The 256,965-nt window shown below is 40.6% G+C and overlaps 11 protein-coding genes and 2 long non-coding RNA genes across 31 annotated transcripts; 6 read left to right on the forward strand and 7 right to left on the reverse strand.

Moving 5' to 3' along the window:
- The first annotated feature begins 11,760 nt into the window (after nucleotides 1-11,760).
- LOC122993975 lies at nucleotides 11,761-17,085 on the forward strand. The gene is made up of 2 exons (XR_006406476.1): nucleotides 11,761-11,958; nucleotides 13,374-17,085. It is a non-coding gene; the product is annotated as an uncharacterized LOC122993975 (long non-coding RNA).
- An 11,889-nt stretch (nucleotides 17,086-28,974) lies between these two features.
- LOC122993984 lies at nucleotides 28,975-32,690 on the forward strand. Its single transcript, XR_006406481.1, has 3 exons — nucleotides 28,975-30,282; nucleotides 30,554-30,697; nucleotides 32,329-32,690. It is a non-coding gene; the product is annotated as an uncharacterized LOC122993984 (long non-coding RNA).
- A 905-nt stretch (nucleotides 32,691-33,595) lies between these two features.
- LOC122993958 (beta-microseminoprotein-like) lies at nucleotides 33,596-34,706 on the reverse strand. The gene is made up of 4 exons (XM_044368451.1): nucleotides 34,653-34,706; nucleotides 34,301-34,382; nucleotides 34,027-34,132; nucleotides 33,596-33,924 (listed from the first exon to the last, which is right to left on the reverse strand). Exons 1-4 carry the CDS (start codon nucleotides 34,653-34,655, stop codon nucleotides 33,795-33,797), a joined length of 321 nt encoding a protein of 106 aa, XP_044224386.1. The 5' UTR covers nucleotides 34,656-34,706; the 3' UTR covers nucleotides 33,596-33,794.
- Nucleotides 34,707-35,612: 906 nt separating this feature from the next.
- LOC122993939 (beta-microseminoprotein-like) lies at nucleotides 35,613-54,884 on the reverse strand. Of its 5 annotated transcripts, none has more exons than XM_044368416.1 (4): nucleotides 54,705-54,884; nucleotides 52,457-52,538; nucleotides 52,181-52,286; nucleotides 35,613-35,823 (listed from the first exon to the last, which is right to left on the reverse strand). In XM_044368416.1, the coding sequence occupies exons 1-4, from the start codon at nucleotides 54,705-54,707 to the stop codon at nucleotides 35,694-35,696; spliced, it is 321 nt and encodes a 106-aa protein (XP_044224351.1). In that variant the 5' UTR covers nucleotides 54,708-54,884; the 3' UTR covers nucleotides 35,613-35,693. The 5 variants fall into 5 exon arrangements, with proteins under 5 accessions (XP_044224351.1, XP_044224343.1, XP_044224372.1 ...); XM_044368408.1 differs by lacking the exon at nucleotides 54,705-54,884 and adding an exon at nucleotides 52,809-53,385; XM_044368437.1 differs by lacking the exons at nucleotides 35,613-35,823; nucleotides 52,181-52,286; nucleotides 52,457-52,538 and adding exons at nucleotides 49,888-50,177; nucleotides 50,280-50,385; nucleotides 50,552-50,633.
- A 1,050-nt stretch (nucleotides 54,885-55,934) lies between these two features.
- kansl3 (KAT8 regulatory NSL complex subunit 3) lies at nucleotides 55,935-69,263 on the forward strand. Of its 7 annotated transcripts, none has more exons than XM_044368483.1 (22): nucleotides 55,935-56,125; nucleotides 57,169-57,440; nucleotides 57,625-57,795; nucleotides 57,939-58,029; nucleotides 58,416-58,601; nucleotides 58,714-58,845; nucleotides 58,966-59,082; nucleotides 59,173-59,271; nucleotides 59,767-59,838; nucleotides 59,942-60,016; nucleotides 60,170-60,327; nucleotides 60,444-60,507; nucleotides 60,626-60,814; nucleotides 61,844-62,000; nucleotides 63,148-63,225; nucleotides 63,569-63,748; nucleotides 64,216-64,303; nucleotides 64,520-64,647; nucleotides 65,035-65,141; nucleotides 66,062-66,254; nucleotides 67,236-67,316; nucleotides 68,294-69,263. In XM_044368483.1, exons 2-22 carry the CDS (start codon nucleotides 57,229-57,231, stop codon nucleotides 68,518-68,520), a joined length of 2,805 nt encoding a protein of 934 aa, XP_044224418.1. In that variant the 5' UTR covers nucleotides 55,935-56,125; nucleotides 57,169-57,228; the 3' UTR covers nucleotides 68,521-69,263. The 7 variants fall into 7 exon arrangements, with proteins under 7 accessions (XP_044224418.1, XP_044224427.1, XP_044224446.1 ...); XM_044368492.1 differs by having other exon boundaries at nucleotides 67,239-67,316; XM_044368511.1 differs by having other exon boundaries at nucleotides 67,236-67,354; nucleotides 68,294-68,370.
- A 977-nt stretch (nucleotides 69,264-70,240) lies between these two features.
- Nucleotides 70,241-101,414, forward strand: bmp1a (bone morphogenetic protein 1a). Its single transcript, XM_044368557.1, has 20 exons — nucleotides 70,241-71,586; nucleotides 79,616-79,729; nucleotides 82,732-82,857; nucleotides 83,433-83,550; nucleotides 84,995-85,173; nucleotides 85,593-85,698; nucleotides 90,566-90,690; nucleotides 92,342-92,457; nucleotides 92,631-92,733; nucleotides 93,166-93,282; nucleotides 93,689-93,834; nucleotides 93,943-94,138; nucleotides 94,393-94,518; nucleotides 95,361-95,521; nucleotides 96,774-96,954; nucleotides 97,077-97,202; nucleotides 97,361-97,488; nucleotides 98,007-98,220; nucleotides 98,571-98,821; nucleotides 100,497-101,414. Exons 1-20 carry the CDS (start codon nucleotides 71,442-71,444, stop codon nucleotides 100,629-100,631), a joined length of 2,913 nt encoding a protein of 970 aa, XP_044224492.1. The 5' UTR covers nucleotides 70,241-71,441; the 3' UTR covers nucleotides 100,632-101,414.
- On the reverse strand, nucleotides 100,979-119,260 carry disp3 (dispatched RND transporter family member 3). Its single transcript, XM_044368549.1, has 22 exons — nucleotides 119,142-119,260; nucleotides 118,809-118,910; nucleotides 111,430-112,419; nucleotides 111,123-111,342; nucleotides 110,840-110,976; nucleotides 110,570-110,704; nucleotides 109,703-109,863; nucleotides 109,387-109,526; nucleotides 109,176-109,267; nucleotides 108,886-109,050; nucleotides 108,372-108,533; nucleotides 108,140-108,286; nucleotides 107,922-108,058; nucleotides 107,634-107,803; nucleotides 107,415-107,545; nucleotides 106,972-107,144; nucleotides 106,748-106,874; nucleotides 106,082-106,227; nucleotides 105,812-105,971; nucleotides 105,562-105,675; nucleotides 105,248-105,420; nucleotides 100,979-105,108 (listed from the first exon to the last, which is right to left on the reverse strand). Exons 3-22 carry the CDS (start codon nucleotides 112,409-112,411, stop codon nucleotides 104,752-104,754), a joined length of 4,029 nt encoding a protein of 1,342 aa, XP_044224484.1. The 5' UTR covers nucleotides 112,412-112,419; nucleotides 118,809-118,910; nucleotides 119,142-119,260; the 3' UTR covers nucleotides 100,979-104,751.
- Nucleotides 119,261-120,275: 1,015 nt separating this feature from the next.
- On the reverse strand, nucleotides 120,276-127,955 carry si:dkey-32e23.4 (dynamin-1-like protein). 2 transcript variants are annotated; one of them, XM_044368601.1, is made up of 18 exons: nucleotides 127,777-127,955; nucleotides 126,890-127,016; nucleotides 126,602-126,743; nucleotides 126,291-126,329; nucleotides 126,026-126,072; nucleotides 125,858-125,929; nucleotides 125,673-125,759; nucleotides 125,342-125,504; nucleotides 124,669-124,789; nucleotides 124,150-124,488; nucleotides 123,606-123,726; nucleotides 123,291-123,446; nucleotides 123,096-123,185; nucleotides 122,890-122,988; nucleotides 122,577-122,693; nucleotides 122,379-122,488; nucleotides 122,117-122,276; nucleotides 120,276-121,985 (listed from the first exon to the last, which is right to left on the reverse strand). In XM_044368601.1, exons 2-18 carry the CDS (start codon nucleotides 126,989-126,991, stop codon nucleotides 121,929-121,931), a joined length of 2,022 nt encoding a protein of 673 aa, XP_044224536.1. In that variant the 5' UTR covers nucleotides 126,992-127,016; nucleotides 127,777-127,955; the 3' UTR covers nucleotides 120,276-121,928. The 2 variants fall into 2 exon arrangements, with proteins under 2 accessions (XP_044224536.1, XP_044224537.1); XM_044368602.1 differs by lacking the exon at nucleotides 126,291-126,329 and having other exon boundaries at nucleotides 127,777-127,954.
- Nucleotides 127,956-128,559: 604 nt separating this feature from the next.
- Nucleotides 128,560-133,935, reverse strand: ubl4a (ubiquitin like 4A). Its single transcript, XM_044368604.1, has 4 exons — nucleotides 133,759-133,935; nucleotides 131,727-131,832; nucleotides 131,091-131,299; nucleotides 128,560-129,217 (listed from the first exon to the last, which is right to left on the reverse strand). The coding sequence occupies exons 1-4, from the start codon at nucleotides 133,804-133,806 to the stop codon at nucleotides 129,110-129,112; spliced, it is 471 nt and encodes a 156-aa protein (XP_044224539.1). The 5' UTR covers nucleotides 133,807-133,935; the 3' UTR covers nucleotides 128,560-129,109.
- prkg1l (protein kinase cGMP-dependent 1, like) lies at nucleotides 133,876-143,616 on the forward strand. 8 transcript variants are annotated; one of them, XM_044368597.1, is made up of 21 exons: nucleotides 133,876-133,958; nucleotides 134,717-134,807; nucleotides 135,765-135,983; nucleotides 136,884-137,007; nucleotides 137,188-137,354; nucleotides 137,994-138,107; nucleotides 139,618-139,723; nucleotides 140,017-140,080; nucleotides 140,332-140,409; nucleotides 140,565-140,650; nucleotides 140,838-140,903; nucleotides 141,051-141,128; nucleotides 141,223-141,319; nucleotides 141,433-141,572; nucleotides 141,815-141,904; nucleotides 142,079-142,220; nucleotides 142,302-142,465; nucleotides 142,550-142,672; nucleotides 142,893-142,955; nucleotides 143,049-143,115; nucleotides 143,229-143,616. In XM_044368597.1, exons 3-21 carry the CDS (start codon nucleotides 135,794-135,796, stop codon nucleotides 143,310-143,312), a joined length of 2,043 nt encoding a protein of 680 aa, XP_044224532.1. In that variant the 5' UTR covers nucleotides 133,876-133,958; nucleotides 134,717-134,807; nucleotides 135,765-135,793; the 3' UTR covers nucleotides 143,313-143,616. The 8 variants fall into 8 exon arrangements, with proteins under 8 accessions (XP_044224532.1, XP_044224524.1, XP_044224500.1 ...); XM_044368565.1 differs by lacking the exon at nucleotides 133,876-133,958 and having other exon boundaries at nucleotides 133,972-134,906; XM_044368573.1 differs by lacking the exon at nucleotides 133,876-133,958 and having other exon boundaries at nucleotides 133,972-134,906; nucleotides 135,765-135,962.
- Nucleotides 143,617-145,456: 1,840 nt separating this feature from the next.
- Nucleotides 145,457-162,083, forward strand: acsl2 (acyl-CoA synthetase long chain family member 2). Its single transcript, XM_044368611.1, has 20 exons — nucleotides 145,457-145,564; nucleotides 152,185-152,435; nucleotides 152,545-152,659; nucleotides 153,874-153,938; nucleotides 154,031-154,132; nucleotides 155,526-155,625; nucleotides 156,842-157,020; nucleotides 157,140-157,172; nucleotides 157,379-157,430; nucleotides 157,587-157,660; nucleotides 157,989-158,066; nucleotides 158,153-158,287; nucleotides 158,408-158,542; nucleotides 159,862-160,030; nucleotides 160,136-160,224; nucleotides 160,307-160,423; nucleotides 160,524-160,667; nucleotides 160,765-160,866; nucleotides 160,955-161,026; nucleotides 161,123-162,083. Exons 2-20 carry the CDS (start codon nucleotides 152,187-152,189, stop codon nucleotides 161,261-161,263), a joined length of 2,151 nt encoding a protein of 716 aa, XP_044224546.1. The 5' UTR covers nucleotides 145,457-145,564; nucleotides 152,185-152,186; the 3' UTR covers nucleotides 161,264-162,083.
- A 272-nt stretch (nucleotides 162,084-162,355) lies between these two features.
- Nucleotides 162,356-196,092, reverse strand: bin3 (bridging integrator 3). Its single transcript, XM_044368623.1, has 9 exons — nucleotides 195,918-196,092; nucleotides 189,087-189,135; nucleotides 188,031-188,071; nucleotides 178,481-178,542; nucleotides 176,716-176,852; nucleotides 172,243-172,283; nucleotides 167,507-167,648; nucleotides 166,294-166,428; nucleotides 162,356-163,931 (listed from the first exon to the last, which is right to left on the reverse strand). Exons 1-9 carry the CDS (start codon nucleotides 195,923-195,925, stop codon nucleotides 163,785-163,787), a joined length of 762 nt encoding a protein of 253 aa, XP_044224558.1. The 5' UTR covers nucleotides 195,926-196,092; the 3' UTR covers nucleotides 162,356-163,784.
- A 3,318-nt stretch (nucleotides 196,093-199,410) lies between these two features.
- Nucleotides 199,411-205,449, reverse strand: egr3 (early growth response 3). The gene is made up of 2 exons (XM_044368634.1): nucleotides 204,961-205,449; nucleotides 199,411-202,219 (listed from the first exon to the last, which is right to left on the reverse strand). The coding sequence occupies exons 1-2, from the start codon at nucleotides 205,112-205,114 to the stop codon at nucleotides 201,141-201,143; spliced, it is 1,233 nt and encodes a 410-aa protein (XP_044224569.1). The 5' UTR covers nucleotides 205,115-205,449; the 3' UTR covers nucleotides 199,411-201,140.
- Between the last annotated feature and the right edge of the window lie 51,516 nt (nucleotides 205,450-256,965).

A 256,965-nucleotide genomic window follows, 5' to 3' on the forward strand; every position in this document is an offset into this window, starting at 1 on the left:
ATTAATTATTTAACAGAACATGATGTAGATGAGAAGACATTTGTGTGTGAAACCAGCATTATGTTGGGGATAAAACAACTGCACAGTCAAACAGCCACTTAATATTTACTTTACAATGTAAAACATGATCAAAATGAGGTTCCCCCATGAGATTATGCTGAGGTTTTACTTGTTTGAACAATGTTTTTATATTTCATCCTAAACTGCTGCCAAGTGCACTTCTCCCTCGCGGGATTGGACCTAAATGAAATAAATTAATAGGCGACCAATCAAGCAGTTTTCCTCTATAATATTATTGTGATTGCAAAGGACTACATTTAAACTTACGCATTGACCCGAGCAGCAATGTTCTCCCACGCCATCTCCCTCTCTTTTGCAGCTGCAGCGGTGTTGCACTTCTTTTTGAAAACATGTTCAAACTCGCCGTATTATCGCATTAAGATTTCTAGTTCTAGTGGGGTGAAAAACGCAGCCCTCCTCTTCCCCATTGCCATGGTGACTCGTTGAATCGGGGCTCCATTGATGCTGGCTTTTTATAGTTGTGGTGCATGCACTTAACTCCAGGTGAAACTACTCCGAGTTGAATAAACTGACTCAAATCAGCTGTTCTGGAACCAGAAACTCAGAGTTTCATATCTCAGAGTAGATCAACTCAGAGTTCAGGATTAGACTCAGAGTTTGTTGAACCTGCTTTGTGAAACGGACCCCTGGTCTGCACTGAACCAAACCTGGTCTGCACTGAACTGAGTTTGTACTGAACAAGAGTCTGCACTGAACCAAACCTGGTCTGAATGGTTGATAATTGTCATTGTCAAGTAAAAACCACCTATCTTTGAAAGTGTAAAAGTTTCATGAGCAAAGTATAACAGCCAGTTTTGTGGCAATGATATTTTTCAGATGATTCAGTGGCATTGTAAATCTTTTGTTTGGATTAACAACTTTGAGAATTTCTTAAGTCTTAAAAGAACACACCCTCTTTCAGTTTCACACTAAATTTGGAGATGTGGTATTGGTTGGTCAGTGAGCCAATGGGAGTGGGGTATTCTGTAATTGCCCCCCCTGGTATTTTGCTGCCTGGAGCAGTTGTCTAAACTTGTTGTCCTGTTCATTTTTTATTGCTTTTAAATAAAAGCACCTCAACAGGTATAGTCTCATGTGTTTCCTAAGGGGTGAGGGGTTTCACTGATTTTATTTCCAATTAGTTATACATTTTTTAAGTTGAACAAACACAAATCATTTTAACTACTTTAATGTAGTTATTTTATTTAAGCTCTGTTTGACACAAATGAGTAGAACTAACTGGATTAAAATATATTACATAGATGTTTTTAGTTTGACTTGGACCAACAGAAGAAAAGCAAGTTGGACAAACTCAAATACATTATAATGCATAAATGTACTTGGTTTGATTTGGGGCTACATATATTTATTGGATGGAAATTCTGCCCACAATTTAATTGAGTTCATCCAATGAATTATTTTTTTGAGTGCACATCCACACACATCCACACATGCCTACACTACTGATTACTGATTTCCACATTTTTTCCGTTCTCATTTATTATTTTGTAAAATAAAACACTTATCCTTAGTTGCAAACTCATCTGGTCCCCCATGTTTGTAGCAGCCTATGAGCCGGGCTGTGACATATGGGGACTCGTTTAATCTTTGTTGACCCGGGGTTGGCGTGACGTCGGAGATCAGCTGTAGCGTAGTAAACTGTGCCTTGTTTTATGAATGGGTTGCGCAATCTGTTGTTGGGAGCCATTGACGAGTGTGGTAAATTGTTTGTTTTGAAATAATGTAAACTGCGACTTCCGGCTGGATACCAACATGGCAGCGGCATAAAAAGTGAGCTCCCCGACATTGATATTAAATAAGAGAAAGGGATGATAAATTTGAAAGTGTTTTTAAAAGGGTGATGGATAAGACCAGAGGGAAAAATCGAAAGTCGACTAAAAACGCTGATTTGAACTTTGAGCAGGATAACGAGCCAGCTAAGCTAACACGCGAGCCACGCAGGTTGGCTGGAGAGCATACGGTGTTAGCTGAAGAGCTAGCAGAGTCTACAACTGAGAGAATGAATGCCAAGCTAGCAGCGCAACCGAGCCGAGAGGGAGGAGAGATACAGCCACCTGCTAAAAGTATGGCAGACCTGGAAACAATCTTACAAGAGATAAGAGAGTTTTGCCGGGAGAACTTCGAAAATCTCAAAGAAATCCAGAGATATCAGAAAGATAAACAACAGGATTGATGACGCCGAAAAGCGGATTGTGGAAACAGAGGAGCACCCTTGCAGCCTGGAGGAAGCCACGTTGGAATTGGCAGAGCTGCAGAGGGGGGTTGAGACCAGAATGACGGACTTGGAGGGCCGCGAGAGGAGGGAAAATGTCCGCATCCATGGGGTGAAGGAAGGTGCGGAGAATAATGCTCAATCAATGATCACCTTCATCGAAAACCTCCTTAGGGAGAAGCTGGATTTACCCCCATCACTTGAGTTAAAGATTGAAAGAGCCCATCGGGCTTTAGTCTCCCAATCTCCAAGATCCATCGTGATGAAGTTGCAAAGTTTCCGCAGTAAGGAAGAACTTATCAAGATTGCGTGGCAGAAAAAGGGTTTCATATATGAGGGGAGGAAGGTGTTTCTAGACTACGACTATGCACCAGAGCTCCTGAGAAAACGCAAGGAATACACGGAGGCAAAAAAAAGTACTGAGAGAAAAGAAAATACGTTTTCAGACACCTTGTTGATTTCAGGGAAGATCTAATTTGAAAAGATATCTGTGACAGGGGACAAAGAGGGTAGATACATCATGGTTAAGGGGAAACCTGAGGGGGAGGTGGTAACTTTTTTTAACATCTATGCCCCACCAGGCTCGGATTGGAAGTTTTATAGACAGATGTTTGAATTGATGACACTAGAGGCAGAGGGTATTTTGATTGCTGGAGGCGATTTGCACCAGAGACTAAACTCACAGCTGGATGCCTCAGGAGGTGGGATACAAAAAAGTGTAATCAGTAAAAAAATTAAGATGATGATGTCTGAACTGGGAATTGTAGACATTTGGAGGGATCTGAATCCCACAAGTAAGGATTACACTTACTATTCATCACCACACAACATATACACAAGGATTGATTATTTTCTGATGTATAATAAAGATAGGCATAGGGTAGAAAAATGTGATATAGGAATAAGGGATCTATCAGACCATAGCCCTCTTAACACTACGTCTGGCAAGTGAGAAAAAAATAACAATCTGGAGATTAAACTCAAACATGTTAAGAGGACACACAAAGGAAGAAATAGTGAAGGAACTTCAAACATATATAGAGGATAATTACAATGGTGAGGTGTCTCCCTCTGTACTGTGGGATGCGTGTAAGGCCGTGATGAGAGGGAAGCCAATAGCCAAATCAGCATATTTAAAAAAGATGAGACAGCTACAACTCGACACATTAAAATCAGATCTAAAAAGGCTAGAAAGAGAACATAAAGATAAATTGGAAGAGGACATATATCAGGAAATAAAAAGAAAGAGGACAGAGATAAATGAGGTTTACGCACAGGAGATCCAAAAAAAAATGTTTACAAAACAAAGATATTATGAAGTGGGGGGTAAGTCAACAAAATTTCTGGCATATAAACTGAAAAAACAGCAGGCAAAAAATAACATTTACAAAATAAGAGATCCGCATACAAGATCAACAGTGGTCAAAACAGGAAATACAAAAATGCTTTGAAACTTATAAAAACCTATATGCTCAACCAAAAGCTAGCGATAAAACCCAGATAGATCAATTTTTGGAGAACTTAAATTTACCAAATGTAACAGAAGAACAGAATGAGGCTTTAACTGCTGAAATTACAGAAGAGGAAGTTAATAAAGCAATCTCAAATCTTAAGGCCAACAAGTCCCAACAATTGGGAAAGGGGACCTACAATATTCTTGGAGCTCTTAAGTAAGAAGAAAATTAAACGTTTTCAGGAGATAAAAGACCAATATCACCTAACCAATTCGGATCAATATAGGTATTTGCAATTACAGAACTATCTAGAGCAAACAATGAGGGGGGTCATAAACAGGAGGAGGACAGAAATTATTAAGATGTTTACTGCAACATATGAATCAAAATTGGGAACGAAGCTTATTTCAAGACTATATAAGGGAGTGGAGGACTTAAAGGGAACAAACACAGTGTATATAAAAGAGAGGTGGGAGAGGGATGCAAATATTGTTATATCAGTGGATGAATGGGAAGAGATAAATGAACAGCAATGGAGAACAACCTGTTCTTTATCTTGGAGAGAACATGGGTGGAAGAATATTATAAGATTTTTTAGAACACCAGCACTGTCAAAGTATCACGATACAAAGTGCTGGAGATTGTGTGCAGCTGAGAAAGCTGACCACTTCCATGTGTTCTGGAGTTGTCCCTCCATTCGTACCTACTGGCAGGAGCTTTAGAAGTGTATGGATAAAGTATTGAAGGTAAATCTTCCACTTACATTTGAGGTGTTATACTTGGGGACACTGGGCATAGATTTAACAAGATTTGGGGACAAATATATTTACAGAACAATGCTGATTGCAAGTAAAAAAGCAATTACCAGAAAGTGGTTGAAGAATGAGGTACCTAAGGTCGAGGACTGGGTTGAGGTTATGCACAATATATATGGGATGGAAAAGTTAAGTTTCTCTGTGAGACTGGAGATGGACAGATTTGAAAGAATTTGGGAAAATTGGATAGAGTACATAAAACTAGACTTTATCTGAGATGTACATCATAGGAACAAAGACCCCTAGTTCATATATCATAGCTACAGATGTTGAAAGGTTCTGTTTTTTTTTTTTTGTTTTTTTTTTGTTTATTTTTATTTTATTCTATTTCACAATATCTGCAATATCGATCACATGGTAGAACTCTGTTAATTCAACTGGCCATGAGGTATGGGAGATTGTGAATAACTGTTGTGCTCTGGACATGTGTATATGTATCCATGTATGTATATATAGCTATAGGTATATGAATAATATATTTTATTTTATCCTACTTTTCCTCTTGATATGTATGAGTAGGCACAGTTATTCTCTATCTGGATCCAAAGTAAAAGACTAAGGAAGACTGTCATGTTTAATTGAATAATATTGTAATATTGGGAATAGAGAAAAGAATACGTCATTGTGTACCAGTTGTAAGCAGAATGTATGTGAAAATGGTAAATAAAAAGAAAATTAAAAAAGAAAAGAAATAATGTAAACTGCTGTAGTGAGTTGCTGATTTGGCTGAGGTTTTTGCTTGTGTTGCCAGGCTGATTATGCTGGTGAGTTTTTGTGTGGCTCTGAGTTCTGTCGGTTCTGTGCGCGGCTGTAGTAAATCGCCGTTGTTCTGTCCCTTTTTAGGCTTAAGAGCGGGTTCCCTTTGGAATTCGTTTGGGGGTTGTTAGTGTGGTGGGAACGTGGCTGGAGCAGTTGTCTGCTAAAGGAGCACTGAGCAATTGACAGTGACAGCTAAGAACAAAGTAGCACAGCCAGAGCCAAATATTTCTTCATAGAGAAATGAAAAGAAGATGTAGCATTTTGAACTCAAATTCAAAAGAATTTCACACAATAATTGAACAAAATGCTACAATAGTACCTCCAACAAACAAAGGTAACAACAGACAAAAAGGTTCTGCTGATTATCAATATATTGGCAATAAAATACTTTGTCCTGTTTATTTACCACCAATAGCATGATAGCATGTGGTTATTGTATTCACAATTCATCAGTAATTTGACATTTGAAACAACTGTTAAATGTGTAAGATTATTATTGTTGTTGAAAGTCTTCTCAAGTATCACCATCTGAACTCACTCTTGAGACAGAAATCTATACAGGATACTTAGAACTGCAGCTATTACACAGATAACAAGGAGCTTGTTAAAACCTTCTCCACCTTCATTTAACTATTGGAAGTTAGATATAAACAGTATTTTAGAAATGGAAAGAATAACTTATACAATCAGAACTGCAAATACTTGAAACGATGAAATAAATGGATCAAAAATGAGGCTCACAGTTGAACAATATTGAGGTATTTATTTTTTTGAAAGGAGGCAGATCTTGAGATTCAGCCTTCAAGACTTGAAGTGTTTGAAGAGTAAAAGATGTAATCAAAAAAATGTTAAACATAAAGACCAAAGGACTTTTCAACATAGATAAATGAGTTAATCAGTGAGCTTGTTTGTCTCTATTTATTTTTATTTGTTTGTTTTTTCCTGTGTATGTGTGTAGGTATGTACAGATGTGTATGAATATACCAGCCTGTCCAATTTGGAGGACTTATTAGAGCATACATCATCAGACTACCTTATTCTTACTTTTTTTCCCTCACTATGAAATATATTAATATTGTAAGAATACTAGAACGCTATCATAACGTAAAATGCACTCATGCAATAAAATATAGGCTGTTTAAGAAATAGTCTTACCTCCTCTCCAGTAAATGGCTCATATTCCTCCTGAATCTGTGAAAATATTCTGATACACACATCACTTGTGTATCTGCTAATTCCTGCTTTTAGTTGTTAAAAATCTCCTTTTCATTTTTGTAAAATAATCAGTAATATTGATGTGTTCCAGTTTACCGGCTTACAAGCTGTCCCCCCACCTATTTGCTTCCCATTGCCACAACTCAGGCTCCCTTCTGCTCCTCATTTCTTTCTGATGTTTCTTTCCAAAAAGTTCATGAGCAACAGCTTCCCACACTGGTCTTCTAAGTCCTCAAATGTTGCATTGAGGACACCTGTCATTTCCCTCTCTGAATTAATGTCCTTGATGAGGTTCTTGTTGCGCATGATAAGAGAGTCCAATTCGTCTTTTTCCACCTTCAGGAGCTGTTTAAGTTTGTTTTCCTCCTCCTCGGCATTAGACTTCGCTAACTCATTCAAGTCCTGGTGTGTAGCAACCTGTAATCGAATGTCTTCAAGTTCTTTTAGGAGCGCTTGGTACTCTGCCTCCTCCTCCTGCTCCTTGGACCGGTCAGACAAATCAGTGGAGTTCTCATGTTCTTTGACACCTCCTTTGTCCTGCTCCGAGCTCTCCACCTCTGCCGACAAGCTCACGACATTCATGGAGAGCTCCTGTCCACACATGTCCTCTTCTGGGACTCGTCTATTTATGTGCTCCAGTGGTTCTTTATCCTGGTAAGAAGTCCCCTTCTGCTTTGACTCCCAAAACGAGCGGGTCTTGAGGAAGTTCTCTCCCCTGCTCTGAAAAGCAGAGAGAGACTGCTCCTCAGACCCCGTTACTACTTCATGATAGGAAGGAGGCCTCAACAATTTCTTTCCAAAGTTTTGTTTGCCTCTTCCCATGGCCTCCTCCCCCTCCACTTTGCAGCTAACAGCCATATCACAGACATTCAAGTCCTTCTCTTTTTCATTCTTACCCTGCTGCGAGCTCCCTTTCTCCTTCACCTCCCAAAATGTGTGGGTCTTGAGAAAGTTCTCTCCCCTGCTCTGAAAAGCAGAGAGAGACTGCTCCTCAGACCCCGTTACTACTTCATGATAGGAAGGAGGCCTCAACAATTTCTTTCCAAAGTTTTGTTTGCCTCTTCCCATGGCCTCCTCCCCCTCCACTTTGCAGCTAACAGCCATATCACAGACATTCAAGTCCTTCTCTTTTTCAGTCTTACCCTTCTGCGAGCTCCCTTTCTGCTTCACCTCCCAAAACGTGCGGGTCTTGAGGAAGTTCTCTCCCCTGTTCTGAATAGCAGAGAGAGACTGCTCCTCAGACCCTGTTATTGCTTCTTGATAGGGAGGAAGCCTCAACAATTTAATTCCAAAGTTTTGTTTGCCTCTTCCCATGGCCTCCTCCTTCTCCACTTTGCATTTAACAGCCATGTCACAGACATTCAAGTCCTTGTCTTTTTCATTTTTGTCCTGCTGCAAGCTCCCCTTCTCCTTCACTTGCCAGAACTTTTTCCCCCTCAGAAAGCTCCCTTTCTGGCTCTGGTCCTCAGCATCTTCAGTCACTGGTGCACTGTGGAAATTCAGTACAACATTTTCTTCCTCCTTCTCCAGCTTCCTGTCAGGTGTAAAACTAGGGTCACTATTCTGTTTAAAGTCAGTGAACTTGGTTCGAAGTGCCTCATAGTCTCTGCGGAGTGCTGTGTTCTCTGTGCTGAGAGACGAAATAGTTTGATAGAGACTCTCAATGTGTTTCATCAGAGAATCATTATGTTGACACAGTGTCTGGATATTTCTGGAGCAGACGTCATTTTGTTGTTGCAGGCTGTGATGAGCTTGCAGGAGGCACTCGTAGGCCTCTGGTGTGATAGTCTGTTGATGAGGATCCATTTGGTCAGCTTCTTAATGTTTGGAAAAATATTATGGCTGTTTCAAATAAATCCTTGTTTTTGCTTGTAAAGTCTTAGGCAAGTCAAATTATTAGTATTACTAATAATCCTCCTGTGTCTAATAACTGTGTTGGTAGGAAATGTGATTTCAGGTTGACCCTCAGCTTGTTGCCTGCCTTTGATACGTCATAAAGGTTGCTTGCGTCAACAGAAGGACGAATGAGTCTACGTAGCAGTGGGCGGGGCTACCGACATTCATTTGACGTTGTGTTTTTTTTAATTTTGTGTTTGCGTTTGTGGAGATACTAACAGTCCGGCCACCGTAGCCTAATTACGGAATTTCCGTATGCATAGTAGTAGTAAGAAAAAAATCTAAGGACCCCCGATGATAATAGATAGCCTCACATTTTTAATCATGTGCGCACAAGATAAGAAAATATCACCTTACATGACTTCACGGACTCCGTAATAATCAAAATTAGAACAACAAAAGTTAAATAAACTGTTCTATTGTTTTTTTGTTGTTGTTGTTGTTGTTTTTACATGTATTACATTTATTTACAAAGACTCATAATTCTACTTAATAATTCTTTTTATTATCTCCGTGCGTAATAACAGCGCTTTTGCGGAGCATTTCCCAAACTGCGGACTGCGGATCTACCTCATATGTGTCCTGTTGGCTGGAGATCATCAGATGCATGAAAGCTCCGAAGACGCTGTGTTTGAGTTGGATTATAGCTGTAAAACCCCCAAATGTCCTGATAGCAGAATTAATCCCATTCTGCTGATTGTAGTTTCTTGAATTTGCCCCAGTTTGTTTCTAAACAAATTATTGATTAAAAATGAGGAAATTCGCTTAATCTTCAAAGAGTTTATGACAGTGTCTTTGTTGGAAAAACGGTAATAATGTTTTGTGCAGTTTGCATGATTTTAATGTGTTGCTAGTACATCATTTTCGTATAGAGATATTTGACAATATAATAATAAAGAATCCTCAAAAAAGACAAAAGTAGGCCTATGTATTTAAAAAATGTTAATGTCTCTGCTTGTTGCAACACTATTTGCAGCTATTTGATGCTCACACTGAGGGAAATATTCACGATTATGCTGTTTGTTAGAGATGTCTTATAAATATGTATTTTGTTAGTTTGTTGATCTCAACAGTTTTAAATAAATCATATTTTAGACCTTGGAAACTAGGCTCCTGCTATTTCATCTCTACTTGTGTCCCTGTGGGTTGAAACGGCAACACGTGAGATGAAGGCATCCCTAACTCAAAGCCACGAGTATTATTTCATCCTCACAATTCAGCTATATATTCATCTAAGATGTCAAAACAGCTGTGTGTCACTCTATAAAGGCCAGCTCCTCCCCAGACTGGAAACAGTACATATTTTTGGACACAGAGTAGCCTACATACAATGTTGAGATTTGGCACATATGTACAATAAGCAAGCAAACAAAGATAATAACAAACAAAAAGGTTCTGCTGATTATCAGTATATTGGCAATAAAATGCTTTGTCCCGTTTATTTACCACCAGCAGCATGAGGTTATTGTATTCACACTTTCTCAGACAATTCATCAGTAGTGTGAAGTTCACAACAGCTTTTAAATGTGTAAAATTATTATTATTTTAGTCAACAGTCTTCTCAAGTCACAAATGTCTAATTTATTGTAATTACTGTGCAAACAAAACTGTAGAGCTGATAACTACATTAATGAGGTTATTTTGTTTGAAATTTAGAAGTTCTCTTTTTTCAAGACAAATTAAGTTATGTAAGAAAAGTGCCAGTGAATAACGAATGAGTGCATTAATGAATGAATTAATAAATCAAATTCTGAGCCTGACCTCCTAAGAAAAACAACACTACGGGTGTCAATTGCCAAAAACGACCTATAATCATATTTGAGTGACAGACGCCATCCAGCAGCCATAGTAATTATGACCCAGAGAAGGCACAGTTTAGATGAAGTCCATATAAGGTGACAAATTTCCACTTTATATGTACTTCTTTGGGTGAAGCCCCAAGGAAGTGCACCAGGCTTGTCAGTACCTTAATTAGTGTGCAAACACAAATACAAGTCGACTTAAAGGGGTACTCCAGTAATTTAGTATTGCGCTATCATCAATAAAAATGATTAAACAGATTTAAAGTGAATGGTCAACACTGAAGTAGCAGAAGCCAAGATAGTGTGGGTAAATCTCCAAAAACACTAGAACTTGCCTCAAACCTCAAGTTTGCGTTCTGTCAAAAAATTTACATCTCAAGTCCAAGCTGAGATGATTACATCATCAGGATCGTTTTATCAAATCAAACTTTGGAAAGCTTCCTCTAGAGCCACAGAAAACATCATACGACTGTTTTCACAGTCTGAGTAGTACTTCTCTGGACAAATAAACTGAACTTTGAATAATAATAAATAATAAAGAAATGTATGATTTGTTTATCTGAAATGTAATTTGTAGAAGTATGTTATTTTCAATAATTCAGCTCTTGGTTGTGCATTTAAACAAACATTTCATTGTTGTGAGAAGCCAGTGAGGGAGCACATCTGCTTCTCTCTCTCCACAGTTCAACAACAACAATAAAAGAAAATACATTCATACTCCATCATTTCCCTACTGCAGCATAAATTGGACACTCTACGGTGGGGTCGTCCTTCTTGTGCACTATGTACACACATGCTACTGGGTCAAACACTGACACACAGCTGTCTGGGGGTGGAATACCTGCAAATATACAGTAAACACACAATCAACAATAGAATATGTAGATACAGAAATAATTTTCTTCTCATGTAAACACTTTAATGTTGTGATCTAAGAACTTATGCAGCGCAACATCCACCGCAATCACAGTCCATACATTTATTGTTTCTCCATGAAGATCCTACAGGATGCCATGTTTTATCAATGCCGTCTTGACAATGAGTCATGCCTGTGGATGTAAAGAAAAACTGTTAATATTAAAACATTTTCAGTACAATCATAATGTGGCATTTTTGTGTGAATATTTGATATTTTACAAAGGAAGAAAACTTGTGTGTGTATGTACTTTAAATAGACAGTATGTCTGTGTGTGTGTGTGTGCTTGCTTCTCTTTACCTGGTTTTATGCTCTTGTGACGACCCCTTCGCTCCACTAGGTGCTCTTGTGTTCCGTTTGCTGGTTTCCTTTTGTCTTGCAGGATCCGGGGCAGGGCGGAGGTTCGTCATCGCCATCATGAGCCACACCTGGGCCCGGTGTGGTCTCGAGTATAAAGCTTGGCCTTCCACAGAACTCTCCTCCTTCATCATCCTCATCATTTTTTTGTTTTTTGTTTGCTGCCACACACACTCAAAAAAATGATTCAAGCCCCTCTTAGAGGTGACACATTACTATATTGTTTGCCAAATGAAAATATATTAAACCCAAATATGTTTAACAAATGTAACCTAAAATCAGTTAATTGAGTCCCCTGTGCCACACTTCAACCCAAAATGAACAAGTTGAACTACGTAAGCACGCGCGGGAGTTCACTCTCCCTGACGTTGCCAAGCAGTGAGCGTCCGCCATTTCCAGCCTCTGCTTAAGACCGCAAGAGTGGCGTTTCGGGTGCAAGTTGTTTTTCTGGGTAAGTGTTCGGTCTTTTTTGTTTATTCATTGGGCCTTATAGATTCCAGTGAAATAATGTGCGTGACATAGATGGACATGTGTGCACTTGTTGTGATACAGTAGAGAAGAAATTTCACTTGGTTTATTTTTAGGTCGGAGTTGGCCAGTGGTGGCTACAGAAACCTCATTTGAGTTTTCAGCTAACATTACTAACTAATGTGGTGGGCAAGCACAGACATAACATTGTTTTCATGTGCTCCTATCGTGTACTGGATTGAATGTGTGAACGTTGTGAGCGCATGCACACAGTGTCGGGGTTCAGAAGACGAGACGGACACTGAGAGGCAAAGCACAGTAGCGATCAGCTCAGTGTCCGGTTTGCCGGTGTCGCAACACCAGTTATACAAACTCTAGTTAACAGATGCTTCTGAATTCGTCACATACAGCCGTTATCATGTTCGTTGAGCTTTGAAAAGTATATCACTTGTGTATCTGCTAATGTGATAAGTTAAAAGAATTATACACTAATGGTCTGTACAAGTTTAAAAAGACAGTACATTTAAAAATGCTATGATAAGGTTAAAAAGATCAAGGGTCATGAGAAACAATTCATAAGATGTGTTTAAAAATGGTTTTAAAAAGTAGGAATTCATTATGTTAAAATGGGTTAAAATGTTAAAAGGTCTTTAATTCATTCATTGTTTATTTCATTCTTTCTTGTCAAAAGTTCAGCCATAATAGTATTATCAGTGATCCGCAAAGTAGTCTTAATCTGCTAGCTTGAGATCGATTGCTTTTCGCTCCACCCACTTATCAAGGGGAAATCGCGGTATTTTCCTCTTTCAAGTAAACGCTCTCCCTGAGGACACGTTACCCTATCCCTCTCGTGATTATTTCCCCCCGTTTTCAGGTATGTTGTCGGTATTTGACACTATTAAGGTGGTCGTAATAATTGTCTAATATGTTTCAAGTGTCAAGTGAATGTATGTAACATTTCAAGTGAGTTAAAGTAAAGTTTGCTGAGTATGGTATAGTGTGCGTGTGAGCGAAGCCCCGCTTGTTAGCAGAGGTCAACCCGTAGCTACGCCAGGTGCTTCCGCCATTTTGTGAATCCACTTGTACACATATGTAAATGTATGTTACACAGTTTTTGTTTATTGTTTATTTAGTAACTTTTATAAGTTTTGTGAGAGTTTTCTGAGTTACAGCAGCATATTATTTACCAGTAACAGCAGAGAGAATGGGAATTATGTCTCAAAGAAATACTACATATTTTTGTAACTTAGACAAGGTATGTACACTACTGCAACCAACCTGTTATGCAGGGTATGTTTATTTGTAAATTGTGTATATGTTCAATATTCATTCGAGTAAATGCTCTAAATGAGGAAACATTACCCTATCACTCTCATAATTATTTCTCCCCATTTTCAGGGGCGTAACATTTTGGAGGCACCGCTGGGATTGCTCCTTGAATGTCTGGTGCCCACAACCTGGCAGCCGAATCCTGAGGTAGCCAAATCTCCCACAATACGACCCAGGCAGGTGGTAGCGAGGAAAGTGTTGCTGTTCGAGGAGAGCTAGAAGCTGGTGGTTGAGTACACGTCACCTGAGGCCAGTCAGAGATCATCAGGGACATTAAAGGCCATCCAGTTCAGAGTCAACTCCTGCACAGTAAAGGTTTCTCCTGCCCTGTCGACATGATGACAGCCTTGGAAGAGCTACAGGAAGAGGTTGTAGGAGAACTTCATAGCCTGACTAGAGAACATTTGCTTGGAGTTTGTGATTTTCTTAACATATCAGATGAGCGAAGAGAAAATGTTGAAGGAAAGTCCCACATATCACTGGTGATTCATGTAATGAAATACCTGGAAAGAGAAGAAGTGGCAGAGTTAGATGATGGCATGTCAGAATTGTTGCTACTGAAAGACAAAATTGCAGGTTTGGCCACAGGCAAGCATAACAGAGCAGCACAAACTGAGGAGAATGTGGAAAGGGCAGGGACACAGAGTGAAATAGAGGAACAAAGAACTGTAAAGCAACGTAAACTGAGACGTAAACGAAACTGAGCAGTCCAACGCTGTTAATGATGCTGGTTAGGAGTCTCAGTGCCAGTCCCAACCTACTGTTAGCCCATCAGTCAGCATGCAGCCCTTGGTCAGTGCTCAGCTGCTGCAGCCAAGCCCATGCTGGTGCAAAGATTTCAAAATCTCAGGTCAAATTGACGTTTTCCAGCCTTGCTCAACAGATTGAGAATGGACTGAACAGAGGTTATCCTGAAATAGAAATAGTAGATGCTGTAATTAGAGTTATATTCCCAGGCTCACAGTTATGCAACTATTTGGAAGGAAAACCCTACTCTCCCCACGCTCCGATGCATCCTGCGCTCCCACTTCCAAGAAAAGAGCGCCACAGAGCTCTACAAGCAGCTAGCTTCTGAAGCACAGAACAGCAAAGACACTCCTCAGACTTTCCTCATGCAAGTTTTAGATTTGAGGCAGAAAGTACTGTTTGCTTCCCAAGAGTCTGATTCAGTGCTTAAGTATGATCCAGCTTTAGTCCAGCACATGTGCTTACACACATTACTTAGTGGTCTCCAGAATGAAAGTATCAGGATAGACATGAAGCCTCTCCTATTAGATACTGAGACCTCAGATGAGCCTCTGCTAGAGAGGTTAAACATTGCCTGTGCTAATGAGACTGAAAGGAGAAACAAAAGGAAGTTTAGCAACCCACAGCCAGCCATGAGTGTAAATGTAGTGCAGTCAGAAGATAGGCCACTTGCCAAGTGCTCTGTGAAGGAAACCAAAACAAGGATTTCCCCAGAACTGTTAACAGAGATACAAGAGCTTAAGACAGGTGTAGCTTTTTTGAAAGGTCTCGGTGCAGAGATGGCCCAGATCAAAGAAACTTTACATCAGACTAGGTTCCAGCCACAGTCCTATGCCCCACCTGCAGTTAGGCCAGATAGGGACTCTCAGCCATCTGTTTCACCGCAGCAGTCTTACAGAGACTACAGCCAGCCTCAAACACCTGCTCCAATGCAGCCACAGTATGGACCTAATCAGTACACTAACCACTCTGTCCATGCTCCATGGAGATGTTTTGTTTGCCAGCAGACAGGAGCGAATGAACGCTGCATGCACTGCTACTGATGTGGAAGTGGAGAACATTTTCAGGCTGGATGCAAAATCAGAGGAATCAGACCGTCCAGGGAAGCTCCTTTTAAACAGGGAATGGTTACCACCAATGGATGGGTGCTAATCGTGAATAGCAAAGAGTCCCAGAAATGTGTAAATTGTGGTAGTGCAGACTCACCTGACTAACTGAAACAACGCTCATCCTGTAAAGAGACATTGATTGTTCCAAAACATACCTTACCTCGAGTTAGCCACCCCTGCAAAGTCACCTCGCTAGTTAGCAGGCAGTGTCTTTTTGAATGTTACCTAAATGGCCACCACCAGTAAGCTCTATGGGACACAGGTTCTCAGGTGTCGGTAATTGATGAAAGATGGAAAGAGGAATACTTCCCAACCACAAGGCTGAGAGATGTTTCAGAGATCCTTGACTCACATGATGACTTGACATTGACTATCGCAAATGGAACTAAAATGCCGTACTTGGGATGAATTGAAACAGTTTTCCGGCTAGCCTCTGAAACTGACTAAGCAGAAGAACTGATCATTCCAGTGCTTGTAATGAAAGGCTGGCACCTGTCTCATCCCATCATAGGCCTCAATGTTACTGAGCACATCCTGGAAAAAAAATGAAAAGACTAAACGGTATCACACAGTGAGGAAAGCTTTCCCAAGCCTCTAAAGAAACAAAGTGAGAGCTTTCATACATGCTGTTAGCACAGAGCAAGAAGATGAGTATGTATTAAAAACAAAGAAAGAGGAGATTGCAGTTTCGAAACACAGCAACATTCAAATCAACTGTCGTGTAGCTACACAGCCCTTCAAAGAGGACATGACATGCTTTTTCAGCCAGACCTGAACCCACAATGGCCAGATGGTCTTGAGTTTTATGACACACTAGTCAGAGTCAGGAAAGGTGTATTGCCAGTCATCACAATTGATGTTTCTAACCCAACTGACCATGACATTGTTTTGCCAGGGCGCACTTGAATTGGCACAGTACAAACCATTATGACAGTCCTGCCCGCCCAGATATTTGAGAAAGTTGCAACATCAGCCACAGTGAGCCACACCAGCACAAAGCCCACAAGTAGTGCTAGTTAACAGTGTGATCCACTGGTAGATCTAAGTCACCTTAGTGAGGATCAGAGACAGGTAGTGAAACAGATGCTCAGAGAAGAGTGTCATTCCCTCTCAACGTCAGACAGTGATATCAGTTGTATTGAAAAGTTGCAAATGACCATTTTCTTCAAAAACACTGAACCTGTCAAACGCACATATATATCAGTGCCTAGCCCCCTGTACCAGGAAATGAAGGGTTACCTCCACGACCTCATAGCACAGAGCTGGGTCAGGAAGTCAAACTCCTCATACTCCTCACCTGTTATGTGTGTTCGAAAAAAGATGGCGGCTGTGCATAGATTACAGTGACCTGAACAGGAAGACCCATCCTGATCGTCAGCCTGTCCTTCAGGTCCAAGACATCATGAACAGCTTAGGTGGTAAATCCTGGTTTTCTCTCCTAGATCAGGGGAAAGCTTGCCTCCAGGGATTCATGTTGGAAGAAAGCAGACCACTGACAGCTTTTCTTACCCCATGGGGGCTTTATGAGTGGATTCGCATCCCCTTCGGCCTCATGAATGCCCCTGTGGCCTTCCAATGTTTTATGGAGGAATGTTTGGAAGGGCTGCGGGATAACATCTGCATTCCTTATCTGGACGGCACACTCATTTTCAGTAAAACTTTGGACAACCATGTGAATGACATATGAAAAGTGCTGCAACGCCTCAGAGAGCACGGCATCAAACTCAAGCCAAGTAAGTGTGATCTATTCAAACCTGAGGTCCGCTATCTGGGCAGAATAGCATTTGCAGAGGGCAGTAGGGTTGATCCAGCCGACTTCAAAGTTGTTAGAGCACTAAAAGATATCAGACCTCAGACTGTGGGCCAACTCAGGAAAATGTTTGGTCTACTCACCTCGCACAGGCAGTACATCAAAGACTTTTCACGAAAAGCCAGCTGTCTATATGAGCTCCTAAAAGCAGACACAGATGAAGCTGTTGAGGTACAGAAAGAGTTCCCTGCAACTTGGTAATTCACAGCTGTATCCATGTCAGTTTCAGCTGAAAGTGAGCCAGCCACTGCATCTATCAGCCCCATACCAAAAGAACAGTTATGAGAAGTGCAAATGTCTGTCCTGTGTTAAGAGTGTGAACTGTCAGGTTCTAAGCCAACAGTAATGGAGTTGAGAGAGTTCAGTCCAAAGACAAAATGCCTGTCCAGGGAATGGGATAAATTGATAATAAATGATGATGGTATTCTGTACAGAACTACCACTGCCCGTAAGCAACTAGTCTTGCCAGAAAGATACAAAAGAAAGGTGTTGGAAGAGTTGCACAATAACATGGGTCACCAAGGCACTGATCGCACAGTATCTCTAGTAAGTGACTGCTTCTTCTGGCCATATATGTGATCAGACATAGAGCACTATGTGACTAAAGCCTGCACTTGTCTAAAACAGAAAAACCCTGCCACAACACAAGAGCTCCCTTGACAAATATTGTGACAACAGCCATTTGAATAGGTATGTGTTGATTTCCTCCATCTTGAACGATGCAAAGGCAGATATGAGTACATCCTTGTCCTTGTTGATAATTTCACACGTTTTGACAAAGTAAGAATCAAATCAAAACTACTGCAAACCTCATCTTCAGTGACTTTGCCTTGAAGTATGGCTTCCCCTCTCGCATCCACCATGACCAAGGGGGAAAATTCAAGAATCAGTTGTTCAGTCAGCTACAGAAACTTAGCGGAGTGGCTGGGTCTGGGACAACTCCCTATAACCCAATGGGGAATGGTCAAGTGGAACGTATGAACAGGACATTGTTACAAATACTTAAAACACTGACTGAGGCACAGAAATCAAGCTGGAAGGAGTCCTTGAACAAACTGGTGTATGCTTATAACTGTACATGTTGCGAAGTGACAGGCTATTCACCACACTATCTTCTGTACGGGAGATCACCCAAGCTTCCAGTCGATATGCTATTTGGACTGCACACAGAGTCCGGTTCCAGTGACCAGCAAGACTATGTGGAGAAATGGAAACAAGGTATGGAGGAAGCATACATCATTGCGAACCGAAACGCTCAAAAGGCTGCTGAAAGGCGTAAAAGGTACTATGACACGAAAGTAAGGAGTACAACCCGGTGAGCATGTCTTGATCAAAAACTTGACACCCAGAGGAGGACCAGGTAAACTCCAGAACTACTGGGAGGGCACAGTTCACACAGTAGTGAGACAAATGGGGTCTAACCTGCCAATTTATGTAGTGAGACCTGAAAGGGGTAAGGGATGCTCCAGAGTTCTGCACAGAAACTTGCTAATGCCCTGTGATCACTTAAGAGTTAACTAAAAATGGAGAAAGGACACAGAAAAAGCAACACCAGCCTGCATCTCAAACCCAGTAGTCTGATGAGGATAGTAGGGATGAGTATGCATTCCATTATGAGCCACTCTGAGTCCCCACAGTGTCAGCAGAAAGAAATGAAGCCTTGGGTGAATCAGGGGTGGCACTTGAACACAGACACCCACCAGCAGAGGACAGAGTTGAAACGCCAGCTCCTGTTGCATCACAAGCACAGCCTCCTGGGGGAGATCAGCTGGAGGAGTCTAGCACACCTGCTGAAAAGCTGCCTGGTAAGGAAATAGACTTACCTGTTGGAAATTTGCCTGATGAACACTCACCACTCTCCCTCATCAAGTGCTGCTGCTGAACCTAAGAAGCCGTACTACCAGCTGCCACAAAGAGAGAGACACCCGCCAAGACGTATGACCTACGATCAGCTTGGCATCCCTTCTTGCTACAGTATCCAGCCAGCAACTCAGATGTTACCTGTCTACCATGCACCAGGACTGGTCCCATGGCTACTGCCCCTTCAGCCATACAACTTCCAGCCCCACTTTCATGTATGGATTCTAGCATAAACATAAGCCTACAGACCTGATTAAGTTTGACTAACACCATGGACAATTCATAGACTGTTCATACAGACCGTTGCCATGGACTATTTATGGACTGTTTCTATAAACTTTTGTCATGGACAATTTGCAGACTGTGTATACAGATCATTGCCATGAAAAACTAATGGACTGTTGAAAAACTGCTTATAGACAGTTTAGTCACTGGACATGGACTGTGGCCCTGTGATTATGGACTGTTGAGACTGGACTGTGACCTTTGTTTGTGTACCAACTCACAGAAAATCTTCATTGTCAAGTTCATGAGAGATTAATAAAAAAAGAGAAAATTGTTTTTTGTGATAAGTTAAAAGAATGATACAATAATGGTCTGTACAAGTTTAAAAAGACAGTACATTAAAATGCTGTGATAAGGTTAAAAAGATCAAGGGTCATGAGAAACAATTTATAAGATGTGTTTAAAAGGTTTAAAAAGTAATAATTCATTATGTTAAAAGGGGTTAAGATATTAAAAGGTCTTTAATTCATTCATTGTTTATTTCATTCTTTATGGTCAAAAGTTCAGCCATAATAGTATTATCAGTGATCCGCAAAGTAGTCTTAATCTGCTAGCTTGAGATCGATTGCTTTTCACTCCACCCACGTATCCAGGGGAAATCGCGGTATTTTCCTCATTCGAGTAAACGCTCTCTCAACATTACCCTATCACGCTCATGATTATTTCTCTCTGTTTTCAGGGGCCTAACACTAATTCCTGCTTTTAGTTATAAAAAATGAAAAACCTTTTATTTTTTGTAAAATATTCAGTACTATTGATGTGTTCCAGTTTACCAGCTTACCAGCTGTCCCCCCACCTATTTGCTTCCCATTGCCACAACTCAGGCTCCCTTCTGCTCCTCATTTCTTTCTGATGTTTGTTTCTTTCCAAAAAGTTCATGAGCAACAGTTTTCCACACTGGTCTTCTAAGTCCTCAACTGTTGCATTGAGGACACCTGTCATTTTCCTCTCTGAATTAATGTCCTTGATGAGGTTCTCGTTGCGCATGGCGAGAGAGTCCAATTCGTCTTTTTCCACCTTCAGGAGCTGTTTAAGTTTGTCTTCCTCCTCCTCTGCATTAGACTTCACTACCTCATTCAAGTCCTGGTGTGTAGCAACCTGTAATCGAATGTCTTCAAGTTCTTTTAGTAGCCCTTGGTACTCTGCCTCCTCCTCCTGCTCCTTGGACAGGTCAGACAAATCAGTGGAGTTCTCATGTTCTTTGACACTTCCTTTGTCCTGCTCCGAGCTCTCCACCTCTGCCGTCAAGCTCACGACATTCATGGAGAGCTCCTGTCCACACATGTCCTCTTCTGGGACTCTATTTATGTGCTCCAGTGGTTCTTCCTTTTCATGTGGCTTCAACAAGTTTTCATTTGCGATGCTCATGTCCACCTTTTTCAAGTTGTCTTTGTCCTGGTAAGAAGTCTGCTTTGACTCCCAAAAGGTGCAGGTCTTGAGGAAGATCTCTCCCCTGCTCTGAAAAGTAGAGAGAGACTGCTCCTCAGACCCTTTTACTGCTTCATGGTAGGAAGGAGGCCTCAACATTTGTGTTTCAAAGTCTTGTTTACCTCTTCCCATGGCCTCCTCCTTCTCCACTTTGCACTTAACAGCCATGTCACAGACATTCAAGTCCTTGTCTTTTTCATTTTTATCCTGCTGCAAGCTCCCCTTCTCTTTCACTTGCCAGAACTTTTTCCCCCTCAGAAAGCTCCCTTTCTGGCTCTGGTCCTCAGCATCTTCAGTCACTGGTGCACTGTGGAAATTCAGCACAACATTTTTTTCCTCCTTCTCCAGCTTCCTGTCAGGTGTAAAACTAGGGTCACTATTCTGTTTAAAGTCAGTGAACTTGGTTCGAAGTGCCTCATAGTCTCTGCAGAGTGCTGTGTTCTCTGTGCTGAGAGACAAAATGGTTTGATTAAGACTCTCAATGTGTTTCATTAGAGAATCATTATGTTGACACAGGGTCTGGATGTTTCTTGAGCAGACGTCATTTTGTTGTTGCAGGCTGTGATGAGCTTGCAGGTGGCACTCGTAGGCCTCTGGTGTGATAGTCTGTTGATGAGGATGCATTTTGTCAGCTTCTTAATGTCTTTTTCTGTTGTTATGACTGTTTCAAGTAAAGTAAGTATTTCTTTACAAAGACTCATAATTCTACTTAATAATTGTCGTTATTATCTCCGTGCGTAATAACTGTGAAAATTATTGATTAAAAATGAGCGAGGAAATTCGCTTGATTTTAAAGATTTTATGACTGTCTTTGTTGGAGAAATGGTAATAATGTTTTGTGCAGTGTGCGTGATTTTAATGTGTTGCTAGTACCTCATTTTCTTCTAGAGATAATTGACAATATAATAATAAACAATCCTCAAAAAAGGCAAAATTCTGGATTTAAAAAATGATAATGTCTCTGCTTGTTGCAGCAGTATTTGCAGCTATTTGATGCTTACACTGAAATATTCACAATTATGCTGTTTGTTAGAGATGTCTTATAAATAATTGTATACACTTGTCCACACTATTAGCATGACATACAAGCTGATGTATGTGTTACTTTGTTGATCTCAACAGTTTTAAATAAATCATATTTTGCTATTCCGTCTCAACCTGTGTTCCTGAGGACATCCCTAACTCAAAGCCTCATGGATATTGTTTCATCCTCCCAATTCAGCTATATATTCATCTAAGATGTCAGAACAGCTGTATGCCACCCTATACAGCTTTATGAAAACAATAAGACCAGCTCCTCCCCAGCCTGGAAAGAGTACATATTTTTGGACACAGAGTACATACAATGTTGAGATTTGGCACATATGTATAACAAGCAAGCAAACAAAGATAATATCAAACAAAAAGGTTCTACTGATTATCAGTATATTGGCAATAAAATGCTTTGTCTCATTTATTTACCACCAGCAGCATGAGGTTATCGTATTCACACTTTCACAGACAATTCATCAGTAGTGTAATGTTCACAACAGCTTTTAAATGTGTAAAAATATTTATATACAGTCTTCTCAAGTCACAAATGTCTGACTTATTGTAATTACTGTGCAAACAAAACTGTAGAGCTGATAACTATATTAATGGTTATTTTGTTTGAAATTTAGAAGTTCTCTTTTTTCAAGACAAATTAAGTTATGTAAGAAAAGTGCCAGTGAATAACGAATGAGTGCATCAATGAATTAATTAATTAACTCAAATTCTGAGCCTGAGCTCCTAAGAAAAAAGACACTATGGGTGTCAGTTGTCAAAAACGACCTATAGGTATGTTTGAGTGACAGATGCCATCTAGCAGCCATAGTAATTATGACCCAGAGAAGGCACAGTTTAGATGAGGTTACATAAAGTGACAAACTTCCACCTTATATGTATTTCTTTGGGTGAAGCCCCAAGGAAGTGTGCCAGGCTTGTCAGTACCCTAATTAGTGTGAAAACACAAATACAAGTCAAGTTAAAGGGGTACTCCAGTAATTTAGTATTGCACTACACACAAAAAAATGGTGGTTCTTCAGCAGTTCTCCAGCAGTTCTTTGGAGTGGTTTAGGTGCAGTAAAGCACCACTGCTGTACAAAGAACCTGTTAAGCCCCTGTATTGTTCTTTAGAGGTTCTTTAGAGTATTTCCTGAGGATAACACATTAAAGCAGTGGTTGTCAACCTTTTTGCCCCCAAGGCCCCCTTATGACTAAGGAAATATACCAGGGGATTCCATCAAAGGAGACCCTCTTAATAGCCTATATATCCTACTCAACTTTACTCTGGTAAAAAAAATCTCGGTTGGAAGCGAGTTGTTCCTCTTTATCACTGCAGTGTATTAAAAATGTGTTTTTAACTAGAACTACTTTTGAGCAGATCACGTAGCAAGGTGAAGCAGGCGTATCTGCTGAAAAACCCTGTGCTCGCCTATCAGTGTGCAGGTGCGCAAACTGTCAGTGTGCGAGCAGTCCTCAAAGAAAAGTCAAGGAAACTCAGCCGTTGGATTCATCAACTGGCCCCAGAAGGAACCAGCTTCAGAGAGAGAAAAAGCAGGTATGTTTTCAAGTGAGTGTCTTAGTGTTAACTGCCACAAGATACGATATTAATGTTTCTTGCTTGTCAGGAGGAAGTTTTCATTGGTATTTTCAAACTTTACACCGTCTTTTGTAATGCTAACGTTAGAGTCACAACAGCCAGTTAACAGCCGAGCCTGACCAACCATTTTAGCTACTTTAACACTAACTTGAAGGTTGATATTTTTGCTCAATAAACAACACGGATAGCACAACATTGATGCTCAAAAAGAAAATAAAAATCAAGAAAGTGGAGCCAGTTGGAGAAGGGACATTATAGTAAGTTACGTTAAGCAAAGACACTGAAACGCCTTTGGCCTTACTGACAAAGTTTGAGACTAGGGATGTCAACGGTTAACCATTAACGGGTTAACTGCTGAGAATATTTTTGACAGTTTGGCATGTCGGTTTGCTTACCACTGTCACTAACGGCTCAACAGTTACATGTTCACAACATCACATATTCTTTTTTAATGGATAAAGTACTGGTGTAAAACCAAATTCTCCAAAGAGTGTTGCATTATGGGTTGTTTGTAGCATTAGGCTGTATTCAGACCAAATCAGGCGGTGCAGCGTTCAGCCGCGGGGTCGAGCGGAGGTGTGGTGGGGTTGTGGGAGTGTTTATTTGTCAGTGGCGGCTGGTGACTCAAAAAATTGAGGAGGACAGGAGAAAAACCAACATGGAATCTTACAACAAACTGCATCATGCTATATCATTGTCTCTACCTGATGAAATCGGAGGGGTGGGTAGCAATTTCATATGCCAATAAAACAATTTGCATTCAAAAACAAAAACCCCTGAGTGGTGAAGACATAGCATACATATTGTTTCTAAACAAAGAAATGCGCATTTTAGCTGTGGAGTGGTTCAGAATCTGTCATTTTACCAACAAAGCAAAATTTAAATTTATAGTATTGTTCTATTGTGACAACAGATTTATGTTCTCATCAGAAACAGACAACATATCACATGATTTACACATGTTTCCTATGTATTTTCTTAGTATACGTAAATATATAAAGTACCACAAAGCTTATAATCTGATACAGGTACAGATCAGTGCTGAATACTAGAAAGATTGAACACTAAAAACATTTACAGATTTAAAAGTATAGTGTAGTGACTACACCTAAACTTTAAGTCACTACCGGCTGCTAATGGTATGATTGTTCCGACGTGCACTCAATATTGCGTAGACTATTCAATTTAATTGATAAATGCTTTCTTTATTGCCTTGAGACAGTGTCAAACTTTCTTTCTATTAACTTCCTTTATATAAAATAAAATGAGAAACCAAAACAACCAAAATAGCCACTATCCTGAGCACAGTCAAAAAACTTTTTGCCTCCTGCACACTCATTCACAAATCACACAACATCAACAGCTGACTGAACAACCACTCAATTAAAAACGGGATCAATTCCAAATGATCGAGTGAGTCCAGACAGCTCACTGTAACTTCAACAAGCAAACTACCTACAGCACATTATATGAACTCTGCTGCATTCTTGTTAAGGAGGTAAATTCACACAACAGCCACAGAGAAATATTTAATCATCAGAGATGAAATTAGCGACCAAAGAGACAGAGAGAGAGAAGCTGTATCTGACGTCTTCTTCTCTCTATCATTGAGATGAAGTATTTATGTCATAGTGTCCATTTGTAGTTGTTAACAGAACTTTGTGGCTGCTGCTTAACCAGTCTGATATCATTAGCAACAATGACAAACAAGCTAAGTCTCCCGGTTGTTTCTGCGGTTGCTTGTCTCTCCAGCCTCCCCGGTGGCGTCCTGCCACTGCTGCGCTGCACAGTCCAGATCCATTCTCCTGTTAGCTTAACAACAGTCCTTAACAGTCCTTCCATGGATGTATAAAGAGTCCTCCAGGCTGCTACAACAAGCTAACTGTTGCGTTGGCTAATGCAAGGAGCTATCTACTGCTCGTTATCTATCTCTGCTACTCTGCCTTACAGTGAAGAGAATTAAAGATGAAATCTGGAAACTATCATTGGATCAACGCAATGTCAATATTACATTCTGGTTGTTGATTGGTTAGGGAGGACGTCGTCCCCTGGAGTGTCATTTTACGTGTCTTGGCCAATCATAGATTAGCATGAAAAAAATGAAGTACATTAAATTGATGTAAGAGATTCCGCCCTGCGAAGGACAACAGACAATCATCCTCCTCTGTCCACCACTCCCCCTCAGTCTCCCCCACCACCACTTCACACACACTGCCCTTTCTCCTCCTGCCCTGCAGGTGTCGCTGTTGAAGCATTTTAACCAGAATTTCAATAATGGATTTTTTCCATGGAAGAGAGAAAAAATATTTTATAAATAATACTGAGATTTGGTAATGGTTTATTTCAACCAAATATTCCTTTTTATATTTTGATCTCCTTCTTGCCTCTCAAAAAATAGAGAAGGAGCAACCTCCTCTGCCTCTATGGACCAGCCTCCACTGTTTTTTGTGCTCTAGAACGTAACCGCTGTGAAACAATCAGAAAATAACATTGCATTGCATTTCTCCAAAAGTTGACTCTGGCTCAACTTTCCGGCCGCAGTGGGGTGCAGCACCACAGCAGCCAAAACCGCTGCAGACGAAACACACTACCCCCATTCAGATGAATGGAAGGACTGGTGTTTTCGTTGCACCGCTTGATTTGGTCTGAATACGACCTTAATGTTGCTACGCTAGCGAGTGTCTTAAAGTCTGTTTATAGTGAGTGTGTTAGAGTCAGTCAGCACTAAAAGTGTTTCCTTTGTCCAGTTTAACCTGCAGGGGTTTCTGAAGGCTCGTTTAACGTGTTTTTCTGCCATGGAGGAAATAAATTCATGACAAGTGAAAATGAGTCCAGAGCATCTTCCAACGTCTCTACTGCAGAAACAAGCCGCCAAATACCACCGTGACAGATGATAATCAGCTCAAAAAGACAAACAGGCAGTCTTATAAATGCTAACAGCAGGAGAAAATAATTATTGACCACTTCCAAAAGCCTGTCAGGAGAGTGTGTGAGTATGTAACTATACTATGATGTAAGTTATATTCAAAAAGTAGCGTTATTTCTCCAAAAATAGCTGTTGGGAAAGGGGGGTAGTCTGATAATCAGAGTCGCCTTATATTCATATTATTATCTATATTCGTGCCTCGAGCCTGAGTACATTATGCCATCGAGAGCCACTGTGACTAAACACATTGAAAACACTTTTGAGAGGAAGAAGGATGAGCTGAAAGTCAAGCTAGCTCTGACCACCGATTGCTGGACAGCTTTCACAAATGAAAGCTACATCACAACTTTTCTTAAAAATTAACCGCTTAGTTATCGGTTAATGATTTTCGGTCTGTTGAAAGCAAAATTAACGAAACTGACATCATTACTTGAGACAGAGAGAGAGAGAGAGAGAGAGAGAGAGAGAGAGAGAGAGAGAGGGACATTGTTAAGAAGATATGGTTAGGGATATTTGTTGCTGCACAAATACTGAAGTTTGCTAGTATAACGTTATGTTAAAGACTTATTTGCAAGTGAGACTGTAATGGAAGCAAACACTACAATGATGTAACATTAAGTTAAAAGTTGGCTCTATTTATTTAGGCTATTTACCATTATTTATGAATGTTTATCTTATCATGAATATTTGTATGACAGTATTAATGAATCTGATTGAAGATAATTTTCCATCAACTCACCTTGAGCTAGTCTTTATTTCATACAGTTAACAATTTGACATCACTGACTACAATAACTGTTGAGCTGAAATGGTGTTAAATTGAGGTGCCAACTTGGTAGGATTTTGAATCAGAAAGAACCCTATATTCATAGCCTATTTAACTACAAATGCTCAGATAATATTAGGTTTGGTACTATAATTGATTCTGCAGAAGAATAAGTACTCTATAGTTTATTGGTTCTCATCCATTTTGATGAGTGCTCCCTAAAATCAGAGGAATGCCTTTTTGCAATTGTGTAGTTTACCAGAATAGCAATGTCTTTAGTGTAGCTACTGATCTTTTTATATGTTTTTATATTATGTGTATTATAAGTTGGCAGATACGAGTAATTCAAGTTTCCGTATGTAGGCCTAATGTTAGTCATCACTCAGCTGCAGATAGGGTTATAGGCTAGCATTCACTACAGCCCTAAAGGCCACAAGTGCATTAACATGAGATTTTGTCACTCTCCTGAATGTAGCTTAGCCAATCACAATGCTAGGTCTGAACTAATGATAGATTCATAACAATGCTTGCCATTTACCATTTATTGAATATCTCATTCTTCTTCATTAAATGCTTTCTCATTCTCAGCACATGAGATAGATGGAGCCACTCTTGCTATCATCTCAGAGGGCATGTCTGAGAGGCTCATTCCAGTCATTCGCAAGCAGAGTCTGTTTCTGGCCTAGTTGGAGAAACTTAAAAGCACACCAATGGGCAGGTAATCAGAACTGTGCTGAACTATAATTTTGACACCAAGAATCAAATGGAAAGGTCATTGACATGGTACAACCCCTCTTTATTGGTGAAAAACAGGCAAATAACACATTTTAGGCTCATAACAATATAACTTTTGCTTTTTTGTTTCGCAATAGTTTCCTGCAAAATCCTCTTATCCAATGCAAGGTCATCAAATGGATGGCAATCACTCTAACTGACACAGATTGAAATCTGATAATACAAACTAATTGAAGGCAAAAGTAATCAAAACCCTGTTTCACTAATAATCATTGTCGTCAGTCTCATCATCAATCTCCACCTCATCCTCTTTCCTCTCATCATCATCACTGATGACACCAGCAGCCATAAGGTCAATGAGAGATGGGGGCAGGATTGGTCCACAAGACCAGACAGGCTCCAAAATCCCTCCCTCTTTCTTCTCCCACCCCTGACCCTCGTCATATGGCTTAGGCCTCCTGAAGATCGGCTCAGCTGCCCGCTTGTAACAGGCCACTCTATAATTTAACCTCTGAATGTGGGGGATAAGCGAGTCTTGGCCGGGGGGCAGGCAAGCAAAATCGACTCTCGACTTGCTGCTGAGGGTCTCGTCTTCTACCACAATCTTCTTGAGCATCTTACTCCTGACCAGGTTAACTAATGTCTCACATGTTTGATTGTACATCATGCATGTGAAGCCCTCCAGCTGCTCCTGTGCTTCCAGCTTCCACCTTTCACTCATCACCCAGCTGACTGTAAAGAGACTGTTTGCCATTACTTGAGATCACCCTGGAATCGTTATTTCACCGCAATTAAAATAATGCTTAAAACCAATTGCACCTAAAGACCAAAAAGTCAAATGTATGCATAGTTATGATAAGGAACACCCATACCTGCTCAGAATCTAGACGTAGTACACTTGGAGACAGGCCTTGAACATCTGGTCATTCTCAGCAGGAAGGATGAAGGATGCATTTGCAGGGAATTTGGGGCCCACTCTGATGCCAATGTTTAGCAGAGGGAGGGTCTCGAGTGTCTCCAACTTCAGACAATGGTCCATGGTCCCATCACATCTAGGAAGTGTCCGTTCCTGACTGCTTGTGGCACCAGGCTTTGTCTCCTGGACCATGATGCCGCCAGCCATGTTGACTACGTTGGAGCCATGGACATTGTTGTGATTTTGTTGAGGTTGTCCCACTTGTTGTGGAACACCTCATTCCCATCCCCTGTGATGATGGAGGGTGTGAGCAAGGTTGACACTTCATCAATGGCCTTGGCCACCACAGTCTCCAGCTCCAACCCAAAATCATACGACTTGCAGTGACCCAGTCTCTGCAGAATGGTGGTCAGCTGCTTGCTGCGGTACAAGTGACGGACTGTGGCACATAGAAGTATGTGCACTCGGGGTGTGTAATACACAAGTTGGAGTAGGGCTTTTGAGAGGGGGTTCAGACACGTCAGAAGTCCGATCACTTTTCTTCTTTCACGTTTTCATCATGGTTTGTTGTTTTTACCATTACAAGGGAAAGAATAATATCAACATAAAATTAGCTTCATGGAACTGTTTGCTAGCTGTTTTGAAAAGTATTATACAAATAAAGTCTTACTTACTGTTAGCCTACTTACTAACTTGCTAAGTTAGCTAGCTAATATTACGTGGTGTTAGCTAGCTATTTAGCAAGTAAACTAATTTGAAAATAAAGTCTTACTTAGTGCTAATCTACTTACTAACTAGCTAAGTTGGCTAGCTAACTTTACTTAGTGTTAGCTAGCTAGCAAGTCAGCTAATTTAATGATATAAAAAACTCCTTATGTATTATTTATGTGATGGAAGTTGACCGTATAAAGGAGACCAACAAAGAGAAATTTGTCTTTGTGTATTTATTCAGCTTTTGTGCTAAAGGATCGAAACCTACAAAGTGACAGTCAGCGACTGCCAAGGAATCGATCCCGAGTGCATCGTCATCAAGCTTTTTATATGCATAAGAACAAAGAGTCAATAGTTACATTCAATGAGGGCATAGACATCAATGATTAATTCAGGCATTTCCCAAATGAAGACACGCTCTTGTCTCAGATTAACAGGACAGGGTTAATGTGCAAGCTAGGCTATATTTCAACCTTACATCATTTAACACATAAATACTCCACATAAATAAACACCTCACCAATACCAACACAGGTAAAATGACGTGTGCATGCACATGACTGACTCATGCTAAAGGGCTCGATAATGAATGTACTTTCTGTGTTAAAGCAGTTGTGAGGAACCGGATTATTGTATTGAGGTGCCAAAAACCACATGACCCCGGGGTATGGACTGATGGCCACACATGGAACAGACAGGCTTGCCAGGGTCAGGTTTTACAGAATGGCTATCTCCATTCAGGCATGGGTGAATGTAGCTTGCAGTATTCCCTCCTTTAAAAACAAACAAAAAAATAATAGTGATTGCTCGACCAGTAGGTGAAGGCAGTTTTGCTGTCAAAATGTTGTTTTCTGTAATGTCTTAATAAATGTATGCAAAGGAGCTCTGCGTGTGCGGCTACTCTTAGAATTTTCAGTGTCTAGTTACTATGGCTGGCACTTCACCAACACTAGTAAGCATTTCTCCTTCTGATTTTCATTTTAGGTACCCAACTCATCTTCAGTATATTGAACTTCTGTCAGTTGTGATAATGGACCACCCATTCCTCAGGGAAAGTATTGGGTCAGGATATATAAGTTTTCATTTGTATTTGTTTGTTTTTGTATTTTGTTGTTTTCATGCTAAATTTATGATTGATTTTATATAATGGTATGCATTGTCCCTCACTCTCAGCTTAAAACCGAAGGTGACTGTGCCTTCGCAATGGTGGTTCCAACACTATGGATCTCCCTTTACACATATGGCCTGCAGTCTCCATAGAAGCTTTTAAATTATTATTAAATGTTTCATCATTAACTACAATCTCTTTTTTTCTCCCCCTTTTGTTTCACAGGATTCCATGCTTGAGTCGCTGAGGAATAAGTTTAAGAAGGAAAGGCAGCCACTTTTGGCCAACAATGAAATCCAGTGATTGAGAGAGAGATGGGCAGGAAGGAAGCGGCCTCTTCAGACAACTGAAGCTAATCCAAGCACCATGGTAAAAAATCTCAAATTCTGCAGTAGACTTAAATTCCACAATTGTAAAATTACAATTACGGCAATAATCCATGGACATCAGAGAAAACCCTTTTAAGTAGATTTAAAGGGATAGTTTGGATTTTTTAACAAAGTCCTATAAATCTAGTGATCTATGCACAAAAATGATTATTTTTTTCAGTGAATCTCGGATACAACAAGATTGTATAAGTTAAGCAGTGTTGTGTTTAGAGCTGGACGACAATGCAAAAATATGATCACAATAATTTTTTCCCTATTAATCAATATAGACATTAATCATGATATATAATCTGCACTGCATAGATTTTCAGTGGTGACTGGTGAGACAATACTCACAGGTAATGTAGTACAGCCTTGTTAGACAGTTGATTACATGCATTAGACAGACACAATCTTTTTTTTTTTTTGAAAATGTGCATCAACAATCATCAACAATTTATTAACAGTGTTTTGCTTTGTGTGTTTGTGTGTGTAGATAACTGCATGTGAGTGAGTGTGTGTGTATTATGTTTCCTAGTGTTTCAGGTTGTCATAAAAGCTGTGGAAGTCTTTCGGTATGACCTCCTTGAGGTCTTTGAGGTGTTTGTATTTCATCTCCTTGATCTCCTGGCTCTCTGTGTCGAGTGGTGCAAGTGTGTCTGAGGTGCTGTGTCGGAGCTGGTGCTTTGGAAATGGAGTCCAGTTGTTGGATCTTGAAGTCCATCGTCCCATTGAGGTTGTACCTAATAACATACAATAGGAAAAAGTGACAGTTTGAACATCACCGTTTACACAGCATCATCAGTTTATATACAGTACAATGTAAAATATCACTTAACAGATTGAACAGCAAGTAAATGTGCAACATCTTGATTTTTGCCCTGGACTGGTGTGAAAGACGTGTGAAAGGAAGGATGTGTGATGATGTATCGTTCAAAGGAAGAGCTGGCGAAGTTCTTATTTTGAAAACGTTTATTAGACGATGGCCATCAGGTCCATTCCATGTACAAAGATGGTCTGGGCACCTTACCACTGTCGGTGCATAACTTATATAGGGTTACACATCTGTATATTATCACATGAATAACATAGGTTCTCCACGGGCACTAATTCAATTAGGAGCCATCCATCAAGTGATTGACAGCTACCTTACAACATATTATGTATCATAACATACCACATCTGGAACGGCTCCAATCTTGACCCTGGACCCATTGTTTGTATCTAAAAGGCCCCCCAGAAGGGCTATACCATATTACCTAAGGTGACATGCAGACTATGGAATGTTTATGTCACATGTCCAACACCCAAAATCAGTAAAGTACATAGGGTCAGATAAAAGTCATACTAACAACGTGGTTTTAGTTTGATAGTTACCTGATGGCTCGGACATCACGGACAGTGGGGTTACTGGGTTTGATCCCTGGGCAGATAGACTTGCAGAGCCTCAGTTTGGTGAAGTCTTGGAAGTGGTTATGGTCTACATATCTGACTTGATACAGGCTAGGCTTGGACCACGCACTCTCCATCAGGGCAACGTAGTCAGCCGGGTCATAGATTTCCTGGTTTCTCAGATGCCTCTCAATGACACTGCAGTGAGTCACACTTCATCTGTGTGTGCCCCTTCTCCAGGAACTTCTGGGTGACTACCTTCATTATCTCTGTGGAAAACCTCAAAAGAGCATCCCTGAGCACAGGATTGCGGTTTTGGTACCCATAACCATCACTCCACAAAATGTACTCCTCATGCTCCCTATGGTCAGAGAGGAAATCGGTGACACAGGATGCAAACTCACTGGCAGACAGAGCTCCCTCACCTTCATGCCAGGCATTGTGTGTAGACATGTCATAAATTGTGAAATTGTGGGCGGCAAGTTTTGTCTTGTAGTACAGAGCTGACGCTTTCAATCTTGGGCAGAGGAGAAGGGCTCTCACATCTTCTGCCGTAAAGAAGTCTGTGTGTGTCTGCTGTGAGCAGGCCACACAAGAGAGCAGAGAGATGCTCGAGCAGCTGCTGGAGGTGTGAAAAAGCAGCTGCTCCTGCAGCTGAAGGAGAAAGAGAGCAAGGAGCTGCTCCTGCTGCAGCTCGTGGAGAACCTCGTTTTAATAACCTGAATCCATGGGTGGAGCTTCACACTTTGGGTGCGAACCCCCAGGGCTCAGGTTTCTTGGAGTCTTGAAACGTGGTAAACTGTGGTCCACATGTAGTCCCAACATTATTTAGCACCATTTTTGTTGAAGCAATATAGTGCTATATGGCACCGCTAATGATTCTGTGTAGCACCATTTGGCAAAAGTGCTATATATCACCTTTAAAGATAGGAGCTCTATAGCACCAAAAATGGTTCCCCTATGATTACGAGCCAAAGAACCACTTTTAGTGCTATTCAGCACCATCTTTTTTAGTGTGTGTCATTACTCAAAATTATTAAATAGATTTAAAATGAGTGGTCAACACTGAAGTAGCAGAGGCCAAGATAGTATGGGTAAATCTCCTAACACACTAGAACCTGCCTCCTAAATGTCCAAATCTTTCAAACCACACACCTCAAGTTTGCTTTCTGTGTACATCTCAAGTCCAAGCCAAGATAACCCTGATTACATCATCAGGGTCATTTTATCAAATCAAACTTTGGAAAGCTTCCTCCAGAACCACAGAGGACATTATACAACTGTTTTCACAATCTGAGTAGAATTTCTCTGGACAAGTAAACTGAACTTTAACATGGTTTGACTTTTGTGTATGTGTGCACAGTTTGTATTATGAAGACTTGTTTGATGAGTCCACTGAACAATTGTAACTTTGAGTTATTTTTCGTATCTTTGACATGGTTTGACTTTTTCTATTTTAGAGAAATTCTCCACTTTCACATCCATACAAAGTAATGCAAAAAAATAGTAAATGATAAAGAAATGTATGATTTGTTTATTTGAAATGTAATTTGTAGAAGTGTTTTATTTTAAATAAATTCCAGCAGCTCTTGGTTGTGCATTTAAACAAACATTTTATTGTTGTGAGAAGCCAGTTAGGGAGCACATCTGCTTCTCTCTCTCCACAGTTCAACAACAACAATAAAAGAAAATACATTCATACTCCATCATTTCCCTAGTGCAGCATAAATTGGACACTCTATGGTGGGGTCGTCCTTCTTGTGCACTCTGTACACACATGCTTCCTGGTCAAACACTGACACACAGTCGTTAGGGAACGCTGTGGGGGTGGAATACCTGCAAATATACAGTAAACACACAATTAACAATAGAATATGTAGATACAGAAATAATTTTCTTCTTATGTAAACACTGTAATGTTGTGATCTGAGAACTTACGCATCGCAACATCTACTACAACTACAGTCCATACATTTACTGTTTCTCCATGAAGATCCTACAGGATGCCATGTTTTGTCAACATGATCCTGACAATGGGTCATGCCTGTGGATGTAAAGAAAAATTATTATTTTTTAAAAATTTTCATTACAGTCATAATTTGGCAATTTGTTTGAGTCTTTGATATTTTACAAATGAAGAAAACTTGTGTGTGTATATACTATAAATAGACAATATGTCTCTGTGGGTGTGTGTGTGCTTGTTTCTCTTTACCTGCTTCCATGAGCTTTACGTAGCAGGCTGCAGTTGACAGTGATGGCAGAGCACATAGCAGCAAAGCCAGAGCCAAATATTTCTTCATAGAGAAATGGAAAGAAACATAGTTTCTTATATTTTCTTCCTATTTAAACAATGCATTATATTTCTGAAACAAAGATGAGTCATTCTGTAATAATAAATAATAAAACTGTATGATTCTGCAATTATTATCACTTTTATTTGTTTGTAAACATCACATTTCATAACAACTTTTCACCATCATGATTTATAAACTTTATCCTGTCAAAAAGACAACCAACAAACAACTGTAACCAGAATTTCTTAAATCAACAGTAATGAAACTTACCATGGTTGCAGTTAGACTTGTCAGAAAGTGCTCAAGTAAGAGGTTGACAATAATGTATTTGGTCAATGAAAGACTCTGTCTTTTAAAAAGTGTGTCAACATGGACCTTTGGAATTAAATAAAGGGAGGGGGCGTCACCTATAGTTTACTGGAAGAGGTCACTGACTCTATTTGTTTCAATAGAAAAATAAAATAAAAACACTAACGGTACAACAAAGACATTTCTTAAATATTTCAAGGAGGGCATATTTTTACACTTGAGAAATCACCAGTTCTTCAGACACCAGTGTTCTAATCTTTGGGGCCATTTCCTGAGTATTGTGACAGACTAAACTTGAATTCATTTTTGAACCTAACATTAATTCTTTTCAGTGTTAACTTGCACTAAAACATCTGCTAATGTTACTAAATCTTAATCAGCTCGATTCCACTGTTATGTTTTATGTCTTTGAACAAACCATAACTAACTAACTTTTTATTTAAATGTAAATACTGAAAATTACAAAATCAGCAGTGCAGAGATGAATTAAAAATCTCTTCTTTCAAATTCTGTTGTAGGAGCCTGTAATACTTAGCTCCATGATTTCACCTATTACCAAGTAGTTAAAGGACAGGTTAGCAATTTTTCCAGCCTGTCTTAAAACAACAGTCAGGTGCCCATATGAACACTGAAAGAGGTTTTCCTCGTTTTAATCATTCCTCCTGTTCATATTGGCTATTAAAAGATCCCCTTCAAATATGCTTTCAATGCAATTGATGGGGGGCAAAATCCACAGTATGTCCACACAGTCATTGTCTGTAAAAATGCATTTTAAAGTGTATCTGAAGCTTATATCATAGTCAGACTGAAGTCTTTTCAGCATCAAATTATTTGTTTATTTGAAATGTAATTTGTAGAAGTATTTTATTTTCAATAATTCAGCTCTTGGTTGTGCATTTAAAGAAACATTTCATTGTTGTGAGAAGCCAGTGAGGGAGCACATCTGCTTCTCTCTCTCCACAGTTCAACAACAACAATAAAAGAAAATACATTCATACTCCATCATTTCCCTACTGCAGCATAAATTGGACACTCTACGGTGGGGTCGTCCTTCTTGTGCACTCTGTACACACATGCTTCCTGGTCAAACACTGCCACACAGTCGTCAGGGAACTTAGTGGGGGTGGAATACCTGCAAATATACAGTAAACACACAGTTAACAATAGAATGTGTAGATACGGAAATAATTTTCTTCCCATGTAAATGTGATAAGTTAAAAGAATGATGCACTAAAAGGGCCATACAAGCTTAAAAAGGACAGTACACTTAAAATGCTGTGATAAGGTTAAAAAGATCATAGTCATGAGAAACAATTTATAAGATGTGTTTAAAATGGGTTAAAAAAAAAAGTAGGAACTCATTATGTCAAAAGAGGTTAAAATTTTAAAAGGTCTTTAATTAATTCATTGTTCATTTCATCCTTTATTGTCTGAGGTTCAGCTATAATGGTATTATCAGTGATCCGCAAAGTAGTCTTAATCTACTAGCGTGAGATCGATTGCTTTTGTCTCCACCCACGTATCCAGGGGAACTCGCGGTGTTTTCTTCATTCGAGTAAACGCTCTCACTGAAGAAATCACTCGTATCACTCTTGTGATTATTTCTCCCCGTTTCAGGTATGTTGTCGGCATTTGACACTATTAAGGTGGTTGTAATAAATTTTCTAATATGTTTGAGTGTCAAGTGAATGTATGTGTAACATTTCAAGTGAGTTAAAGTAAAGTTTGCCGAGTATGGTAAAGTGTCTGGCGAGCTAGCTCCCGCTTGTTAGCAGAGTTCAACCCGTAACTACGCCAATTGCTTCCGCCATTTTGTGAATCCAATTGTCTACATATGCAGATGTATTTTACACAGTTTTTCTATATTGTCTATTTAGTAGCTTTTACAAGGTTATGAGAGGTTACTGAGTTACAGCAGTATATTATTTACCAGTAACAGTAGAGAGAATGGGAATTATGTCTCAAAGAAATACTGAATATTTGTGTAACTTGAATAGGGTATGTATGCTACTGTAACCAGCCTGTTAAGCAGGGTAGCCTATGTTTATTTGTAGATTGTGTATATGTTCAATTATTCATTCGAGTAAACGCTCTCACTGAAGAAATCACTCGTATCACTCTTGTGATTATTTCTCCCCGTTTCAGGGGCGTAACATTTTGGAGGCACCGCTGGGATTGCTCCTTGGATGTCCAGTGTCCACAACCTGGTGGCTGAATCCTGTGGTAGCTAAATCCCCCACAATACAACCCAGGCAGGTGGTAGTGAGGAACGTGTTGCTGTTCGAGGAGAGCTGGAAGCTGGTGGTTAAGTACATGTCACCTGAGGCCAGTCAGAGATCATCAGGGACATTAAAGGCCATCCAGTTCAGAGTCAACTCCTGCACAGTAAAAGTTGCTCCTGCCCTGTCGACATGATGACAGCCTTGGAAGAGCTACAGGAAGAGGTTGTAGGAGAACTACATACCCTGACTAGAGAAAATTTGCTCGGAGTCTGTGATTTTCTTAACATCTCAGGAGAGCGGAGAGAAAATGTTGAAGGAAAGTCCCGCATATCACTAGTGATTCATGTAATGAAGTATCTTGAAAGAGAAGAAGTGGCAGAGTTAGAAGATGACGGCATGTCAGAATTGTTGCTGCTGAAAGACAAAATTGCAGGTTTGGCCATGGGCACGGATAACGGAGCAGTACAAACTGAGGAGAATGTGGAAAGGGCAGGGACTCAGAGAGAAATAGAGGAGCAGAGAACTGTAAAGCAATGTAAAGAAGTGGAAACTGAGCAGTCCATCCCTGTTAATGCTGCTGGGTATGAGTCTCAGTGCCAGGCCCAACCTACTGTCAGCCCACCAGTCAGTATGCAGCCCCCGGTCAGTGCTCAGCTGCAGCAGCCGAGCCCATGCTGGCGCAAAGATTTCAAAATCTCAGGTCAAATAGGCGAAGCAGGCCAGAAAGATAAATTGACATTTTCTAGCCTCGCTCATCAGATTGAGAATGGACTGAACAGAGGTTATCCTGAAATAGAAATAGTAGATGCTGTAATTAGAGCTATATCTCCCGGCTCACAGTTACGCAGCTATTTGGAAGGAAAGCCCCACCTGACTCTCCCCACACTCCGACGCATCCTGCGCTCCCACTTCCAAGACGAAGAGCGCCACAGAGCTCTACAAGCAGCTAGCTTCTGAAGCACAGAACAGCAAAGACACTCCTCAGACTTTCCTCATGCGAGTTTTAGATTTGAGGCAGAAAGTACTGTTTGCTTCCCAAGAGTCAGAATCAGGGCTTAAGTATGATCCAGCGTTAGTCCAGCACATGTGTTTACACACACTACTTACTGGTCTCCAGAATGAAAGTATCAGGATAGACATGCAGCCTCTCCTATTAGATACTGAGACCTCAGATGAGCTTCTGCTAGAGAGGTTAAATGTTGCCTGTGCTAATGAGGCTGAAAGGAGAAACAAAAGGAAGTTTAGCAACCAACAGTCAGCCACAAGTGTAAGTGTAGTGCAGTCAGAAGATAGGTCACCTGCTAAGTGCTCTGTGAAGGAAACCAAAACAAGGATTTCCCCAGAACTGTTAACAGAGATACAAGAGCTTAAGACAGGTGTAGCTTCTCTGAAAGGTCTCAATGCAGAGATAGCCCAGATCAAAGAAACTTTACATCAGACTAGGTTCCAGCCACAGTCCTATGCCCCACCTGCAGTTAGGCCAGATAGGGACCTTCAGCCATCTGTTTCACTGCAGCAGTATTACAGCAGCTACAACCAGCCTCAAACACCTGCTCCAATGCGGCCACAGTATGGACCGAATCAGTACACCAATCACTCTGTCCGTGCTCCACAGAGATGTTTTGTCTGCCAGCAGACAGGAGCGAATGAACGCTGCATGCACTGCTACCGATGTGGAAGTGGAGAACATTTTCAGGCTGGATGCAAAATCAGAGGAATCAGACCATCCAGGGAGGCTCCTTTAAACAGGGAATGGTTACCACCACGGGACGGGTGCTAACCGTGACTAGCAAAGAGTCCCAGAAATGTGCAAATTGTGGCAGTGCAGACTCACCTGACAAATTGAAACGATGTTCATCCTGAAAAGAGACACTGTACTGTTCCAAAACATGTCAAAACCAAAACTGGGCTGAGCATAAAGGAAAATGCACTCACCTGCCAAGCGCCGGTGGAAAGGCTTCCTTCAAAGGGAAAATTGCTGATACTCCGCCCCTCCTACCTCGAGTTGGCCACCCCCGCAAAGTCACCTCGCTAGTTGGCAGGCAGTGTCTTGTTGAATGTTACCTAAATGGCCACCACCTGCAAGCTCTATGGGACACAGGTTCTCAGGTGTCGGTAATTGATGAAAGATGGAAAGAGGAATACTTCCCAACCACAAGGCTGAGAGATGTTTCAGAGATCCTTGACTCACATGATGACTTGACATTGACTGCCGCAAACGGAACTGAAATGCCGTACTTGGGATGGATTGAAACAGTTTTCCGGCTAGCCTCTGAAACTGACCAAGCAGAAGAACTGATCATTCCAGTGCTTATAATGAAAGGCTGGCACCTGTCTCATCCCATCATAGGTTTCAATGTTATTGAGCACATCCTGACAAAGACTGAAAAGACTAAACGGTATCACACAGTGAGGAAAGCTTTCCCAAGCCTCAAAAGAAACAAAGTGAGAGCTTTCATACATGCTGTTAGCACAGAGCAAGAAGATGAGTATGCAGTAAAAACGAAGAAAGAGGAGGTTGCAGTTTCAAAACACAGCAACATTCAAATCAACTGTCGTGTAGCTACACAGCCCTTCAAAGAGAACATGACCATGCTGTTTCAGCCAGACCTGAACCCACAATGGCCAGATGGTCTTGAGTTTTATGACACACTAGTCAGAGTCAGGAAAGGTGTATTCCCAGTCATCACAATTGATGTTTCTAACCCAACTGACCATGACATTGTTTTACCAGGGCGCACATTAATTGGCACAGTACAAACCATTATGACAGTCCTGCCCGCCCAGGTATTTGAGAAAGTTGCAACACCAGCCACAGTGAGTCACACCAGCATGAAGCCCACAAGTAGTGCCAGTGAACAGTGGGATCCACCAGTGGATCTTAGTCACCTTAGTGAGGATCAGAGACAGGTAGTGAAACAGATGCTCAGAGAAGAGTGTCATTCCTTCTCAAAGTCAGACAGTGATATCGGCTGTATTGAAAAGTTGCATATGACCATTTCCCTCAAAGACACTGAACCTGTCAAACGCACATATATATCAGTGCCTAGCCCCCTGTACCAGGAAATGAAGGGTTACCTCCACGACCTAATAGCACAAGGCTGGGTCAGGAAGTCAAACTCCTCATACTCCTCACCCGTTGTGTGTGTGCGAAAAAAAGATGGCACCCTTCGGCTGTGCATAGATTACAGAGACCTGAACAGGAAGACCCATCCTGATCGTCAGCCTATCCCTCGGGTCCAAGACATCATGAACAGTTTAGGTGGTAAATCCTGGTTTTCTCTCTTAGACCAGGGGAAAGCTAACCACCAGGGGTTTATGTCGGAAGAAAGCAGACCACTGACAGCTTTTGTTACCCCATGGGGACTTTATGAGTGGATTCGCATCCCCTTCGGCCTCATGAATGCCCCAGCGGCCTTCCAACGTTGTATGGAGGAGTGTTTGGAAGGGCTTCGGGATAACATCTGCATTCCTTATCTGGATGATACACTGGTTTTCAGTAAAACCTTTGACAACCATTTGAATGATGTACAAAAAGTGCTGCAACGCCTCAGAGAGCACGGCATCAAACTCAAGCCAAGTAAGTGTGATCTATTCAAGCCTGAGGTCCGCTATCTGGGCAGAATAGTATCTGCAGAGGGCAGTAAAGTTGATCCAGCCGACTTCGAAGCTGTTAGAGCACTAAAAGATATCAGACCTCAGACTGTGGGCCAACTCAGGAAAATGCTTGGTTTACTCACCTACTACAGGCAGTACATCAAAGACTTTTCACGAAAAGCCAGCTGTCTATATGAGCTCCTAAAAGCAGACACAGATGAAGTCTCTGTCAACAGCAGAGAAATAAAAACAAGACTAAAGAAAGTGAGTCATGTTGTGCCCTCAAATAAACTGATCAAGTGGACAGATCAGCACCAACAGGTACTTGAACATTTGATTGACTGCCTGCTCCATCCACCAGTGTTGGGTTTCCCTGATTTCACTCAGCCATTCATTGTACACACTGATGCATCACACCAAGGTTTGGGAGCAGTACTGTATCAACACCAAGATGGCAAGCTTAGAGTCATTGCTTATGGCTCTCGTTCGTTAACGGCAGCTGAAAAGAACTATCACCTCCATGCAGGCAAGCTAGAATTCCTGGCTTTAAAATGGGCAATCACTGACAAGTTCCGCGATTATCTGTACTATGCTCCAACTTTCACTGTGTATAGTGATAACAACCCGCTCACCTACATCCTGTCGACTGCAAAGCTGAACGCAACCACTTCCAGGTGGGTTGTAGATTTGGCTGATTTCCACTTTACAATCAAGTACAGACCAGGGAAGGAGAACAGTGATGCTGATGCTTTGTCGAGAATGCCGCTGGATGTAGAGTCACTAATGAGAGAATATTGTGAGGAACTGCTACCTAACACCATCACTGCTGCCATCCAAGCTGTTGAGGTACAGAAAGAGTCCCCTGCAACTTGGTCACTCACAGCTGTATCCATGTCAGTTTCAGCTGGAAGTGAGCCAGCCACTGCATCTATCAGCCCCATACCAAAAGAACAGCTACGAGAAGCACAAGAGTCTGATCCAGTTATCTGTCCTGTGCTAGAGTGCAAACTGTCAGGTTCCAAGCCACCAGTTAAGGAGCTGAGAGAGCTCAGTCCAAAGACGAAATGCTTGTTCAGGGAATGGGACAAATTGACAATAGATGATGATGGCGTTCTGTACAGAACTACCACTGCCCGTGAGCAACTGGTCATGCCAGAAAGATACAAAAGAAAGGTGTTGGAAGAGTTGCACAATAACATGGGTCACCAAGGCGCTGATCGCACAGTATCCCTAGTACGTGACCGTTTCTTCTGGCCATACATGCAATCAGACATCGAGCACTATGTGACTAAAGCCTGCTCTTGTCTAAAACAGAAAAAACCCTGCCATGACACAAGAGCTCCCTTGACAAATATTGTGACAACACAGCCATTTGAGTTGATATGCGTTGACTTCCTCCATCTTGACCGATGCAAAGGCGGATATGAGTACATCCTTGTCCTTGTTGATCATTTCACGCGTTTTGCTCAAGCATACGCCACCACATCAAAGTCAGGGAAAACTGCTGCCAACCTAATCTTCAATGACTTCGCCCTGAAGTTTGGCTTCCCCTCTCGCATCCACCATGACCAAGGGGGAGAATTCGAGAATCAGTTGTTCAGTCAGTTACAGAAACTCAGCGGAGTGGCTGGGTCCAGGACAACGCCCTATCACCCGATGGGGAACGGTCAAGTGGAACGCATGAACAGGACATTGTTACAGATGCTCAAGACATTGACTGATGCACAGAAATCAAACTGGAAAGAGTCCTTGAACAAACTGGTGAATGCTTATAACTGTACACGTTGTGAAGTGACAGGCTACTCGCCATACTATCTTCTGTACGGGAGATCACCCAGGCTTCCAGTTGATATGCTCTTTGGACTGCACACAGAATCAGGCTCTAGTGACCAGCGAGACTATGTGGAGAAATGGAAACAAGGTATGGAGGAAGCCTATGCCATTGCTAACAGAAATGCTCAAAAGGCTGCTGAAAGGAGTAAAAGGTACTATGACACAAAAGTAAGGAGTTCAGCACTACAACCCGGTGAGCGCGTCCTCATCAAAAACTTGACACCCAGGGGAGGACCAGGCAAACTCCGGCACTATTGGGAGGACACAGTTCACACAGTAGTGAGACGAATGGGGTCTAACCTGCCAATTTATGAAGTGAGACCAGAAAGGGGTATGGGATGCTCCAGAGTTCTGCACAGAAACTTGCTAATGCCCTGTGATCACTTACCTTTCGAGACATCACCAGAGTTTACAAAAAATGGAAAAGGGACACAGAAAAAGAAATACCAGCCTGCATCTCAAACTCAGGAATCTGATGAGGACAGTGGGGATGAGTATGAACTCCATCATGAGCCACTCCGAGCCCCCACAGTGCCTGCAGAAAGAAAGGAAACCTTGGGTGAATCGAGGATGGCGCTTGAACATAGGCGCCCACCAGTGGAAGAGAGAATTGAAATGCCAGCTCCTGTTGCACCACAAGCACAGTCTCCTGGGGAAGATCAGCTGGAGGAGTCTAGCACACCTGCTGAAAACCTGCCTGGTGAGGAAATAGACTTACCTGTTGGAAATTTGCCTGATGAACACTCACCACATGCCTCTCCCTCGTCAAGTGCTGCTGAACCTGAGGAGCCATCCTACCAGCTGCCACAAAGAGAGAGACACCCACCGAGACGTATGACCTACGATCAGCTTGGCATCCCCTCTTGCTACAGTATCCAGCCAGCAACTCAGATGTTACCTGTCTACCATGCATCAGGACTGGTCCCATGGCTACCACCCCTTCAGCCATACTACTTCCAGCCCCCCTTCATGTATGGACTCCAGCAAACCATGAGCCTACAGACTTGACTAAGTTTGACGAACACCATGGACAATACATAGACTGTTCACACAGACCGTTGCCATGGACTATTCATGGACTGTTTCAAAACTATTGTCATGGATAATTTGCAGACTGTGTATCATTGCCATGCAAAACTAATGGACTGTTGAAAAACTGCTGATAGACAGTTTATGCATTGGCCAGTCACCGAATATGGACTGTAGCCCTGTGATTATGGACTGTTGAGTCATCAGACTGTGACCTTTGTTTGTGTACCAACTCACAGGAGCCCTTCATTGTCAAGCTCATGAGAGATTGAAAAGAAAAGGAGAGAAAATTGTTTAATTAATTGGTTTAATGTCGGGACGACATTTATTTTGTAGGGGAGTATGTGATAAGTTAAAAGAATGATGCACTAAAAGGGCCATACAAGCTTAAAAAGGACAGTACACTTAAAATGCTGTGATAAGGTTAAAAAGATCATAGTCATGAGAAACAATTTATAAGATGTGTTTAAAATGGGTTAAAAAAAAAAGTAGGAATTCATTATGTCAAAAGAGGTTAAAATTTTAAAAGGTCTTTAATTCATTCATTGTTCATTTCATCCTTTATTGTCAGAGGTTCAGCTATAATGGTATTATCAGTGATCCGCATAGTCTTAATCTACTAGCGTGAGATCGATTGCTTTTGTCTCCACCCACGTATCCAGGGGAACTCGCGGTGTTTTCTTCATTCGAGTAAACGCTCTCACTGAAGAAATCACTCGTATCACTCTTGTGATTATTTCTCCCCGTTTCAGGTATGTTGTCGGCATTTGACACTATTAAGGTGGTTGTAATAAATTTTCTAATATGTTTGAGTGTCAAGTGAATGTATGTGTAACATTTCAAGTGAGTTAAAGTAAAGTTTGCTGAGTATGGTAAAGTGTCTGGCGAGCTAGCTCCCGCTTGTTAGCAGAGTTCAACCCGTAACTACGCCAATTGCTTCCGCCATTTTGTGAATCCAATTGTCTACATATGCAGATGTATTTTACACAGTTTTTCTATATTGTCTATTTAGTAACTTTTACAAGGTTATGAGAGGTTACTGAGTTACAGCAGTATATTATTTACCAGTAACAGTAGAGAGAATGGGAATTATGTCTCAAAGAAATACTGAATATTTGTGTAACTTGAATAGGGTATGTATGCTACTGTAACCAGCCTGTTAAGCAGGGTAGCCTATGTTTATTTGTAGATTGTGTATATGTTCAATTATTCATTCGAGTAAACGCTCTCACTGAAGAAATCACTCGTATCACTCTTGTGATTATTTCTCCCCGTTTCAGGGGCGTAACATAAACACTATAATGTTGTGATCTGAGAACTTACGCAAGGCAACATTTAATCAACTCAACCTCTCAAGTACAGGAATTACAATCACTGTTTCTCCATGAAGATCCTACAGGATGTCATGTTTTATCAACACTGTCCTGACAATGGGTCATGCCTGTGAGTGTGAAGAAAAATGGTTATTATTAAAACATTTTCATTACAATCATAACGTGGCATTTTTGTGTGAATCTTTGATATTGTTCAAATAAAGAAAACTTGAGTGTATATACCATAAATGGAAAGTTTGTGTGTGTGTGCTTGTTTCCTTTTACCTGTTTTATGGGGCATAATGCCACAGGATGCAGTTGACAGTGATGGCAGAGCACATAGCAGCAAAGCCAGAGCCAGATATTTCTTCATAGAGAAATGGAAAGAAACATAGTTTCTTATATTTTCTTCCTAATTAAACAATGCATTATATTTCTGAAACAAAGATGAGTCATTCTGTCATAATAAATAATAAAACTGTATGATTCTGCAATCATTATCACTTTTATTTGTTAGTAAACATCACATTTTATAACAACTTTTCACCATCATGATTTATAAACTTTATCCTGTCAAAAAGACAACCAACAAACAACTGTGACCAGAATTTCTTGAATCAACGGTAATAAAACTTACCATGGTTGCAGTTAGACTTGTCAGAGTAGAGAGTGCTCAGGTAAGAGGTTGAAAATAATGTATTTTGTCAATGAAGGACTCAGTCTTTTAAACAGTGTGTCAGCATGGACCTTTGTAATTAAATAAAGTGAGGGGGCGTCACCTATAGTTTACTGGAAGAGGTCAACAACTCTGTATTTGTTTCAATTTAAAAAAACAAAAACATAGCACTAACACGGTACAACAAAGACGTTTCTTAAATATTTCAGGGAGGGCATTTTATTTCATTTACATGAAATAGTTTTTTTTTGTTGTTTTCAAAATGTTCTAATGTTTGGGGCCATTTCCTGAGTATTCCTGAGAGACAGACTAAATTTGAATAATTTTTTGAACTTAATATTAATTCTGTTCAGTGTTAGTTTGCATTAAAACATCTGTTAATGTTACTAAATCTTAATCAACTCAATTCCACTGTTATACTGTAGGTCTTTGAACATACCATAACTAGAACTAAATGTCTAAACCTTGACTAAGAAACATTTTTATTTAAATGTAAACACTGGTGATTACAGTGTTTACATTCTCTTCTTTCAAATTCTGTGGTAGATATTAAAAGATCTGCTTCAAATGTGCTTTCAATGTAAATGATGGGGGCCAAAATCCACAGTGTGTCCACACAGTGGTTTTCTGTAAAAATGCATTTTAAAGTTTATCTGAAGCTTATACGATGCTTCAGCAGTCTGAGTTAGTCATTTCAAGTGAATATCTGCCACATTTACAGCCTTTTTAGCATCAAACACCCTCTTTGTGTTTCCTCGGACAGTGTTTCCCTGTTGTTGTGGAAGTATAGTAACAAAAGGAGGGACTTTGGCACTAAAAAGGCTGTTACATTGAAAGATATCTACTTTATTTGACTCATTTGGACAGCTGAAGCTTCTTGTTAGCTTCAGATAAACTTTTAAATACATTTTTGCACATAAGGAGGACTATGGATTTTGTCTCCCATCACTTACGCTGTAAGTGCATTATGAACAGATCTTCTAATGATCAGTATGAACAGGAGGAATGCTTATGACAAGAAAAACTTATTTTAATGTTCATTTGGGCTCCTGACTGTTGTTTGAAGACAGACTTGAAATATTTTGAACGCGTCCTTTACCTACCCCAGTAAAAGTACAAAAATATCTATAAATTATGAATTAAAACAAGCAATGCACTCACAACCAAGACCATTCCCAGAATGCATGATACATGGGCCCAGTATGATTCGTTTTCAAAGTTCAGTTCATTTACTCAGTCATAACTGACTGAGTATTTTTATGGAGTGAGTAAGTAACACAATCTCTTTTTTACTTCATCATTTTATTTATAGAAAACGTCACTTTCATTTATGGATGTGAAATTTTAATAGTTACTACATTGTAGTATACTAGAGTCAGAATTCAGCTCGGTCTGGTGCTGATGCAGATAGGAAGTTTTGTGCCTCAACATGTTCCCAGCGAATGTGATAAGAGGTTTTCGCCAGGTGACTTTTCTATCACAACGAAGAGCGGGGTTATCTTGCAGACAGACTGAATATGAGCAGCCTTCCTTGTTCTCATCATCCAAAGTGAAACCCACCAATCAGAAAATTCCGCAGATCAGAGGTTCTGCGCTTTGGCCATCGATAGTCATTTTTTCAGGAAAATTAAACGCCCTTTTCATTTTGGCTATTTTTTGAGTAACACCCCCCCTTACTCATTTTACCTATTTTTCGCCTTATACCCAATCTTACTAATTTTACCCATTTCTCTAGAAACACCCACCTCATATTCGTTTGGGGAAAATCAGACGTACTTTTCATTTTACCCATTTTTCGACTAACACTCCCCCTCACTCATTTTACCCATTTTTCGACTAACTCCTAATCTTACTAATTTTACCCATTTCTTGATTAACACCCACCCCATGTTCATTTCATGAGGAAAATTGGACGCTCTTTGCATTTTACCTGTTTTTTGAGTAATCAGTAAGTTTATCAGGTATTTGGGAAGATCCGACGCTCTCTTAATTTTCGCCATTTATCAAATAACCCCCGGCCCTTACTCGTTTTACCCATTTTTTGGTCGACAACCAATCTTAATAATTTTACCCATTTGTCCATGAACACCTAGCCTGTATTCATTTATCAGGTTTTTGGGAAGATCCGATGCTCTTTTCATTTTCGCCATTTTTCGTCCATTTTTCGTGTAACCCCTGGCATTACTCGTTTTACCCATTTTTCGGCCAACACCCAATCTTACTAATTTTACCCATGTCTCGATTAACACCAACACCTTATGGTACCTCTAATGGTTCTTTGTAGCACCATTTGACAAAAGTGCTATACAGCACCAAAAAAGGTTCCTGTATGATTACGAGACATAGAACTATTTTTGGGTACTATTGTTGGGCCATGGCTATGAGTTTGGCTATCAGCAATAATTAACGATTATCAAAGATAATTGTTAATCATTAAAATCAATAAAATTATTAATAAGAATTAATAATAACGGGGCACCACCCTGGACTCAGGGAAAAAGATAGCCAATTCAGTCTCAAAGTGTACTAATCTATGAATTTGGGACTTTGATAAATAATTAATTTAATAACTATAAACAAAATCACCATATCAGTAATTAGTTATGGTTAAGGATTTGGAGTTCTTTACAGAGCAGGGGTTAGCAAAATTCATTCTTGTGCAACATTAAAACAGACAACAAGTATATCCAAAAGCATTTATTTAACAAAAGGGTAAAAGCAGCACACAATACTAATCTAGCTAAGTGTACCTATATACAAGTGTGAGTATGTATGTGTGTGTGTGTAGGGAAGACAATAGCAAAATGGCTGCAGTCACCTGGTGACTGAGCACATGGCATGCCGACAATTTGGCTGATAAAGGGAAATACAGAGATAAGAGGCCAGACCATGTGGTGTCTTGAACCACATGTGCTGCCTGAACCAAAGTTTGCCAAACTAGGTTTTAACCTCTTAACTGTGTGGTTCTCTATTCAAGGCCAATTGGTGTATGCTAAAGGTGCCAGGTTAAAATGAGGTTAGTTGCATGCAAGGCCTAGTTACTGGATGTAACATGTGTTAAGCATGCTAACATTAACCTAGCGGTGTGGCTATGCAGTAACCTGACTATAAGCAACAAGGACATCACAACAACAGTTCAATGTATAACCTTAACCAAATCAATACACGTACAGTGCATTGTTTGAGTTAAACATTCTTGCTTAGCCGTACTATGCTTCACTGTGTTGCTAGGCTATGCCCAGCTCATGAAGGAAGAGATGCTTTGTGGCGTTCTGCTTTGTAGCCGTTGAATCCGTGGGTGAGTCTGGCTGAGAGGACTTTGGCTCTGAAGCTGAAAGATGCAGGCATTGCTGGGGAGACAGCACTCCAGTCATGCAGAGGGCCCAGGTCACTCCTTTGTGTAGAGTTAGCAGCAAGCTAACGCCATTTCGCGGCTCCTGTATTTGTTAAACTGGCCAGCAGACTTGTGTGTTAGCTGCTGGCACAAGGAAACTTAGTTTCTGAGTCTTAGGCAGGCTCTCGCGTCTTCTGCCGTAAAGAAGTCTGTGTGTGTCTGCTGTGAGCAGGCCACACAAGAGAGCAGAGAGATGCTCGAGCAGCTGCTGGAGGTGTGAAAAAGCAGCTGCTCCTGCAGCTGAAGGAGAAAGAGAGCAAGGAGCTGCTCCTGCTGCAGCTCGTGGAGAACCTCGTTTTGATAACCTGAATCCATGGGTGGAGCTTCACACTTTGGGTGCGAACCCCCAGGGCTCAGGTTTCTTGGAGTCTTGAAACGTGGTAAACTGTGGTCCACATGTAGTCCCAACATTATTTAGCACCATTTTTGTTGAAGCAATATAGTGCTATATGGCACCGCTAATGATTCTGTGTAGCACCATTTGGCAAAAGTGCTATATATCACCTTTAAAGATAGGAGCTCTATAGCACCAAAAATGGTTCCCCTATGATTACGAGCCAAAGAACCACTTTTAGTGCTATTCAGCACCATCTTTTTTAGTGTGTGTCATTACTCAAAATTATTAAATAGATTTAAAATGAGTGGTCAACACTGAAGTAGCAGAGGCCAAGATAGTGTGGGTAAATCTCCTAACACACTAGAACCTGCCTCCTAAATGTCCAAATCTTTCAAACCACACACCTCAAGTTTGCTTTCTGTGTACATCTCAAGTCCAAGCCAAGATAACCCTGATTACATCATCAGGGTCATTTTATCAAATCAAACTTTGGAAAGCTTCCTCCAGAACCACAGAGGACATTATACAACTGTTTTCACAATCTGAGTAGAACTTCTCTGGACAAGTAAACTGAACTTTGACATGGTTTGACTTTTGTGTATGTGTGCACAGTTTGTATTATGAAGACTTGTTTGATGAGTCCACTGAACAATTGTAACTTTGAGTTTTTTTTCATATCTTTGACATGGTTTGACTTTTTCTATTTTAGAGAAATTCTCTACTTTCACATCCATACAAAGTAATGCAAAAAAAAAGTAAATGATAAAGAAATGTATGATTTGTTTATTTGAAATGTAATTTGTAGAAGTATTTTATTTTAAATAAATTCCAGCAGCTCTTGGTTATGCATTTAAACAAACATTTCATTGTTGTGAGAAGCCAGTTAGGGAGCACATCTGCTTCTCTCTCTCCACAGTTCAACAACAACAATAAAAGAAAATACTTTCTGACTCCATCATTTCCCTACTGCAGCATAAATTGGACACTCTACAGTGGGGTCGTCCTTCTTGTGCACTCTGTGCACACATGCTTCCTGGTCAAACACTGACACACAGTCGTCAGGGAACTTTTTGGGGGTGGAATACCTGCAAATATACAGTAAACACACAATTAACAATAGAATATATAGATACGGAAATAATTTTCTTCTCATGTAAACACTATAATGTTGTGATCTGAGAACTTACGCAGCACAACATCCATCGCAACTACAGTCCATACAATCACTGTTTCTCCATGAAGATCCTACCGGATGCCATGTTTTATCAACATCATCCTGACAATGGGTCATGCCTGTGGATGTAAAGAAAAATTATTATTTTTAAAACATTTTTATTACAATCATAATTTTGCATTTTGTGTGAGTCTTTGATATTTTACAAATGAAGAAAACTTGTGTGTGTATATACTATAAATAGACAATATGTCTCTGTGGGTGTGTGTGCTTGTTTCTCTTTACCTGCTTTCATGGGCTTTACGAAGCAGAAAGCAGTTGACAGTGATGGCAGAGCACATAGCAGCAAAGCCAGAGCCAAATATTTCTTCATAGAGAAATGGAAAGAAACATAGTTTCTTATATTTTCTTCCTATTTAAACAATGCATTATATTTCTGAAACAAAGATGAGTCATTCTATAATAATAAATAATAAAACTGTATGATTCTGCAATTATTATCACTTTTATTTGTTTGTAAACATCACATTTCATAACAACTTTTCACCATCATGATTTATAAACTTTATCCTGTCAAAAAGACAACCAACAAACAACTGTAACCAGAATTTCTTAAATCAACAGTAATGAAACTTACCATGGTTGCAGTTAGACTTGTCAGAAAGTGCTCAGGTAAGAGGTTGACAATAATGTATTTGGTCAATGAAAGACTCTGTCTTTTAAAAAGTGTGTCAGCATGGACCTTTGGAATTAAATAAAGGGAGGGGGCGTCACCTATAGTTTACTGGAAGAGGTCACTGAATCTATTTGTTTCAATAGAAAAATAAAATAAAAACACTAACAGGGTACAACAAAGACATTTATTAAATATTTCAAGGAGGGCATATTTTTACACTTGAGAAATCACCAGTTCTTCAGACACCAGTGTTCTAATCTTTGGGGCCATTTCCTGAGTATTGTGACAGACTAAACTTGAATTCATTTTTGAACCTAACATTAATTCTTTTCAGTGTTAACTTGCACTAAAACATCTGCTAATGTTACTAAATCTTAATCAGCTCGATTCCACTGTTATGTTTTACGTCTTTGAACAAACCATAACTAACTAACTTTTTATTTAAATGTAAATACTGAAAATTACAAAATCAGCAGTGCAGAGATGAATTAAAAATCTCTTCTTTCAAATTCTGTTGTAGGAGCCTGTAATACTTAGCTCCATGATATCACCTATTACCAAGTAGTTAAAGGACAGGTTAGCAATTTTTCCAGCCTGTCTTAAAACAACAGTCAGGTGCCCATATGAACACTGAAAGAGGTTTCCCTCGTTTTAATCATTCCTCCTGTTCATATTGGCTATTAAAAGATCCCCTTCAAATATGCTTTCAATGCAATTGATGGGGGGCAAAATCCACAGTATGTCCACACAGTCATTGTCTGTAAAAATGCATTTTAAAGTGTATCTGAAGCTTATATCATAGTCAGACTGAAGTCTTTTCAGCATCAAATTATTTGTTTATTTGAAATGTAATTTGTAGAAGTATTTTATTTTCAATAATTCAGCTCTTGGTTGTGCATTTAAAGAAACATTTCATTGTTGTGAGAAGCCAGTGAGGGAGCACATCTGCTTCTCTCTCTCTCCACAGTTCAACAACAACAATAAAAGAAAATACTTTCTGACTCCATCATTTCCCTACTCGAGCATAAACTGGACACTCTACGGTGGGGTCGTCCTTCTTGTGCACTCTGTACACACATGCTTCCTGGTCAAACACTGACACACAGTCGTCAGGGAACTTTTTGGGGGTGGAATACCTGCAAATATACAGTAAACACACAATTAACAATAGAATATGTAGATACAGAAATAATTTTCTTCTCATGTAAACACTGCAATGTTGTGATCTGAGAACTTACGCAGCACAACATCCACTGCAACTACAGTCCATACATTCACTGTTTCTCCATGAAGATCCTACAGGATGCCATGTCTTATCAACATCATCCTGACAATGGGTCATGCCTGTGGATGTAAAGAAAAATTATTATTTTTAAAACATTTTCATTACAGTCATAATTTGGCATTTTGTTTGAGTCTTTGATATTTTACAAATGAAGAAAACTTGTGTGTGTATATACTATAAATAGACAATTTGTCTCTGTGGGTGTGTGTGTGTGCTTGTTTCTCTTTACCTGCTTTCATGGGCTTTACGAAGCAGCCTGCAGTTGACAGTGATGGCAGAGCACATAGCAGCAACGCCAGAGCCAAATATTTCTTCATAGAGAAATGGAAAGAAACATAGTTTCTTATATTTTCTTCCTAATTAAACAATGCATTATATTTCTGAAACAAAGATGAGTCATTCTGTAATAATAAATAATAAAACTGTATGATTCTGCAATCATTATCCCTTTTATTTGTTTGTAAACATCACATTTCATAACAACTTTTCACCATCATGATTTATAAACTTTATCCTGTCAAAAAGACAACCAAAAAACAACTGTAACCAGAATTTCTTAAATCAACAGTAATGAAACTTACCATGGTTGCAGTTAGACTTGTCAGAAAGTGCTCAAGTAAGAGGTTGACAATAATGTATTTGGTCAATGAAAGACTCTGTCTTTTAAACAGTGTGTCAGCATGGACCTTTGGAATTAAATAAAGGGAGGGGGCGTCACCTATAGTTTACTGGAAGAGGTCACTGACTCTATTTGTTTCAATAGAAAAATAAAATAAAAACACTAACAGGGTACAACAAAGACATTTATTAAATATTTCAAGGAGGGCATATTTTTACACTTGAGAAATCACCAGTTCTTCAGACACCAGTGTTCTAATCTTTGGGGCCATTTCCTGAGTATTGTGACAGACTAAACTTGAATTCATTTTTGAACCTAACATTAATTCTTTTCAGTGTTAACTTGCACTAAAACATCTGCTAATGTTACTAAATCTTAATCAGCTCGATTCCACTGTTATGTTTTATGTCTTTGAACAAACCATAACTAACTAACTTTTTATTTAAATGTAAATACTGAAAATTACAAAATCAGCAGTGCAGAGATGAATTAAAAATCTCTTCTTTCAAATTCTGTTGTAGGAGCCTGTAATACTTAGCTCCATGATATCACCTATTACCAAGTAGTTAATTAAATTTTTCCAGCCTGTCTTAAAACAACAGTCAGGTGCCCATATGAACACTGAAAGAGGTTTTCCTCGTTTTAATCATTCCTCCTGTTCGTATTGGCTATTAAAAGATCCCCTTCAAATATGCTTTCAATGCAATTGATGGGGGGCAAAATCCACAGTATGTCCACACAGTCATTGTCTGTAAAAATGCATTTTAAAGTGTATCTGAAGCTTATATCATAGTCAGACTGAAGTTAGTAATTTCAAGTGGATATCTGCCACATTTACAGTCTTTTTAGCATCAAATTATTTGTTTATTTGAAATGTAATTTGTAGAAGTATTTTATTTTCAATAATTCAGCTCTTGGTTGTGCATTTAAAGAAACATTTTATTGTTGTGAGAAGCCAGTGAGGGAGCACATCTGCTTCTCTCTCTCCACAGTTCAACAACAACAATAAAAGAAAATACATTCATACTCCATCATTTCCCTACTGCAGCATAAATTGGACACTCTATGGTGGGGTCGTCCTTCTTGTGCACTCTGTACACACATGCTTCCTGGTCAAACACTGACACACAGTCGTCAGGGAACTGTTTGGGGGTGGAATACCTGCAAATATACAGTAAACACACAGTTAACAATAGAATGTGTAGATACGGAAATAATTTTCTTCCCATGTAAACACTATAATGTTGTGATCTGAGAACTTACGCAGTGCAACATTTAGAGAACTCAACGTTGCAAGTACAGGAAATACATTCACTGTTTCTCCATGAAGATCCTACAGGATGTCATGTTTTATCAACACTGTCCTGACAATGGGTCATGCCTGTGAGTGTGAAGAATCATAACGTGGCATTTTTGTGTGAATCTTTGATATTGTTCAAATAAAGAAAACTTGTGTGTATATACCATAAATGGAAAGTTTGTGTGTGTGTGCCTGTTTCCTTTTACCTGCTTTATGGGGCATAATGCCACAGGATGCAGTTGACAGTGATGGCAGAGCACATAGCAGCAAAGCCAGAGCCAGATATTTCTTCATAGAGAAATGGAAAGACACATAGTTTCTTATATTTTCTTCCTAATTAAACAATGCATTATATTTCTGAAACAAAGATGAGTCATTCTGTCATAATAAATAATAAAACTGTATGATTCTGCAATCATTATCACTTTTATTTGTTAGTAAACATCACATTTTATAACAACTTTTCACCATCATGATTTATAAACTTTATCCTGTCAAAAAGACAACCAACAAACAACTGTGACCAGAATTTCTTGAATCAACGGTAATAAAACTTACCATGGTTGCAGTTAGACTTGTCAGAGTAGAGAGTGCTCAGGTAAGAGGTTGAAAATAATGTATTTTGTCAATGAAGGACTCAGTCTTTTAAACAGTGTGTCAGCATGGACCTTTGTAATTAAATAAAGTGAGGGGGCGTCACCTATAGTTTACTGGAAGAGGTCAACAACTCTGTATTTGTTTCAATTTAAAAAAACAAAAACATAGCACTAACACGGTTACACGGTAACACAACAAAGACGTTTCTTAAATATTTCAGGGAGGGCATTTTATTTCATTTACATGAAATAGTTTTTTTTGTTTTCAAAATGTTCATATCTTTGGGGCCATTTCCTGAGTATTCCTGAGAGACAGACTAAATTTGAATAATTTTTTGAACTTAATATTAATTCTGTTCAGTGTTAGTTTGCATTAAAACATCTGTTAATGTTACTAAATCTTAATCAACTCAATTCCACTGTTATACTGTAGGTCTTTGAACATACCATAACTAGAACTAAATGTCTAAACCTTGACTAAGAAACATTTTTATTTAAATGTAAACACTGATGATTACAAAATTAGCAGTGCAGAGATGAATTAAAGATCTCTTCTTTCAAATTCTGTGGTAGGTATTAAAAGATCTGCTTCAAATGTGCTTTCAATGTAAATGATGGGGGCCAAAATCCACAGTGTGTCCACACAGTGGTTTTCTGTAAAAATGCATTTTAAAGTTTATCTGAAGCTTATACGATGCTTCAGCAGTCTGAGTTAGTCATTTCAAGTGAATATCTGCCACATTTACAGCCTTTTTAGCATCAAACACCCTCTTTGTGTTTCCTCGGACAGTGTTTCCCTGTTGTTGTGGAAGTATAGTAACAAAAGGAGGGACTTTGGCACTAAAAAGGCTGTTACATTGAAAGATATCTCTTTCTGATACTCATAACTGACTGAGTATTTTTATGGAGTAAGTAACACAATCTCTTTTTCCTTCATCATTTTATTTATAGAAAGCGTCATTTTCATTTATGGATGTGAAATTTTCCCAGTAAAATTAATAAATTGACAGTCCGCTGAACTTTTTGGGTTTTTTTTCATGGCATAATATTACATCCTTGGCTTCCAGTTTCAGTAAATAATCCAGTCTCTGTTGTAAATCCAGTGCATGTTTTGCGGTTGGTCTCTGACGCGCCACAAACTGGGTTGCCAGTTTCGTTGAAATGCAGCCCTGGTTATCCAGCTTGTATCTAGTGCGCATCAAAAGGCGGATGTGAGACTTAAACATGGCAACAAATCACATAACTAAAGGAAGTGGAGCTCATACGCACTAAATGTTTGTGTTTTATGTAACTCGTAGGACTTAAGAAGAAATACATTTTTGTTTGTTGTTATTTGGCTCAGAAGAAGAGGTTAACCCGTCACGGTGAATATGGAGCTGTAAGGTGAGCAGCAGGACACAGCGGAGCCGTTATTAGCTGAGCTTTCACGTTGCTATGCTAACGTTAGCATGCTAGGCCAGGTTTACACAGCGTTAACAATAATGATCAATATTGAGCTCTTCGCCACATAAATTAGTCATCCAATTCAACAGCCATATTAATGCTTGGTTTAGTAAAGTTAGTTGTACTCAACTCAAAACAGGTCAGTTATATTTTACAATGTCGCAATATTCAGTTCACGGCAGTAATGGGTGTCGCTCACTGTGGACAAAGCACCTGCATGTTTGAACGTCACATTGTGCCACAGTTGAGCTGCAACTAGCGATTATTTTCCTTATCAGTTTGTCTAATGCTCATGGTGGTTTAGTCGATAAAAAAAAAATTCTGAAAATAGAGAATGATGCCCCTCCAGTTTCTAAAAACCCATGCATGATGCAGAGGTGCAGTTTGGAGTTAAGAAAACCAGCATATATTCACATTTAAAAAGCTGGAACCAGTGCATTTTTTCGTATGTTTACTTTAAGAAAATGTAATTTTAATCTTAACACTATTTAAATGATTAATCGATAATCATCATAATTTCCTGTTGACTACTTTCTTTGTAGGCGTGTCGCACATTTTAAAGGCGCATCGTTACTCCAGTGATAGTATTACACACATAACTTTGGGGACGTATAAGAGATAGATTAATAATAAGAAAGTAAAAATCAATGTAGTGGAGGCTGAGATAATCTGACTTTCAGTCTAATGTGGGTCAAACCCCAATATCCTACAATTTCCAGAATGTACTTTGATGGTATCTTTCATAAGACTTTCCCTGCCCAGTAAACACGTCTTCCAAACTCCATGTCTTCAGTTTGTTCCTCCAGAGCCACAGAAGATGTCATATAACTGTTAACTCCTCATGATGACGGATGACAGATCCTCCTATGTTAAGGCAATGGAGTGCCCCTTTTAAGATGTGCATTTCATTGGTGGAAGGCAAAGAAAGGAATTAAATGGTTGTACTGTCCTCAATAATAATTTTATCCTATTTCATCCGCCAGTTTGGTCTGAATCCTCAGAAGTCGAGCCCTTCCAAGGGCCCTTTGGGGCCCAGGAAGAGGATGCATCGTGGTGGGGATAAGGACTTCCAGATATCAGCAAGAAAGATGGGCACGTCCTTGCTCTTCCAGCTGTCGGCTCATGAACGAGAGCTGGATTTGGTTTTTCTGGACCACAGCTATGCCAAGCCATGGAATGCTCACCCTGATGCCAGTAGCGCCCGGCCCACGAGGACACTGTTTGTCACCCCTCGTCGCCAGCCTGAACCCTTGTCGTGAGTTGGAAAGCTCCTCATCATAATCTTTAAATTGACAAGATGTCAGACTACCGTTTGGGATTGTCCTCAGCATCCCACCATGTTTTGTACCTCTAGTAATCAAGAACCCCCCAGTGATCAGTTTGATCTTTAAACTATTGTTCTGTCTTGCATTAACTTGATATTTTCTTCTTTTTTACAGAGATTCTGATCCTTTAATAGACGTGGAGACAGTCACACCTATACCTGTTCCTCTATATGATAATCACAAAGCTCTTAGTGTGATGAAGGAGTGTGAACGGCATGTCCTGTTTGCTCGCACTGTTGCTGATAGTCCCCCACCCCCCGATGACTGGGAGGAACATATAAACAAGTAATCAATCATGTGGAGCGATCCACTGTTCATTTGTCATCCACTGTTATACGTGACATTTACACTCATCTTGAATATCAGTTATGACTGAAAGTATCTCGGTTACAGTGCATCGTTTTGACATTGTCATTATTCTTTTTCAGAACTGGATGGTCAGTGGCTCAGAACAAATTGTTCAATAAAGTCCTTAAAGCTCTGCAAGCTGAAAGACTAGCCCGCCTGGCCAATGAACATGTAAGTTGTGTTCATTTCATTTGTGTTTGCATCCCAGAGAGTAGATGAATAATGAGATTATAAAATGATGATTACATACTGTTCTTATATTGGTCAAAATCAGGATTTGTTAATGCATACGGTTGTTTTTAACCATTCATTTTTTAATGAGTGTGTTGTCTCAGGTCAAATGCTAAACACAAGTGAAATCAAAACCACCTGTACAGTAAAAATAAGATCTAGCCCCTTCCTAAAGATAAGGCAAAGTGTTATCATATAAAATGGTATGTGTGACTAAAGCCATCTCACATTAGGGTTTTGTAGATTAAATCATGGCTGTGAAGAATTCAGAATAATTCAATTCAGAATCATTGAAATATTACTCTTGTGTCTCTTGTTTTCCTTAGGCTTCCAATGAGCCAATTTTGCGGAGGATAGCTGTGGACAAGTGTGCCAGAAAGGTGCGGCATGCACTAGCAAGTGTGAACTGGGACACCAAACTGACGCAGTGGTTACACACCACCATGATTGAATCCTTGAGTCTCGCCATGCTCGCTGCTTACCTGGATGTGCTGCAGACTCTCAAAAGCAAGGTATGTAGTCTGTCATTGAATGATCATATTTCAGGTCACATGTGTGCACCAGTATCTGTGCAAGGCCTGGGATTCTTGATTCATTACTATCCTCCTCTCTGTGTCTACGAAGTTGCCCTCACTGATTGACAGAATGTTGCTAACAACATCCGCAAAGACTGGTGCTCCAAGTGCAGAGGCCCTGTCACTGTTACTGAAACGTCCCTGGGACCCAGCTGTTGGAGTTCTGTCTCAAAACAAACCGGTAAAAACCAACAACTTTCAGTTTTAAAATAAAACATTTGTATACCTTTTTTTTTTAGTTGGTATTTGTGGTCTGTAGCAGTTACAGACTACTGCATGTCTGTTTTCTTCAATGTTTCAGAGCAAGCTTCCTGGATCCCCACTCATCCTAATTGCACCATCAAGTCCAACTAATCCTGCCCTATCCACCTCGCGGCGAATGAGATTCTGGCAGTCGCAGCTCTCCTGTTTGGGAAAGGTCACTCTTACATAAATCTGCACATGTTACCAAGAATTCAGGTTGTGTTTTGTCTCAGAAAAGTGCTTATGACAGCTGTTTCTGTATCAGGTCATCCCAGTCCACACTCATGTGAACAGTGGAGCCAATATTGGCATAACTCAGTGTCTGGAACACATGTTGGGCACCGTCAGAGCCAAGGTCATGGAGGTAGGATGCTTTTTTCTTAGTGTTGTTTGTGAAATTTGTCAAGCCAAATGTAGTTGTTTGTTTTTAATGGGCACATTGGAAATGGCTTTTATTGAATGGAGGAATTTATGACTCACCTCTGTGTCCTTTTTATTTTAACAAGTAGTGCTAATTATAAAATCTTTATTGTAAAATCATTTAAGTATTCATCCTGTTCTGTGTTTCCAAGCGTTTGCAGTGTACTTTTATTTGGAGTAGATCATTAACAGCCAATGCTCAGTGCTTGCACATTAAACCACAACATGATCTATTAAAATATCTATTCTGCTAAAACGTCTATTGTTGAAATTAATTACACAGAACATTATCGTGTCTCGTTTCTTTTAGCACTTTTATGTCTGCGATGCTAAAATGGAATACAGTAGGACCATGTAGATTTTTTTCTTTTTAGTTTTATTTTTTGTACATGATGTTTCTGATGCTGCATTGATTGTGTCATATAATTATAACCTCCAGGTTCACAGTCACTTCCCTCACAAACCTATCATCTTGGTTGGCTGGAACGCTGGTGCTCTCATCGCTTGTCATGTAAGACTTTTTATAACTTTCTGTGATCTAATGTGAGTCTTAACTGTTTTCTCCCATGAAAAAGTGAAGCATCATTAGTTAATTTAACACTGACTAATTACAGGTATCCCTCATGGAGTATCTGACAGCTGTGGTGTGTCTCGGCTTCCCCCTGCTAACAGTCAACGGGCCAAGAGGGGTAAGACCCAAGGCATTATCGTCCAATGATGTGCAAATTCCCTTTTTAATATGTTAATATTTCTATTATGTCATAGTTTTTATGTCTAAGAAAAGTGAACCTTGACCTCTGGTCAGTAGTTTTTATGGATTTTTATGTGTTACTGGCTTACAGGATGTGGATGACCCACTGCTGGACATGAAGACTCCAGTGTTGTTTGTGGTTGGCCAGAATGCTCTGCAGTGCAGCATCGAAGGCATGGAAGAGTTCAGAGAGAAACTGAGGGCAGACAACAGCATGGTGGTGGTGGGAGGAGCTGACGACAACCTCAGGTCAGTCACGTCTGATTGAAATCATATATTATCTTTTTTTCCCTAATTGAATGTAAAGATTTTTGTATTGAGTAGTAGTGGTTAAAATTTTAACAATAAATGGTCTCCTTTCACAGAATCAACTCAGCAAAGATGAAATCAGAGGGACTGACACAGACCATTGTGGATCGCTGCATTCAGGTTAGTCCTTGTAACTGGAAATTGATCTTGTTGTGGTGCTCTACAGAACCTTTTGAAAACAAAACCTATATAATGCTAATGTCAAAAGCTTTATTCTTCTTCTATCTCTGGTCTGCAGGATGAGATTGCTGACTTCTTGTCAGGAGTCCTTACACGGGCAGAGGGCCATGGCCATGGCTCAGGGGAGATGAGGGACCTGGACACAGAGAAGAAGAAGAGGCCTCGGCGGGAGTTTCCCTTTGACATGGAGAGAGGACGACCTTCCTCCCCTGCGCTTAGAGTCCCCATCTCACCATCGGGCTCAGAGGTCAGTTAACAACAGCTTCAATTGTCAACATTTTTTAAAGATTTATCTTTAGAAGTCTTGAACCAACAAGGATGCTGCTGATTACTACATCACTGTAAGAATACACAAGTATGTTATGTGTTTCAAATACTATATGGAATATTAATAGAATACTGCATCACATTTAGTGTTTGCTTTTTTTTGTATCCTAGAAATTGGAGAAAATTCTAGACTTGGTTTTGAGGCATGAGAAAACTGGTATTGTCTTAAAAGTCATTGTGATCTTTTTGCTGAGTGAAAAAAGTGCCAGATAATGTAAAAATATAATCTGTCAGTTAGCAGCGTTGGTGGTGGCGGCAAGATTTTATAGAAGGTTTTCACTTCCTCCACTTATCAAAGAATTATAAATACCCTACAAACATGTTATAAGACATATTAATAATGAATAATAATTAGTGTCTGATCTGGCTTTTCCACAAAAAAGTTCAATTACATGGATAAAAATTTCTCAGTGAGATCTGAATCTACTACTTCTCCTTTATTGAAAATCCAAAATCTATGAATATGCAGATTTAGTTCATTTCAAAAATTTAACTGCTGGACACAAGATATCCATTCTCAGTGTTTGTGCTCTGGAGGTTTCAAGTTTGTACATCACACTTGTTTAAGTTGAATACACACAAATCCTGCTTGTAGGTATGTGCCTTTAAATGCAAATATTTGGTTGAGAAACTTGCTTGTCTTGGCTCTGATCCCTGTTTGTCATAACATGTTTCTGATGTTCTCATTTTATTTGTTTATTTTTGGTTTTTTCACTGTTTTGTGTTTTCACCTAACTTCACAGTGATACAAACTTGTTATATATTCTTTGGTTCTCATTGATAATAATCAGTTTATACATCACATGTGGGACCTCCGCTGGGTGTGCTGCAGTCATTTTCGAATCAAAGCAAGACCTCTTATGAATATTAAAAGTAATAAGGTCACACTGTCTACACAGTCAATGACTGACACTGATGAATTGTTTTCTCCTCTCCCCTGTGTCTGCAGGATCTGTCTAGTGTCTGCAGCAGTCCCACTTCAAGTCCCAAACCCAAGACGTCTGGCCTGTCTCCAGCTCAGAAGTCCAGTCTGATCACAGCAACACAACTCCTCAAGACACACATGCAGCGCTCCGGCACGGTGCTCACACACAAGCAGGCCCAAGGTTAGATGACCACCACACTTAAACTTTGGATGCACTGAAAACACACTGTAGACTCACATTCGCCTACATGTGCGCAGTGATCCTGTGCATACACAGCTCTCACATTCGCCCTACTTGTTTGTGTAAACTTGTTACAATGAGTCATTCACCTCAACTTCTGTTGAATTTTGCAAAAGCTGTGTGAACAAGCTGAGCAAACAGGGAGGTATCATACCTGCCAACATTTACATTTCAAAATACAGGAAGTTTTTTTTTTTTTTTTTTCAGCAGGTGGGTGGATGAAGTGAAAGGGAACGTTTTACGTGAGCTGATGACAACTGCCCTCGTTACTGTTAGTGCAACAAAACTGTTGCAAGTGAAAAGTCAATAAGTATTTTATCAAAACACCTGTTCAACAAACATAAACATGTAGAAAATCAATATTTTCAGCTGCTTTGCCCGCAGTGTCCCATCCACCACCAGTATGTTCTACACAACCACAGCACGCTGGTTAAGCTTATAACATGAAAGCTGTCTGTATGTAGCCTAAATGTTTATCTAAGTTTGCCATGTATCTTAAAATCTGGCAAATTCTTTTAAATTTGGCTGCTGGCTGAGACAAATCAACCTCCTTCTCTCTACCTGCAGTACCTGCAGGCAATCAATCACATCAGCAGCAGAGGGAAGAGGACAGAGAGAGCAGCTGTGCACACGCCTCTTGAATCCGGTTGTGGTGACAGATGGGTTGAAATTGTATGTTGTGTGTGGATTGTATGTGTAAATTGTGTTTCATAGATGATCTGGCAACTTGGGTTACGTCAGACAAACATACAAAACTTACTGATCCCTGTGTATGACGATTATTCATAATAAAGGTTGAGGGCCATGCAAATTACAGGAGTCTCCCGGGAGACACAACAAAACACAGGAGTACAGCGGGAGAGGGGGTGAAAATACGGGAGAAGAACAGGAAAAAGAGAAAGGAGTGTTGGCAGGTATGGGTGGTATGTGAGAGCAGGGTCAAATGATTGTAAATAAAACTTTAGAGATTATCACGTCACGACATCTGATGGGGCAAGATGGAACGTGACTGAAATACTCTCCTCTCATCCTCTGTCTCTTCTCTTCCTACAACTTTCCTTTCTGGCTTTTTTCCAATTCATTCCAGCTCAGTTTGCTGCTTTTATGAAACAAAACATGCTTGTGAGGAAAAATCTTCCTCCTGGCACCCCTCCTTGTATTTTTGGTAAGTGTCTATCCCTCCTTCTTTCTCTTTCCTCTGTCTCTTTTCACTCCTTTCCTTGTTTCCATTGCCCTAATTTTATAAGAATGTCACTCTAAAATGCTGGTTCCTCATTAAACACCTATTGTCATGCTTTGAATTTTACATTTGTTGAACTAAAAATGGTACATTTCATATTGGGAAGCACTCTTTAAACAGGTTTACCTTACCAACAAGATGAAGATGAATGAAAAATTTAAGATTTCTAACTAAAGATAGGTTGGCAAAAAGATAAAACAGCACAGGGTCAAGTCATCTCAGCAGTCTTGTGAATGTGGTGCGTTTTGTGTTTGTTTGTGTGGTGCAGTGCCAGTGCCCAGTGATCAGATGGAGGGCCTGGACAGAGATGAACTGCGGTCCCATGGAAAGAGGAGGCAGACACCCAGTCCCACGCCAAGCAAAGCCTCCAAGAGAGCCAAGATCAAGGTCACCATTGTTTCCCAAAGCGAATCAGCAGGGGGCGCCATCAGCCCCGCTACACAGGAAGGTACAAAATCCAGTATCTCCCTTCATTACTTACATATTAGACTCTGTAAGTAGAGAATTGTTACATAGTTTGGAGAGTGAATTCTGTTTTCTTGGATCATTGGAACAACTTGCCTGTGCTTTTTTGTTGGGATGATGAGAGTAAACAAACACTGTTCTGTGTTGTTGTGGAGTGATTAAATCAGTTGTGGGCAGACGGGATGGGATAACTATTTAGTTTTATGCAGCGAGACACATTCATACAGATCTCTTGATGGAACGATAAGAGTGGCATGATTTTGTGTGGTATGCAATGTTGACAAAGTGAAAGTAGGTCTTTTCATAACCACTTCTTTCTGTAAAAGTAAGATATCTGTAATGTACATCTACCCACTTCTGCTTTGTAACTCTTTCATCTTTTACCAAAGAAAGCCTTTTTTCCCCAAGCTAAATAACAGGCCATCATGATATGCTCCTCTTTCCATGCAGTGGGTGTCTCTGGGAAGCCCCTAACAGTGACCGTGGGACAGACTGTGCCTGGAGCCAAGGAGCTCTCTGGACTTCTAACAGGCCAGCGGTAAGCCAGCCTACCGAGCTACACAGGCACAATCAGTATAGAGTGCAAAACCCCTAAACCTACACCCATGCCCACTCCCACCTTATCGGACAAAAGTGTGTCTGGTGCAGAGGGATTGATGAGTGGTGCACTCAGAGTTTGGGAGCTGAGTGATGGCCAAACAGCACTTGCTGGGGTAGCTCTTGAGTAGATTGGTGGTTATGTGTGTCACTGCAGGTCTGGTAGTCTCTCAGAGGTGTCTGGTGCCCTGTCCCCAGGCTCAAGCTCATTCAACAGCGTGCAGCCTTGCATGGTGTCAGGGTCCTCCACACCAGTCCAGGCGCAAGCTCCGGCTACTGCCCAAGGTACCTCTGTCCTGTCCTGCACGCCCGTTTGTACTCTCAACTGTGCAGCTAAACTCAGCGCAGTGCAGTTCTAGCCATTTTGTAAAGTGAGATTAAAGTTTTGAACACTGGATGAGAACAGTGTGTGAGGACAACATATTTAAGCAAACATCATCATTGATCACCTCTTGCGCCATCGCTGTCTGTCACTGTCCTGAACCTTACCCTTTGGACATGACTTTCATAAGGTGTGTTTGTGTGTGTCCATCTAGGCTGAGGTTGTCGGGGGTGATTGGTGGGGTGGGGATGGGGGCAGTTTGTAACAATGGCAGTTGTTAATAATTCTTTGGCATTGATTTCACCCAAATTTCAGATCTATTGATTCACTGCCTTTGTGTTTGTGCGCAGCGCCTTCCGCCAGCAGTCTGCTACAAGGCCTAAGTTTCAGTCTTCAGGAGATCGTCACCAAAGCTCCTAGTTTGCCCTCCACAGCAGCCAACACAGGCAGCACACAGGTACCTCTTTATTACACAGTCACATAACAAACGTTTGAAGGACCATACTGGAGGTTTTGCTTATTTCAAATCAATTCAGAATTAATTACGTATGCTATACTAACTAGAGCTGACTGGTAAATCGGTTGGCTGATATTATCAGCCGATATTGGACTGTCCCAGATATTGATATCTGGGTATATGTTGTCTGATATGCACCTTTTTTTTGTTGTGGTTTTTGTTGTTTTGTTTTTTTAGTTATATAGGCAGCGTTTTATCCAGGGATATATATTAAAAAAAAATATATATAAAAATCCAGTATCAGTCGGACTCTAATACTGACAACCATTTTCCAAAGTACAAGTTGGCTAGAACATGGAAAATCACCAGTTTGAGCCTGTAAACAGTGTGTATGGGTGAATTAACATAATGCAACAGCAGAGAATAGATACAGTGGATCAATACATCTCTAAAGACAGATACAGGTCAAATCAGATGAATTAATTTCTTGCTTTTTTATATTAGGTGTTTTTATACAAGAAATATATCCAGATCTGCTAATAGGATTTGTTTGCCACTAACATTACCAAATTTACTGATGGATATAGTACACTCAGTGTCTATTTTATTAGGCATTTAGCTAAAACTAATGCAGTCTAACAGTTCTGTAACAAATCTTTTTGAAAATTATACTATGATATTGATTCAACTTTATGGTCATTAGTGGTGTTTATGTTGTTATACCGATAAGGGTTTTCAAATATTTTGTCCACCACATTTATACCAATGAAGATTGACTAAATGTCAGAAACACGTCACAGCTTTATAGTGTACTGAATGTCAATTGTACAGCTGTACGCTGGCAGTTACAAACTAACGTTTACTGTTGGGAGTCAAAGATGGAATTGAATTCATTGCTATTTGTTTGTCTTCTCCCTCAGGCGGTTTGTGGCCAGGGTCAAGTCCTGACCTCCGTCGGTACCAGCAGCAGCACTTTGCTCCGGGCGGTGCCTGTGGTCACCACTGGAGGAGTGGCTAAAACCACCGCCATCCACCAACTGCTCACCAATGGCGGGCTGGCCAAACTTGCCAGCAGCTTGCCCGGCTTGGCGCACATCACCAACCAGACCGCTGGTATGTCTCGAACTGCCAAAACACGACGGCCACGTTGAATGCCCAGGGTTCATTCATCCTTTGTTTTGGAAACACTAGTTCAGGACGTCTGTAGGCCAGGGAGGATTGCTGCACTAGAGGACCGTAGAGGACAGCTCTGTCGACATGTGTAGATTGTTTGCCTGGAGGAATCTGACTGTTGTGAGATTTGCAGTCAGATGTGCAGCTATACAGCATCTGAGGACAGATTAGCAGTGTACAACATGTTTTGTACAATTGTTCATGTTCAGAAAGAGCCATATGGAAACAAAAGATCAAAATTTTAGTTCCCAGCTTATGTTTGACACATAATGTTTATGTAGAAATGGATGCAAAATATAAATATATGAAACCATATGATACAAATTAATTGTGAGTTAAGTTAGGCAATAATGACTAAAATAATGTGGCCAAATTTAATGAGACCCAGATGTTCAATGTCCCAATACAGACTGCTTTTGTATGTCAGATTTGTCTGTTAAAGCGTTCATTTTATGTTTGTTTTTTATTTGCCTTGTCATGTAGTAATGTTTTGTAAACCCTTTCATTAAATCATCTGCAAATAATATCCATACACACAAATGCTGAGATGTGTTCAAAAGCAATAACAGTAGCACATGACATTATCCAAGCCCTGTTCCTGTTGTTACAATAAAAACTGGAATCAAACTCATGTTTTCATTGCTCCTGTTTTCTTTTTTTTTTCAGTTGTTCACCCCTCTCACCCAGCTAGACCTACACATTTGCTTTTACTTCTCATTATGTTCAGTGTCCAGCACCCTGCTATCAATTTGACTTGCTAACCTAACCATGAAACAAAAAGGTCATTCTCCTGATGGCTTCCATCACAACATATTTGACACCTTTTGTGGCACCGTCAAACGTTGAACATTGTTTTAATGTATTTAAGGGATTAGCGTGGCTATCTGATGGTGCTGAGCCCTTTCATTTGTGTGTTGTCAGTAGGGCAGAAAGCCCCCACTTCTATAACAGTGACCCTTCGAGGAGCCCAGCCGAGCAGAGTGGGTTCATTCAGCCAAGCTGGTGAGGCTGTGACGCCGGCTCGGACCCATGAGCCTAAGGTGTTTTTCATTTGATTATGTAATGGCTCACTGACACGGACACATTTTAATAAGAACTTCTTATTTGATAATTTATTATCTCTAATGTGATGGCATGTGTTTGGTTCTACATGTTTATTTGTGCGATATCTGCCTTCTTTATTTTCACACTGCCCACATTGTTATCCATACAACCAAAGATAATTTGTCTATTTGGGTAGTTTATGAATATCCTCACTGCCATGGCAACCACAGTAGATTAAAATGTCTCTTCTGGTTACAATTAAATTTGCAGACCTACTACAAAAGGTTAAGATGGAATAATTATTCTATACTCTAGGGTAATCTCCCAATGTGTCATGGTATCTTATAACTTAGTGTTCATTTTACACACAAATGAGCTGCTGATTAATATAGTGTGATGTTTGTAAGTCTATAAACATACTCAATGGTTCCTTATTATCTAAAATGACACTGGCTATAAGGTTCAAGAGTGGACTGCAGTTTGTAATTTAGGGGAAATTATAGAAAACCATGTTCAGTACAACATCTTTTTGAACTGGAGCTCCCATGTCTCACAGTGATGATTATTTGGGTATATAAGTGATATTTTAGTCATCATTTTTCACTCATATAATGCTGATGTACAATTTTAATGTGTAATGACATAAAAACCTGCCATAACTACAGAAGAGAAACTACTTCCTCAGCTAAATATTATCTTCATCTATCTAAATTAGAGGCTGCATCCAAAAAGTACCTGCACATCTGAAAATGTTCATATGAAAAAGCTAAAAATATCCTCACATCATTGCAGAAGATACTGCGTGCACTCTAATATTATTTTACCTAGAGCCAAATGTCAAACATTTCATAGTTCTTAAGGCTTTAATATAAATAGCGTCATTATTACATTTTCTGGACTCTGTGTTAATCAATTTCAATGTGCCCCTTTTACAGCAGTGAAAATCTCAGACCAAGATTTTCATTTGGCGACACACCTGATCCAACTAGCTGCTGTGCCAGGGGCAGCTGGGAACCACAGCCTGCTGATGAGACTGATCCCTCCCTGCAATGATGAACACACCACCACACAACACGCAGAGCACCTGCCTCGCATCCTCCAGAGGGCTCCCCTGTCATGCTGGTTGCACAAGGCCTCTGCAGTCGCTGTCGGCTGTGGCTGAGGCACCGTGATGCTTTAACGTTTCTGCCCTCTTCTTACACCTTTGAATTCAGTGAGCAAAGTCTGACAGCAAGCTGTCCAACACAATCACACATCATCCTCTGGGGAGAACAACACTGTGTTATGTGAGGATAAACTGCAACCTGTGACAATACAACTGTGCTGCCCTACAAGAGGACAGCTGTGCCTACATCTCTACTAAAATAAGATAGAAACCTTTAGCTTCTTCTGTGTGCACATTAAGGTTAAATCCTTTTCATTTAGCATAGGCCTAGATAAGTATGATTAGCAGCTTGTGTGTAGAGCATTTTTGTGCAATAACTACATTTAAATGGCTTTAATATTCTTTATCACAGTAATTATATCCATATCATGACAGTAATTAATGATAATTGCTTTTTCTTTCTTATTTTTCTATCTATAACAGGCCTCAAATATGTTAGAGTAAGAACTAAATTACAGAGGTGATTGCAGAAGCAGTATATTGTTAAAACTGCCTGGCGTTGATTGTGCACCAGTGCAGTGCTCTCGTTGAATAATATGCACTATGCTCTCCAAAAGCTGCAGTACATGAACAGGGCATGTCTGTCAGTATATGATCAACACTGCTTGTGTCCTGTATAACCACATGTTCCATGATCTAAACTGAAGGCAATATTTTTAATCTGCACTGTGTCATCCCTTCAACACTGTATATGGACTTTTTGTTTGAAACCGCCACAGTAAACAAAAAGCCTGAAGACACTCAACTGTGTTGCGTGTTTGCTAATCTAAATATTTGGTCCTATGTGTTCCAACACTTGTAGCATTGAGCAAGCTTAGAGTTTCCTAAAAAAGCTGAAAATAAAATGAAGGAGCTTACCCTCATGCCTGATAGTTATAGTGCTGTGTTTACAGCAACAGCATAAATACAGCCCACTCATCTCAGCAGACATCCTGTCTTAAATTCCACACATAGGCAGCAGTCAGATAAGATAAAGAGAGGAGTGTGTCTCTTCCCGCTTATATAAACCAGGCTTTGTATGTAATAGGCAGGGACAGGCTAACTGATGCCAGTCAGACAGAGAACAACAGAGCTGCTGGCATAGCCTCCCATCATCAGTAGCAGTGGATATCCAAGCAATCCATCTGAAGTCTCTCCATCCAATACACACTGACTACTGGAGCATCACAATTCGGTTTTTGTTATTTGTCCTCTCAGAATGAGTTTGATGTGTGTGGAATCAAGTGAGATTGGGAAGGGTATTTCAGTTTAATGAAGCGATGTACACTGAGATATTGTGTCAGTTTAATAAATCCTCAAGAGTCCCTGCATCTGATATCACTTCTAAGATTTTCATACTTGATTATAAAGAGTGAATTGAGTGAGTGTTTGGAGAAAGTGGAGCAATTATTGGCAAGAAATTGGCTAGTATGTCATGTGCTTAATTTAAAAGAAATCAAGGGAATACTGGTCTTAATTTGTCTCCTTTTTGAATACAATTTTGGTTTTATTTACAGTTAAAATGACATAGATACAGCACACACACGCACACAAACACAAAACAATATAAACATATAATATAAAACAACAAAAAATAAATAAAAGCCAAGAATAAAGCCAAAAAGTTGGACCATAAGCCTTAATTGTAATATGTACTAAATGTACACTGTGATAGTGCCAGTCATGTGGTGTATATTAGTAGTGTAAGTACTGTGTGCTTTACAGTAAGGTGAAGCATTGCCCATTTATATTAAACTAGTGTTACCAGCACGATATATTTTACTCACATGTAGAGGTAGATAATATTGCAAAAATATAGCAAACAATAGTTCGTATGCTTTTCACGTATGTACACCGGTGTGTACACAGATAGTAATCTTAAGGTCCTGAAACGTGCGAGAGAAAAGCAGACGGTTTTGGAAAGATGAACAACAAACTAATCAGTCTGCTCGTGTAATGTTCAGTCGTTCAGTTTACTGCCAACAGGTGGCGCTGTAATCACTTTAATCTGCTCGTGAGTCCTTGAATGTGACTATTTAAGAAAAAAGGCCGAGCCGAGTCTGTTTGTTTGTTTGTTTGTGTGTGCGTACGCGCGTGCGTGTCATAGCGCGATTTAGGCGGCTGTGTTTGAGTGCGCACGTGCGAATAATAAAATTAATAGTCAATAAATTTAAAAAGCGCGTTTCTGCTTGCCCGTGTGCGGTCGTGAGTGAAAAAAGGAAGGAGTGCGTTTAATTTAAATGTGTTTACACTTTTTACTTCAGATGCAGAAAAATTAACACTCAAAAATGTCATTTACGCACAGTTTAATATGAGCTTTTTAACAATTTGTGCACTTTTCATAAACAAATGGAAGTTAAAATCAACGCCACGGGCCCCCTTTTTTAACAAGCTGTTGCCCCACAGAGTTATAAATATTTACTCTGGTCGATTTAACATTGAATTAAGGCCTAACTTAAAACACAGCACAGGACTGCGTGGAGCCATCAGAGTAAAAGTATATCATTAATAATATCCAGTAAACCAAAATCACAGCCTGCGCTCTTCAAGGACCCCTGATGGATCCACAAGGGAGCAATAAAAATACACACGGGCATCACCGAGTAAAAGGGCATTTTCACCGCCCCTGTGGAGCTGCCATATCATCAAAGTTTCTGTGGCAGGCAGCACTCTGCACACTGGCCCGGAGCTCCGGCTGGAGGAGAGAAATCACTCCCCCCAGAGCCGAGAAGACACCGGAGAGAGGTTGGATTTAAACCCGCCCTCCGGAGGGATCTCGTTTCCCCAAAAACCTCCCATTTTCTCCCTCTCTCTTTCTCTCTCTCCCTCTCTCTCTCTTCTCTCTCTCTGTCTGTCTCTCTCTCTCTCTTTCCCTCTCTCGTCCCTCTCTCTTCCTTTACCTTTATCCCTCGCCTTTCGCCGTTTCCCCCACCACAATCATGGATCTCACGGCGAGATGTTTGTTTCTTCTATCCTCTCTCGGCGTGATATTGGCGATCGATTTGGAAGCGATTGATCCAGGCTACTATGTGGAGTCCGCTGCCACATCAGAGGCGATCGACTACAAGGATCCCTGTAAAGCTGGTGAGATTTTTTCCCCTGTTTTTTGTAGTAAGCTACGCTGTAATTTATTTACCTTTTCCTGTGTGGAGGTTGAAACATGCCACGAATGTGTTTGGGGGATCTTGCACAGATCGACCAGGGAAACGCTTTTAGAGAGATGACAGTAGTGGATGTAGTTTTTAAAAGGATTGAGAGAACATTATGTGCATTTGTTTTGTGCTGTGTGACATAGTTTCTGCAGTTTGAAACATTTGAAGCGCCCAGTGAGTCGACCTAGGATAGCCCAGCCCGGAGACTGGCTGCAAGGGTTGTAAGAATGGAAATTAAAAGGATGACTTCCTTGAATACATTTCTCGAGACATGAAAAGTTTTGGCTTAAGTGCTTCGTTGAAAAGTTGCAGCCTGCTGTTTGAGGCACTCTTTCTCCTTCTAAATGCGATCATGTACAGGCTGTCTGCTGTGTATTATTAAAAAGTCTCAGCTGCTGGGAAAACAAAGGATTTCTGTACTTTGATTTTAAGACTTCTGCTCCCTTTCTGTTTTTTTTTTTTTTTGTCAGTGCACAAATAGTCTTTTTTTCCACCGGCTGTTCACACGGCCACTAAAGTGGAGGAGGGGAGAGAAGAGTGTACAGTGTAGCTGAGAAATTATGCACACATAAATTTGTTGGCTGTTGTCTTATGGCTCAAGGTATAAATATGTCTGTTTCTTTTCTGCTGCGGCTAGGCCAGCATATTTTCCAATTATTTGGCTAAAGCATATCTGAGTTGTCATTGTAATCTTTTTTTTTTTTTTTTTTTTTTTTTTTTTTTTTTTTTTGTACTGTGAACTCACTGTCTTGCCAAATCCCTTTGGGGGAGTTTGAACAGATTGTGTTTTCCATCTGGTGAAAGTATTCAGGTTACAGATAGAGAGAGTTGGCTTCAGTCAGAATGACCTCTAAAGTCCTGAAAGTGCATTTGACAATTTTCTGATGTGGCAGCCGAAAACACATTTTCAGCCCTCCCAACTTTATCTGATTTCTTCATCTCTCCCCGGAGAAAATGAGTGCGGAGGGACAAATAAAGACTGTGCTGTATGAGTGTTGTAGCTTTACATAAACATGACGAAGGTCAGGCTGGGGGATGAACCGTGTCCCTTGTACAGGTCAGTGAAAATGTTTCTTCCTGTTTTTGCTGCACTGTTTGCATCGTTGTGAGGAGTAACCATGCAAAAGCGGACATGCAATTAGTCATTCAAGTGGTCACACCAGATTGTTTTGCCTTACGAGTAAGAATTTACTGGACATGATGTGGTGTTCATGACCCTGATGAAGGGTCAGTGATGCTGCGTTTATATTTCAAGTTTTATTACGCTGTTGCCAAGAAACTGTTGATATTTAGCGGAAATGTCTCAGCGGGGACATTCCCACTTGATGAACCGCAGTCATCACAATTGGTGTTTGTTTTGTTTATGTGGACGTTATGAATATTAGTAATCCAGTTAACGTGTCATTTGATGGAGTGCAGTGTTGTTTATGGTTTCCGCTGTAGACAGGTGGCTGGGAGACGGTCACAAGTAAAAACTCCCTCTCTAGTAACCCTCCCAGTCTTCAGCTCTGCCAACACCCACCTGCTTTTCTCCTTCCTACTAAACAAAACGTCCAAGATCTCTCAGTTCATCCTTTTGTTAAAACACCAGAGACATTTTTTTTCCTCCAATATAGGGGCACCGGTACAGAGTTGATGATTCCCAGATTATTGATTTTCTCTCTTTTTTCCCCCATTTTTTAAGCACATCGCTACACCGAGTCTATTTGATCGCTTTCCGTGGCCTCAGGGTCAGCATTTTTATGTCATGCTGTTTCCGCTGAGGAAAAATGCTTACAGCCGCATGAAGTTTCTAATGCAGTAAGGCTCTGTGAGAAGTGCATTTCATGTCCTCTCTAAGACCGTCCTTGCTGAACACTGTGCTTGGCTGTCAGGAGTTTTACTAATTGAGTGTGGGATATGTGTGTCAAATAGTTTTCCTGATGACTAACTGCATACAGTATCCGCAGATTGTGTAAAACGCCTTTTAACACATCCTTCATTTCCTGCCACAACTCATGTGTGCCACTCCTCTGTGGTTAAGCCAAAAAAATCCCTCAAAAATGTTCACATTTACAAAGGATTAAATAACTCATCATTATACCAGACATGATAGAAATGTGCATTGATTGAAGAGGGCAGCGCAATAACACTGAAGCAATGCCATCTATTTAGGAAGTTAACCAGTGGAAAATTCCTTAGTTTGCAGAACTCCAACTTGGCAGCATCCCAGGAAGTCATTTAAGACTCTAACAAGCCACTGAGATTAGATCCACTCATTTTCAAAATGAAAAATGGATGAGAACCAGTCACGCTCATTGTCTTCTCTGCTTAAATGATAATCATGAGGGCAGTGGCTGGTTTGACGTGTATGTATGCATTCATTTATGAAGCAGACATCTTAATCTATTGAAGACCCCTGTGACAGTATTGCCCGTCTGTGCAGTCCGTTCAGACTTTTGGGTTTGAGCTCCTGTGCTGCTGTGGACTCAGCTGCAGACGGGGAAACCTGAACACCCCTTCTTCTCCTGTCCTCTCTTATGCAAGCGGTTTTCTCGTCTCTCTGAACCCCCCCCAGCTCTCTACTCTGACTGGCACTTCAGACAGACTGTAGGTCATTCACCTTGTGCCAAGGGAAAGCACGGTTTCAAGGTGGAGTGCAGGCCAGTCGCACTCTGCTACACCAGCCGAGGTGAGGTGAGTGCAGGCCATTCACAAGAGGTGCTCGGTAGGTTATCCACAGTGTGCTCACTGCCTCTGAAGAGTTAGTTGCTGACTTATGTCATTCCTCTCGCTGTCAGCCTTCCACCACGGCTTGGTCATTTAAAATACAGCAGCCTGATTTTTTTTTCTTTTTTTTTTTAATGAAAGTGTTTCAGAGCTTTTATCTTTTCATAAGAGCCACCCACTGTTCTTGTTAAGGCACCTCTGCAAAACCACCATGTCCTACTACATTATAATTACCCATCAGGCAGTCATGCACGTAATTATTAAAGATTTTAGTTCATTGTTACGTCTCATATAAAGATGTAAAACAGCATATTCTAGTGACACATTATGTATATTTGTTGTCAGACTTTTTTCTTGGTTTCCAAACCTCAGTTTTATTTTTATCTTTGGATTTTGTATGAATAAAAAGAAAAAAGGCAGCTCCAAACAGATGACTCTCGTTACTCAGCTCCGTCCCTCAGTCCTGCTTTGGAAACTGATGGGGCTGTTTGCTGAACTTCATGATTGGGCCTTTAAGCACCACTTAAGCAGATGCTTTTCTTTTATCATGGAATGCAGGCTCTGTATAGCTGAGCCCACACTGGGTGTTTTTTTTACATTACAGGACCCCTGCCACTTCTCTCTCCGCAGGGTTCAGGTGATTAGGGAGCCGATCTATTGGCACGATCTCAGTGCATTAGTTGGAACAATATGTTTGTCGTCAGAGCTAAGTAATAACTAATCTTGCATTACATTAATACCTAGCCTGGGTACGGAGCCTAAGTAACAACAGCTTTGGCAGAGCTCATTGCTTTGGCTCAAAGGATGCCCAATTAGCCTACGATAATGAGCAGCTTAACAGTCACTTCTTCATAATTCACTGTTTGTTTTTGTTCTAAATAATTCACCGGTGCTATGCTGCTTTTCATCTGGAAGAATTGTTTTTCCTCTTCCCTCCACCTGTACTGGAGGGAACAGAAAATACTTAGTATTTTCCTCAGCTGCAGATACAGTGGCTATTATTTATGGAAAAAATTGAAGATACCTTCCAGATTTAATGCATCCACAAACCCATTTAAACTTTCCTCAGGACATCTGTTCTCAGAAAACTGTCTTTTTCCTCACTCCAGACTGTACGTGTTACAGTCTGCTGTCTAAACCACAAATATGAAGTCTAGATTTCCAAGTAAGTTTTGTCAAAGGTGAAAATCCCCGCAGTGTGGTGATGCCTTATTCATCTATGTAGAGAACTCAAATACTGTGTATCGTTGACATTAAAAAAGACAAATGGATGGCCAGCTGATGAGTCACTAGAGGGGGTTCGACTGGCAGTAGGGTATATCAGTAATCAGTGGCAGAGATGAGCTGGGAAATCCAATCTGCTAATGGGCTTGATGGAGTGTGAAATGTTAAAGGGGAGGCAGTCTCTTGCTGTGTGGCCTTTGCAGCTGAGGCCGCTCTCATTTTATCAATAAGATCGAAGCTGTGGTGTGCTGACAGTAACTCGGTCTTGATCTCAGCTGTGGCTGATGAGACTTCAGGCTCTTATTGGAAAATAATTACTTGAATCTCAGGCTGAAGCTTGATTCTTTGCTGGAACCTCTCTTTTAATTATACCTTTAACTACCTTTTTGAAATGAGCAGATAAGCAGGTTTTTTTTTCTCCCGCCTTGGCCTCAAATTGCAGTGTTAGGAAATGTCAAGGTAAGCATTCGCTGAAGAAATAATGGTTGTTGTTTTTACAAAGGAGAGAGGTACCATGTTTACACGCCAACCGGCCTGCATAATTCATCATTCTTCATTGTATAATTAAGAGTATTTTTTTTTCTTTCTTAGAAATAGTTTGTTTCAATATTCATGTTGCTTGACTACTTTTTTTCTTTGCAGTTTTAAACGTAACGTGTGTGAGGGGGACAATGGCTACGCTGGCCAGCATTTGTCAGAAAGGGCTGGTACAGAATGAAACCTAAAAAGTGATACTAACACTGTCATCAGATGGTAATCACCTTAACGCAATACACTATCAGCTTCTATTGGAATTCAAATGCGGTGTTTGTTACCAAACACAGGCTGTGAAAGGCGGTGCCAGGGTATTGTGATGCATTCCAGGCTTACATATTGGCTGGGCTTTCTCATCCTTCATCACTGGGGTCTTGTATGGGGAAAATGTCTCTATAAGCACAGCAAGGAGTTTAAACATCAGAGTGGGGCTGGTCTTCTAAATATAGGCCTGGTGTTAGTGTCTGTATAGGCGTATTGATGTTTGTGCAGGTTTCAGTGGCAGATGTCGTGGTCTGGTATTCACGGAAGGAGATTTATGGGAATAGTCCTGCAGTATGACACCGCAGAGGTCGAGGCTAGGGCATTACACGAATCAATGGGATTAATTTGATCGAGATCTCATGCTCATGTGTAATCTGACTGGATACGCTGATTGATGGGGGCAGTCTGAGATGAGAAGGATTATGATGGTTTAGATTAACTAAAAAAATTCAATGACAGGGGGAGGTGGGACTTTATCACACATCAGATTCGTTCAATCCAACATTTCATCAATATACTCAGTTCGGTGACATTATTTCACGTAAAATACACACATAGATTAACATTTAAACTTGAATGCCTACTTCTTTTTGTTGTTTTCGCTAACTAGAAAGGGACATGTGAACGAGAGCAGAAGCAAAATACCCTCAAATACATTACCTAACTCTGGGTAAATATTAATATTACAACTGCAGCTGTTGTCATTTAGGTAATGAATAATGTTTGGAAAGAGATGCAGCACTGTACTCTATGGTGATCACTTGCCATCTGCCACATTCACTGGGCTTTAATCTACAGTATAACACACGAGTCCTTCTGTGTTTGTACCTCATATCATTACAGAGCTCTGTATCTAGATTAGTTTATCACCTTTCTCCATAGCTTGTCCTCAATCCTGGTCCAGAGTTGTGTACAAAAGATTCCTTAAACCGTGTGTCTGTGGATAATTAAAGCCAGGAGACAAGGGGATTAATTCACAATCCCTGCGAGTCTTTCCATAAACCTGCAACAGCGTCTCCAGGACGACTGCTGTGCCCGGGGGAAATGAGTCCTAATGCCGCCTGGCCGTGCATTTGCTCACTTCAATCTGCACTGTTGTCTGGGAACAATGACACTGCGGATTAAGCGGCCTGTCTCCAGCACAGTGGTGGATGATTGGGACTCAGCCATGGGCAGAGAGCGCAGCCCTCGGTGAACCTCATGGGGGTGGGAGCCAGCCCGTACCTTGTTATTTGGTCACGGCTTGCACACACTGCTAATATGGTGCAAATTGACACTTCATGCGATAAGAAATGTCCTCCAGTTGCTGTTTAATTTTCCTCAGTCAATATAGCGTGAAAAGAAGTTTCATAGATTTGCTTTGAATACTTTTCTGTCTGCGCTTATATGACAGCGACTTGGAATTAAGTACTGTCTGTTCTTTTCAGTGCTCAGCCGGTTCTGGGAATCCAATAAAAAATGTGGCGATAAAAGAGAAAAATGTCCTTTTGTAGTCAGTCTATCCATTCTATACTGTGAGACATCTGGTAGCTCGCCTTATCAGTGGTGTTTTTGGCAATGAGTGCTGATTGTTAGTACTCTGTTTTGTGTCTCAGGGATTTGGTGGGAGTGAATTAGTGTTTTTTTTTTTTTTTTTTGCGAGCACAAATTAGAGGATCTCTCTGACCTCTGGAATTTAAACCTGTCCTCTGTGCGTGCCCTGTCTTGCTGACAGTGATCTACACCTTTTCTTATTGCTGTCATTAGCCTCTAATCCCAAACACTGTCATTCTGCTGTGCATCCTCTGCGACCTGCAGGGTGGAAGACTGGCCTGCATCTACCAAAGCCAGCTCCAGATTGTTTCAATAATACTCCCCTGGTGAAAAGGGACGCGAGCCAAGTGTTTTTTTGTCTTTTGTTTCTATTGTGCACTTCATCCCTTTTCTCTCTTGTCTCAGACCTCTGTCAAACTTTCATGCGAGTGCAGGAGATAAAAAGACCTTTCCGTTTTTAGTGTGTGCAAAAAGAAAAAAAGGCTGAGCTGCCTCAAAACTAAAATAAAACTCAGTTTATTTACACAGGGTGAATTTTCTCCTAACTTTCACTGTAAGCATAGCTTGTATCAGTGGTGACACATTGAAGAGGTACAGATTTAAATTTCTGACAAACACAGCTGCTGTAAATCACTTCTATTAACTCTACAGTGTAGCGGTCCTCCCGGCTTCTTCGCCCTTAGGGTTGGTCTCCCCTCCACCACACTAACCTCCAAACACACATCCAGAAGGCTGTCATTTTCTTTCTGTCCCACATCTGCCACCCCTATTCAGAGCTGCGGTGTGGGCAGAGGGGATATGCCTTTTTCCTCTCTTCCCTTCCCTTCCTCTCTCATTGTCATCTCCGGTTCAGGCATGGATTACAGTCCCACCCCCCCCCCCTCGCTTCAACTCTAAACCCCCATCACCTTCAACCGCCCCCCGCTACCCCCAACTCCTGCATACAAGCCGGGCCATAAATTCTGGAAACGTGCTGGTGTTAAAAGCTTGTTAAACGGAGCGCCCGTCTCTGTGGAGAGGACTCCTAGCTTATCCTGCACAGAAATGGGGCATTTAGTAAGGAATCCCATAAAGCACATTCCTCATAAAGTGGGACTGTTTGGTTTTTTTTCCCCTCTCCTTGGCCTCATTAAAGAGCTATTACTTGTTCAAGGTGCCCCATATTACTCCATCGAGGCAGTGTCAGTGTCTCACTGTATCATGTCTGATGGCTCTCATTAACTATCAAAGACGCCAAAGCACACAGTGTGAGTTTTGTTGTTTGGTAACAGCTGGACTGAGCTTGGCTCAATTAATCATGTGGACGTTAAGGTTTCTGAGTTCATGCTCTCTTTTCATGTCATGGAGCTGCAATATGTTGCTTACATTTCTATCCTATAATTTGGAGTCGAGACAAGGCAGCTTTCCTGTTACCCAAACAGTCACACTGCTGTTTCGCAACTCTATTTCTATTTCACTGCAAGGAAAGGGTAAACAGAACAGAGTCAAGAAAGGTATGAAGTTTATATTTTTACATGTGTGTGTGTGTTACACGCTTTAGGCTGTCCACAAGTGCTTTGACTAGGCCTTCATGCAGCCTATTCAGTCTGAGCAGCAGGAAAAGCTTGAGGCTACTGGGCGGTGCAAACTGATGCTCCATATTGTGAAGATGCCTTACAATCGTCTGACATGTGCCGCCTCTGTTTTGTCTATTTCAGCTGCCTTTCTGGGAGACATTGCTCTGGATGAGGAGGACCTGCGGTTGTTTAAAGTGGACAGAATAATAGATTTGGCTCAGAGAACCGTCCAGATGGTTAATCACACGGATACAGGTAACATCAATGGAAAGCACAGCTTCAAAGATTGCATCTTGAACTGAAAGGTTTTCATTAAATCGCTTTTCATTGACACACTAGATAAAATTGCAATTGTAACGCCTGAAATTAATATGCTTCCCGCATTTTTTCTCATGTTATTATACTCTAACATAACAACTGTCTTATCACTCTCCTCTCAGTCTACAGCAGCACCTGTTGGATGCCAGCTTTGTGTTTTCTTGAGCTCTCTTTACATGTTTATGCCTACAACTATCATGCTATTGCTACATATTTGTACACCTGTGTAACCATTTATGACAGTAATTGCTGGGCTTTGTCAGGTTAAATGTCAGTCTTAAAATGAAAAGCAGTATTTAGGCAACAGCTGTGAGTCAGCAGGGATTCATATGCTCCACAGTCCTAAAAAACTATAGGCGAGCATGAACCAACAAGTGTGTGCATGTTGCAGTCTGCGCTCGGATGACGAGATTTTGTTTTTTTTTTTTTTACTGGACATAATATGCCTGTTGAGGTAAAGAAACATTTTGCAGTATTAGGAATACATCTGAACTCTTTTACTCCAACAGGTGAAGCAGAATTTAGATGACACAGTCACCTCTGAAGAATTAAGTTAAGGTTAAGAGAAGACAGATTATGAATCAAGACTGCAACAGAGACAAACTAGACTGTGCACACTCTCTGAGTATCCATTTGTCCACTTGAGCCAGTTAGTCACATCTAAATGCTGCACAGTGAAAAGGCTACGCTAGTTTTCAAAATGACAAAACTATATAGACTGTTCTTTGAAAACACATCAAGCACGCCTGTGAGGTTTATTTAGTGTAACGTTTTGCTCTCAGACTTTTCTCATGCTGTACAACACGTTATTGTTTCTTCATTATGAGGTCTTGAATTGAAATACAAATCAATTAAAGCTCAGATGGTAGAAAAATTCAGTCAAAATGAATATAAACAGACAAAATGTTTGAAATATTTTATAGAACAGTGAAGTCTTAATAACAAACCAAACAAAAAACTGTGATTCATGGAGTCGAAAAAATTGATGATTGTATTGTCACCCAGTTCACAACTAGCTCCCAGTAGATCTACAATGCAAAATCCATAATGCAAAAATCTCACAGAATTTTGTGGATCCAAGACATTTCTTTTCTTTTAAGTTTATTTTTTCAAGCTTTGCTTTTATTTGACATTGTTAAGACAGGAAATATTGAGAGTGGGGTATGACATGAAACACAGGTCCAGGAGTCAAACAGTGGATGTTGCGGTTATGTGGTATGCGCTTTAACCATCAGGCCACCAGGAAGTCTCACATCTAAGAAATTTCTCAGCACACTTCAGTCTGTCACCTCCTCTCACTGGACTACGATCTTGCTCTGTTATCATAAACATGAACAAATCAGCTGTGTGGTGAGCTTCTTTGCTACAGGTGTGGTCTTATCTCCTCATCTGATTTGCACTCTAATCCTCATTTTTCTGCCCTTGATGTCTGTCCTACATAAATCAAAGAACAGAGACGTGTGGCTGAATAAATGTCCAGAATAACAAATAATAAAACCTTTGACTTAAAAACCCTCCCTGTCTAACCATGAATGAAAGTGGTAGATTTAATCACATTATTGTAATTAACACATCTTCCACAAGTTTTGTCTCCCCGCTCTTTCTTATCAGTGAACCACACAGGCTGTTATCAGACTTTTCCTCAACACATGCACAAGTGTACGTGCTAATTGATCTTGCCGGGCTGCTAAGATTTTAGTGCTGTAGACTGAAATTCAACAGAACACATTGTTCCAGCCAATTATAAAAAACTGTGGCTTGCATCTTAATCAAATTTAGTTTGAAAATACGAAGGCACACAATCATAGGGTTTCTGTATTGTTAACGAATCTTTGTGCAGGATGTACTGATACCAGATGTACTTGTTACTTCTTCTACGGCAATCTCATAAAACTATATATTGAGACTAACATGTTAAATAATTGTTTTAATGCATTTTTTATCTGTGGCAATCAATGTATTGTTGAGAATCTGTAGGTTGTATAACAGTAACACCACAATAACAGGAAGCTATTGAGAAGTTCACCTTTACCTAGAAAGTGAGTGAAATCAGCTGTTAGGAGTCGTCTGGAAGGAAAAACCTGCACTGACTACTTATGTTTGCTCATCCCTATGCTAAACATTTTAGTCAAATTTTTTTTTAAAAAAAGAGGAGTGTAACAGGACCAATACAAAGATACTTTTCATACAAGTGTTAGTTAAATTCCTTGGAATGATGGCCTCTTTCAGGTTCTTGGTCATCAGACTGCTAAGGTTTTCTGTTCCTGATTGAAATGGAGACACTTTTGTTTTCATCAGTTAAGTTCATGATAATATAAAGCAGAAGAATCCTTTAAAACTATAATTCTTTCGCTTGATAAAATGCTTCCATTCATATTCAACAAAGCTGCATCGTTCAGTAAATCAATTGAAAACCAATAAAAACAACTGTGGTTTCATGTAGAAATATTTTAAAGACTTTCTCCTGTGAAAAATGTTTCCCTTGCTCTGTAGAATAATGAAATACAGTATAGACGTATATGTGGTTCACTTATTGATGTTTCTTATTATAATCACCAGGTTTAGGTGGTAGCTTAGTCTCCATGGTTACTCTGCATTTATGTGTGTCTGAGTGACATTAAAACAGTGAAATTAATTTGAGAGAAGACAGAATTCAGCTTCAATAAAATCCATTCAGTGCAAACAGAGAAGAACTGTTATTGGAACAAATGCCTCTTTGAGGATGTAAATGTAATTTTCTAAATGAGAAATAATAATTATAGTTTCTGAATGGTTGAAAGTGTTGAGGAGAGGATAAAATGCCTCATTGGTCATCCTAGCAACTATCTGAGGGTACAGCATTATAACTGTTTTAGTGAAATACTTGCTCAGTCAGACCCAGACATGTGTTTAATGATTTCTATTGTTTTATTTTTGTTGTCTTGATTTGACATTTTCAGGATCAACCAATCAGAGTAGTCACAATAGGCAAGGTTCACGCCGCAGGAAAAGGGCTGCCACCTCCAGACCCGAGCGTGTTTGGCCTGAAGGCGTTATTCCATATGTCATCAGTGGTAATTTTAGTGGTAAGTAACATCAACTTACTAATCGTCCTTATTAGGAAAAGAATCATTTCTGCTTTTTTTCTGACTTTTCTAAATATATTCATGTACGATAATTTAGTCACTAATTCTCAAAAACACAAATTAGTCCTGTAAATTCCAAGAAAACAACATGTTGATGGTGTTTGCTTCTAAAATTTAACATATTTCCAGTTAAGAGGGGATGTAACGGCAGGAAATAATGTGTTGATGCATCATATTTAACTGACACTAATTCCTAATTCATCGAAATGAATAAATTCCAGACAGAAATACACTGCTGTAACATGTCATCTAGTCATGTCGCCATAAAAGGTTTTATAATGATGGGAGTGATGGGGATTGCTCAGAAACATATAAGATAAAAAACCTTTTGCATTTATTATTCAATTAGTTAGTTTATATAGTGTATAAGGTGAAAAAGTAATTTTTCATTTCTATGTGACTCTCTATACAACTCCAAAATTTGAAAGCAGTTGCCAGCTGTCACAGTATGTGTGTGTGTGTGTTGGTGTGTCTGTCAGCTCCACTGATCTCACCCTCTCTGTCATCCTATTCAGGCAGCCAGCGGGCTATATTCCGCCAAGCCATGCGGCACTGGGAGAAGCACACCTGTGTGACCTTTATTGAGAGGACGCAGGAGGAGAGCTATATTGTCTTCACCTACCGACCATGTGGGTGAGTCAGTGGGGTTTTTAGCTCCCACATGAAGGAACAGAACAATGGTCAGCCTATGTTGAGTCTTCTTTATCTACAGCTAATTATTTAGCGCTCAAGTACTTTCCCTCTGCCTCCTGCTCAGCAGCCTTTCACCATTGTTCATCCTTGCAGTCTCTGTGTGAGTTGTTATTTCAGACCCCTACCAGTCCTGAGAGAGACAGCCATTCAATGGCCAGGAATGTTTCCTGTGCCTCATCATCACACTGCAGCAGTCACTCAGCACTTGTGTTATACATGGTGTACAGAATTGCAGCCAAAGGAGAGACTTCCTCAGCTTCTCTATAACCGTGTTCACCCCACTCCACTAAAGTTAGGCTCAGTGTCCACTCAGCATTTCTCCCTAAACAGATACTCAGCAGAAGTGCTGGTTGTGGTTCTTGTTGTTGCTAAGCGACTATTCGCAACCTGTTTGGACTTGCTCTTTTATTTAATGATGAAATGTTTTTTAAGTACAACAATTGCTGTCGGGAATGCAAACCAGCGCAACCTATTAATTTAAGATATTAAGAAAAAGAGGTCAAAGCTGTTAGAGAAGTATTGGAGAGTTTCCCAAGGGACACACAAACCTAAATGTTCTCCATTCCCATGTTTTAACCTCACACAAATTTAGAGCACAAGTTGGATCCATTATGTCATTACCCACAATGTAGCTCTCCCACTGATATGTATCATTCATTACAAATAGTTTAACAGAAAGCGGATGCAGCTCATGAAACTGAACTTTTTCCAGCCAACTGTTGATAGCCATTTTTAGCTTGGTAACTGGCCTCTGGAGCAACAGGGATGACATTATCCACGCAGGCGGCAGCGGTTAGCAATGGGAACGCTTGACTCTACTGCATATTCAGCAGGCCCCCATCTGTCCTGTGCAAAGTTCAAGGCGTGTCTCAGGAGAGCCTGGCCGGGCTCGCAGTAATTAGAGAGCGGCTGTCTGGCCCACAGGGCCATGATGTGTGCCCGTCCTGCACACTCCCACACTGAACCTTTCATGTCACGCTGAGATAGAGCGCTGCAGCCAGCCAGCTTCCACCGTCACTCGCAGCATTTGCATTGGCAGACGGATGAATGAATGTCACTGCTGTATGTGTGGATGACGGGTCCCTGGTATGACTCCCCTAAAAAACAGACCAGAGGTTGTTTAGATAATGTCCTCGTTACAAGCTGCGTTATATACACACACAGGTCATGTGAAATATAGAAAGATTATAGAGCCAGAGACGCATTCCTTTTTTTTTTCCCTTGGGCAACATCAAGTTTTTTGGCCTCCCTCTGTACTTTCCACTCGCGTGTTAGTGACCTTGTTTTTTTAACTTTACTAAAACATAAAGTCTAGTCACTATATTTTGGCTTTGTTAACACTGCCTCTCTGTTTGTACGTGTTTGTCTGGCTGCTGATTCACAGGTGCTGCTCCTATGTGGGTCGTCGTGGAGGGGGCCCCCAGGCCATATCCATTGGGAAAAACTGTGACAAGTTTGGCATTGTTGTGCACGAGTTGGGTCATGTGATTGGCTTCTGGCACGAACACACGAGACCTGATCGAGATGACCACGTCAGCATTATCAGGGACAACATTCAACCAGGTAGGAGCACGGGTCTCATAGCAATCCCTCAGCAATTATTTTTGGAGAGACACGGTATGAGATGAAATAATAAAAGTGACACACAAAGAGTCTGGGCTGAGCTGGAAAAAGCAGGAAAGATTAAACAACTGTGGGAAGAAAAATTAAACAACTGTGGGGTATACACTCATCCTCAGTCAGATTTCTATTAAACCAAGTGTTTTTAGGTCTGTTGAACCACATAGAAATGTTAAATATTTTAGTTAATTTTGACAGTCCATTATTTTTAAAAACACATTAGCTGGTTAACTTATCCAGGTGGCTCATTTGCATCCGTAGCCAGAGTAAAACTCTGTTCACCTTTGACATACACACATAAGGGTGCACAGTATGACTCAGCTTCATATTTCAGCTGTGCTTTTCCCTTTTTCCTTTCACAGGACAAGAGTATAATTTTTTGAAGATGGAGCCAGGGGAGGTGGACTCTTTGGGAGAAGTCTATGACTTTGACAGTATCATGCACTATGCCAGGAATACATTCTCCAGGTAGGAGCTAAGCCAAGTTCCACTCCACTCACCCCAGACATAAAATTAGTCTTAGATCAAGTCAGGCTGAGCTTTTTCCCACTCTACTGCAACCTTTTAACCCATCTTCATGTTTTCCATTGCTGCTCATTGTGTTTTATGACTATATACATCTGTTATGCACCACATCTGTGTGTATAGGATGCTTACTGAGTGATGTGGCTTGATTCCCAAAGCATGGGAAGAAGAAAGAAACGCTTATTTCTCCCCTACTAATAAATCACTAGAAAACTAACATGTAGCCTGAGGACATCGAGTTTTGAAAAGCCTCACTGTTGTTTGAATGTCTGTCTTGAGTCTAGATTGTCTTTTCACTGTTTGAGTTCAGATGCAAAGAGATAGAAGCTTGTTTCTTGGGAGAAGGTGGATTTTACAAAGTAGCTGCTGCAAACGCTTCTCTTTGGAAATCAGGACTCGCTTCATCTTGTCTGTTTCCTTTGGCTGGACCTTTTTTTTTAACAATCAATTCTCACATTGCATGGGGCTTTAGGGACACTGCAGGCGCACTAATGTGATTTATGTAATATTTGGACAGGATTAAATTGCTTATTGGTATATTGGGACAGTCAAAAAATAATACACTTGATGCCTGAGGTAAGTTGTAACAAGAAATCTGATGTGTCTGGTTCCATTTAGCATCTTCCTTTAGGGCCCAGACGAGATCAGAGTAAGTTTTGTCAATTTCATATCTAGCTGAGTTCTTGCTCCATAGTTTTTTGCCTTTTCTGGCATCCAAACCAATATCATTCACATTATTTGGACTCCTTTACATTATTTGCAATAGGAACAGAATTAAAATGATTGAAATCCTCAATCTCTGAAAAGGTTAAATTGATTCATCTAATATTTTTTTCTTAAAGTGAAAGCCAAGTCTTTGTAGCCAGAGTGAAAGTGTCTCGGATGTGCCAGTTTCTTCCCACAGCCTGTTCAAATTAAGCCTGGTCTTTAGGCTCCTCTCTTCGGCACCTGCTGCTTTAGCAGCAGCAACAGCAACCCCAATAACGCAGCATCCGCCCAGTAGCCCTGCTTCATCACAACATAAATTTCTGCACACCACTTTCAGGGCTATGTGAAACTTCTTGTAAAAGTTGTGCTTTCATACCATCAACCACCTCATTATGCTCCTAAAGGCTCTTTGAAGAGGCTTTAATGAGTAGTAGCATGATGGTCACCGCAGGCTAATACAGGGGTTCATTGTTCATTTGTTTGCTGCAAAGCTTTTTACCTCCTTCATAGCACTCAGGTGTTGTAATAGATGCCTTGCTACTAAATGTCTTCTGCACTCCAAGCACAATGTAGGTCAATCCCTAATAATCACCTACATATGGTTAGGAATGGGGAAGTGGAAATTTTATTGTTTCAATGAATGTTTCCCTCACATATGACCAAAAAGTTCTGCCAAACTTCTAATGCTGCCCAGTCTCAGTAAATAGATCCACATGACTGCTCAGTTGTGCCTCTCAGACTTTGGACAGTGGGTAAATAACTGATGAATCAACGTAAATGTATAAACTGTGGAGGACTAGCTGAAACCAAATTTGGTATTGAATTTGTTGGATACTGGAACCATGTTTTGAAGAAAAACTCGTATTTGGAAAAGCAGAACTGTGAATGTGTCATACTTAATGACCTGCTAACCTCGTTCTTAACTTACTGTCGGATGTTACAGGAAGCCCTTCCAGATGTTGTGTTGTCACAGTACTTCACAAGGGTGTTGCAGCACCACAGGAAAGATCTTACTAGAAAATGTCCCATGGCAAACACTGGTCAGTCTGGGCTCTTACTCTAGTCATCTCAGGCGGTGGATAATTTGAAGTGTTATTTACCAGCTGGGTGACTGCAAAGCCAAAATAGACCTCTTGGGAGATGTTGAGTCAGATTCAGCTTCTGAGTCATCATTGAAATTGCAAAGGCATCATTACACTCACTGCAAAGTGGCTTAAATATTTTGTTAGCTTTGACACCCAAAGGCGTATAAATATTACGGTTACATCCTGATGCGGTGTACAGGATATGACTTCAGTTTTGCGTATGAAAACTGCATTTTGACCTTGCCTGTAAAATGAGGGAACCTTTCAGACAGCTGCAAGAACAGCCACTCCAACCATGCAATGCGCTACCTATAGCAGGAATAGTTTTGACAGCCCTCAGTAAGCCAGAATGGGTGTAATGTGATCTCTGGGCACACTTAAGTCAAAGCAAAACGCGAGTGAGCCCAGACTATGATCATTACTACCTCAGTCTGATATGAGAACCAGCTGTTGGCTGTCCTTTTGTTCTTACTGTCAGCTGTATATATATTTTTCTACTTTTTCCTCTAAATCCAACTCACAACGCCCTCCCATGCCCCGTGTTACTCTCTCAGTGTATGGGCCTCTCCGCAAATCAACTGCCATGCTCTTGTGGCAAACAGATTCTGGGAAGCAGAGAGGGAATCTTTGTCTAAACGGAGGCTGTGGCTGGGTGTAGGCCAATGTACAGAAATGCCTGTCTGGCCCTGTGTGTCCAAACTTTAGGCCGAGAATGCACTTCACGCGGAATGGAGGGGAAATACTGAGTGCGTACTTTGCACAATTTCATTCTCTTTGCTTTTTCTGTTTATTATTGTACAGGAAGACAGGAAAGTGAAAAAACAGAGAAGCAGAGACGTCTTTTATGAGAACAAACATATAAAATGTGAAACATACTCCAAAACTTCTCTCTAGTGGACGTTTAGGTCCACAGGATCTTTTGGTGACCTGAACGAAGTCCTCTGCTGCTGATAAATTGTTTGTTTTTTTTCAAAGGTGGAGAGGATGGTTTTATCTCGTATTGAATTTCAGTCAGCTCAGCACTCTAGCTGTCACTCCAGGTCAAGGCTTGGACTTAACCCCATGATCTTGTAAATTTGTGGTATGCTCTACAGCCTGCTGCACAATGAAGCAGCCCAGTCCTAAAGTATGTTTATGTTAGGTAATCCCCCCAGTCCTGTTTCCACTCCAACTCTGTTGCTGTCTCAATTCGTGAAACTGTGTTGATCAATAAGACTGTTTGGAAATGAGAGAGGAATGGCTACCACTGCTCGGGAATGTTTCACAGAGCTGTATTAGCAGACAAGGGGCTCCTGTTAGCTTTTCACAAGTCATTCCAAGCACTTTTTCTAGAGCGCTGATTGGCTGATTTACCTGTGCCAGTGTCTTTCTTTGTCACTCCATTATTAGCCTGCGTGTTTGCTCGGTGTTTTACAGTAAATCACCGTGGGAAGCCAGGGCTTTTGCTGCGGTTGTTGTTCGAAAGATTTCATGGCTTGTCTTGATGTTTTGCTATCTCTTGGGGACAAGCAGGACTGATCCCCGTGCTTTTTGTCTAGGGTGTGTAACCCGACCCACAACTCTGCCTGCCCCCTCCATTGCTCCAGAGATATTTTTCAGGACTAGTGCATGGAGCAGTGCCAACTCAAATAGAGACCTGCCAGTGTGCCCATTGTCTGCTCTGACACCGGCTGGAGTGGCGTTTTTCACCGACAGCCAGCATACGGGCTCCTGGAAGCCCACAGACAGGCAGGCAGAGTCTAAACTGTTAGCTCAGGCTGCACTGTTTGCACATGCCTGGCGTTGATAGGCATGTCACCATGGTAACGGCCAGAGATCTATGCCGTTGCTCGCCAATACTTAGAGAAAAATAGAGATGATAAACTAGCAAAGTGTCAAGTGAGGCATCAGTGTGAAAAGAGTCTTTCTGGACCAACTGTTCCGTCCTGCCATATTTAAAGCAACATATATGTTTTACTTGACCTTTTGGTAGTGACAGTTGTCATTTTGCAGATCTAAGAAATATGTGGCTGTTGTTCACGTGCCTACCTTCACAGCCTCGGCTCTTATTTGAGGTCCATCTGTAGGGCAGACATGTGTGTGAAGAATGATGTCAGTGTTAACCTCAGAAACAGACTGTGTGACCCTGACCTCAAAGGAAGACTGTGATAAGTGACTGCAACTGTCCATCTGTTGCATTTTAGCCAGGGTGGAGTAAATCCGATTTTCCAAAATAAAAGATTAAAATGAATGACTTAAGATCTTCAGCCTACACACACACACACTTTAACATTCAAATATGCTGGTTGCAGATGGAGGAGCTTGTGGTAATGAAGTTAAGAAAACATGTAATCAAGAGTTTGAAACATCTATTTTATCTTTTTTAATAACATCAGTGGAAAAGTGTGTCTATCATATCCTGAGTGGTTACAGTTATTCAGAAATAAGTGGTCTAATGTTGGTCACTGTACAAATAGTTGGGTTGGAACATTAATGATAATATTCTTGTTTTCACATGGGTGTGGTCGTGCATGCTCATGCCAAAATCAGCAGTAGGCATAAGGATGCTTGCTGTCCATTTTAACTGATGCTAGATCATTACAAGTTATCTATTACCATTATATTTTTTAATTGGAAGAAATATTGACTTTCCGCCATAAATCTCACATGTATTAGGATATCTTATAGCAACAAATGCATATTAGTGTTCTGAATTGCCAGGCTTGCATTTCTCCTTAAAAAGAATAAGATCTCTGTGCACTTCTTGTCGGACTGCTAGGTTTCTACAAGACAACCAAATTTTGTTTGGCTTGGTCAGTACTCAATTTCATCACGGTATTTAAAAGTCTAAATCCTCTAAAAACTGTTCAAAACAATGTTTACAGTGATTGAGTTGCACTGATCGACAGTAAATCATTTAATCCTTGAGCAAACATGTTTTGGTAGCGTGCCTGCATGTTGGAATATTTAGCAGGTTTGTATGCATGCCGTCTGGGTTTCATGCAACATTAACATCGGTCTCTGTTTCTGAATTACAGAGGCATCTTCCTGGACACTATCCTGCCACGCTACGATGTGAATGGAGTGCGACCACCCATTGGCCAGAGAACCAGACTGAGCAAAGGGGATATCGCACAGGCACGCAAACTCTACAAGTGCTCGAGTAAGACCAAAACGACAAATCCTGTCTGCTATGGGTTTTTCCTGTCTATTTTTGCATGTGTGCACTACACAGCCCTGAGAGAGAGGTCTGTAGCTCCTCCTGCCTTCCCTAGATGCAGCTTACACTGTGTGGAAATAGCCAAGCAGCTACTATTGATGTGGTGTGGCTCCTTGGCTACAGCGTCCGAGACTCCCAAGCTGGGAGGAGTGTAAACACTGCTCAGGGACAGGAAGTTTGTCATCACTCTTTCTGAGATAGACGCAAAAGAACAGCTGTTCTTGAAGACAATGACTAAAATGATTTTTGGGAATCAACGCACATCACAGCACTTTATAAACTGCGCCGCTATACACTAAGGAGAGTTACGTAAGCCTGGTACTTTCCAAAGCACACTGTTTGTGCTTCCAGAGAGGACAGAGAGGATTTAATGCTGTTGAAGTAAACAGAATTTATAGCATTAACAGATGTACATTGAGAACAGCCTTCTGCCTAATGGATTTGATGTCAGACAGTTAATTGTAGGTCAGGCCAGGATAGTTGAGCTGTCGGCCTCAAATCAAAGCTCATTGAATAAACATAGTGATGGTCACCAGAGCTGAACCAGCCGGTGTGGTTTTAGTGTAGAGCTGGAAGTTTTAACCGTAAATCTATATGTGTCTGTGCAAGCTTTCTCTCTCGTGAGGAAGAAACAGACTGGATGATGTGGCGCACAGTGTGGGGGATGAGGTAGTGATTCTCTCCACGTGTTCCTGGAAAAAAAAAAAAAAAAAAAAAAAAAAACCTTAAAGAGCCACGGATCTCCCATTCATGTAGCATTCCTGGGAGCGTTTGTCATCCCCCGTGTGTGCCCGAGTGTTTGTTAACGGTTTAGTATTGGCAGACCTCTGCCAAGCATTATTACACACAACTCGTAGCTCAGGGCTCCTTGTTTTATTGCTTACGCACAATACTTGTGGGAAGCAGTGAACGTAAACAGTCATGGAGGTGTTTTCTTACTCTTACTAAATGCAACCCAAGGTAAAGATAACACAGAGGTAATAATGAATACAAACAGAGCTCTCATGATGGACAACCCATGATACAAATCTACTGTATATCATTTCCTCTCTGTCTTAATTAAACACATCTTTCCCCCACTTGGCATGAACCTCCCTCAGTCGCTCCATGAAGCTATATTGTGTTTGGAATAAGTCTTTGCGCACTTGCACACTTAGTTTTGCCAGTCAAGCTAAAGGCTGGTTTTTCACTGGCAACACGTACATAATGCATTACATCCTCCAGAGAGCTGGGTTATTTATAGAGGGCCAGGTTTATTTTCAGAGGACGCTCAGAGAAAGTGTCTCACAATCTCTATTCCTTTGTGTGATCATCATCTGGAGTAGGTGGGGGAGGAGAGAGGTGAGGCGCAGGGTCGTGAGTGAATATTATCAGCAGATGTGCCTTTGAAAATAAAAGAGCTACCCTTTACTTTATATTCAGTGTAATAATTCCAGCATCAAACATCTGTTTCTACAACAGGGTTTCAGAGAATATACTTCGGAGCTGTTTGTCTGTATAGCTTTGTTTTCAGGCAGGGTCTAATTGGCAGTGCCTCATGCTCACGGCTCAGACCCTTACGTGTAGTTCTGTGTGTGTTTGTTTTTGCGGACAGGATGTGGGGACAGTCTGCAGGACAGCAGCGGGAACTTCTCCTCTCCTGGCTTCCCCAATGGATACTCAGCCTACATGCACTGCATCTGGAGAATATCAGTCACACCAGGGGAAAAGGTATGAGCATACGGAAGAAGCCAGATCAACTTTGATATGCCTTAGAACAAGCACTGCAGTCCGTTTATACTGATGCAGCTGTGGTGTTTTTGTTGCTTCTTATTTATCTGAGCGGTAGCAGTGTGTAACCTTTGTTCTGTTCAGTGTCAATAATCATGCTCTTTGTTTTTAAGATCATTCTGAACTTCACCTCAATGGATCTGTACAGGAGCCACTTGTGTTGGTACGACCATGTAGAGATCAGAGATGGATATTGGAGGAAGGCGCCTCTCAAAGGTCAGTTTTGCTGAAGATTTCTGTACATTAAGCTTTTTTCTTTGATTTCTTAGCTGACAATAGTGACAGCTAACACCGCTAACAGATTTTTTTCCAAACCATAAAATATAGTATTCACAGAAACAGACTTTCTCAGTTGTGGTTCGCAAAAAAGGTCCAAATGTCACTTCTATTACTCCTCCTCTAATCATACCCTTAGGGAACTTTTATGATTTTTAAACACTTATATAAAATGCTAATCGTAAGTTCATGTCTTGTCTGTTTTTGTTCAGGTTTTTGAATATTGCCCCTCGTTTCCTCTCACAGTGTATGTACTTAAGGAGCCTCTATGGAGAAAAGAGCTATGCAGCGGACTTGCAGAGCTATTGCAGATGTTGTGATAATCAAATCTTGGTTTATGTGTGTGTGTGTGTGTTTTCACCTGTGACCCAGGTCGTTTCTGTGGCGATAAACTGCCTGAACCAATCATCTCCACTGACAGCCGGCTGTGGATTGAGTTCCGCAGCAGCAGTAACTGGGTGGGAAAAGGTTTCTCGGCCGTTTATGAGGGTAAGCACTCATTCCCCAACCTCATTGCACCCCATTCCAGCATGCTGCTCAGCTGACTGAACGCATGGCCAGTCACACATCCAACAATGTGCCTAGAAACTGCAGTAATATCCACAGTTTCTGGCTCCCCGACTGCTGATGTGTCAGGCACTTTACGCTGCATTAATCAGATTTTGGCTGGCCATCAGATTCAGCTCCATTGTTTCCAGACTGCGCAAACGAATGATGTGTGTTTGTGTGTGTGGAAGCTGGTGATGGAGGCATTTGGACTAATCCACATTGCGTAAACCAGAACAGTGAGCACACGATGTTGTTTTTTTTTTCTTCTGGGGCATGTGCTGATGATACAGTATTACTATCGAGGGAGCTTCAGGGTTGTTTTTATTTTTTTTCCTGTCACATGCAGCCATCTGTGGTGGAGAGGTAAAGAAGGACAATGGCCAGATCCAGTCCCCCAACTACCCTGATGACTACAGGCCCAACAAAGTGTGTGTGTGGAAGATTTCTGTCGCTCAGGGCTACCACGTAGGTCTTACCTTCCAGTCCTTTGAGGTAAGACACCAGTGCTTTCCCCCAAACTCTCTTTGAGGGCATTTAATGACTAATTTAGAGATGTCTCAAATGTCCAACACTAACCTCAGACCCTCTACCCTTCCTCAGATTGAGAGACATGACAGTTGTGCTTACGACTACCTGGAGGTTCGTGATGGGAACTCTGAGAGCAGCCCTCTACTGGGCCGCTTCTGTGGCTATGACAAGCCGGATGACATCAAAACCAGCTCTAACCAGCTGTGGATGAAATTTGTTTCAGATGGCTCTGTCAACAAGGCCGGCTTTGCTGCCAACTTCTTCAAAGGTCAGAGTTTAAGGGCTGTGAACTCTCTGAAAAGAATGTCAACATCTGTATACCTGACATGTTCCAGCAGTCATTCTGTCATTATCATTCAAAGTATAAGTTTTTTATAAGATATTTTTTTTATTCCACATACGCCATTGGGTTCTATGCGACCCTCTTTGCCCAGCTCTGCTGTTGTTTTGGAGGGTTTCTCTTGTAAGCCATGGAACCAGGGGGCCAGCTAAAAGGGTCCTAACATATCTTTGTGTTTTCAGAGATGGATGAGTGCTCCAAGCCTGACAATGGTCGCTGTGAGCAACGCTGTGTCAACACACTAGGCAGTTACAAGTGTGCCTGTGACCCAGGCTATGAGCTGGCTGCTGACAAGCGCAGCTGTGAGGGTAAGTACAGGGAGAAAAGTCACCAGCCCTGCTCACCGTGTAATTTAAATGCTAAAGCATTTTAAACAGTTAGCCACCCAAATACAATAAGTATAGTCATTCCAAAAAGTCCAGAGAAGATGCCAATAGTGCCTGGGAACTATCTTTTAAAGCTTTGAGTCACAACAATGCAAGTATTATTTTTTATCTCAAATTATATGTTGTTGTTTAAGACTTAACGACTAATATACAAGTTGTACAATATGATCATTTAACCACTGTCCGCCTCTAGAGGACAACAGCTGTCACTACAGTTTGCCATATGTACCACTATACACTGTGTGCTGCAGATTTTTATGCAACACGATTGCAGTGTCAAGAAAGTAAAATATATATAATATAATATAATATATATTGTATGTAAAAATAGCTAAAAAATGTGACTTTTACTCATTCCAACATTTCTCTAATGTCTATGTTTACTATCTTTATAATTTGTGTATCATCATAGCATCTATTGCAGTTGCTACAGATCTACATTGCACATTAATTTTAGCTAAGAATAGCCAGGTGAGGGGGGGTAACAGCTGTTGTTCTAACATGTTGCACATTGCATAACTGATTCAACGCTTTCCTGAGACCTCACAGGCAGGTCAGGCAGTAATCGGGTTTACGCAGGACACACAAAAGATATTTCAGTGGACTCTCATTTCTGTCTCACACCATTAGTGTTGCTGTATAACATAACATTTGGATATTTTCAATCCACACATCTGTATTTATATAAAGTTATATCTATATCTATATACATATAAATATATATATATCTATATGTCTCTTCCCATGTTATGTTTTTTGTCCAGCTGCCTGTGGAGGCTTCATCACCAAGCTGAATGGGTCAATCACCAGTCCGGGTTGGCCCAGAGAATACCCCCCAAACAAGAACTGCATCTGGCAGCTGGTTGCCCCCACGCAGTACCGTATCACTCTGCTCTTTGACGTCTTCGAGACTGAGGGCAATGACGTGAGCACTGGGGTTATTATGAATCGGCACGGGGTGGGTTTGTTCTATGCTTTCTTTCTGTCATTTCACTGTTTTTCCACTCTCATAGCAAGTAAAACCCTCTCCTCCTCGTGTTTCGTAATTAAAAGTAACTAGTGCAGTGCCTGTTCAAAACGTGCCACTTGGCCTCCGGCTGCTACCTCAACACACAGAAAAATTAATACAGTTGATGTGAAGTGTGAATGAGTATATACACCAACAACATGAAAGAAACTAACATTCTATTATACACAGCTGTTATAAATAACAAGTACGCTATTAGTAAATGCATGTTCTTTTCTCATTTCAGGTAAAGTAAGGGCTGCATTTAAAAATAAAATAATGTGCATCCTAAAATAAAGTGGATCAATCATATTGGGCTCTTAGATCGTTCCTATTTTCTGTGCCTTCAGTTCAGATTTGAGTGGGTATGTTTGCTCCAAAGATTTGTGCTTTGTCTGTAGTGGCACTTCACAATAGCCATGGTCTCGGAGCATATGAGACAAACTGGTTTTTAACTGCCCGTGGAAGTATTTCCTTTGTTTTACACACATAACGACATTCATTGTGTATTGGGGCTCTGAGCGCTTCCAAAACGCGGGTGACCTACACTCAACATGTACCTGAACGCCTCCTGTGTAGACTCAACAGTTCACTCACTGCTGCTGCTGTTGATCTGCTAAATGTGCTGCTCTATGTTTGCCCAAAAGATTTGTGCTTCGTCTGTAGTGATGCTTCACAATCGCCACGGTCTCGTAACATATGAGACAAACTGGTTTTGAACAACCCGTGGAAGTATTTGCTCCGTTTTACACACAAAACTACAGTCATTGTCTATCTTCCAAATCGTGGGTGACTTACGCTCACCAATGTACCTGAACGCCTTTTCTCTGACTAGTGTCACGACTCATCTCTGGTCTCTCCCTGACATGCTGTAGTCAGTCAGCAGAGCCCTGAAGCTCTGCCCTGCCCCCTGCACAGAGTGGAGTGGCTCGCTGATTGATGGTTTATTCTAAGTTTATTAATATTAAACGTATCGCGTGTCCAAATTGCACCAAATTCGACACTGCACTCCCTTGGGTCCCCAGCCATACACTTGCCAAGTGTGGAGTCACTTAGATGAAGGGTTCTTGAGATATGTAAAGGACATACAGACATACAGAGATTCCTTCCTTTAGTAGAGAGATAAAAGAAAATGCTGCAGCATCCTCACATGCTCTGTTTCTCTGCTCAGGTTTGTAAGTATGACTACGTGGAGGTGCGAAGTGGACTTTCAGCAGATTCAAGGCTACACGGGAAGTTCTGTGGGGCAGAGAAACCAGAAGCTATTACCTCTCAGTACAACAACATGCGCATTGAGTTCAAGTCAGACAACACAGTGTCCAAAAAGGGTTTTAAAGCACAGTTCTTCTCAGGTGAGTCCTCCAGCAGTGTTGTGCACACCATCACAAGTCTTTTCACCCTGTCACTTGGAGCTGCTATCTGTCACTCTTCAAAGGGAACAGTCACCAAGGTTGTGTCCTCTGTGCTTCCTCAGACAAAGACGAGTGCTCTAAGGAGAACGGTGGCTGTCAACATGAGTGTGTCAACACCTTTGGAAGCTACAGCTGTCAGTGCAGGAGTGGCTTTGTGCTGCATGAGAACAAACATGACTGCAAAGAAGGTATTTCAACTGTCTCTTTTATGTTTGCACATTTACAGATTAAACATTTGCAATCAGAGCAGCCATTAGGATTGATCAGCACACAGTTTCCCTGTGTCAAAAACAGTTTGAGTGCAGTCTTAGCAGGTCTGTTGTGATTCAGTGATGTCTTTTTGCAGCTGGCTGCGATCACACTGTGAATGGCGTGAGCGGCATCATCACCAGCCCCAACTGGCCAGATAAATACCCCAGCAAGAAGGCGTGCACCTGGGCACTCACCACCACTCCTGGCCACCGCATCAAAATCGTATGTGCCACCTCCTCCTGCTCTCTATGTCATTTACTAGTAAATTATGTATTTGTGTGCAGCTCTAGTGTGTAGTTGAATTGCTAATCCCTCGGGGACATCTGTGTTTACTGTGCTGTTGTCAGAAACTGTTATGCAGTTCCTAATGACGATGTGTGGCTCCCCCTTCTGTTATTATCCACATTTTTGTCTACTATGTCACATTATTTTAAAATTAAGTGTTTGCTGAAAGAAAATTTGTATCTATGTCAGTATACAACTTATAACATCAAACCATATTATGCAAGCAAGAATGCAAAAAATAAGGAAGACCTCATTTCAGCAAACATTTCCTTTTAAACTCAAGTGTGCCTGTGTGCAGACAAGAGACATAACACTATCAAGATAAAGCTTAAACTTAAAGCTTGATCTCACTTGAAAGTTTGATCTCATACATTTCCAGTCATCTCTTTCAAGAAAAATTGGATTTGAAACTCATTTCTTTAAATATACTCACTCACCATCTTGTTTGGTTCCAGGCCTTTAATGAGATCGACATGGAGGCTCACCTGGAGTGTGCTTATGACCACATTGAAATTTACGACGGACGAGATGGGAAAGCGCCAAGTCTGGGTCGCTTCTGTGGCACCAAGAAGCCCCCACCCATCATGTCTAGCGGCAACAAGCTGTTCATTCGCTTTTTCTCTGATAACTCTGTGCAGAAGAAAGGCTTTGAGGCTTCTCATACCGCAGGTAAGATTAGATGCCATTGAAACAGTACTCAGTGTCTTTTCCTGCTCAAAAAATAGCACAGCATTGATGTTTCTGAGGCATCAAGTTGAATTCAGGTCAGTTACCCAGATGTCAAACTTCATGTATGTTTTTGAAATGAAGAATTTAGTTTTTGTTGCTATTCACCACCCTGTCTGAAAATGATTATGACTCATATTTAACTACAGAACATGTTTTGGAGTCCTTTGTATCTATGCAACTGTAAAACGAGAAATTAGCAAGAGACCAGCAAATACCTCGGCTGTACTTGTAGCTTATCAACTTTGGCCTCTGTCTGCAAAGTGTCCAACTCAACTAAACTTTATGTGCAGAGTGTGGTGGTCGCCTAAAGGCTGAAGTCAAGACCAAGGACCTGTTCTCCCATGCCCAGTTCGGGGACAATAACTACCCTGGAGCCTCGGACTGTCAGTGGGTCATCTCAGCGGAGAAAGGCTACGGGGTGGAGCTCATCTTCCAGACCTTTGAGATTGAGGAGGAGGCGGACTGTGGCTATGACTACATGGAGCTCTTCGATGGAGCTGATACCAAGTCTCCACGGCTGGGACGTTACTGTGGCTCAGGGGTAAGAACATCTTCCTAAGAGCCACTGCTCTCTGAATGGTTTTTCTTTGTCAAACACAACTGGATTGTTACGGCACATTTTTCTCTGCTGCTGTATGACAGCAGAAGTATTCTGACAATTGTTGTGGAATTAGCGCTGCTGTTGAATAACTTTTGCCAGCAGTTTTTAATACGGTGACTTTGTGAACTACCCTGGGGCTAGCCTACTCTGATTCCAGTCCATATTCTGGCTTTAATTATTTTGTTAAAGTTATTGTGCTCCTCTGGGTTTGGGAGTGTTGCTGTGGGGGCGGTGGTAGGTCGACACAAGTCGACACTCCCTGGGTGTTGATACCCTATCAGAATCTCTGGCATTGGGTTGTAACTGAGAATTAGTCAGCCAGTGTTGCAGCCGGAGTCTGGAACAATGAGGCCAGCAGGTCAGAGAACAGCTTGATTTCATTTACGCACTACAGTAATAAGCTTTGGCCTTTTACTCATGCCCGTTCCTGTGAATCATTTGCTGGAGGGGACATAACACCCGCAGTACCTGGGGGAGCGGTTCCTCAATCAAGTTTCCTTTTATAAAACGGGTCGAAATAAACTAACTGACACACTTGAGTCCAAAGTAGGGTGAAAACTCATTATAGTGCAAGGAGGCTTATTTTTAGCCCAAGGGCTTTTCTCAAATAGTAGACCACATATTGCTTGGTGTACAATAAAAAATTGTCGGCTGCTTTCTTCTTGTGTTTTAAATCTCTTTCCCAATAAACCAAGACTTGTGGTCTATTGTTAGTTTACTGTAATGCAGCCTTTAAAATCAGGAAAAGGCAACACTTATGCCATATCACGATATTACGATATCCAAAATCTAAGACGATATCTAGTCTCATATCACGATATCGATATAATATTGATGTATTGCCCAGCCCTACCTATTGTAAATATATTATTTATCTTTCAATGGCTGTTTTAATCAACAATCTGGTGCTTCACAGTAGGTTGCACTAGCTTTGGCTGCTCTAACGTTACATGCTTGTCTTTGTCAGAGCCACAGGGTAGCTGCCTGAACACCTCCAGCAGCTAATTATTTTTCAGTATGCTGTTCTGAATTAATATTCAGGTGATGCCACAATTCTGACAAACAGCCAAGTCAAGTGTTGCATATTTTCTGTGCTTACATAATGCAGTTAATTTTCCTTTTGTTTCATTGGAAATAGTTTGGCTGACAGTAGAATATATATGAAGTGCTATGCAGTATATTGCTTTGTTTGGTGGAAAAAAAAGAGCTCTCTCCAGTGCTGCACCTGGCACTAATAATCAGAGTACATTTTATCCTCATCTCAGGAGCAGCCAAAGCCTGAATCAGAGTAATAGTAATAATAAGTTTATTTATATAGCACCTTTGTAGGAGCAGACGTCATAAAGTGCTTAACAACAAAAACAAACAAAAACAATGCAACAGACATTAAACGCAGACATTCAGCTGGAGAGGGCCAGTCCTGGTCCTGTACCCTTACTTGGGCCCTGGCTGTTTCAGAACTAGCAGTCCTCTGTAGTCAGAAGCCATTCGTCATGGTCACTGATTTGCTCTCAGTTTCAGCATGTGAGAAGTCTTTAAGTTTTAATTGAAGTGCAGTCAAAGAAGCAGAAAGCGGCAGCCACAAATGAATCTGTTGTTTTGTCCTTCCTGACAGCCTCCAGAGGAGATCTACTCAGCCGGTGACTCCATTGTGATCAAGTTCCGCTCCGACGATACAATCAACAAAAAAGGATTTCACGTCCGCTACACCAGCACCAAGTTCCAGGACACACTGCACTCACGCAAGTGACCAGCGGGGGCCGGAAGGGGCCGTGCGGGGCAAAGGGGCAAACGGAGGGGCCCCCAGGGGAGGCGCCAGCCTGACGCTCGGAAACCTTCGGCCACCAAGATGAATCAGACACGACAGAACAGCCGCAAGACCACCAACCGCACCTCAGCTCCTAGGGGCTCTAGCTCCCCACACAGACAATGAGGAGTAAAGCCATTCTGCAGTACACCTTGTTTTTACCTTTTTATGGTTAGGATTGGGGTGGGAGGGTGAAGGTCCGCTTTAGGTGGACAGTAGGGGAAAATTTATTGACCCAGTCCCCTCCAGATATTCTTTTGTTTCTTTCTTTTTTTTTTTTTTTTTTTTTAAATGCGCCTCCTAATGAGAGGCACAAAGGAAAACAGTGGATTCTCAGGACCTGTAGGAAGGCAGGCATCAGCTGGACAGATCCCTGCTTTTGTCGGGCCAGCCCACCACATCCAGAGGGAGGAGAGAAAGAGGAGGAGGAGTATGGGAGGGTCTCCTGCACTCCTCAATTATTGCTCTCCTCTCTTCACACTCTCATCCCTTTTGTTCAAGGATTCATATCCGTAAAAGGATTAGAAGGACTTGACTTGAGATTTTGATACTGTATGTCAGTCAATTGCATGTAATTACAAGGAAAGAAGGAAAACTGTACAGTGACAACACCAGCATTTGTAATTGGCATTGTCCTGGCAACCAGTGGCAAGATTCACGTTGTTACCATTAACAAGGAAATTAAGGAAGCAGTTATCTTATTAAAGGACTAATAAATGAAATGTGGTCCATGTCTTCTGGTTGGTAATTGCTTGCCTGATGACTGGCTATTACTGTACCTCCATGTATAAAGTAATGTGTATGATCTTTCAAAGGGAACATGTGCTTTTCTCAGTTCGAACCAGTTAGCACTTTACAGTGAATTGTTCCAAAATCATGAGCTTATGAATTTTTGTGAAATGCAATGCCAGTTCACTTATTTTTAAATGCATTTTATCTCTCTTATTCTTCATTGTTTTTTTTTAATTGCTCCATTTAGTTCCTCAGGCATACTTGAACATTGTGTGTGCCCTGTAACATGGGGTAATAAAGATATGACTTATGTTTCCGTGTTGATTTACAGATGTAAAATAATTTCTCTCTAGAGAAAATGCCTTTTCTTGGTACAATGAAGTATTTCTCAAGAACCAAATGAGCCTGGGTATTTATTGTCATAGTAATTACATATATAATGTAAAGGTGGAAAGGTACTGTTGAACTTCGCCCTATAATTGCCTTCTAATGTATAGCCATTGGTCTATGTTGAATATACTATGTTGCTCACTCATTCCTTTTCTCCATTTATTTCTCACTCAGCAGTATGTTGTTGTGTGAACTTGCAGATGTCTGCTACATGTTTGATGTCTGACCTTTTTTCACAATATTCACTGATAGAAAACCTGTTTTGGTGTCACATTAGTTAGGCCAGTCCTGGCAGTGCATTGAGTGAGTTTAATTTACAAAGCTTTAGTCCTTATAGAGTCCTTGTGTTTGTTGCTGGTACAAACTCAGTACAAGTGAGTAAGAAGAATAATACAGGACCGAGGACTTAAACGGCACATTGGTCTGTGTTTGAAATAAGTTTCAGAAGACTTTTGTGACACACATACACACACAAAAACAAATAGAAATATCACTTATTCATCTCATCTTTGATTCACTATTTATAGATGGATCTTGTCATTTCAGACTGGGAAAACATTTCCATTTCCACCTTGCTAAATATTCATTCCCCCACATGTAACCCTGCTCTCCCTCAATAATTATTCCATTACTGTTCTCTTGTGCTTTTACATAAAAAACGAGGAGCAGAGCAGTGCGGTTGCACAGAAAAACTGCCAGACTGGCACGAAGGTAAATTGGGGCCCTCAGTCTACTTAACCCCACAAGTACTGCAAAATACATGCAGATGGAACAAACTGCAGTCTGGCTGATACACAGTTTGGGTAAACACATAACAAGGATCAGGGCATATTTCACATTCATGAATAAATAATAAAGATTCATAAAAGGTTCAGATACATTAGCTTTTTATATAAATTTATTTTTGCATTCGATTATTGAATTTCACATACTAAACTACTGTGCACATACACGTTTATCAAGAAAATGTGATGAATCATCTAAGTAGATTTAGATTATTCAGCATATTTTGGATATTTATTAATCTGGTGTACATGTACTACACTAACCTTCTTGTAATTGAAATCTTTTCTCATTTAATATACTGTAAAGAGTAAAGAAAGTAAACCCACCCATATATTTAGGTGTGGGGAGATTAACATGAATAAAAACCTTTATACGCAAAGTGCTTTAACATAATACACTTGCCCTGCTATATTTCAGATCCTATTTCTGTATGTACCAGCTGCACATACTTTTTATTTTCACAAGAACTTAACAACTTAACTTGTCAACTTAACAAAAGTGATACTGTAAAAAAACATCTTTACATAAAAAATGTGAATGCACCACTGACATTTAACTATAAAAGTTTGGGCACTGACAATGGAAATGTACTAACAATTGGCAACATGTAATAAATTTAGTACTCCTGCTTCATTTTCATCTTTCTGATTTTACTCAAAATATTTGTTTACATCCTTCTGCTTTTGTTGCTGTCAAGATGAGCAGGAACGCCACTTTATAGACAACCTCCTTACACCGGCATGAAACATTGATGTGCTGCAATTCAACATTAAATCATGAGCCATTTCATATGAATAATTAACGTCAGGAACTGGAGAAGTGTAACGCCGTCTACCGTCTCAGTAATTATGTGACTGTAAGCAAACGGTGACAGGTCTTCATCCTGCTCCATTGCTCTGTTACATAACAATGCAGAAGAAAACCAGTGCTGAGCTTCCACAAGAAAATACCCGAGGCTTTTCTGCACCTGATTTATTTGACATCCACAAGTAACACACACACGAGACAAAAATGTACTGCTCTGGCAGCAATTGAGTCAGTCCCTCTCCCTAACTGTTATTGTGTTATGTGGTTTGACAAATGGCCCTCACCTTCTCTGCGGGGCAGACCGGAGCTGGCGTCGATGGCTGGTTGAGTGGTGCTCTAAATTGTGTGAGAGCAGAGGAGGGAGCAGAGTGGGTTACAGTGAGTGTTTTCAAGTGCGGTGGAGGGCATGTAGAGGGTACACCTGAGGAGCTGGCAAGAGGTCTCTTATTAATTGCTGATGATGACCAAAATAGAGACCTTGAAGCAGTTTGAGATCTGATATAAACATGTGATAGGGTCAGAAAAGAGGATGATAACTTGTGGTGAGTACTGGCATACACAACTTTTCGGAGCAAGTGTGTGTTGGCAGCATCAAAAGTTCAGCTGAGAAAGTGTGCAAGCAGCATACCGAGATGTTTACATCACACGTTACGTTTAACAAAACTGCACAGTATTAAATTTCAGTTGTACAACTTTTAATCCAGCCACAAAATGACATCATAACCTTACAGATGTGGCTCAAAAATCACATTCAGTTAAGAAACATGAAAAAGAAACAAACGTCATGATGTTTCACAAGCTAATAAATGAGTCATGTGAGTCAGTAATGGACGTAAGAGCGCGACACTCTGCCAGTGTTCACATCAGCAGGTCACAGAACAGTCAGTGGCTCTTAGCTACTCGATAACTTACACTCATGAAACTTGTGACTCAGCCAGTGTTTCCCAATGATTACTCAATGCATGTCATCACCACCTCTGGCTGAAGGTGATCAAAAACATACCTCAACTGAGTCAGGTCAACCCACTTTTATGAGTCGTAAAGTAATTTACACTATATTTAAGAAGAGGTACCCTGTGGGTGAGGATTTTTTTTTAAATACTTTACAATCCACTAATGAATACAAGTGGAAAAAATGTGATTTGTGATGAATGAGGGCAACAGCCTCTAATTATGGAGTTGATTCTGACATCTTTGTGCTGTAAAGTACAAGATCAATTTATTGATCTGACGTTCCCCCTGAACATGAAGAAAAATACAGTGCTTACAATTGGTGCCTCATAGTTTTGCGTGCAGAGGAAATCCTCTGCCTGACATCAGTGTGAGTTGACTGACAGCTGCTGTGTTTTTACGTGCTGATCGACTGCCAGGCCAACGCTCCCAGCTTTCCCCCCACCCAGCACAGAGCCGCTCCCACAGCCACAGCTGCCATCACAGCCAGGCTGGCCTTCAGCACGGCTCCGGGGGGTCTGCTGAAGCTGGTGGGGGCCATGCACGCCAGCATGGCCACAGTCACGGTCAGGGTAAACAAAATGGAGACGGCAGTGTTGATGGCCACGATCTGGCCAAACTTGGCGAAAGGCACAATGACACAGAAGAAGAGTGGGACTGTGGAGATCACCGTGGTGACAGCGCTGGACACTATGGCAACGCCCACATGGTTCACTGCCTCCAGAGTCCGCCTCTGCCTCTCGGCCGGAGGCTCCTGTGAACAAAACACAGATTAATGGGACGGGCCGCTCCTCTTTATTCACAAGCCCTCAGGGCCACTTCTCACCAAAATCTTAGTCACTGGCTGTTTTAGGGTGTGTTTAAAAAGTGTTGCTGAATTTACACTCCCATACCGAGCTGCGCCCAGGTGTAGAGGGCATGCTTTCCCCAGCCAGCAGGTATCCCTCCACCAGGTGCAGACAGTAATCCACTGAAGATCCCACCAGAATAGAAAGAGAAATTGCCTCCACCGCTCCCATCTCCCAGCCCAGCCAATACATGAGCGCCACCACCAGACAGATCACTCCTGAATAAAAGCCAGAAAAACTCATGATTACATCCACGATCCCAAAGCGGACCTGAATATTTCATCTTAAAAGTCATTGTGTAGCTTCTGAATGCATCGACTCAAGACTTCCAAACCTGAATATACAATTTAACTTCTTACCTAGAATAGTTATGAGCACTGGCAGCAGCAGAAGAGGATGTGCAGTAAACACAGACACAGCTGCCACACAGATGGCCAGAGACAGCAGCAGACTCCAGAGGGCACTCTCCACACCTACAAACATAACTGAGAGTATTTTACCTGATTTTTAACACACGGCTGCTCTCACTTACTCTTGCCATTTTAATCCCTCTTCAGTTTGCAGAAAAATCCACATGTCATGCAAACGTGCATGCCACCTCTCACTCGCCTATGATTTCCATGAAGATCTGCTTCCAGTGCTCGCAGGTCTGGAAACCTCGTTGCAGAGCTGAAGACTGTGGGAGGGTGGCGAGTTGCTCCTGGATGAATGTCTCCCACTGAAGGAAGTCGGAGTAGGTCTGAAAGGAGGATTTGCCCTTGTATGTAGTCTTAGGAGAGGAGAGAGACAGAGAATTAGGGATCTTATAAAGTGAAAGTGACTGAAATGTGCTGCTCTTTGATGCGGGAACATGAAAAGCTGAGGGATGAAGTGACTTACAGATTCAAAGGCCATAGACAGCCAGCGGACCTTTCCTCCATGCATTCCCACTGCTCCATGAGAGAGCTGGCCCGGGAGCAGGTTAGGTTCAGGGAGAGAGTGACACTCAGGATGGAGCAGAGGCAGAATAGATGATAGTTTATTACCTGAGGGGAACAGAGGAAATCAATTTAATCCTCTACATATGATTGTTTTAATAGAGTTGTACGTATTGTTTGAGCTTCTCCTTGTTCAGGATTTGGTGGTGTGTTGTCTGCTCTTAGTAGTAAAGCACTTTATTTAACTGCAGGTGATTCATTGATTGTTTGGTCTATGCATAAAATGTCAGAAAACTGTGAAATGCCAACCACAGTTTCCCAAACCTCAAGTCAACATGTTCAGATGTCTTGTTTTGTCTGACCTACAGTCCAAAGTTTAAAGATATTCAATTTGCTATTAAAGAGGAACAAGGAAACCAGCAAATAATCACATTTGAGATGTTGGTACCACTACAGTTCTTCCACTTTTGCTTAAAAACAATCAAATCGACTATCAAAATAGTTGCCAATTTATTTTTGGTTTATCAACTAATCAATTAATCCACAAACCCTTTCAGCTCTATAAGGCTTAAGTTGTTTTATTATGCAAAAATAAATGATTTGATGCTGAATGTTGTTTGAGTGGTACCTGAAGGCAGGCACTGCGCTCCTCCTGGCTTCACAAGTTGTCTGTTTGCACTAATGGCTTTACAGATTTTGCAAAGATGTCCCATTTCCTGGAAAATATCAAAGTCTGGATCCAATATGATGTTGCCCTTAGGAGAGATTTAAACATGTCAACCACATGAGAAAATGACTTAACAATCTTGCGTTCTTTCTGTCGGTTGCTAAGGATACATGCATGACCCTCACCATATCTCCAATAACGTGGTTGTCCTTGTGCTCAGTTCGGTTGACTCCCAAGATCCCAAACACGACAAAAACCATCGCCCCGGTGTCGACCAGAGGACGCACTGCTGGGTGGCCACACACATCGCCACTGCATGGGTTGAAGCCAAATGTTTTGGATGATTTCACTTTGGCAGCTGAGGATGGATTTTTGAAAATAGAAGCAGAGAAAAATATCACAACTTAATTTATTTATACAGTGTGAAAATATTTGTATGACTGGAACACTGTGGAAAAATCTTACAGAAGCCTCAGAGAGTGCAAGAAAAAGTGAAACCTCACTGCATTTTGATGAGAGCAACACAAGAGAGAATAAGTGAAATAAAAACAAACATTTTAGCAATGTGACACATGCAGCACTAAAAAAGTTTTCCTAACAGTCTTTAATGGTGCTTTCTGACACTCACCACTGGGAAGAGGAGTGTAAAAGGTTCCCTGCCTGGGACCATCAGGCCCAGAACTGATGCCACAACCAGGCGGGCTGACACACACTCGGCTGGGATGAGGTCTGAGTCGGCGCTGGGCAAAGTACAGTCTCCTATGAGGAGAGCGCAGAGCTGAAATGACGCTAAAACAACATGACAGTCCAGTAAACTTGTGCTATGATTTTGCATTTGTGCGTTCACCTGCTGTGCTGCTGCGGAGATGATGCTACATAAAAGGAAAAGTCTGGAGCCCAGCCGTGACGAGGGTCACATGAGCTGGATGTGATCATCCAGCTGGGGTACGGGTGGTACACATGGGAAACACACACTGTCATTCTGGTGGTGTAATTGCTGCGGGGCTGATTATAAGCCTATTCAGATAAAACAAGATTAGTTTTAAGCTGCTTTAGTGGCTCATATCACAGTTGGGAGACATTACGCTACAACTAATTATAAAAAATCATCCAGTTGACTTTTCTGCTCCCTAACCTGAAATGATGACACCTCTTCTTGCTCTGAGCTGCACAGCTTCCATGGGGAGACAGTGCTGGCATTAGTGGAGAAGCGGTAAAGGGATGCCGAGACTCCGAGGTCCAACTTTGATATGTACACTGTAAGCAAAGAGCCTAAAAAAGCAGCACCATGTAGAAAATTTAAAATAAAGAATTGGGTTTTTAATAACTATGAGCATTTTTTATGTGTTTTACCTGTCTGGTTGGTGCTTGAATTTGGTTTTACTGAGCTCCGAGGAGCAGTGGAGGTTGTGGTGCTTGGGGTCTGCTGATGTGTAGAAAACTTAAACGCTGATGAGGAAGTGTGAGTGTTCAAAGGGTGGGGTTTCTCCATGAACACACCTGCAGGACATGACATGCATTTCAGGTCTTTGTTTTAGGCTACAGTTAAGTGGTGAGTGTCTGTCTGTCACTGATGCAGTCTCACCTGAGCACATGGGGCAGGAGATGCCTTGACCACTGAGGTTGCTCCTCAGAGCCAGCAGAGTCTGGAGGTTTGTGTCCCGGCGAAAAAGTAAGGGGGCGTGAGTGGCTGGCCTCAAGAGACAGCAGCATCCGGCAGATAACAGTAGAACCAGGAGGAAGACACCTGGGCCGGCATGATAAACAATGACAAAGAATGATGGAGTAGACAGAACAGCTGAGGGACAGATCAATTACAGTCACTCCTCAAGAGGGTGAATGAATACTACATGAGGGGTGCCTGCTCTTCTTTTGACAGACTGCATCCCCTCAGGAAGGACAGAAATTACAGTATTTCTTCAATACTTCTTATTTGATCTCGAGGTTGCCCTCGTGTCTAAATCATAGATGAAGAGTTTGGCACACGATATCTGAGAAAACCAAATTATAGAAACTTCACCCCAATCTTTTTTTAGGTGTAATTGAGCTTAGCGGTGTCAAAATCCTACTGAGCTTTCAGAGTTTATATCAAATCTTACCAAGGACAGCTTTTCTTCTCTCCACAGCTGGCTCTGCTACTAAATGCTTCAGGGCCCACTGAAGATTTGTGCTCACCACACCCACATGCTGCTGCCCTGAAGGGGACAGAGGTGTCTCCACTGACAGGGACAGAATGGCTGCATCGCCGTCTGTGTCACAGGAGCCTAGCTCGAGACAAAGAGAGGAGCTTAGTGGGTGTCTGGACAGAAGCATTTTACAGCCTGGACTCATTCCCTTTTCCCATTCTCCTCCCATCATTCAGTCAATGCAAGAGAGATAATAATCTCACCTGGCTCCATCTCCACTGACAGAAGCGCCACATCATCATCCTCATCTGACAAAGGGCCGTGGCTCACTGACAGGCCCGAAAACAACTTCCAACTTTAGAGGGAGGAGGCAGTTTAAGGAGAGATACAGCTGAAGGGATTACCTCTCGCCTGTGGTGTCGCACAGCATGCACAAATAACATCTCACAGAGGAGTAAGGAAATAATGCCTCACCAATTCAACCAGGCATATTTGCGCGGCTCCACACACTGAGTCCAGATACACAGGGCGGCTGGCATCAGGGCGGACACGTAAAGCCAGCAGCAGCTTACAATGAGGGCCATGAATAGGCCGAAGTCATGCACAGCTGGGATCTAAGTGTCAGTTAAATGAAGCACAGTGTAAAGGACCTTGAAACATTCAATTTGTGCTTATCGTGTGAAAATGGCTGTCTGCTGAGAGAGGCACTTCTATTCATCCATAGCAGGGGGAGTCATTTATACTTAACGTTCAGACCCTTTTAACAGTCGGATTTCATTTCTATGATTACCTGAGAGAAAGTGTTGGCAGCGTAGGCAGCCGCTGTAGTGAAGGAGGTGAGGAAAGTGGCTCGGCCAGCTGTTTTAATTGTGTAGATCATACGCTGCTGTGGCTGAAGCAGATGAGAGGCCTGTCTGAAGATGCTGATGAACACAAATACATCATCCACCCCTGAGCACCGGTGAGAAAGAAAATTAAAGAGCTGCCTTATTATTATGATAAGTGTACTGTAAAAGTTGTTTTTTTAGAGGAATAGTTTGACATTATGGGAAATACTTTACACCCATTTGCTTTCTTGCCAAGAGTTAGATGAGAAGATTGATACCACTAAATTACAGGTCGTAACTAGGGGCAATCTCTTGTCTGTATGCTAAATATGAAGCTAACTAGCTAAATAGTTAGCTTATTTGTAAAACTACATCAGATGTAGTTTTACAAGTATTATGTGACTATTTCTTGGCCGGGCACAGTAACTTACTGGAGTCTCCACTGGTTGCCTCATGGTAACGACAAGACTCCAGTAAGTCACTGCCCCCCGCACATAACGCCCTGTAAAATGTCTGAAATGTCTAAAATTGACGGTTTATACTTCCGTTTTTGTACGCATTAGACAGACAAGATACATCGTGTTAATTAGTGAGCTTTGGAGATAATGTTAGGCAGATTTTGTCACCTTTGGACAGAGTCGGGCTAGCTGTTTCCCCCTGTTTTCAGTCTTTATGCTAAGCTAAACTAAATCCTTGTAGTTTCATATTTAACAGAGACATGCAAGTGATACCAATCTTCTCATTTCTGGGCAAGAGAGCGAATGAGCATATTTTCCAAAATGTAGAACTATTCCCTCAATTTAAAAAATTGATGTAGTTATTTCCCTTACCAATACCAATAATAACAAATGCCGCCACTCCATTGAGAATGCCCAGGTACCTCACTCCAAAGACAACATGGTATAAGAAAAGAGCCATCAAGCAACTCAGTCCAATGCTAACCAGGCCGAAGAAAGTCAAAAACACTACAAAGAGATGAGAAAACACCCAGGGGTTATATACACATGCATAGAGGTTACTCTAAAACGGACTTTGACAGCCCAAGAATGAATTTGGATATTTAAATTTGAAATAATCCAAAAGAACAGGTCATACTGTACCAGAGAAGGAGGTCAGAACATAGACCAGTACAGTAATACAGACTCCGCTGATGACAGCCAGCATCATATCATTGTGGAAGGTGTGTCTCACCTCATCATCAAACAGCTCTGTTCCCCCATAAAGCACCTTCACCTGGCTGAGACAAAGGAGGTGGATGTCCAATAACGTTAAATTCCAACTCTCTGCTATAAGAATGTAACAATAAGGCAGCAGAATAAACACCTGAAAGGAAAAATACTGGACAATATTGCATTAATTATACAGAACATTCATTTTCCAAACCTGGTAGATTGTTTGGCCAGGATATCAGCGTACTGAACCACAAAATTTTTGAAGTGAGTTCTCTGCTCATTAGCTCGGTCCTGCAAGGAGTAGTAGGATGGTAGAGGAGCTCCAAAATGGATCTCGCTGCGTAAGAGAGAGGAGGAGAGATGCTCAGGGGACAGACTCTCATCCACGTACCAGTAGAACTGTGGGTGGGTGATGGCGAGACTCAGAGAACCTACAAGGAAATACATACAAGTCAAATCAGCACTGTGAGGTGAACTCGTACAAGTAGTCCTTTTACAAAAACTGCTGGTTTTCTCACCTTGAATATCAGCCAGGTCTGGGCCCATGCCATCATAGTAGATTTTCCCCCCTCGCTCACTGGGGTACAGGTAAGACAGGAGTGAGCTGGGTGGGGAGCAGTAGGATGGTCCCAGTGGCAGATCCCTCAACACCTCCAGAGGCTTCCAGCAGAACTGATGAAACTGCGGGTGCTGCATGAGCAGATGCTCCACATGATGGACGGTCTGCAGACGTTCTGGGGTGAAGATGTTGCGATCACCCTCCCCTTGAGCTACAAACACCAGCTCAATCCTCCACAGAGCCTGGCTCTGCAAGTAGTAGTTAGGAGAAAACCTGCGCCTCCTAATGAGCGACAAAGTGGAATTTTTATCCCGTAATCCCTCCTTTTCCTCCTTTGTTCTGTGATCTGTGTTCTTGTACTTCAGTATTTCCTCCTGACCCATATCAAGTGCTGTCCTTTTATCTCTGCTACCTGCACCTTCCCTCTTATGATCATCTCCTGTTCGGAGAGGGTTGTTTTGAGGAGTGGAGGACCTCATTTCCTCATTACCTGTCCTGTTGAATACTCCCTGTCCACCCAGCCTCTCAAGCAGAAGCCTCTGCAAGGCCTCAGACTCACTGTTATCTAAGTCTCGCCTACGTCTGTCCCAGGACCCCAGCTGAGTTTTTACAGCAATGGTGAGGGCGTCAAAGCGCTCGGCAGAGAAGTGACTATGCACCTCAAAGGCACTGTAGGAGAGGTCTATGTCCAGCGGAGGGCAGTAGAGGAGCATGTAGGCAAACAGGGCGCAAGGTAGCAGGACAACTACCCCTAAAACCACTCCACTGACACAGGGCTGTGTGTACACCCACCCTATTGCCTTCCACACCCCACACACCCCATTGTCCCCAGAGAAATAGCTCCTTCCTAGTGTGTGCGCCACTCCATCCACTTCCTCCTCCTCCTCTTCCTCCCCTCCCCAGCTTGTCTGAAACAGCAGCGGTTCATCCTCCACATCCATGCTGGCACCTGTCAGGGAAACATAACAGCACTTGATCGTCACTCACTTATTGCAGCACCCGTTCTTTCCTCCGGCGGGTGAACCACAAAATAGATGTTTGAACTACCAGCAGTTGACATATCTGACAAGATGAAGGACAAGGTAACTTCCAAATTTGCAGTCAGCAAGCAAGGATGTGAGAATTAAGTCTGTCCTCACACAGCTGTCGACGAAAGGGCATCCATTGGCAGCTCACAGGAGTCGTGGAGGAAATTGAGGAGGGAAGACCTTTTTCTTCCTCAAGGGCTTATAGGAGAAAATGGTTCTGCTTTAAAATGCTGATCACAAGAGCTCGGGGGTGAGACAGGCTAAAAGCTGTGATTTAATTCTTCTCTGTCAGCGTGAGCAAACCATTATCACCCAGGGAGAGTCTGCTGGTGGCTTCCTACATATCAGCAGCCGACGTGGCTTTGTCTGCTATGCAGCAAATTAAATAATCTCACTTGTCTAATTACTGACAAGAAGAGCGAGTGGGATATTAGACAGAGTTCTGGAAGAAGAGAAGGTTTATCTTCTGTGATGGGCAGCCTTTGACTAATAGTGTCAATAGGTGCCACTTTTTTCACATTCCTCTACACACAAGATACTGCAGACAGTTTGCATTCAAGTGGCAGTGAGCCCGCTAACTGCAGCAATTTATCTTTTCTCTTTAGAACAGTGCTTTAAGGTCAGCCAGGTAAGACAGTGAATCTTGATTATGTGTAAAAGATAGCCATGCTCAGCTCTGTAGCTGAAGTGAAAAATCTATCATAATTTTTTTTTTTACAAATTATACTATTTAATCAGTATTTGTAAAAATGATAAGACTCCTTGAGTTAGAAAGCACTGCTTTTCCACTGCATAGTATGGCTCGACTTGCCATTTTTGGTTTTCCACTGGGCAAAAATTGTGGACAGTACCCGGTACCTGATACTTTTTTTGGTATCACCTCTGTCGAGGTTCCAAGTGAGCTGAGCTGATACAAATGATGTCAAAACACTGCAGATCACTGACTGGTTAGAGAGAATTGTCACTCCCTGTAGTGGAGTAGTGGTAATGAATGAATGAGAAGGAGAAAAATAAAACTAAGAGCGTCTGTTTCCACAGTAAATCATTTGTTAAGTGTTTGATGGTGGTTATTTATTTGTGCTTTAGAACGTAACTGCCATGAAACAATCAGGAAATAATGTCTTATTTCTCTCATTCACAGGCTTTGTTCTCTCTACCGCCACTCCTTCACCTTGCTCCTTCTCCTTCCTCGACCACCGCCATGCTGTCTCTCTCTCTCTCGGTTGTGCTCTCAGCTCTGGCTAACCCCTCCAGAACCCATGGTTAGCACTGTTAGCTGCTGCCATGACAGCCACTTCCAGGTTTACATGTGACGTTGGAGGTGAGAGCCATGTGCAGTCTATCCCAACTAGCATTGCAGCTCAAGGGAAGGATCGTGACCAAAACACTTAGGCAGTGTTCCAGGTGAACTAGCCCACAGCCTGAGAAAGGGATTTTTTTGGGACTAACCTGGCTGTCTTCCTGAAGGGGTGCTGCTGGGGTGCATCCCTCATTAGATCCAAATCTTCGAGGATGCCTACCTGGCTGGTCGGAGCAGGACGTTCTGCCAGGCCAGCGTGGGAGACACATGGTTGAGCTCCCCCTGCCACATCAACCTGCTGGAGCAGTGCAGAAGGTGATGCACCACTTCCCCTCACAGCTGAGTGGAGTCAGACAACACCACAGTGGTGGCCTACCTGAACAGACAAGGGGGCATCAGATCCTCGGCCCTGCACAGGATGACGATGTCCATCCTGCCCCAGATGGATCACCACCTCTGCTCCCTTAAGGCCTGTCATATTCCAGGATCCCTCAACGTGGGAGCAGACAGGATGTCCAGGGGTGGCCCACTCGAGGAGTGGAGCCTCTGCCTGGACATAGGCGCAAAGGTCTGGCAATGCTGTGAACGACCAGTGGCCAACCTGTTTGCGAGCAAGGAGAACACCCAGTGCTCCCTTTGATTCTCCCTGAGCGCAACCGATGTCCCCTCCTCCCCCCCCCCGTTGGGGCTAGACGCCCCTGCAGCTCCTCCACAGGGTTTGGACGCAGCACATGTCCATAATAGTCATTGCACCAGAGAGGCTGGGTGCCAGGTGGTTCCCAGACCTGGTCTGAATGGCGGTGGCAAGTCCACGGCCAGTACCAGATCTGCCCACAGCTCTGTGTCAGGCAGGGGGATTTATCCTCTTGCTTTGAATTCTGGGATGACGCCTCATGGTCAGGAGGTTGAGAGGATGAGACTGAGCAGCTTGGGTCTCTTGGCCAGGGTGGTCGCTACAATTCAAAATGCACATGCCCAGTCCACCTCTAGGGCTTACACAACACATTGGTAGGTATTTGCGGACTGGTGCGAGGCCAGGGCCTTCAATCCATGTTCGTGCCCCCAACAGGGTATCCTAGATTTCCTGCAGGGCCTATACGATAATGGTCATGCTGATCCACTTTGGGGTGTTTGCAGCAGCGATTACGGTGGGCCGCGATGGTTTGGACCACTTCACTGCCAGGAGCCATCCACTGGTGAAGTGCTTCCTGTGGGGGGCCTGCAGGCTGCTGCCCCCTACTCGATGCTTTGTTCCTCAATGGGACCTTCAGATGGTGCTGGATGGCCTAACATTAACCTATTGTATTGTTGAGTTATCAAGGACATGTTTTTGTGTTGAGAAATGTTAAAGATATCATTAAAAGTAAACCTTAACACGGTGACAGTGAGGAAAATACTTCCGGGCAGCAGGTCCTCTGGTTAGCCAATTGCAAAGCTTCACATTCTGGATTTCAAATTCAATTTATCCCTGGGGTGCTCTAAAATCTACATTTTTTTTTAAAGTTACATAAAACAACAAAAATAACATAAAAGCTCAGATAACTACACAATGCAAAGACAATGATTCAAACAACATGCAACTACATGGTTTCAGCGATGGCAGCGTCCATGCCTGAAGCCTGAAAAAATCTTTGTAATAACTGACAAACTAAACATTGTATACATTCACTGAACGAAGATTATGAAAATGAAATGCACATTTCTCGCCAGAAATGTTATCCAAACGCATTTTGATGCCAAAACTATTTTGAAATATTGCATTTTCCACTGTGAATAATAGGAATGTCAGCCATTTTGTTTGTTTTGGCAGACAGAAACTTGACAATCATGTGACGTGGATGCAGGCCAATAGAAAAGAATAGCCAAAAAAAAAACAACAACCCAAAAACGCAGGCATCTCACAATTTTAGAGCTGTTATTGTGAAGCTAAAACATTTTGCACTTTGGACCAATATAGCTATTACACATTTTGATGTGAGACTGGGTTGACTAATGTGATTTATTGAACTTGTACTTTTATGAAACAGATAAGAAGGCCTGGTGAGTTGAAAACCAAGAGCTCCACTGTGTCTAATATTCTGTGAGAGAAAGGCCTATTTTGGGAAATTTTAAAAAATCTGCACAACACTTCCTTCGTTACTTACAGTGTCATCTCACTGAACAGACAAGGACATCAGTGTACCTTGTATTGGGAGAGCAGTGCACCAGCATCTGCCCACGCAGTGTGAACATGAACTCCCTGCTGCTTCAGAGGACATGTATATTCATTAAAGGTGTTGAGAAGTTTGCTTTCAAAGTGTAAACTGGTGGAGTTTACAAGTTAGCATTACACAGAGGACAGAACATGTAATCTCAACCAAATCACTTGATTATTTTGGGTTGGTTTTGTATGTCTTCTATTTCTAAAATAAGAGGGAAAAGAAATTGTTCCAATTTTCAGGCTGTGATTTGAAGGTGGTATTATTGGTTATCTGCAACCCTCAGGGGATGTGATTTCAAAATGCAAAAAAAAAGCACTATTATGTTGTTTTCTATGATGCCATAATGCATATTGCAACCCCCCCCCCTTAAGTAATGACCAATTATATCATCAGTTTTCAAGAAATATGTGAGATATAATTGTGCTCTCACATTAAATTAAATGGAATACAGCTGCTAATTTTGGGTAATTAGATTATTGTAATCCTGTTACATTTCATTTCTCCCTCTCCAGTTTTGATTATGGTGCTCTCATCAGGAGGAGATGAGAGGAGGCACACAGACAGGCAAGAAATAGGAAGAGAAAAGTGGAAGGGAAGAAAGAATGGAGCCTGGGGAATGACTGAGTGTGGACGCGCACACACACACACACAGCACAGCAGTCACTCTTCAAACAAACGACCAGCACCTCAGCATCTGTGAAAAGACATCATGCTTTTCTGCTGCTTAAAATTCATGGAGGAAATCTAAATGAGAGGACCATCAGCACATCTCTGCAGCTCCATTTCTGTGTCTGTTTCAACATCAAACAGGCTGATTAGTAGTGCAGATGTCAAAGTCTGACAGTTCGAGGAACTCATTAAAGACTGATAGGCAGACTCAGTGCCTATTAGACATTAAGGCAGGAATGTGTGCTTTATACTAACCCTCCTTTGCTTGCTGTGTACCTTCCAACAGACAGCAAACAGGTACAGTGAAGGAACGATAACTACAGTGATGCACGGCCTCAGGGACACATCCTTTTCTCCCTTCTTGATGAGTCTGACGCGTCTTTGCATCCAAGAACATTGCACCTCATGTACAGTAATTATGAGCGGTGTGCAGCTGCAAAGCACTGCGAGCAGTGCAGAGCCTGGTATAACTAATGTGTTTACAAGCTGCCAGAATTGTTCAACACTGATATTTTTCTGCAAAGATTAGGAGTACACAGTCGATTTAAACCCTGCGCAGGTGTGGATTAAAAATAGAGTGCAATTTGGCATCCTGCATTCTGTATTTATTGGAATAAAAGCTGTCTCCCATATGGTTTAGTCTATACTAAAACTATGTCTTCCTTAACAGTTGAAGTGGTGTTTTTTGTCTGTGATGCAGTTTTAAACAGAATGGTCTGAAATGAACTATATTTGCAGGGTATGAGGTATGAAATACTGCATTAACCACCTGAAAGATGAAACTGCTCTTTGTGTTAAGTGTGGTGTGTGACTGTGTTGGATACCCTTGCCTGCCCTCACGTAAGCCTCCGTTGGGAACTTTTTCTTCAGCTTTTTTCCATTCCTTTTTTTCTAAACGATTGCTGCTCAGGTGGTCAAGCTGTACCTGTCTGTTTGTTAGAAGTACAGCAGCTGTGTTTGATGGTGCAGCACAGAGCTGTACTTGGGCTGTCTCATATGTCAGCAAGTTGCGAGCAAAAAGGAGGGTGAAGCATAAACTCCGGCAGATTTTTCCTGAAACGTGTGTATGTATTTTTTACTTGAACAAAAATGCCGATAAGCTGAGTGTCAGCACTTTTACCCTCTGCTACATCTCTGGATTGTGTCGGGTAGGTGAGCTGTGAGCAATCCCAGCATGCTGCGAGCCTGAACCCTTCACCTATAATCATCTCTCTCAACATCTCTCTCATCCCTCCCTTCGTTCTCCATCCCCTCACTCGCTTTACCCTTTACTTCCCCTCAATCTTGCTGCCTTTTCTCTGCGTCTCTATCCTGTCCACAAAGGTGAGAGATTTGTAACCTTCATTACTGACAGCAGATAAAATACCCCCTCCCACACACACACACACACACCCTGCTCAGTTTATCTCCCCTCCATCTCATCCAATATGCTGCCTCCTGCCCCACACACACTCAGCCTGGTGTAAACTCAGCCATCATACCGCCTCATTTAAAGGGGCATTGATTTCACCACCAGTGCTCTATGAATATATATTCCTTATGCATGAGCGCTCAGCAGTAGGCTATCTTTATTGTGGACGTGCCTCTATTCTTTACACACTGTGAATCCGGAGTCCACGGTTCAACCCAAACTCTCAAGAACCATTTGCACCTAACACAGTGTTCATTTTCTGATTGTCGATGAATTCATGCTCACTCTGAAGAGAGCGCACAGCTCTATGCACGCTGTGTGAAGCATCGTGGGGATGCACTATACAATTTCTCTCACTCTCCTAAATAAAAAAAAAACAGACTGAATAAGCCTAATACAACTCTAGAGGTAATTTCTGTCTGGCAGAATAAAACTAAATCTAAAAACAACAAAATTCAAACACATAACATCAAGCCTCTTTGTCAAAACTTATCTGCTTCAGAGTTACTCTGATGAACAAGGCTTGTATCCCAAGCTGCCTGCAAGCAGACCGGATGAGCTTTTATCGGTTTGTTAAACCATTTTTAGACTCTCTCTTTCATTTTCTACATTATTTGCACACTTGACTGCCTTTACCAATTAGCATTTTAATCTATAAATCTGCCAAAAACAATTATAACAAAATTAACACCTATCAAAGCAAATGTCTGAAACACTGAGGAGTCTTACCTGAGGCTGATGAGATGAGAAATACAGGTGGAGCGTGCAGGCCTACTGGGTCCACTTGTGATGTGGTGAACTTGCGCTCTGCAATTTCATCTCCTCCATGCTCTGGTGTAGGGAAAAAATAATTTACTGCTTTATTATCATAGTTAATAACTCATCAAGTAAGACACTAAGGGAACCCTCACAAGAGAAGTACACAGAAAAATCCTTTCCCCCCTCCCAACACACACACTCTCTGGAAGAATCTCCTAATCTCAGCAGCTAATAATGTGTTGTTTTCCTCCTCTTTTATGCTCCCAGGTCCTTTCTCTCCCGCTCCCTCCCCTCCTCTCTTACCCGGTTGTCCAGGCGACAGAGTCAGGGAGAGACATTTCTTCCCAGAAGCTCCTCTCTCTCTCCCATGGCTTTGTTCAGCCTGCCCTGCTGACTGGCTCACCAGTGGAAGAGAGGCGAGGAGGGGAACACAGCGCTAAACCCTCTGTACTCCACCGGTGGAAGGCTGCAGAGCCAAGAGGGATTGTATGTATGAGTAAAGACATGTCTCGGATTGGTTTTACCCTCATTCAGCTGGTTTAATGAGACCAAACTGATGCAGTTTGTTCTGATGTTGCAGCCAAGCCCCCTCCCATTCTGTCAGAGTTGGTATGGTCTAGTCTAGTCTCAGTTGGTGGGGAGGTGGGGTGTGTTATAAGAGGGTGATCAGAATAACCGGCTACAGTGGGAGACAAAGTGAAATCAATTTAAAGTAATCACCTGCAAGAGGAGTTTATTAGCTTGTGCTTCATTTTCATTTTCAAGCACCAGATGAAATGAAACCGTTCAATTTGGCTCTCTGGTGTAGATCCAATTTTATTGCTGTGTGTACATCACCACTAATACTTAGTGAGGCTTTGTAAATTCAGCACTGATTTGACTTGTCATGTTTGCTTTGTAGTGCCAATAATGCTTCTTTCTGAACTGTAGCATCTCCAGCGGCACCCTCGTTCACTCATATCAAACATTAATGACCAGCACTCTACTCTTACTGCCACATCCAACTCATCCATCACCTCACTTCTCTACCTCTGTTCTGATTCAACCTGGACTGCCTTGACATGAAAAGGTAATAATCCATCATTGAAATGGGAGCGGATAAGTCTGGTGTGGAATTCCGCACCATGGTGCAGTGTGGAGAGAGAAGAAACACAAAGAAAACATCAGGTGTGGAGACTGGTGCTCATGTCGCTGTAAGCATGTGTGTGTGTGTGTGTGTTTTGGCAGCCTTCAGGGTGCTTTGTCTTCATCCTGTTGGTGCAGCTGTGACAGACTCATCTGACCAACAGACTTTTTCAGTCAGCTGGAATCAATAAAGTGAAGCAGAGTGAGTCTAATCACTTCTATTGCTGCAGAACTGTGGGAGACAATCAGATCTTATGAAAATTGATCAACTGTTACAACTGCATGTCGTCAATAAAACCCAAACAGTCTCTGTACAGTGTCTTTGTTAGGGTTTAATGAATCCCTCCAATCTCAACAGACTTCATCCAGTAAACATTTATCACAAATATTGGCAGGCAAGAACTCGGAGGCAGTTGACACATGATAATAATATACATTTAAATAATACAAAATATACATAAATCATTCACTCACACGTCCACACATGCATACTGAACACAGACATGCAAACTTACACAGGGATTTCAGAGAGACAAGACTGTATGGATGTTGTGTTGGCTCCCTGATCACACAGAAGTCGGTTACTGTTTGATGGTCCCATTAAGGCAGGTCTTCCTGAAAAAGCCTAGGATAACCATTTGTTTTGGCTATGAGATCAGATTCACATTAATAGCTACAGCACTCTGGAGAGGAATCTGCCAGAACAACAGCCAAGTCAAGATCAGATGTGAAAAGATGATACTTTAACACATCATGCAATATTACAGAATTAACTGTATAACTAGCAAATCGCTCTGGCTTACTTGAGATGCAAGTTTACAAATCATATGGGGACATCAGCATATAAGGGAATGCAAAAAAACTACAAGCTGGAGGTATCTCCATACTGTTATTCTCTCAATCTTAGGGGCAACTTGTCTACTGGAGAGGGTTGATGATAGAGACGTAGCTCATCTCTAAAAGTGGAAACTGGTTAGAAATTTAGTTTGAGGAACTACAGGCAAGTTACAGAAAAAACCATCAGGATCTAAAATCTAACAAATGACAAATTGTATCTGTATAATGTTATCTCCTGACAAGTTTTATACATATACATAATATGAATTATATTTCTGTGTACCAAATATTAAAATACATATAAGCTGCAGACTATATCTGTCTGACTGTATGTGTCTCCTAAAAACCCAACAAAAGCAGAGAGAACTATATGCTGTGACAGCTTGGTCCCCTAGTTTACACACAAAATTGGAAAGTTAGCGCAGCAGTCAACAGTACAAACTGGATGATATGTAGATGTGACAATAGAAAATAAACTTGAAATTGATTAGCGCTACAGAGCTGGAAAAACAATGTGCACTCATCCTGTAATTTCTGCAAGTGACCACAGTCTGTCTTCAGTGTTGTGTTGCAGTTGACATTGATTAAGTTGGATTTTCACTGCATTTCTATCTAATTTAATTTAATTTGGAACACACCTAATCTAACAGAGTTTTAGCACCTGCTAAAGGGGCTCAGAGGAAGCCCGGTTTTGGAGGTTTTGGAAACTGCTGAATTGTATAAACACATTTTGAATACAAAAAAAAAAAAAAAAAAAACACAGAACAACTTAAATATGCCACATATAATTTACATTTATAGAATTATATACCAACAAACTATGACAAAAAAGAAAAAAGACTATGTTCACGTCTGTCTCTTTCACATTTACAACAACACTTTTGGCCTGAGTGTTTAATTAATGTCTGTCACTACACAATGTTCACAGTGAAAACAGACCCAGTATACAGCTCAGGGGCGACAGCTGATGGAGAAGTAGATCTAAATGTGCTATGGTCATTGGTCCATGAGAAAATAGTGGCGCTGCCACACAATTACAAACACACACACTCTCTCTGCTGTAAACTCACATACACTCTCATACTCTCAAAGCTGTCGTATGACAAGGGAGTTGTTCGTTTCGGCTGGCTACCACAGATGGGTCTCCCGGATCTCAGAGATGATGTTATTGGCTTTTTTAAGTGCCTGAGAAAGAAAAAAAGAGAGATAGTTAAAGCACTGGCCTTAGAATAAGAGATAAAAGAAAAAAGAGGAAGGACTTGCTGTTCTTAATTCTAAGAACCTATTCAGAGAACAAAAGCGTCAGCCAATTTTACCTCAAGCATTTGAGCAACCTCGGTCCGCTGCTGTGCCGTGTCCTGTGACTCAATGAGCAGCTCCTGCAGCAGTGGCTGTTTGTAAAGCTGACCCACCAGCTCACTCTGCAGATGCTCTTTCACAAAGTTCACCAGGAAGTGCATCACTGTCTTGGGCACACTGCGGACACACAGCCCAAAAACAAAATCAGATAATTAGCATCAATAACGCCACCTGAGCTCGACAATAGAAATAGTGGCTCTGGATGTGTTCCAGTCGGACCTGTCCTGGATGCTTTTGCGGACAATGAGGAAGTAGCACTTGATGAGGCGCTGGATGACCTCACAGTCCCTCTGCTCCTTCACACTCAGCTTGCGGGATACGGGCACCGCCTGGCAGAGAAGCCCAACGTGAAAAGTTGATAGTCTACAATGAATTCACTGCTAAGTGTTTCGTCTCACTGCTAATCCCACCACTCACTGTGTCAAGAAGGTTAATGGCCTGACTTCTGCCGGGGCTGCCAAAGCCTGCAGCCGGAGCTTTCTCTTCCGCAACCTTCTCATTCTTCCAGCGCTTCCCTCCATCAAGGGCCTCTGTCTGACAGCGAGAAACCAGAAGAAGTCAGAGGGTCAAAGCAATTTTGGCTGAGCTTGGTATTCCACTAAAATATTTTGAAAGGGACTATGTAGGGATGTGAAACATAACAGTTAAGGCTTTGCAGAGTACATCTGCTGTTTATCCTGACAGAATAAATGATAAATGAGAGTACCTGCTGTAGGGGACAAATAACTACCTGCTGATTGTTGACAGATGCTGAGACCTGCGCTGCATCTGTGAAGTCTGGATGTTTTGTGTTGATGTAGGCCAGCTCTATTGCTACTAAATTGTGCACCTGAAAAAGGGAGCACAAAGAGGAAAGTACCTCAGATGATTAATACTACTTGGATATTGGTTATTATAATTAGTATGAAAGATCATCTCTGCTAAACTGTGGATTACCATTTCATTGGTAATCGGCAAGCGCTTCCGCAGTAATCCAGTCACAACTTCCACAATGGAATCGTGCAGTTTGGGGAATCGCAGAAGCTCCTTGCAAACACAAAAGACACACTTTTTAACCTGCTGACAAAAAAAATTCTACTCTGATTTAGGAAGCTAAGGAGGTGTAAAAAGCATCACTATCTCTTGGCTTACCTGCGTGCTGAAGGAGGAGCAGTGCTGAATGATCCTCTGTAGTTCTTCATGGACGAGCTCTACACAGCGTAGACTGGGCTCCTCCAGCCGTTTAATTTGCCGCTTCACCAGCAACTCAAAGGACACCTCGGGCACAAAAAGTGCTGGCCGAGGACCCTGCAGGGCAAATGAGACACACACACACACACACACACACACACACACACACACACACACACACGCACACACCAGATCTATTATTTACCTGCTCTCCCTCTAAATGAGAGAACTTGACTAGAATTCAAATTACATGAGCAGAAATCAGGAGAAGCTTACCGTTGCATTGCGGATGGCAGTGAGGATATCGAGCTCAGTGAGTCCCCCGAGGGGGTCGATGGACTGCAAAGTGCGGCCAAAGGTCTCATGGAATATGTAACACATCCTAGCACCCCCACAGCTGCAAGAGAGATGGATTCAGCTAGACACTGGCGCTGTTTCTCAGTGCTGTGTGTCAGCACACTTAATCGCTTCAAAATTAAATTCAGTCAACCAAAAAAAAAAAGGTCAATATTTTCTCCCCACATATTTATATGAACTAATTGCTTGTGGTAAGAGAGCTGTGGAAATGATGGTGCCAACTTAAGATGCTGATATCATTTCAATGTACAAATACATTACCCCAAGGTCGTTACTCTAATGACATACTGTACACTGTGCACCCAGGTTAAGTAAATGCTGAGGTCTGCAACAAGGAGGGCTAAATTAAACATAGTAACAATGTGGAAAATGAGAGACAATTCTCTAAATCAAAATTTACGGTCATCATAAAAGCATTTGCTATGCAATGAAGATCCCACTTCTGTGGAGAGGTCAGACTCACAGCTCTGTGGTTTGAATGTGCCTGGCCGTTCCTTCTATGGTGTTGCAGTAATCACTGGCAAACTTGGTGACGATCTGCAGCAAGGTGGCGCTTTGGTCCTCTACTGGCTGGCCGTAGCTGTTGAGCCGTGCCTGGTACTGGGCGCTTAGCACAGTCACACGGGTTTTGAGGTCTGGCAGGCAGTCCCGGATGTGGTGCATGAGCAGTCTGCTGAGAGTTTTGGCCAGATAGTGTGAGCCGGCGCGGGAGGCGAGCGAGGGGTAGTGGCGCTGCAGGAAGGCCTGCTCATCCCTCATAGAGTCCTCGAGGCTCTTCTGGGTATTGATGTCATGCTGGCTCCTGGGAGGATCACCAATTAAAGGAGAGAGAGGGAGTGTAGTCAGACAATCAGGGTAACAAGGACATTTATAATATGTCAACTTGCTGAATACTGAAGCAAAAAACATTATTTACTGAAAATGTAAGAAAACAAGGCTTTAATCTCCAAACCTAAGAAGTAGGTTTACTATTATTACGAACCTGTTAACCACCCCAATAATCCCGAGCCTGACTGGAATGACTCGACCCAGGAGGACCTCCAGAGCATCGGTCCCTGCATCCATCAGATCCAGCTTACTGACCACCAGCAGTGTTCTTCGACCTGACAGACATATAAACACAGCATGAGAACAAAGGACAGTGGACAGTCTTCCATATTTCTCTTTTCATTCTTTATACTGAGGCAGACAGGAGAAAAACTTACAGTAGGACATGATAGAAGACAAACAGAAAACAGGTCCCTGATGGGACAGGATTTGGGGCCAGCAGGGGAACATTTGGGCCTAGATACAGATATCCTCACTACTACACAATCACTGTGCACATTAGGGAGTTTCAGGCCATACTGCCAACTTCCCAGACAATTACCACAGGCGGATTCTCATTATCTATCAATCTATTCTTCAAAGTGCACCGTGATAGCAACATTAAATTTATGAGCAACTGTTAAGTGTCAGGATGCTGTCAGCACTTCAAGACCGGCAGGTCTAATTGCCTGCAATGACTTGTGTGCCTCATGCAATATTCCTGCACATTTAATCATTTAAAAAGTATTTCTACTTGAAGCATCTTACGTAATAAGCACCAATGGAGAAGAAAGAAAATTAAAATGAAATCTGATAGAGAAGAAGCGCCCGTGTGCAAAATTTCCTACCATCTGGATCAACCTCACGAGCCAATTTCAGTGCATCAGAAGTGGCCAAGTCAGAGTTGGCAGGGGACACCGCTAGGATGAGGGAGTTTGGATTGGAGATGAAGGACAAGATCATCTCTTGCACTTGAGACTCGATGTCCTCTGGCTGGTCTCCAACAGGAACCTGAGGCAACAACAATGAGCAGCCGTAGTTACTGTAAGCACAGTGCTGCTGTGACTCTGTGATGACTGCAAATACGCAGCAGTGCAATCAGCATCAATCACCATCTAGTGTGGCTACATTTGTACGCATGAAACAAAATCAAAATCTTTGTCACATGGCTGAGTTTACCTTAGTAATGCCAGGCAAATCAACCAGTGTGAGATTAAGGACTTTGGGGGAGAAAATCTTTAAATAGATGGGCTCAGGACTGATTCCCTGGAGGATATGAAAAGGAAAAAAAAAGAAGAATCCAGTTAAAAAGAGAGCTAAACTCAAGGCATCACTACATTTACATAAATGCTTTTTCTCCTCACCTTGTTGTCACCTGAACTGCGTTCAGTCTCTGCTTCAATTTCTCGGCGAATTTCTGCAAAATCTGTGAAGATCTTTAAAATAGATGAGAGAATGATGCATGATGAAAAGCTTCACGCTACAGGATAAAGGCAGCCAGCACATCATTTGAATCCCTGAGATAAACGTACCTGGTTTTTGCAGTGCAGGAATGTACCCCATTCTTCAGCTTTGACACCTTCACAAACACATAAAAGTGAGTCATTTAACAGAAATGCCTCTAAAATGTAGAATGCAGATAAAATGAAGGTTTAGGGGAGAGATAATGAAAATCGAAAAGAATATGAATACAAATGGACTTTCATGCTAGACAGATGACAAATATCTGAGAGAGTTCACAAAAGAAATGACGAGGCTAAACAAAGACAAGTCCATGCAGACCAAATATACAGAGACCTGGGTAGCTGTTTTGGGCATTTTGTTTTACCGCATTTCCTGAAAAAGTGTTGAAGAAGAAGAAGAAGAGGAAGAAGAAACACTGCATGTTAGCAAAGAGAATTCAAGGCTCTACAAGGACTATCTAGCAGTTCAGGCAGTGAGAGAAGGTGCCATGGCAGAGTGCTAGTCACACATTAACAAGCAGACTCCATGCCTAGACAGAAATAGCAAACCTGCTGTCCTGCTGACATAATCATAATGTACATAAAACCCTGATTGTGTGTTTACAATTAATCATATTTAGAAATAACAGATACATTTTTATGTACCATTCTCGATCTTCAGTCTCTCCTGCAAAGGGGCAACATTAACAAGCTGCAACACCAGGGGTCGTCTTGTGACTATTCCTGATCCCCGAGGCAAGAAATCCCGCCCAACCAGGCTCTCCAGCACAGAGCTCTTTCCACTGCTCTGTAGTGGCACATAATGAAGGCAATTCAGAAACATTTCTAGCACTTAGTCATGTGCAAAGTTTGTCATATGAGTATTCTGTGCATTATGAAGTATAAACATGCTTATACTTGTAATGAAGCTTCTCATTTTTTTTCAATGCTGACCTGAGATCCAACCACGACTATCTGCGGCAGCTGGATGATCTCTGCCCCCACTGTGAGAAAGACCTCCTGCAGCCGGTTGATGGTGGGGATCAGATTCTCCATCCTTCCACTAGACTGGACACACTTACTAAACAGGCAAAATAGAATTAACATACATTAATACAAAGAGAGGATTTTGAATATGATGAACAGCAAAATAACTCGTTACATTAAATCATAGATTACTGTCTTTGTCATTTGCACAGCTCTACTACAAATACTTTCAGATATATACTACCTCATATATAGTGTAAGGTTTTTACTATTTTTTAATATATTACTATATTGTGCCTTACTATGTGTATATACTGTGTCAATTTTTATGCCATGTATGTCCCTATGCCCCCCGCTTTCGTTGCATATGTGCCGGCTGCACAATGTGTGATGACAATAAAACTGAATTGAATTACAACATATTGGGAGTAGTTCATTCTCAAAACACCCTGGAATAATCAAGTTGTAGTTGGCAACAAGAAAACAACGTGCAGAATATGATGTTGCATTTCTACAGTAGAGAAGGACAGTGTTGCCTTTCCTGAGGGAAAGTGGTCCTGATGAGAGAGAGAGGACTGTAACGCCCCGGCAGGACTCACACCAACAACACTATGCTGAATACTAACAGATTATGACACGAAAATAGACCATTTTTATGTCAATCATGTCACTGACTTAATGTCTAACTGGCATGGGAAATTTTTTTAGCAGCGGCTCAAGCCGAGAGGCTCGCTATTAACAGCAGCTGGCTAAAGCTAATTGGTAAAAAAGCAGGAAGTGAAAGAGATGTAGCTTTGTGCTAACACTAGGAAGCTAAGCCGCGGGAACAACCGAAAGCTCCATTCTGACCGTACCGATGTTCAACGAAAAATATCCCTCCTTATTAAACGTATATGTCCTTCATACTTCGTAGAAAACAGGGAACACGCCTATATATCCGTATTTAACCCCGACAGTTATCGAATATTAGCACCAAGAGATGAGCGTCAGTTTACCACCGGGGTGGTACCTCCGACAACCCGATTGGTCGGGAAATACGAATCATGAGCGTTTCTGTCAGCTGATTGGTTGACGCGGAACGGCCCCGCCCCGTTACGTCCCACTACACCATAGATGTATTTTAACCATAGACTGTTTAGCTCAACATCATATTTCTACCTGACCACCTCTACTTTTTATAAGAATAAGAAATACTTTATTAATCCCGCGGGAAATGTGTCACAACAGTACCGTCCAGCATACATTACACACAATAACAGAATAAAATAAAATAGTTAAATAGTAAAACAGAAAAAGTTATTATACATTGTGCAGTCATTATTTTTGTAATATCTAACAAAATGAGAGTAGTGAAATGGATAAAGTTATCCGTTGTACAATGACTATATACATAGTATGTAATCGAATGATTTTAAAAATTATTAATAATTATTAGAATTACTATTATACGGTGTGCAATGTGCAATAGAAACTTATTAGTATACACTGTGCAGAACAATTATACAGTGCAATTCTTAACCAGTTATGAGTTATTTGTGAGAATTGAGAAAGCACAGGGTGGAAAGCATCAGATATAAAATAGCAAAAAGTAAAGGAAGGAGAAAAAAAAGTATCAACAAAACAACACAACAACAAACTTTAAAATTGAGTATTTTTTTCTGTGTTTTAATGTCTGTATATATATAAACATGATATTTACAAATCATACAATGACCATCAGTTAGTTACGGGATAAAACATGTATTACTTTCTTACGGATGGATAACAGAAAAAAACACCTATCCAACACAGACATCACTAATAAATACCCTCCAGTACAAGGTTAGTGTCCCCTGGGAGTTTGTAGCAGCCAGAGATCATGTGAAACCAACAGCATAAATGGATTCCTTTGTATTCAAATCATGTGTGATCAGGTCTTGTGTCATTACTGCAACATCGATGACAAGGACCGATTCAAAGTGGCTAAGTTTTCTTATCCAAGTCCTCGGGTCGTGGATAAGAAAGCCCTATTGCTGAAGCAATCAACAGTCAGTGTTATCCGTGTTCATTCAGCCATTGATTAGGCACACACATGGGGCTCAGCAAGAAAATTGATACTGCATTTTCCATGCCTCACACTCTAAACACTGTATGCATCTCCAAGCACTGAGCACCTCTCCAAAAACAATCACAGTATGCTGGGCATTCTTAGTCCATGTATGAGGTGTCCATGCCTTCGCCATCGGGGTGAAGCAGTCTTCCGGCCAAGCGTTCAATGTCATCTAGACTAAGTTGTCGAAGTGAACGTTCATAATCCTTAAAGAAAAAGAAAACGTGGAGAAGCAGCAGGTTAAATATATTCTACTGAATCCATTTTATTGTAACCATGTCATGTGTGGATGAATATTAGTCTATTTAAATAAAAGCATAGATAGGATAGTAAGGATAACCCTCTTAAATTTCTCAACTTTTCTTCTTTTACAAATAGTTTATTCTCAGAAGGACCTCAAGACCAGGTTGATCCAACACCTCTTACCTAAATATGATAGTCTAGAGCCAGAGACCAAACTAACATCCTTCGTCAAAGATTTACAAGTTTACCACCAAGAAGTTGCTTTGATATTGTAAATAACAGCAATAAACTCAGTAATTTTCCTAACTGAGCTCAATGTTTGTGAGGTTTAAACATATCGATTTAACTTCTATTTTCTAGCGTCTATAATAATAATAATAATAATAATAATAATAATTTACCACAATTTTGGCATTTATAATATATAACCATATATAATCAAGAGTGAATGTAATTTGGATTTTTTGTCACTCAAACAAAAAAAGTTTAATGCCAAAGTGAAAACAAATCAATACAATTTGACATAAATGAGGTACATTCAGTGATTATAGGAACCAAACTGGACTTTATGTTTATGGCTTTCATCATTTTCACCTTCCAGTGTTTTTTACACTGGTCTAAACCACTAAAGTAACTGGTACAAATGATATGATTACACAATATTTTCTCATTTTATGACTGGAAGAGGATTCAAAGGATAAACTTGGTCTTTCCTCCACATTTTTGGGCATTTGCATTTCTTGGCAATATTTGGAGGAGCCTTTGAAACGGAACAGGCCTTGTCAGTTTGGTACGATATAATCACACTAAAAATGCAGACTTCCGAGGATCCAGCCTCAGCTCACCAACACATGGAAACCATCCAGTAACGTCTGAGATGGCAATTCGCACAACTCTCCACTACTTGGACACCGGAAAACACAGTGTGCAGTCCTGATCCACTTGAGATATCTCAGCTTGGTGTGAGGATCATTTCTCAAAACAAATATGCACTCTTTAGACACAAATTAGTTTTGACAGTTCATTGAGCGTACATTAAATAATCACTGAATGAAAAATAAATAAATAAAGCTGATTTTATGACTGATTTTATACCTGTAGGATATGCACTAAAACTAGAATAAACCCCATCAAAAGATAAAGATTTGGTCAGTCAAGTTAATCAATAATTTACTTTGTTTCATATATTAAATGTGATACAATTTATAACATATCATAAACATTTGTTAATGAAATCAATGAATGACATTTAATGTTTTAACATTAAATGTTTCTTTATTTAATTTAAATTCAATTTCAATTGTAATTTAATTTCATTATTTTTATGTTTCTACTTTCATTTCATTTTTTTTGTCTAATCTAATCTAGTTCTTTTTCAAACTCTTATATATTGATGATTATGTAATTTCACATTCACTGCCACAGACAAGTCACCTGTCTCACTATGTCTCTGTGGACATAGTGAGTAACTTAATTCAGCAGTATGATGTAACCATGACAACCCTGCTCCCACTCTTAGTTTAGGAGTTTTACCAGTTCCTTCATAAAAGTTGCTCTCTGCAGTTTTGTAAATAGCTCTTAAGAGGAAACTGTTTGAGAGGAACTTTTAGTACCATTTAGCAGAACTCCTTGTGATAAGATAAGACACTTTTACAGCCCCAGATGTCCGCTGAAAAGAAAATATTAGAAGTGTATCTTTAACCCACAACCCCTACTGGTAGCAAAACATTAATTATGCAATTCAAAATATCGAGATGTTAAAACAGATGAGCAACAATTCAATTGCTTTGATCTTAGATTACAATACCTGGCAGCGAATACGTTGCATTTATATACCTTAATAAGCTGTTCATGGACTTTTGCTGCATCTGCAGGACTGAAGTGCCGAGCAAGGATAGTGGACACTGTCTGCCACACTCCTCCCTGTGTGCCGCTGCTGCTGCTGGCACCCGTCCCTGACGCTCCAGTCCTCTCTCCCACTGGACGGATTACCAGATTCAATTTAGCCTCGGGCCCAATGGAGTAATCACTCAGTCTGTGTTCATCTGAGGAAAGCAATATAGTATTCAATCATCAAAAATTTTAATGTTTGAATTACAGCCCAACCGATACAGGGTTTTTGAGGCCGATATCAATATTGATAGAGAGTTTAAAATATCTGACAATGATATATTTGCTGATATTCATTTTCTTTACACTTTCTTCTTTTTTTCTATAACTGCGACCAATAAATGTACTGGGCAGGATATGTTAGTTGCAAAACAAACTCCTCTCTGGCTGACTTTTGAATGGTGACACTGTTTCAGAACATATTTACGACTAACATATATACTAATACAATACATCTGCGATGAGTTAACATCAGCCAGTATATCGGTCAGGCTCTAGTATGAATCACGAAGAAAATATGTTGGTGGATCAAGCAATTACAGTTCTGCACAAAGGTTATGAGACAACTGTTAGCACATTTACCTGCAAGCGCTTTGCCTTTATAGAGCAACCGCTGCTGATTAGCTGGTATGTTGAGACGTTCGGACACAAGTTCCTTCACTGTGGAGACCTTTTCATCTTCAGTCACCTGAAAGATCAACAGTGTGATGATGAAGCTGCGCAACGTGATGAAAATATCAAGCAAACTTCAGAAGGGCAGAGCCAGTCTGAAATCCGTCCATTGCATAAACTTAACATAAAATGTAATGAATGTGGACTGAATGGCCTCGTTAGTATAGTATATACTTCCTATACAAAACACAGTGACTGGGCCTGTAGTAGTAATATTTATCCTGTAAGCACTGCAAATATAGACAATAATGAGCATGTTAGTCTGGGCGTGTACTTTTTTTTACTTTCAGAGCAGAGCTAGGAGAAATATGGCATGGCCTTGATGACACTTTATTGTGACAGGGTTTAGAGTCACTTGTCTTCCACAGAATACAAAATTTACTTCCCCAATTGACATAAATAACATCAAATGCCGTCACTGCCTGTGCTAGGCATCAATATTGTTCTTCTTTTCCATCAACTACACACAAAACCCCAGAATAATGCAGTGAACAATACGTGAAGATTTAAAAAACAGTGCTCCCCATGCTCACACGATATGCCGATGAAGTTCATACGCTCCTTTAACCACAGCGCTGAAGTTAGCTTCCGATTCAAGGTTAAGAGAATAGTTAAAGGACCAGTGGGAAGGATTAAGTGGCATCTAGCGGTGAGGTTGCAAATTGCAACCAACTGACTACCCCTCTCCTTCATCCCCCCATCCCCCGAAAACTTGCAAAAGGCCCTATCTAGAGCCAGTGTTTGGTTTGTCCATTCTAGGCTACTGTAGAAGATGTAAAGGGCTCATTCTAAGGTAAGAAAAACACAACAATTCTTATTTTCAGGTGATTATACATTAATTAAAACAGAATTATAAATATTATATTCCATTTCTGCCAAGTCCGTTCCACTAGATGCCACTAAATTCTACACACTGCAACTTTAAGGGAAACATAAATAATGATGTTCAGGGGCCGATTCTCTATTTTTGGCACCTCTTACACTTATGAAAGTTACTTATGAGTGTTAGACATCATAGCAAAAGTCTTTATGCTGTTTAAACCCACTTTCAGATTTGTAAAACCTTTATTTTGCTGATGAAAACAGAAAAAAGGGCAATTTCACTGCTCTCCCCATCCAGATCAAAAACCACTGAATCTGAAACTGTGTCTCTAGAGTATTTTTGTTCATCTAGTCAAGATTTGACAGGTCTAAGTATAGTGGGGTTTTTTAATCAGGATCTGGTTGGAGAAATATCAGTGAAATCGCTCTTTTTTTCTTTTATTTCATGAGCTAAATAAAGATTTGACAAATCTGAAAGTGGGTTTAAACAGCATTAACTTGAACTTTCCTCCTCAACCGAATCGGAAGCTAACTTCTGCATCGTCACGTGTCTTTGAACACACATGTGTGAGCCCCAGTTTGTGCCTCATACAACGTTATCATTAGAAAACACCAGGCACAGACTGGGGTTTACATATGTGTGTACAAACACACATGACGATGCAGAAGTTAGCTTCCATCACAGACTGCTGAGAGCAGGATAAGTAACGCTGGTAACTTGTAAAGAAGGAAGTTAAACCGCAGCACTGGCCTAGTATAACCCTTTGTCCTAAGATGCTGCCTTTTGACGTGTTAACAAAACCTACAGTCTTTTTCTTCCTACATGAACTCAGTTATACACAACGAAAGCGGTAACGTAAAGAAGGATGGTAACGGATGACAGTTTTTTATGGCTGCGGCAAGCAAGCTAGCTACATTAACGTCAATTATAACTGGTGTTTAAAACGCTACTGTAGAACTATTCAGTTTGTGCCACATTTTATTAAATCTTTAAATTCAGACATTATTTCTGCTCGGCGTGGGAAAGACAGAACAACCACTACCTGCTAATAAACTAGCTAGCGTAAAGGCTAAGTATCTGCTGCTGCGGGCTAACTTAAGCCCGCGTTACTTAACTTACATGTACGCTGCATTCTTTTCCTTGGAGCGGCTTCACGGTGAGGATCATTTTCGATGGTACTCTGAATTAAACACGAACACACAACGATACGTTCACAGGTTAAGTAATAAAAACCTCCCACACTTTGCTAGCTCGGGACACCCAATGGGCTTCTTCTCCGGGCAGCTGCGGGCTGCTGCTGTTGCTGCTGCGGCTCTCAGGTGAGCCGAGCGCCGCTTACTGGCGGGAGTGTGTTACGACTGAGGATCATTTCACTCGAAAATGACAGAAAGTTATTTTATTATTCTATTATTCTACTCTGGATACTCAGACCATAATTAAATATTAAAACGAAAAAGGAAGACGATTTAAAGGCTGTGCTGGACATTGGAATCTAAAGACCATGTGATTACCATTTTATTATTTATAATTAACCTATTATCATCATTATACTAATTCATTTTGTTTTATTTTTATGAAGAAATTGATCTGAGGCTGCCAGTGAACAAGCTATAGGCTTGACTCTTACTAATTACAATAATCATTAGGTCATCAGCCAGTGTGACTAATCATCCCAACTAATTTTAAAACGCTTTAGTGTAAAAACCCCACAATATATTGGCTTTAGACCAATTGAAAAACTATAATTGTTGTCCCAACACCATCAAAGCATCACTTGCTGTTATAGGCCAATGTGTTTCTATTAACATCACTTGACAGTGTTATGGTAGCTGAGAAATAATTATATTCAAAAAGTCAGAATTTAGACTATTAGGAAAAGCCACAGGTGCCACATGGAAGGAGAGTAAAACCTCTGATTAATGCACACAGCCAGCCTTTAATCTCTGCCTCATGTTCTAGACATCTCGGCTGCAAAATGATTAATGTTCACCACTCAACTTACTATTCCCAAGCCTCTGAAATACCCCAAAGACCCTCTGACCCAATTGGGATCCAGTCCATGCATTTCTCATTACAGCCACCACTGTCTTGGTCATGTGATTGCCTGCTGTCTGTGCCCAGCCCCGGCCAGCCCCGAGCAAGAGAGGAGCATCCTCTCCTTCACTTGGGTGGGTATAAAGGAGATCTGCACCTTGCATGCCGCCAAACAGGGACAAACCTATTGAGGACAAATGAGAAAGACGCTGCATATATATCTATATTCTGTGGTAAGTGATCTTTGTATGTGACGTGAAATACAGCACGGCGTTATATTTTGCAGGACAGAGCATGCATCTGTGTTTACAAACAGTCTGTTACAGACCTAACACACCGCTGTAAGATTTTACCAACTCATTCATTATAATCAGGTTATTATAGCGCGTCTGCGACCGAAATATAAAAAGAGAGATCCATATTTTCCTCCTGCAGGGACTCAAAGTGTGTGTGACTCAATAGTTTATATGTTGTTTTTATCTCCGTGGTATTACTCTAACACTTATGCATTCTGGATGGTCCTTCATTTTTTCTCGTGTTTCTGTTAAGTGTCCTTGAATTTAATAGTTTTTCTTCCATTAAGTTGAGGGAGAGAAAGAGCAATAGACAAATACGAGGACTGCATACTGAAAACTTACTGTGTCAGTAATGCGTTTGTACATGCATGCCACCTATGTCATAAACCATACTGCAAGCTCATCGATCAAAGAAAGGAGTGTTCTTTTATTGCATGAAACTGTCTCATAGTATTAGCTTTGAGCATGTTTCTCCTTATTCAGCCCTCCGAAAAGGATGCCGTAAAATATGTTTCATTAATACAGCATACTCTCCTATGTATGCTAATTAGATGAGTCCAAGTAGAAGCCATAAACACTTATTGATTCCCCCTATTATATTACTAATATGAGTAATATTAATACAAGTAATCTCAGGAGGGGATGCAGATGAATGACAGAATAGACTGTTAAACTTTGAGTCAACTGAGATGTGGATTGTAGCTGCAACTCAATATCAGAAAGTAATCCCTAATATTTTCTACGTTCAGTGTGTGTGAACCCACTGTGTTTATGTATGGTTGTGTGTGCAAACAGTAACAGATACCACCTGGTGTTTGGAGGTAATGGGTACGCTTCGGGACCTCCAATTTGCCCTGCAACTAAAGATTGAGGAGCTTCGCCAGAGGGACACACTAATAGATGAGTTAGAGCTGGAGTTGGATACCAAGGATGAACTGATTCGGAGACTGCAGGAAGAACTGGATCGCTACAGAGCCACTGTCTCCCTCACAGGTCCCTCTGCAGTCGGTGGTGGTACAGAACATGCTGGTTTTACATTATATGTCATATTTTAAAGCATCAACAGGTAGTGTGATGGAAAAAAAAAATTCAGATAGGCCAGTGACTCTTCAGATCCTCCACAACATATAATTATTCAAAAATAGTTAAAATACCCAAAAAGTAAAAAACAAATTCAAACAATCAAGAAATACACTGAAACAGGCAGAGTTCAGTGTAATTGTAGATTTACTGTGTATTCAGCAAGATACAAGCAAATCAGAGGCTGGTTCATGAAGCAGACACTCAAAAACCAAACGAAAAAGCATTGTCTTATATATTATAGTCTCAAAGGCACCTCCTATTCTTCAAATTCTGGGGACTTTCCATCATCCGATTATATGTTGGCTTCCCATGGACCAACAAATTTTGGGGATTTTCCATCCCACTCCTCACTACCATATCATGCATCACGTTTGCAAACAGGTTATCTTCTTCTTCTTGTTTTCTTACCAAGCTTACTCCCTTACCATGTCAGTCACTTTTTGTTGTTTTTCCCCAGTTGTCTGGTCCTGTGCTGGCAGTTCAACCTACCACATCTTGTTGTTTCCCTCAGACATCAAAGGCTTTTTCTGGCACTTGTACCCACGACTCCTACAACATTGGTCCAAACATCTGATGATGATGTTCACACTCTACATTGTACATGAGTCCTCACTTCATGATCTTTGGCATCTTCTTATGCTCTGCTGTAGTACACATACAATTTATCATAGCACAGACACAGACACAGACACACACACACACACACACACACACACATTAATACACATTATTATGATTACCTGCAGCACACATATACTATGTTGATCACAGAAAAAAGACACTACAGTAGCAGTAGAGCCCTAAACCCGGCTTACTGTGTTTTTTTTATAGCTTGCTCCGCTCAAGGTGAGGACAACCAGAGAGCCAAAAGGGAGACCGTTATTTCTGAGCCCTTCACTCTGGACCCGGTGACTCTCGCCATGGTTTTCCACAGGAGCTGTGACAAAAGCCAGGAGTAAGAGCACACATGCCCTCAGCTCCTACCTGCTATTACTGAGAAATGTGTCTCTCAAATGTTCAAGAGCTTTCTACAATTCTTGAATGAAGTGTCACGGTAGCCTGTGACACTTCATTCAAGACTTCTTAATATTTTGCCCTTAAATGTTACATCAGTATCCTGCCCTCATGCCATCAGGTCTCGGAAGCTGATTCAGGCAGCGTTTCTGAAGAATGACTTGTTGAAAAACCTCGATGAAGGAGAAATCAGAGCCATCATCGCCTGTATGTACTCCACCACCATCCATCAAGGCTGTTATGTCATTCAGGAGGGGACCAACGGGGCTCAGGCTTATGTTGTGGAAGGTAAATCATTTTCTTCTTACAACCGCTAACATAAATCATGCTTGAGGATATTTATTAACATTTACTCGAGATGACAACTGCTAAAAGAACAGTCAGATGGAACTATTCTTTTTTGTATTATATTTATATATCAGTTGTCTTACTGCTGGCTCACAGTTCAAGCATATAGCAATCTGACACTGCTCTCAGACACGTGTGATGTAAGAGTAGCATGTTTGAGCAAGAAAAGAAGATGCACTCGGGGGAATAACGAGCGACCCACATTGATGTTTGTGTTGAAATGTCAACTTGATACAAGAGGGAGGAGAAAAGCGGTTCTTTGCCTTGCCCCGGTTTACAGGGTTCATCAGTGCTTGATTGTCCTCAGGAATCTTGGCTGCGTTTGTAATGTGACAGCTAATAGAGAGAGGCTGCTCCCTATTTTTCTCCTGTCATACTAACCAGTGAGAGGTGGTGGCCTTGTTCGGTGCAGGGATGATTGCATATCTGCTGGTCGTACAGTATATCTCAGATAGCTGGAAGGCCTCCTTACAAATACAAAAACACATTTAGAAAAGCACAGTTTTTGATCACACGTGCATAGTAGAGTTCTACATATTATGATCGTGCATGTCTTCACTGAGTGTGTGTTTACTGCAGAAGGGAGGCTGGAAATGACAAAAGACGGACTGAAGGTGCTCACAGTTGAACCAGAAGACATGTTTGGAGAGGTGGCACTCCTCTACAACTGCACCTATACCTACTCTGTCGCAGGTATCAAAGCATTGTGTCAGCTTTTTGGTTTTGTAATTTCATGCTGATATGGAAATACATGTGGGGTTTCGCTGTGATTAATTTTGATTTGTTGGGGATATAAATAATTCTTGTTTAAGAGAATATCACAAGCAGGCGGATTTCTGGCTTTCTTGGTCTTAGACAGAAGACATCAGTTGAATTTGAAATCAAAGACCTTTGGAGACAACACCACAGCTTCAAATATTTTTTTTTTCTCAGTGATGTGGGGAGTTTTAAACATTTTCTTCTTTCCTGCCATCTTACTGTCACATCTCCTCTCTGCACTCCTACATGCAGTAACGTCTTTGTTCGTGGATATTGAATTTTCACAGTTATGTACAAGTAACATTTTCAGAAACAGTTTGTAGTCGGTGCTCTTTTCTTGTAGTTATATTATGACCTACACATATATGCTGTAAGAATTTGTGATATTCCCCAGAAAATGGAAAGCCTGCTTTTATTTCCACCCAGCATCTGATGGCAGAATCTAGTGGGAAAACTTTCTCAGCCATCTCTACATGACCTGGTTTCACAAATAAATAGGCTGTGGAAATGGCTAGGATGGCTTTAAATGGAAAAATCTGTTTTTTGCCTTGTTTGGTCCCTAAGCATCTTATTCTCTTTTTATACTGCTTTCTTTATCTTGTGACCACCAGTCAGCTTTTCCAATTTACTGTTCCACACTATATGTCTGCTCTGGTAACAATGCTCCACTTGTGTCGGCAGTCTGGTGTCCTTTGTTCGATGTCCATTTCTGTCAGCCCTTCCCTTGGATCTCTTCAGGGTCCTCTTCCTCCTGACCTGAAATTACTTTTTTTTTTTTTCATTTTTGCCATCTGAGACCAACAATAAGGATATTGCTTGTGTGGTCTCCTTTGACAGTGATAAAGGTGCAGGTGAAAACGGGGCTTCATCATTAGGTCATGGAAGTGCATAGAATGTACTGCAGGAAATGTCAGAAAATCCTCCTTTGTGGATAAGGTTTTATTTGCTAAAAATATCCTGCACGGCTTTCGCACGCAAATAAAAAGCAATGGCCATGAATTATGTGTCTCATGGAGGATAAGTAAAAAAGCAGATGAAGTATATCCAAATGCTGCAGTTGAGATATCAGGACTACTCCTCATTATCAGATGGTGGATGTAATTAGACCATTTAGAGGACATCCACTTCCGTTTGCAGGAAGCTTCAGTGAACTAATCAATATGTCATTATTAATTCACAACACCCTCTTTCAAGCCCTGTTATAAGGAAGAGTGTAATAATAAGTAAGGAAATCAGATTAGATTTATATTAAAAGTCCTCCTCTGTAAGAAAAAGAAGTACTCATGTTGCAGGCTGCCTGCTCTTCACACTGTAGCACATTCTGTCCTCTAATATCAAACCTTGCTCTGTATTGTATACACACATTCATCACAGAGTTCACACATCTTTGAGAGCCATTTGAATACTGCAGCACCACTGACACAGCCTTTCTTTTCATCTGCAGCACAAACGGACAGCAAGCTGTGGGTTATTGACCGCAAGAGTTACCAGACCATACTTACGCAGAGCGGTCTCAACAGCCTTTCTTATTCAATGGAGCTGCTTAGCAGGTGAACATGATACCGATACACTTGATTTGACACAAAAAAAAGGCCCAGTAACCTGCTTTGTATTCTAGCTCCTTCAACACAACATCACCAGGGCCATGTTGTTTGTCAGTCACCACACTGCTGCGTAAAGGTCTTAAGTACTTTTCTGTGTGGTTTCACTATCACACGATGTCAACACTCCCATGATATGGTTCTAAATATGCCACCCAAGACCGGTGGAAAGATTAAATGAAACTCTTTTCAAACCTGTCCTTGTGGATAGTATCTTATCATGCCTTCCTGTGTGTCTGCAGCGTTCCCTGTCTGCAGTCATTGCCAGAGGATGTCATCATGAAAATGTCTGATCTCCTGGAAGAGGTACAGATTAAGCACTTAAAATCAGAAGCACTATGTTGTGTAACCATCACTCGTTCATCAAACAAAATCCAACCAATAGATTATGTGTACAGACAGAGGTAAACAATCGTGGGTACACACGGTGCTGTGATAGAATCAGAATTAATCCCTCACTGCTACCAGCCCTCGTCTTTGTTTCTGTAAGAGAGCTGGTTCTCTCATCAAATAATTTTCCACTGTTTTCTCCTATCAATGTCATTCGTGCTCCACAGACACACTACACTGAAGGTGACTACATCATTCGACAAGGAGCTATGGGAGACACCTTTTATATCATTAGCAAAGGCCAGGTAAAGTTTTATATTGTCTGCCTGCTGCACAGATGAAACGAGGCTTTCAGAGAAAAAGGGTTTAGAATCTGTGAGGACGAAATGTCAGCGCAGGGTTTTGAAATTGCTTTATGACGGTGATAATTGACTTTGGCACTCTCTTTTTGATTCGCCAGGTTAAAGTGACAGAAAAGAAGCCAGGCCATGAAGAGCTTTCTAAGCTTTCTGAGAGACAGTGGTTTGGAGAAAAAGCTCTGTGGGGGTAAGAAGGAAATAATGCACTTTTAGAAGAAGCACTAAAGGAAATTATGAAAACAGTACAGGATGGTAAAAAGTGTCATTTATGCCTGCATGATATATTGATTTTCTTTATTTGTTTTTATGTTGTGTGCTTTGTATTGATCTGTTTTGATAAGATTTCCTCATCTTGTTTTCCTCTCTGTCTCTAGAGAGGATGTTCGGGCTGTGAATGTGATTGCTGCTGGTGAAGTTACATGTTTGTTAATAGACAGAGAGTAAGTCAATAAATTGAGTTAATAAAGTTCTCTGCAGAGGCAAGGCGTCTGCTTCTGCTGCTTTACTCTAAATTGAAAATAAATTGATGTCCTTATCCAGTCATTTGTAGGATGTTCATTGTCAGGAAATATATTTCTGTCCTCCAGGACCTTCAAAGATATCATCAGTGGGTTGGTATTTGACAGTGGTAATGAGGTTCTGCAAAACACTGAATCCAAAGTCGAGTAAGGAGCATTATAATACTGTTTTGTATTAACAATTACATGTTATTTGTACCCATGGAAACTACAAGCTCACCCCTCTTTTCCTTGTGAGCAGGTCAGACAAGGATGCTGCGCTCCTCTCATCTTCCATCTTAAGTGATTTCCAGATTATTTGCACCCTGGGAGTTGGGGAGTTGGGTCACGTAGACTTGGTGAGGGTTGATCTTATAGCAGCTCACACACAATGACACAAATCCCCTGCACTGCTGCCGTCTCGAGATTCCATGTGTCTGTAATGTAACATATTGATTTTCACCTCTGTCAGGTGCAGCTAAAGAGCAATGTCAAGTGTCTCTCTGCCATGAGGGTCCTTAAGAAGAAGCTGATTCTCAACAACGGTCAACGAGAGCACATACTGAGAGAGCAGCGCATCCTAATGGAGGCTCATTGTCCGTTCATAGTCAGGTGTCTGTTCTTAAACAGCTTCTAATTAGGATTGTTTTCAGTTTAATCATTTTAAAAAGTATCTTTCAGGTGTCTGGTAGCCAAGTGATTAAGAAGCATACCATAAAAAGTCTGTGTTTCAACTCCTGCCAGGGAACCATGTCGCCTCCCTCTCTCCCCCTGTGCTTCTGTATCTTTACCATCTCAATCAAATGAAAGCAATAAAATCTTTAACATGTTGCTCTACTTTTTTTTAACCGCAGGCTACACAAAACCTTTAGAGATGCAGAGTGCCTCTACATGTTGACAGAGGCTTGTCTTTGTGGTGATCTTTGCAGTCTACTCGGAGATAAGTAAGTATTTTTGGACTAAAGGAAATTAAGACTTAAGGCACTTTTTGTCATCATACTGATAAAATATTTATTGTGCTACCACTGTGTTTTTTTCCCAAGCTTTCAACACAATGCAATTTTAACACTGATCGTCTGCAGCACACATTCAAATCAACACTCTGCATACTGTTATAGAGGCTGTTTGGACGAATGCAGCACCAGGTTCTACACTGCTTGTGTTGTTGAGGCCCTGAGCTTTCTTCACTATCGAGGTGTCGTCTATAGAGACGTCAAGCCTGAAAATGTTGTCCTGGACGAGCATGGTTACGCCAAACTGGTAGTACAACTTGCATTCACATTTTGATTATGAAATGTTAATCCTTTAAATTTTAACAACGGATATCTGCCTTTTTGTTAGATTGGCTTCAGGTGTGCAAAGAAGATTGAAGTGGGTAAGAAAACTTGGACGTTCTGTGGTACTCCAGGCTATATGGCCCCTGAAATCATCCTGAACAAAGGCCACAATATATCTGCAGACCTCTGGTCACTGGGTGTTTTTGTGTTTGAACTTCTGAGCGGCGAGTAGGTTTTACAGTTTTGTTCAGCAACTAATTTCTTCAGTCATGGATAGAAATGATAGTTATTGGCAGATGTTTTTGTCTCCAGACTTCCATTCAGTGGCTTCGACCCAATGAAGATTCTCACTGCGACCATTCGTGGCATCGATCAGATTGACTTCCCAAAAACCATCAGCAAAAGTGCCTCCAGCCTCATAAAGAAACTGTGCAGGTGTTGTAAATATGACCCACTAGAGCAGATCATTATGCTGTGCAGCCGTGAATTATAATATGAAAGCTAATGACAGTTTTCAGCTTATTTTATAGCGCTTTTTCAGATCAACACAGCTTGTGCTTGAGGAATATGCAGTATCACCTCTCGGCCAACAGAATCTGATTATTAATTCATAGTTTACTTATTTGTGTGTTCTCTTTCACTCTCCATCGCCAAGGAGCAATCCCTCGGAGAGATTGGGCAGTCAGAGAAACGGGGCCAAGAACATTCAGAAGCACAAGTAAGATGACAGATTTATTACACTGGAGGAAAGCTCTGAGGTCTGTGCTTGGAAACATGGTTTTATAGGTTGTGATGCTCTGTTTTTATCCAGATGGTTCGAAGGATTCAACTGGGAAGGGCTTTGTAAAGGAACTTTAAGCCCACCACTCATTCTCAAAGTAAAACACACTTACTATTCGTTGCAATGAGTAGACCTTTCTTTGTTGTGTACAGTAATAGGCTGTAGACTGTGTTGCCTTATTATTATTTTTCCTCTTCTTTTGTCTTTAAGGTTAAACATCTTTTGGACAGCAGTACATACAGTCATTATACTGGAGACTCAGCCGAGCCGTGCACAGACTGGGATGATTTCTGAAGGATGAGCTGTGAATTGGAGCAAAAACTATATAACAATGTTTTTTCTCTTAAAGGTTTAGTCGTCATAAATAATTCACTGCCGCCAGTCTTACTGTCATCAAGAATTAATTATATTTTCAGAAAAAAAGTATTTTCCACAATATCAGTAATTGCAGATATTGTTTAATAAACGTACCATGCTGCCTGTGAGCTGAGACTGTTTTTGATTGCAAAACCCTAAACTATAGATTTATATTTAAAAAAAAGAGTTCAGTAATGTCACTGCAGTTGAATGAAACTACTCAATAAACAAATAGACTTCATCTCACTGTCTTTGATTTCCTCTGAAATGTTACATTCTCACTACTAGTTTCACTTTTGATTGTATGGTTCTTCTGTAATAATTGATGTGTCCCCAAAATGTATGACGACAATTAAGTGACGTCAGAGTTGGCTCAGTCTGGGAAAAGCTTAAAGCCTCAGAAAGTTAGAAAGATTAATACAGGAAGTTGTTTGATTTTGACTTGAAAATAAAGTAAGGTGACTGAAAAAAAAAAGAAAGTTGATGCCAAAATGTGTAGTGAAACGTGTCATTGTCATAAAGAAGGGGATAATAGATTATTGTGATGGTATCCTGATGAGAAGATGCTTTAGTGACAGGTATATAGGAGAGGAAAACACCCCTGATTTCCATAGAATTTTCATTTTTATCTATTCTATATAAGGCTTTGACTGAACTGGTCTCTCTGCCAGTTTGTGTCATCAATCTGTCAAACTTGCTTTTTTTCCTTTTTTGATATTGAATGTTGGCAGAGTGGAGTAAAAATAATCAATTTAAATAATATTTTAACTTATCTGTCAGGCTATTATTATCCTCTAATAATTGTCAAACTTGAGTGCGTCCAGCGCTTGCATTCACCTGGCTTTTATCTTGAAATGTGTGACCAGTGTTACACTGTATTTGGTGACCATTCAGATTCTGTGACCTGCAGTATTGGAAGAAGTACTCAGAGCCTTTAATTAAAAGACCAGTATGTAGAATTTAGTGGCATCTAGTAGAACAGACTTGGCAGAAATGGAATATAATATTCATAAGTAGGCCTATGCCTTAATGAGCGTTTAATCACTTCAAAATAAGAATCGTGTTTTTGTTACCTTAGAATGAGCCCTTTATATCTACATAGGGACCAGGTTCTCTTCCACAGAGCCTGCCATGTTGCACCGCCATGTTTCTACAGTAGCCCAGAACAGACAAACCAAACACTGGCTCTAGAGAGGATCTTTCGCGTTATTCGCAAGTTTCTACACACCTGGAAGCAAGTAGGTCTATCTGCAGACTCTCAGTATCTACACGACACACCCACTTGGTTAGGTTTAGGCATGAGCAGTGAAATGGTTAAGGTTAGGGGTGCAGTAAAGTGGGCGTGTTATGTAGTAAAGGGGGTGTGTTGTGTAGTCTGCGCGACTGAAGACGAAGACAGATCCTTCTTCTTGAAAGGGGTGGGGGTCGGGGGGTATTCAGATGGTTGGAGTCTTCAACCTCACCGCTAGATGCCACTAAATCCTACACACTGGTCCTCTAAGTCAGTAGTTGTCAAAGTGGGGTCCAGGGACCCCAAGGGGTCCTTGAGAAGGTTCCAGGGGGTTCCCAGCAAAAGGGGAATAATTTATTTTCACTATAATGCCATCCATAAGTAACACAATGATAGAATGTATAATTATTTTGGTCATGGGTCTCATACACTGTCTGTAAGAAAAAACATCTAAAAGCAAAAATCTTATCAGATGGGGGTCCGGGTCTAATTTGTGTCAATTTAGGTCCTTGACGTGAAAAAGTTTGAGAACCACTGCTTTAAACAGTATCAGTACCACAGTGTAAAAATACTTAATCACAAGTAAAAATCCTGCATTTAAAATCCAACTTAAGTAAAAGTTCAGAAGCATTAGTGGCTAAATTTACTTAAAGTACTAAAGTACTAATTTTGCATTTTCTGGAAAAGTAGTACTTTTTGGGATTTTAAATGCAGGATGTTTTACTGGTAATGAAGCATTTTTACATTGTGGTATTGATACTTTTACTTAAGTAAAGGATCTGAATACTTCTTCCAGCACTGCAGGTCTCAGACTCTGGAGGGTCACTAAATACGGTGAAACACCGGAAACACTTTTCTATCATCTGTAACTTGACGCGCGGGCAGAGCTCGATGGATACTCTGAGGTAATTTGGGAGCGCAATCTGAGAGAAAGAGTGGAGGCCTGCGGTTTACTTAGGTAAGTTCTGTGTGGACCTTGTTTGTTTGTTTGTTTGTTTGTAATCGTTTTGCAGAAACACAGCGAAACCACGAAGCTAAGACTTCTTTGTAAAAGTAAGAAGAGTTTGCCTGCAGTCCGCACAGTCTCCAGGCTGCTGAGCTCTGACTTTGTTTGTATAAATTAGTCATCGGAGTCATGAGCAGATGAATCAACTTCCTAAGAAACTGTTGCATGAAGTTTAAAAAGTTTCATCCTGGAACTGAACCGAAGATTTCAAATGATATAGTGAAGAGATCCAGACTTCACTGCGGCATCTGCGGGGAGTTCCAGAAAAAACAACCGCTTGTCTTGAGTGAGACGAAGTGAAGCAGGATTAATTCATCTGTTATCTATAAAGTTAGACTAATTCAAGTCAGATCCGACTTTGAAACGCAGACCTCATCCTAGATGAATTCACAGTGAAGAACACAGACAAGGGCCATGTTCATGGCCACAAAGCATCATTTTACATAACACTGAGAATAAAACATAACTGCAAAAATGAAATGAAAACTGTAGAAGTAAAGGAGAGATGACTTTGAACACCTGTGTTAGTTCAGTTCACTGGAACAGTTTGTGATCATGTTGTTGTGGGTGAGAAATGTGAAATGTCTTTGTATCATATATGTCAAAATGATGATTGGACAGGATGTGTGAGATGGAACATGGTATTTAAATCACTTTAATTGACTCAATAGGACACCAGTGAGGTAATTTATTTTATAGTAAGAAAATGAAATGATTTTCCTTGAAACTTGGACGGTGCTGCTGGGTTTATACAAGTGACTTGCATATGGTGGAGCTACTGTTCAAACACCCTTAGATTTATTCACTGTTTGCCCTTTTGGTATTTTAATATACTGATTTCTGTGTGTCTGTTTCTTTACTTTTATTCCGGTGATGTTTAAAGACAGAGCAAATGGTGAAAATGTTAAATATGATGCAGTCATTTATTTGCTTCATTTGAACTGCAGTGCATTTTAAAGCACATATGTGTTCAGTTGAATACTGTGCAGCAGATTCACAAAACCGAAAAAAGACATGAGCGAGGGTTTTATGAAAACTAGCTTAACCACGATTAGTTAGTCTAGTCTGCAGGGATGTGTTTCCATAGCAACTTATGTCAGACTTATTTAAACCTCCTTTTATGAGACAGAATTTCTTGAATAAGCCTGGTTTCACTGGTAATCTGGTTCTATGAAACACCTCCTAGTACTGCTGCTTTCAAAACATGAAGTGTTTCTTATTAATAATACATATCAGACTTTTTGCGCTTTTTCAGGCTTTTCTACAACTGTGATACATTATAACTTCATCATGTAGTGACTTATAGTTTCAGTCTGGTATTCTTTGCAGTCTACTTCCAAATTCTTTACAAGAAAAGGGGTATACTTATGTTTAGCTGTCAAGTTGTACCACAGCACTGGTATTTTTGTCCCTGTTCCAGACTGGGGATAATTACTATGGTTGGAAAGTGTTTCAGTCATGAACTGTAAGTTTTCTGACATTCTTGCGTCAGATCACACTCCTCCGGTCCATATCCTCATCCTGTGTCTGCTTTGTCTGTTGTTTTATTTTGTATGGGAGTTGTATTGTAACCTGCATGTCTAGATATTCTGGGCAATGCAATGCAACATGTCTGAAGTTGTTCACATGGCCCGAAGCCAGCTCTCTGCTATCCGCTGTGAGTGTTTGATAGTTAAAGCGTACAGTATGGCAGCTGAAGGCCAGCTGATCTGCCCTGATGCACAAAAACACTCTCCGATTCAAAAGTTTCCAAAGAGATGTGTTGCCAGAAAGGCTAAATGGGGAGGATTACCATTTCTCATTGATGTTTGAACCGGATGCTTTAATACATGAAACTGAAAACCTTAGTCTGGAGAAAAACTGCACAAATGTTGCTTTGTCTGTGGTTTCAAGTGAATGTGAGACAGTGGGAGACTTGTGAGCATCCTGTGGAAAATGAAGGTGTTTTTTTTTTAATGTGCCGGATACGTGGTCATTCTCTTTTACGCTTGAACAAGAAAAACTTCATTGTGACCAAGTGTGTGTCTGTGTTCTTCACGCTTCATTTGGGAATCACAGCCGGAAAACATCCGTGCGTTTCATTCTTTCTCTTTTGCTCATTCCCCCCGCTGCCCGGCCGGCCTCACGTGTCACCCTTGTAACTCTCTCCTCGTCTCCCCTCGATCAGACCATTCACGTCTCTGGGCACATGGAAAGTGTGCAGAGTTCATTGCTGCTGCTACTGCTGGTCTGCTAGTACAAAATGTTGTCGCCTCTCTCTCTAAAACCTCTCCCCCTCCCTTTTCGTGTCACCTCCTGTAGTTTTCTGGGTCAGGGGGAAGCATTCCCCAGCATTGCTCTCATCACCACAGAAGCTCTGTAAACTACTGTACAGAGCCTCTCCTCACTCTTCATGTTGTTCAGAGGCATATTTTGCTTTTGATCATCACTGAAAATGCAAAAAAAAGACTCAAATCGTGCTCTAGTAGAATACCCAACGCATATTTTAAATACCATTTAACAGGGAGATAGCAAAAACACCATAAAGGTCAGTCCTTTTTCCATCTTCCTGTGACCGACATATTCTCTGCATGCATTTATTAAAAGTGGCCTTTCATTTCAGTTTTTTTTTTCATGCTCTCTGGTTTGACCAAAACTACTTTAAAATAATTAACAACTTCAACAGAGTGGTGCTTTCAGAATTTTTAATGGAGCAAGAAAGGTTCACATCTCTCTACGTTTACACTCTCTGCACTGGCTCCTTATTTGTTTAAAAGAAGAGGCTTTTCCTCACTGTGTTGGTGATGTTGCCAAAAGACACTCTGTCTTACTGCACCAAAAACATACCTAAAGCCTATTATGGAGCTACTTTTGCACCTATTAACCTAAACTCTGGCAAAATATTTCCCTGCATCTCAATTGACAATAAAACTCTATATGCAAGCCTCTGTAGTTCTCCTAATGTTATCTTACTATTGATACTTTTAAAGTTCAATTTTAAACACTTGAATTAAGGTTTCATGTGTGTTTATTCACTGTCTTCGAGACTCATTGCATGTTAGTGCACCAAAATGTGGCAAACGATTAATAAAAGTTATCGCTCTCATTGATTACATGATCTTTCTCAAAGCCAGTTTCGGGTTTCTGTTTTTGCACGTTTCTCACACTGTGCTGCTGCTGTCTTGTTTTTGTCGCACAGTATACTGTAGCTCTAAATGTCTTCTGTGCTCTCAGCTCTGTCTCTACTTGTCAGCAGGAGTCAATGTGCACAGACATGCAGACTGCTTCAGGCTATCCGTTACATGCCTGCCATCCCTCTTGTGAAACTGCATTCTGCTGTTTTATAGCATTTTTTTTGTACACACGCTCCATAGAAGGATGTCCATGTATTTACATATTTACCTCATTTTGTTGTTGATGAAACATAATTTGCAGCACATGTACATTTAACCCACCATTATTGTCCAAATGTCACGCCACCTGATGATGTGTGACCACTTACAAACACGTCTTTGTGCCCTGCCATGCAATCAGTCCTCAGAATGTATATTCAGGTGCGAAGCATCAAAACAGTCGGGTTTTTCTGTCCCAGCAGGGACTGGCACAGGCTGTGAAGCTGCATTTTTGTTTGGCAACTGTTTCCTTCAGTATATTTTCACATGTGTCTGCTATTTCTTTTGTCTCATGTCTTCCAGGGAGTAAAAGCTGGGAGCACAATGGTCCCTGTCTGAGCCTTGACAATAGCCATTATGAATGGGAGTGAGAGAGGAGGGAGCGGTGGAGAGACAGAAAGGGGCTACAGGAAGTTCTCTTCGCAGTGAACTGTCATTTTTTTTTTTTTTTTTTTTTTTTTTTTTTTTGGTGTGTGAGATTTCATAAACCCTGTTGTTTTCCTATTTATTTACCAAGTGAAAGGGCTCAAGGGGTTCGCCATCTGCTCTGTTACTTCAGCAGGTGTTAAGTGACAACTGAGCAGCTTTAGTTCACATAAATTGATGCTTGGAGTAGATTATAAATCCACCGAGGACGAGTGTGGCATTGCTTTGCCCATGCAGGATCAGTCTGGTTAAAAAGAGGGGAGGGGGGATGATATCACTCTTTTCCCCCCTCCTTCTCTGATTGGGTACAGGGGGAGAAAGTGGGTGAGAGGTTGAGGGGTGTGCGGGGAGGGGAGTGGATGTGGGAAAGGAGAGATTTATTCAGTGAGGTGAATACCTTGCCTGGTGGAAGATGAAGTGGTTTGTTGGAGGGGCTGAAATGAGCAGTTTTAGGGAGAATTGTAGTTTTGCAGCGTGTGTGTGTGTGAAGATTGTCAAAGGTTGTTTTTGAGGTCTCTGGTTCTCCCTCTTTCATTCAGTTTTGATATGAACAATAAAGTCTCTGGCAGGGAATGATGGGGGAGGACTTATAGGCTCGGAGCTGTCAGGCCGTTCCTCCCCCTCATCCTATCTCACCAACCAGCCCCCCGCTACTGTACGCACCCTGAGACTCTGTCCTTGTTGGATAAAAGAGTGGCACAACATGACTGAGAGTAACCCCGGTGGCTGTTTCTGTTAAGCCAATCAATATTACTTCCTGGTGTCTCCCCCTACCCCCCCACCCCTCCTGTATGCAGCTCAGGCCTTTTCTTCTCTTCTTCTCTCTGTGTGCGGTGCCAAGCCTGTGGCCCAGTGTGGCTCAGCCTTTTAACCAGACTCCTTCAGTCTGGTATTCGACAGTTTCACCAGTGGAATGATGTTTTTAATTATATTTATTCTTATTTTAAGATCATTTGTAGTGTAATGTAAAGAGTGGTTTACTATAGGAGAGTCCAATCGCTGGAAATTAGAAATACAAATGTAATAACTTGCAAAAATCATCGGAAACTTAGTTTTGATTTTCTAGTACAGAACCAGTGGGAATATGATTCATTTTATTTATTTATTTTATTTTACTTAAGTTCATTTTATTGAACAGAAGTCCTAAAAAATGCATTCACCTTTTAAATAACTTGTAGTGAAATCTCTAGGGATGCACCAATCCGACTTTTTCAGTCCCAATACCGATACCTGGGCTTTGGGTATCGGCTGAGTCATCATCTCATTCTGTTATGTGTGAGGCAAAATCAGGCTTGACTTAAACATTGCTTTCCTAACTTTGTAAAACAAACTGCAACAAATAAATACATACAGATATAAATTTACTGAATTATTATTTATTAAAATAACGGTATCCGATACAAGATTGTCCCATTATCACTGATACCTGATCCAACTATTTGAGTCAGCATCAGATCAATATCCAATATCAGTATCAATATCGGTGCATCTCTACAAATCTCCCTTTTAAAATGTATTGAACCAGCACTGCTTCTTGGTCTTAGTGCTGAAATGATTGATAGCATTCCCTCCTCCACTCAAAAATCAGTTTTCTTCTTGTTCTTTCAGCTGAATATTTGAGCTTCACTGTGCAGAATGATGAAGGCTGTTTTCACATTCATCTGCTCAAAGTGGAAAGTTTCTCTGTGCTCGCCGAAAATTTAGAGTTTAAGGCGGGTACCTACGAGCATGATTTCTGACATCACAACTAGTTTGGAGCCAGTCGTGGTCCAGTGTGCGACTTACACAAGTGTGATGTGGAAACATGAAGCCTCCAGAGAATGGACTTAACAGTGAAGTAGGAGACATCTTGTGTCTAGCAGTTAAACTTTTGAGATGAAAAATATTTGCATACTCATAACTTTATACACACACACACACACACACACACACACATATATATTTATAACTTATAATTTATTTTAAATTATAAGTGGACATTGGAGCTCTGCAGTGTGTGAGCTGTGTATAAGTTTATATCGATATTTGCTCACTTTCAGCCCAGCACCTGCCCTCTTCAGCTTGGATGTGCATGCATACTCCTAGCTCATATTCATAGATTCTGAATTTTTTAACGAGGTAGAAGGAGAAGACGTATTTTTAAGGATTTTAATGAGATAATTGAACTTTTTTGTGGCAAAATCATATCATTATTCAAAGTTGAATATTTTATATACATCTTAAAACATGTCTGGAGGGGATCTTTAAGCATTCACTGGCTTCATCTTCAAACGTGAGGATTTGCTGCGTTTCTGTTTTTATGTTCTCGTAAATTGAAAGTTTCTGGGTTTTGGACTGTTGGTTGGAGAAAAACAAGCCATTTGAAGATGTCAACTTGGGCATTTTTCACTATTTATGGACAAATGACAGATCAAACAATTAACCAATTTAATGAAAAAAGACAAATTAATTATTAATGAAACAATTATTACATCAGATAAACAACAGGTAAATGTAAAGTAAAATAAGTAAAAACAAACTAAATACCCATTTAAAAAGGTATTAAAAATTCTTTTGAAAGAAAACTGCATTTTTAAAACTTATTTGAAAGGACACTGAATCTTTCAGCCTCAGTATTCTGCATGTTTACGGTTTGATGCTTCTTGCAGGAGATGTTGAATTTCTTTTAGTGCAGCACAATGAAACTTGTGAGACGTGAATTCATCATATAATTTCCTTCAATTTCACTGCTTTTTTTTTCTTCTTCTTTCTCTCCTCTCTGTTGTCCTCTCTCAGATATGCATTTCCAGGAGTGGATACGATCACTTCGTTCCAGCACGGGACTCAAAGTGTCCGAATCAGACGACCTCTGGAGTCTTCTGCCGTCTCTGCCTCTGTCCTCCTTCTCCCTGTCCTCCTTGTCTCTGTCTCCCTCTTCTCTGCTGGGTTTAGGAGCCCTCGCCTCCCTCACTGCATATTGGCTGGTGACCCGTCCTCGACCCATGCGTCCTCCCTGTGATCTACAAGCCCAGTCCGTAGCTGTGAACGTGAGTGAATTGCTGTTGGCATCATGATGTTTTGACTCGTGCACATGAGATTTGTTATAAACATAGGGGTGCTTTTTTAAGATGTATTAATGTAATGCTTCTTTTGTAGGGAGATCCCAGCTGCAGGCGATCTGCTCTCCTTAACGATGACTCACTGCTGGAGTTTTACTATGATGACACCAAGACAGCCTATGACATGTTCCAGAGAGGCCTGAAGATCGCAGGTGATGACACAGGACATAGGCACAACACATTTAATTTGTCTTTATCCCAGATTTTACTATATAGTCATATCAAAGAACAGGAACAAAAGTTTTTAATTGAATAAATAAATCCAGTTTCCTGCTGCTCTGTAAAAACTTCATAAGTCTGCCTATGTTTGCTTTCATGTCTTAATAAAACAGATAAAAGATGAATGAATGAAAGATGATAAAAGATTACATGATTTTCTGTGGTTAGAAACAAACCTTAATGCCCTTAAATCTTATGAAAGGCTCTCAAACTTAACTGGGGAAGAACACAGAAACACACAATAGTCAAGGTACAAAAAGAAAAGCTGCTTTTTTCTGGACAAAACAGGCAGTCATTTATATATGCATCATCATACCCAAACTCATATTTTAAATAAATTTATGTTAACGACATTGAAATCTACATAAAATATGTTTTATAACCGTAATTAATAACCATAAGCAATTAACATTTGCTTCTTGTCATTATTCTTTACAACATTATTCATCATAATTTCACTTGAACATTGTAAATAACAAAGTATTGTTCTTGTTTCTTGTTTTATCAGTTAGATGATTTTAAAGGTCCAATAAATGACATTCAGCTTCATTGGATGTCAGCATACAGCATATTTGCTATCTAAAGATGTAGTGGAGTAATGGATACCTGAGCAGTGGATGAAGTCACACTCCCTCTGTGTGTGTTGTTATCTGAGCTTCTGTGTTCTTTGTTCTGGTGTCCGCACCGGCCATGCGTGCATGTCAGTGCCCTCCATGCCCATTTCCAAGATGGCAATTGTGTCATAAACTTTCTCAAACTACAGCTTAACAGTACACTTAAATATTTTTCTGAAAACATTTGAGGTGAGAAATAGGCAACGTAGGAAAAGAATCTTGATCCATATTTGATCAGCACTGCCTGGTTTGACAGTTTGATCTGAGTTGGGTTTTTTTTCCCAACTTGATTGACTCACACACTTGTTTTGGTCTGAGATGTTGGTGCTATAGTGTGACATCCAGTGGATGAATGTTATGTATTGTAACTTTAAATATGACAGATGACAACTCTTGCTTGAATTGGGTCATGAGCAGAGCTTTGATATTGAAGATATTAAGTCCCTAGTTCAAGCAAAAATATAAATATCAGAGGTGTCGTACAATAAATGGATGTTTGAACTGATGTGACACAACTGTTTTGCGCCCTTCAGGAAATGGCCCTTGTCTTGGATTCAGGAAGCCGGGGCAGCCCTACGAGTGGATCTCCTACACTGAGGTCTGACACATTGTTGTGTTTTGATCCTCTAGTCCTCAATAGCACTTCGGTATAATCTGTTCTTCACTGCTATTTGTTCACCGATCCTTCAGGTGGCTGAACAGGCGCAGGTGCTGGGCTGTGGGCTGCTGGCCAAAGGCTGCCAACCGACACCGGAGCAGTTTGTTGGGATATTTGCACAAAACAGACCAGAGGTATGCACTCATCCCTGACTTGTAGTGTGATTTATTTCCACCCTAAATCTTTTGAAGATATTTTTCAAGACACTAGTAGGTAGAACTTACTGGTAATATACTCTTATACCCACACATCCCTGCATAGGTTTATGACTCCTCAGGATCATATTTCTTTCTACGAAGTTTGAAAATGAAAATATAAAATATATTTTTGTCTGTCTGTCCTCAAATTGTGCTTGCCTTCATACTTATTGAGGGCAAAGTGCTGTTGGTGAATGTGGGTCTCCAGGGCAGCTAATATTGGAGCATGTCTGCTCCCAAACTCATTTTTTAATATATCTGTCAGGCAAAACCATTTTCCTGTGTAGACTCTATCAGAGCCTGTAGCTTGGCTTCAACATAATCCACTAATTTAGTGGTGCTTCTTTAAATTTTGAATGCGGTTTTGTAAACCTGAAATGCATTGTTGTTGATGATAATACATATACAGATGGATGATAAATTAATGGAAAAACCAGCACAGGCCTGAATGCTTGACCCGTACAGTGAGGGGATCTGGTGGCTCTGTTATGCTTTGGGGGGCATTTTGCTGGCATGGTTTGGGTCCACTTGTGTCCTTAGAGGGAAGGGTCACTGCAAATCAGTACAAAGTTGTTCTGAGTCATCAGTTTTATCCTATGATGAAACATTTCTATCCTGATGGGAGTGGTCTCTTCCAGGATGACAATGCCCCAATTCACAGGGCATGAGGGATCACTGAATGGTTTGATGAGTATGAAAATGATGTGAATCGTATGCTAAGGCCCTCGCAGTCACCACATCTCAACCAAGAATGGTGTTCATCCCTCCAGAAGAGTTCAGAGACTTGTAAAATCAATGCCAAGGCTGAGGAACAGCATTCTGCAAAAAGATATTCCCTCATTTCGTGTTTTGATGATGGTAGCGGAGAGCGCTGTCTAACACGTCAGTCCAAAATCTTCCATAGCTGTTCAATTGCGTTGAGATCTGCTGACTGTGAAGGCCATAGCATATGATTCACATAATTTTCATACTCGTCAAGCCCTCGTGCCCTGTGAAGGGGCATCCTGGAAGAGACCACTCCCATCAGGATAGAAATGTTTCATCATAGGATAAAGATGATCATTCAGAACAACTTTGTACTGATTTGCAGTGACCCTTCCCTCTAAGGACACAAGTGGACCCAAACCATGCCAGTAAAATGCCCCCCAAAGCATAACAGAGCCACCAGATCCCCTCACTTTAAGGGTCAAACATTCAGGCCTGTATCAGTTTTTCTCTTAATTTGTCACCTGTCCGTAGCTCTCTAATATTTTAATATCTTAACAAATAAATGAGCAAAGATTGGAAATGAGTGTAACGGTGCTGCTCTGTCTCCCTCTGCTGGTGACAGTGGATTATCTCAGAGCTGGCCTGCTACACTTACTCCATGGCAGTGGTGCCTCTGTATGACACACTGGGGCTGGAGGCGATGGTCCACATACTCAACTTGGGTGAGAGAACTTGCATGTAGAAATAACAACACAACACTTTTAACTTCACTTATTTAAAGGAAAAGGTCACCACACAATATAAACTTAGTCATTATTGGCCTGTTTGCCAACCTCCCATTTTGAATCAGTCTGTACTGAAGTCTTCAAGACCAGTGTGGTGAGCTTAACACAGTGAGCCTTCTCCCAGAATACTGTTTGAGAGTCGGAGATACATCAAACTCTGTGCTTATTCCAACTCCAATTAAGAAACTTTATAACTTTATAAGAGAATATAGCAGATAATTTGGTACACAGTATGATGGATGCAGTTGGATGTTAGAATAAGTACTCACATCATTTACTTTGCTAACAATACAAGAATGTAAAGATATGCCGTTACAAGTAAAAGTCCTGCTTTCAAAATCCTACTATAACTATCCTACAGTAGTATTATCAGCTAAAAGTACTTCTGTAGAAAAATGGGGGTGGGGTGAGTTAATAGGGTAGAGAAGAAGAGGGGAAAAAGTTGCGCAACACAAATTTGTACTTGAAGTATTGGATAATTTTACCTCTTATGGCCCTCGAGCAGTTATTTAAATGAAACCATCTGAGAAGTTAAAAGGGGAAATCTGTCTTTGATACAACTCCTTAAACATCTGAAACATGACAAGAGTCAGCCTTAAGTAAACAGTGTTTTCTTGTTAGGAATCACAAGCTAAAATGTTGTGAACCACTGGTTTAATCTTTAACTGCATGTTACTTTGTAAGTTTATATGTTTTTATGTAAAATCTTTATCTGAAAAGTAACTGTAGCTGTCAAATAAGTATAGTGGATTTAAAAAAGACATTTCCCACAAAAATGTAGTGGTGTAGAAGTATTTAGTAAGAAAACTGGCAAATACAGTATAAATACCTCACAATTATAAGTATTTATTTACTTTCTACCACTGTTTGGATGTTTGGACCCAAAGTACAGTCATGTGACTTCAAATTGTTGGATCACTGCACTAGAAGAGTGTGAGAAACGTTTGGTTTTGTCTTAAAATTTGATTTATTTTTAAATGTCCGTGAAAAATGTCTGCCCTCATGTCGTTAGTTTGAAGGAGGGCTGAAATAAAACGGATTTGTTGGCCCTTCGAGCCTCACTGGTTTTACAACTGGCACAAGGTGGAGTAGAAACCCACTGATTTCTCACTTACCACTGTTAATGTACTGTTTGTGTCCTGGTGGATTTTAGCGGAGATCTCTCTGGTGATCTGTGACCGGGAGGAGAAGGCGGCGTCTCTGTTGGAGAACAAGGAGAAAGGCGTGACTCCAAAGCTCTCCTGCCTGGTTCTCTTTAACGATTTCAGTGAGGCCTTCGTGGAGAGGGCGAAGAATTGCCAGGTGGAGGTTTTGAAACTGGCACAGCTCATGGTGAGCAGGGTGGAAATCACTATAATAATGCAGACTCATTTAAATTCGTCCCCTCTAATCGAGTCATCGATGGTGATATTTAAACTGTTATGAATAACTCCTCTTTGTCCACATCTTAGGAGCTGGGAAGGCAGAACCTCAAAGATCCTGTGGTGAGTTTACTGTCTCTCAGCTGCTACATCACCGCATCAAACTGGTTTCAGTAAATACCTAATCCCCCTCTAAATACTGGGATGACAGTTTTATCGTTGCTCATGTCCCGTAAGATATCATTAACACGCACTTGTAAACAGGGTTTAAATTAACAGTGGAGGAAGCCCGTTGTCATATTCTCATATTTTATTGCTGCCTGCTGTAGCCGCCCCAGCCTCAGGATCTGGCCGTGGTTTGCTTCACCAGTGGAACCACAGGTACCGTCTGATCCCATAAGTCTCTGCGTAATTATCCTTCACTCACATCATTAGAGAAGTGTCCTTGAGTGCCCACTAACAACCTCTCTTTATGGCACTGCTGTAGCTTCCTATGCTGCGCTGGGCACTGCAATAATGTCTTGTTTATTTATCCAGGAAAGCCCAAAGGAGCCATGATCACCCACGGCAACATCGCCTCCAACACTTCCTCTGTCATTAAGATCCTGGAGGTCTGTCTACACTTCCACCTCCTTGTCTAATTGAGAACAGCCTCACAGCTACCGTCACTCCCTATCTGCTTGTGTCTCTGTTCACCTATCTCCAAACTGTCCCTCTCCCTGCTGTGTCTAATGGTATGATTTAATTGGGTGTTTGATTGCCCTTGTCGCTGTGAGGTACTTTAACTAATTGCCCTTGTATAAAGATTCTGCTATCTAACTGCTGTTGAAAAAGCCATACAGCATGTTTGATTGCCTGTGTGGTTTCTCTGTATGCTGCTGCCTGAACTTAATCTCTCCCATGTGTTTTGCTCATTTTATTATTTCTTGTTTCTCTCAGGGTTCATTTGTGATCCAGCAAGAGGATGTGTCGATCTCCTACCTGCCACTTGCTCATATGTTTGAGAGGATGATTCAGGTAGTTGATCCTCTTCTCAGACTTTTTTTTTTATTGGTAGTGTGTGTTTGTGTGTAAGCCCTAAATTAAGTCTATTTCTGTCTCAGGTCTCAATGTTCTGCCATGGAGCCCGAGTAGGATTCTACCAAGGAGACATTTCTCTTCTTATGGATGACATTAAAACTCTCAAACCCACCTTCTTTCCTGTTGTCCCTCGTTTGCTTAATCGCATCTATGACAAGGTTGGTGAACACATTCAGATCCTGTCATTAGTGTCATATGTAGCACCTCATAGGCTCTGGGTCGGTTATGTTTTTACACCTCATTTATGTTTCTGTACAATTCCACCAATTTCTATAAAGATCCTGGGCTCAGTGACCTCTCCGCTGCGGCGGGCTTTGCTTCATTACGCTGTGAGGAGGAAGCAGGCGGAGCTCAGCAGTGGCGTTGTACGTAACAACAGTCTTTGGGACAAGCTGGTGTTCAACAGGATTCAGGTCAGTTGCTGAAACACCATTTTACTTCCATCTTGGATCACATTTTCACATTTTTCATTGTAGCCATTACTTCTGTTGAATTTGCATCCATGTCAGTTGATCCATTTTTTAAGTCCAGACTGAAATATCTCGAAAACATGGATGATAGCGATGAAATTTGGTACAGATATCAACCAATCCTAGACGATGTATCCTCATGACTTTTGGATCCCCTGACTGTTCCTTTAGCGTTCCTGCTGCTGCTGCAGCTCAAATTGTTCACTTATTCAGTGAAATATGTCTGCTAGATGAATTGGCAAATAATACCAACACTCATTGTTCCCAGAGGATGAAGCCTACTGATTTTGGTGATCCCATAACTTTTGATCTTGCACCATCATCAGGTCAAAATTTTAGTTTATGATGTAATACCTGCAAAACTGTTGTATGTTAGTATTTTGCTGAAATACAGTCTCACAGAGCTGCTAGTATTGTACTATTATAGTATTGTATTGTAGCGTCTCTCAAGAATAAGACTACAAGATGTTACCTGGCTTCAGTAACAATTTAGTAGTTACAAAGCCAAAACAAAGAAAAATGGTTAAACAGTTTTCTGTGCTATTATCCGTCAGCTACCCTCTCTCTGAAACCTCCACATAGACCAACTCACACTCCCATAACTAGCAGGCAAAACAACACCTAACTCTGCCATTCACAGGTACATGTCTCACACAAATGTTCACTGACACCCTGGAAATCTCAGTAACTTCACTTGAACATTCTTCTTTATCTTTAGCTGAACTAATATCTCTGAACACAGTGACATAACAGTAACTCTGTCACCCAGACCATTAAAATTTGTAGGTTGCTAATCCACACACTTTGTTCTCTAGTAAAGATCTACAGGACCAGTGTCCATTTCAGAAATTTAAAAAAAAAAAATTTTTTTTTGGTTTTCAGTCTTTAATGGCACATTTTCTGTTAATCCAGGACTCTACAGTTGTCACTGTTTATGTTTTCCACAGTATTTAACACAGTGGTACATGTAGACAAGTAGCCTCGCAAATAGTCAACAAATTTGTATCCAAGCTTTACAAGAGAAGCACAACTATTCCAGCAATCAATGCCAAAAGCACCAGGAGTGTGGGAGTGTATTGGAGAAGTATGCACACGGGGAAGCAAGAAACGGTGAAGCAACTGAAAGATTTTGGCTCAGTGTGGTCAATACAGATGGGAAAATATGGTCTAGGTTGGAAATGCCATTAAAATGGAATTTTGCTTGGACCCACAATATGATTGTATGATTGCATACAAACCTGGGTGCATTGCTTGTGTTTCAGGCCAGTTTAGGAGGTAATCTGCGGTTCGCCCTGACTGCTTCAGCGCCCATCTCCCCCACTGTGCTGTCCTTCCTCAGAGCCACTCTTGGCTGTCTGATCTTTGAGGGTTACGGCCAGACAGAGTGCACTGCGGGCTGCACGTTTTCTATGCCCGGTGACTGGAGTGCAGGTAAGACATCATCTGATCCCAAACAGTTTTTCTCCAAATGATTTGTGTGTGTTTCAGTGCCTTTAGTTGGATACACTAGACCTCAGATTTGTGTGCGTTTGTCAGGTCATGTTGGCGCTCCTTTGCCCTGCGCCATGGTGAAGCTGGTTGATATCCCTGACATGAAGTACTATGCTAAGAACGGAGAGGGAGAGGTGAGCTCAAGACGTAAGCAGATGTAAACATACAAACAATATGCTGCCTGCTCACACTTCTCACTCCTTCCTTCTGTGTTAGATCTGCATCCGAGGCCCCAGTGTGTTCAGAGGCTACCTAAGGGACCCAGATAGGACAGCCGAAGCCTTGGACAGCGACGGCTGGCTGCACAGTGGGGACGTAGGCCAGTGGCTTCCAGTAAGATGAAAAAAAGCTTATCAGTGTAAAGGTGATAGATATAAATATCTAGTTTCCTGTAAGTGAGAAAATATGTATGTTTAAACTTTTCCTCTACCAGAATGGAACATTACGCATCATTGACAGGAAGAAGCACATCTTCAAGTTGTCCCAGGGAGAGTACATTGCTCCTGAGAAGATAGAAAATGTCTACATGCGTTGTGTTCCTGTACTCCAGGTGTTTGTGCATGGAGATAGTTTACAGGTACCATGCATATACAATTTGATTCATACTCAGTGGATTTATGTTCACAGCATTTGCTTTGGTGCGATTTAACTACTCTTGTCTTTCATGTCACCAGTCTTATCTCATAGGCATAGTTGTGCCTGACCCAGAGGTGTTTGTTGACTGGGCTAAAGAGCGAGGATTTGTGGGATCCTACGAGGAACTGTGCCAGAATCCTGTAGGTCATATCCTAATTTTGCAGCATTACTACTTTCACGTTGCAGTATGCCTTCAAAAAACTGATGAGGTTAATTTCCTTCCAACAGGATGTAAAGAATGCAGTATTAGAGGACATGAAAGCTGTGGGGAAGGAAGCAGGACTCAAGTCCTTTGAACAAGTGAGGAATCTCTGCTGACATTTGTCTGTTATAAATTTGCATGCTACAAAGTGTTCAATTCTGACTTCTTGTGTTGTACCTTTCCCTCCTTTTTAGGTGAAGGACCTTCACTTGCACCCAGAGACGTTCAGTGTCGCCAACGGCCTTCTCACCCCGACCCTGAAAAGTAGACGTGCCGACATCCGCAGAGTCTTTCAGGAACAGATAGAAACCATGTACAGCAAGACAGCTATGTAAAGGACTCTGTTCACTAATTCACACACACCACCCAAGATTTTCTGGTGTCCAATAAGGGAATAAGAAGGGACAGGGACCTGGGAGAAGAAAATTAAATCCTTAAATGTCCAGCAGTGCCTTGTGCAAAATATAAAACTGGATATATTTTGGAATATTGGTATTTTGCTTCACAGAAGTTTTAATTCACGTCCACTCGTTCCTCCTCTTGCACATACGTATTAATTCTTCACATGAAAGATTTCATCTAATGGGACCAAGACCATTATTCTGATGTTTGTTCCAGTCTCATTGCTGTCCACATCACTAATTCAGAGTTGTGATTCACTGAGGTTTTTACTGGTATATAAATTATTGTGTAGCTGTTAAGATAGGAATCACAGAACTTATTAGGAATCAAGGTGCAGAAATTTAGTTAGAAATTTATTTTAAGATGCCCTTCTTCTTTCCCATGCAAGGATTTTTTTTTTTTAAAGGGACACTGTTAAAGTTGGGTACTGGGATGTTGTTGCTCATACATTAACTGTAGGTCTGTATTTTACTGTTGATGGGTCCTCATTTCACATGTAAGTATTCATGAAACTTCCTTATTTTTAAGCTTGTTGATCATGCATTTTTCTAATTGGGTCTGAATGGCTTCCTAAACCAACATAATCCTTCAACTGAAGTTAAACCATTAAAACTAATGAGGATTTCAACCAGCAACAATGTGAAAAACTGTGTGAGCTGTAAATATTGCTTCTAGTGAGATTTCTTAAAAGGACACTACTGACTAATTCCAGTAAAGTAAAACTTAACAGTAATAAAGATTAGCTGCTGATAACTATTTTGTGTGAATTCATTCTAGATATTGTCCCTTTGTTTTGTTTCTGGATTTTCATGGTAGGTAAAGTTGTATGACCTTTAAGCCCATTTATAAAATTTTAAACATTCATTGCAGTCTAAATAAATATAGATTTTCTATATTTTTAAAAAATTATATCTACCATTTTACATGCACTCACTTTGTTTGCAGACGATATTGAGACAAAATAAAACTCATCAAGGCCCAAATGAAACAGTAATTACAATTATCAAATAACAATGCAGATGTGGTTGGTTGTTAGTCTCACAGATAATTTATTTCATGATTGATTATACATTGAAATGACGGCTGAAAACATTGTCGATTGTTGTGATGATACATTAAAAAAACCTAAATAAAATCCACTCTAATGTTAAATTACTCACTCACTTGTGTTAAAAATCAACCACTACTACAACTTAAAAAAAAACCCATTAATCATTTAGAAAAACACCTTCATGAATAGTTACTTACATGTAATTCGAACACAAAGACAGACAATCGACTAAGCATTTGCTTCAATAACTCCAAAATAAAAACATGTTTGCCATAGATAAATAGTCAACTTCTTGGTATGACACCTCAGACATTACAGAAGAGCACTCATACATTTACCATCTTACCCCATTAACCAGAGCGTGTTCATCATACTGTAATGAGGCAGTACCTGATAAAAAAGGTGGAAACAAAGGAGTGCAATAACAGTATGATTTGGTCCAAAATGAAGGAAAGCCAAACAATTTGGCTTCTAACCCTGGTGTGGAGCGTACGCAGACAAGACTTTCTAACAGTGCCAACAATGTGTGAAGTTCTTGGCTAAAAGACAAACGGAACCACCAACAATAGAACAAAGGATGGATGGTTTCAATAAAAGAAAATTTGGGTGTCATGATCAAAGTTTGCCACTAGAGGGAGCACGAGCCTTTGTTTTCGACAGCAATGCCACTTCAACAACTGCTTGTTCTCTTCGCAGCCGGAGTGGTAGACCTTTCAACACCGCTGCTCAGGCACAATGTCACTCTGCACGTTAGTTTTCATGTTACATCCACAGTCAGGACAGTGTAGGCACATTATGCACAGGTGATGTTACCAAGATCAGCCTGCAAACCTTAATAAAAAAGCTCTCATACAACATGGCACAGAGCTTATATGACTGATAACCGTTACATTTTCTTGCAGATAACCTACAGTACACTACGTAACATTCAGTCTGTAGTGTTTGTAATTTCAAAGTTGTGTAATAAAAATGATGTTTCACAGACTGTTGATAACCTAGCAGATGTGACTAACGAAAACATTGTCTTACTTATTTCCTACTTTAGAAACAAATGCTTATAGACGTCTCTGAAACCTTGAAGTGTGACCCTGTTAATTAGCTCTGAGGAGAAATATTTGATTCCTTTACTAAAAAAAAAAAAAACACATTGGCTTATAATGTTGCACTTGGCTGATGGCTTAGTTAATGTGGCATTTCAGCTGCAGAGAGTCTTTGAAGAGAGAATAAAACATGGGATTGTAGTGCATGAAGAATGGGGAGTGATGATGAGGCCGCAAGGAAACAAACTGATAATCAGGAAAAGGCCACTGCTGTTCGTTTGAACTGTTTGGAGGAGCCTGAAAAGAGTGCAATCCATTCAGAGAGGCATGAAAGGAGCCCTTCCCGGTTACGGCTTTCCACCCTCAGTCGTCGGCAACAATGGACAGAGCACGCAACTCGCTGAGCTTGGCCTCGGTCTCCCTCTCCCTCTGCTCATCAGTCAACCCTGCCTGGTCGATCTGATCTGTTAACTCGCTGAAGATCTTGTACATTTCGGTGAAATACACCACCTAGGGAGGAGGAGAGAGAGAAAAAAGTGTGATGGTAGAAAAAAAAAATCTTGTCTGTCCTCTGATGAAGACTGGACAGGTGAATCCACAGACCTTTCTTAGATGCCTCTCAGGAAAATTACATCCAAACTCTTCCCCTCGAACAATCTAACCTAGCTTTTACTTACACAAGTCTGAAGCTGCTGGTTTCATACCTCTTCAACCCCGCTAATGAGAAGTGATTCGAGAGGGGAAGAGGGAGCCCACAGATATCAAACAACTCCGACAAAGCCCCAAAACCCATCACTTCAGTGGGTAGTGACCCTGCTTTTCTCTCCCAATCTGAACAAGAGATAGAGAGTGTTCACTGAAAGCTTTCTTGACACTTCCCACCCCTGCTTCTTCCCCTTAGTTCATGAGTCAGGCTCCCCAGAGAGTTGCTTTGATGATTAATAGACTTTAATCACATTACAAGACTCCAGAAGAGTAGGCAGAGAAAGAAAGTACTGGGAAATACAACCCCTTGAAACCCACACACACACATTCTCAATATTTATTCATGCAGCCATGCATACGATACCATACTCTTAAGGGGGCATCGCTGACTTATCTACGATTGCACGTGTCCTGTTGTAGGCCGAAACAGCGGAATCAACTAAGATACCAGAGGAAGAAATACTCACTGATTGACTAAAGGTCACAACAACACCTGCTAGGTCAATTTGCAAATAGAGAACTGTGCGTTTTATATAGAAATAACCTTTATCTAAATGTCATTGTCGGCCAAAAAGAAAAAAAGAAGTCAAGTTTCTAAACCACCTAAACAACAAACTTTTTAAAGTGCTCAGTCTGAAAGACATTTGTATGTTTATACCAATATCTGCCACCTAAACCACATGAGTGGGCCATAAGTATTGGGTTACTGCTGTTTGTGGGGGTAAAGCGGATATTTTTTTTTCTTCCCAAAAGTGGCTTGTTGAAAGGGCCATCGGAAATGTCCATATGACCAGTGATGATAATGTACACCAGATCAGTGTCTGGGTGCCCTCTCTAGAAAAGACACTCTACTATTACAATTAGTCGAGTCACCACGAGGAATAAACGCAGCCACAACACAACTGTGACCACCTACTACACAAAAAGGAGCCACTGGGTAAACCAGAGCTTTACTTTACATGACCTCTGTCTGGGCAGTTTGACACACCACAGTCCCAGCCGCTTAATATTTATATAGAGATGTTACACTATGACTTATTTGACCCCAAAATAATGAATAATTTCAGTTGCATTTCACCCAGTAAGTCCTTAAATACTGCCTGAATCAACAGAAAAAAAAGGAAAAAGAAAGTAATCTTTTAAGTGTTTTTTTTTTAGAATGAACACACACAGCAGAGAATGCAAAACTGAGAAAAAAAAACCAACACAATGTCTCAATTCATCAACATCTGTACAGGTGGACAGGTCAGGCTGAGTGTCCCACTGACACTCGCTGGACGGGACTTGTGGTAGTGAAGATGAATGCTCGCAACAAAGGCAGCCTTTGTGCCTCTCCTGCTGCCGCTGGGAGCTGAGCAGCAACAGCGGCTGGGAGAGAAGGGAGTGGAGGATGAAACCCAGCACATGCAGCGAGGCTGGGGATGAGGTCCACTGGTCCACTGACCACCCACGTGTGGCTGTGTTTGTGTGTAAACGTGTACAAGCTCATTCATGTGCGTGAGCTACATGAATAAAGGTAACATACACTGAAAAAAATAGCCAAAATGTGGCTAATAAGAGCTCTTAGACCACACAAAGCCAGGTAAAAGGTAAAAAAAAAAAAGTGATTTAACTTTTAATTTTAAAAACCTGATCTTTCATTTGGGGACTCACAATTAATGTTGGCTATATTTAATGACTCAGTTTCTACTGTTTACTAATTTTACTACAAGTTCAAAGTACATCATAGAACTGTAATTGTCATTAGATCTAGGATAATCTCATTTACTTATTAGGAGTGTGCCAGGGACTGTCCCAAAGAGGAAATGACATGGCCAGGCAGGTCTGGAGTGGGGGAGGGGGACATGGCGGCGCTAACTCAAGACGCCCAGCTGCTTTAAGAGAAGCTTCAGGTTAGAGGACAACATGCATGGCTGCAGTGGAGCCAGACAGATGAGGCCTTCCTAGGCTAAACACAGTAGTGTGGGCCGTCACTGGGGGTTAATCACATTAGGACTGCGTGGAGGGAGACAGACTGCCAGGATTATACACTCCCTTCCATCAGACACTTTATCCACTGTTTAACTCACACTCAGAGGGCGTAACAGCACACTGTGGGGTGGGTGTGTGCTGTGCATGCATGCGTGAGCGCCTCATTGTGCGTGCATCTCTAGGGGGAATCACTGACCTGCGCCCGAATGAGAGCCTCAAAGCTGGGCTGGAAGTAGTCGATGCGGCTGTGGTAGAACTTGGGCATCTCGTCCAGCAGCTGCTTGTTCTTGGCCTCAAAGTCCTCCCTGACCGGCCTGAGCTCCTCTCTGGCCTGGGGGTGTGGAGAAGAGAGAGAAGACAAAAGAACAGGTCACTAGCGTTCACTATCAGCTCTAACTTAACATGACATCCCCTCATTTCACTATCCTCAGTTCATTTTCTAATTCCTCTATAAACATCGATAAAAGGTGTTGGAGAAAGGAGAAAAACAGAGAAACAATTTAGTTTTAAGAATTTCAGCCATCATTAGTGTCCTTTTTCTTATTTGGTCAGAAAGATATTTGCCTAATTCCCACGGAGAAGCAGTGCAAAAAAAAGGCTGTAATCACGACCGCAGTGAGGAGGAGTGGGTAATGTGGGCAGACTTGGCTGTGAGTGGACTCCAGCACCACTGATCTGTGTGTGAATGTATTAGTGGGTAGTCTACTGTAGGCATGGAGTTATGGAATGCACAATGAATATGTGTGAGAGGGTGAGAATTTTTATTAAGGGGAAGGGGGGAGTTGCTACATTGAAATTACAACATATTGTTTATCTGCTGCATTATGGAAAGCTCTCGTCACCTCAGTTTTCTTTACGCATGCCGGTTGAAATGGCACACTAGTGTTTTGTCAGGATCATTCCTTTAAGTGCAGAGGGATTCAAAGGGCAGGGATGTAGGGGCCTCTTCAAGGCTTTGTTCCCCTGACAGTGCTTTTCTCAATGTGTGTGGGTGGTTCGCCATGTGAGGATGTGTTAGAGGCAATAGCATAGGCAACACTGCAGCGCTATCTGTGAATGTGTGCGCTTCTGTAGTGGCCTCGTGGTGTGTTTGTGTGTGTGTGTGTGTATGTGTGTGTGTCTACAATTCTCAATTACGTGCCTGTAGATGTGCAGCAGTGCCTTTTTGAAAAGGCACTACTTGAGAGCCTGGTAGCTTGCGTGGGTGAAGGAGCGCACATGTACAGTATGCATGTGCTCAACTATTTTTGTTCATATCCAGTCAGCATTTGTGTCTTTTTCTACTTATTGCGCTCTATTCACAATACGTGCACCATGTAAGAGCAAGTGAACTCTGCACCTCTGCAGATAGGGGGGGCCATTTGAGTGGACCGACACGTGCACCGATGCAAGCTTCAAACTCGCAGTACCTGATGTAGTTTGACCATAACGGGCCCGGTTTTTTCTTTCTCTTCGTACTTCTCCACTTTGGATTGCAAACGTTTGTAGTCCTGCAGCGCCTGTTCCCGACGTTTCACTGCCATGTTGAGGCTGGGGAAGACGCCGCTGTACCTAAAAAAAACCAGCACACAGACAGCCTTTATGACACCTCTGACACAATAAAAAGAGCACTAAACGTAACACACAAAAGCATGCATGCACAAATTCTCATACATTCACACCACAGTATTCAAATGAAAAAAAAACAACATAAAAACAAAAAACTAAAGTTACTGAAATTATTAAGCAGCTCTCCTAGCTCTTTAAAATATGCAGGCAAGCATTCAGTATTGCATCCCATCTTAATAAAAGTCATTATGAATGAATAAAACCCCTCTTCTCAACATCTTATTGTAGAGGTACTCTCAAACCCCAGAGGACAGCTCTGCATTAAGCTTCCTCTAATCTATTATCTAATTACTATAGTTCAAAATGGCATGAAACAATTCATTTTGTGACAATTATCATATTCCAAATGAAAATATATTCTTGCAATGAGAATCCTAGTCTTCTGCACTAAAAATAGGAAAACACTCATCTGTAACTTAGCAACAGGAGTCTGAGCTTCATCCTGGGACTTGTTGCACTGGTTTTGTGACTGCTTTTAATGGGAGGCAGGAATACTGTATACAGTAAATATTCAACCTCATGAGAAGATTTAATGAATTATAAAATATAATTTAACATACATGGATGATACATAACATCTAAACTACCTGATTAAACTTCTAATGTATTTAATACACAGTATGCTGTAAAGGCTGAACATTATTTCTTTGAATTGATGTAGTTGTGCTCAATTTTCATTTACTTTGAAAGGAAAAGTATGTAAAACTAATAATATGTGTGAGTATGAAGGGAAAGAAAGAGGGCAGCATCAGTATGAGTTATTAAAATCCCAGCAGTCATCAACAAATTCATAGCAACGCAAACTAAGCCAGAAGGCCATTAAGAAAACAGCATTTCTGTCTTTCTAATATCAAAACAGGCCACAAAATTATTCACACAGGTGTCTGCTACAAGTGAGTCAGTAATAAAAACAATCATAATGACAAGTGAGATACAGCTTTTTTGAATGACTCATTTAAAGCATTTCATCAACTGTGTAGGCACACTACTACAATAGTTTATTGTGTGTGCCTCTGCCCATAGTGTTATTAGCCACAGAATGTGTGGGCTTCATGATTTACGTTCCTCTTTATGGGAACCACCAAGAACCACCAAGAACCTGTACATTCATTGTGAAATCCTAGATTATCAACGTTTCTGCTTGTGCACCTTACAAGAGGGCAGGAGGGGGGAGTAGAAAGTGACATGAACTGAGACTCAGACTCAGACAAGCAGGGATTGTTTCCGACAGGAAGCAAGGAGTGGTCTTGTAGTGTTTGAGTGACATCACGGAGCTCAGCTCAGCTCAGCCCAGCCCCACGGCCCACGCTCTACCGCTATTTATAAAATACCACTTTGGCCCAGTTTATGGCAGGGGTGGATGCCGATCCTCAAGTCTACTATCTGCTCCAGTGTACACATACTTGAAGCGCCAAGTGATTATGTAACTGCCCTCTAGGCATGACTGCTCTCCAGAACGATCCTACTGGCTGATGACAACGCAGCAGCAAACCAGCTTTCAAACGACACAAAGGCTGATCACATTCTTGTGGGTGCCCATCACCTGACAGCGCGGCGTAATTTCCTTATGACACACTGTGACGGCCTGCTGTTTGCGCTCTTAAGTGGGACAGCACCGCCAGCAACTACTATGCTTAAGCACACAGAGACTTAAGGGCCACTGCTCTCCTGGCACTGAGGGAAGAGGAAGAGCTAAACAGAAAGCCAATTGCTTGTTAACCCATTCCTGTCCTTTCCACGCTGGATGCTGATGTCTCATTGTTTTAATCAGGGCTCTCTATGTCCAGAAGTTATAGTGACTCAGCTGTGTCAAAGGCTCCCACATGACAACGTGAATCAGTAGCACTGGTTGAAGGTGATTATAGATTCTTTGTAATGATAGTTTGCTCAGCCACTGTCCAAGAGCTGGACATTTCCCTCGATGTCCGGGCCTTGGCTGGACAACTACCGGTCAGTCGGCTAGGTCTGGATTTGTGGTCAGTCCTGTCTGGATGAGGCCTTTCGCTGGCTGAGGGCTGCATGGGGGCCAAGGGCACACCACTGTCCATGTGACAGGTCAGGGTGTGGTGAACAGACTGGATGGAAATAGCATCTGGCCCAGAGAGTGTGTTTATGAGCAGCTGCCAATCCACAGACAGGCCAGTCTGACCCGTCAGCCAAGCCCAAGTCTGGTCTAGACACCCTCAGTCTAGGAGGTTGGCTGTCCCTCTTGACTATCACCATCACATAACTCACAACTGCAAAAAAGACACAGCGAACCACAAAAAATATGGGAAAGGGAATTGTTTGTGTGCAAATTACCACCTCCAATGCGTCACATTCTCAGATGAAGACTTTAGAGTGTCAGACTAGGTTATATCACGTGGCAGAATTTGTTAAATGCGAAATAACTACCACCTGTTGTATAAATGGTTTAAGAGCAGTAGACCATGGGAACTTGCGTATGCGTGTGTGACGTACATGCAGTGAGAACCCCTTTGTCTCAGCATAGGGATTTTGATCTGCTGCAACTTGCCTTGTTGATCAAAACTCAGACAACACTCACAGAACTCACACAGTGTGGATACATGATACACCAAGTATGAAGGAAAAACGCTGGATGACTTCATTGTGAGCATCCTGGGTACAAAAGACTGAACTTGGATTACCAAAGTCCAAAAACAACACGAGATCCAATTCAAATCACTGCACCCCCTGAAAAACTGCATTAGCCCCACAGCTAAGGCCAAATAGTCCCATTGCCTCTAGGCCTCACAGCCTGCTCCAGGAGTGGAGTCTTCCTCTAATTGAGAGTGGTGGAGGTGGCTTGTCCAGTCATAGCTCAACCCGGGGCAGAGGTCTCAAAACAGGCTTGACTTCTGTCTCACCCAAAAGAGCAACGGAGCAGAAAGGGCTAGGTTTGGAAGCCTAGATAACACAAATGCCTCAATGCCCACGCACCCCCCCCCCCCTCCCCCTTCACATAAACACTGTGATGTCATTCAGTGACCCTGCTGAGTGGATGAAATTCACGTCTGAGCATGAGAGAGAAAAGACAGTGACAGGGGGAGCGGAGGGGAGTGCAGCCTCTTTTTCATTTGTCGACTCTACATTTTACCACACTAAGTATTAAGGCCGGATGCCAAAAATTTAAATGGCAATCACACATGGACACAAACGTGTACTGAACACACATACATACTTGAACATACACTCACAACCCATTCAAGCTTCCATTAACATTAACGTTCTCCTTTTCAACTCTTCTCTAATTCTCTTCAAGGTGTCACAAGATCACCAATAGAGTATTTAGAGACCGAGTAAACAATGAAAAATATTCATTAGTGATGGACTAATGGAATCTTAATGGAAGCTTTAAAGTATCGTGGCTTGTGTCTCACTTTTCTATAGAAGACACTTTGATAAACTAATAACTAATAGTGCTGTGTTTTTATGGAAGAAAAAAGTTAATGAAGAGGTCGGTTTAGTGTGGCTTCAAAAGTCATTTAAGAACATCATGTAAATGCCTAACTTTATGGTCTTTATGGTATGTTTGTGTGAGAGTGTGCACTGTCCTGAGACAGTTCTCCTCCTCAACCAATCCACGGCTCTGGGCCCAGGAAGCTGGGCCCTTTGCCATATTCTGAGCCTGCCCACACGTCCGCCTGCCGCCCACCAGGAAGAGGAAATTAGAACCATTCCATCCTGTCATTGCTCTGCCACCAGAGCACATGAGAAAGAAAGGGCTTAACACACACACACACACACACACACACTGACCCAACCTATTCATGTCTCACGGAGGAATCTCTTCACATTGGTTATTTTAAAAAATGAACTTACAGGCTTATGCGGGAGAAAGTTCAATACAAACTTGCAATAGAAACATATGCACACGCTCTCTTACACAGCATATGTTTAATCTCCTGGGAGGAGCCAGGAGCAGGAAGCAAAGCCTTAACAAGCGCTCCGGAAGACGGGTGGGATAGTCCAACCACTCCCTTTAGTACCTCTGCTTTGCATGTGCGTGTGTGCTGTGTGTGTGTGTTTGAAAAAATGAGGCTGAAGGAATGGAATAGCACTCACTGCCTGCTCAAATGGGGGCGAGTATTAGGAATGAGAGGCAAATAAACTTTCTTCCAGACACACTTCCACCACAGCAGCACTGCTCACTCCCTCGTTCATTTTTACAATCTGCATTACTACACTGCAGGCCTTCCTGTGGTCCTGCGCTGCAGCTGTACTTTCCACCCTACCAGTGTGAAGAGCAGAGCTAGGTCAAATAATAAAAATGTTATGGGGCGCTGAACTTAATCTGCCCGGAGTGTCATATGGATTTATCACATTGGGAAAATTAAGCCACAAAGACTGAACTAAATGGCCTTTACTGTAATTTTGTAACGCATCTAAAATCAAACTCTCACTCTCTGCTAATCCACACAAATGTGAAACTTATTGGCACGACTATTTGACCCCGGTCTGGCATAGAAGGAAATACAAAGCCAACTCTTACAATATAGCATATCAAAAAAAAAAAAATCTCAAGATGGGCACTTACTTTTTCAGAGGGTCGATAACGGTCTTCTGGATCTGGTTGACCTGTAATAAAATGAACTGTTAAAAAAACATGTCTATATCAAGGGAAGTGGCATTACAAATTGTTATTCATTGTCAAATTGAGTTACATCAAGACTAAACAGCTTCTACATCTCTCCCTCATTAGTAGCAAAGTAATGTCGCTGCACAAACATCAACAATTGTGTATATTTCAAACAGAGCACTCCAGAAAAAAAAGGGGAGGGGAGGGGAGAGGGGGGGCTTGCAAAGAAACTTTCGTGACGTTGACTCTTTTATTGTACACAAGCCCTGAGGAGAAACCCCTGAATATTCATTGAGCTTGTGATACAAAAGGATGGAACTGTCAGGGGACGGACATGAAAGCAAAGCCCAACTGATTTCAAATCCTGTGGAGGGTGGGCTGCCTTACAAGATGAAAGTTCTTTGCAAACAAACATTTTAACAATAACAGTTTATATTTTCCTGCATTCTCCTTCTGGTTGCCAGAACCGACAGGGGAGGGAAGGAGGGGAAGGGGGGTGTTAAATGGAAGTAAACGAACATCTCATCTCGAGGCCTCCAGCCCCGGCACCAAGTCTCATCGACAGAAGTTGGCAAACAATAAATAAAGTTTCCAGTGTCATTTACATTGCAGATTTAAAATGACTGGTACTACTAGATCTCCAAGCATGACAGCGTGCTAAGTTAACCCAGCGAACAAGTCAAGTGAAGAGCAAAACGCTAAGAACGGTGAAAGAGAATTTAAAGCAGCGAGATGTGAAGTGACAGCTGCATGAGCACAGTTAGCAACTCCACTAATCATATGTTCACTCGCTATTGGAAGGACAGTCAATCACACAATCTAACAACAAGGAAGCGAGATCGCAGCTGTGCTTTGTAAAGATGCCCTGACCATCTATGACAACATACAGCAACACTCACTGCTTCACACAGGCAGATTTCCAAGTACAAAATGTTGATTGTGGTTTGAGGGAAAACAGAGAACCAATAACAAATAAGTACATGGGAATTCACATTTTCTTTGTTTTACATATTCACACCATCCCCCCCTCCCCGACTTGAGCTGCGCCGCTGCTTCTAAGGTGAGAGCATGCAGCGAGGAAGGAGAACAACAGCGGCAGATTTGCTTAAGCATGCTGGTGCCCTCTACCCTCTGCCCCTTCCCACAGAGAGGGGGGGGGGGCAGAGCTATTCCTTGGAGGCCCAGCAGAGCCTGAGGCCGACGCTCAAGCAGCAGTCTCCATCAGTGAGTCACGGGGCAGAGGCCATCCCGGCACACAGGCCTCCCAAAAATACACACAGATCGCAGAGGAAATCAATATCCCTCCAAACGGAGCATCCTCTACTGCGCTGCCGCCATCTACACTGGGGCTCAGCTTCGGCAGCAGTGTGCCGGCGGGGCTGTGCGCCCTCCTCAGCCCCAGAAATAAACACACAGACCTGGGCCACTGCTGCCTTCATTATCGCTGCACGTTTTATCTGCTGGCTCTCTCACTTGCGGGCCCTGCGGCGGAACATCTCGTCTCAACACGGAGAAGAGCAAAGGGTGGATGCTTTTGTGTCTGTTTTGCTGGAGCGATAGGGTTTGCTGTTGGTGCCGTCAGAATCAACAGTCAGCTTGAAGGGAGAAGCTGGAGCAGCATTGCAGTGAGCTGTGCTGGATTTTAAAACACCTAGCAAACCTGAGGTGATATTCCATATAGCAGACTGACCAAAAAGTGCTCACAATCACTATTTTGCCTTTAGCTCACTTTTAGCCACTTTACAAAAGGAAACACACTGCCCAGCCCAAACCTGGAACTGAACAGTGTTAGGATTTTTATTTAGTAAGACTGAAAGAAGTGCAGAGAATATCAGGTGTGACCTAGCTGTCAAAATCCACTCCGGATGAAAGTGTGTTAAAAAAGTACAACCACGTCAATACAGTTGGCGACTGTTGTCCTCCACAAGTGAGAAACTGTACTGGGATCAAAGTGCCTGGCTGAATCACTGTCAAACACATCCCAGTCAGTGCTGAACAGGAAAGCTGCACTCTTTAGAGCCAGGAAATGAGTCCACTATTTTTCACTATGAAGACAAGACATGTGAAAATAGAAAATTGCATTCAAATGAGAGATGACTGAGATGATGAGGGTACTGTGTAGTGCAGTGAAAGGTCAAGCAGGATCCAGTGAAAGAGCTACCAGGAAAAAGGGGATGGAGGTGAGCAGATAAACCTTGATACTGAAGAAGTCTACCTTCAAACTATGGTCTTCAAATGCCGTAGAAAAGAGGTGGGTTGAATGGACCCATTACACCATCTGTTATCCGGTGACAGTCAAGTGTCCGTGGCAGTGACGGTTAAAAAAATTCCTTCAGTTCCAAATATGAAATACAGTGAAAAAAAAGATATTCTATGAAATCTGAAGAATGTAAAAGTTACTCTACCCCTGAAAACAGTCAAACTGGCAGGAGTGCGCTCCTGGGCACTCGACCAAGCCAAGTCCTGGAACATACGCATCCCGGGTCACAAACCCACACGCTCAATCCAACCCACATTCTACTTTGTCTAGTCACTCAAAACGGCTCCTGTAAAATTTGATGAGCTGTGCGCAAAGCCAGTCTGAAAGACTGGTATGTTAAAGCTGAAAAAGAAAGCGAATAAACAAAAGTGACTGCTATAGTTACAGTATAGTATAGTTATATAGTTTAAACTTCACTCTAGATATTTAGCATACTTATATTAAATGGAATAATGTTATTTATCTATGTGACATTTAAGTAGCTCTTGTATCAAAGTTGAAAGAAAATCCTCAACATGACATCACGCCTGAAATACAAATCTAGTATTTAATTCACTTTGGTGGAATTTGCTCACCAACTAATACTACTAGATTGACAATATCTTTATTTTAAAATTAGGTTTAATGACAGAGGACTTAACCTTTCACTAGGAGTTTTGGTTGTAGCAGACACTGCCGCTTCAGAGCACTCACTTATCTAGGGGAACAGGGTTTGATGGCGGTTGAGTAATGATCCTGACGTTTCACAGAAAATAGATATCATGTCCTCTCAACCCCAAATTGATAAATCCAGATGATGTGTAACACGCTACATTACAATTTTACCATGAAAACAAATCATCCACTTTTTAGAGAGATATTCATTTCTCCACCTTGTTGGATCGTTGTTATGGAAAAGGTTATGAAATCATTCTGGTTCACAATAAAATGTGAAAAGAAAGGGGAATATTTTAAGGCAACAAATGTGAACAGCCCAGAACACATAACAGCATGGCAATGAGTCAAGAAAACACAGATGGAAAAAAGTCAATCGGTATATGCCTTAGTGTGATCTCCTGTGTTCTCCTGTATTTTTTACTCTTTAAAAGTCCTTCACAGTGTAGTGCCTTGAGCATGCACACATGCGGTGCCACTATGATTCACATTATAGCTACCTGTGGCGATGATTCTAATCAAAAGCTGAAGTGCACCCCGGCAAATAATCTGAAGAGGCCTGACAGCCAAAGAAGAGATCTTCACAAAGTACAGCTGTGGAAGAGCAGGCAAGATTACGCTGTATTGCTTACAGTTCTGACAAGAAATGTCTGCATAACTACTGTTTCCCCTTTGGACAAAACACATACAGCAGCAAGAGCACAAACATGACGAGAAATACGGTTCAAATCAACAAATACTCTAAATATTAAAACACAAACAACAAAATGTGCAAGAGAGAAAACACAGGAGAAAGCTGTGATTTGGCCACACTAGTGGTGTGGCTCTATGGATGGCAATGTCACTGCTGTTAGTACAGTCTGAAACTTCGGTGATTCCCTGGATGATCTTTTATTTAGTGCTACAAATAAAAATGTAGCAGGAAGGATTTAAGAGGTTTATATATGTTTTGTGTTATAAATTCCAGCTGATCACAGTTGCTCTTATTCATGAAGTAAAAAACAGCCTTTCACTGTATGGAGTGAACGGTTGATGAAAAAATTGTATAGCAAAATGCGTAGTATACAAGCAATACAACAGACTTGTTCACTACTCAGGCTGTGAACAGAGTAACTTCTATGAATTTTGTGGCAGGGCATATTTTCCTGTTGAGAAAAGGCCTTTCCATTGTATGAGTTATTTTAGACACCAGTGAGTCACAAATGCATCAATTTTCACAGCTGATAACCAGTAGCTTGAGCTTATAGAGGATGATGCCACAGATGCTTTTCAAAAACAGCAGAGGGAAAGACATACGGATAGATTTTAGTCTACAGGCTGCACAATATTGACAAATATGAAAACATGCATCCAACAAAAACTCATCTTGTTTCCTAATTTGTATGTCTGAAGAAAGACATTTCCCCAGATACCAATCTAATACCAATGGCAAGAGCCAAGAATGCAAAGCAGACAAAACAGAAGAAGAGTGAGACTAAAAATTGAAAGTGTGATCAATCTGCAGGATTAAGTCTGACCTTCTCCTGGTTGAAGGAGTCCATCCTTCTCATGGCCGTATCTAAAGCAGTCATGGACTCCAGGAATGCCTGGTCCTGCTCACACAGTGGGTTGCTCAGCAGGTCTGCAGAGATCTTCACCGCTGCTTTGGACATTGCTGTGACACACAAGAAGTAGAGAATATTGTTGAAACATTGTTAAACTATGTAAAACAACAATCATGTGTATTACGGCCCACAAAATTGGATGTCCCCATCTACACTTCTAGATGAACACATTCTAATGCAATTCAACGCCAGATTTATTTCATTTTTCTTGAAACATGGGAACAGGATTATACTAAAGTTCTCAGCATTTAATCTCTGTGTTTGTGTGTTTGGTAGGGTCTCCAAAAGTGAGCTTTTGGGAAAGAACTGAAGAGTAAAAGTCGAATGGCACAGTGCTACCCCCATTGTAAAAATCTGAGGGGGTGGTCGGGCTGGCTGCCGTGTTGAATATTCACCAGAGCACCAAGAATCTTTGCAATGTTTCTACACTGACAGCACAAATTACTGTTAATCTGCACTCATGCCATTTTATTTAGACACAGAGCACACATCAGATTATGGCTTCACTGTCAAAATAAATGAGCTGCGCTGAGGAGACACAAGCTGACAGGAGAGGCTGTGGTGAAAATGGGCTTCGTCGGGATCTGGAACACTCACTGGTCTCTTTTCACACTCCCTTGGGATTTTCTCTAGACCAATCAATTACCTAGGTGTAGCATTTCTGCATTTCTCTCCATTTGACAAGTAACAAATTGCTTGATTTGACCTTGACTGAGAGAAAAAAGTTGATTATAGGGGTCATGGAAATCAAAAGGTGATCCGAGGGTAGTGATTTATTAGTCTACTCACTGATGCTCATGTCCCTTGTAATCACCTGGAGCTGAAACAGCATGAACAATTCCTCAGTATGATAGCACATTTATCCCTGCCACTTTCTTCGCCTCCTGTTACTTAGCCTAATTGAAACTGTGAACTGGAGAAGCCCTTAAAAGATATTATCGTCCCTCACCAGCTAATTGTCAGTGAGTTCAAGTAGAGCTCTGCATATCACCACCCTTGACTTGATAAATGATGGTCGATATAGAAAGCAGTATATATAATACAGTGCTGACATGCGGAGTAGGTCCAGTTCTTTGTTTGGTAGCACTTGGTGGAGACGGGACCTGTGCAACAGATGGAATCCATTAACGATAATGAGGGCCTGACGGCTATGACACTTTGATGATGCAGACATCCATATTCCAGAGCACAAAGGAGAGGAAATGAAGAAGCCTCTCACTCCTCCATCCATCCCAACTCCTCCACCCCCACAACTGACTACTTACCACAGGCCATGTCTGCTGCTACTTCCCAAATACATAACTCCAAAATCAACAAATAAGCAAGTGAAAAGTAAACATGCTTTTTTGTGGCTGACAAACATGTGAATAAATGGAATCAGTGAGGGTAGACAAATTGAGCCATAAGTGAACACTGCGCAAAACAATACACTCATAAATCCAAAACACACACACTATGATAGCCTGGAAAAACCTATAAAAGATTAAGGCGGAGGCCCGCACTCTCTCGTCTCATTTGTTGAGTCGTTCAGAGAGCTGACGCACCACCAAACAAACCAAGACAACCAAACGTCTTTCTAGCCCCGAAAAACCTGCCGAGCAACATCAAGTATGTTGGTGAACAAGTGGAGATCAATAGCACCCCAGGCGGTAACACACATGTTGGTGTCAGAACACACCTAAATCAGCCTCAGTGCTTTTCTTCATGTCCTTGTGAAGCTTTTTCGTCTGATCCTCCAGCCTGCAAGACAAGAAGAAGAATGATTATCAGCCACCTTCTCGTCCAGTAATACAGTAAGGCATCAGTAACTCTGACAACAATGGAAAATAGGGGATGAACATGTATAACAAATAATGAAAAGGAATGGGAATATGGTGAAAAAATGCCATCCACACCCATATCATAACTACACTCATCGGCCACTTTATTAGGTACATCTTGCTAGTATCAGGTTGGACCCCCTTTTGCCTTCAGAACTGCCTTAATTCTTTGTGGCACAGATTGAGGTATCTGGTAACTGGCGAGGCCATTTGAGTACAGTGAACTCATTGTCATGTTTAAGAAACCAGTTTGAGGTTATTTGAGCTTTGTGACATGGCGCCTTATCCTGCTAGAAGTAGCCATTAGAAGATGAGTACACTATGGTCATAAGGGATTGTGACGCCCCTCCCACTGTTTTGGACCCTGCCTTCTGGACATTGGCTGACAGTGGAGGGTCGCAAGTGTAATATGGTTCTCCTAAATCTAACAAAACACCTTGTTTTGTTAGATTTAGTTTTAATATTATATTTGTTTTAAGTATACACTTGCATGGACTCCCTCCTTGTCACTTTCCTAAGCAAGTTTGTGATGTGAGGGATGGACATGGTCAGCAACAATACTCAGGTAGGCTGTAGTGTTTAAACAATGCTCAGTTGGTACTAGGGGGCCCAAAGTGTGCCAAGAAAATATCCCCACACCATTACACAACCACCACCAGCCTGAACCATTGATACAAGGCAGGATGGAGCCATGCCATGCAGAAATTGAGACTCATCAGACCAGGCAATGTTTTTCCCTATCTTCTATTGTTCAATTTTGGTGAGCCCAATGCGAAATGTAGCCTCAGTCTCTTGTTCTTAGCTGAAAAAAGTGGCGCCCGGTGTGGTCTTCTGCTGCTGTAGCCCATCTACTTCAAGGTTCAACTAGTTGTGTGTTCAGAGATGCTCATTCTGCACACCTTGGTTGTAACGAGTGGTCATTTGAGTTACTGTTGCCTTTCTATCAGCTCGAAGCAGTCTGGCCATTCTCCTCTGACCTCTGCCGTCAACAAGGCATTTCCGTCCAGAGAACTGCCGCTCACTTGATATTTCCCCTTTTTCAGATCATTCTTTGTAAACCCCAGAGATGGTTGTGCGTGAAAATCCAATTAGATCAGCAGTTTCTGAAATACTCAAACCTGCCCGTCTGGCACCAACAACCATGCCACATTCAAAGTCACTTAAATCGCCTTTCTTCCCTTTTCTGATACTTGGTTTGAACTTCAGAAGATTGTCTTGACCATGTCTGCATGCCTAAATGCATTGAGTTGCTGCTACAAGATTGGCTGATTAGATATTTGCGTTAAAAAGCAGTTGAACAGGTGTACCTAATAAAGTAGCTGGTGAGTATAATAATAATCTATATATAATTCATAATATATTCCATTCACTCAAGAGGGGCTGACATGGACAAAGAAAACGCCCAAAGAAAAACCCAGAAAAGGAAATTAGTATATAAGAAAACATGGTTCAAGAAGGAATTACACATTTCATTGATTCCACATAAAATGTTATTATAACATCCGTTAGCTAATTAACAATACAGGGAATCCTTCTTGTTACTGTCAACTACATTTGCGCTCAAAAGCATTAATGTCTTCAATCATTCCACTGCACATACTCCATTGATGGGTGTTAAAAATGGCAATTACCAGACTATGGAGGCTGAAAACACATGCCATTCATTATATCAATTAAGGAAAATGAGGGGTTTAGAATCTCCCCTGAGACCACTGTCATATCACTTCTCCTGGTTTGATGAAAAAGAGAACATGGTGGGGTTTCATTTCCATCTTTGCTTTGAGAGCCTATACTATCTACAAAGATAGGACTTCTGTGGGGGCACAATGGATACTGGACACAAGACGTAAATACATGAGTAACACAAATATGGCTGTTTGAGCCAATGCAAACTGCAAACCAAAAATGGAATTCAGATGCCTCCAAATACAAAATACCGGGTTTTGACAGTATTTTTTTAATTGTTCAGCAGTCAGGAAACAAGAATTGTATAGGCTTTTGTAGAATACACACAGATGTATGAACCAAACAAGAATGTGCCTGGTTTTCTTTTTCCCCCAACACTGTTTGTTAACACTTCATTATTGATAGATATGTCAATTATTTTCTCAATTAACTGATTAGTTGTTTGGTCTATAAATGTCCAAAAATTGTGAACAATGTTAATTACAGTTTTAGATATTTAGATTACTATCATAGAGGCTAAATAAACCAGAAAATAATTTTGTTTGAGAAGCTGGAATCTGGAAAAAAATTACTCAAAACAATTAATCGATAATTAAAATAGTTGGTGATTAATTTTCTGACAATCAACTAATCGATTAAATCAACTAATCGTTTAATTTTCAAATTTCTGAAACCCATACAATACAATCCAGCCATTTCATACATTTGGTTACAAATGTGCACTTATATTGAAACAGCATATGGTGTCAAACAGCACAAGAACTTGTTAGCCCCAGTCAGATTGCACTTGATTAGAAAGGATGTGTGATTTAACTTTAAGGATGCAGGGTTTGAGGGTAGTCAAAAATTATTAATTATTTCCAATCATAACTTGTCTTCTACATGCTTTTGTTTGTCTTGACATATTTTAGGATTTTACACAGAATCGCCACAGACCAGATGGAGGTTGTTCCAAAAATGCCATTTAGAGTAAATGATGTAACTCCATCCTTTATTGTTCACACCACAGGAAGAAACATTCTGTCAGAACAATCTCCACAGTAACTTCTTCTGTCCCTCTCACCAATTATATATAACTGGGTCTCATAAGCTATGTCAACCTTCCTCTTAAGTAATCAAAATCTACATTTCAGATATTTAGAAATGGCCTTTCCTAGCTGCAGCAAATGCTACTCACATTATAGTCAATATTATTTGCAATACTTCAGGCAGGATTAGGTATCTATTAATTCAAGAGCTTCATCTTGTTTCTGTAATATAGACTGCCTAAGTAAATACATTTTAGGGTACATGAAGACCAGAGATAATTAATGTACTGTGAGATTTGCCACACAAACATAAGAGTTCAGTCTACTGTCACATCAGACACAAAAACACAATTATCCTGTTTTGTTGAGAACATATAACAAGTCTATTTCAGACAATGTATTCCATGCAGCCATCATGTAACAATCATGTTTTCAGTCATACCTGCAAACTTAAAATTGTGTCTGACATTTTTAAAAACATCTGGAAATACTGATATATGGTCAGACTATCATCTTTCTTTGTGATGGCAGCAAGAAGACACAGTTGAGCAACTTCATAAGTAGACTTTGCTTTGAATGTGATTCTGATGTCAGTGGATTCAATGGAGGGCATAATGTAAAACATTATTACAGTATAGAGAAAAGAAAGGGAAAATAACAGTATAATAGCAACATCCTACCCATCATGGAGATTGGGTTGCATGACAGTGGGTGAGATACTCTCACTATGTAAACAAACTAACATGCTCCGAGACCAAAGCTTGTATGCTCAAGATGTGTTCATGCAATGCTTGTTTGTGCATGTGAAACTCTGGTTCCAGTACTTTAGAATGTGTTGCACAATGCCGCTGCATCTTCACTACTCTGTCAGCACTGACAGTGACAGAGTCATTCTGGATGAGTGCCAGGTGAGCCCTGGAGTCTCTTTCCAAAAGGTGCTAATAGAGTGGCCTTGTGGAACAGCTGCTGCTCCTTGCTCCAGTGCCCCAATGTTGGGCCTGTGCAGCCATAACCATCAAGTCACATCGCCTATTGAAATGTAGAAAGACCTTACTGTATTTTATATGACTACCACACACAAACACTGTGTATGACACCAGATAATGAACAAGTATCTATGGAAGCAAATAATGGCCATAAAGGTTAGTGTCTTATGAGCAACTGAATACCTAATTGTGAAACTTTATGAAGACTGAATACTTTAAGTTGAAATGTAAATACCTCAGAATTTATAGCAGTGAAGCATTTTATTTTTAAACCCATGTACCTGAATATTAGTACAGTTTAAAATAATGAGCAGGGTATACTAGTCCCCCTCAAGGTTACACAGGGGGAAATTAAGGGACAGTCTGAATTGCTGGAGGTGTGGGGGAGTATTGGTACACTCCTCCATATGTTGTGGTCCTGCCTGTTTGTACAAATATTGTGGTCAGAGCAGATCCTTCTGGTCAGATCATGAGAAAATCAAACTGATCCTTAAATTAGACATCACATTCTGCCCAAGACTGTTTGTTCTGGGTGATCCTCTCCCCCTAAAAGCCGTCTTTGCAAGGCAGGCGGACTGGGTCCAGACTTCCCTTATGCTGGGGAGAAAGTTCACAGAATGGAAGGCGACCAACCTACCACCAACCAGGGTGCAGTTCTCTCAGATGGGTATTGTGGCAGCCCATGATTGTTTCTCTTTTAGACTGATCAACCAGGTGGAGAAATATTATACTTAGTAGGCAAATTACATCTCCTTCATTAAAGGACCCCGAGACCTCTGCATATATGATAAAACATCAGCTCAAATCCCTAAGAGTCATATAGACCTGTGGCACTCAATAACCTACTCCATCTGCCAGTGAAGTATTTTGTCTATGTGCTGTGTTTACTAAGTTATTTATTTTCTATTAAGTTGAATTTTCTTTTTCTCAGTCTCAGTCTCAGTGGTGTCTTCTGCTCAGCCATACAATTGTGTGATCTTGTTTCTTTTCTATGTGTCATGTCTCTTAGCTCTTACACTGCCATATTATGTATCTGATGTGTTGTCTTGCCCTGTTGAAAAGGAATCCATGAATCTGAATTTATGTGTCCTAAACCTCCCCTTTTTCCTATCTATAAATACCTTTATTTGTAAATTTACAGATTACGTTACAAAAAGCCACGTTTGGGACTGGACCATCCACTATGTAATATTCCCCCACTGTATGGGAAGACATCATATCCTGGATACTATAGCAGAGTTAAGGTGGATATTAGCGGATCTGCCCTGGTCCGTATTGGATGTGGGGAAGTTTACACTACAGCAAGCCCAGCAAACATTATCCAATATGGCGTTACATTAGTCAAACTCAAGGGTCAGTCCTCATCTTCATAGTATTTTCTCTTGTTAAAGTGACATAAATACTGCATGCAAATACACATTAAAGCATATATATAACCTCAGTTTTGCTTGCCAAGTATATTTTTTCTATAGTAAACATCCAAACATGGCTATGATAGACTGAAATAACATTTATCATTTTCCTTATCATACTTTGCTATATTACTAAAGCTATGTAGCTATCCTTCAATACAAGAAGAATGCTGCTCCTTTATTTCTATATCTTCTTCAAATATCAACTGCTGAGCACATTGACCTTTTTTTAGTTTTAGTCAGTCTTTTAACATATCATGTATGCAGCCATCAACTGCGTATTTAAGACTCTTTTTAGTTTTAAATAGTTTTAAATTCCATCCTGACTCTATTGCTTGTCCTTGGTATATTAGATGTTCAGATTTAAATCTTTCATCTTGAATTTTAGTGTGAATTTGAACAATGAGATTGTTTGACCTTACTATATTTTTTAGTTTATTTATTTTATCTATATTAATCTCATTAAATTAGAGCAATTTGAATATAGATTGTGAATACTGAGTAGTTGGATTTTCCATCTGAATTTGTAAAACCTAAAAAATATATACACTGGAAAATACGTTTGAAATTTTTAAAGAGGGGCATCCAGACCACAAACAGACATGGCCAAAATAATTGGTACCCTTGCATTTTATTAAAGTAATGCACTATTCGCCCTGAACAGTGTTCAATTAAAATATCTTTTATTATCAATGCATGTTAATGTTTAGTTTGCAGTATAACAAAACAAAAAAGTTGTGAAAATAAATGAATTCATGCAAGACATTCTAAAATAGCCTGGACAAAATTATTGGCACCCTTTAGAAGTTATAAGAAATAATTGATTTGTACTGATACTTTAAGCAGATTATTGTGCTTTAATTAGTATCACAGGTGTTTTCGATCTTATAATCACTCATGCAGCCAGTTTAAAAGGAGAAAATTACTCACTCTGCTGTTTTGTGCCACTGTGTGCATCACAATGAACATGGAAAACAGAAGGAATACTAGAGAGTGGTCTGGAGAGATCAGAAAAAAGGTAATAGCCAAGCATGGTCAACATAAAGGTTACGAGACCATCTCCAAAGAGCTTGATGCTCCTGTGACCACTGTTGCCAATATTATTAAGAAGTTTAAGGCCCATGGAACTGTAGCCAACATCTCTGTATGCAGTCGCAAGAACTCATTGCCTGAGATTGAACAGAAGGATTGCTCGAATGGTCGAGAAAGAACCAAGGAAAACTTCAATACAGATCCAAGCTGATCTTCAAGCTCAAGGTACAATAGTTTAAAGTCGCACCATCCATCGCTGTCTGAATGAAAATGGGCTCCATGGTAGAAAACCCAGGAAGACCCAACTTCTAAGAGGGAGACACAAAAAAGCCAGACTGGACTTTGCCAAAATGTATGTTTACAAGCCACAGTCCTTCTGGGAGAATGTGCTTTGGACAGATGAAACAAAATTTTTGGTAAATCACACCAACCCTATGTTTACAGAAGAAAAAAAATGAAGTCTTCAAAGAAAAGAACACCATGCCTACCATGAAACATGGAGGAGGCTCAGTGATGTTTTGGGGTTGCTTTGCTGCCTCAGGCAGTGTGTGCCTTGAATCTGTGCAAGGCACAATGAAATCAGAGGACTATCAAGGCATTTTGGAGCGAAACATACAGCCCAGTGTCAGAAAGCTGTGTCTTAGTTGCAGGTCACGGGTCTTCCAGCAGGATAATGACCCCAAACATAAATCAAAAAACACCCAAGAGTGAATGAGAAGAAAAAACTGCTATGAGTCCTGATCTGAATCCCATTGAACATCTGTGGAAAATGCTGAAACTAGCAGTTGGGAGACAACACCCATCAAACCTGAGAGAACAGAGCAGTTTGCTCAAGAAGGGTGGGCCAAACTACCAGTGGAAAAGTGTAGAAACCTCATTCAGAGTTACAGAAAGTGCTTGATTGCAGTCATTGCCTCTAAAGGCTTTGCTACAAAATATTAAGGGTATGTTCATTTTTCATTTGTTTTATTTTAAATAATATGTTAAGTTGCAAATCAAAAGCAAAGTTTCAGTTATATTCAATGTGAGATAAAGAATGATGGATACCATATACTTGACAGTTTCAACTTAATACAGAGAAATTGAGTTCTTTGTAACAAGATGGAAGGGTACCAATATTTTTGGCCATGTCCGTAAACTAAATCTTTCAGTGGTATTTAAATTTCAGCATTAAAATTTCAGGGGTGATGAAATTTCACAATTAATTATTCAACTGCTTAGAAGATTAAAATATTTATGGCCATTATTTACGTTTGACTAGTCACACCAGACTTTTCTTTTTGGGGAGGTAACCCAAAGGTCAGTGGTCATTGCCACTCACACAAAAACCAGGTCAGCAACTGTAGTTCAGTAGACATCACCGCTAAAAGCCAAAAGAATCCTATCAGACCTTGTGTACATGAATTTCAATACATTAAATTTATTTATTACAATATTTACTCTAGAAATTCAACTTGGCATGCGTGCATCAAACAGAATTATTCATGCCAAATACCATGTAATTTTCTCACACCCTTGCTAAAACATATTGATCTTGAAAAGTTGGTTGACATATATCGACTGACATTAGCTATCCTATCACTATCGGCACATATGTCGGCCAATAAATAACAAGAGATTGCAGTTAAGGAATACTGACGATACGTTTGAGATCATTTTAAAACAGTGTCGCTGTTACATAGTTTGCCCCCAAGTATCGACCTCAAAAATCCAGTATTGGTCGGGCTCAAGTTTAGCTCTGAGAAACATGCTGCTGTGTGCATAGCAGTTATATTTGTTTCAAATTTTAATATAAATAACACCACAAAAAATTGCAAGACAAATTACACAACACATTGGCCAGACGAGAATGCAGAAACAGGAATCATAGTGAAGTCCTACGAAGTATATTTAGGCTGCAGATCCACCATGATGCGCCGATATGGATCTCTTGGGTGGAGACTCTAAATGTCTGTACATGCCTACTGCTCTGACTCATCTATAAGGTCTAATAGCACCACACCTTTCTGATAAAGGGCCCTCCTACTCAACAAAACCTGAGAGTAAAATTGAGCTCCCACTCATTCTGCATAGCCCTCGGGGAGTTTCTTTAACCTTAGCCTCACAGCAAGAGAAAGCCCAGATGCAATGAGCTTTCAGGTCTTGGGTGCTTATGTGGTCTGAAACCCCTTTCTGCTTTGTTTCAAAGAAACACTGACTGTATGTTACTCAATTCAAAATAGGTTGATTAAACAATAGCTGTTAACAGTTTCTAAATTCATCAGGGTTACTTATAGAAATGCCATCAGTGTTTACAACCAAAAATCAACGAAATGCTTCAACATTTGAGCTTTTCTGAATTTATGAACACTAATGATGTGTTTACAAGAAATTTCATAAGATTATAAATTTTGTCTTGAACCTAAATTCAGAGGTTGAGGGTAATACACTGTATTTCTAATGGAAAGTAAACTGTCTCTCCCAATGTCTAATTTCAGACAATAACTCAATAACTCAAACGTGGATCCTTTCACAATTCAAAGTTGAAAAAAAAAGTGACCAAACATGGCAGGGGTTGGCAAACTGTGTGGGACAAAGAAACTGTATGACTGTATACTGAGGAAAGTGTGAGTTTCTCAAAGTGCTTTGTAAACACGTGAAGCCAAAATACCTACATGTTAATTCAAAATGTACATTAATTAAAAAATGCATAACTATCTAAATTTGGATATTCATACATAAGATATCTTCCAATGTTTTCAGATCTACATCATTTATATTACCATGTGGGTGGTGCATAGACTTACCTCTTTGAGAGGGAGGGGAAAATATCCAACATAACTCCCCATTATACTGTATATTGTTCGGGGAAAAGTTTACTTAACAGCTGTTAAAAAGTATTTATACATGAGAAGTGAGTTCAGAGCAATTTTCTGCTACTACAGTTTGTTTTAATAATGTTTGAGATCCTATTTTACTGACATCGTTTTGACCAAGATATTTGAACTATAATGTTTTCATTTCAACACAAGGGAACCTCTGACGGGTGACTGGGTTTAAGATTTTAAACAGTACTTCCTGAAAAAGAAAATGTATTATGTGGGCACAGATATAGAGTGGGAGAAATGACCTTTCAACAAACATAAGGCACCAGGGTTAGGGTAGGTTTTTAATCCATTTGAACTCTTAGAATCAAAAACTATCCAAAGACATATGAATACCACATACAGGAACCTCAATAATTGCCTACCTTAATATAGACCCTGGTTCAAAATGCAAACTTACTTTTGGAGCTTGTCATATTCTCGCTCGAAGTCTCTTTCAACCTAAAAAAAAGAACACATTTCATGTAAAATTCAGGTATTTCATTATTTAACATGTGTGTTCATTTCTTTCTGTTCTTTAATCAAAGCAAACTGTTAATCACAAGGTATGAACACAAAATTACTTAGCCCTATTCGACCACACAGTCCGAGAATATACAAGTCCCAGCAACTAAGTCAGGAACGCATTTGGGGGCTAAACTCCTAATTACATTTCTACATAATCTGAAGAATGATGACGTTTGGTAAATTGAAAAGTGACCAGTGGTTTGAGACTTAATACATACTTGCAACAACTGGTGCTTGTTTGTGGTCTGAACAGTTCCTGGAGCTTGTAAATCTTCATTACATTAAAATGTTTCTATTATTATTATTACTACATTAACAGGACCTTGGATTCTGCAGTTCAAATTATGGTAAAATACTTCAGTACATCAAGTTTCCAAGGTTGAAAAGGGATAATACAGCTTGTCCAACCATGTCTCTAAAACATGCCAAGCAGTTTACAGAGGCAGCATGGGTTCCTGTCTTGTGGTCCTGTGGGCCCCTGGACATAAACACAGTGGCCAAAACAACGAGGGAGGCAGTTGACACTTTGTCACTAGTGGATCATCTAACTGGGCTGCCTTTAACCCACTCCCTGGTTTTTGCCTAGGATGGTACAGGAAGCTGGAAAGCCAGTCTGACAGTGACTACTGGGCCACAGACCCATTACAGTGGAAGTGGTTTTCAACGGTAAGGAGAACACCCACTCACTGTCACTTCAAGGTAACCACCTCTGCCCCCTTGCATGGCTCAGACAAATTGGCATCCATAAAGTCTTTCCACTGTGGCACATTGAGGACATTATTTAGACATATTTATATTTTATATACCGTTTGAGAAGCTCTACCACTAGAGCTAAACATTTATAACACTACTTTAAAGCAAGTTTTATTTTTACATGTACCTTGATTACATTTTCTGCACTAAGCCGAGTGACGACTGAATTGAGTGAACCTTTGTTCTAGTGACTTACAGTTTTAGAAACAATCTGCTTCTTTGGCTGCCCAATCTTGAAGGGAATCCTGAAATGACACACACACAAAAAAACAAAGTTGACAGATATAAGCAACTGCATACCTAGAAGGCGGAATTACTGAGTCATCAGTTGTATGATGGGTAACTAGAGGTTGGTTCAAGTCTAAAAGGTGAACATGCTCCTCTTTCAGATCCCTGACATGGACAATCTGAAGCTGTTAATCCCTGCTGCTCTCAAGTGTGCACTCAAAGCCATGTACATTAACTTCATGTCAAAACTAAACACATCTGGCTCCCATTGCAGGCAGATCACTAAACAGAAGCGGTTGTCCCCTCTTCTCTGTGTGGCTTTATGGCATGACCCCATCTGGCAATCAAACACAGATGCACAAGTTATACTGTACCATCAGAAAAATGGCGAGCCTATTTCACCTTTTATATTCAAAAACACGTTAATATGATGGGACTCAACAACTGCAGTAGTTGTACATATGTTTTAGAATGAAATACAAACTTTTCTACACTCTTGAAAGAAAAACACACCGAGATCCCCACTATAGTTTTGGTAGAAGAAAAAGAACATATTTCCTTCTTAGTTAAAACACAATCTTTTATCCCCTTTTTCAAAACCTTGCTTGTGCCTTAATAAGTTGGCTGCCGAGCATCAGAGTGCTTTGGGAATCCATAAGACAGAAAACACTGCCTTTCCAATGCATTTGGCTGTACCTTGTCTTGATGTGACACTAATAGCCTGAAATCTACGCTATATGATGGACAGTTGCTACTGACAGGCAGGGTGAGGCAGCAGCTGCGTCAAAAGAAAGGTGTGTAGACTAATGAGATGGAAAAGAGAGGGTGTGATGTAGGGCCTCATTGTGCAACCAGGGAACGCTACTGATGTGTGGGGGGGATCCTTTTGATGACAGCTCAATCACAAAACTCAACATGGTCAAAAAGGAGGATTAAGTAAAAAATACATATAAAAAAATATATATAGAGAGAGCGAGTGAGATAGAGAAAGAGAGAGAACAAATTTCACTCATGGCTCAAGTATCAATATTTTCAAGATTTATGAAGACACTTAATTCTTCAGAATCATCAAATCTGTGAAGCCTAAAAGCATTTTGTTGCTTTTGGCTCAGGAAAGTAGTTTCACCCACTATGTCATCATCTGCGTGAGCCAACACGGAAAATACCCACAGAAATTACTCAGCTCTGTTTTAGGTGACTCACAGTTCTCGGATTACCTGATCAAGATAAACATTAAGATCACACTACGTACTATACAATATGCACATACTGTAAAGTAGCTGTGTTTGAAATTGTATGGAATCCCTTTTCCTAAAATATGACAACAGCATAATTTAAAAGAGTTCTTTGAATGTAAACTCGAAGCCCCCTCCAGTGTATTTTGGCATTTTTAAGATATTTCATATTTTTCATGTCATTTCTTGACAATATTGATTAGCCACACTGTTCACCAAATATTTTTTGACAAATAACTTAATTTTGTGCTCAAAGTTAAAAAATTTAAGCTGTTGCTAAAACAGAACAATCCCTTCACATAGGCCAGTGATACAGTATCAGGCGCCTGTGTTTCCAACGAAATACAAGTTTTGTTCATTTTGTTCAAAGTGTCATCAATTCAGTGTCAACCTCCAAAAGCAAACTCAGTTTTTACAATGAGATTTAAGTCGGGAAACATCCACTTAACAATTCATTCAGCCAAGTCTGACACGGACCAACCAATCACCAAAGGTTTATGAGTTGCACACTAGTTTCTAGGGTTAAGTACATTAACTCTTTCAGCCAGTGAGCGCCTACTTGTTGTGACCACTGTTCCACTTTGCTAATGCAGTATTACTGCTAATGCAGTATTCCTGTGTTTGGCTTATGCCCTCATGATTTTCCAGTATTTGTGAATAATAAATCCGCAGTTAAGGCAGAGACTAAAACTACACACAGCTACACAAGTGACTTGTATATACTAATACTACTAGAATAAACTGAAACACAAATTGAAGACTCATTCCTCCGAGGGACTTTTAAGTTCTTCTTGCTTATATTTTAATAGCTGTGAATATTTAATTAGCGTGTCTGTGTGGGATGATTTCTTTGTGTAACATTGAATAAAGCTTAACTAAAAATATATGCAATATCAATGTGTGTCTGTAGTAAAAATTAACTATTTTATAACTGAATTTTAAGAGAACATTAGACAACTCATAAATAAAAAGAAGCCACAGAGTGTTTGCACAGTAATGTCATAACAGTGCTAAAAGACAGCCAATATGGTTGTATTTTAAAGAAACCGACAGGTATGATGTAATTTTTTTATTTTGCCTTTAAATTTCTTTTTTAAATGGATAGCACAAGCCTCCAATGTGATTTTGCATTAGTTTTAGGTTGGACAATTTTTTTTTGGTTTTCTACCAACATTGCACAACATTTACCAACAGCTTTTGATGTTTGTTCCCATTTGATGGGTGTGTCGGGGAGAAAATCATGACACCCATTGCAAAAACCCACGGGAAGAGTTGAGTATAAACATTACAGTCTTCCAAACTGCCGTCAATGCACCATGAATGTATGTATTCAAATATTTGCTTTCAATGTTCTCTTTTACCACCCGTTTTGGCATAGCTGACCACGACAGGATTTGCCAGGAGTTCAAGTGAAACTATATTAGGATGGATTTTCCCTTTAAATGTAACAAATTCTATATTTGCTTAGAAAAAAAATGAAGAGAGTCTTTAATGTTATAGATTCAGAGTATAGCCATTTCTACAAAGAGACAAAGGAAAGTGGTCACTATCTTTAACTGCCTGTGAGAATTGGCAAACACACCGAGTGAAGTGTGCTCAGGAGAGAGAGGGAAAATAAAGCAGGCAACCAGAGGGAGAGAATGAGAAAGAGGGAGGATGGTAGTCACTGTGAGAATCATTTCCAACGTTTCTTCACACAGCAATATTTCTGTAGGGGCTGTCACATTTAGAAACACTGGTGCGTCAGGTCCTGTGAACCCAGATATAGTGGCTAACATGGCAGAGGCCCGGCAACAGCAAGACAGCTGAAGACAGAAAACTTATGTGTTACACCAAAATAAATCTAAGCCCAGTAATGGTTCAGCTGAATATTGGCTTCAATGGTTTGGTATATTTAGTGCTAAATTCTTTGGACTATTTGATAACTAACATTATCACCACATTATTAAAGTTTTGGTACATGCTATGGTACTTGAATCAAAGGACTCACTTAACTGATACACAACTTAATTCTAACCAATAATTCAAGAAATATGTGAATAAGATAGTAAATCTTAAAGTTTCTGGCCCAGATGCTTTAAAAACTGCCCTGTGACATATTGCTGTCATTATCAGCAAGCTTGCATTTACAAGTTTGCAGTAATAGGCTACACGTCACTACCATCCAGTAAGCACGTAGGCATGAACAAAGACATAACAGTCTTCTCTATCCGGGACACATTATGCATCGACTGGAAGAACCAATGGCTTTTCACCAAACTGCAAATGTGTACGCCATTAGAGGGACTGTGCATCACTCGACCTTGGATATTCCATGGAGCACAGAGCGCCGGTTGAAGATGTTGGGAAGTGGAATTGTTCTGACGATGACCCCAAAGTCAAACCCCTCACGTCATAGAAGCAAGTGTGCAGGCCATGCTGGAATGCATCAGTCAGCATAGTCCATAAAGGACTCTTTTCACTGTTCATGCACCCCACTCTTGACCTTGTGTTTGGCGGTGCGTGCTGGTAGAAGCGTCGCTTGCCAGCTATTGACTATCTGACTGAACTGAATGACGCCGTCTTGCGCGCTTGATAACCATCTTCTCTGAAAATGACACTAACAATTGGTAATGTATTATAAAGAGAGTTAACGTACATACACGTCACATACATACTGAAAGGGTTTGTTATTATATAAGTTAGTTTCTACTCATTTCTTCTTAAACTCTATTCATGAATTGTGAGAAACAAGTAGGCATGTCCGGACCAGGTTTTTTTTGGCCCTGATCCTAATCAGAGTTCTTTAACACTGGGTATCTGCCCACAGCAAGTCCAACCTGATGATAATATGGTCTGTCTACCTAAATATTGATTAAACCTGTATCTGATACACTGAAATAAGAGGTGCTTTTACTCGATTGGGCACACCTTATTTTTCACAAGGTTCTTGAACCAATCACTGGAGGTCCTGGTTCCAGCTATTAACATGCAAATTGCTAATCTTGATATATGAATAAAGTTTAACTTGGAGAATGCCTGAAATTGATAAGACACAATAAACTAAAAAGACAACTTCACACTCTGTTGGTGTTTCTCAAGTCAATCACGATAGTATAGTGGTGTTCACAGTGGAGGTTCACCTCTCACACATGATCTTTGGCTGAGTGCAGACACTGACTTCAGCGGGCAAACAAACTCCTAAAAACAGACAAGTTTTAATTTTGTCCTGTCATCAAGTTACTGCCAGAATTAATTAGCGAAGATTGGTCAGAGGTAAAAGATTAAATAACAGGTTTGTTAGCGTCAGAGCTTTGCAAATCTGTGTATTTTGACAACCCGGGTGTCAGAACTCAGAGTCTCTCGCTCTGGTGCACCCAAATCATTTTTCAAATTTGCACACAGCAAAACAGTCACCAAATGTCATGCTGAACTTGGTGGATAACTGTTTCCTGGAAAGGAAAACAAATCCTGACATGGAAACATGAGGCAACCTGTTGCTTCATTGGCCAATCGAAGTTGAAAGTAGAATACAACAATATACTAAAGTTGATTTTCCCATTAAATGTATCAAGGCTATATTTTCCTGTGACAAAACCTGAAGAGACACTTACCAACTCAGACTACAGCTATTTCTACAAAGAGCAGGACTGAGAGCTCATAATAATTGATCTTTCAGTTGACATTTCTTCCATTTTTTAATGTGCTAAGGTTTTTGCGGAATTTACTGGTCTTCTGAGAGAACCTGGGCTTGGTCAGGCACCGGTGCTGAGGTAGGCCTGTAAAATCAATTAATACTGTACATTGTGTGTGATATTGGGACGTAATTTATACAAACTTAACTTGTCTGGGAGAAGAGTCAAAAATCTGAAATGAACAAAACATATTCTGTTGTGGATGTTGGATGTTGTGAATGTTTTTTTTTTCTTGTTGCCATCCGGCTGCTGTTGTTTACTTTTTCAGGGAGGTCACCAGCTGGCTGGAAGATCTCTGATTACAAGACTTGCAGATTCAGCTAATATCTGAGACACATCATCCATGTAGACTAGACCAACTGTTCACACAACCTTTCGTCATTCAGTAAACTTAGGTCCACAATAATCTAGTCACTCCACAGACCATTATAAAGAGTCACATCCTCAAAGAGAGACAACTTTGTATGGTTCATTTTGAAAGTATAGGCCTTGGTGTTTAGATTCATGCAATAAAAATGAACTTACAATTAGGGCTGCAACTGAAGATTCTTTTTGTCGATTCTTTTCTTGATTAATTGATTAGTTGTTTGGTTTATGAAATGTCAGAAAATGGTGAAATATGTCAATCACTGCTTCCCAAAGCCCAAGATGACATCCTGAAATGTCTTGTTTTGTCCCGACCAACAATCAACAATCCAAAGATATCCAGTTTACTAACACAGAAGACTAAAGAAACCAGAAAATGCTCATTTGTATTATGTTATATTCATGTAAGAGGCTGGAACTGAGAATTTTGATTTTTTTTTCTTCTAATTTACTAAAATGGATTAATCAATTACCAAAATAGTTGGTGATTAATTTTCTGTTGATCGACTAATCGTTGCAGCTCTACTTACCATGTACATCATTTTCATATTCCCTATTATAATGACCTTAAGCTGTGAAGCTCAAAGATGTACTGACTAAAAGTCAACTCAGGTTTAATTAAGACAAAGACTGAATATGCAGACAATCTCAAGTGTCCAGACCTGTGCTGTTAAGAGATTTCTTTCAAGCTTCAACTGGCCATGTGGATAAATAGGCCTAACTTAAGGTAAATGTTTCCACCACACAACTGTCAAACTTGTATTACACAATCAAAAAAAATAAAATAAATAAACATATGGCTCTCCTACAAAGTTGAAAGTATCTATCCACTGCTCTGTTTGGTGCACATGTGAGGGGCATGAACAGACTGTGACCTGCCCACAAACTCTTCTGTAAATATTATCTACTCGTAACTACTGTACACCACCGACACAACACCATCATAGTACTATCTTGGCTGCACATGAGTACAAAAAGCAACACAAAACAGTTCATTACTGCCAACAATCCCTTTAAATGGCTCCACTGTTGACCCCTTGACCCAGATAACTTACATTGAGCTTCAATGCTATGCTTATGGCAAGTTATTTTCTGCCTAATTGTATCCAAAATGATATAATTGGCAACTACACCCTCATATGTAATTAATTTTAGCTTTGCTCGTTAATGCTTCAGCAACTTGCGTTAACATAACTGACGTTAGCGTCGACTAGCTTCAAGTTAACATCTTCGCCCGATGTTAACACAGCTGTCTCACAAGACAGACGCTGCTTTTGTGCAAACTGTCCCAACAAACTGTTATTTTAATGCGTTAGAAAAGTCACCATGAAAGCTTTTATTCGTGAGCTGCGGGTTTAACAAGCTAGCGCTAACTTCTACTTCATACTGTTTTGAGTAGCGCTGCCAGGAAATAGCCGGAGCCCCGGTCGACAGGCGATCTCTCCTAGATCGTTAACAATATATAATTTCGGGTTATATTCTTTGTCTAACACCCCGAATGAACTATGTAACCAAAATACATACCAGCTCATTTTGGGTGAACTTTTATTCCAGTTTCATTGGGTGGTTTTCTTTTCTCCCGAGGACCTCATCCCTTTCTACCAGTCAATAACCGAGCACTAAACAGGAAGTCCGGGACTTAGCCGCTCGCGTTTCCTCTGAGGAAGTTTTATGACAGAAACAAGCAAAATGAAGCAAACATAGTACTATCATGTATTAAAATAATAACACCAGACAGGTAATATGCGTCTGTGTTTTTATATACGTTTATATATAATGCAGGTTAGGCTACATTAATTGATTTAAATGTCAAGTACGTGTTTGTGTGTGTATGTCGGGTGCGCGCGTTGGCGTGCGTGTAAAGACTGAGGTAAACTGAAGGCAAGTGATATTTTTCTTTATTCAAGTACTTACATAGAAATAACAAAACAATTGCATTACAACAAACTGAAGTGCCAGGTAAACAGGGGAGCACATCTCCCCATCACAAGGATATAGTAAAATTCATTTCAATATTCAGCTCATCATAAAAGGACCTTATTATAAGGTAATAAAAACATGAAATAGGCTAAAGACATCCACAACATTTTAAACAAGACCCCCTAAAAAAAAGCCAACAGAACAGTTATCCCAGTGTGTGTTTCCAATTGTCCGTCTTGAATTGTTGATCGGTTTATCCCATTCCACCCAATGTGTCTTTTATTTTCATGCATAATAAAGAAATGAGCACCACCCACAGCATCTGAGGGCAGCACTTTGGAACATTTCCGTGCACATGCAAACATGAGGATATACTGTAATGATAAGGAAACACAACACAACAGAAAACAGTGAGTATCGACTCCATCTGAACACCACAGTGTTACTGTTGATGACCACAAAATCCCTGAAGCCACCCTGTAGTCCGTAAGATGACATGAGTAGCCTGTAATATCTACACATTATTGAAATCTCTTTCAAAGTGAGTTTTTTTTCTCCTATAATTATTAATTGTCATGAATGAGTCCAAGCCTATTGCCTTGCCCGAGGCCAACTTCACAGAGACTAAATCAAACAGTTAAACACAAACATTAGCATAAGGCTGCCTTCGACTGCAAGCAGACTGAGGTCACATTTATGATTTGTTGCTCCTGTGGAGTTCTCATCACATATTGTTTTTGATCAGCCAACCCTGCAACCCAGTTTGGCACAAAGATGGCTGCTGATGTTGGCTCAGATCCAACATGGAGCAGAGAAGGAAGATGAGGCAAATTCCAATTTCAGAGCGTTCAGCCGCCCAATTTTTGGACAATTGAACATAAAAATATAAATTGAATTATTCTTGGAGAAACAGTATTAAAAAGGGGACTATTACTTTGCTTGTTTACCAAGTCACTGACATATATCTATAGCATTCACACATTACACAGTAGGATTATTGTTCTGCAGAACATGATGCGGCCTGTATTGTTCTACCACCAAACTATATTGAGGGGGTGGGATGGATTTTTTTTTACAAAATCTCTCTGTCCATTACAAAAATGCCATGAAGTAAAGTGACAAACATAGTCAGATGATATGACCAATGAAATATTGAGTTTGCGAAGTTGTAATTACATGGCTTCATTTAGACATGGAAATAGTTTGGTGTAGTCTCAGCCTCGCTCTGCATCATTCCTTAACACAAAGCAACATAAACACAGTTTTCTCTCAGAGGAGGCCACATTCAATATACTATAATTAAAAACATCCATTCTCACCAGTGAGTGTCAAATCAAGAGCACACAAGAGCATAATTTTTGGTCAAATAAATTCTAAATGATCCAGAGTCTATGATCAGTGGGCTAACATTACATTATTCTTGATACAGCGAAATCACATTTAAGATAAACATATTCTATTTCTATTTCATCACCTCATATACTATATTTGTTTGTGCTGACTCCATGAAGATAGCTGCTACAGGATGTCTACATTACCTATTACAGGATGTAACTTGAATCAAAATCTAATATTTGAATATTTCAATATCAAACTAATTATCAATAATTAGAAATAACGAATGCAGTGTAATGTGATGTGTAGAAGTTACATTTTCAGGAGTTTTAAGTACTGATTTTCATTTCAGTTGCATTTTATTGACCAAAGTTCAATTTGCATTTTCATGCAATCATGTATTTTTTTTACGGTACAAAACTATTGATTTACACTTATATGTTACGGGTTCTGTGAAATTTTAAACTATCTCAAAAAGTGCAAGGAGGTCTGTTCATTTAACCATGTAGATGAGCTGAGAAAAGACTCTCTGAGGCCAAATTAATTGGAAAATAAATGGACACTTGCCAGGAAACTCAGCAATGAAAACTGGTTGTTACAGGAGAGGGAAAGCATGGCCTTGGAAGCTCGTTTCAGAATGCACTGGGTTCTCTGTGGCCTCGCTTTTCTGAACCTTTCTTTTGGCCTTTGCATTTGTCATTCTCTCTTTAAGTCTGATTGCTGAATCTACTGTGCAGTACAGTATTTCTTTTTTCCAGCTGATAAGATTGTGTATAAAACTTATCTGCCTCACATACAACATGCACTCCTTAATAGTTAGAGAGCACAACCAATAACTAGAAATATTGCCAGTCAAACTGGACAAAGAGAAGGATGTTTCTTTTTAAAGAGAGTGAAGTGGAATTTGAGCAATAAGGTTTAAGAAGTAAGGATCCTAATAAAATCAGAAACTGACAAGGTTATTACTCCTCAAATAATACATTAACAGTAATGGAGAAAAACACGTATTGGTTGTTTGGTAAGACTTGTACCGATATTTTTGACATCTGTTTTTTTAGCTTTGACAGAAGCAAATACCTCATGGTTTTCTACAACTGGATTAACTCCTCATTCTTCAATTTTCACCACACTATTTACATTGTTTTATTTTGGGTTTTTTTTTGTTTTTTTTTACCAAAAGTGTGATAAATTCATTGTATTGGATGAAAATCCCTTATTTTGTATCCATTATATATATATATATATATATATATATATATATATATATATATATATATATATATATATATATATATATATAGTCTCTGTTCTACCTTTTTGCATTTGCTCCACAGGGTAATAATACAGTCTTGGAGGGGAAAAACCTGCTTTCCAAGGGTAAAGCAAAACAACATTTCTGAGAAAAAGTGATGCTGCTACAGTCAGTAAGTTTAATCAAATGTGGTTACTATTGTGCATTTGTCAATATGGTTTTAACACACTTTTCAGATTGAATAGAAACCAATGGAAGAGATGAGCCAGCACAAAACATTTCACTGGATAAGATACGTGAAATAAGAGGTATTTCCTCTTATCAGGACAATGATCAATAAGAAACCACATCTGAAAAACACTGGCATTGCCCTGTAATGTATTTTGTTTAAGAGACTATCCAATCATTTAGTCTCCTCTCTATCCGAGAACAACCAGTGTTTTCTACACTAAGGGGAAGATGTGTTAATTGAAAGAATTGATTGCAACTATAATGGAGATACACAAAATGTAAAAAAAATCTTGCCGTTTATTCAGAGAACACATTAGTGCTTCTTTAAACCAGTTACCACTTTAAAGCGTACAGATGGTGCAAATGCTATTATTATTATTTTTTTTCTTTTTTTAAATGGAAGATAACACACCATATTTGGCACTATTGTAGTGCTCCAAAATTTTTGCAATGACCTATGACAACAAAATATTCTTTATCATAACTACATTACTAAAAGCTTTAAGACACATTCCGCACAAGCATTCAGTCAGACATTTGTATTTACATAGTGTGCATGAGGGCATGCACATATATGCACATTTTAATACTGAGTTATGGTGCATTTGACATTTGAGTACAAAAGTGAAACTTCTACTGTAGCTACCTGCATACATATTTGTATACTGTACAAAAAAACACAACCCCTTAGTTTACAACTCAGTCTCAGTCTCTCTGTATTAGAAAAGATGTAAACATGGATTTGGATATTTGAGCTTTCCTCTCATAATATGCTGCTCATCTTTTTGGTGACTTAAACCCAGTTATTTCATATTTTTACAGTGTGTCCAGATACTGTGAAGCCTCATCATCATCTCCATCTTCATCTTTGCTTTCATATACTGCTGGTTTGCAACGCAGTGTCAAATATCTAAGTAGCTCAGTTTGTCTTACTGTGATCTCAGTTCATTTGTTTTACAGGTTGGTGACATAGTATGCCATGAATATATTGCATATAATTGCAGAACTTAAGAAAACTAAAAAAAATTAGCTGTATCGGTGAGCTTTAAAAAAACACGAAAATTATATCTGGTAACATCACATAAAGCCACCATATAAAAAAGAAACAAAAATTACACAGTGTCTCTAAGTGACTAGAAATAAATAAGTATTGGCAAAGGCATTGATTGCTGCAGGCATGTTTGTTTTATAAGTAACAGGACAAGACATTGGTTTGCTTTGTGACCCATTCAGTCATAATTTAGATTTAGTCAAATTGTGCAGGTAAATCTAAATCTGAGATGCGGCATTTTGAATCAGATCTTTTTCCTTTTAACTCGACATGTGTGCTAAGCTGATATCACTGTCATGTTTGGCAAATGTCAGGCACAATAATAAGAACAAGGTTGGCTGTATTACCACAATACATTTGGCACATTCTTTTGAGAAAACAACATTCAAATAGAAAAGAAAAAAAAACACCACACCTCAACAAAAACAACAAAAAGACAAGTCAAGTGCCACTAATAAGGTATCTATGACAGTACACAAATATAACCAATTGCACTTTTAAAACAGCCTAATAAAATTAATGCATACATCCCAGACAACTCACCCTTAAACTAAGCTCCATTGTAATTGTGTCTGTTTCGACCTCTGTGATGGATTCTGGCTTCCTTCCAATTTAGAAATTCTCAGTAAAATTTACAAAAGTGTATCCAACCCAAAACCTACAGATACACAGTGGCCTTGTGGACAGAACATGCCAAGGTGCCCTTCTTTGTGTTGGCACTGTGTTACAGTAGCTGAGGCTCTGAGTTGCTTGTAAGAGAAGGGCATAGCAGCCTTTCCCCTCTTACTTAAACTAAAGGCATCCATCTCAAAAAAGAAGGAGTGCAACTGAAAAGAGCAGGGGATGTGAAAGAGAGGAAAAAGAGTCACCTATTTATCTCATAGTGGATGTGGTCCCTTCTTCTTAAGTCTGTTTATGGGGCATGGTGAAGGTCCAGTCCAAGTGCACGTAGTGACGGTCATGATGTTCCCACTGTTGGCCCCCCACAGGAGCTGGGCGGCGAGCTGTGGCTCCCAGCTGCCCCACTACCTTTGTCAGCTGGCTTCTTGTCCTTCTGTTTCAGATGAACCTTAGCGTGTCTCTTTCGCTCATCGCTCCTGGCAAACTTGCGTCCACAGAACTCACAGGAGAAGGGTTTCTCGCCCGTGTGTGTGCGGATGTGTGTGGTCAGGTGGTCACTCCGGCTGAAGGAGCGCATGCATATTCGGCACTGGAAAGGTTTGTGACCTGTGTGGATTCGAAGATGACGTGTGAGCTCGTCTGAGCGCGAGAAGCGTCTGTCACAGTTCTCTGCCGGACAGGCGTGAGGCCGTTCGTGGACAGGGGTTTTGCTGGGTCGGTTGGGGTACTTCCGTGGTCGGATGGGCTTGAGCGTCAGAGTCTGTGGCGGTGGGTGGTGTTGAGGAGGGTGCTGCTGCCCACCAATGAAACCTGGGTGAATCTGCTGCTTGTCTTTGAACGCTCTGATGGTCTCCAGGGGTGTGATAGGTGGAGGGTTGACTCGGATGGGGTCCATGGTCTGGAAGGGCTTGTGCTCCATCACGCCAACCTCCCCTTGATGATGGAAAAGGTTGTAGTCAGGGATCATGGAGAAAAGGCTGCCATCCATGGAGGCTTTGGATGTAGAATGATAGTCATTGGCAGGGTAGGCTAGAGCCGTGCTGGTGGCAGGGCTGTGGTGGAAGGAGACCTGATCCTGGTACAGGTCACTGCAGGTGGAATAGGCAGGCAGTGGCGGACCGTATACCTGCTCCATATCTGATGTCTGTCCGCCCATGCTGGCTGCGGAGGATGATGTCTGCGTCGTTACTGTACCGGGTGATGGCGAAACGCCCAGGATTCCTGCACTGACAAGGCTGATGATATTGTTATCAGAGCACCAGCCGGAACCACTAATGCCACCTGATGGAGGAGTGTCAAAGGCAAACTTCCCCAGATAGGTGACAGTCTGCCCGCTGCGGTTGGACTGGAAGCTGGATCCATACTGAATCTCTCCTGTTCCTTTCTCACTCCCCATGCCCAGATCCATGATATTATCTAGATAAAAGCAATACAAAAATCAGATGTCATGAATAAATCATCCACATGGTTGCTCAAACATGAATATGAAATGCAATCAGTTGAGAAGAAAAGCCTGTAAAAGTGATAATGTGGCAAAAGTTGTGGAAAAAAAAAAGTCTTGAAAATTCACTCTGCCAACCTATATGAACTTGAAGTGACAGTCCTGGGTTTGTCCAAAATTCAGCTTGTCTGCATATCTCTGTAATAGTGTGCCAACAAGAGTTCAAAAATAAAAGAAGTCCAACACAGTTCATAAAGAAATGTGAGCGCTGTCAGACCTGTAAGTTAAGTGACTGACTGCTGCATCTGAGACAGTGGTGTCTCTCTCTCTCTCAGATCCCACAAGCCCTCATAAATCAAGACCTAAACACCCCCTTTGATCCAGTCATTGTGTCCCTCAGGAGGACAGCCAAACTGAATGGCAAGATCTGATTTCTTTACAGCAGGGAGGATTATAAGGCAGACGCCACATCTATCACGCTCAAGGATTCAAAACACATTTGCAGCAAAGAACATCTGCACATAATGGGGGGAAAAAATTAAATGTTTCCTATCCGATCTCTGCATTAGTGAGCTTACATTTTCACAGATTTCCTTAACATTTTAATTGTCGAGAATCTTATACCTCACACTGAATACACACACTAACACACACACGTTTACCAACTCTGAAGATGCCATAAAAAACCAACAAATGCAGATGTGCTTAATGAGGACACATTTACGTGCTGATCATGGTCTGAAGGCTAAATGTGAGACATTTGTGAAGAATTCTTTCTTAAACAGAAAGTTAAAATAGATCTGTCTCCCATTTGCAGGAATTCATGCACAGGGGTGTTTATACATTCTCTCCCAGTAATTACAGCCTGTTGGATTTTAGCTAAAGTCAAATTCTAATGAAACAAACAAAAGCAAAATTACATATATTGCACAATACCGTTGAACACAGGATGTCCCTAAGAACACTTGTGGCAATAATTTAGTCTTGGATATGACGTAAAGAAAAGCTTGAGTTGATATTTATGTATCATACCCTAAATCTTTACTCTTTTGGGGGTATTCTGGAATAATTAAGAAGAATGAGGGGCATGAAATAAAGCCATCACTCTTTTCTTATAGATCACTACTCCTATAAGTGCACAGCACACACCTGCTCCACCTGTATCATCTCAGCTTGATACTTTAACAAAAAATGTATCCTTGTTATTTGCCAGAAAATAGCTCACATGCAAAAAATTACATGTAAATAAAATCTACAGTTTACAATGTAAATTTCAGCTCCATCAGACACAATTAAAACAGCAACACACACTTGGACTCTATAAGGTCTTCTATAATATTCAGTTTCATTCCGTTTGTTTAAATTTCTCCTGTCCGTGGTTTCATAAAACACATTTTATACCCGCGTTTAAAGAAAAATGTGATATGTCACATATTTAATTCACTTAAGAAAAATTAAATATAGGACGTGGCGCTGGGATAATTCAAACACACACTCCTGAGGAAAATCAGGGAAACATATTTTGGGTTGAAATCAAACGGAGATGTTGTTTTAAATTGTGCACAAAAAGAAAGAAAGAGAAAAGAAAAGACGAGCAAACAAACTTGATCATTAAAAAATGATTCAATCACAAAGTTCGTGACGGGAGAAGTAAATTGTGGCCACAGCATCACATGATGGTCTTCTCAGCCACATCAGGAAACATTTAGTATATTTTGTGCAGCATTGACCCATCACCTCAAAAGGTGAAGCTGCACAATTAGTGATTGATTTACTGCCAATCTACGACACCGAGCCGAAACAACAAGCCACATTTATGTAGGCGTCTGAATTAATCAGAAATATACGTTAATCTGGACTAAGCAATAAATCAGGCCTTGCAATATAGAGAATAAAAGGGGATCTACGGGCCCGGCGTCTTTAATATGTTTCATATAAGGAAAAACAGCCACACACGCCTACTTAAAATCCGATCTCTGACATGTTAATAGAGTTATGAATGAAAGTCATTGTCTAAAGTACTTGGGTCATCTTTGCGGGTGAATATTGGATTATTTAATCAGTGGTATTTGTAGTTTAACCGCATTAATTAAATAGCTTTCCTCGTAATATAGAGCTTTCAGTTTCAATCAACAACCGATTGCGTTTTTAGGAGACTTTGCGTAAAACAGCCCTTTTCCACAACCGTTCATATCAAACACGCCTCATCTTTAGAGAATGAAAAACACCGTAAATACAATAGATTTTATTGAATAAAACATCTTAGCCGAGGGTTCAACAGAAAGTTTTGGAGATAAGTACAGTTGCTTTTTTTCCACGTTGCGTTTAATAAATATCTTGACATTTCGGCTACGCACAAGGGATAAAATACAAATGGAATAAAAATCACATGGGGCGACCTGAAAGTCAGGAATTTTAAAAGTGTATCTAAATTATAGTGGACAGTGTTACACCTGACCCCGAGAAAGTATTGAACACGGGAATCTGCCTTTGTGCGCAACAGCCAGAGCGCAAACAGGTGCTCCAAGACAACTGTTGCCTTTCGCGCACATCGCACTTTGAATCATTTTCATCAAAACACACACACACACACACATACATACATACACACACACACGCACACACACACACACACACACACACACACACACTCTCTCTCTCTCACACACACACCCGCACGCACGCACACAAAAGAAAAAAGTAGTTTAAATCTTACCTGTGTTCATCTGTGAATAGTGGTTAATAGATTCCGTACTGGTGAAAATATTCATAGACGTCGGGATGTCCTCTTCTGGGTAGAGACTGTCAGGGATCGTATTTATTAAACTGCTCATGGTAAGAGGGAGCTTGTCCGCTAGTTTCCCTGTCATAGCAGTTATATTCAGTCCGTCATTTAGGCTATAAAGGACAGCGCGCAGGTATCCAAGTAGCTACACAAAAGCAGCGGGTGTTCTCAAAGTGGAAAACACAGGTGTGGATCAGGCGTGAAAAAAGGAGAAAGGAGCAGGGATGGATCCTGTTGCTGTAGCTATCCAAGTATCCCGCGGAGGACGAGCAGCGCCGGTTATCTCCTCCTGTGTGATCACAGGCTATTGTTGTTATTAATCTGATCACCGTGGAAGCTGATGGGCTGCTTGTGGGGGAATTTGAAGTCTGTGAATCAGTGGAGGAGGTGGTGGTGTTGGTTGCACAAGAGCGGCTGTACTTGCTCTATTGGAGCTGGATAGGGGACTCCAGTCTGCCCGTATTAAATAGGGGGATGGAACATTTGCGTGACGTAGATGACCATATATGGACAGAACGCCCAGCGCCAGGTTCTCCGCGCGTCAGTAGGTGGAAACTACAGCGGAGGCAAAGGCTCCGATAGATAACTGCTACAAAGTTTACTAAATCTACATGGCACCTCCAGCTGCGTCCTTCTTCGGGATGAACCGGCGGTTCCCCTCTGCTGTGGAAAACATTACACTGATTCAACTGCTCCTTATCTTTATTATTGTCAAGCATTATAATGCTGTTTACGAAAATCAGGCACAGTTCATGCAGCTGAGATAGAGAGAGTGTGTTGTGGCTATAACAGACTCATATGTCATAATTTAGGCCTACATACTGATGGTTCATTTTATACCCAACCCTTACCAAATATGCTATTTTTATATATGCTTAGAAGTTTATTTGGTGGTTTTATTTCCAATGTGTGTTTATTTTTTGGTCCAAATAAGCTCAGCTTGAAAAATAACTCAGGATAGTGTGAGTGCTTTCATTTTACTCCTTGCTTTTGGTGAACATGCACACACTTTGTGGCATGCTGTATTGCAGAACACTGCTTCAAATCCCCTTTTCATGCAGCAACACTGTCTTACTAAGACAGTAATTGACGGAGTTAATCGTTTGTAAATATTGCCAGGGCTTTGTAAATCCATAGACTTGCTTTGACTTGGAGCCCAAGTGACCGCTTAAGTGGAAACTCCAAATAAGGCAGTGTCCGGCCCCGCCCCTCCATGTCTCTATTTGGACATGTGAGTTCCGGGTGAAGTAGTAGTGGAAAAGTGATCGGAAGCCACAGACGTTCAAAGAGATGACAGTGGACAAAGCGTCATGGCTCGCTTTTCACCAATTTGCAAACTTGTGAAAAAAATACCTACTCTGGTTGCTTTATAAAATAGCAATAGCAAAAATACCCCCCTATAATTAGATTTGTCACGTAAAAAAAACAAAGAGTGACTGATGAGAAATGTTTGTGTGAGGTCATTCCCTGACTTCACATGCAACATTGTCACAACATTGATTTTTAGTTTTTGCACTCCTAGTTAATAGTTTTGTGAAGGTTTTCTTAGTTTTTGGCCTGAACTTAATCTATTTTCAGCTGTAACACTTATGAAAAACATGGGCTTTTGAGAAATTCACAGAAAATATTGAATGAAATGTCAGTGCCTGAATATTCAGACCTGAGAAATTAATAGTACCTCAATGAACCAGAAGTGTAAACAGAGTGTGTGGGAGAATTAGTCTGAATCATGCTCGGTGTTTAGGGGGCTTACACAAACAGAGCAGCCAGAGATCTTGTGTGTCTCATTACCACAGGCCAGGCCTCTGTGTATATGTATGTCTGTGTATGTATGTGTGTGTGTGTGTGTGTGTGTGTGTGTGTGTGTGTGTGTATCTTATGAGTACCATTTACACCAGCAGGCAGAGCAGCGTCCTCTCAAGGTGTCTTTTTCCTAGTCAGGTACCTTGAATCAGCATAATAAACAACAGTGATCCTGATGGACTTCATTCAAAATTCAACACTCTCTCACCAAAGATAGATCTCGTGAGTTTATGTTAACTGCACCATCTGCCTCGTTCTGACTCACCGCTGAGGTCAAAAGGCACCAAAAGCTACAATTGTCATTTTGGCTTGTGATGAAGCTTTTTATAGGCTTGAAGCTAAAGTTAAACTTTGAACTTGTGACACAGTGACAGTCAATCTGATGGTAGTTCAGTTTTACATGCTATATTAAGGCTGTTTAAGTGTTGTGTATCTACAGTATTTGTTATGTACACTCAAGACAAACACACATTGAATCAGACACAACTGTTTTGAAAAACATCTCTTAAGAGTAAATACATGAACCAATGATTAATTTATTCCTAAATTGTAGAATTAAACTAATCTAGGAATGAGTTAGATACTGTTTGGACCAAACAACAGGAAGTCCTGACATTATAATGTAATTCACTACAAATCAACAACCTACTGCTACAAAAATGAGCATAGAGTTTAATCAGTACATGTCTGACACAGTCTAAATATAATGACTACAATGAGGCTCAAAAAGCTAGTATTAACTGCAGGACTGTTGCATCAGATTGTGGAGTTGTGCAGCCTTATCAATGCAGTGGGAGATCCATGGAAAAGGCTGCCTCAACTGTCATGTTTATGAATGCAAACTACCGAGAGAATCCTCTCAGGTCAATTTGAGGACTTACTGTACCTACAGTGTCTGTCCTCGGGGGAAACGTCTATGTGGCTCTGTGGTTGGAAAGTTGGCCATCCCGGCTGGAACACCTACCTGTTGCAGGCTTATTTCCTCGACTGTGAGCCGTGTCACATGGGGCAGGCCTGCAGTGTTTGTCGACAGCTTGCTACGTTAGATCTCTCTGATTGCAGCATCCTGGCTCTTTTGCATACGGGGATTCCATGGAAGCACAGGCTCATTTTAAAGCACAGTGGAAAACTGCCCAGGCACTGTGGATATATAGTCAAATTAGTTTTGTTTTTTCCAAGCTTCATGGGGGAAGGCTAAAATTGTTCCTCACTGTTGGTGAAAGAACTAGAAAGATAATATGTTACCAATTATGTAATATGTAATATGTATGTGCAGTTTATTTGTACTGTTTATAGGAGGGATAAAAACCTGCATTAAAGAGACAAGGCCAGCACAGATACCTTAGCAAAACTCTTAAGAGGTTGAAAGAGGCATTTAAATATTCTGCTGTCCTTGTTGATGAATGAAGACAAATGTTCAATAGAACTTAAATATGTGGATATTTATGTGATTTTTTTCTTCAGAGGCAGGATTCAAATCTCCAGGTGGAAGTGAACTGAATCTCTGCAGTCAGACTTGCAGAGCAACGGCAGTCTGTTAAGGGTCAAACGCACAGTATATACATGTGCAATGTGGTCAGAAGATCATACTGTTGACATGCATTGACTAGATGTTACACTTGTTTTTATACTTTATCATATGATAAAGTATTAAAAAAAGAATAGATGTCACTAAAATTCATTTCGCCACTGCTCAGAACAAGAGATGAACTGGAGAAATTCTCCAGTGAGATAAATCTCCTGCACTTATTCAGCAGCAGAAAGAAAAGAAGAATAGAGACTCAAGTCATCATGCATATTAGATCACTTTAGTGCCGGTTAGGCAATTGAATTGATTATACAAATTCCTTTTAATTAATGTAAGTTTGAATAAATTAAGAAAATATTAAATGCCATTCCCATATCATCAGGGGATGTGAGAAGATATTTTTTTCAGAGAAGGCAATATACTGTGCACCGTTGAACTACAGCTGTCAGTTTTTCTTAATCATAATATTTCAACTCTCCTGACATTTGGAGTAAAAATAAACACATTCAAGGAAGCTGAGTGGCAAACCCAGCTGTTTTGGCAGGATATCTCCAAGATATAAACGAGAGAAAAAAATGCACAGTGTATTTGGAAGTACAAATCTTGGCATTTCACTGGTGTACTGATGGATTCAAGTAGGTGGTTTTTTGGAAGAATGCTCTCCCACTTGGCATGCTACACAATGAGTGTGGAATTATACTCTACTTGCCAATTATTAGAAATGTTATTTCATAAGTCAAATAAGATGGGTAAATCAAGGTCAAGATTGATATTCCAACCAACGGATACTAAACATTTGTTCAAAAGCAAAGGACTCTGACTAACTGCATGCTTATGTGCATTGTTTTGGTTGTTTTGTTTGTGGACCCTGCTAAGTCGAGGAAGCAAACAAAGCAGATGCAGGACAACTTGATCAATGATCTCCCAGAGTTCATCAAGAGGGCACATAGGGGTTTACCAAGGCTGGCTTATCCACCAAAGGAACAAAAAACCTCCATTACCTACTCCTGCCTAGCCCACTGATGAGACACCAAATTAGGGTCAATGAAACCACCAACTAAAGATTGATCATCAGAACATCAAAGTCCCTCATGTAAATCCAGCCTTTTTCAGACATCTGGGGTATTGATATAAACCCCTCCCAGAGGAGAGTTGCTGGTTAGAAACCAATATTCCTCCTGGGGGGTACTCTGACCCACCCTTTACAAAGACCCATGAAGTCTGAAAAGTATCTCCTAGTGAAAGGGTTGAAAAGTTTATCCACACCATCCTCTGCAGACCTGCCAGGTGGGCCTCTTATGCAACTGTCCAAAGTTCAAAATGGGTTCATCATCCCAAAGTTACATTCAAGGACACTTCAGCATTTACAGAGAACAACTTTTACTTCAGAAAATCAATCAAGGACCTGAAAGTAGCTCAATGTTTCCAACTGGGGTAAGAGTGGTCAATGGAAATATGATAAACAATTACACAAACAGCAAGTTCCCTTTACCCGATACACCACAGGCTCTGCAGCCCCTCCCCCCTGTCCTGTCACTCTGAAGAGTATTTTGGTTCAAGTTCCACTGCGGCATCCGGCTGTATTGCGGTCTCGGTTTCACCTCCCACTTCCTTTTTTTGGCCCTGACGTGTTTCCGCCCCTGAATTAGAATCAACTCTTTCCACACTGAGTTGTGATATCAGGCCGTCTTCCTTCTCTTGTAGACAGTGTTCGGAAACTAATAAGAAATCCCCAGTGAGGTCAAAATCTATCTCCCAAATCCTCGGTTACAGAGCACGTGACAGAGATACAGGGCAACATCAAAACCTAGCAGCTGGTGTAACACAAAGAGGAAATCTCTTTCTAACACAGTGATAAGATAGAGACAAAGAGAGCTGACCTGCTGCAGCCTTTGAAGAATTTATGCAGCTTTATTCAGAGTAAGTGGAGAAACATCTTATTATATATTATTGTAGTGAAAGATTCTTCTTCCAAGACATCTTTGAGGCGTCTGAGCATCTTTCAGTCTTTGTAGTTTTGTGTGAGAAACTGCAAAGTGGCCACAGGCACTCCCAGATTGAATCTTTCGATGAAGGCCTCTAGATCCCATTTACCTGTGACAGTAGGATGACACATAAACACAAATATTTAATATTTCCACATATTTGGAGGGAACATGTACTGAAAACCAGGGTTCATTTTCAATCTCATACAAGATTGTTGTGCAGATGGATCAAAATAATGTAAAGCAGTTAACCTTCACATGTCTATTAGACAAAAAGAATTTCATCTTAACAATATCCTGCATAAATTTAGTACTTCTTAGCTCAATCTCTGTTACATTACAAGAGCTTTTCTCATGACCGCTCAGTCCATGTTTAAAGGATCTGAGGCCTAACTGAGCAGCACATGGCTCTGGGACGTGAGTCACTGAGAACAGCACTGCTGAAAATAAAACATGTTGCTGTAATGATGGAGGTGGGAACGCAAGGACGTATTGGCAAGAAGATATGATTCAATCGCCTGGACTGTTTTTTTTCTTCCCTCCCCTTTTAAACAAACACCAGACGGCCATCCGGCTGGTATGACAATATCACTTCTTAGATTTTGACAACCGCTGATTCCCTGCAGCTTCCCCTCCCTTTACAAAAAAAAACAAAAAAAGACAAATTCATAATTATCATTCCAAGGCAACAAAACCCTCTGTGCTTTAAACTTGCAAACTTAAACAGATTCTGGAGAGAACTGAATATCTGTCTGCCTGCATCTTCACATGTTTGGGTGTACGTAAGATAATGTCCTGCTCCCTAATCCAGGGAATCGCTGACATTCTGGTATTTCCGTGTGGAGTAATTACATTAACAGCTGCTCAAGTATAGCGTAGGAAAAATAATCTTTTGAAAAGAAAGCCAACTATTGAAAGGGTCCAGATCTGTTGAGAGAATGGTCTCACAGTTAGGGGTCGAGTCTTACTCTGCCTGGATAGAAACATTACTGCTTTTGACCTCTCGCCGCAGCTGCTTTACAGGCCTTTGCTGTGGCTGTTTTCACCATCAAGGAGCCACAGTTTGTATCTTCTGGCATCATGGAGGAGATCTGGGAGGAGAGATACACTTTGCCGGTGCCACGCACATCAAGTGCACTCACCTCCCAATGATGCAGAAACAAATCAGAGGGATCCATTTACATTTCAGACATGTCTTTTTCAAGGCTATCAGGCTTTTTCAGAATAATTGATCGTTTTCCAGACAACTCCCATCAAATCTTAAAGCAGATTTTTTATTTTTTGTGTGTTCACCTTTATAGATGTAGAAAGTTTAAAATAAAAAAATGACAGTATTACCAAATTATTACTCAACTATTTTCTGCTTATGCACCCTCCCTGATCCTCCCTACATGTTTAGCTCATGAGACTGGCACCACTGTGTGTCCGAGTTTGCCATGAGGTCAGGTCAGGTTCTGAGCTCAGCTGGGGAGGATGATGAATAATAACTGGGAGATGAGCAGATGAGTACCCGAATCTCGCTTGGTCCTCTGTGTGAATGAGGACTGCCTGCAGAAAGAGCTCCAATAATCAAGCAAGGGCAACGGAGCCAAGTGACCCGTCTGTATGATAGGGCATGGCCCCGGTGGCCCCTCTGGCCTGTGCTTCAGTGGGAGATAATGCACCGCCTCTGCAGATCCCCAAACCTCTCTGCATGTCCAGAACAAGGTCTCTCACCCTTTTAGAAGTAGCACTTTAAAGAAAGCTTCAGTGTGAGGTAGGGGCACAACAAATTTTACACTGAATGGCAGGATATAGTTCACAAGTCGTGGCAGATTTGACTCTCATGACAGTCATGCATAAATAGTTCAACTTTCTCTTTCTCCTTTCGTGCGGTGAACCTGCAACAATGTTAGGCAACATTTCCTCCAACGGAGAATGTCACGGTGAAGATCATCTTATTGTAGAATGATGATCAAACGGAGAGTCAAAACGAGGCGCTGCTTGTAAGGCTTTACACACATAATCCTGTCTAAAGCTGTGCAATCATTGGGCGCAGTCCAAAACGAGGCAAATTCACAATATCTGGTGATATCACGCTGGCTGGTACCCTGCAAATGCCTAGACTTACAAGTGACCTTAAAATAGTCTGTCTGTAGTGCAGAGACGCGTTTCCGCCTCTCCCATCTGCCTGCTCATGGAAAGGACAGATAGTGTGGGACCTGAGGGCGATGTTAAAGTCTTCCTGCCTCCTCTTTTGTTTCCACCTTGCTTCTCTGTCTGGGTATGGCAAGGAGATCAGGACTGCTGTGAGGTGACACAGAACTGCTACATTTAGTGGTGTGGGCGGTGTCCCTGCTAAACCTCTTATAGTGTCTCAAAAATACTCAAAACCAAGCGATTCTGTTCATCGCAGTAGAGTAAGAGAAGCCATGTCAGGGTAAGAGCGGCACTGAGCTTTTTCACATAAAATTCATAGTAATAGTATTGCGATCTTAAATTCTCTTTGTGGACTTCAAAAGTCAGGGGTCAGCCAGAGAACAGTGCCCCCGGAGCAGAGATGTGTCTTGCGCAAAAACAAAGCTTCAGCAGCAGATGCTTGCTGTGGTAAGACCTGGGTTGAGGAATGGTGTCATGTTTGGCTGCCGATCTCAGCTCACAGCCTGCTGTCAATATAGCAGCCTACAATGTTACCAACTGCTGTCACCTTGCTGGGGACTCCATCTTCAGTCTTAGAGGGATGTGTCACATGTTGAAGATATGTGGTTAGTATTCTTTACCTTTAAAACACATCGCACAATTATTCTCCAGTGCACCATGCTTTACTCACCAAATGTTTTCATCATGAATGAATGGCAGTGTTGCGCTGGAGAAGAGTTGTGTGATATGTTTTAATGTTGATGGACTTGCATTGAAGCTCACACTGGTCTGCAGCTTGCTGCATGTGCGTTCTCAGAGTAAAGTGCAGTATTCTTCACCTGTCACATTGCAGGGACAATGTTTTGTATTTATGCTTGGCTTATTGGCAGTGCTTGTCCCAGTCAATCAGAAGAAACATAATATTTAGTAAAAAGGGGAAACATGCATTAATTAAGGGTTATAACGAGGGCTTCATCTCACAATTATTTTAATTATTGATGAATTTGCAGATTGATTAATCAACTCATTATTTTAGCTCCATCAGCAACTAAGCAGCTCATCATTATTTTCATTATCAATTTATTTGTTTTAATCAGATTATTTTCTTGATTAATTTGTTTAGAATTTGGTCATTAAATTGTAAGAAAATAGTGAAAAATGCCCATCACAATTTCCTTAAGTCAAAGGTGTCAAATTCCTAGTTTTAGGGGCATCTCAGTGGCGTAGGAGTTAAGACGCTTACTATGAGCTACAACGTCCCTGGTTTGAGCCCAGGACCATTGTTGCATCTCTCTCTCCCACGTTTCCTGTCATCCATCTATCTACTAAAACCCCAAACATTCCTTGTTTTATCCGACGGTCCAAAACCGAAAGATTTTTATTCTAAATACAAAGAGAAAGAAAAGCAGCAGATCATCACAACTGAGATTTTGGGAATATTTGACATTTATGCTTGAAAAGTTACTTGACGTATTTATCAATTATCAAAATAGTTGCTGGTTATCTTCTTGATGATTGACAAAATGAGTGATTGATCGTTTTGGCTCCACTTTGATTATTGATATCAAAAGTAAATTCTAATACTATGGAGCTGAGTGAGTGAAGTTCAAGAAAAATTTTGAAACTTTTACCCCTAACCTGACATGTCTGTTGAAGAGAGAGAAAACCCCCCCCAAAAACGTCAAAGTGTTCCTTTAAGTCAGCCGACTCCTGGCTGAAGCTCAGGCCTGCTGTAGCAACCAAATCCTGGCTCTCTTGACTCAAAGCAGCTCTGATTAATGGTAGAGGCTGTGGGTGGGTGGTAGACATGGATCTGCCCATTACCACACTGCAACATTGCAAATGGCTTCAATTACTGTGGAGTGTGCTGAGCTGGCAGTAGGGGCTCTAGGAGGCAAGATGAGCAACATGCACCATCCAGCAGCTAACTCCACTGTGATCCATTCATTCACGCAATGTGATCATCATGTTCATCCTCTCCTCTGTAATTTACTACAAAAAAAAATAAAGGAAAATTTGGACAAGAAGGATGACTTTGATCAATTTTTCATTTTCAACTTTTACTTTAATTTTCAGCCAATATTTCAGATGCTGCTCTTCATGCAGTGACCACATTACTGTTTCTGATCAATCCACAGTATCTCTTGGGATCCCAGTGAGGAGACAAAGGGCTGGATGTGTGAACTGTGCATGTGTTAACTAGCGTATAGGCTGAAACAACACTAGATGGCCCCTCTCAAGGCCTCAGTGTTTCCCTGCTCGGCATTGTAACACTGTTTCCCTTGACAAACTGACTCGCCGGCACTAAACAGTAGCAGGACATATTGAGGACTTGCCAAGTGGCTGACAAGTATCACGAGGGCCTGTGTGCCCACGCCTGCCCCCCACCCTGGCACAGGGGCAGCCTTCAGTCAGGGACAGCCTTCCTGAGCCAGAGCGATGGGGATTCCCTATGATCACGCCCCTGTGCCCGGTGCCAAGAGCGCAGCCCCCCTGTAGTTTCTTGTATAACAAACCAGCTGTCTCCATCAGTTCACTGACCCACATTCATAACCTTAACACAGGAGGCACAGCAGACTCCCACGGTTCCTCACAACAGCCCTACTCCACCTCTCATTGTTCACCCCTTTATTACTTAAGTGATGGTCAGAGATGAAAGAAAAAAGACGACAAATTTGCGATAAAATTGAGTCAATGACTGTGCTACTGGAAGTGGAAAACGATCATTAGGAGTCTCCCACCCACGACTAAATGCTCTCCCTTCGCAAATCACATCAATTAATGTCATGGGCTATGAAAAATGCTCTCTGTGTCACACCACATGGAGGGAGGACAGACGCTAATAAGTGAACATACTTAACGGAGGAGGTGGGGAGACATGGGATTCCCTCCGTTCCTCTTGTCTGTGCGGGAATACCACGCTCATGGCCAAGTGGAGGCCGGTAATAATACAGCAGGTATAACACTGAATTCAGCCAAACAAATAATTACTGTAAAATCGAGAATTTTTCTATTAATAAACCATGACTAGGCTTTCATCCTTAATGTCATGCACTGCATATTTCCATTACCCACTTTTACAAAGGCAGTTATCCTCTCCAGAATTGACCCATCCAATGAAACATTTGATTATCCAAGAGTGAATTTCTTAATTTCATTTCCCTTGAATAGAAAGAACAGTTTGCCGGAGAGAGGAAGTGCTACAGCGGGAGTTAAACTCATCCAGTAGATTAAGGATGGGTGGATCCACTCAGTTCAATCACTTCATAATGTGGGGGCAACTACTGGAGCTGGTCGCAGAAAATGAGTCTGCTCTAGTTTACTTTGCACAAAAAATATTAAAATATTCTAAATAGCAGGCTATTATTCATGCTATTATTTGTCTTCAGCATAACTACTTTTGACACAATGAATACCCTAACAATGTGTTAAGAGTTCATCTCAACCTCCCCAAATGTGAGTTTGTATACACAAAATACAAAAAAGTGCATCTCTTTTGACATTTCTTTTTCCAGAGGTTTCAACATCAAACAGACCTCAGCCTAATGTGCCTGGATTGTTTGCTGACACAGCTGTCAAAACTTCAAACAGCAGAGACTGGCAGCTCCACTCATTCACGGCTGCATTGCTTGAAGTCTCAAAACGCCCTGATCTCCCCTCAAATCACCGGCTGTGACCCGAGTAGAGCAGACAGACAGACACGCCTCCTGTGAGGTATTGTACATCCAAGTGCAGTTGCCCACCTTCCCAGAGACTTCAGGGGGAGGAAAAGTAAAGAAAACCTGAAGTATATACAAAACAATAACTCTTCTCACTGCAAGAAAAACAAGGTTGTCTTTTGAGAGACACACAAGAAAAAATATTTACTAATGATCTTAACAGTAATTTAAATATAACATTTTTTTAAAAAAAAAACTAAACATGTTAATGTGTATTGGTTGATGAGGCTTCCAGGTTTGGTGGAAATTAACAAGACATGGTCAGACAGACTCGTGCAGGTGTGCGTGGGTGCCAGCAATACTTGTCATGACCCTGTAGGCATTAACACTGCAACAGACTTACTCACTAACCTCATTAACATTCCCTTTGTTAAGTTCAAGCACTCAGAGAAAACAATCTTCCTAAAGATACTTGAAATGCTACAATTAAATGCTCATGATTGTTTCTGCAATATGTGCATTGACATCTGTCCAGACCAAACCAAGCCACAGACACAGACCTGGGGTTGAAACTGGTAAGATGGTGTCGACAGTGAGTGTTGTGAGACATTATATCATAAATCAAATCACTATCAGCTTAAATAATGTGACTGACACATTTGTTACCACCTAATATAGTTACATTTCATCCTAAATATAAGATTAAGCCCACTCATTTCACCATGTTGTGAAATGACGCGACTGCGAATGTCAGGAAATAGAATAATCTACTAGCTCATGCTTACAAAAATACCTACAGTAGCCTGTAAAGATTACCACAGGCATGTCATACCTATGCAGTTCCTAAAACACAAAACCCAAAGCCACAAAAACAACAGTATAAACCTATAATGTGGTTAATTTGAGAGGAAATGTTTGGGCCTTGAGTTTCAAACCTTTGGTGTAATCTGTCTATTGCTGATTCAACAACAAACTGTTGGCAGTTGTGTTGATCAGTGTTGGTATATGATAGATGATGCCGCAGAGGCCAGCAGTGTTGTGAACTCAAGGTGCTGGTGAGCGGAGTCATTACCACGGGCTGACTTCTCCCGCTTGGTGAGTGACACTGGTGTGTCTGGCAGCTGCTCAAACAACATGAACTGGTAGCGGTGAAAACCGGACTTCTGTGGTGGAGTTGGAGGATGATAGTCTGCAGGGATAAACAAAGAATCAGAGTCAAGAGAGCTAAGATTGGTGAATGCAGCCACATAGCAAAAATGCTAAATGCATAATTATCATGCCACCCTCGTTTTATGTTCCAGTCTTTTTCATCGTACAAGGTTTCCAAACATTAGTGGCTCCAAATCCCCTTTATGCATCTGGATTTTACAATAAACCAAAGGAAGCTGTAGATCCATAAAATGAATGGTTGGCTGAAAACCCTACTTACCAGTGAGGGTTTCCCCTTGCATCTGTCCTTTCTTGAGTGCACTGCCCTGTTAATTCAGACATACAGTCAGTCAGGAAAATACATTTGGGAAATCATCTTTTAGACTAAAACTGACATCTCTATGATGCAATGTAATCCATTTCTTCAGACCAAACCTTTGTTGAGGGTTGCTTATCTGGATCATGTCACTCCTCCCTTAGTTTTTATGTTCCCATAGCCGAATACTGTATGATGTGCTCCCTTAGCTCATTTAATGACAATACCAATTTTGTTCAGAGTCAGTTTTGTTAGTCAAACCTGATTGCTAAATTCTGACTAAAGTATACACTCACTGGCCACATTATTAGCTACACCTGTGCAATCTAATGCAATTCAATACAACAGCTCTGCCATAAATTCTACATTTATGAAGCTTAAACATTTTCAGTTTTTGTTGACTTTGTCAGAAAGGTGATAATTCTACTTTATGTTTATTATTGAGGTTGTAGTGGGTGGTGGTGGTGTACTGGAGTGCATTATATTGAATGGTGTTCCTAATATTTTGCCCCCCTCATGTATGTTAATGGAGTGGGCAAACTATCAGGAACACCATTCAGTATAATGCACCCCAGTACACCACCATCACCCACTATGACTTCAATAATAAACATAAAGTAAAATTATCAGCTTTCTGACAATGTCAGCAAAAACTGTATAAGCTTTGTAAATGTAGGATTTATAGCAGAGCTGTTGTATTGAATTGCATTAGATTGTACGGGTGTTCCTAGTAAAGTGGCCAGTGAGTATATATTTTTTACCTTGCATAGATCCAATAAACATCAAGATTTAGGTAATGATTGGGAAAAAAACAATCATTTGTCACTAGTAGTTTAAAAATTCAACTACTGGAAGCTCACATTAAAATGTTTCAATATATCAAATTAGAAATATAAATGATCTGTGATATTACTACCAGAAAACAAGAGACAATACCCAGACAAAAGACAGCTTCCAAGCAAATTAAACCAGTGATTGGTTTTTCAGGTAGCAATTTCCCATATTATTAATTGTATATTAACTTCTCGTTGCCTAGAAACAGACATCATGTAACCTGATGTGCGGCAAAGATATTGTTCATAAGTATTTTCTACTGTATATTTGTCAGGTTAAACTCCCTCATCCCCAGGAAGTACACAGTCAGGCACTTCACACTGCAAATTGCACACAGGAATGTTTATTTAATAGACTTGGCTGCTTACTGCAAGACGGCTGCATCCTTGAGTGGGAGTAAAAGGGCTAAATATGTTGTCTGTGAAATGGCCCAAAACCCACTTGAGGTAAGCATGGAAGTCCCCATCACAGGAATCAAATATCTGGTCTAAGCACCTATTTCTGTCCTCTTTTCTCCACACAAAGGCTCCCCCCACAGGGTGACAAAGGTACTGTGTTACTAGACAGCATGCAAGGACAATAGACATGCAGGACAAGGAGCATTTTTACTCCTCTCCTTCGATCCTTCAGCAGAGTTTTCAGTTTGGTAGATAATAGAAACCAGTAAAATACAGATTGTAGTAGGACCGCAACATTAAGTTGCATTTCTCTTGTATGTAGACTTAACAAACTCAGAATATAGTACAAACAGAAACAAAACAATTGTTTTTTGTGGATTTGATTGGTTAGACAATTATGATCTTTCTAAAAAGGACATAAAAACATTACACAGTTGGAAAAACAACTTCAGTACTCTAATAAATAAGTTAAAAAATAAATGTGTTAATATGTACTTTTGTCAAGGAAAAGGAAATATTATACATTCAACCTCTTTAGTTTTCTTTCAAGTCATATGTAGACCAAAGGAAAAGGAGATTGCAGGACCAATCAGGTGAGGACTTTTTTTTTTTGAAAATACTGCATCTATCACCTGGCAGGTGATGAAATGGTGTTTGGAGCTGACCATTGTTCATATTGCCAACTTTAATGCCATAAGCAAAAAATATGTCTGTAAATCTCTGTCTGAATGACTGAGATGCATAACTTTGTAAAGATTCATTAATTAATACTAGCATTCATATTGTATTCTTTCTGTACAAAAATGTAGCAGCAGTGAAGTATGTGTCCCTTATTGTGCATCATCTTATCCATAATCCTATAACTGCTGTTTAGGAGGTTTAGCAGTAAGTATTAGACTGCACAGCACCAGTGTTTACACAGGCTGATAAAATTCAGAAGATTAGTTTCAACTGTGAGTATCTTCATCCACTGATCAGTGAGAAAAAAAGCTTTATTTAGAAATAGCAAGAGTCCTGCAGCCTGCAGGATCCAAACCCATTGCCATAGCAACAGGTAGTCAACATTTGAGCGTGCAACATTTTCCCACATTTTAATGCTCAGCTCTCGCTCACTCTCCACGGCACCCTCTGCCCTTTTAATTTCATTATAATACATAGAGTAAAAACAACAGCAAATTAATGCAATATTGAAATTCAGCCAAATAATAAAAGACAAGTCAAAATTCATAAAAAATAAATAAGAATAATAAGAATAAAATAATAATAATAATAATCTTTTCCAGGGCAGGCCTTACAGCTGCAAAGTCACTGACTCTTGATGTTCACTGGGGAGTGACGACTTGCTCACACTGATCTACAGGACATTCTCACATGGTGGGCGGCCTCCCTCAGGGACCCTGCTGTGGGGGCGGGGCACAGAGCGTGAAAAGTTCTGACCCCTAAATGATTGACAGCCACTTGCTGCGTTAATTGTGTTTATCAACAAAAAGTTCAGCTCATGATATGGTCTTTAATAGGTGTTATCATTTTATTTTTGTAATACTGATTTTTATTTAATTAGGAATACATCTGCAAAAATTCTAATAATTATTAAGTTTTATGGCTATATTTTTGGACAAATATTTCAATAGGGGTAGGTACTGAAAATTAAAATGATGACTCAAATGATTAAAATGCTACTTGACAGGTTGGAATTCATTGCGGTTTGCTCTAATTAAATTCACCTAATGCCTCTCGACCCAGCTGAATGATTTTCTTGTTAACCCCACCCGTGCAAAATCTCTGAATGATGATGTCATAAATTGGGGATGTAATACGATTATTAGACTCACACAATGTCTGTTGTGCCCACCAATGAGCTGGTGAACATGTCAACATGTCAACATGACAGGTCTCAAATTTAAGTAATTTCAACTAGTTTTGCAATATTTTCGGTTTATATTTCAGTATTTGAAATAGATGTTATGCCTGTTTGCACCACAGAGTGTTTTTCATATAGTAAATCTATTACAGCTTTGTAAGGGGGAATCAAAAGCCACATAGCGCATTGATGAAGTTAATCTTAGATCAATGATATCCTCAGCGAGGATGATACTCTGAGCTCAGGGTTAGAAAAGTTAAAAGCACTGAGACATCACACCCCAGACACTGTAAAGCTCCCCAATAATAGCAAATGCAGTATATGCAGTATTAACTATAGTGTAGATATAAGTTACTGTGGCTATCATGTCTGTTGACAATAGCCACAGGTAAAAATACAATGGTAGACATGGCTAATGCAATGAGAAAAGTATAAAATAGTTTTTATGAGTAACAGATACTAGATAAAATGTGGTGAACATGTAATACAGGATTCGAAGGAAAATCTGGTGTAAAGAAAGTGTGTTGTGTCCTTGTTCTAATCAAACGTCTTGAAATGTGAACACTGAGAATAAATAGTGTACCTCTTTTGCAGTACAACATCTATGCTGACCAACTATACACAGTTATATTTTTGGAATATCTGTGCTGGCCTAAAGCTGAGGATAAAAGTTACATTTGCAGAGGCAGATGTCAGAGAAAACAGTAGTGTCGACTATTGTAACTGTACTGTATATTTACTCAATCCAAATGTGAAACATGCAGTTTATCTGTATTAATTCCCTAGTTGTCTCTGTAAGCAATTTGTTGAATTTGAAGCACTGAATAGAAAATAGCAAAATATTAAAACGAGTATTTTAATACAAACCACAGAGTACTCACAGCTACTATGTCAGTATTTAAACTTCTGGATATTTACAAGTTATGTCATTTCAACAGTTGAAAGATGAAAATGATTTGGCATGGCTTCATTGTCTATGCAGTTACAAACAAACACATTATCAGGGTTTCTCTGTATTTTCACATCTAGACATAATTAGATTTCAAATTTGGATGGCCATGCGTGTCAAACAGTCTTTGAGACATACAATAAGTGCATACAATAACATATAATAAAGAAGACATATTGTATATTTTGCGTACAATATGACAATATACACACCTTTAAGCAATATTTGTACCCAAGGCACAAATTTGCCAGACTTAAATGTGCTCTGTCAACCTTTCTTGTGTGATAAGCATAAAAACTAGCTTACATACAAACACTTTAAATGCTGTATAAACTTCTACAACATGGACAAAATGGCAACACCAGCACTATATCATAACAGTCTGCAACTGAGCTATAAGCTATAATTACAATTTATCTATTGTGCCAATGATTTCTGAAGAAAGTGAACATAAATCACTTCGACTGCAGATGACATAGATTATGAATGATTTCTGCCACCAAGGACATGACAGTCATGATAACAGTATGTAAGTTTGGTGGTCATCAGACAGTACTGGAAGAAGTATTATTTAGTCTATGGTTACCATAAAGTTACAGTCTATTTAATTTCTTTTGTTGTTGATTTGAATTTCATTCAAATGGTAATAAAACAAAAACACAATACGACATAAATTAGCTGGATTGAGTTAATGTAATGTATTCCAGATTTATTCCGTCAACCAAAATGTGACAACGCTTTCTTTGCAGCCTCATACTAGGGGAATACCCGTTCTTGTTGCTTAGATAGTGAATCATACACTAAGCAGTGTGGGAGAGGCAGAAACTGACACACATGTTAAAACTAAAAGCATCAAAATGGCAATGTACTGTTGTTTTTGTTCTTGTTTTTTTAACTCTGAAGCATAAAGGTGTTTAATATTTTAACAAGAAAACATTACTTTTGATATAATACATCAAGAACCAGTGAGCAGTAAACCAAGCAGTAAACAGTCTTGGTATACTGATCTTTGTTCTAGTTCACCCTTATATATGAAATAAAAACACGAATCCAATCAATATGATCAGAAAATCTTTCAGTGCGAGATTTTTTTTTTTGGTTGATTGTAGATCAAACTGTGACAGTGAGGTGTATTTCAATTGAAGGCCATAATGTTGCTGAGCCTGCCCAGAGGTCTGCTGATATATTTGTGGCAGCAGGGGGGGCAGTGAGTAAGGACAAGTCCTGGGTTGAAGATACTGCAACAGAAATGTGTGCCCTGCTGAATGGTCCATAAGACAGAACCTACAAGCTGTTGTATAGCTGACCCTGACCTTTGGCCTCCATGTGGAAGGTAACCATGGAAAACAGCATTGTGGATTTCAATACCAAAATTGCCATTACAAGAATTTATACATTAAATACATCCAATACTTAATCCAATACTTGCCCAAATGTTAAAGTAACTATTTCAACTGAAGATTTCTTCACTGGATTATTTGTCTCTGTTCCATCTAAATGTAAGAGCCTGTTTCTTCTGAAGAAATCAGACCTAACTAACTTGAATCCAGCTGTGGTGTGACCGATACTTCATGCTGCCTCTCCCTGTTGTTCATCTTGTCCCAGCTTGCCTTCATGTTTAACGGTCTGTATTTCACACTCTGACTCAGAAAAAAAAACCGAAAGGATCCCAAACAACCTACACGGTATGAGCAATGAATAATTCTGAAAATCTGGAAAAAGCTATGCAGCAGAGCTTTTTCTGTGGGTCATGTAATAGCCTGACACTCCAACCACCAATATTCAGCGCAACAACTCTGGCTCTCCGTTCCAACTGAAGCACATCCTATGCTGCTCCAGATCAACTAATTTATCAGAATCCACATAATGACTCGTGTTTTTCTCTAGAGTTAGTTCAGAGTTGATAGCACTATTACAGCCACCATGAAATTATTGATAATGATGATCAATGAGACACTGACGCGCCTGCAGTGGGTCTAAAAGGTAAACTGAACATTGTACGAGTTTAATATTATACAAGCACTGTTAACTCTTCTAGGCCTTAGAGGAGCAGATGAGCGATGTGTTTGTATAATGTGTCTACATAACTTCCACTAGGAATCCTCTGACAAGAGCCAATAGGTAGGAGTCCGTGAGGAGGTGGTGGGTGGGTGCAGGGGTGCGGTTTCACCAGGAATACCCACTTGCCCAAAAACCCTTCTCCTTCTCTGTGTGGGTGAGTGCTTCCCTTTGTCAGCAAGAGTTACTCATGCACCTCCTTGTATATCCACCACTTCCCTCCCCCTCCCTAGCACACCCTGTAAACCCACACCTACGACAATCAGCACCCACGTCCTTCTAATGCAGTTCTGAGAGCATCATTCTCCCTTTTACTTGCAGTCAGGCTAACAGACGGGGAGAGAGAGCATGACAGATGGTGTTCACAGCTCTATTTCTGAGGCTGGACTTGTACCGCCACAGCCACCCCTCCCCCCCCCCCCGCCTATTCCACTCAAGCCAAGTGTTTATGACTGCCTCCTCATCTTCGCCTCAGTAATCAGCCCATTCATTTGCAGGGTTATTGTGAATTAAAAGTCTGTGTCTCATAAGGAACTTCACCGTTTAAGGTTAAGCAGTTTTTTTTTCCCATAGTGAAAGTGAGAATCATGTCACTGCCCATCTAGGAGGCTTTGTGATCTTGATGAAGTTTTCACTGAATTTTTGTTAGTAGCAAGACAATTTTTGTTTTCTACTGGCATACTAAATAGAAGATTTCAGTTTTTAGTTAATAAGTATAATCTGCCAGTTCTCCATTTAAAATGACTGGGTGACTTGATGCTCTTGACTGAAAAGATCACTTGACTTTTGGGTTTACTAACCTCACCTGCTTCAATTCACTGACAAATTATTTAGTAATGTTTATACTAACAGAAAATACTTAGTCATATCAACACCATCTTTCCATACATTCATCAATCCACTGTTGCATCCACTTATCCTGTTAAGGGTTTCAGGGGGCTGAGACTTATCCCAGCAATCACTGAGCGAGAGGTGGTATACAATCTAGACATGGCACCACTTTATCACAGGGCTATCATTTGTATGCTGTGCCCTAATTCAGAGGGTGGCTCCTCTGAAAGTGGCAGCAAGTGAAATGACAAAAATATGAAGTAAAATACAAGTTGAGTCTAAAAGGCAGAGAGTGGTGTTGGTGTTATAGGTAGCCACGACTCCTGTGACTGGTGTCGGTGATGTTTGTAAATCAGTTACAACTTGTACTGGGTCTCAGTTGTTGATTGCAGTTGAGGTATGTTATAGGTAGATGGCTAAGATGGAGTTTTCCCTACATGTGTTCTGTCTTTGCCTTCTTTGTCATGATAGCACGAATATATCTCCTGATGACCGAACTCTTGACAGGCATCTTAAATATTGGTTCATCGTGGCACCAACAATTGGCCACTGTCTGCGGTAGTGTGGACTAGCAGTCATCAACCATTAGTCCCTACTCAAGCCTAACGCGACCTGTCGTCCTACATGTGCAACACGTCTGCACCACCTCTCCTCAAACTGCATGACAAAGTGACTGCTATGCTTCAGAAGTGGCTGGAAGCAGACATACTTCAGTAAGCTGATGCATTTCCGTGGTGTTTGGTGGCCAGAAAGAAGCTTGACACAACCACACAACAGCCTCAATCTGTGCGCTCCTAAAAATGACAAATTGTGGGCATTTAGCCCTTACAACCCTGATCGCCACAACCAACTTAGACATCATTTAAATGCTCTGCTCTCCGCTTCACAGTCTCTCTCCTAGACTTCCAGCCAGCCACTAAGCAGGACAATACACTCTCCCAGCTCTGGTCCATGGGTCATCCTCAGAGATCTCAGAGGAGCTAATCAACTTCTAACAGGTGCGACATAAGTTTGTCATGCTGAAGTAAAATCTGTATAACCAAGTGACTCTGCAAGCTTCAGTGATGCCAGCTGCAAAATCATGCCTCACTTGGTGAACCAGTGCTGTTCAAGTTTTTTCTGGTATGGACATTGACTCCAAGCCTATCATGAGCAAACATCTTCTTATGTTAACACAGTGACTCCCCTCCAGCCACTGCCTGGGAACACATCTTGGACTGCATCTATAGGCAGCTTTGTGGTGTACTATACCACCAATGCCTTCCAGTGATGGTCTATAACATTTTGTAATAGTGGCTATAGGAGGTCTGTGCAGAGAGTATCACATCCTGCATGGTAACAGACTTCCTAGAGTTGCTTTTCACTTGATGGTTTCTATAGACAATGGCCCACAGTCAATCTCTCTGAAATTCACTGGTGCAATCAAACACATATGTTGCGGTGCTCCTCAAAAGCTGACCAGCTGGGGATGGCTACTTTCCACCTGCCAGATAGATAAAGGTGACACAAACATACTTTGGCACAGCCATGTGCTGCATCACCTGCGAGTAGCCTTTGTTTCATAGCATTTGCCTCTCAGTTGAGCAGCTGGTAGATCACCATGACTGATGATGCTGAATGGTTATTTTTCTATTCTATTTATTTTGCAAAATATTAGTAGTAATGTAGTTGCTTTCCACATCGCCATCAAAAATGAAAAAAAAGAATAACAATAAATTCAACTTAATAAATGAAATATTATATAAGTAATACTGTATTGGTTAAATTCCAATTTTCACACTGATTTTTTTCATCTAGTTTTTATCATCAAAATAAACGTCTAAATGTCCTTTTTTGAAAATAAAATTCATAACAATGACCCATATTAAATCAAACACAAGCTTGATAATCAGTTTTTTCTGGTGTGTCCAGACAGGAATGGTAAAATGAGCCTGTGTTGTGAAAAAGCCTATGGCCTTGAGTCTGGGGTGATTGGTTGGTAAAGCAACCTAATGGTGATCAGCTAAGCGGGGTGGATTGGCCTCAGCAGGACAGAGTGAAAGCCAGTGGGGGAGTCACCCTTGATCTGCTTCAATGAATCAACAAATTAACCCACTTAACAATTGCCTGTTAGACTAATGGCTTTAGTAAAGGAAACTCATTTGGCTTTGGTAATGAACTGAGTTGGAAACATAAACAGTCCAGTTATTAACTGAACTCAAGCCATCACTGACATCACCCGACACACTGTGATGTACCAAACCTACACTCCTTCAGTCATGCTCATTAGTAGGGAAGCATACTATTACTCAAATCACTGACTTAAGAAACTAGCCACCCAAACTCATTATCGCCCTCATCTATTCAGTCCAATTTGCATACATTACAAATGCTCCTTAACAACGTGGCCGTGCTGGTTTGGTCATCTCATTCTCATAGAGCAGATTGGGCCTAACAGGACAGTGCAGGCCAAAGTGAGAGCATATTAATAAACTAAATTCATCCAACCTGGGTCCCGCTTCCCTTACAGCTACTGTGTGTGTATGTTAGTGAATATGGGTGCTGATGAGTCTGTACTTTAGTACTGTTGAGGGAAGCCCAAGCCTGAGTTCCCAAGGTAACAGTCGGTTTGAGTGGGGGCTGGCTGACTCATTTGAAGGGAATCCTGGAACCTGAACAAAGCTGCCCACTCGCCCCACCCCCAGCTTCATCAGCACAACAAGCAAACAAGGCGCTGACATGTCCCCAATATAGGGCTTCCCACTGACGGGGGTGGCATTGGAAAATCCCAGCCTGAGCTTGCCTACAAGTAGCATCAGACGATGCACACACAAACACAAGGCCTCACTGCTCCATGGCTACAGCGGTTTCCAACGGTGAGAATAGAAATCCACTGAGATAGAAAATGGCTAGATTATAATAGAGCTGTATGATCACAAATACTTCTAGGCACGTGCTGGATTTTGATTAATACATGAGAGGACGGGGGAGATGTAAGGGGGTGGGAGAGGAAGATTAAGCTTATTAAACAGTCAATGCCATAGAATTTAACTAGTTTTTGAAATGTGAATGGTGACACAAAATAAATGACTATAGAAACGTTGTGGGCCTGGGCATGGAGGAGGAGGAGAAAAAGAAAGTGAGAGGAAGAGGAGGATGAAGGAGGAGTAGGAGTAGGTGGACAAGAGAACGAACTCTATGCCCACACAATTAATCTAATTATTAAGAAATTAAAAGAGATCAACAGGCGTGTAATTGACCACTTAATTTGTTCAAGGTCAGTATATTCTTTTGACTTTGGAAGGACGGTGGCCAGCGTGCCGCTAGACAGGAACATTTTGGTGAAATATTTAGAGATTTACAATGATTCATAAACTAAGAAACAACCATTAGTGTTTCTACACAGCTAATAATAATTGTTTTATGTACCATTAATCCCACATTGTGTTAACAACAACATGCATGACAACATATCATTTAAAAACTAAAAATAATTATTTTAGAGCCAGTAAAATTTGGCCATCAAACAAAAACTACACATGTATAGTCAGTAATCCCCGCTGTTAAAAGTAGCCATTTGATTTGCTTCTGTCCACTGTTATATCTGTTGATAACTCTATAGTTCATTCAGTGTCTTTAGTCATTAACAACTGAGAGCTGGTACAAAGGGATTTAAGAGGCAGCATTACTGTTTTGAATCGTTGGATGTTTAATTCTTCTATTATAATTGAGGTAGGAGCGAGACAGAGGTTATGGTAACTGCTGGAAACCTGTCCCACTTCACAGAAAGGTTAATGAACCTTACAAGTCCTATGGGAGATGGAGTATGCTGTTAATTTGACAAACGTGGGAAATAAATGCTTTTATGCTTTTATTGACGGTGACCAATAGCGGCCTTTGCTGGAATGAAAGGTTTTAGTCTTTTGGGTGCTTTGCTATGAGGCAAAACAATAATGTGGAATGCATTTGTTGGAAGAAACTAAGTACATAATTGTTTGAATAGCAATTTCAGGCCAAAAAGCATCTTCATTATTAATTCCTACTTTTGGGGAACATATACTGTGCAAAATGTACAGTAACCTAATTCCTGTTATGAAACAAATGCCTTTATTCTGAATACATTTGTGGTGATGAGGGATTTTAAAAAGCTGTGTTTTAAAATCTACATATTTCCACATTCCATTTTATGCACTGTTGCTCCTGATTTCATTTTAACAGGGCACCAAGGGTATAATATACTGACAGCTGGAGAGGAACATGTGTAAAAGTGTCAAAGCTAACCTGAATTAGTCTGTGGGTTAGAGGGAATCATCGGAAAAGGTGGCTATGATACATCTGATCAGGACAGAGATTTTAGGCACAGGACCAACTATGTACACACAGTGTGCATGATTAAGAGATTAAATGGATAATCTCCTTCCCATTCAAAGAGCCTGGCGGAGGCAGAAATCGGGTTTCACAAAGGTAGACTTTCACCATGGCTTAAGTCTAACAGTCAGAGTTCAGATAGACATCCAAGTTAATCAGTTGCACAACGCTATCTAGTTTTTGACTATATTAAATAAGACTAATTTGCATATGTATACACGGGTAATTCTGAATCTCTTCAGTTTTTAAAAAACATGGAAATCTTTCCAGAAGAATCGAGCACTTTTACAGCAATGTATATGCTTTTTTTTATTTATTTCCAAGGGACAACTGTTTTCTTCTTCTTTGATACTGATGTTACCTTGATCCAGACATTCTCTTACCAATATGATAAAATTGGTTATTTGTGATTTTCTGATCTGTGTCCCTTATGGTTAAAAGATGGGTAATTTAGGCAGTGATGGAATGTAACTTTTACTAGTACTGAACTTGGATAGAATTTTAAGGTCCTCGTACTTTACTTCAGTATTTTCATTCTACTTTATACTTATACATCTCATTTTTCAGCTACTCTTACTGGATATTTTTCAGATTATGATGTTTCAAATCAACTGATCAAATATGATGTACTGTTATAGATTAAACTGCCCAACAGCATATAAAGTTGTTCAAATTAGCTCAAATTTAACCAGCTACAAAATTAAAATGCTTTTCCATGTTCATGCATCAGTAATAATAACAACCCTTTCATATCATACGTAATAATTTAATTCTGACAGGAGCCATTGTGCTGCACAATAACTACTTTATCTTTTGGTACATTTTGCTGATTATATCTTTATACTTTTTATGTAGAAAGATTGCAGGACTTTTACATGAAATGGGGGTGTTTGCTACTTTTACCTGATTGAAAGATCTGATTTTAGGTAATTAAAACTAGAAGAAAAGGAACCTACTGACTGTAGGGGGACACTTTCCTTTCCTTCCTCTTACTTTTCACCACCTGATAAGAACATAACATAAAAATGGGTCATTTTAAGCAGCTTGAACAAATGACTAGTCATTTTTCTGGAGAGGACTGTCATCTGCTAGGTGGTGCGATTGCTCCAATGGAAAGAGCTCAAAACTAACACTGTCCTAACCTTATAAACCAGTCTAATATATCTTGGTGAAACCGGCCTCAGTCTTGTTCTTTTTGATACCGCCCTCTATTCCGAGCCAACTCGTGCTCTCTGTCTCTCACTCTTTCTTTCTGCCAGCGATACTATGGGCACTGTTTCCTGTGCCTGTGTGCACAATGTTTGCCAGAGGAACACACAAGAATCTGAGCTCCACAATCCCTCTTAACCTTTGACCTTGGCTTATTGTTACCTGTGAGCAGCACTGTGGCAAACATGTTGTACAAGCACTGTACAGCCCTGCAAGCTGTTTGTGTTCTGCAAGTATGGAGGGTAGGGGAGGAGGGAAGGAAGAGAGGGAGCTATTTAATCCCCCCCAAAGGAACTCCCCTCTCAACCCGTATCGTGAACTCGCAGGCAAATCGCGTTGCTGGAAGGCACACCACACACACACTGCTGTCTTTTTAATTTCATCAGCTGAAAGAAATCTATACAGTGCTTTGGAATCCGACTGAGCTGCAGAGAGAAGTGAACTATACGGCACCCTGGAATGTAAACAGGTTTCTCACCAACTGTAGCATAAAAATACCACATTGTAACAAACCTCTTGGCTATGATAATGGTCAATAGTACAGATCAGAGGTCTTAGTAGATTTCATGGTTGTTAGTCCTACAGCATATCAATAAGAACAAGTTGAACAAATCCAGAGAACAATTCAGAGGAAAGGCAGCAGTCGTACACAAATTATTCAACTGTAAAACGGATAAAATATCGACTTCTACTCAACATATTGTATTGACAGTGGCTTTTCGCTTGCCATTATGAAAAACATTATCCTCTGAGAATATTAGAAACGCTGTCATTAAATCCCATGCTGTTTGGTTAGGAACAGATATGGGCTGTAATCTGCACAGAATGGACTCATCTCTACAGTACAACGATCATAATTGTTGGCACTAATCACAAAAATATATTTAATATCAGTAAAATAGAGTCTGTTCTATGATTTCTATCTATAATTGTCAAATCTCCATCACCAAGCCTTGGTAACAATGATGGATGGACTTTTTAGTGTATTTATTAAATCAGAATCCAGCTGCACTTTCTAGTGCTGTATGTCAGTGCACTTTATTTTATTACACACAAGCTGAGCTGTCATGCTAGTTCAAATTATACAATATAGTTCTTTGTGCTATACTGCAGTTTTCTAATTTTATAGTTTGGTATAACTTTTGGAATACAAACAATCATAATCAGTACGTAGAGTTAGACAGGCCACTAATATATCTGCCAATTTTGCATTCATAGCTGTCACACTTAATTATCATGCCAAAATACAAGAAAATACATTGGCTGCAGGAGGTCTTTTATGAAGTCTTTGTTTTTGTGTACAATTAACTGGCAAGCATGCTATATACTTAAGTAAGGGCTATTTTAGGTGAGCATAATTGTTAGTGAGTTGTTTTTATCAGCATGCCTCACTCCCCTTCACTGTACCCTATCAAGAGACACCCCTAAGAGGAAGCAGTTTCCACGGCCACGGCCCCAGCAACCCCCCACTAACCCTGACATTTGTTCATTTACCCGCCCTTCTCTCCCCCCCCTCTGTTTCCCATGCCTGCTTTTTTTCTTCCCCCCTTGTCCATGTCTGTCAAAACTGACCAGTTTATAGGGGAACAGGTAGGCAGACTCCGGCAAGCCCCCCACCTGTACCCTGAAACGCACAAATTCACACGCGGGCTGACTGCCAGAGATCCTGCTTTACTGACTGAAGTGGAGGGGAGGGAGGGGCATGGGGGGGGGGTATGACAAAGACGACAGCTTGTGTGGGGGAACATTGTCTGCGGCTGCGACTAGAAATCTTTTCAGGAAAAACTGGATTTTATACACAATGGTCGTGGGTGTGAAGAAAGGGGGCACATATTAAAAGAAGCGCCTTTATGCGAGCAGAGCTACTGGTTTTTAAACTGCATTTGCATGGAGAAGGTCCAATCTGTTCTTTGTTTTTCCCCACTAGGCTATAGTGTGACAGACTGGATCAAAGAGGGCTTTCCAGGTTGTCCTTGTTTTCTTGGAGAGTAATCGTGATATATCCAGGACAGTATGCAGGGTATAAAATTAAGGTAGCACACTGACACACAGTAGGCCTACTTCCTTAAATAAATGTGTGAGAGATTAATATATTTCTCTCAGTTGAGACAAAAGAGGCAAAATTCATGTGGTATATTCAACAGGAATTTGGCTTTTCTAGAAAAAAAGTATTGAGTAACATGTAAAATCTATAATTTATGGATGATTATTCCCTCGCTGTCCAAACAGCATTCACGGCTTCTGATAGGAAACCATAGCAGCTCACGTTCTTCATGCAGTGAAACCTCCTCAATCATCTCACCACGGCAACCACAGCAGGGAGGTCAGTTGTTATAGAGATGGCAAGAGGCTTGGTAGGTTATCAGCTACAGTACTGTGTGTGTATGCGTGTGTGTGTGTGTGTGTGTGTGTGTGTGTGTGTTTGTTGTATGTGGACGGGGGATGGAGCTGACAATTGAGCGGAGGATTCTTATGTAATTCTCCCTTTAGGTGGCGGAGAACACTGAGAGCAGCAGCCCACACTGAAGAAGAACCTGTTTGTTAATAAGCTGCAAGTAAAAGAAGATCGATAGTATAATAACAGGGTGTTTGTACACAAGACCAGAGGGGTCCAGATGTAGCAGAGCAATAGAGACAGGACAGCAGGTCCAGGTACGAAGTCACCCCACAAATCACTCATTTCTGCTCTCTCGTTTCAACTCTAAACACATGCACACAAATCTACGTATGCAGATGAACATAGAGACACATATGACAGAGTACAACCAAAAAGCCACAAAAGCCAAACTAACACTAGTATCCTAATCTGGCTGAGAGGTTGGAGGGAGAGTTTGAGGAGGTTTAGTGAGGGAATGGCTTCCAAAAGCTGAACTCCATGTAGTGTCACCTCTGACATTTGTCTGGCTGTAGCTGACAGCAGGATGAGCACCGCTCTAAATGTTAAGCACCTCCAGCTGGGCTTCCATGTTAAGGGCTATTGTTGACTTATACCAAGGGAGGGTTTTGGTAGTTATGAAGAAGGGGTGAATGACCTGCATGTAAACTTTATCAGGGTCAAACCACTGGTTTGAGACAGAATATGAAATATACAATATACAAGTTGTACTACGATTTTTTGGTAATTTACTGTTTCAGCTCACATCTTCTAAACCTAAAAAAATTCAGTTCTGGCATAACTCTTTCTAACATAAACAGATGCTTAGTTTACTTACTTCTCACATATATATTATTGACAACAATCTGTTCAAATGCTTAGTTTACTTACTTCTCACATATACATTATTGACAACAATCTGTTCAAATTCTTTAAGGCACTTCACAAAAAGAACATGTGTTTATGCTGTCAGTTTAAGTTTACACAAAGGATGACAACAGGTGCACCGAGTGGAGTTTAGATTGGATAAAGTTGCTTCATATGACTTGGAGCCAGGAGGCACTTCTGTGTAAAAGTTTGTGAAACCATAAACAAGCAAACTGTTAACCTGGGTTATGAGCATGTTTAGCAACTTTGGAGGGAAAAAAATCACATTAAAAAGGAAAATTGTTCAATTCCTTTGCGCCCACCCCCTTGTCATAAGATATGGATGTCCCGTAAGGTTATTTGTGTTTGCTGGGAAATGAAGTGCTCAACTGGATTAAAAACATACTGCATATGTTTGGAAATCTGTTTCCCTGGGCGTATGAGTGGAGTGAGCGAGCGTGAAGCAGCAGCTTGCGTCTCCTCCAAGAGAGAGGGCAGACACTCTCATCATTAGCTGGGCTACAATGTGCTCCTCTACCTGCTCCAATCTGCACAGCCAGGCTCCACTCTGACGCCAGACAGATGTTCCCAGCACGAGGTGCAAAGTACCGAGAGGGGAAACGAGAGCGAGGAGGAGAGAGGCAGAAGAATGGAAATATTCAGCAGAGTACACAATAAGAGTTTAATTATGAATAATACCAATGGCTCTTTGTTCTCACAATGAAGCTAGCTATGGTTTGCCTGGCCTCTGGGAAATTGTTTTTGGCTTCCATATGGGGGCAGCTGTCTGTCAAAAATAAACACTTAAATCATAACATGCCACAGTAGAGATAATTACAGGATAAAGAACAATGCAATTATGTATGTTTATTTGCAATATTGGATAGGTATTTTGCTAAAACAAACTCTAAGGCTATTGCAGAGGTTAGAAATGTAATTTCAATCACTCAGTACTGTCATTTGCTACTGTTAAGACACAAATGATCTACGATGAGAATGTTTTTGCAAAACTTGACATTTTCTGTAACTTCACAAGATTAAGACATATACTCTAGTCACTCAGTGTGGATGTAGAAATCTGTCTGACTATGAGGACTTGTCTTACTTCTGGCTGCACTTTTCAAGGATAAGCCAGGTGTTATTATATCAGTTTAATATTATCAATAAATCTCTGGAAAAGAGAAAAACTAACAGTAAATTTGCATTACATAGCCACAGTCTGATATAGTTAATGCCTCTTTGCAATGAAACTCCACTGTCATCCCCCCAAAATAAAAGAGCCAGGCAGGGTAACATATTCCTTCATTACATGGTTACACAGTTTGTGGGGTAAATTCTTTTTTTGGTTCTGGTCTTTTCACAGGAATTGTTGATAATAACAAAAGGACAAAATAACACTAGTGTTTTGCCTCGGTTACACGCCTAATAGTTTGCAGTTAAAGGACATCTTGAGGTGTGGAGCAGACGATCTCTGCAGGCCGCAGAATTCACAAACACAAAGCCAGCTGGTCTGATACAGTCACAATACTTCACTGTTTGTATTTGCCGGACCAGCAGCAGAACACAGGCTCTGTCCTCCTTTGGGAGCTGATACAACCGAGATGGATGTTAAAGCATGCATATCCCTCATGCACCATAATAATGAGCACAGCACGCAGAGTGCTGAACCGTCCAACTGGCCTTCAATTAGCCAGAGAGGGGAAGTTAAGAAACATATGATACTTCTTATCCACAGGCCTTTCTGAAGTCAATCTGGGAATATTACAACTGAAAGACCACAGCCTGAACAGGTTAGGAATTTCTTGTGATGTTGAAAATGTATCTCAAAAAGCTTGTCTATAAGAAAAGTGCTATTCAGTCCAACCAAATAACAACAACAAACAAAAAAAGTTGATAGCCTTAATGCTTTTGCTTCTGGTCGATAAATAGAGTATAAACATTTGCACAATTGATTTTTCATGCAATCATTTTATTTAAAAAAATAATTTGCGCACAGAAAATCCAATAATTATCCTTATGTTAACTTTTCTGCACAGCATAAGTATAGAAAAAGTTATGTATGTCAGGCAACTAACACCTTTCATGGAGACAAACCCAGCAGAGAAACTTCATACATAATAAAAAGTAAGAGAAAATCCATAAAAACCTAAGGCTATACATCTCTGTTTAAATGGGATTTTACAGTGATAATGAACACCTTGGCTTTTCTCAGAGCAGGAAAGAGCATTAACCGTACTACTGTTTTTTAAGTTCATATTGCATCATGTTGACTCACAAACCGCCAAAACTATAATGAGAGAATAAGTATTAACAAGTAAAAGTAACACCCAGTGCTGTATTTATATAAGCTGCCTCTATTCAGATACTAATGATTTGCTTGTTACAGTAATTATCGCTGTGAGACCATACCGGAACATCTGCATTGATTTAGACTCTGGGAGAGCAGAGAGAGGGAGGGAGAGGCTCACAATCTGGAATTCGACTTCGAGAGTGAGACGACAATCTGTTGATGGTTATTTTGGTAATTGTCCATAATTGATGTAAAACACAGAGTGTGTTGCAGAAGATTCTAAATTACTGTCGCTGTAGCTTGTGGGGTCATTGAAAATGGGCAGTTGCGATGAAAATGCATATACAATATCTAATAATGTGAGTTCTGAAAGAAACCGGACAGCTGGAGGGAAAAGATGGTATACACTTAACTGCTGGGGTAAATTGTTCGTGGCAGTCAAAAGTAATGATGTGATAAATGATACAGGCAGTTAAATAAAAGATTTGACACCTGACATAAATATTAAAATGTGACCATTTTACACATGCCTGTTCTGCATATTTATAAATCTTAGTATACATACATACGTATATATATATATATATATATATATATATATATATATATAAACACACATATATATGTATATGTGTATGTGTGTGTATATGTATATGTATATGTATATATATATATTAAATTTATTTAGTCAAGCACATACAAGTGCCCAGCCCCTGGGGATTTACAAGATGCCCGTCTGTCAGACAAGACCATACGTTCTTAGATATAACATTACAATGCAAACAAAGAACTTTGCTTTCTGTCCCCATGCTCTACAAATAAAATGTCACAAAAAGGTTCCCTCAGGAAATGTTTTCACCAGAAATATTCAAAAAAAGGTAGCTTTTGTGGTCTGGAACACTTCCTCAGTCTTATTTTTTCTTCTTTTACCTGGTTAAATTCATTACAAAAGCAGAAATTTGTTATTTGCTTTAAGCTTATTAAACATTCACAGTCGAAATGTTTGTCAGTCAATAATTCACCCACAAAGTACAAATATGAGATTCGAGCTGCAACGATTAGTCAATTAACTGATTAGTCAATTGACAGAAAATTAATTGCTAACTATTTTGATAATCGATTAATTGCTTTGAGTTGTTTTTTAAGAATAAATGCTAAAATTCTCTGGTTCCAGCTTCAAGTGTGAATATTTTCTGGTTTCTTTGGTCTTCTGTGATAGTAAACTGAATATCTTTGAGTTGTAGACTGTCGAACAGGACAAAAGAGGATATTTCAAGTTGCATCTTGGGTTTTGTGAAGAGGTGATGAACATTTTTTACCATTTTCTGACATTTTAAAGACCAAACAACTAATCGAGAAAATAACCGACAGATTAATCGATAATAAAAATAATTGTTGGTTGCAGCCCTATGAGATTCCAGACTTTATGGTCATTTATGCTAATTCAGTTTGACAGGGATTTTATAGCCTCTAAAAATCAACAATTGGTCCATATCTTCTTTTCCATCTTAAAAACAATGCCATCCGTGTCACACCTGGGCCAATGCTCGCCTCGTGCCTTTGCCGACTGTGCCAACTTGAAGCCAGCTAAGTCTGAAATGTGGACTAAAAGGTGTCAAAGTCATTTTTTTTAAATCATCTATCCAAAAGAACTGATCAGAAAGGACAAGTGTAACCCTTAAATCATATCCTGAGCATCTTCAATCACACCTAAACCACATAACAAATCCTTTTCTCTTCAGAGATGCCATTAAACCTGCCTGTTTCTATAGTTAATAAGTAATATGCCTGAGCATAACTGTGACACAGTGAGATCTTTCACTGTTGGTTAAATTCTGCTTCACACATGGCTCTACATTGGATGAATACTGTATTAATGTGAGACACTGTATTGCCACAGTATGTGGCAACAGATATCAGGCTCTCAAATAGCTCTCTTGGTGGTTCAAGAGGGTTTGGCATGGCTGACAGACAGTGAGGAGATCCTCAGCACATGTTTTGATAAGTGAAGTGCCAGAGCTACATGTTGTAGCTCAGAGCAAGGTGAGTGATGCGTCTGTAATGCACAGGGAAGTCTAGCATGTCCTTGTTCTGTTACCATTGCTTCTCTAATGAGACCTCAGCTGTGTGTAAATCTGTGGTGCTGCGTTGCTCAGTCCAGCCTGACCTCACTTCACTCTAGGCTGACTTAAGGAAACCCTTTATCCTCATAACTGTGGCTACGGGTAAAGACTACACACTAATTATGGAAACATCTGCAAACTAGGGCAACACTGCATGACCTTGGACTAATGAATATATATGAAAGCTATATGGTTACTGCAGCTCATATTGTTTGACGAACGAGGATCAAAACACTGATCCATTTAACATTTGATAGCATGACCCTTGACCTCAGCTACAGAAACGACCATTCTTTACAACACAATCTATGAAACACGTTACCAGAAATAGTGATGCAAAACATGTTATTGTATAATAATTCAGTCTCTTTACCTTATACACAGATGGAACAAAATTATAGAAAACGAACAAACCATTTCTCAGTCATATCTGATCACTAGTTTGGTCTTTTTTGCTGAATTACATACATGCAGTAATTCATAAATTGACCTACATTGCTTTCAAAATCACAACTGCACGGAAACAAAATCCAATACGTTCACCTCAACACTTGAAAAAACAAAACTGAGGTTGTGTGATGTGACCTAGCCACCCCGGTCAATTAAACACCTCCCACTATGGGTTGGCATCACTCAAAAGGCTCATTAACCCTTCTGACCAACCACCAGTCACAATCAGAAAAACATCCCGTCACATTGGCCAATCCCTACATGGGCAACGCAGGTCAACACCCACACAAGTGACAGGAAATTGAATTGCTAGAATGTGGTCTGTCTGAGTACTTGAAAGACATTTGTTTATTCACAGCTGGTCAAGCGGCCAGACAGACTTTATGGGCTTAAAAATAAGAAGCAAAGGTGATGCCTAATGCAATTTTACAAAGTGGAAATTACTTGGGTTTTGTATATTGTTGATGTATGAAAGTCATACGAGGTAACTATTCATGTTTTTTTTTAAAAGACAGCAGGAATGTGGTTGCATAAATCATCTCTTGAGCAGAGCACAGACGAGCTGAATCACAAAATACTGAATTTATAACCATTGTAGATTTACAAAAGTATATATCCCAGATACATCACATTTGGATCTTTGAATCAATGTGGCATTTACTTAATGTACAACGCCTTATAAAATGAAACGGGAGCAGTGATACATCGCTGAAGCGTCTTTGTGTGGTTGTTTTTCAGACCACTAGTCTTAATCTACTGGGTTGATCTCCCGGTTCCCGCGGGATTATAAAATGTCTGCAAACCTCCAAATATTTGAGGCAATCAACAACTCAACACGCATTTGGCGTTAGAATGCAAGAATGTGAAAACACACAAACGAATGGATAAAAAGGAGTGAAATATGAAGAGAAATAAGGGGATCGGAGCTGTGCCCATTTCGGGGGTGTAAAATATGGAGAAGTGTGGATCATTGGGGGAGCTGCTCTGCCTGGGGGAACAGATGAAGGGAGGACACTCTGCCAAGATCTCTCCACTGGAGGGGGAGTTGAGGGACTGGAGCTCTATGGGAGAAAGAGTGTGCGCCTCGCATGCTGCTCTCCTCAATCTCAGTCTCACACGCCTGCATTGACACGTCCCAGGCTCTCTGCAGCAGAGGGAAATTGCTGCTGACAGGGCCTTGCAAACTTTCACAGCCATTTAGAAAGACTTACTCCCACACTTTTGTCACAGGCATTTATTGCACAAGATACATGATATGAAAAATTAACATTTTTGAACTTGGCATCCTTTTTTCACCAAGTTAGGCTTAAAAACCATTCATAATTTTTCAGCCTTGCGATCGGCCCCAGTGCAGATGTAAACACAAAACATGCCAAGTGAGACCCTGAGATTATGAAAATGCACAATTTTCAAGAAAAAAAAAATCAAACCACTACTTCATAAATTTGTACCATATGAGTTCCTAATCCAATAACAAATGCTGTCCGTGTCCCTATCACCAAAACACATGAGGCTCTTTTTAAGTGAGAGCAGAGGTTACTGCAGACTTACTGTACCTTTAGGTCCACGACCAACCAGTGCCTCCAGTGAGCAGATGTTGGTTTGGTGCGACTTGGAGCATCAGGATCAACCATCACCAGAACATACATCTTTTTCTGCAGACAGAAGGGGATTCATATGTTATTACGTTTAATGTAGAGAAAGAGCTTTACTACAGTACCACACACATTGTGATTGGCCCAGAGGCGGTTCTAGTAACAGCGGTACCTGATCCCTTTCGCTTTCTTAATGCAGCCATGTGCTGTTTGTGCATCATGTTGCCCAAGGCATGGCAGATAACAATACTTAGTTTAAATATTTCAAAACAGATGCTTCACAATATAATTGCTTTGTTAGCTTAAATTTATTGTATCTGAAAAAAGTGTGAATTTTATCTTATTCACATTTTGTGGTTGATTTTTCAGTTGCTTGTGTTGTCACAAGGCTCAAAAAGCCAGTTGATACCAGAAGGCTGGGTTTGCCTTTTGTGGCTTGACACACAATTTCTAACACAGTCTTACTTCAGCTGTCAAGGCTAAAATGTTACTCAGAAAATTTTTTAACATGAAGACAATATTGTTTAAAAAAAAAGCATGAAATAAAACTGTTATGTAAGGCAGCAACAAAAATTAAAATATATACTGTAGCCATGCTAATCATCTACTGCAATACACTCAATATGTATAGCAAAAGTATAGCTCTGCTTCTTGTATATTATTCCTTAAACTTACTATCATTACTGTGACATCAATAAAATGACAACGTTTTGGATCCGATACCAAATCTTCCCATTAACATATTCACAGTAACTTTCTGCCACTTATCCAGTATCTTTATATCCCTCAATCTGTCAATAGATAAAGTGAGAGAAAAAGCATCTTAACTAGCACTTGATCACAGTTATTGGACGTTGACTTGGCGGCTTAATTGCCGGAAAATTTTCATTCTGTCTGTCCCTAAAAGTTAGAGAATTATGAGAGCAGATTGAATTATTGCGAGAGCACATTTGTCATCCCTGGTCCTGTGCCCAAAATCTGCCAGACCATATGATGGGCTTTTTTTATTTTGTTCACTTCCTCTACAAACAGAGACATTAATCGAGGCTGTTTCAATCCACAATGTCCTCTTACTGTATAAGTACTATTGAAACATAATGATATCAGCTTTAATACATATAAAACAGATGCAGCTTTTCCTACATTCTCACACTGCCAAACAAAATTGTGGTGCAGTGAAACATTTCATTGAATCAAATGCTCCCATGTCAACATAAAGCTTGCTTAAATTTTTTGTTTGTTGTGTCCTATCAAGACATTCTTAAAGGCCTCGAAAAATTATCCTAAGCCGATAAACTTGAATGTGATAAAGAAGTAGTCATGTATTTTTCTGCAGATGCTCATTTTCAGAAGGATTCTCTGCCTACCTGACAAGCAGTAATAAGCGTAAACAACTAAGCCTAATAATAGGATAATACTGTAGTCTCAGTGATAGTGCCTGCAGGTAACATCCAGACACACCAGCAACAATAGAGCCTCCTCCACAGCCTGTCAAAAGTGACTCTATATCAGTGACCCCCCCGGGCAGCTTACCAACCATGACCTGTTGCCTTCTCAAGAGTTGTAATCCTCATTTGTACATGTTTGCTACCAGGCAAAGACACTGTGATAATGTAGTTACACTAATATTTAAGTCTGATGCATTCAGAAATAACATGGCTTCAAACAACAGCACGCACACACACACACACACAAGCACACAAACACACACACAGACTCAAAGGCAACTTAAGCATTTAAATTAAAAATGACCTCCAGTCACAATTATCACTGAAAGAAATAGTACTTTATTGGATATTTCACGAAAGTTACCATGGATGGAGAAACACTGTATAGGACAGGCTTAGCTTTCCTAAACCTAAATTTAGAGCAACATAAATAACATTTCACATTAATTTCCAACTGTAACAACAAACACACTGTCTATTTATGGTGGGCACTGGATTTTCTGAAATTTCTGCACATATTTAGTGGTTGAATTATGAAATTATATCAAATAATACAAGAGGCTCCCTCCGTGCTTGCACTTCACACATTGTGGCATGTACCCTTCTCTCTTACAAGGACATTTTTCTCTCCATCTGTCAAAATCCACATTAATTACGCACAGATATGTGTGAAAGACTCCAGGGAAAAACAGATGCATATCCTGCCATCTGAAATAATTTATCAGGGCTTGAACAAACTAAATGTATATCAAAACACATTTTAACAGAGCTAATTCTCATTGCTGGATACTGGAAGGCACATATTTTCCAAAAATATGCTGGAGCTCTACCTTATTAGTATTAATCACTAATACTAATGAGGAAACTTTTGAGCCTTAATGGTAATTTGAAATTTAGATTTGCTTTTGCGCTGCAGATTATCAAATATATCATCCATATTTTGGGGCACACACAAATCTATTAGTAAAGACATATTGTTTAATGTTTTTGTGTTCATTTACATTATTGTACAAGAGGTGGAAGGTCAGTATGCTCAACGTGTTATGCTCTGTAATGGTATCTAGTATCTACAGGACTTTTAAAATGTCATAGTAATCCCATAGTGCAGAGCAGAAGTGAAATCTGGGTAGGTGTCGGCCACAGACCACAGAGCTCCATTGGACCATTATAAAGCAGGGGATGTGAGGGCCCTGGGTGGAGGCGGGGGAGAATGAGCCTGCATTCTCTTGGGATTAACTTCCCACTGCCTGCTGTGATCACAGCAAAACAGCACACTGGGACCACACCTCAGACACCAGGTGGCTGGAACAAACCCACTGGGCGTCTATGTCACAGCTAGTGGTCAGTGGTAGAGAGGAACAGGGTGGGCGCTCTCTTCCGTGACACCTATAGAGATTGACGGGGGAATCATATATTTACTCAGCGCCTCTTCATTATTATGTTATACATTTGCAGGTGTAGTTTGTTGAAATACATTTTTATACCGTTTTGAAACTCCCACTCTATGCCAATAGCATCGAATAGATACAGTATTTGCAAAACAAAAGACTGTGAAGAACAAAGGCAGAGGAAGACCAGTATCTCTGAGGATGTAAACTACTGGCTTACCTTTGAGTGAACTCTGCTGGGGATGAGAATCAGAGAGATGTCTAATCGCTGCTCTCGTAGAGCTGCCTGGACTATCGAGCCCAGCTCTTCTAACTGATGACACCACGAAGGGCGAGAGTGAGTTAGCGAGAGGGAGGGAGGGAGGAGAGGCCCCTCTGTGAGTTTACAAGTTCATGCTTTATCCCTGACCCAATACCAAACAGTGTCGTCCGTGCAGCTGCCTATTAATATACCCACTGCTTTATCCTCCCAGTTCCTCATCTCCTTCAGCCCCTGTGCACAGAACCCACAACGTTTCATTAAATGGTCAACTCTGCTCACAGCTCGACCCAGAGCAAAGCAACGCATCAATCTCAAATCCCAGTTTAAGTAGCAAAAACACTTGAACTCGTTTGGTAATTAACAGGTATCTGTGTTGTGATTAAGAGACGGTGATGGCTTAACAACCATCGACTGCAGCTCAGAGCAAGGTTGAAAGATCGATCTGTAAATACAGAAAAATATAAACTCTAAAAGTGGGCTGGAGAAGTAAATATTTCAGATGATGGAGAAATAATCTCAGCTACAATTTCATTGTTTTTGCAGCCAAACTGTCTTTAAAAAAGATTTTAAATTAAACAGAATATATAATCTAGTATCAAGTGAATTCACAGAGCAACGATTGTGTGGACTTTTATACTCAGGATAAAGAAATAGGGTCTCATTTTTGAGACAGGATAGCAGTGAGAGGGCAGAAGAGCGATAGGTTGGGAAGGTTAACAGTGCTACCACTGTGAGGGTCAGAAGATGGGGTTCATTCTGATGGAGGGGAGGTCAAGGGTCAGCCAGGCAGCAGTAATTGAATCCTGACCAAAGAATGGGGACCGAACACCCAAAAATGAAATGGAGATAGAAGGGGGGCCGTGGCACTCACCTAGAGGTCACCAACCTTACAGGTGAGGAGGTCCTCGTTTTCATTAATAACAGCCCTCCCCCCTTAATGCGCCGAAGCTATAACCTCAAGACAAGCAGCATTATAAAACCTCCTTCACAGGCAGTCACAAAGGGCAGATCGGTAATCTGCCACAATGGAATTGGGTAAGGAAAAAACTGCCAACAGATTGTGACGGTTTATAATAAAATCTTCACTTTACAAAAATTTCTAGGAAATCAGTCTGGTGATAAAAAGTGCAGGGACAACAATACAAAAGTCAACTAAGGTACCTTGAATTGTGTCAGGATCCACAGGTTACAGGTGGACAGCAGGTAGGCTTTTCATACCTGCATAGGGCATAGCAAACATACAAACAACACATGACCCCTCAGGCATCATGTTTTGCATGTATGTTTGTATTGTACAACCACTACTACCTGTCCATTGCCTGCAGCTTTCCACAAAATATGTGTAATGGGAGATGATGCTCTACCAATTTAACATGTCAAAGTCAATTTACTACAATTCAACATCTTCTGTGGCTTTGGAAGCAGCTTTCAAAAGAAGAGAAAATTAGTCAAGTGACGTCACTTGACTAATTTTCTCGGAATTTGGGGGGAAAATTGGGCTTGGGCTTGACATTTTTAACAAAAAGTCTGCATTACAACCTGAGGGTATGGAGTTTGAAGAAGGGTCTAATGAAAGAGTCAAACGAGTTGCATCATGGATCATTATCCAACATTATCCAATGTGTTTGGCGCTTTCTGCATACCAGGGACTAAAAGTCCGGACATTTTGGCCTCCAATTTTGGGAATAATAAAAGGAAATCTGTCTCTTGCTCGTCCCCCAATTTTATGATGCTGGAGTACCACTTTAAGATGGTATATTAAAGCTGCAATAATCAATGTCTTTGACAATGGATCAAATGACTATGTGTAATGTGAAAGGGTTCGCTTGTAGTGATGAACCTACAGAAAATTATCACCAGTCTGCTGTTTCCCTCAGCTCTACTGAGCTTTATAGCTTCCTTCAGTTCATTGTTTTTGTTTTCTGGCCCGCAACTTTACGGTTTCGTTCACTTGAGCCGCAACAGGCAACTGTTTAAAACCTGCTGTATGCTACTTGCCCGGCACCGGACGCAAACAAAGTCAGCAAAACAGAGCAAACCAGGTAGCCAGAAACAAGACTCCAAATAAATGATTAGTCTGTAGTTGCTACTGTTTGCTAATAAATTTGCCACATTAACTTAAAAGGTGGCAATAATGTTGTTTTCACAGCTTGTTTCCTCTGTCCCCAAGTGACTAAAAATCAGCAGCTTTAAAGAAATGCAGCTATTATGCACAAACACTGTAAATTCACACACAGTGCACATGCACATAAAGTCAATGAGCTAAAGACTATGTAATTAAAGCCACTTGATGTCTTAAGTCTAATTCATCAGAGAATGTTGTACTATTTATTGTATAATACATGAACTCAGTGCTTCTTGCCAACTTGGTGCAACTGAGACTATTATATAAGATGTTTTTTGAGATCTCACAAGAGCCAATAACAACTACAGTCCCTGGTTTAACATTTAGATTGATTATTGACACATATAAATGATATGCAAAGAGAATGCCAATACTCCTCAGTGTGTTCTTAAGCGCCTCACACAGTGCGGGCTGCTCACTACCTCCAAACCTGCCTATTTTTAACTCAGCCTCCCTCCCACACAGGAGTGGAGTGTGAAGTGGCTTATAAATCCACACTTCGAGGAGCCACATGGTCAAAGGAAAGTCACATGTGGATACAAACGCATATTCTAAGACAACACAGCTACTAGATCCCCACTTGGTAGCCAAACAGGAAGCTATGAGGCAGCGGTTTAAGAGGACTCACAGTGGAATATGAAATACAAGTTTACATAATTACATAACATGAACACTTCCTCTGTTTGAACATACAAAAATATATTACAAACCTCATTTTAATCAAATGAACAGATGACAGAAGGTAACACATGACAATGCAATATAATTTTTAGCCTATAGATTCTGCATATTGATTATAAATGCTTTGTGTCTGTGTGTCACACAGGCACAAAGCATTGCACAAAGCACAAAGTCTTGAACAATGCATTATATTTTGGCCTCTAAAAACTACAAATGAGCAGCTCTGATAAACTCTAAAAGTGTTTAAATGCAGTCTGTCCTGAACTCTGTTGGTAAAGCCTTGTACTTTTGCGGTTTGGAACTGTTATGGAGCCATAGCTAACAGTAAGATGGTTCACAGTCTGATTGAAGCTTGAGGGGGGTGAAGGAATTAGTAGCAGCCCAGGGAACCATTTCTGCATTTCTCTCAACACTGAAGACTTCTTTCACCGCACCATGCTTGCGAACACAGCCGTGCTCATGTTAAGCTTATTAGTCACCCTGGATGCGATCTTGCTAGCTGAGGCTTTCAACACTTTCTAGTGGTGGCTTTACACACATACACCTACTCACTGCCATGAAAGCATTTCTGCAAATGCACATGCTCAAACACAGTAACTACCACTAACAGGTACTCTGAAGTAACATGCAGCCAGGCGCTGGGATATGAGACTCAGATTCAGCCTGTGCTAAATGAGGCAAGAGGGAAATATTTTTGTCATGTAGTTTGGCTGATGAGAGCACAACACAGTCAAACAGGGCAAATTACAGTGCTGGACTCATATCCATAATTACTCTGTCAAGCATGTCACACACTAAAAGTCATAGATCTGCTATTTTACCACCAAGTGCAGCCTATAAAACTTACTGGTGAGCACATTCTAATTACTTCACCAGGATGTGGAAATCTAAATCAACTATTTTGATTCCGAAAGCACTAAGGGGAAGTTGGAAAAAAAGAACAAAACAAAAAAGATTTATTGGTGGTCTTTAGTGAATAGAGTAAGCATGTTTTGGTCTGTGTATGTGCAACTGAAGGCAGCATGTTTGCATTGTGAAAAACATGAGATTTAAACACCTAAAGCTCATATTTGACACATGTTTTGAAAATGAACATTATCTGGGTCATCTTTTTTTCTGATTCATGTTTTCTGATGAGAGGAGTGAAAGCAGTGTAAAAGGATCAGTTTTACTTATTTAAACGTAAGACTAAATACCATTGTTACATCTATTTGACACTTGATGTCACATTTTAAGGTTTCAAGACTGTATAATGCCTGTAATAGCACTTTATTAAAAAAAAATAGAAAAAGGCTTACAACATTTACACTTCATGGAGAACCATCATGCAGCAGACACAATTCTGAAGATGATGGGATACATGCTGCCATGAAGGGAGCCTAGTTGTAAGCACTCTGACACCCATTCCTATTTGGCCATGAGAGCTGTTAAAGGTGTCAGGGCTGTTCACAGGCACTGTGTGTTTCACCAGCCAAGATGGCTTCCACATTTTTTCTATCATGATTAATTATGGTTTCTGATGGTAGTACAGTGAGAAAGTGTAAATTATTCCCACATTTTCGTGTGCCCTCCGTTCAGTCACTGTTGTGTAGGAAGATGCTATTGACGCCATCCATGGATGGCGACCAAAAGGCATCTACATGGGGTGGCAAACTCTAGTGCCTATTAAGGGGTGGAAGTGGTGGTGGGGGGTGCTTGGCGTGTTGGCTGAACGTAGTCCAGACTGCCAGTTGACAGGGCCGGATTTTCCAGTATGGAAGACTCTTGTTTCAGTGGGCGAAGCTGGGTGTTGGGAGACTGGGAGAGAGGACTGCCCAGGGCTTGGAAGCTTGAAACAGAAAATTTCAAACAGACAAGCACCGTCTGTGTTCCAGTGTCACCAGCCCACCCGTCTGACAATCAGGGCCATGTCATCACACGGGCTCTGAGTAATTCAGGGAGCACTCTCTTCACCTTAGAAGACGTGGCAATCTCAGACGTCAGTGCGCTCTGAGTTCTCAGCGGCAGAAATAGCATTAAATGAAATACAGCAAAAAGTATGAAAAAACAAAAATGTAATGTTCACCTAAAGGCAAAACATTAAGAACATGAATAGCAACGCTTGGTGAAATGCAACCACAATACTGTGCTTTGCTTTGAATCCTTAACAAAATCCACAATGTGTCTTCAAAAACATACAGTGTGCATGCAGGACTGAAAATCCTTAGTTTTGGAGAACTGGTTGGAATAAAATAATTCGTCTGACAGATCATTTTGTGTATGTTGATATATTTAACGCTGTCAGAGAGGACATCACAGAGAATGGCACTTATATCACAATGCAGAAACTGTTATCAGAGGAGGTACAGGTTTATGGTTCAAGGGCTCGTCCATTCATAGAGAACAAGCTCAGCCTTTCTGCCTGACATACTGATAAAGACAGCACAAATAAAACAGCTCCACAGCTCCATCTTTGCCTCTCCCCAAGGGAATAATATATCACCCATCTGAATGTGGCACATATTGAATCATTTCCAGCGTTGATGATTCATTTGAATAAATCAGCCTTTTTTATTTTGCCAACTTGAACTGATACTGAAATAAGGAAAACTGAAGTAATATTGTTAGATACGAGGACGGACAGGTGTTAGAGTGTTCTATAGGACTGGTAATCCTAATCCCCTTTCAAGCAACAATTAATGACTATAGCAATAATCTTCCCGTATATGTTGTTGCAATTCCTTTTTGACTGTCAACCATAACCTGCCTTACTCATATTTACCAAATCCAGGGGGATATGTCGCTGCAGGCAGATAGGATCTTATCCTGGATTTGCATAGATAAATGCACAGCAATAATTCAAGAAGCACATGGGACAGACATAGTTTTGACCTGAGATATATTCTCTGGCTATCTTCAATCTGACCATGCACTATTGATAAGACCTGCTCTCAAGGGCTTAATTTTCAAATATGGTTGATCCACAGAAAAAGGTCCACATGTTATCTGCATTAACTCTTAACAAATATCAAATATTTAAAGAAAAAAATGTAAATATGAACGCTTCCCAAACAAAAACTTTCAATGTCTTCCACAAAAAGCTATGGATGCACAGGATCAGCCTATCGGCAAATATGAAAAATCAGCAGCTTGTGCAATGAAAGGGTTATATCCGCATTCAAGCTAAGAGACATACTCTAACATACACAGACACAAATCCTGTTGAGCTGAGCCGAGCAGAGATACCCTACCAGCCCTCCAAGGCACAATTAGGATTTCACGGGGGGAAGAAATCTACATTCCTGCACACATGAAAAAGTCCTTTCTCCCTCCCCACAACAATATCAACTTTTTACTCAAGGAAAAACCTGAAGCACCATTCGATAGGATTTGGACAAAGAAATAAAAAACAAAGCCAGAAAAAAAATCTAAATTTAAGCTGCAGTTGTTAAAGAAAAATATTATGGTTGAGGAAAATCCAGTCCTAAGCCTCCCAGTTCCAATCAATTTCTTCTATTCTCTGTGATATGAAAAGAAGCAACCACTCATAGTTTGTTTGAAGTGCTCGTCTGTGTGGAGCTGAGCTATGTTCAACAACATTTTGTATGGACAGCCTCAGTGTATGATTTTAACACCTGTCAGACATTCAGTCCAAGTACAAGAGGTCAAATACCTGACGGTTTGTGTAAGAGAGGAGAAACAGCAAAACACAAAATTTAATTGCATGAAGTATGCAATAAGTGGACACATTTACAGAAATACATAGTGAAATCACAATCGTACAGCACATATAGGACATGGATATACAGTATGTTCTCTACAGTAAGTCATCGCTGTGTGTTGTCACACTCTTGTCAGCAGGTTGTTAACTGCATCAATCAATGTTATTTGACATAACCTCAATTCAATTATATTGTCTAGTTAACAGCAAATACACTTCCTGCAAACTATATCTGTATGTTATACAAAGTAAGCTATGCAGGATCAGTGAAGACTTATTCTTCTGAGGTTTGATACATTACCAACAATAAACTATGGATGATTCAGTGATATACAACAATTTAAATGACATTGATTATTTCATTATTTGTTATTAGTTGTTCTGTTATTTAGCTAATTAATTTCATAGTAAAACGGAACTAGAGCTGAAACGATTAATTGATTGTTTATTCAATCAGCAAAAAATGAATCTATCTATCTATCTATCTGCAACTATTTTGAGAAATTAATTATTAAGTAATTTTTCAAGCAAAAATGTCTTTTATTCTCAAGTTCCAACTTCTCAAATGTGAGGATTTGTAGCATTTCTTTGTTGGATTGTTGGTCGGACATAGAAGTGTCATCTTGGACTTTAGGAAAATGTAATTTCTCACTAAATCATAACACAATTACAAAACTTGAACTTGACCACTTTATTTGCAGGAATATTTTAATCCATTTTTTAAAATGTAGTTCAAGTAGCACGATATATTCACTCTCAGCAATATAATGGCAAGTTCATGCCTTGTCATTTCCTCACCCGGACACATAGGACGTGATCATATACAACAAAACAAAAGGTTAAATGCTAATTTAACATGCCAGAATTAAATCCCCCGACACTCCTTACTGTACTGTGGATAGCGCCACTCAGCCAGAAATGAGAGTACACTTAATGTCATTCTTGCAATTCAGCTCTATACGCAGCGCGCAGCAAACTTCAATATTAAATAGAAAATAATGATAACATGCAATAGCACAATGTGCTGTCATCAAAAAAATAAATAGGCTACAGTAGTTCCTACTTGACTAAGAAAATAGGTTGCTTTGATGATGGACTTCTGTCTTTTTCTTATGCTTTCCTGTGGAAGTATCATCTGCAGTGTGTTGCCCCTCTTTCACCCACATCTCTGCAAATCTTCAAGCAGGGAAGGAGGCAACCCCTGGTCCATCACGTAACCTAGACGCGGAGTCATCTCTATTGTCACGTGAGTGCTGATAGTGAAAGTCCATTTCTGATTTTATTGTTGTTTGCACTATAGACTGTTCTCACATTGCAGCAGCACTTTAGATTTTTCTTTTTTAAATGGCCTATGGTTTAGATATTTTATGTGGTCTATGGGTGAATCGACATAAATCACCATGAGGGGGATACATTTTTGTCCCCACCAGGGATAAAAATAATTAAGCAGAGGCAGGTATATATAGACCAGAGGGGAAAATCCCCCCTCGGCAAATCGCACCCTGCCTGTAACCACGCCTAAGAGTGATGTCATAGGGTCCTGAAATACACCTGTACATCACTGTAGTGAGATGAGAAGTCAAACCACAGGAGGCCAGCAAAGACAGTACTTTCAGGGGGTGATAAGTTACACTTTAAGTAGAGCCTCAGTGGACTGATGTAGATGCCTACTTAAGAAGAGAAAAAACATTTCAGCAACAATCTAATCCAAGATTGTAAAAAAAAAAAAAATGTTGCCATGAACAGCTAGGTGGCAAGCGAGCTATTGAACACATGCATTTATGTCTCCACAGAAACTAAACCAAAGCAATGTACATTTCACATTAAAGCTGTATTTCAATATTCTTTTAAGAAAAAGTTTTGTGATCAAATCAAGTGCTTTTGATATCACAAAGAGGTGGTACACTGATTTTGCTTTAGCTTGTCAGAATGAATGGTGTGTCAATTAGGTAGCCAGGACAACAGCCCATTAAAAAACGCTATTGACATTAACTTACTTATGCATAAAATAAAACAAATGAAAATTTAATTAAATTAATATACAGAATAATTTAAAAAATGCCTCTACCTCAATATTTCAGGCAACTCTTCAAAACTCTCTGCAAATGAAATAAATTATGCTTGTAGCATGGCCACATTTACTTTGACCCCATCATCTCTGATTTAACTTTGACAGACATTAACCTAAATACCATGATGACAATGAATGGTCTTGGGCTTCAGCTCCAATGAGTGTCCCTAAGTTTAAATTTACAGTTCTACTGATGCAATCAGGCAAAATGTATGCCCTGAAGCACATCTATAGAGCATTATGCCAAATAAGGACATAAGCAGTACTTGAGTTTGACCAAGACCTTTTCGCTGCCCGGCCTGTGAAATGGTGTTTTAAGAAAAACACATTGTAACCGTCACTACTGATTCTTAGATTTGTTTCGCGTCTGAAGAAAAGGTTAAGCACATCATCTATCTGAAAATTCCCAAATCTGCAGTCAGGCATGAAGTTGGCACCCAGATAAATCATGCCATCACTGCCTCTGTGTAGGGCTGGCTAGCTGATGACAATAGCTAAACAGCTAAACACTCCCAAAAACTCCATGGCAAAGGTGTTTATTTTCATGAAGTGCTGAGCTAGCACATAGCGATTCAACTGCTGTAAAATATATGCTTTGACATTCCTACAGACACAAAATAATGTGCTGGTCATTTTAATATATGTTGCCAGATGAACTGTACTTACAGACGTTAGCTAGCAGGGAAATGAGGATCATTGTTTAAATTGAGGAGCTGAATAACAAACTACCTTGTACATGGACTACCACAGGGTGGTGCTATTACACAGAATAAACAATTTAAACACACTAAACTACATTTGTAGCAGCAGAACACTCCCTATATGGGATCTTTAAAGATCACACATTAATTGAGAAGAATCAGTCTTTGGAGACAGAGGCAGGACTACCTCTGTAACAGGATGAGAGAGTCTTTTTAGCCTTTGATGACTTCTGCTTCAACTTTCTGGACCAATCCATCTCCTCTTGGAAAGGTCCTTGTGATGATGGCCATGGGCAATTCATTTCTTCTTGCCCTCTTGGGTGAGGATGAGAGGAGATCTGGATCCGATGACACTGGGATGAGAGGTCTTGCATTCATGACTGCTGCTACCTCAGCCATGAGTGTTATCAGAACTTCATGTGTCAGACAGAATTTTTTCTGTTCAAGCAGCATGCAGTCCAGAATATGACAGATACCAATCATACGTTCCCACAAGCCACCCATGTGGGCTACGTGGGGTAGATTAAACACCCAGGTGCAGCTCTGTGTGCTCAGGTACTTCTCCACATTATTGAATTTGGACTTGTATTGTCCATCTCCAGTTCTCGAGAGGCACCAACAAAGTTCGTGCCCAAGTCAGATTGTCCTTCATCAGGTGATGTGTCACCCCTGACACTTGTCTTGGACAGTGCAGCAGGAGGCGCGAGCTACCTGAATCAGGTGTGCCACTACTGTGATGAGAGTGCTGAATTTGAAGAAGTGTTCAAAGTGTTGAGGTTGTACCACATCTCTGGTAACATGCGTGAGACTTGTCATCACCTGGGGACTTACCTCAGAGTCGGAGGCAGGTTTGATGAGGTCATAAGTCTCTTGAGGCTCAGATGGGTGCAAGGATGTGTTCTGAAGAGAGGCTGGTCCTGTGAGCCATGTTGTGCTGCTTAAGAGGGCTGGTGGCATGGATCTTGATGCAATGTCAGGTGGATTCAGGTTGGAATGGACATACTTCCACTGGCTAGGACATGATGCTTGATGGATATGCTAAATCCTGTTGTGCATGTAGACACAGAATCTCCTTGACTGGTTGTGGATGTGTCCTAGTACGACCTTGCTGTCCATGTAGTACTTAATGTTGTTGAATGTCACATCCATCTCTGTGACTATCAGCTCAGTGATCTCCACTGCAAGTACAGCCACACACAGTTCCAGTCTTGGGATGGTTATACCAGGCTGGGGACCAACTTTGCCTTTCCGACGTCAAAGCCGACTTCAGTTTGTTCTTCGTGGTATGTCACCATAATGTAGGCTACAGCTGCAATCACTTTTACTGATCCACCTGCAAAGACTCAGATTTCTCTTTTCTGTGCTCCTGTGGTAGAGAAGGATATGTAATGGTGTGGTATCTGGAGTTCCTGTAAGTCTTGGAATGAATTCCTCCAGGCTGTTGTTAAAGTCAGGGCCTGTGAGCAGGACATTGAGTGACACTCTTCCATATGGTGTGCTGGACTCGAAGACCACTCAGATCTTATTCAGCTTTCTGGGATTGTACATGCCGAATAGGGGGGGTACCAGCACTCTTGTTCTTGTTTCAGGGGTGGTGTGACCTCTGTGTGTTCTCTGCTGAGCATGTTCTCCATGAACTCTATGCAGTGGGCCTTCATCTGCGGTCATTTTCCAGTGTGCGCCAGAGTAAGACAAGATGGTCATGTGCTTCACTTTAATTTAGCTGTTGCACAGCTGTAGATGGCTTGCACCACCATCCATTAGGATGGATGTTTTGTAGCTGCTCACCTCTAGTGGTCTGTGGGCACTTCCAAGGCATACATTACCTATGATGACCCATTCTAGGTCCAGCCTTTGAGCAAATGGTGCATTGTCTGGACCACTAATCTGCTCACGGACCTTGTGTACCCTCAGGATATCTCTTCCAAGTAGGAGGAGTATGTTGTAGGAGTATGTAGGAGGAGTATATTGGTGGGCTGCATCCGGGTTAGGTATCTCTGAGTGGTTGTTACGGACTTGGTATCACTCGAGGAGTGTATGTAGAGGACAGCTTTTTTTCTGCTGACTCCACAGTGTAACCACAGGCTCTTCTCCTTGCAGTCTCTTTAAGTCCAGCACATGTCTTCAGCGTATGTGGGTAGGAGCACCCGAGATCTTGAAGACATTGAAGAACTCAGACCATGTAAGGGATTGGTTGCTCTGCACATCCAGTATTGTGTACATTCTCTTGGATTTCTCTCTGTGTCTGGTTGGATACACCCTGATGAGGCATATCTTGGAGCATGCTCTTCCACTTAGTCCTTCACCATACACTTGTGTGCACCTTAAAATGACCTCCTCGACGTCTGCTTTGTCCTCTTCCCTGCCATGCTCTAAAGCTGGAGGGGATTACTTAGTAGCTGGTTTGAGCAGGATCCAGGACAGCTACTTCCAGGTAGCTGGTCGAAAACAACGGGGGTATTTTGAATACACACAGAGATTATTCGACCAATGAGAATTTGGTCGGATGAGAGCATATCGAACAACTAATCGACCAGGAGACTAAAGCCCTAGAGATATTTAGCAAGGTCGCTGGTGGTTTGAGAGTGGTCATAATTCGTTCCATAGGGCATTCTGTGGACAGGCTTATACACCGGAAATGGAGGCTGCTGATTAATGTTCTGTTGTAATGTGTAATGAAGCGTATTGTAGACAGAAGCAGCAGCTTGCGTTTGGCAGATATTGTGTGGGTGGGGTAATGTTGGCTTAACATCATCTCTCTTAATTTTGGTTGGCAGTTTGCTTGGATGGGGAAATGTTGGGGTACCATTGTCACTCTTTATTCCGACAGGCGGATAACCTGTGCATATGCTGGCTTGTTCTGTCACATAGGTAGCTGTTTGCCGGTATTGGCTAATTTGCAAGGCCAGACTGGAGGCCTTGCTGCATACTTCCGTATCCAGTTCTAATAAACTGCAATGTATTTGCCTCTGCTATGGCAGCATCTTTTTCTTTTTCATCATTTAATGCATCAAGAGTGACTTGAATGTGTGCCTGCTCAACCTTAGTTCAATATCCCTTTACGTATGCACTGCTCTAGCTTGCGCTGCTTCAGCTTTGCTCTTGCCATAGCAATCACTAAGTCAGCCATTGAGCTGGACAATGAACGAGATGCCTGTAAGCTTACACAGCAATCATCTTCATTTCCTTTGTTTGTGTTGTCAAATTCTTCAATAATGACTTTGTGTTTTTTAGATATCAGAAGGAGAGTTAAGCTGGAGTGAGGGCTGTCTGAATGCCTTTGTGCTATCCACTTAGCTCTTGGGATTGTGTAGCTCCGCAGGATGACTGTTGTTGTCTTCACTGCTGGCAGTGTTATCGACTTTTCACTGTTTAGGCCTCCCAAGCTGATGATGCTAGCTATCCAGCCAGCTAAACACTCCCAGAAACTACACAGCAATGGTGTTGATTTTCATGAAGTTTACTGAGAATCTTGTGAAACTGTAAGCACAATATGGATGCAATATCAGAATTATTTAACAGTATTAAACAGTAAGCATAGAACAAGTTCAAGATTCAAGATTTAGTTTTTTGTCATTTTCTTGTGTATTTGCATACACAAAAAACAAAATGCTGTTCCTCTCAGCACCCAGCAGTGCAACAACAGGAAGGATAAAGATATACTGTATATCTAAAAATTCCCTTTAAAAAAATTATAAAAACATATAAATTCCAAGAGAAAAAAAACAAAAAACAAAAAGAGCAGTTAGCAGCACAGTGCACTACAGTGCATTTGGAGAGAAAAGTAGTATGTCTCAGTTTGACGTAGACAGTAAGTATCGTATGGTAAATATCTAGGCAGATAGTATGGCGATACGGAGCTAGCCTAGCCACATAGCAATTCAGCTACTGTAAAATATATGCTTTTACATTCGTACAGATACAAAATAACCTGCTGGTTATATTAATATATGTTGCCAGGTTAACTCTACTTACAGACGTTGCTTTAGCTAGCAGGTAAATGAAGACCAGCGTTTAAACTGAGGAGCTGATGACCGCTAATGGTGCATATCACAGACCATGAGTTGCGGTTGCCTGGTTTCTACAGCCTGGCTCACACTGGAAGTGAAAATTAAATAAGAAACAACCTTGTACATGGACTACCACAGAGTGGTGCTATTAAACAGGATAAACAAATTAAACACACCAAACTACATTTGTAGGTGCAGAACAGCTTCAGTTTTCTCATTATCCCTACCTCTCATGACATTCAGAGAAAGAAACAAAGCATCCTGCCAACACCTACTCTGTGAGAGAGCTCTTTCAGTTCAGCTCAAAAGCTGAGAGCTCCAAACCTCCACACCACAGTGTGGGCAGTTCTGGCAGAGCCATGTGCCTAAGAACACTGACTGAGTGCAACAGTTGGACTAATAACAGAACAAAAAAAATAAAATGGATGCATAGCGGGGACAGCCACAGCTCAACAGCTGAGACGCAGGTTGACTTCTGCCCACCTTTCTTATTCAGGAGCGGAAGATGTCCACAATGCCTCTCAGGTCTTAGTGCCATGAGGGGCGGTGAGCTCGCAGCTTCAGCCACTTCAGGGTAAAGCAAATCACTTTAATATGTTAAGAAGATTAAGCTGGATAAATGTCTAGATACATTTTTTGAAAAGCCACGTAAATCTCTAGTGTTTTTATTTGGGGAGGGGCGGTGTGTGAGTCAGTTGAGACGATCAACACAAGCCCACCAAAATGCAACGCGATTGGCTAGGGAAAATTGGGCTTATTTGAGATTTTACATTTTAAGCTTCTTGAATCTAAGACCATCCCACCTC

The sequence above is a fragment of the Thunnus albacares genome, chromosome 2 (genome assembly GCF_914725855.1).
Source record: "Thunnus albacares chromosome 2, fThuAlb1.1, whole genome shotgun sequence".
Classification (NCBI taxonomy): Eukaryota; Metazoa; Chordata; class Actinopteri; order Scombriformes; family Scombridae; genus Thunnus; species Thunnus albacares.

What these genes read in the sequence shown, in the direction of transcription:
- disp3 (XM_044368549.1), bottom strand. Translation starts at nt 112,411, where the DNA reads ATGGATGTGGAGGATGAACCGCTGCTGTTTCAGACAAGCTGGGGAGGG. An exon ending in AAATATGCCTGGTTGAATTG is followed by an intron (nt 109,268 to 109,386) that starts GTGAGGCATTAT and finishes CTCCCTCTAAAG; the next exon opens with TTGGAAGTTGTTTTCGGGCC. An exon ending in TTCAAGCACCAACCAGACAG is followed by an intron (nt 108,059 to 108,139) that starts GTAAAACACATA and finishes CTGCTTTTTTAG; the next exon opens with GCTCTTTGCTTACAGTGTAC.
- bmp1a (XM_044368557.1), top strand. Translation starts at nt 71,442, where the DNA reads ATGGATCTCACGGCGAGATGTTTGTTTCTTCTATCCTCTCTCGGCGTG. An exon ending in CAGGGACAACATTCAACCAG is followed by an intron (nt 85,174 to 85,592) that starts GTAGGAGCACGG and finishes TTCCTTTCACAG; the next exon opens with GACAAGAGTATAATTTTTTG. An exon ending in TTACCTTCCAGTCCTTTGAG is followed by an intron (nt 93,835 to 93,942) that starts GTAAGACACCAG and finishes ACCCTTCCTCAG; the next exon opens with ATTGAGAGACATGACAGTTG.
- LOC122993939 (XM_044368416.1), bottom strand. An exon ending in CGTAAAGCCCATGAAAGCAG is followed by an intron (nt 52,287 to 52,456) that starts GTAAAGAGAAAC and finishes TTACATCCACAG; the next exon opens with GCATGACCCATTGTCAGGAT. An exon ending in TGCAGTGGATGTTGTGCTGC is followed by an intron (nt 35,824 to 52,180) that starts GTAAGTTCTCAG and finishes GTATATTTGCAG; the next exon opens with GTATTCCACCCCCACTAAGT.
- kansl3 (XM_044368483.1), top strand. Translation starts at nt 57,229, where the DNA reads ATGCATCGTGGTGGGGATAAGGACTTCCAGATATCAGCAAGAAAGATG. An exon ending in CGCCAGCCTGAACCCTTGTC is followed by an intron (nt 57,441 to 57,624) that starts GTGAGTTGGAAA and finishes TCTTTTTTACAG; the next exon opens with AGATTCTGATCCTTTAATAG. An exon ending in CCAACACAGGCAGCACACAG is followed by an intron (nt 65,142 to 66,061) that starts GTACCTCTTTAT and finishes CTTCTCCCTCAG; the next exon opens with GCGGTTTGTGGCCAGGGTCA.
- LOC122993958 (XM_044368451.1), bottom strand. An exon ending in CGTAAAGCTCATGGAAGCAG is followed by an intron (nt 34,133 to 34,300) that starts GTAAAGAGAAAC and finishes TTACATCCACAG; the next exon opens with GCATGACCCATTGTCAGGAT. An exon ending in TGTAGTAGATGTTGCGATGC is followed by an intron (nt 33,925 to 34,026) that starts GTAAGTTCTCAG and finishes GTATATTTGCAG; the next exon opens with GTATTCCACCCCCACAGCGT.
- acsl2 (XM_044368611.1), top strand. Translation starts at nt 152,187, where the DNA reads ATGCATTTCCAGGAGTGGATACGATCACTTCGTTCCAGCACGGGACTC. An exon ending in GCCCGGTGACTGGAGTGCAG is followed by an intron (nt 160,031 to 160,135) that starts GTAAGACATCAT and finishes TGCGTTTGTCAG; the next exon opens with GTCATGTTGGCGCTCCTTTG. An exon ending in TGCATGGAGATAGTTTACAG is followed by an intron (nt 160,668 to 160,764) that starts GTACCATGCATA and finishes TCATGTCACCAG; the next exon opens with TCTTATCTCATAGGCATAGT.
- si:dkey-32e23.4 (XM_044368601.1), bottom strand. Translation starts at nt 126,991, where the DNA reads ATGGAGAATCTGATCCCCACCATCAACCGGCTGCAGGAGGTCTTTCTC. An exon ending in TGCCGATTACCAATGAAATG is followed by an intron (nt 122,989 to 123,095) that starts GTAATCCACAGT and finishes TCCCTTTTTCAG; the next exon opens with GTGCACAATTTAGTAGCAAT. An exon ending in CATCTGTCAACAATCAGCAG is followed by an intron (nt 122,694 to 122,889) that starts GTAGTTATTTGT and finishes TCTCGCTGTCAG; the next exon opens with ACAGAGGCCCTTGATGGAGG.
- egr3 (XM_044368634.1), bottom strand. Translation starts at nt 205,114, where the DNA reads ATGACAGGGAAACTAGCGGACAAGCTCCCTCTTACCATGAGCAGTTTA. An exon ending in CTATTCACAGATGAACACAG is followed by an intron (nt 202,220 to 204,960) that starts GTAAGATTTAAA and finishes GCTTTTATCTAG; the next exon opens with ATAATATCATGGATCTGGGC.
- ubl4a (XM_044368604.1), bottom strand. Translation starts at nt 133,806, where the DNA reads ATGATCCTCACCGTGAAGCCGCTCCAAGGAAAAGAATGCAGCGTACAT. An exon ending in TAAAGGCAAAGCGCTTGCAG is followed by an intron (nt 131,300 to 131,726) that starts GTAAATGTGCTA and finishes TGCTTTCCTCAG; the next exon opens with ATGAACACAGACTGAGTGAT. An exon ending in TCCATGAACAGCTTATTAAG is followed by an intron (nt 129,218 to 131,090) that starts GTATATAAATGC and finishes TTTTTCTTTAAG; the next exon opens with GATTATGAACGTTCACTTCG.
- bin3 (XM_044368623.1), bottom strand. An exon ending in GAATATGACAAGCTCCAAAA is followed by an intron (nt 178,543 to 188,030) that starts GTAAGTTTGCAT and finishes CTTGTCTTGCAG; the next exon opens with GCTGGAGGATCAGACGAAAA. An exon ending in ACTCCTTCAACCAGGAGAAG is followed by an intron (nt 172,284 to 176,715) that starts GTCAGACTTAAT and finishes ATTTTATTACAG; the next exon opens with GTCAACCAGATCCAGAAGAC.
- prkg1l (XM_044368565.1), top strand. Translation starts at nt 134,615, where the DNA reads ATGATTAATGTTCACCACTCAACTTACTATTCCCAAGCCTCTGAAATA. An exon ending in TCAATGGAGCTGCTTAGCAG is followed by an intron (nt 139,724 to 140,016) that starts GTGAACATGATA and finishes GTGTGTCTGCAG; the next exon opens with CGTTCCCTGTCTGCAGTCAT. An exon ending in GGAGAAAAAGCTCTGTGGGG is followed by an intron (nt 140,651 to 140,837) that starts GTAAGAAGGAAA and finishes CTCTGTCTCTAG; the next exon opens with AGAGGATGTTCGGGCTGTGA.